Below are 288,358 nucleotides of genomic sequence, written 5' to 3'. Positions count from 1 at the left end.
CTCCGCGGCATATGGGATCCCCCCAGACCGGGGCACGAACCCGTATCCCCTGCATCGGCAGGCGGACTCTCAACCACTGCGCCACCAGGGAGGCCCGGCAGGTGGATTCTTAACCACTGAGCCACCAGGGAAGCCCTGATACCACATTTTTAAATATTACATGAAAACAACAGAAGAAGAAGGTCTGCAAATTGAGAAGAGTTATCTGAACCATAGCCCCTTGAAAAAGTTCATGGAAACTAAATTAACATTAAAATGAGCAATCAAAAATTATCTTGGAAAATCCTATACCAAGTTAATATAAGAAGAAAGAGAATAAGGAGAACAATATACCTACAAACAATGAAGCATACAAGAAAGACATGCTTAGAAAATAGGTCAAAACTGAAACCTACTATTATTTTTAAAAATAAAAGTCATTAATAATATGATACAAGACAAAAAAATATATAAATTATATTTCAAAAACCAAAAAGAAAAAAAAGAGACAGAACTCAAGAATTGGAAGTAGAAGGAAAAACCATTTTAGGAATGAAGACAAAAATGGAAGAAACCACAGCAAACAACATAACAGAACATGCCTTAAGAGAAATAGAAGATAAAATGCAGATAAATTTTTAAAATATGAAAAAGAAGAAAGAGGCAAAGAAAATTTGATAGGAGGTGAAATACTGGAAATAGGCAAAGAAAATACAATATATGGATAATGGGACACCCTACAAAAGAAAACCAAAGCAAGAAAATAGAAGAAATACTAAAAACTATAATTCAAGACCACTTTCCTGAAAAAAAAAAGATTGAAAGCTTCATACTGAAAGAGCACACTGTGTACCTAAGAACATTGACCAAGAACAACCAACACCAAGACACAGTCTATTAACACTTTAAGGGGCTTCCCTGGTGGTGCAGTGGTTGAGATTCCTTCCTAAGAAATCTGCTAGAGAATGAGCTCAGATGACCAAAATAATAGAGAGACAACAGCAGATGGACAGTGGTGAGCATTAAATACATACTTATTTGTAGATGTATTGGCCATATGTTCTCCATGCGTACGATGAAGATACAGTAAAACAATAACAAAACAATGGGAAGAGAAAAGGGAAGCATATGTAGAAAGATTTTCAACTGTTTTCAATAATCGTAATTGGTGGTGGTTGCATGAATATTATTATCATGACTATTGAGTGTATGACATAATGCAAATGAGTAATAATGGGATATTTTTATTCTAACATCCCCTGTGTCCTTGATAAGTAAGGTGTTCATTTTGGAAGAAAGAAGATAGGGATGTGATAGAAAAGTTAAGTCGAGTAAAACAAAACAAATCCCTGTAGTCCTGATTTGATTTGGAAACATCAATGTGAACTGAAGGAGCATTTTTTGCATATTATAGATATTCTAGCTCTGCCCACTGAAAAGGTCAAGAAGCAGTACCCATCTCCACATGCAAGCATTAACTCAGATATATCATAGCCCTAAATGTAAGAGCTAAAAGCATGAAACTCCTAAAAAAAAAAAACACAGAAGAATATATTTCTGACCTTGGGGCAAGAAAAGATTTCTTAGGATACAGTATAAAAAGTGTTAACCATCAAAGAAAAAAAAAACTGATCAGATTTTACTAAGTTTAAATCTTCTGCTTTTAAAAAGACACTCCTGGGGCACGTTGGTTAAGGGAAATTTCTGTGCCACATTCTCAATTTAGCTGTGAACCTGAAACTGCTCTAAAAAATAAAGTCTATTTAAAAAATCTTTTCAGACAAAGAGGGGGCCAAAGCCATGCATAATTTTCTATAAAAACTTTATTGTTACAATTTTTTGTTAAAACTGTAGTGACATTTGAAGTGCTGACAGAAAGAGTTGATGGGAACCATCAGTTAATCAGATGTTTGTGGTCCCTCTAGTGAGGGGCCCCATCTCACTGAAGAGATGTTTGCATTCAACCAAGGTAGGTTTTATAATATTTTGGCTCACAAAAATGGTATAAGGATATAGTGTTTCTCCTAAAGTTGTCTAGCTAACATAGTCTCTCCTACCACTCACATTGTCAGCTACTCTCCTATTTATTTTACTATTTGAAAGTTCAGAATAATTTTTGTGCCTAAAATTAACAACTTTCACCCTCATAGTTATTGGAGCACATTTATACAACAATACACTTTTTTTTTACTTCAACTGATTGATAGAATTTCAACATATAAAGCACAAAAGAGATTCTCACACCAAGTTGCACAAGAAGTCTTGTTTATATTTCAAGATGGATGTTTAGTGATGAATAAATCTGAATGTCATGCCTTGTTCCTATCGCTGCTGCTGTTATGATGATTAGATGTGATGCTATCACATGATTGCTGGCCACACACAAGTTCAGCGATGCCAGAAATGATACTGAAGTTGGCATCAACTATTTGACTTTCCAAAGGCCAAGCCAAAGCTGAAGACAAATATCATATTTTGGCCACTACCAAAAGGCTGAAGGTGAACTTGGGTGCATCTCTAACTTATTTTTGTCTACACCATTTGTGTTTAAGAAGCATATATTTCTTATATGATTTTGAACAAATATTTCTATTGAAATCACACATTAAAAAAACTAGCAATCCTCCACTCCCCTGGAAAAAAAAGTATCGGTGAGAACATTGGACTGAACCTCTAAATAGTTTCCATCCTTTCTGAAGAGTGAAAGGAAAAAAAACCCACACACCATTTATGTGCACCAAAACCAAGTGAATTTTATGGTATGTAAATTATACCTCAATAAATCTGTTAAAAACTTTAAAACATGCTCAATATTCTGTAATAACCTATATGGGTAAAGAATCTGAAAAAGAATGAATATATCTATATGTATAACTGAATCACTTTGTTGTACATCTGAAACTAGCACAATGTTATAAATCAACTATACTCCAATAAAATTTAATAAAGTTAAAAACAAAAGGCAAAAAAAAAAAGAAAATAGAGCTTTTTAAAAACATTTATTTATTTATTTATTGGCTGTGCTGGGTCTTCATTGCTGCACTGGGCTTTGTCTAGTTGAGGTGAGCGGGGGCTACTCTTCGTTGCGATGCGCGGGCTTCTCATTGCGGTGGCTTCTCTTGTTGCGCAGCACGGGCTCTAGGCATGCGGGCTTCAGTAGTTGTGGGTCGTGGGCTCTAGAGTGCAGGCTCAGTAGTTGTGGCACACGGGCTTAGTTGCTCTGTGGCATGTGAGATCTTCCCAGACCAGGGATCGAATCCGTGTCCCCTGCGTTGGCAGGCGGATTCTTAACCACTGCGCCACCAGGGAAGCCGTTTTTCTCTTAATTGTAAAACAACAACAACAATGAAGACTCCATGAAAGAATTGAAAAGGCAAAGCACAGACTGGGAGAAAATATTTGCAATCCATCCACCTGATAAAGGACTTGTATCCACAAAATATAGAGGACTCTTACAACATAAAGAAACAAACAACCTAATTTTAAAAACAGGCAAAAGATTTGTGCAGCCATTTCACAAAAGAAGATACGAGGGTTTCCCTGGTGGTGCAGTGGTTGAGAGTCTGCCTGCCGATGCAGGGGACACGGGTTCGTGCCCCGGTCCGGGAAGATCCCACATGCCGCGGAGCGGCTGGGCCCGTGAGCCATGGCCACTGAGCCTGCGCGTCCGGAGCCTGTGCTCCACAATGGGAGAGGCCACAACAGTGAGAGGCCCGAGTACCGCCAAAAAAAAAAAAAAAAAAAAAAAGAAGATACAAATGTACAGTAGAGATGAGATACCACTACATGTCCAACAGAGCAGCTAAAATTTTAAATTCTGAAAACACCAAGGGCTAGAGATGACAAGGAGGAACCGGAATGCCCATGGGGGGCTGGGAGTGTAAAATTGACCAACCCTTTTGGAAATCAGTTTGGGAATTTCTCGTAAAGTTAAACATAAACCTACCATATGTCTCATCAGTTCTACTCCTAGGTATTTACCCAAGAGACATGAAACATGACTTCATAAAGTCCTCTACAATAGAATACAACTCGGTGGTAAAAAGGAAAGGACACTTGTGAGAGAAGAGGGCACTCTATATGCTTCCACGCACATGAGCCTGCAATGTAGGCAAAACTATTGTAGAGAGATCGAAATCGATCAGAAGTTGCCTGGCTGGGGTGGGTGTGAATGTTTGACTGAGATAGGGTAGAGGGGAACTTTCTAGGATGATGGAACTATTCTCCGTCATGAGTGGGGTCATGATCACTCAGGTACCTACTTTGTCAAAACTCGTCAAACTATATATTTGATTGCATGAAAAGGATATTTCAGTAAAATTGATTTAAAGTAACAAAGTAAAGGCAAAGGAAGGATTGGGAGTTTGGGATTAGCAAATGCAAACTATTATATACAGGATAGATGAACAACAAGGTCCTACTGTATAGCACAGGGGACTATAGTCAATATCTTGAAGACTTGATAGGAGGTGAAATACTGGAAATCATTATGGTGATAAACCATAATGGAAAAGAATATGAGAAAGAATACATATGTGTATAACTGAGTCACTTTGCTGTACAGCAGAAATGAACATAACACTGTAAATCAACTATGTCAATAAAATTAAAAAAAACAAAGTAAAAAGATAGTCATATTCATATAAATATTGGGGTTTTGGGAAATGCCAATTAATCATACCTCTTTTCTCTCTTTTTTTTTTTTTTTTTGCGGTATGCGGGCCTCTCACTGTTGTGGCCTCTCCCGTTGCGGAGCACAGGCTCCGGACGCGCAGGCTCAGTGGCCATGGCTCACGGGCCTAGACGCTCCGCGGCATGTGGGATCTTCCCGGACTGGGGCACGAACCCGTGTCCCCTGCATCGGCAGGCGGACTCTCAACCACTGTGCCACCAGGGAAGCCCTACCTCTTTTCTCTTTGTGTTCAGAAACAATTGAGAAATAGATCCAGGAACCAGACAGACGGAGTTTTTTTAAAAACCAGGTTTATTACTGAAATGGCCAGATTAAAGAAGGCAGCTAAGCCACGTGACCACAGCTGGGGTTCCCTAATCCCCTGCCTAAACTGGCAAAGCAGATACACTCGAATCATACCATACATCCATCACACTCCAGCACTGGGCACAGAGGGATGGGGTCTTAATTTGGAATCTCTGATGGCAGACCTTGAGACCCAGACTTAGGTCAAGGCAGTTTACTTGGGAGGTGATCCAGGGAAGCAGGGATGAGGAGACGGTGGGGAAAGTGAGGCAGGATGGAGGAGGGGCCTAAACAAGGGAGCCCTGTCCAGGTGGCTGCTATAGGTGTGCGGGCCCAGTTCCAGGGGCCCCTCTGAGAGGCATCTGTATGTAACACCCCACAGAACTCTGCCTGAAGGAAGCAAAGCTGGAACTTTTACCCGCCGGCTCCCCCCCCCACACCGACATGGGACCCTCGTGGCCACTGAATTGACAGTGCAGCTCTAGGCTTTCAGAAGGCAGAGTGGTTTGGGCTGGGATGGCTGATATTTGCAGAGCAAGGGGGGCAAAGCTGGCTCTCGCCATCAGACTGGGAACTCCTCAAAGGGCAGAGACCCCGAGCTAATCTCTTAGTGTCTCCTGCCATCTTGCTGGGCACAAAGCAGGCACTCAGTGTCCACTGCATAGTAAGTGCTCAACAGATATAGGAAGGAGGGAGGGAAAAGCTGTATCCCTATGAGAGGCTGAACCTGGAGAAACTTCACAGCCTCAGGGCGACACCAAGTGTCACACAGGACTGGTGAGTGGTGGGGGCGGGTCACTCACCCTCCAGAAGTGCGAGGGTCCTCAGCCTAAGAGGGGACTCCTGTCCAAGAGGGAGAGAGCCCTGGAGTGTCCAGGGGTGTCCTGGAGAGACCAGATGTCGACAGATCCAAGGGCCCCGTGTGGGACCAAGAAGGTCCAGGGTGAGGCTGGTTCTGAGGGATCAGAAACAGGTCATAGGGAGGAGCAAGGAGACTTGAGGACTAGGAGACCTGGGACTTTGTTCTGTGAGCAGAGGCCCTGGGGTCAGTGAGATCACGGAGACTGAGGGAATGCAGAGGTCGATGAGCAGAGGCCGTCGGTGCCCCATCCATCACTCAGTCCCCTGGGAAGACATTTCCTGCCCCCCGTGGTCTCCTGCATCTCTGGCCTGACCACCTTCTCCAGCAGCTGGAGTAACCCTGGGGTAGATACACAGGGGTCCACAAATGAGGGGCAGGATGGCTGGAAAAACACCCCAGCTTCCTGAACCTTGCTGGGACGGTTCTGAGGGGCACTCCAAATAGCATCTTAGAGGGTCTCCACCAGGATTGACCTCTTATTGTCTAAAACAAGAACCACTCAGTAGCTCACATTTTTGGGGGGATTTCCTCCTGTCCCCGTCCCCTCACGTGCTTCCTGGAACCACCTCCCAATACGCCACTTATACCCAAGCCTCAGATGCCACCTCTCAGGGAACCCAAACCACAAGTGAGTGAGTGATGAAAGCAAAGGACAGCCAGGATGAGCTGCAACTCTGGGGTGGGCGGGTACAATTCACCACCCTGGGCACTGAACAGACCGCTGAGCATCCCCACTCTCACACTCAGCTGAGATGCTGCCCCCTCACCTCGGTCGAGTATGAAAAATAAAGTTCTGGGCTTCCTTGGTGGCGCAGTGGTTGAGGGTCCGCCTGCCGATGCAGGGGACACGGGTTCATGCCCCGGTCTGGGAAGATCCCACATGCCGCGGAGCGGCTGGGCCTGTGGGCCATGGCCGCTGGGCCTGCGCGTCTGGAGCCTGTGCTCTGCAACGGGAGAGGCCACAGCAGTGAGAGGCCCGTGTACCGCAAAAATAAATAAATAAATAAATAAATAAATAAAAAATAAAGTTCTACCTGATGACTTCCTCCTTGTTGTTAACTGTATTAGTTTGCTGGGGCAGCTTAAACAACAGAAATGTATCTTCCTCACGGCTCCGGAGGCTGGAGGCCCAAGACCAAGGTGTCGGCAGGGTTGGTTTCCTCTGAGGCCTCTCACCTGGGCTTGCAGACAGCCGTCTCCCCCCTGTGTGTTCACATGGTCTCTCCGTGTGTGTCTGTGTCCTAATCGCCTCTCCTTATAAGGGCACCTGCCAGACTAGATTAGGGTACATCCTTGTTACCCCATTTTAACTCCATCACCTCTTTAAAGGCCCTATCTCCAAATACAGTCACGTCGTGAGGTCCTGGCGGATGGGATTTCAACATATGAATTTAGGGGAGTGCAGTCTGGTCCCTAATACCAACTTTGAATCTGTTATGAAGAGTGGGCTGGTTGTTCATTTGGTTTGGGGCTTCACCAGATGGAGGAAGGCCCACATGGGAGCCTCTGGGAAGGGCAGGCTCTCCCATAGCACTTCCTTCACTCCGCTGCTCTGAGCTGAGAGTGACCTGAGCTCACAGTGGGTTTTTTTTTTTTTTTGCGGTACGCGGGCTTCTCACTGTTGTGGCCTCTCCGTTGCGGAGCACAGGCTCCGGACGCGCAGGCTCAGCGGCCATGGCTCATGGGCCCAGCCGCTCCGTGGCATGTGGGATCTTCCTGGACCGGGGCACGAACCCGCGTCCCCTGCATCAGCAGGCGGACTCTCAACCACTGCGCCACCAGGGAAGCCCCACAGTGGGGTTTTAAAGTTTAAATCCCCTTTGCAGAACATTAATCCTGCCCACCTCTTTTTCCTATTTGGGATCCCAAAGGGCTTGACAGTCACTGAGATCCGGCCATTCAATCTCCTCACAGGCGAGCTTGGGTTCCCAAGGTGTAGATGGTTTGGAGGGGCTTTTATTTGTGTTTTAACGTGTTCAAACTCCAGAGCATTTCCCCGGAGCACTGGAGGGGCCTGAGCTCTTTCTGTTCCACCTGCCCATGTCCCCGGGCTGTGGGGAGAGGGTCATCCCGCACCACTTCATTCCCCTGCAGCCACAAAAGGCCCAACACGAGGTGGGGATCAAAACAGGCCAGGCCCAGCACTGCCAAGTCAAACACAGAGTAAACAGGGTGTGAGCCCAGCAGAGAAGCCTGATTCCCCTGGAAATCGCTGCTCCCCTGCGTGTCTGGAAGGTCGACTCCCATAAAGTGGCTCAGGAAGGCCCGAAGGACCCTCATGGCCCTCGTCTTGATGGAGATGCCAATAAAAATCTCAGAACATCCAGTCTGCAGGCCCCGAGGCTTGGCCCTGGGGCCATAAACCAGGATATGAGCAGCTGGGGAGCTGGGAGGAAAGAGGCCTATCCCGAGAAGGCCCACCAGCCAGCCGCCCACAGGCCAGAAAGTAATGGAGACACCGTTAGGGAAAGAGGCCAAGGTCACCGAGCAGGAGGGGAAGCCGCCTGCCCTGCCCAGACCCCGCTCCAAAACCAGGCCAGAGCCGTAAAATCCAGGGGAGCTTCAGGAAGGAGTAAAGACCGCTCAGCAACTGCAGGTTCTTGGAGAAACTTGGGAGGAACTGGCCTCAGGAAGCAACCAGAGACCCCGTGGTTGTAAACTCAACTCTGAGGACACCCTGGGGACCCAAATGCGCTCAGCGACAGAGGGGGATGAAATGTGTGTGTGTGTGTGTGTGTGTGTGCGCACGTGCACATCTGAATCCAGGGGCACTGGACCTACCAGTCCTATGTGTACGTGAGCACATATTTGTGTACACAGACTGGGTGTTTTTGTGTGCAGAGTCACAAGCACAAATGTGTGTACAAATTTATGTGTACATAGCGTTACCAGAGTTAGCAAGTAAATATATAGAATGCCCACTTACATTTGAAATTTAGACAGTAAATGAAGACTTTTGTGGTATAAGTATTCCCAAGTGTTGCACGGGACATGCTTAGACTAAAATTATTCATTGTTTACCTGCAATTCAAATATAAGTAGGTGTCCTGTATTTTATCTGGCAGCCCTACATGTCCATGAGTATTCAAATTTAGGGTAGCACAAGACATTTGAGACTACAGAAGGGGGTCTTTGGTAATGAGGCCAAAAATATACATTATATTACATTATATTATATTATATTATATTATGCTAAGTTATGCGATGTTATTTTATGTTATATTACATTATTAGCATGATTGTCCTCAAAAGTTCTCCTAACAGGCAGTTGGTTACATACACTCTGTAAGAGGAAGATTGTTTGCCTTGTATGGTGCAGCTGTAACCTAATACACTTAACTTGCAAATTAACCTACAGGGCCTTGCAGAGAGAGAAGTAACACGTGTAAATGGCATGTTTGTGTTTCCTGCAATTCCACCCAGTGAACCGGGCCTCGCATAAGTGAGTTCTGGGTGGGAGACATAAATCTGGGCTCCCTCCACCATCTCAGCCCTGCCACCCCTCCTGGTGGGAGTGCTGGTCATCCTGGGGTCCTCTAGGGTTTAAATACATCCACTTTTCTGCCCTATGACGCTGAAATGTAAGCCAGCTCCTTTATTCTCAGCTTACCACGGATACAGACACTTGTTGGAAGGGAAATGGGGAAAAGCTGATTTGTACCCTCTGGAGTCCAGAGAAACCAAACGTCTAATTCAAAGACTTTTTTTTCCCCTTTGAAAATGGTCTCAGCTGGCAAGCTCCCAATCACTGAGCGTTATCCCCAGATAATGTATTTAGTGCCATGGCTACACCCCTGCAAACATTTCCTGAGCCCTTCCGTAGCCTGGTCCTGGGTGTGGGTATGAACGGTGGGCTTCATACCCACACCCAGGACTGGGTGCGCGGGAGAAGGTTGAGGCTTCACCTGGCGGTGGGTGTCAACCCAGACCGGCCCTACGAATCTAGTTGAGGGGTCGCACACTGGCAGCCTCCGGACCAAGTCTGGCTGGTGAGCAGCTCACAGTAGTTTTTAGATGTTTGAATTTGAATGCTCGTAGGCAGGGCACGTGCCCTCCTGATTTTCATCCCATGCCCTCTACCCCCTAAGATCTTAGGATCAGTGGATTCTCTTACATAGGTTACCTGCCTGCTCCTACTCAAGACTGACTCCCTGGAGAGGGCACTGGGTCCCAGAGAGACGGGGGCCCACAGCAAGGTCAAGGCTGGGATCTGGCTCTCCCGACTCCCAGGCCAGGGCGGGACTCTGTTTCCCTCTCCACTCCGCAGCCCCTGGGCTATGCAGGAGTGAGTTCCACTGGCTCAGGGGTGCACAGGTGGGACACAATCCACTGGGCCGTGTCACCTTGGGAAGCCTCCCCCGCAGGTAAAGACCTGGGATGACACTACCCTAGGCTCCGATTAGGTGGAAATCAAAGAATTATCCAGCTGTTTATAGATCTTTACCTAGTTCCTTCACTTAAATTCACTGCTAGGAATTTTTGCTTTGCAAAACAAACTCCTTTTTTGGTATATAGGGATCTCATGAGAGGTCATTGTTAAATTTTAGGAATTTTGAGATTGTTGATACAATCTCAAAATACAATAAAAATTAAGTTTATAAGCTTATAATTATATTAAAATATTGGTAACAGATACTCAAAACATCATTTTCTGATTATTTCACTACATTTTACTATGCTCTTGGGGTTAGCTTATTGTAGGTATATGGTGGTGATATTATGTAATCGTGTGCTACTCACATCACTTCCAACTTCAGGTTCAATCAAGTCACTCACGTTCTGAGCTTGAGATCATCACTGTAGGAGCATTTACACCATGGAAATCAGTAAGTGCTAAAAATGAGAGTTTGAATTATTGCTTTATTCACGGTCTAGACTGAAGAAAGTGGTGGAGAGAATGTTAATAATATTGTTACAAGGTGATTTTCCAAAAAAAAATGAAATCATGACTCTCATCTAGATATAAAATAAATACAAGTGAAATATTTTACCTAACTCATTAATTAGTGAAGAAATAGTAAGAAGTTACTATTACTGGTTCACATGAAGATTTGTATTACAGTGATTTATATTTTCTACCTAACAAAATTTATTTGCATAGCCATGGACATAAAACATTTGCATTACTCTCCATTTTCTACAGGTTAATGTATCTGCCGAGTCGTAAAATACAAAGACAAACAAAGGCACGTACCTCTGTATGATGAGACAATCTCTGGAGGGTCCAGAGTTCCATTAAAAGAATATCCAGGGCTTCCCTGGTGGCGCAGTGGTTGAGAGTCCGCCTGCCGATGCAGGGGACACAGGTTCGTGCCCCGGTCCGGGAAGATCCCACAAGCTGCGGAGCGGCTGGGCCCGTGAGCCATGGCCGCTGAGCCTGCGCGTCCAGAGCCTGTGCTCCACAACGGGAGAGGCCACAACAGTGAGAGACCCACGTACCAAAAAAAAAAAAAAAAAAAAAGAATATCCAGTAATCTCTTTTACCCATTTTAAAATCCCCCACAATTTTTCCTGAGAAGATTAAAAGTGCATTTCATCCGCGGCTGTTACACTGTGAACAGCACAAAACAACTGACAAAATGCCTTTCTGGAATTCGAAAACTATTATCCATTTCCGCAAAGGAGAGGCTTACATCATTGATTAATGAGTTAAGTTCTGACACGGCCTTGTTGTTTTATTTTTATTTATTTATTTATTTATTTAGCGGTACGCGGGCCTCTCACTGCTGTGGCCTCTCCCGTTGTGGAGCACAGGCTCCGGACTCGCAGGCTCAGCGGCCACGGCTCACGGGCCCAGCCGCTCCGCGGCAAGTGGGATCTTCCCAGACCGGGGCATGAACCCGTGTCCCTTGCATCGGTAGGCGGACTCTCAACCACTGCGCCACCAGGGAAGGGAAGCCCTCGTTGTTTTATTCTTGTTTTACTAATTAAGGAAAATGAAAATATCAACCAACATTCATGTCGGAACTATAATACTTCATCAGTGATGTGAGCCACTTCTTCGCTGAACTGGATAACACTCAAACATTTACTTGCGATCTGTTTCGTCAAATTATGATTGAAATGTAACCATAAATTGGTTACAGATACAAAAGTTCAGCCAACATTAAAAAAAATATTCTGTGGGAATCCAGTGGATATACAGAATTTACAATAAGGGTTATTATATACTTTCTTAATTGTAAATTGTGTGCTACACATCCTTTGTATCAGTAAAATGTAAAATAAACTTATATATATATAAATGTATGCATACTTTTTTTTCCTAGAGAGCCAGTTGTTAAAAATTTACCAGCACGCCATTGTTGGAGGTCATCCAGACGTCCATCTAGATCATAGGGTTTTAATTTATGTAAGTAAGAATATTTTATAACAGGAAGTAGTGCATACACACACACACACACACACACACAATCACACCTAAAACAGCCTATTCTATTCTATTCCATTCCATTCTTTAAAATATCTACCATTTTATCATGACCTATTACTGATTTCAGGAAGATCCCAACCTGCAGTTTGAAAAATTCTTACTAAACTCACCTTTAGCCCCACCCCCTCCCAATCCTCTTCTTGTTCGCGCATCACACTCACTCCTATTTGAATTTTAAGACCCAGCTCAGGGGGGAGTTCCCTGGTGGCGCAGTGGTTAAGAATCCGCCTGCCAATGCAGGGGACACGGGTTTGAGCCCTGGTCCAGGAAGATCCCACATGTCACGGAGCAACTAAGCCCATGCACCACAACAACTGTGCTCTAGAGCCCGCGAGCCACAACTACTGAGCCCGCCACAACTTCTGTAAGCCCACGTGCCCAGAGCCTGTGCTCTGCAACAAGAGAAGCCACCGCAGTGAGAAGCTTGCGCACCGCAATGAAGAGGAGCCCCCGCTCGCCACAACTAGAGAAAGCCCGTGCGCAGCAACAAAGACCCAACACAGCCAAAAATAAAAGACCCAGCTCCAATGGCTTCTTCCCCACCACTATTCAGCCTGACCTTGAAGAGATTAGTTCTGTCCCCACAGGGTTCCATCATTTTCTACACAGCTCACTATCACAGTATTTCTCACACTGCTGCAATTTTATGGTCACCTGTGTCTGGCCCTCCCGACTTCAGCTACACAAAGGTGGGAATGCTCTGCTACTCACCTTTGTAGTTTCAGCACTTGGCCCAGATGAGGAACCTAAAAAGTGTCTGTAAGATGAATGAACCATTGAATGAGTGAAAATGACAGTGCACTGACTCTGATGGAAAGACAGTCTTCAGTCATGTGATCACTTGTGATCAGCCCGACAGAAACTTGTGGAAACCAGCCAGAATTATCACCCCCATTTTACTAGACAAAAAAACTGAGGCGCCAAGGAGGAGGAGAGTGACTCAGAGGGGCAAATACAGGCAGCCTCACCCTTTGGCTATCCTGTCAGCAGAAAAGGAAGGGGAAACAGTGGTTATGATTATTTTGCAGAAGAAACCAGCAAATTCCTTCCATGCTGGCTGAAACAGGAAATAAAGCGGACTGCTGATTGGTAGCTGTTGGAAATAAAGACGCATCACTTGGAACTCTAGAAATTAGTAGGGTCAAAAGACAAACAAACAAAATAACCAAACATACACGCATTTAGTTTCTTAGGTGATGGTACCAATAAATCAGATGCTAATCCGAATCACATCTATTATTTTAGCTTTGAATTATCCTGATAAAAAATTCCATCCAACAACTTTCCACACTGTTGATTAAGCTGACATGGCTCTGGTTTTGGTGTGAACTGTGTTAGCTATGGTTACTTGCATTTTATTTTTAATTGCATTTAATTGCACTTGCATTTTATTTAATTATTAATAAAATGCTATTACTTACTGAGGATCAACTATTATATGTCAACTCTATAGTGTCTGGTAAATCTCACATCAACTATATGAGATAGTTACTATCGTTATGTCCATTTTACAGAGAGGAGACTGGATCCAAAGAGGTCCTTCAGCCAGAAACTCGAAAGCTGGGGTTTGAGCTCAGCATTCCAAAACCAGGGTTTCTTCCAGAACACGAATGCCTAGAGCAACCACACGTGTGCTGAACTTAGCAGTAAATATTAAAGGGGTGTGTAGGAACGAGGCTGCACTGTCTGCTCCACCCGACGTGTGTACAGAGGTCAAGGGGAGGTACAGGCACAAAGGGAGCTCCAGGTGACGTTCTAAGTAGCCGTCCTGACCTGTGGCCTGGCTGGTGACTATGACCGTGACCCTCTGCTCACTGTCTGCTCACTGTGATCACAGGTGGTTGGGGTCAAGGGCAGCCTATCCCACGGCGGGGTGGGGGGGTGTGACGGGAAAAGCACAGGCTTTGAAGGCAAACAGAGCTGGGTCTGAATCCTGACTTTATTATATATTCACCAACGCAGCCTTCGAGCTGGGACTACCTCTCCCTAAACCACAGAATCCTTGTTATAAAGTGTGGGTACATAAGACCTTCCTGGCAGATATACTCTGAGATTAAATGAGATGGGATGGGGTGGGGCACGTGGGCTGTTCCCTTCTGAGCTAGTTCCCTTCTGAGCCCCAGCCCCGAGGAGGGCATAAGCACACGACTGCAGCCCTCCTCCCTGAGACAGGGGACCGACTGCACAGAGGTTGTCACAGGTGTGCGGGGACGGGGGACCAGTGCTGTCACCTGCCCCACGCTGCGGGATTGTTACCCATCCTCATGGCCCAGGAGGGAACGGATGGTTATTTCCCTTTTCATAGGAAGGAGGAAGCTGAGCCTGCAGCTGCGGGATGGAGCACAGCACCTTCTCCTCTGACGACTCCAAACCCCAGGCCTTCCTGGACACTTGGCATGAACTCGCCACTTCTGTGTATCAGCCAGGCTGCTATTAACTAAATATTTTCCTTTAAGTCTACTTGGCGACTTTACTAAAATTCACCTTCGGAGGAAACTTTACTGCTTTGAAAAGACTGCAGCCCTAACAAAGTATCGGATGACAAGGAGCCGAAGTTTATTAGATTCCAGCCTGACGAGCCAACACCTGCCCATGGCTCTGAACTTGGGCCTGCCCACTCCCAGAGGGAGATAAGTGAAGGCCAAAGAAGTGTTCGGGACAGAGCATCACCCAGCAGAGACTCTCTCCTTGACTTAACCAGAAGTTTGAAAGCAAACTCCAAAGGGAAAAATTATTTCGTGTTGTGGTCTGGTGTTACTTAAAGCGACAGTTCCTGTGCCGCCAAAATCACCTCTGGGCTTCCAGAGTCAGCCCAGTCTTTGGGAACCACTAACAGACGGGTTCATATTTAAGACCTGGGATGTTGAGTGGCCTGCCCAGTGGCACACGGCTGGAGGGCAGAGAAGCAGCATTTGTGGCTGGCCTCTGATGCTAAGCCCAGCTAACCCTGATGCCTACAGGGTCTGGAAATGCTCAGAGAAAGATGCAGAGGGCTTCGATTGCTCAGGAATTCTGTTTCCGGATGTGGCCGATACAAATTTTCTCCCACGGATCATCCCCGAAGTGGGGAGATCCGGAGCCCTGGTGGTTTAGCAGTGACCATCTCCTACAACGGAGATGCTTCATCCCTCATGGCTGCTAATTTAGACCAGGGTTTCTCAACCTCGGCACTACTGGCATTTGAGACCAGATAATTCTTTGTCATTGGGAGGCTGTCCTGTGCATTGTAGGATGTTTAACAGCATCTCGGCCTCTACCCACCAGATGACCTCTACCCATCCATCCAATTGTGACAACAATAAATGCCTCCCGGTGGGGCAAACACTCCCCACCCACTCCCTACTGCTTTTGATTGAATGAATATAGTTTTGAGTTCCTGGGGGAAATTCTACTATTAGTGATGTTTTTAAAAACTTTTAAGAAAAAAGATGAGAAATTTTCATGTAATATTTATCATTCTTACCACCTGAAAGTAATCTGCCTAAAGACTGATAAGCACAGGGTGGGGGAAGGAGTCATTTATTATTTATGTCACTTGAGGCAAACTAAAAGTTAGGAGAATGGACCAGAGGCAGAAAAGAGGGGGAGGGGAAATAAGGAGGGAGGGAGGGAAAGGAGCGGACAGTTATGGAACATCCACTGTGTGCCGGAGGCTGGACGCACCTGGTCTCCTTTAATTGTCGTGAAAATCTGCAGGGGAAGGATGAGGAAGGGAGACTGGAAAGGTGGAGCAGGCGAGGGCCAGAGCTGGGATCCTCTGGTGCTGGGAAACCCATGCTCGCTGCCCCGAGTGGCGTGGCGAGAAGAGGAAAGTGTCAGTCCCAGGACTTGCAGGGGGGGCTTGGAGTCTGGCTAGTCCAAGCTCCCCAAGCTCAGAGCCGTGATGGGACGTCCTGGCAGCCATCAGCTGATGTGACTAGAACTGAGTTTGTCATCAAGAGAGCAGAGAGGTCCAGTTAGTGAATGCTCTATGCCTCCCTGAAGCTTCGCACACCCCATGAGACAGACACTCTCCTCACTCCGTTAAGGGAAGAGGAAGTCATCACGTACACTGAGCTGGTCACAGCGCTGGGAGGGGGCAAAGCAGGCTGCAACCCACGTGGTCCATCTCTGTCCTCTGCTCCAGGCTGCGGCTCAACCAGATACTCCTTCCCTGCAACTATGCACAGATGGGGATGGACCTGGAATGAGGGCATCTGAAACCACTGGAGCCCTCATCTCTCCCCATCTCCTTCCAGCTTAGCAACTCACTGATGGATCGCAGACAGAAGCTGATGTCTGATGGAGCAGCCCTTTGGACCTGGAAAACCATAGACCACATGCAAGTCACTCCTCGGATCGGGAGAGCCCATAGTGTTTCTAGCCATGTTGGGTGATAAAGTCTGGCTGCCAGAGTGAGGACTACATTTGCTTGTTTCATTAAACAGCAGGAGAGGAGTCAAGGCTGCTTCCTGACTGGCCGTCCTAACATCAGAACAAGCGCACCGGGAGTCCCATTACTGCCCTCGCCTTCTGTGGAAATGCCCAGGGGACTAGAGAAGGTCACCATTTCTAGTGAAATTCGACCTGGGTGGACACTTGCCCTTCTCAAGGCTTCTCTGAGTGCTGGATGCCTAGGCTCAGGTCTGCTCCATGACAAAATTATTAAATATTGGCTGAAAGGGACTTGAAGAAAGACGAACACTACCCCTTTTTGTGATGGAAGAGCTTCTCAGCAGACGAGCCTGTGCCCAGACCCCTGCCCGGTGCCCGTGGAGGCCATTGCTCTGCCTACTACATAGAGCCAATGGGTCAGATGATAACAGATTTCTCTACTTTTGTTCTCAAGAGGAGAGATGCTGGCATTAAGTTAGAGAAACGGGAGAATGAACCGGGTTGAACCAAGAAAGGCAGTCCTTGGCGGGATGTGGCTCCTCCGGCCGAGACAAAGGGATTCACCTGGGAAAGGGGCCAGCTCAGGAAGATCTTTGTGAGCATCTCCTTGGCTGGAAGGATCTGCCAAGCCAGCCAGTGGAGGTGCCAGCCAGGCCCGGGTCACTCCTGCAGGGACACCAGCCATGCCAAGGTGGCTGGGCGCCCCCTGCAACTCTGCAGACTTTCCAGGAGGGGGCACTGTGGCCTCCACACTGGCGGAGCTTGAACACCTGCCTCTGTGTGGGCTCTGCCCGTGCACTCCCCAGGGGTGGGGCCCTGTCTCCAGCCCTGCAGCGGCTCAGGGAGCTGGTACTTGCAGGCTGCCCAGGCCAGGCCTCCCTAGCAGCCCTGCATCCTTAGGGATGATAACAGTAATCATCATTACAGTGGCTGTTTACTGAGCACCTATTGTGTGCCAGGCGCTTTAACTGTGTTACTTCACCAAAACTTCACAGGAAGCCTCTGGGTTAGGTATAATTATGCCCATTTGACAGGTGCGAAAGGCGAGGCTCAGAGGCCACACGGTACAATGAGCATCAGAGCTGGGGTTCTGTATCCCAGGTCCCGGCTCCTTCCACTGACCCGCACAGCCTCATATCCTGTCATTCCAGCTGGGCTGCCTCTCCCCTAGGATCCAGGGTTTCCTTGGCTGGCTGGCTCAGCCTTCAACAGCACCCCCAAATAGAGTCATGTAGATTCTGGGCCCTACTGGGGAGAGGCCAGGTTCTAAGTGGCAGCATGACCTTGGGCAAGTCATGCCCCATCTCTGACGGAGCTTCAGATCCCCCATCTGCAAAAATCATCTCCAAGGATTGTTGGGAGGCCAGGGAGATGAGGTCTGGAAGCACAGAGGAAGGACTTTAACTTAGCCTGAAGAATCCAGGTGGCTTCCTGGAGGCGGTGATGCCTCACCTTGGACCTCAGGACCCACTAGGGTCTGGCCTGGAGAAGTCACTTGATGAATGCCTGCAGAATTTGGTTCTTGTGTGAATGCTTATTGAGTGTTTCCAATCTGAAGATGACGTCTCTGTGATCATGCCCCCTGCAGTCCCCAGCAGAGCCTTGGGTACAGGTAGGCACTGCCTTCTCCTCACCTGCTCTGATAGGCAGAGGAGAGAACATCATCTTCTGCTCCGGGAAACATATGGCAATGTCTGGGCACATTTTTCATTGTACTACTGGCATCTAGTGGGTAGAAGCCAGGGATTCTGCTCAACATCCTACAATGCACAGGACAGCACCCACCACAAAGAACGACCTGGTCTTTGTACTTGAACTAAGATGTCCATCTCGCTGAGTGTGAGAAGCCCATGCTAGTCCAGCTCTTCTACCTCCTAATAGTTTACTGATGGGGAAACTGAAGCTCAGAGGGGGAGATGCCTGACCTGGCTATGTTGAGGCCCACATGTGTCACAGTTCTGAGAGTCCCTGTGTGAGTCCCCGTATAACCTGGGCAATGAAGCCATGACCAGGAGCCCATCCATGTTCCCGGCTCTGCGTGCAGGCTGGGCATGTGTTATCTCATTTAATCCTCACAAGCAGCTTGTGAAGTAGGTACTAATATAAACCAAGCACAGAGAGGTTAGACAACCAGCCCAGGGTCACACAGCTATAGCAAACAGAGCAGGGAGTTGAATCTAGGACTTTGGATTCAAAGCCCACATCCTCTGCATTACCTGGCCTGCCTCAGGCAGAGCTCCCATCAGAAACACAGCAGCCTTGTTTTCTAAAACAAGGGAAAGTATCCTTCTGAGATCTTCATCACCATTGCTCTTAGGGTCATAATCATTGCGCTCCTGTCGTTTGGGGACGTTCCAGTCCTTCTTGGGATCAGCCGCCCTCATTTGGCCTTGGCCAAGCGCTCTGGCGTCTCTGAGCCTCAATTTCCCCACCTTAAAACAGACTCCAAGGCCAGTGCCTGCAGGACCGCTCTAAGGAATGAGATCACACGTGCGTGGTCCCGCCCCCAGCCGCGGACCAACCCGGTCTGTCCCCTCTTCCCAGCCCTCCTTGGTAGCGGCAGTTCTGGTTCTGGTTCTGGGGTGCGCGGGTGGGTTTTATCCACCGCCAGGGTGAGGGAGTCCTTGCATATTTGTGTGGGCGGCTGAGTAGCTGCCCCGCGTTTGCTCCTGAACAAAGAATCCTCATAGCTCTACGCTCTCCACCCGCCTCCAGGGTGCTCGGAGCCGGCTCAATGGAGCGCCTGTGGCCCTGCGAGCGCGCATTGTGCATTGTCCGAGGCCAGACGCAGCCGCTGTGGGTCCGCGATCAAGGTCGTGCCAGGGGCGCGCGTTTGTCTCAGGCCCTGGGCCGTGGGGACTTCCACAAAGAAAGCCTTCCCGGGCCCCTCGCCAGCCCTAATTAAGGCACCCATCGCTGGCTGACGGCTCTCAAACAGAGAGGGCAACCCTGCCCAGCGCAGGCAAAACCCCACATTCCTTAACGGAGCCCTGAACTGAAATGACCCAGGAACCCAAGGCGGAAGGAACCCCCGCCGAGGCCAAATGTTTGCTTTTCACCGAACCGGAACAGCACTTGAGAGCTTTCCAAAGTCATTCACTCTGAAGGTTTGTGCATTTGTTTATCCGTCGAATAAATACTGGCCACTGTCCTGTGGCTCAGACCCAGTTCAAGGCATGGGGGCTACCTAAGCAGGGAGTAAGACGTGACGTCTGCGTCGTTATCACAGCAGTGTAAACAGATATGATGATATATTGCAAGACACGGTGGCCACGTCCACACTCTTAAGTGCAAGGGCAGCGCCTGGTTCGGTGTGTTCAGTGGAGAAAGGCAGGTGGAGGAAGCTTGGAGAAAAGGAGAGAGGGTGGGAGGCGGGCACCCTAATAGGGTGTGACCAAGTGCTAGAGGAACGCAAGGGGGAGGCCTGCTCACTTTCCTGGCAGTCTCAATCTGAAGCAAACGCGAATTTCATCTCCTTGAACTGCAGGTAAGTACATAATATGAGAACGATAGGAGACGCTGTTGAGTTTTCAAAGGTCCAGAAGGTGTCCTGAGCAGAGTGCCTGGTGGTTCATTAGTTCATCCGTTAATGCATCCGTCATTCTTTCATTCAACCAGCATTTATGGAGTACCCTAAGCCAAAATCTGTTGAGTCTGAACCCCAAGCCCTTCCAGTTTCCATAGCAATGCAAGAGCAACTCCTAGGGAAGCAATTCAGGCCTTGAGGCTCAAAGATCTGGGTTCAAATCTCACAGCAAGTGACTGGAATAAGAAATTTATTTGAGCTTGTTTCCTCACTTGTAATGCTACCTGCCTTACGACAATATCGGCAGAGTGAAGTATAGAAAGAGCATGGATTTATTTATTTATTTTAAACACTTATTTATTTATGGCTTCGTTGGGTCTTTGTTGCTTGCTGCGCCTGGGCTTTCTCTAGTTGAGGTGAGCAGGGGCTACTCTTCAGTGTGGTCCGTGGGTTTCTCATTGCGGTGGCTTCTCTTGTTGCAGAGCACGGGCTCTAGGCTCGCGGGCTCCAGAGCGCAGGCTCAGTAGTTGTGGCGCACGGGCTTAGTTGCTATGCAGCATGTGGGATCTTCCCAGACCAGGGCTCGAACCTGTGTCCCCTGCATTGGCAGGCGGATTCTTAACCACTGCACCACCAGGGAAGTCCCCAAGAGTATGGATTTAAAACTTTGAAGTTTGGCCTGACACTGTTACCAAGCTTTATGATGATGCCAGGAGACTCTGAGGACTGGTATTTCCAAAGTGATTAGTCACATCTGACATCTGGGAGAGACTCGAGATCAAACACCAAGCATCCACCACCTATTTGGGTCATGTCAGTGGCCCAGGGAATGTTCTAGGAGGACTGCCTGGTGTGACAGATCTTATTTTCCAAAGGTGGTCACAACAGTATCTCCCATTCCACATGCTTTGCTATAGAGTGACTTTTCCACTCTCCCATCAGGACGTGGAGCCTAGTTCCCCTCTCTCTGAATCTGGCCTGGCCTTTCTGACTTGCTTGACCCATAGAATGTGTCTGGGATCTAGAGCTAAGTCATAAGAAACCATGCAGCATCCACTGGGGTCTCTTGGATTGATCTGGGAGTGACCTCTCTCAGGACCCAGCCACCACACTGTAAGAAGTCCCCGCATGGAGAGCCCATTTTGGGGTGCCCTCACTGCTCTCCCAGTTGACAGCCAGCATGTCATCATGCTGTGTAAGCTATCTTGGACATCTGCAAGGTAAAGTCTGCAGAGAATTCCAACCCCAGCCAAATTCTGATATGCAAACAACATGAAAGACCCTAAGCAAGAACCAACCAGCTGAGCCCAGTCAAATCATGAGAGATGCATCAATATTTTAAGTCACAGGGCTTCCCTGGTGGTGCAGTGGTTGCCAGTCTGCCTGCCAATGCAGGGGACACGGGTTCATGCCCCGGTCCGGGAGGATCCCACATGCGGGGCGGCTGGGCCCGTGAGCCATAGCCACTGAGCCTTGGCGTCCGGAGCCTGTGCTCCGCAGCGGGAGAGGCCGCGGCAGTGAGAGGCCCACATACCGCAAAAGAAAGAAAAAAAAATTTTTTTAAGTCACAAACTGTGGATGGTCTGTTATGTACAGCAATGGATAACCAGAAACCCTGGGAGTAGCTTTCAGGGCTCTTTGGTTAAAGAGAACTAAGGGTGAGAAATCAATCTGGGCTCCCAGAGCCTCCAATATGACCACGAGCAGAGTACCCTGAACCCAAATCATTTGTTTACTTGTCCCTCTCACTAGACTGTGAGCTCCTGGAGGGCAGGGAGGATGTTAGGATTCTGGGGTTGCTAACAACAGAGAAAAACACTGGTTTACTTATGTAAAAACAAGTTGATCAGGAGAATTTGGGAGAGCTTGAAGGATCCCAATAAAAATCTAAAACTGGATTCAGAAAGGAGTGAGGGAGCTCTAGGCTGCAGGGACATACGGAGAGTCTTTTTTTTTCTTTTTTTTTTTTTTGCGGTACGCGGGCCTCTCACTGCTGTGGCCTCTCCCATTGCGGAGCACAGGCTCCGGACGTGCAGGCTCAGCGCCCATGGCTCACGGGCCCAGCCACTCCGCGGCATGTGGGATCTTCCCGGACCGGGGCACGAATCCGTGTCCCCTGCATCGGCAGGCGGACTCTCAACCACTGCGCCACCAGGGAAGCCCATGGAGAGTCTTTTTAGGTGCCAGGGCCATAAATAAACAATAGCCCTTTGTTAGCTTCATGTCACTCTGCTCCATATGCACATTCCAGGAGAAAACTCTTGGGTCCCAGAAGGACAGTCCCACCTGGATGACAGCCCCACCAAGGCTGTATCCACTAGCTGGGTCTGTTCCCCAAACAAAAGAATGGGGCGTGGGTACTGAGCAGGCAAAGCTGGGTCGCCTCATTCACCTTAGCTATCCCAGTACCTGGCTTGATGACTGGCACATATAGGTGCTCAAGGAATATTTGTTTGATGAGTGAACAAACAGTTGAATGAATAAACGTGCATGAATGAATGAATTAATGAAAAAATAAATGAGTGGACGCCTGGATGTGAATGGGCAGTGTGCTGGCCTTTGAAGACACCTGCCAGATATTACAGCAGGCTTTTCTCTTCTCAGGAGAGTTTCCAAGCCTGGATTCTAGAATGTATAGAATTTTAATCCCTTTATCCTCTCAGTTTAAGAACATTATACACTTTGAAAAGAGTCTGTGATAATTCCTGAAACCACTCCAGGAGCAGTAACTCCCTAGCCCTGCTCGATTTTAAATTAAGTTTTCAGGGGAAGGGCAGTGAAGCAGACAGAGGTGAGGAAGAGTCAGCTCTGAGGCCAGAAGCTGGGAAGTCCGATGTTTCTTTTGTAGAATCAACCAGCTATTTAGCAGAAGGCAGCTGCATGATGCTTGGTCTGCTGGAGGCCATACTTCACTGAAGGCAGGCGGATCATCCACACCTCTGCCCCAGAGCTGCCCATAAAGGATGTCAGATGGTGCCTCTGCCTTTACACGGTCTCCTGAGAGTAAATGGATGGACTTCATTAACCCGTAAACAAGATACCGCCAGTTCTGTTCTTTGGTACACTCCCAGACACTCATCCTGAGTGTGTAATACAAAGTGGACATACAAGAGAAGTGTTTGCAATATTAAACAGAATCTCTGATGCCTTCCTAATTTGTTAGAGCATATACAATGGAAGAAAAATTAAGAAGCAAATTGGCTCAGTATGTATTAACACTTAGAAACATCCTAATTTGTTATCTAGAGGTACCTTAAGCTGACAGCTGTTCTCCACGCAGGAGGAAAAGAAAAGGGGGAGGGAAAGTCATTCGTAGTGAGCACCTACCATGTGCCAGAAGCTGTGCAGGGCACTTTCATCCCTACAGTAATCTGGAGATTCATGTCAGCCCCATTCTACAGGAAATTGAGTCCACAGAGGTAAGGTACATTACCAAGGTCATGAAACTGCCAGGTGGCAGAGTCAGGACTTTTACCTAGATCAAGTCAGACTCTGTGGCCTGTCTCCATTTCATTACATCACACTGCCTCCAAGGAGTAAGCAAAAGAAGCTTTTTAGCTGGAACTCAGCTTATTCATAAGGGACCTTATTGTAGATGTGGCTCGGGGGCTTAGCTGCTCTGCAGCATGTGGGATCTTCCCGGACCAGGGCTCGAACCCGTGTCCCCTGCATTGGCAGGCAGATTCTTAACCACTGTGTCACCAGGGAAGTCCCAATTGTGGTGATTTTTTATGGTTGTTCCATATGTCAAATTTCATCAAAGTTTATACTTTAAATATGTGTAATTTACTGTATGTCAATTTTACATCAGTAAAACTGTAAATTACTGAATGTCAATTATACATCAATAAATTATTAGATGGGCTTAAAGCCAATTGGATACAGCAGAAGAAATGATCAGTGAACGTAAAGAAAACATATTGTTTCTACTGAAGAAAAAATAGAAATTGTCGAAACTGAGAAACTGATATTGAAAAACAATGAAGAGAGCCTAAATGATCAGCAGGACAGATCCAGCAGGTTAACAAATGTTCAACTAGAGTCTCATAAGAGGAGGGAGATAAGGGGTCAGAAGAAAAACACAGGAAGAGATAATGGCCACATTTTTTCCTTTTCAAATTTGCAACAAACTAGAGATCCAAAAAAGGTCAACAAACCTCAAGCAGGAAAAATATGAATAAATCCACATCATAGACAAATGTCTGAAAACCAAAGATAAAGAGCATATAGAATAAAAAGCATGTAGAATAAAAAAAGGATACATTCAGCACAGGGAAACAGCAACAGGAGTGATGGGTATGTTCTCAATACAACATGGGAAGACAGAAGACAATGGAATTACAGCTTTAAAAGTGCTGAAAGAAAACAACTGCCAACCTAGAATTCTATATCCAGTAAGAACTTTCTTCAAAAATACAGGGAAATAAAGACATTTTCTGATAAACAAACACTGAGAGAATTTTGTACCAGTAGATTCACACTACAAGAAATGTTACATGAAATTCCTCAGGTTACAGAGAACTGACACAGATGGAAATACAGATCTAAAGGAAGAAAAAAGCATATTGAGAATGTTAAATATGTGGGTAAACATAAATGACTATTCTTAAAAAAGATTTCTTTAAAATATGATTACATTTAAAGCAAAAAATATTTAAATGTACTGTACGGTTTATAACTTATGTAGAAGTAAAATGGTTGAAAGAAAAGCACAGAAGGACAAGAAAATAAATGAATTTATGCCATTGTAGTTCTTGCATTTTACATGAAGTGGTAAAATATTAATTCAAGGGGCTTCCCTGGTGGCGCAGCGGTTGAGAGTCCGCCTGCTGATGCAGGGGACGTGGGTTCGTGCCCCAGTCTGGGAAGATCCCACATGCCGCGGAGTGGCTGGGCCTGTGAGCCATGGCCGCTGAGCCTGCGCGTCCAGAGCCTGTGCTCCTCAATGGGAGAGGCCACAACAGTGAGGGTCCCGCGTACCGAAAAAAAAAAATTAATTCAGGGTAAACTGTGATAAGTTCAGGGTACATATGATAATACCTAACACTAAAAAATAATATAAATCCTAAAGTGTAAATTAGAGGGGAAAAAATGGAACGCTAAAAAGTACTCTATTAGCCCAAAAGAAAGACTGAAAGGAGCAATAAAGAAACAAAGAGGGGACTTCCCTGGTGGCGCAGTGGTTGAGAGTCCACCTGCTGATGCAGGGGACACGGGTTCGTGCCCTGGTCCGGGAAGATCCCACATGCCCGGAGCGGCTGGGCCCATGAGTCATGGCCACTGGGCCTGCGCGTCCGGAGCCTGTGCCCTGCAACGGGAGAGGCCACAACAGTGAGAGGCCTGCGTACCACAAAAAAAAAAAAAAAAGAAAGAAAAGAAACAGAGGAAAAGAGACAAAAAAGAAAACAAATAGAAAATGAAGGCTTACACCCAACCATATCAATAATTACTTTACATATAAAATAAACACTCCAATTAAAAGACAGCAGCTGTCAGATTGGATTAAAGAGTAAAAACAATAAAAAATTAAAGCAAGACCCAACTCCATGCTGTTGACAAGATAGAACTTGCAATATAATGAAGAAAACAGATCTGAAAGTCTAATGACAGAAAAAGTACATAACATGAAAACATTAAGCACATAAAAGCTAGTGTGAATACAATAGCAGACAGAGTCAAGTTTAAGATGTATTGCCAGAGAAAAAGAGGAACATCTCATGTTAAAACCATCAATTCATAAAAAAATCATAACAACCTTCAATGTATATGTATGGATAATAGAGCTTCAAAACAAGTGAAGAAAAAATTCAAAGAATAAAAGGGAGAAGTAGGCAAAGCCACAATCATAGTTGGAGGTTTTAACAATTATTTTACCAGTAACTCATAGAACCAAGGCCAGGACTAGGGAAAGGCAAGTGAGACATTCACCTTTGGTGCAAAATTTAAGGGGCACCAAGAAACTCTGTAATCAAGGTAAATGGTATTTTAAGGCAATATTTTAAAAAATCCACAAGGAACGAAGCATCAAAATTTTAAATAATGACAACATCAGTGTTCCTGATTTTTCCTTTTGCCTCGGGCTACAATATGGCTCAGAAAAGCACCATCATTGATTCTTCTTTAATATTTTTATATTTTCCTCTTTCCATGAGTCATAAGAAGTCACAAAGGGAATTAGAAAATATTTCAAACTGGAGGATAATGAGATATATCATAGTAAGATCGGAGGGATGCAGCTAAAACACTTAGAGGAAAATGTACATCTATAAATGCTTATATTATAAAAAGAATAAAGTTTTAAAGTCCATGATCTATGCTTTCAGGTTAACAGTCTAGGGTAGGGGGAAAAGAGAAAATTAAACTTTAGCTAACAGAAATTTAATTCTAAAAATGAGTCAAAACCAATGAAATAGACAGCAAACAAACAATAGCAGAAGTCAACAAGGTCAAAAGTTATTTCCTTGAAAAATTAATAAAACATATAAATCCCCAGCTAGATTGATAAAGAAAATAGTGAGAGGAAGAAACCAACACAATTTATCAATATCAAGAATGAAAAAGGGAGCATTGCTACAGATGCTATAAACATTAAATGGATAATAATGAATAACGTTATGCCAATGAGTTGGACAGCTTAGATGAAATGGATAATTACTCAAAAAGTGAAACTATTAAAACTGATCTAGAAGAAATAGAAAAGCTGAAATTATTTGGTCCTGATGTTGCGTGCAGCTCCCTTTCCCTCTGGCTACGGGCTTCGGATAACTTCTCCAGACTCTGTAAGTATATCTTGCATCTCAGGGTTCCCTGGCATTCAGCCCCTCCTCTGGGGGATATAGTAAGTAAATGTTGTTATTGATCGTATTTTATTTTATAGCTCTATCTCATCTATATTTATTCCCTCACTAATTCAGCAGAAGTCTACTGAGCATCTACTGTCAGGCACTGTGCTGGGTATTGGAGATACAATAGCTAATTGCATTAATTAGTGGTGAATTGAATTTGATCATTTGTTCATTCTTATCAAAGAGTGGGCCTTGGATCCTTGGTGAGGGATGTAGCCCATCATTATGATATTGTTTCTACAGAGAAATCAGATTCGGTGGATGTTATTTCAAGGCAGTATCTTTGCATTGGAAATGAAGTTTATTATAAACTTGAGGGTTGTCTGTATTCTATTGAAGCAGTAGAGACACATGTGATATGATTTAGAAAGCTTTTTAACCAAAAAGACTTACAAGATGGTCAAGGTTTTAAAGGAACTGTCAGTTATCTGGGAAATAAATTTGTGTGGAGGCTGACTCTCCAACAAGATGCTTCTGGATTGCCAGTGCCACGTGCTCCACCTGCTGGGGTGGTGTCCCGTGCATCACAGGTGTGATGCTGCAAAAGTGGGGGGCAGAAGCGGGAGCCGGGACCGAAGGGGAGCCGACCTGAAATCCCAGCTCTGCTACTTACCAGCTGCCTGTGTCTGAACGAGGCGTTTCCCACTCAACCGCCCTGCGCAGGGCGCTGGAGGATTGGAGGAGAGCACACAGGTCTCAGCGTGGGCACAAAGGCACCTTAGCAGATCTGCCCTGAGTGTGGCTTCTGCTGACCCAGCCACCTTCCCTCACCTGGCCCCTGGGAACCAGAACAGCTAGCCAGGAGGGTCCCAAGAACACCTCCCTACTGTGCTCTGGTCCTACACCCACACCTGCTGCAGCACCCATTCACGCAGACTCTAGAACCACCGTAAACTCTTAAGAGGAGAGGGAGGTACTCGTAGGTTTAGAACAATATCCACGTCTTTACCTGAACGTGCACTTCACCACTTGTAAAGCCCTACCCCTTGTCTCATTTGATCTTCATAACCACCTCCTAAGACCCCAGGGTGAGAATCGCATGCCCATTTCACAGAAGGGAAAATCGTTTGTCAGAGGGAAGTAGTGACTTGCCCAAGGACCCACAGTCATGGCCATAGCTGGGACTCCAGACCTGCCCGCATCTTTGTCCTCCAAGCCTTTGGGCTGCACCAGATTCCGATGTTCCCCTCTGGTTGGGAGGCTGATGTGCAAAATTGCTGTAGATGCTGTAGGCTTAGCTGGGCTTAGCTGTGTGTGTGCCATATAATGGTCACTTGTAAATATCCCTGGAGCCAGGTGGGGTGAGTAAAATGTTAAACAAATAAGGACTATCTTTAGAATCTATAGGTCGTTTCCTGGAGTTCTGGCCAAGCAGGTCCGATGGAGGGGCGGGGTTACCCCTTCTGCTGTAAAGGAACTCAAAGCAGCAGCCCTTGGGGGTGGTGAGCTTCTAGGGATGGGCCTTTGGTTTCCTCTCCAAACCTGTGTAAACATCTGAAAGCTGTCCTAAGGCCAGAGCAGTGTTTCTCAGGGTGACACAGCTGGAAGGAAACTTGTTCTAGGCGGAGGCGGTACTGATGAGAAGGGGGTGCTGAGCAGCTGCCCTAGGCTGAAGATTTCCCACTGTGTGCCATCTCCCCAGCTCCTGCCTCTGTCCCCCAGGCCATGCAGATGACAAAAGCACCCAGTCTCCATTTCCCAGGGGCTTCTGTTTCTAGACACCTTGTTAGTTTCCCCCTATATCTCTAAGGCTGCTGGACATGTGGTTGTTTGGCTTTTTCTCTGTGCGTACATGAAATTTGCTTCTTTTCAGAAGCAGAAACCTGAGGCTCTTCCTGCAATCTCTCTTCTCTCCAGCCCCACTCCAGGGTAAATTTCCAACATTTTGCATCTGCTGAATTCCTCCTGGCACCTCCATCCCAAGTGCAGGGTCTGTGTACTCAGACCCACCCCAGGATTGTTGCACTGCCCTGGGTCTCACCCAGTGGGAGCCCCAAAGCCAGCTTTGTGGGGGCCTTAACTATCTCCACCTCCAGTCTCCACCAGCCTCTTCTCTCCCAAGCCGCTCCACATCAGTCCAGGAGGAAAACAGCCGGCTTGTCATGGAAACAGCTTTAATACAATTATCTCATCTCCTCCATTCTCAGGAAGACCCAACAATTGGTCCTATGTTGAAGTTCTGGAGCTGCCATAAGCCCCCTACCACCTCCAATCTATCCTCTCAACACCCTTGTGCCTCAGTTTCCTCATGTGTAAAATAATAATAGGTCCTACCTCATCTCACTGCTGGAAGGCCTGTAACTGTGCTATGACCTGGCAGAGCTTGAAGGTGTAATCATTAAGCCACTCCATCACCCCTTCTACAGCCTCATTCAAACCTACTCTTGGGGGCTTGTTCCTGCCGCTGGATGAAATCCTGGGCAGTCCTTGTGGCTTATCTGCTCACTCTTGGATAATACCACTACTGAAAACAATCTGAGGGTCACAGGGGTCTCTTGGCCTCATTTTGGTAAATATTATGTTCATTCAATATAATAAGCAAAACTTTTAACTTCCTTCAAAGTTAAAGCTTCTCCCTGCTTTGGCTGGGGCCTGACGCAGCGAACGAAGGGCTGGCAGGACTGTGGTCCCTGGGGAACGCTTCTGCATCCTTTGTCCCATTATCGACACAAGTACAGTTGAACTGTCCCCTCCTCTGTTGCCAAAGCCACTTCAAGCAGCCTCTTAAAGCCCTTGAGCTTTCATAAGGTCGAGTCAGACACCAGCCCACTGTGTCTCTGAAGTTGTCAAAGACACATCAGTCTCTCTGAGATCTCCTCACAGCCCCTCCTGACTAGCCTTAGATGGGAGGAAAGCGCCACCCACTTCTCCTGATTGGAGGAGGGGTTAGGAGTGTGGAGGTGGGAGGGGGCTTCAGGTACAGGGACTTCTTCATTGAAGAACCCCTCCAATTTCCTGGCTTTTCCTTTCAGTTCTGGGGTGGATGGGCGTACAGAGGTCACAAAATCAGTTGTCGGCCCGCTCCTTGGCAAGCCCCACCTAGGTGGTCTGGAATCCCCTTTAGAATGTGGGAGTCTATTCCTTGGAACCATCATTTCAGGGCCTTGATAAAAACAGAGAATAAAATAGTTCCGCGTAAACACTGCAGGATATAATGGTCTCTCCATTTAAAAGGGCCTAGTGCACAGCAACCACGCAACAAGTGCTGCTATTCAGCTAAGTGAATAAATGTTAGCCAGGGCCATTATTATTACTAAAAATTACTATCATGACCTGGCCAGGCTCAGCTCTTGCAAAGTTTCTCTCTGCTTCTCTCCATTTATGGTTGAAGCTTTCCAAATGCCTTGCAGTTTCTTGCCTTTGCCTGTGCTGTTTCATCTCCCCTGGCTGCCTTCTCATCCCACTCCCAGTCTGGAGAATTAATGCCTTCCTTCTAGCCCTTGTCAACCCATGGCCACAGTGGCAGACTGTTCAACCTCCCCAGATGAAGCTGACCCCTCTCTTATTCTGATGCTCCCTGCAGCATCTAATCTGCCTTTATCCTGGCACTAATCCCACCCATTGCATGGCCTTCACCTGATGTCATGCCCCCCACATGTACACACACACACACACACACACTCACACAGAGGATTTTGAACCATGGCTTACGCATTAACATAGCTCTAGTGGGCCTGTACTTAGCAAGGATGCTTGATGAGTGAATGTAGAATGGATACATCAAAGAGTCAAAACACCAATCCATCCATCCATCAATCAATGTGCTAGGAGAAGAAGTGAAATTTTCCTCAAAGAATTTTGCCCTAAGTTACCACCCCTGCTGAACATTTGAATGAGGACTTGGTGGCTAAACAAGCCTTGGGGATTTTCTCTGCATAAAACTGTATCTAGATTTCACTACCCCATTCACCTAGAAATATAGACTGGTGAGTGGGAGCAAGGGGGTGGTTCCTCTCAGGTCTTCACAGCAAAGCATCCAAGCGCCCTGAGTCTGGCAAATCCCAAGGTTTCGAGACTATTACAGTCAGTGCTTTGAGTTGTGATGGTCCCTCCTTCACTTTTCACTGGGGTCACCATTCTTGTGATCCAAGAGGTGTGAAGGACCTATTCCCTGTAGAGTACTAGTAACCGTGATTATGAGCTCTGCATCTGACACTGATCCTTGACCGTTTGACAAGGAAATTCACTTACCTAGTCTCACTTTTAGTCAAGTCTTTAGAACTTCCAATTTGCCAAATCCACTGGTCAGTTTTCACCCTCATCTTCCTGGCAGTATTTAACATGGTTGATCCCTATTTCCTCCATCTTGAAACACTTTCTCAGACACCACACTTTCATGGGTTTTCCTCCCGCTTAGCTGGCTTCTAATTCCAGATTCTGTCCTCCTCTGGTCTTTCCTTTCTTTTCCCTTCCCTTCCCTCCCCACCCCTCCCCTCTCCTCTCTTCTCTCTTTTCCTCTCCTCTTCCTACATCCACACCCTTAGTGACCTTGTCCATTCTCAAGGCATTAAATATCTTTTTACACTGATGACTCTAAAATATTTATCTCCAGCCCTGCCCTATCTTCTGAGCTTCACAAAGCCAACTGCTTATTTGAGATCTCCCCGCCTTGGATATCTCAGACTTTAGACTCTTGATTCCCACTTCTCATCTAACCACATTAAGGTCTCCCAGCCTGGTTCATCTCAGTAAATGACAGCATTGTTCATCCAGGCCAATAACCTCACATTGCCAGTCTTACCTTTTTTTCTCCCCCTTATACCCACATTGGCAAATTCTGTTGTCGATGTCTTTAAAATATTTCTGGCATCTGACTACTTGTCTCCTCCCTGCTCCTGCCCTGGTCCATGTCACTGTGATCTCTTGCCTGGATTGTTTCAAGAGTCTCCTAACTGGCCCCCTTGCTGGTCCACTATGTCCCATTTGTTCTCCACACAGAGCCAAAATGATCTTTCAAAACAATAAATAATATCATGCCACTCCTTTGTTTACAACTCTCAGGTGATGTCCTCACCAATGCAATAAAGCAAGAAAAATATATTAAGATTGTAAAAGAAGAAGCAAAACCATCATGATAGAGTCTGGTCATGAGAAACCTCAAGCTGCATTTTGTTGTCATTTAGTTGCAGTCTCCTCTGATCTGAAATGGGTTCTCGTTCTTTTCTATCTTTTATGTCCTCAACAATTCTGTGGGATGACCCTCAACCTGGGCCCACCTGATGTGTTTATTGATAGGATATATTGTGTGTTCAGCTTTAGTAGAAACCATCAAAAAGTTTTCCAAAGTGGTTGCATTTAATATGCCTTCCCACCAACAGTTTACTGCACATCCTCATAAACACTTGGTATTTTCTGTTTTGTTTAATTTTAGTCATTCAGGTGGATGTGTAGTGGAATTTCAGATAGTCTGAATTGACATTTCCCTGATGACTAATGATGTTGAACATATTTTCATGTGCTTATTGGCCACTTGGAAGCACTCTTTTGTGAAGATCCTATCCAAGAATTTTACTCATTTAAAAAATAGGTTTGTCTGTCATTGATTTGTATGAGTTCATTAAACGTTTTCAATATGAGTCTTTAAATGTTGAAACTAATACAATAAAGTTTCTAGAAGAAAACATAGAATATCTTCATGATCTTTGTGTAGGCAAAAATTTATTTAAATTGTTTAAGCAAAGACTTCTTTAAATTAATATAAGAAGTACTAACCATGAAGGAAAAGACTGATAACTTGAATTACATTAAAATCAAGAACTTCTGTTCACTGGAAGATATTTTTGAGAGTATAAAGGCAAGCCATAAAATGGGAGAAGATACTTGTAATAGGTATATCTAATAATGACATTTTTTGGGCCATATCTACTAAAGTTGACCATACAAATATACTATGAACTCATACTACATATTCCTGGATACATACCTAACAGAAATGCTTACATACGTGCATCAAGAAACATGAACAAAAACATTGTTAGCAGGATTATTCCTAATAGCTCCAAACTGGAAACTACCCAAATGACTAGCAACAATAGAATGGATAAATAAATTAAGGTATAGTTATATAATAGAAAAATATATAGTGATGGGGGAATAAAGGACCTAATTACTATATATATGAATGTGGACAAATCTCATAGACAAGGTTGGTCAAAAGAAGATAGGCACAAAGAAATATGTACTGTATATTTCCATTTATATAAAGTTTAAAAATAGGCAAAACTACCTTTCATTTGTAAAAACTTACCACTGATGTGTTTTCTTTCTTTTTTTAAAAATTTTTATTTATTTTTGGCTGCCTTGGGTCTTTGTTGCTGCATGCAGGCTTTCTCTAGTTGAGGCGAGCGGGGGCTACTCTTCATTGTGGTGCACGGGCTTCTTATTGTGGTGGCTTCTCTTGTTGCAGAGCACAGGCTCTAGGCATGTGAGCTTCACTAGTTGTGGCACTTGGGCTCAGTAGTTGTGGCGCACAGGCTTAGTTGCTCCGTGGAATGTGGGATCTCCCCGGACCAGGGCTCAAACTCGTGTCCCCTGCATTGGCAGGTGGATTCCCAACCACTGCGCCACCAGGGAAGTCCCGACTGATGTGTTTTCTTAACATTTGTATAATTCATAGTATGTGATATACCTTGATTAAAATTAAAAGAAAGACAAACAGCCCTCTAGTGGCTTCCCATCTTACTCAGAAGTCCAAATTCTTACCAAGGCTGTATATGATTGGCCCTGCCCAGGTCACCGACCTTAAATTCTACCTCTCTCCACCTCATTTACTCCACTCTAGCTACACTGACCTTGTGGCTGATACTCAAACACGCAAAACTATTTCTCACTTGTGGCAAATAGCATCAGTGTTCCCAATTCTTCACTTTCTCTCTATTCATGCCCTTTGGATGCGACTTTGCAGTTGCTTCCACTAGAGTTAAAGTGTTTTTAGTATATTTCTCTGCCCCATTAATGTTAACCTTGACCATGTGATGTGCTTTGATCAATAGAATATGGGTAGAAGCCACAGTGTGCCAGTTCCAAAGCTAGACTCTACGAGAACTCATCTCTTTCTGTTCATCCTATTGCTCTCCTGCCTCCAACTTCAGAACATGCCCTCCTTAGCCTGCTGATCCAAAGAGGATGAGAGACACAGATATGTACCTTAGAGCCAAGCCCAGCTGAGGCCGCCCTGGATCAGCCACCCACTAGTGGATCTGCAGAGGCATCATCAAGAATCAATCATTGTTGTCTTGAGCCACTGAGTTGGGGGGGGTGTTTGTTATGCAACATCATTGTAGCGATAGCTAACGAATACAGCACCTCAGGGTCATTACCTTCTGCCAGAAAAGTTTGTTCCCCAAATACTCACATGGTTCACATCCTTATTCTTGTCTCTGTTCAAATGCACTTCTGCAGAGGGGCCTTCCCTGCCTATTCTACCTAAAATAGTCCCATTCTATCCCCTCTTTCCTCTCCAACCTCTTGCCCTGCTTTGTATTTCTTCCTAGCACCTATTGCTACCCAATATTTTATTAACTACTTATGTATTTGTTCATTCAGCCTTCCATAAAAGAATGTAAGCTCCGCGAGGGCAGGGTCTTCATCCCATTCATTACTGTATCCCCAGTGCCTGGAACAGTGTCTGGCACTTACTAGGAACTCCATAAATATGTGTTGATTGAGCAAAGGAATCTGTGTCCTTTCCCTTATGCTCACCCACAGTGTTTCTAGCACCTGAAGAAACTGACCCAAATGCCACGTTCTTTCCTCTGCTTACCAAAGTAGGGCTGGCACAGAAATGCAAAGTGACCAGCCATTAGGTTAGTGGAAGGAAAAAAACTGAAGCAAAACATCTGCAAAATTCACAAGCTGTCACACCAGCCCCTGGGAAAACTCTTCCATCATGATGGTGATTGGGTGTGAGCTAGTGGGTGCCCAGGGAGCCCAATTTCTCAGTCCATCCTTCCCAGAGCCCTTTCTCTGCAAGAGAACATGCCCCAGGCAGGAAACTGCAACCCATCAGGGCAGCACTGTGCATTTGCCAAACACCACCCACATGCCTGATATTTCCAGAGTCCAACCACAGGCCATAAAGGGGCTTGAGTGCCAACTATGTGTCTGACCCTGTGCTAGGTTCTTTGTGAGCTTTATGACACAATCTTCCCAAGACCTTGCCGGGTAAATATCATCACCATTACTACTTACCAAGGAAACCACAGCCAGGTTGGTTAAAGAGCTAGTCCAAGGAAACGGGCAGAGCAAGGATTTGAACCCCAATCTGGCCAAGGCCAAAGCCCATGGGGTTTCCACCACATTACCCAGTCCTTCTGCACAAAGAGGGCGCGGTGAACGCTCTCTCAGCTGGTGAACTTCAGGGCCAGCATCTGAACCCCCAGAGTTTTATAGTCAGCACTTTGATATTCTCACTGCTTGTTCCTGGGTCTGGAATTTGATTTTGTGGAAGCATCACCTTGACCCTGACTTGCTCATTCTGAATTATTTTTGAGGTCTTAGGTAGATACACAGACAATTCTCACTTGTAGCTTCAGATCCCAGCCTTCTCTTGAAATGCTTAAGTAAAGGTCAGGGAGTGGCACCTACATAGCACCTATAAACAAACACAGGTGCAGACATAGTTATAAAGATGGAAAAAAAGAAAGGAGGAAGTGGCCCTAGAACTATTTAGAAGGAACTGACATAGAAGGAAGGCAGAGAATAAAAATTACCTAGGCTTCTCTGCACAGCAGTTTGCAGAGTTATGTATACAGAAGTCCGTGGCAAGAAGAAAAGAAAAATGCAAAAAGTTTCTCATCAAATAACTTTCCCAAGTGCAGTGCAAAGATCTCTTGGTGTATGTCCAGCAACACCTCAGCCCGGAGGGCAGCAGTGGGTGATGAGGGGTTGGTGTGTCGGGGGAAGCAGGACAAACTCACTAGAACAGGCAGTTGAGGTCAGTGCTCACCGGCCTGGGAGGTGAGAAGCGGTGGGTCCTGAATCAGCCCTGAAAGTAGGAAATCCGCATGTGACCTCTTTGTGGCTCTGCAAGCCTCTCAGTTTGGTGACGCAGCGCAGTGGGTAAGAGCTGGTGCAGGTATTTACTATTGCATGTAAATAATAATAATCCTTGTGCTGGTCTCAAAGAGCCTTCCCATTTGCATATTGTTCGTTATTTGTCTACCCCAGTGGAATATAGGCTCCATGATGGTGGAGAGTGAGGATGTTGAGTCCTGGGCTGCGTGCTGAGAAACTGCCCAGGGCTGGCACACAGCAGGAGTGCAGGAAAGGCTTGTGGGTGTGAACATGTGTACACTCAGGGGCTGGGTCAGACTCTGCTGGAATCAACCCTCAGTGGACACTGGCCAGCATGCAGCCCCGAGGGCTCTGCTATCTGCCAGTTGTAAACTCCTGACAGCATCATCAAAAGATTCAAGGTTCAAGGCCAATGACATCTCATCCTGGAAGCTTTCCCATCCACACTAGTCAGAATGAATCCCCCTGCCCTGTGCGTCCAAGGCTCATGCCGTGGCCTTTATCACTCCACTGATGGTGGCACTCCCTTTTCACAGATGCTAGGCGCTGTGTCAGTGACCTTCACGAATCTTCCCCTGGCGGAGTGAGAAGCCACAGGACGGTTGGAGCAGAAAAGCATCGACATCTGGATAAAGTCTTAACAGGATCCGTCCAGCTGCTGGGCTGAGCCTAGTCTGCAGTGAGCGAACAAGGACAGACACAAGGAGACCAGTCCAGAAGCAACTGCAATAATCTCAGTGCGAGAGGATGGAGGCATGGAAGGCGGGGAGAAATGGCTGGATGGTGGAATTTTATTGATTTTATTTTTATTTTTTAGTAAAACTGACAGGGTGTCCTAGGCACAGAGAGAGAACCCAAATACTGAGATCTGGAAGACGGTTGGGGGAGCCAGTTTTGGAGGAAAAACAAGAAAGTCAGTTTGGGACATGTTGAATTTGAGATGTCTGTTAGACATCAAGAAGAGATATCAGGTAGGCAGTTGGATCTATGAGACATAAATGTGGGCGTCGTTGGGGTAGAGTTGATATATTAAAGCCAGGAGCCTATATAAGATCACCAAGAAGTGAGTGTGATGGAAAAAAGAAAACCAAGGAACTGATCCCAGGGCTTGACTACACTAAGCTGAGCCTGGCTTTGTACTAGCAGCTGTGGGAGGGCACGATTTGAATGAGACCCAATTTCTGACCTCAGTGAGCTCACAGCCTGGTAGGGAAGATGGAGCTTGCATCTCACCCACAGATACAAGGAGCTGTGCAATGTGGAAAGAACTCTGGCCCCCAGCCAGGCAAACCTGGACCGGACCCTCTCCGCCCACCATTCCCTCTCGCCTCCCCACCCACCGGGCCTTGGCTTTTTCCTGCTCTATGATGATCTCAGAGCCTCAGGCTCCTCCTCTATAAACTAGGGATAATTATATGTCCTGTCAGAGAAGATGTGGAGAGATTTAAAGAAAGGAGAGGTGCTTTGCACAAAGAGGTGCTCAGCGCCCCGTGCTTTTTATGATTTGCTAGCACGTTGCCCTCCCCCGGACCCTCAGCTCTGGAGCCCCATCTTAGCACATGGCATCAGTTGAGTTTCCAGAGGGCCCGGTCCCCAGGTATGGGCCCCGGGACTCCCCGTGCCCACCACCCAGCCTTCCTCCATGGCTGCCGCTGCCTCCTGTGGGCTGGGGACGTCTGGAGGCAAGGTCAAGGCCACGCTGCCCCTTGGAGTAATTGAAGATGGCAACGATATTTCGTGTCTCACGGAGACTGGTAGAGATCAAAGACAGCATGAAGGAGCTGCTGTGACAGGCAGGAATTGCCCGGCAAATGCCACCAATTACCCCAAATTGGCTGCAGTTACAGCTATTACCATTAAGGGCTGCCTGGCTTCCCCCAAACTGCTGCGGAAGCGCATTTCTGACAGCGCGTGTAAGAGCATCCCGGCAGGGCTGGGGGGAGGCCCAAGAGAATCCCAAGGTGTCCACCTACCACACTTCAGGCTTCAGCACGGATTGCTGACCCAGAGACAAGCAAAGGGAATCTGGAAGTGTTCTCTGGGTAAATAGGAAGCGGATGTCCTGGAAAAATATGTGGGGAGAGAAGCTGAGTTCTAGTGCCCAGCAAGGAAAATAACCGTGGGCTCTGGACTCTGTCTCCATCGGGTCCTGATCAGAGGGCACGGCTGTAAATGTTGTGCCAGAGGAAGGCCTCGCTTCAGGCATGAGAACAAAGCAAAGGGGACCTTGATAGGTTACAGGAGCCTGAACAAATGTATAGGGCCCTGCTGGTATCTGATGCCACCTCACTGCCTTCTGGTCCTGGCAGTGGCTTTGGGGAGAAGGTCCTGGGGAAGATAGGCAGCCAGAGAGTGAACCCTAGAGCAGTGTGGGGTGTGTGTCAGAATTCCAGCAGGTACCAGGGACAAGGGAATGGTACAGGAGCAAATAACTCCTTCAAGGCTGGACACGGTGGAAAAACTGTCATCTTTCTAGACATGAAACATCATGGATCTGATCTCTGCCTCTAACACCTATGAGCTGTGTGACCTTAAGCAAGTTACCTAACCTCTCTGAGCCTCTGATTCCACATGTGAAAAGTGAGCAAAATAATACTGAAAACAGAGTCATACAAGATGGCACTATAATATGAATCATGAAATTATTATTGCTGCTAATAAAAGGTCCAAGTCTAAGTGCTGCTTGGTGATCTGAGCGGTATCCTCACTGTCTATAAGAAACACATAGGGCTTCCCTGGTGGCGCAGTGGTTGAGAGTCCGCCTGCCGATGCAGGGGACACGGGTTCGTGCCCCGGTCCGGGAAGATCCCACATGCCGTGGAGCGGCTGGGCCCGTGAGCCATCGCCGCTGGGCCTGCGCGTCTGGAGCCTGTGCTCCGCAACGGGAGAGGCCACAACAGTGAGAGGCCTGCGTACTGCAAAAAAAAAAAGAAAGAAAGAAACACATAGACTGCTGTTTCTTGTGCTATCAATCAGCTGGTCAAAGAGGATCGAATGCATCATCCTGAGAGTAAAAAATGAAATGGCTTTGGCTTAGGATGCGTTGGGCTGCAAGTAACAAGATGCCTACTTGACAGTGGCTTAAACAATGAAGATAATTATCTCAGTCCGCAGCTGAGGGGGTTGGTTTAACAGCTCAACAAATCAGGAATCCGGTTCCTTTCTATCCTCGGTCTCTGCCATCTCCAACGTGCTGTCTCAGCCAGTGCCAGCTATGTAGTTTTTGTAGCCCAGTGCAAGGGAAATGCAGGGCCCCTTATTTAAAAGGCAGGAAAAAAAGTACTGTAAAGTATACCACAATATAAATCATTTTCCTTTCTTTCATAGTCTCTTTCTCGACCTGTCTTGGTGCCTTTTTTTTTTTTTTTTTTTGCGGTACGCGGGCCTCTCACTGTGGTGGCCTCTCCCGTCTTGGAGCACAGGCTCCAGACGCGCAAACTCAGCAGCCATGGCTCACGGGCCCAGCCGCTCTGCAGCATGTGGGATCTTCCCAGACCGGGGCATGAACCCGCATCCCCTGCATCGGCAGGCGGACTCTCAGACACTGCACCACCAGGGAAGCCCATGTCTTGGTGTTTTTATTTGCTATTTAATGCTGTGCTTCCTCATGAGGGCCCAAGTGTGACTGGGGTCCTGCCCTGCAGCTGGACACACTGACTGCCAGGGTCCTCTCCCCCAACCATAGACTGACATTTGGTGACCAGCTGGGACGTGAAGCAGCAGGAGGTGGGGAACAGGCAGCCATGAATCCCCCTGGGAAGGCAGTGGGAATGGGGAAACCAAGGCTCCAAGCCTCCAGCACATGCTCCATTGTCCCATCAGACTTCACTTACAAAACACAAACTCAAAGATAAAATTATTCAGAATTTTAGGACGGCAACCAGAGCATGAAACCCCAAGCTTGGGGCTCTTCAAAGTGACTGCACTGACCACACACCCTCGAAACCAGCCCTGGCCTGGACTCTGCCCCTAGCATCTTCACCTGAAGACACCCACAAGTAGGAAGAAAAGGGGCTTTTCCCACAGCCTCTCACTTTTTTAGGGGAAATAAGTATTTCCCTGAGGTCCCCTAGAGGCCAATGAGATGAAAGGGAAACTTCTGTCATCTCATTGGCCAAACCAGCTCATGTGGCCACTCATAGCCACAAAGGAGTCTGGGAAAGGGAGTATCTAGGATTTCCAGCTATTGGAAGAGGAAGTGGGCAGGGAAGAAAAAGGCTGGCAGCAGCTGCTGTGTAGACAATCAACAGTGTAGGCCACAGGCGGGTATGGGAATTGTTCTTCAAAGCCAGCTCCTGTGACCTAGATCCGCTTCTGGCTGGTGGGTCATCGGCTGTGAGGAGTTCAGGTCCACTGGCCAAAGGAAGGGGCACAGGGCACTGAATGGAGGCCAAGCAAACACCACGTGTCGTGTTCCCGAACACAATGCATCGTTCTCACCCCAAACTACGGGGCAGATGGTGTGAGTCTCACTTTCTGCTGATTCGAAAGCTGAGACTCACAGCCCCAAGTAAATTGTCCTGTGTCACATGGTAAGTGAACTAAGTGTAAGGGTGAGAACGTGAACAGGAATTTCTCTGATTCCAAAGCCTCTGTCACAGCCCATGGCTGGTCCAGGACATGCCACGGGTGAGAAAGTTCAGGTGACTTGCCCGAAGGGTCGGGGCCAGGGCAGGACTCCAAACCAGGAAGGGTGTGAGGGAATGTTCTTCAGAATGCTAGAGCTTAGTCGATATCGCCCCATTGTTAAGTAAAATGAGGAAACCTGTCTCAGGAAAGTCTCCACATTTTTTTTTTTTCTTTTCTGTGGTATGTGGGCCTCTCACTGTTGTGGCCTCTCCCGTTGTGGAGCACAGGCTCCGGACGCGCAGGCTCAGCGGCCATGGCTCACGGGCCCAGCCGCTCCGCGGCATGTGGGATCCTCCCAGACCGGGGCACGAACCCGTGTCCCCTGCATCGGCAGGCGGACTCTCAACCACTGCGTCACCAGGGAAGCCCAGGTCTCCACTTTTGCTTTCAAAAATTTGTGATGAGCTGAGGACTTGAATAGCAAAGTACTTTTCTGACAGGAGCAGTAAAGATGTTCCATGAAAAGCTGACAAAAGAAAGTGTGGTGACGGGAGCTTCCGGGCTTCCCGAGTCTGCTTCCACTGGATGCCTTCAAAGCTCTGTTCCAGCACATTGGCCTCCACGACAGCTCCATGACAGTGAGGTCACGTGTGTTCCCATTACCACCCTTTGCTGATGCCATCCTCACCCACCACTCACAGAAGGGTCTCCCCAAGGCCAGCCATGTGGCATGGTGGGAAGAGCACTGGCCTGGCAGCCTGGCAACGTGGGTCCTTGTCTTGACTCTGCTACTAAGCCACTGAGTGACCTTAAGGACTCGCTTCCTGTGTCAGCCAGCGTCTGGGGGATGCAAGCAACAGAAACCCATCTGGCTACCTTAGGCAAAAAAGGGCTGAACCGAGTGGGTTTCAGAATTAAAAGGAAAGTGAAGGACCAGACTGTGAAGGCAGGATAAGGTTGCCCAGGGTGGAGATGGGGCTCGATGGGACTCCAAGCAGCAGGAGCCAACAAGAGGGTCTCCTTTGCAGGCTACCTCACCCTCCTCTCTGGGCTGTTTCAGCCTCAGCCATTTTCAGTTTTTGAGATAGAAACTCCAGGAATGGAGAGAGAGGGCCTCTGACAGGCTGAGCTAGACCAGGGCAGGACTTTGGCCAAAGGACCTTGGCCAGATGGACCTTGGCCAGAGGATGTGGGTCCCTTCATTGATAATCCCACCAGCCAGCACGTCACGTGGAAGAGGGAGTTCCTCCCAGAGAAGTCAGGGCTCTACTATCAGAAGGAGTGGGAAGCGATATTGGTCAGAAAAAATCAATTCACGTCTACTACACTCCCCCTCTGGAGTCTCAGTTTCCTCATCTGTACAATGGAGACAATGATACCCCTCTAACTGGAAGGTGGTGCTGATTCATAGTAGCTGTGCATGGGACTTCCCTGGTGGCCCAGTGGTTAAGCCTCTGCATTTCCAATGCAGGGGGCATGCGTTCGATCCCTGGTTGGGGAACTAGAATCCTACATGCCACGCAGCATGGCTAAAAAATTTTAAATGAATTTAAAATTTAAAAACAAACAAACAAACAGAGTAGCTGTGTGTGCCCTGCACAGGGTAAACAGCCCACAGGGCGTCGCAAGATACTGTGACCATCCCTCATGAGGATGACAGCTGGATGGCTGTTCATCTGGGACTAGATAAGGGCTAGGTGTTCATGGCTGCTTGTTTGAGTCCAGAAGGTATTTCCTTCCAGGAAGAAAGAGGTGAGCCATATGGATATTCATTCTCACACAATCCTCACGGCCAGCCTATTTTCCAGATGGGACCCAAGTCGCAGAGAGCCTAAATAGCTCACTAGTGGTGGTCACTGCTGGATCCAACTCAGGTCTGCTTGGCTCCACAGTGGTGACGGCAGTCACAGCTCAGGGGCTGTGCTGCATGTCCCAGGTGAGCAGCCTGACTCACTGGCACCAACGGGGCCACCGCATCCCTCCAGGAGGACCTCATGTGGAATTCCTCAGTGAGGCTCCCTGGGCCCTACAGATGGTTCTTCTCATCCTCTGAAAGAGTATTATGTGGATTCACTTGAAGTCGTTTTTGGGGGGCGAGCAAGTTCCCAGGTGCTGACACGCGGCCTCTCCCTCACTCTTCCTGAGAGGGATGAAGCTTTAATTTTTGATTTTCTTAAAAAATAATGGTTCTGGGCTACCCTGGTGGCACAGTGGTTGAGGGTCCGCCTGCCGATGCAGGGGACACGGGTTCGTGCCCCGGTCCGGGAAGATCCCACATGCCGCGGAGCGGCTGGGCCCGTGAGCCATGGCCGCAGAGCCTGCACGTCCAGAGCCTGTGCTCCGCAATGGGAGAGGCCACAACAGTGAGAGGACCATGTACCGCAAAAAAACAGAAAAACCAAAAACCACCACCACCAACAAAAAAACCCAGCGATGCCCTTTCTCCCACAATCCACAATTTTGGGGTTGATGGGGCTCTGCTGGGAGGTTCTCACTTGGGGTCTCTCCTGCGCTTACAGTCAGATGGTAGCCAGGGCTGGAGTCATCCTAGAGCACAACGGGGCTGAAGATGAGCTCCTCTTCGGCGGCTTTTGACTCCCGTGCCTGGTGCCTGGTCCCTGATGGCTGGAGCAGCTGGGGGCTGGTGAGGCCTCTTTCTTTCTCTCTCTCTCCTCCTTGCTGCCCCATGACTAGCTTGGCTTCCTCACAGCATGGCAGTTTCATATTAAATGGCAGCTGGCTCCCCCCCAGGGCAAGAATTCTTTTTATTTTTTTAATATTTATTTGGCTGTGCAGCGTGCGGGATCGTTAGTTGAGGCATGAGGCCTCTTAGTTGTGGCATGTGGGATCTGGTTCCCTGACCAGAGATCGAACCCGGGACCCTTACATTGGGAGCGTGGAGTCTTAACCGCTGGACCACCAAGGAAGTGCCCAGAGTAAGTGTTCTAAGAGGCCAGGACAGGAGCTGCAAGGTTTCTTATGACCCAGCCTAGGATGTTCCAGAACACCACTTCCACCATATTCTCTTGGGCAAGCAAGTCCATCCTAGGTTTCAGGACTTATATTACTGGTTTAGATAAAGGCTTTTGCCCTTACTCCCTAAGAATCGACCTGTTAAAATCCATTTCAACAGCATAAAACGTACATAGTTTTCCAGCAGAACGACACTGAGGGTTCTTTACAACGAAATGTTGCCATTTGAGATGCTCAGGCGTCAGAAGTAGAAATGCCTCCCAGCATATCACACAAACACAAGAAACCTCCCTACAGAAGGCAATGGACACAGTTTTTCTGTTCCTGACCTAGCAGGAAAAGCTCGCCGCCCCCCGCCCACCACCACCAGCATGGTCTTGTTTACCTAAGGCTGAACTCATTCCCCAGTGAATCTCCAACGTGAATTGCTCTACTTAGTAACCTGGGCCAGTTCAAAAGAGTCTACAGCTGCAACCATGGAGGAGAAAAATCAGACTTGGTTTCTGCACTACATCTGGGGTCAAGTCCTTTCTCTGCTAACCTACGACCTGTGTGACTTTGGGGACGTTACTGAATTTTTTTTTGTCCTTTGTTTCCTCATCAATAAAACCAGGATGATAATTGTACCTCCTTCAAAGGGTTGTTGAGAGGATTAAATGAGATAATGCAAGGCACTTTGTACAATCCTTGGCCAAGAGTGAATTTGCAGTGAAGGTTAGCTGCATAGCAGACAAGAGACGAGCGATAAATTTGTTGAAACTGATTTGCCTGTGCAGGGACTGTCGGCTCCAGAGGAGCTGGTCCAGGGATTTTTATTTGCACTAAGTTTTGGCTTTTAAACCACCCTTCCTGGAATGATCATCAACGAAGTTTTCTTTTGTTTCCAAAATGTTAAATTCTATATATTTCCCCAAGGCTGTTGCAAGCACCTTATATAGGGTGTTTATTCTCCCTCACAGCATCCTGTTTCTCCCCACATCTTCACATGGCCAACATCTCACACTTTGTGGGGAAAAAAGTTTTTATCATTTGCTTTACTGCAAAAATGTACACTCCTTAAATAGTGTTCTAATGCCTGCAAAAAAAAAAAAAAAAATTAGCAGAGCGGTCTCCAGGGAAGCATCCTTTGACTATTCAAACCTGGAAGAAATGAAGGGTTTTATTTGTGGAAATTGGGACATCCGGTGCTGTATACTTAGGGAAGCAAGATTTTTTTTTAAACCATCCATCAACACCTCCACACACCAAAAAGTAATAAAATCCCAGAGAATACATTAATATTTTACATTATGGGTAATCTCCCAAATTCAGGGGCAGTTTTTCTTCTGAGTGCAGTTCATTTTATGCCATAGAAATTATCTGAATCTTACTGAAGCATCTTTTCTCTATATTTGATCTCACAGCAATTTTGCCAGGTAGCAACTCTGGGCCCCATTTTACAGATAAAACCCCTAAAGGCCCAGAGAGGTTAAAAACTTGCCCAAGGTCCCACAGCATGAGCCTCTACTGTCTGCCCACTGTCCACTACACCACACGTCCTCCCTCCTTTTGCTTGGACCCGAATTCCTTCTGTTTCTCAGCATCTCTCTCTACTACCAGCCTTGGCATCATTTCCCGCAGTATTCCTGGAAGTGGGTAGCAATCAATGGGGAAAGTTTAGCAGGAAAAAACGAGCAGATGGACAGACACTTGGCATTCCTAAGGCGTAGAGGAGACCCTGACTCTTGAGGAGCCCAGGGCTCAAAGAGTTTTTAGAGTTATGGTTTGGTGAAGTTAAATACAATTTATTTATTCATACATGCAACTAAGTTTTATTGAGCACCTACTATGTGCCCAGCATGGTACTGTGCTCTGGTAAGACAGTGACGAATTAGGCAGCCCTGTTTGCACAGCATTCTTGAGAAATTTGCAGTAAAATGGGCTTAAGAGGCATGCACAAGTACAAGAACAGGTGCCACAAAATCCCTTAGCCAGCCACCAGGTACTGTCAGTTCCACTCTCTGAATATCCTGAGAATCCATCTCCACAGCAGCTGCTCTGGTGTGGACTACCACCGTCTGGCACCTGTGCCACTGAGACCAACAGGGTCTCCCGAGCTCTGATCCCTTCCCACACTGCAACTCAAGGGACAATGTGACCCGCTTTCATCCTGCAAAGGCTCCTCTCTGCCCTTACAACAAAGTCCAAACTCCTGTGCTGGGACATCTCCTCACAGGCAGATTCTCAGTCTTGTCCTCTGTTGGATCCTCATGCAGGGCCAGGCCACAGGTGGGCATTCCACCAATGTTTGTTAAATGAATAAATGAGGCGGGATGGGGGGCGGGAGGACGGTCTTTACCTTACAGTGCAGCCTCATGACATCATAATGCAGATACCCTGCCCAGAAGATGATCTTGGTCTATTTGAAGGATGATTATTGGTTTATCTAGCTAGGATGCATCACAACCTCTTAACTGGACTTAATATGAAACTCCTAACAGTTTCCCTGTGCTGATGAGTGCTATGACTTTAACGGAGCTATGATTTTTACAATGTTATATAAACATGACAAGGCATAGGTGTTTGGGGCAGTGACGGCTAGGGACAAAGTCTGGTCTTGCCTTACTCTGTGATTTTGGACAGGTTACTAAGCAGTTTTAAGCCTTACTCTGATTTTGGACAGGTTACTAAGCAGTTTTAAGCCTCATCTAAAAATGATCCCTGCCTAGCTGGCCTAACGAGGTCACTGTGAAGACCAGATTCGCTCTGGTTGAGAAAGGACTGTCCAAACCCTAAAGGGCTGTGCACACAAACGGGGCCATGACAGTGACCAGAGAAAACAGCTTCCCACTATAGGATGTCCCCATCACACTCCTGCCCTGGAAGTGGTTGGGAGGGTCCACCAGGGTTATCTTTGTTGTTTGTCTTCTTTCCCAGTGGGGTTGTGGGTGTGGTGATGTAAACCATCTGTCCAGATGATCTGCGTGAAGTCATCAGTCTCCACTTGCAGAGACAGGAAGATCACTGCACCAGATGTTGCAAAGTCCTTACGTGGGCAGGGATGTTGGGTTTGATGATCTCTGAGGTTCAGACCAGGGATTCTCCGCAATTCTTTTCCTTTCCCTTGGCAGGAGTCAGTTTTAAACAATGACAAGGATTCTAGCAGAATTGGGCAATTTCTAGAAAATCTGTTTCTGGAAACTCCCGGGAAGCCAAGCCTTCAGGCAGACTACTTTTCCTTCTCCAAAATAAAGGTGCAAAAGAAAAGTAGTACTGTTAATTCATGCAAGAGGGCAAATAACCGAATCCCCCTTGCAAGTCACACGGCCCTCTCTCCCAGCCAGAACTCCAGACCCGGGAGGGAGGCTGCCCAGGCCTGAGGAAGGAAGGGACATTTCACAGTGTGGTACTTGCCCGGTGCCCAGCAGCATGGGTTTTGCCCATTACCAATATGCAAACATTTTTTGATCGCCTCCCCAGAAGTTTGCTTGGGCCCAGGACATGGAGGAGGGGGTCAACTGTTCGTCATTTGGTCCCGGCTTTCTGAGTTCAGGTCAATAATTAGTCATTTATTCATCCATTCACTCAATATTGAGACCTGTCTCTGTGCCAGGCACTGTGCTAAGTGCGCTCAACTAGAGAAATTAAGAGACACAGCTCTTGGTCTCAAGTAGTTCACAGTTAATGGGAGGGTGGTAACCATCAAGTAAACATATTATACAGGAGTAATCCAGATAAAGGTAAAGGGCAGGGAACAGGAAAGGGAAAGGGCATTTCAGAGGCAGCGGACTGAGTAGAAGCCTGGAGGTGACCGGGTGTGGCCATGACCTGCAGTACTTGATCAAAAAGTGTAAAACCAGGATTGACGGACAAAGAGGTGGCACAGGGACCAGTTGGGGAGGACCAGAGTCCAAAGACACTGAAGGGTAGAGGGGTGATATTGACACATTGGTTCAATGACTATTCAAGTACCTTGTAGAGGCCAGCCTCATGCTCAGGGCTGACGCAGGCTCCCATCCCACTTTAAAAACCACCTAAAATTCTTTCCATTTTGATGCAAAGAAAGACGTTCTTTGGGCTGGTGCTCCAACATCCGGTACACAGTTGGTGCTCCATCCATGGTGACCGTGGCCCCTCCCTGCCAGGGGGTTGTTGCCACCTATGCCATGTTCCCCAAAGATGCAGCATTTCATTCACAGGAACAGATCGTTGTACGATGAAAAATGGCCCATCCCTGCAGCTAACATCCACACCGCTTGTTTAAAGCCTTCTATTCCCTGAGATCTTAATGTCAAGGAAGGCTGATTCTCTTGGCTCTTTACTTGGAAAAGAAAATGACTTTCCTTCCAACTTCAGCCCATAACAATTATGCGAAATAAATTGAAGTGTAAAAACAGGAGATGGCTAGCCGATGGGGCACAATTAGGTAAGGTTTGGCTTCTAGTACCCTACTCTGCAGACACAGAAGCAGACCCTGCCCCCTGGAGTGTGAAATGACCATGCACTTTTAAATCAAATCAGGGAGAAGGTAGCACCAGCCTCAGCCTGGGGGCATGTGTTTGGACACCCGTGGGTCCCCATTGGCAACACGGGGCCTCCACTGTGCTCCCAGACCCGCAGATGAGGTGAGCTGGGGCAGGCTGGGAACTCCTGCAAAGGGCCTCCAGAGGTTAAAAGAGAACTTATTGGTTTTCTGTCTGATTGTAAAAATATGTGCTCATGGCGGGAAACTTGGCAAATGGAGAACAAGGAGAAAGAAAAAAGCAAGCTAGAGCTCCGCACCCTGACAGTAGATTCCCGTTCGCCCTCTGGATCAACGCCCCCCACGGGAGACGCAGTGCACGCGGGCAGCCACGTCCCTGGCTGTGCCATGGGGGTGTCTCCACGGACCCCCTGCCCAAACTGCTGTCCCAGCGGTGGTTCCCTTCATCCTTCAGGCTCAGCTCCAAGGTCCCCATCCCAATGACTTATCCCAAGAGGATTTTTTTCTTGAACTCACTTCTGTTTGCAGTTGTCTGGTTTCTTTGTTGGCAGTCCGCTGTTCCCAGGAATTTGCCTAAGGTAAGACATCTTCAGCTTAGGGCCTTGCCTCAAAGGCACAGGGTCTGTCTATCAGCGGGGGCTCCCTAGTTACTTGTTAATTAGGAAGTAGGCTATCTGGGTTTCTAGTATTTCAGTACCATAAATACCGCAACGATGAGCACGGCCCATATATATAAATGCTCACTGAGCCCTGCCCGTTTTTTCTCTCCTGGAATATCTCATATATAAGCCATTCTCTCCTCTCTCTTTCTGCGTGTGTGTGTCGGTATTTGTTTTCTGGAAAGGGTCAGAGTACTGAGCTGGGGGCTGGGACCTCAAGTCCCTAGCTCATTCTTCAGCCGTCGGCAAATTCCAGAACTCCAAAGTCTCCTTTTTTCTGTGTTTTAAAAACCAATAAAGAACTCTGCCTAAGGTATGAGTTGTGAGCACCAAATAAGATAAGATCCTGGAACTCTCAAGACTCAAAAGAAACAGTGAAGAAACACACACACACACACACACACACACACCACCGGAAAGGCCCATACTCATTTTTCACTTTCAGTAAAGCCCCAGAGAGGGTCACTTGGAGATTCAGGGGCCCTGGACTCCATGGGGTACCCTAGCTCCCGGGGTGTCGGCTGCTTCTCCCTCCTCCCCAGAATCTGGGGTCATCTCTGGACTGGATCCCCGGGGAAAAGGTTCCCAATATCCAGACCCAGGAAAGAAGTCTTTCTCTCCTCGAGTCCCCAATCTGGAGACAAACGAGCGAACCCCCCAACATCATCTCCACACTCGCTGGCCCCCTACCCAGCCCCTCCCGATGACGGTAGGTGTCCTTGGGGCGATGGGCACGGCTTGGGGGACCCCCCTCCGCAGGGGGCTGCCTCCCCCAATTTTGCGGGGGCAGAGGACCTGGGGTAGAAGAGTGTGGGTGTCAGGTTCCTATCTGGGACCCGGCTGGGGTGGGGGAGGCGCTGGGAGTAAGGGTGGGAGGGAGTGGGCCCCCCTGGGTACCGGGACCCGCGGGCTCACCCCGGGTTGCGTCACCCGGCCCACCGCCCACTGAGACATCACAATCAGAGGGCCGGGACCCCGCGCCTCATTACCAACCCGTCTGCAACCAAACAATCCAAGCAACAAACACCCCGGAAAAAAAAAAAAAGAAGAAAGAAACCAGCCGGAGTCCAGCCTCCCTCCCCGCCCCTCCCCCTCGCACCCCGGGGCCCCCGCCCCCGGATGCGGGAGTGAGCGCGAGCCAGGCGCCCCGCTCCCGTCCGCTGCCCGCCGCCCGCCCGCGGCGGGGGCGGCTCGTCCGCGCGCCCGCCCCGCCCGCGCCCCGCCCGCGCCCGCGCTCCTCCGGCTCCGCGGCGCCCTCGCCGGGTGCGTGCCTCTTGCACGCCCGCCCGCCCGGCTCTCCGCGCCCGCCGCCCGCGCCCGGCCCCGGCGCCCCGGCCCTGCTGCCCGCGCTTCATGGCTGCGCACGAATGGGATTGGTTCCAGCGCGAGGAGCTCATCGGACAGATCAGCGACATCCGAGTCCAGAACCTGCAAGGTAACGCGCCCAGCCTCCCGGAGAGGGTCGCGGAGCGGGGAAGCCCGGGAGCCCCGGGAGCGGCTCCCCCCACCCCCACCGAGGAAGCTCAGACCGGCGCCGCCCCCTGCCCTGTCCTGACCCGGTCCTGTCACTTACGGAGGGGAAGGGGGTCGAGACACCCTCCCCCAAACCCCGGCATTGCCTCCCCGGCCAAATGAACAGTGGCCCAGGGGGTGGGGAGGCACACGTGTGTGTGTGTGTGTGTGTCGGGGGGAAGCATCCCATTTGCTTGCGGGGGGCGGGGGCGTCACGATTCCCCCCCCACCCCAGCCGCAGCTGCGAGTTTGGAGAAGTTTGTACTTGGGCCTTGGGGGCGGCGGCCCAGGTCAGGGAGGGGAGGAGAAAGTGAGATGGCGTGTGTGTGTGTGTGTGTGTGTGTGTGTGTGTGTGTTCGTGCGTGTGTGTGTGTGTGTGCGTGTGTGTGTGCGCGCGCGCGCGGCCCAGGTCAGGGAGGGGAGGAGAAAGTGAGATTGCGTGTGTGCGTGTGTGTGTGTGTGTGTGTGTCTGAGTTCACACAGTTCCTAAGTACCTCCGGGGCTAGGGGAACTGAATGGGGTGCGGCGCCTCGGGGTGGATGGGGGAGAAGGAGGTCAGAGGCGCGGGTCGGTGGGGTCAGGCGGCCTCTTTGTTCGGGGAGCTGCCCCTCCCCCGGCCCGGGGGTCACCCTGCCAGGGGTGCGGGGGGGGGGTAAGGGCGAGAGGCCGGCCCGCCGGCGCGCGACGCTGGGACCTGTGTCTGCCTTGGGACAAGGTGAAAGAGACGCTTGGGAGCCGGCAGGTCTGACAAGGGCTGGTGGAGGGGGGGGTCTCCGCCACAGACGACGTGAATTTATCTTCCAGAGGAGTTTGTTCATTGTGGAAACTTAGCACAAACATATTTAAAGGAAAAAAGTCACCAACAATCACCCCATAACCCATGCACACACACACACACACCCCACACACGAAGAAAGCCGCTTTTCATGGAGGTGTACTTCCAGCCTCTTTCTTTTCATATGTGGACTTTGCAGAACTGGACAGAGTTCCACCTTCCGCCTCTCTTCACCCACACAGACCTGGACAGGGAAGTTTAGCAGCTTCCTCTACGGGCTTGGGTTTCTAGAGATTGCAAGGTCAGGGGGCAGCTCAGAGAGAGCTGGGAGGCCTGGACAGAGAGGGGGTGGGGCCGTGGGTCCCCCCTCTCATCCCAAGCCCTGCCTTTACTGCTGGAGGGCAGAGAGCCCCAGCGGTCAGGGTGCAGTCTTGGTCAGGGTGCAGTCTTGCGGGGTGACTAGGCAGTCAAGTTTAAACATTACACCTGACAGAATGTTTCCTGGGAGCCCACATGGCCTGCTCCACCCCTAGGTTGGGCAAGGACAGTGCAGGCAGAGGTGACCTGCCGTGGGGAGGAGGGGAACCTAGTGCACTGGACACTGGAAACTTGAGTTTGCTCTGGGCTCCCCTGATTTTTTCTTCAGTGATTTGTGTAAAGTAAGGAGGATTGAGCTGGAGATGCTGAAAATGATCTTTTTCGCTAAGCCTCACGTCTGGGTCCTGTTGCCTGAGAACTGACATCCTATTTTGGGGGTGGGTGTTAGTATCTTTTGCTGAGATGGCATCTGGTTTGGGCTGTCAGGTTGTGTGTGTGTGTGTGTGTCTTAGGCAATCAGTGGGTGTTTATTAAGCACATACGAACCAATTCTTGGTGCAACAACTTCCTGCACTCCTCAACTCTCGGTAAAAAGGAGATCGACTTTTGTGAAGGGATGTTCAACAATATGAGCAGCTAGTTACACCTGGAACAGTGAGAGAAGGCTTCACTCAATGGGGACAGTTTGAAATGGGTCTTGAGGGTTGGGTAGGAGTTCACTGAGTGGGCTCCTCTCTCTCAGCTCCCAGTGAACTGTCCTCACTTTTAGGCAATTGCCAATTGCAATTTGAGCATCAATGGGCTTTGCCATTTAAAAAAATAAACTTTTAACTTTATGTATATTAATGATTATGTGCATGTATCTAAAATATGCATTAATCTCAAGTACAAGCCCAACACATTTTTATGTATGGATACACCTGTTTAACCACTGCCTAGATCAAGATGTAGAAGTTTTCTAGCACCCTGGATGGATGCTTTGTCTCCCTTCCCACTCCCCTCCTCCAACAAAGCAGCTACTACTTTTATCTTTATTGCTGTAGTTTTGCCTCTAGAACTTCTTATAAAATTGAATAGCACAGTATATATACTCTTTTGAAATGGCCTTTTTTTTTTTTTTTCTTTTGCGGTACACGGGCCTCTCACTGTTGTGGCCTCTCCCGTTGCGGAGCACAGGCTCCGGATGCGCAGGCTCAGCGGCCGTGGCTCACGGGCCCAGCCACTCCGCGGTATGTGGGATCCTCCCGGACCGGGGCACGAACCCGCGTCCCCTGCATCGGCAGGCGGACTCCCAACCACTGCGAAACGGCCCGTTTTTGCTCCACATTATGTTGGTGCGATTCATCCACTTTCTTGCTTGTATCAGTAGTTCCTTTTTTAAGAGAGTTTTTATAAAACTACTGAGGCAGTTTTACATATTGTAAAATTCAACCTGCTTTAAGTTTATAATTCAATGCTTTTTAGTAACTCTGCAGGGTTGTGCAAACATCCCGACAATGCCGTTGGGGAACACTTTCATTACCTGCTCACGGCCCCTAGTGCCCAGCCTCTGTGTCAGTCTCGCTCCCAGCCCTAGATCCAGGCTGTCCATAGTTCCTTGTTTTCGCCGAGGACTCTTCCGTCATATGGATGTACCACAGTTTGTTGATCTGTTCTTCGGTGAGGGGCGTTTGGGTTGTTTGCAGCTGGGGGCTGTCCTCAGTGGATGGAGCTGTCAGTCCTGGCAGGCGCTGTGGAGTTGCTGCCCAGCGTCGCTGAGGAGAGGCTGGGAGAGGCAGTGGGCCAGGAATCTGTCTTGTCTCTCTCCATCTTTCCCTTGGCATCCCCGTCTCTTAAGGATGCTAAACAACCATTTTCTCTCCTTGTCTCTGTGGTGCTCAGGAAGTCCAGCCAAAGGGCTGGGTCCAGAAGGCGGCCCTCGCCATGCTTAGAACGTCTGCCTAAACCAGCTGGTGGGTGTTGGCCGGCCCTGGATGTGTCTGGGTGACATATGGGCCATGGGCGGGGGCCTTGTTCATCTGAACTCGGCATGGGTGGTAGTCAGGAGTCCAGGCAGAAGGGTTGTTTTACAAACTCTGTGCTTCTTTCGCGAGCACAGGTAGAAGCAGTTGTCGTGGTGATGGGACGCTGGGTACAGGGGAAGTTCACAAATCTGCCATCATAGGGACTGAGGCGGATCCCCAGCCTCCATCAGGCTTTTTTGTCTATGGCCCTGTGGAATTGTGGAATCCATGCAAAATATGACTGTGATGTCACCAGACCATCCCCCAGGTCGGGGGGAGCAGGGCAGAAAGCGTGGCCTCTCCCAGGAGGGCTGTGACAACTCACTGTACCTGACACATGGGCACGTGAAGTCCTCTTGATGTGCTCACTTCGATGGCTCAGAAAAGTGTCTGTAAATGAAGGACTCCCTGGCAGGGAGCATGGATGTCCATCTGGGCGAAGCTGCCTGTGCCACTCTCACAGGGTCCTTCGCAAGGAAACGGGGGCGGCCCAGCTGTTGACCTTTTCAGAAGGGAGAACGTGGAATTGCAGGATGTGGGCAGCTGCCACCTGGTGGCCCCCACTTCCTTGGAGCCTCATGGGGTAGAGCTGAGGTTGGAGGCGGCACTTCAGGTCTGTGCCTTAGTTCTCAGCTGGGCTGTGGGCAGCAGGGGCTCCGGTGTCTTTCCGATGACAAGGCTGCCTGGCTGCCCCCTCTCCCTCTTTGACTTGGCCTGAGGGTCCAGCTGAATGCTCCACCAGTTCCGGGGTCCCCTGCCTCTTGGTCCAAGGCAGGTGTCAGGCCAGTGTTTGGAAGATGCTCCCGTTTCTGTAGGGAGCCTCCACCCGCCCCCCCCCCAAGATCCATAGTCCTTTTCTGCTGAGTTTAGCAAACATGTGCCAAGCATCTAGCATCGTGCAGACACCAGGAAATGCAGAGTTGGTTCTTGTCCCTGCCTTGAAGGAGCATGAAGGCATCACGGCACCCGGCCAGACCGGGGTTGGAATTTTCTGCTTCTGGCAGCACAGACGTCCGTTCAGTTCGGGACCGTCTCCTGTTGCTCTGGTGCCTGTTGGGTCTGATGCTGTGAACTTTGACCTCATTGTTCCGGAGCGACTTGGCCAGAGTTGGAGGTGGACGGAGTTAGATTAGGCTGGGCAGACGTGAGGCTTTCCCACTGCATCTCTGGGGCAGCCAGCTAGGTAGGGGTGTCCAGCACTGCCAGCTGAGCCCCGCCGGCTGGAGCTCCCTGAGCATCAGCCCTTCCCCTCTGCCTTAGTGTCTCCCTCAGTCAGAATTTCTTGGGAAGCAGTACCACCCAGGGTTAGCAAACAGAAACTGTGACTCAGGGGACTTGGAACTGACTGCCAAACAGAGGTAGTAATAGTTAACCCGACTTCCAGCAGCCTGTGTGCCAGGCACGGTGCGAACTGCTGTGTTTTAATGCTTCTGCAAGCCTTTAAGGCTGTGTCAGAAGTGGAGAGGTAGAATGACTTGCCCAGGGTCGTGGGCTTGTAAGTGGAGCTGGGCTTTGAACCTGGGTCAGACTAAGGCGCACTTCCCATCGCACTGGCTCTGTAAATCCTGGGCGAAGGCTGCAAGGGTGAAGGAGCTGGTAGCCTCAGGTCTGGGAGCTGGGAGGGCCTCTCAGAGTGGGGGCCTTGGAACCAGACCTTGAGGGCAGAGCAGAAACTTGACTGCATGAGTTCTGTGCTGCACAGCCCGCCAGGCAGGAAAGTGGCTGGGATCTCCTGAAGGCAGGCTCAGGGGCGGGACTGTGCCTGCGTGCTCAAGATGGGCCCTTGCTTGCCTTATTACCCACTTCCTCCTTTCCTTCCACCGGCCCAGGCCCTCCTCACTCCTGCCCAGTCTCCGCAATGACCTCTTGATGGCTCCGGGCCTTGTGTCACCTCCTTCAAGCCACCCACCACCCAACCACCAACACGTGTCCCTGCTAATGCCTTCAGCGGGTCTCCAGGGCCAACCTCTGGGCCCAGGGCATCTCCTGTCCTGACAGCATCATTGTCCACAAATGCCAGGATGTAAGAAAGGTCAGGCTGCACTGGTTTACTGGGTCAAGTCCAGGCCCCTTTGCCTGACGGGTGAGGCCCTCTGGGGTCTGGTTCAAGATGCCACACCAGCCTCCCCTCCCACTCCCCGCACCCAGTACCCTCCCCTCCCATTCCTTAGGTTCTTATCTCCAAGCCTCTAGACCTCCTGTGCAGCCAGCCATGGGATTAGGGTTGTCGCCTGGTCAAAGTTATCCAAGACCCACAGGAGCCAAGGAGCCGAGAGGGGACCTTTCCTGCTTCTGTCTCCCTCAGCTCTTGGAGGGCACAGCAAGCTGCTGGAGGTTTCTGTATAAAAACCAAAGAATACGGTATTCATCTTTCTCTTTCTGACTTACTTCACTCTGTATGACAGACTCTAGGTCCATCCACCTCACTACAAATACCTCAATTTCGTTTCTTTTTATGGCTGAGTAATATTCCATTGTATATATGTGCCACATCTTCTTTATCCATTCATCCGATGATGGACACTTAGTTTGTTTCCATCTCCTGGCTATTGTAAATAGAGCTACAATGAACATTTTGGTACATGACTCTTTTTGAATTATGGTTTTCTCACCAAACGTAAAATAGATAGCTAGTGGGAAGCAGCCGCATAGCACAGGGAGATCAGCTCGGTGCTTTGTGACCACCTAGAGGGGTGGGATAGGGAGGGTGGGAGGGAGGGAGACGCAAGAGGGAGGAGATATGGGGATATATGTCTATGTATAACTGATTCACTTTGTTATAAAGCAGAAACTAACACACCATTGTAAAGCAATTATACTCCAATAAAGATGTTAAAAAAAAAACAAAACAAAGAAAATCAAAATCAGAGGTTTCACCATCCTTCAAGAACTTGCTGCCCGTTAGGGCCCAGCCCTGGGGCTGTGTGCTTGGTTCTAAAGGATGAGTCATCATGTAGGACGTTGCTTTCGGCCCCCCAGCTGGAGTCAAGTCACTGGCTTTGAGTTAACTCTGGATTTTGCCCACAAAGGGCTGTGTTCCAGCCCTGGCTGCATCCCTCCCTCCGGGTGTGGATTCTTCTCGAGCAGCCTTTCCAGGTGGAGCATTTGAGCAGCTGGGGAAGACACAGTCAGGACAGGGCCGCTGAAGGCCTGGGTCTGGGTCCTGGCTTTGCTGCTCACTTGCTGTGGGATCCTGGGAAATCTCTTCGCCTCCCTGTGCCTCAGTTTTCACATCTGCAGAAGGAGAGGGCTGGACTCTCAGGGACTCACATGGCCCACCCACCGCCGAAGGGGGTGTAAGGAGGGTGGGACCTGGACAGAGATGCCCACATAAAGCCATTGTCCTCCCAGCCCCTGGAACACGTGGGTGGGTGGCCGTCGTGCAGCTCTGGGCACTGCTGAGCACAGCTGGCTGCGTTCTTGAATTCTTTTCACTACCAGGTGCAGGAGACTCACTCCCACCACGGGTTCCGTGTAGAAAGGGTCGCAGTTCATGAGCTCTGTTGTTAAAGTACATGTGGATAAATGATGTACCTTCTTGGTTTATGCTTGGCTGATGAATTATGTGTTTCTATGAAGAGCCCAGGAAAGGCCTGGGACACCTACTCTGAACTAGCTGGGCAGAGTTGAAGGTGCCCTCGGGGAGGTTTAGGGACCTGCCCACGGTCCTGGCCAACTGGGCGGAGGGGGGCACGTCCTGCACATGCACATTTGTACTGAGGAACGTTCGAGACCAGGTAAAACAGAAGCCCGTCGCCGAAAGGGTTTGTCAGCCGTGAGAGGGAAGCCCTCCATCCAGAGAGCAGACCCCAGAAGAGGTTTCTTCCTGAATCCCTTGTTAGTGGCCACGGTCGTGGTTGACCTTGACTCCATCAGAGCAGTCCCGCGGTGAGGTGAGGCTTCTGAGCAGATCCAGTGCTCTGGGGAAACAGCCCTTTGCCCAAGAGGCCAAGATTACATTAACTGCCCTCTCGGACCCGGGGAACACTGTGGCATTTAATTTTTGCCTGGAACAGCTGAGGCACTGGCAGAGTCCTGCCCCACAAGCCAGAGGTCACGCCTGCTCCGCTTCAGAGGGGAAGAGAGAAGAAGAAAGTAATTCTCTTTTTAGTGGTTGAACCATTAAAAGTAAACTCCCGGTTCCCATAGCAACCTTTTCTTATTTCCCCCACCCCCTCCCTGCACCTCTTCTTTTTAAAAACAGTGGTGGATTGTGTCAGCCACAGAAGGAATTAGAGGTGGCATCAAACATCACAAGTGTGGCTTTAAAGAGTCGTTCACAGTTCTTTCCCCTCACTAGTCTGTCTGCTTTGCTTTCATTAATTTCTTTTTCCTATCAGAGCAGGGATTGGTGAACTACGGTCTGAAGGCTAGATCCAACCGGCTACCTGTTTTGGGGAATAAAGTTTTATTGGAACACAGCCATGCCCATTTGATTGCATATTATCCAGGGCTGCTTTTTGCACTTACAATGGCAATTGAGTAGTTGTGACAGAGGAGATCCACAAAACCAAAAATATTTACTCTTTGGCCCATTTGGAATGTGGGAATCCAGAGAGCTTCCTGTGGGGTGGCAGGGACCTTGTATTCTAGACCCAGACTCGGGGCACCTGACACGTAGGAGATGTTTGTGAATGGCTGCTGCATGTGTAACAGCCCAGCCTTCTTTGCAGGGGGCTGATGCATGCCTGCAGTGGGTTCTGCACCCGCTTTAGAAATGGACTTCCCCACTGGAAGCCTGGCCATTTGTTCAAATAATAGTTATTGAGTCCTCCCGGAAATGCTGGGAGCTGGGATGGAGGGATGGATGGGACACTCTGGGAGTCCCTAGTACCCAGAGGACACGGGCATCATGAGGCTAAGATGAGCATTTTAGGACTGAGGATGCCAAGGTGTGTGCTGCCAGGAATATGGGGGGAGGGGAGGCGTGATCCAGCCTTAAGGGTGGTGGTGGCCTGGAAAAATCTGTAATCCCAAAGGCAGGCAGTGTGGAACCAGGGGGTAGGGGAGTATGGTAGGGGTTTGGGAGGGGCCTCTCTGGTGAGATTGCAGCCAGGGTTGGGAGTGCCAGTGCAGGGGAGTGGGTCCCAGAGGACCCATGCAGCTGCATTCCCCTTGACCTTCCTGAGCACCGGGATCCACTGCTTCTTGGAGGTGATGGTCCAAAGCTCCGAGGACCACGAAAAGCCAGGGAGGATTTGGGGAATTTTGCAGAATCCCTGGAGTCATTCTGGTGTCAACCACCTCCTGCAGAACTGGGGGGTCTAACTGGAAGACACTGGGGATCCGATGACGTCATGCCCCACTCCTGCTTCCCCCTCCTGGGGGGCCCTCCAAGTAGGCAGGAGCCTTTGCAATATTTATATCCCTTTTCAACTATTTTTAATCTTCTACGGTATGACATACTTAAAAAGCAGCAGCGTTCCGTGGCCTTCTCGCTGCGAACTGGGGCGAGGTGGGGAGAGGGCACAGAGATGGCCCGACAGTTTGGTGGTGAAATAAGTTAGCCCTCGGATAGGGTCCTCCGCCGGCCCCTCCCTCACCTCCCACGTCCTCAAGCGTCTCTCTCATCTACACCTTTCCTTTCTTGCCTGCTTTTGCGAACATTCTCCTTGTCAGTTGCTAGGACCACTGTTTTCCTGCTTCCGGCTTCCCGGGTCCCACTTCAGCCCTGAGATCCGGTCTCTCCCTCACCAAGTCCCTCCTCTACCAAGACTCCTCTTTGCCCTCAGGCAGAAACCCTGCTGTGTGTTCTGGGCACCCTCACTTCTGCCCTTTCTGGAATCAACCAGCTGCACCCGGAAATCATCCTGTTTATCCCACAAACCACTCCTTTCTCGTCCCTGTACCTTTGCATGGCTCCTTCTGCAGAGAATGACCGTGGCCGCACCTACGGCAGCCTCCCTATACCCCGCCTTGGGGGAATTCACAGCCACCTCCCCTGGACTTCCTGCCGCCCAGCCCTGAGTAGGTCCCTAGAGGCGTGCCTGCATTTTTGTCCCACCAGCCCCCAGCACGGAGTAGGTCGCCAGAACTGTTTGCCAAACTCCTGTCAGCTGAACTATGGTCCACATCCTAATCCCCGGAACCTGGGAATGCGTTACCTTCCTAGGTAAAAGGGACTTTGCAGATGTGATTAAGTACAGGATCTTGAGAGGATCCCAGGTTATCCAGGTGGGTCCCATTAATCACAAGCATCCTTATAAGAGGGAGGCAAGAGGGTCAGAGAGGAGATATGTTGATGGAAGCAGAGGTCATAGCGATGCCATTGCTGGAAGGAGCCATGAGCCATGGAGTGCAGGCAGCCTCTAGGAGCTGGAAAAGAGAAGGAAATGGATTATTTTCCTAGGGCCTCAGGGAACACAGTCCCGCTGATAATTTTGATGGTAGCCTGTCAAACCCATTGTGGACGTCTTACCTCCAGAACTGTAAGATAATACATTGGTGTTGTTTTAAACCTCTAAGAATGTGGTAATTGGTGAGAGCAGCAACAGGAAACTGATACATGAATGAATTACAAGTGGCTTATCAAGCCTCCTCCTTTTTCCTGGAAGAGACACATCTGGGGGACATTTGCACACCTGGAATACCCTTTAGGTTCTGTGGGAGTGTGATGGACACCCAGGGTGGTGGCGCTGAGCTGAGTCTGAGCCAGGAGTGCAGAGACCTGGGCTCTGGTCACAGGGTTGGCGCTGCTTGGTTGTGGAACCTGGGAAGGCTGCCTGACCAAGGGCAGCAGGCAGGACTTGAGCGGACAAGAGAGGGAGTCTGCTTGGGCTACAGAGACTGTCTGCCCAGAGGTCCAAATGCAGCAGTGCTGTGATCCGAGATACACACCGGGCTGTGCATAACCAGGGGACGACGTCATGGGCTGGCCCTGTGGCCTGTGTCCTGGGGCCCTGGCGGTGTGGATGGTGCAGCAGGAAGCAGGTAATGACACAGCAGCCTCCAGGTACACACCCTGTTGTTTGGACCCTGGGCTTCAACGTGCTCTGGCACCAATAACATCTCTGTTCTAATCCTTGTGTTGTTTTAGAGTTGAGATACACGAACTCTGGAAACGCTGATAACTCTGAGTGAGTCAAGTCTGGAATATTTAGGATAAACATTCTTCTATTTCATGTGAAATATCAAAGTCTATTTGGAAAACAAGAGAGCATCATTAGAGGATTGGCTTATATGCAGTTCCTGATTTTTTTCTACATTACATCAAGCATTAAACGTACAATTATGAGGATCTTAAATTCCCAGAGAATGGGAGGAAAACCCTAATCGTGCCTCACTGTTTAAGTGTGGCTGAATGACGTCATGCTGCACTTCTGTTGTTTCATTTATTTTCTTGAACTTCCCCTCTCTGCTAGGTTGAAGGTCACCCCATAACCTTCACCGCTCTGCTTCCATCGGCTCCATGGTATTGTTTATGAAACCAATAGTGATCATTGATAATGACACTTCCATTTTTTCTCTTTCTACTTATTTTTATAAAACAAGGATGAATTGCAATCAGATGTTCCAGTAACTCCCCAAACATGTGGTACAATGAAGACGGCAGTGTAGCTAAAAGGCTCCCCTGTGCTGTAGCTAGGCCCCTTCCTTGTCAGGGTGATTTAGCCAAGACGCAACTTGAGTGACTAAAGAGAATTTGGGGCATTGCTGTTGTAAAATGTATAATATAGAGTACAGGTTCTATAAAAATCAGTCAAGTCGGGGGTTGTCTTAATTGGTTATAGGGCATTGATGTGGTGATTATGGGGAGTCTGGGGGATGGGGGTTGACCCCTTGCTGGGTCCTGCACTGCATCTTCCAAATAACCCCTGTGGTGGGCATTATTATCTATCTGCCCAGAAACTAAGGCTGAGCAAGGGTGTCATGAATGCCAAGCTACTGAGCTAGTAAGCCGTAGAACCAGGAATCAGAACCAAGTCTGGGAAGAGGGAGTATGTTGCGGGGAGGGGACGTTAAGAGGGGAGACTGATGGGATGTGGCCTTGGGGGAGGGGAGAGACTTGATGAGCCCTGGCTCAAGGCCCCGCTGGCTGTGGACGGGCACTTGATTTGGAACCCAGGAAGAAAGCTGGGCCAGGCTAAAGGCTGTTTGGCAAGCAGTCAGCCAGCCTTGGGTATTGCTTCTTATCAGAGTGGGCTCAGTGACTCTGCTGTTTATAGTCACCTACGTACCACACTCCTCACACTGTGACAAAGTAAAGTCTAAATTCCTAACTGATGATTCCTGACTAGTGATTCCCAGGGGCAGATCTGAGAATTGCGGGGACAAGGGTCCCCTTTTCAGAGGTTGAGAAGACGAAATCCTTGTAACCTTGAATTATGGCAGAAGTGACTGGAGGCAGCCATGGGAAACCAGCCTGCCATCCTCATCCTGGGCCGTACTATGGCCGTGGCAAATTATAAAGCACAGTCATCCCCATGACATCATTTTAATTCTCCTGGAACGCTCTGAGGCTGGTGTCATAGCCCCACTCTACAGATGCAGACACTGAGGCCCAGCGGAGTTCAACCACTTTGCTCTGTCCCGCAGCTAGTGAGCAGCAGTCTGAGGTTTTCTTTCACACTCTGGTGTCTGGGACTTACCCTGGACCTGCATACCCACCAGCACTTGCTGAGGCTGGTCTGTGCCAGGTTATTCACTTTCCCTTCATGTACACAAGGGACTGTGTGTGTGGAGCTCTCCCTTGGAGAACCAGTCTGGCCTTTGAGCCTGACTCTGCTCGAAAACAAAACGAAACATGATACCTTCCAAATCAAAGCTGAGGGCCTTGGACCTGGGTGGCAGTGTGTTGGCAGGCCTGGGTGATAGCCTGTTGAGTTCCCAGAAGTGTTGTGGGCAAGAGCTAAGTAGTGGCATGTGATGACTCACTTGTGGGGCAGTGGGGGGATGAGGTGCCATGATGCCACAGGACCAATGATGGGCTGGCAGAGGGGGAGGCCAGGAACCAGACAAGTGTTACCCTTGATAGACTGTGACCACCCAGGGTGGGCACTACTGCACTTGGATTTGCTATTAGTGGTGGCTTGTTGACTGTTGGTTTGCCCTGGTAGACCAGAAGGCTCATTGGATCGGTCCCTGGGGCCTGTCCACCACTGTGTCCCAGGGCCTAGCCTCCTGTCACAGGCTCAGTGTGTGCTCAGTTCATATTGGTTGAATATATGAATGGAGACTCACAAAGAAAGTGTAGATTCTGGGATCTAGCAGAACTGGGGTTTAAGTTTTAGCGTCTTTTTAGTGTTGCCTAGCTGTAGGTAGTCTGAGCCTGACAATATCTTTTTGGTGAAGAGGGGGATAAACCCAACTTCTCTTAGTTGTGAGAGCATTCGGTGATGTCACATGTCTTCATCAATGTCAGTTTCCCTCTCCCTAGCCTTTTCCAAGTCGTATGAGACTCTACTTCTCCATGGTTTATATGAAAAACAGTGGTTCCCCCTTGTTGCCCCTTTTCCCAGAGGCAATCGCTTGCAAATTATTTTAGTGCAGCAGTCCGCAGCCTTTTTGGTACCAGGGACTGGTTTCGTGGAAGACAATTTTTCCACAGACCAGGGCAGGGGGAAGGCTGGGGGCGGATATGGTTCTGGCGGTACTTCAAGTGATGGGGAGCGGCTGTAAATACAGATGAAGCTTCGCTCACTTGCCTACCGCTCACTTCCTGCTGTGCAGCCCGGTTCCTAACAGGCTGCAGACCAGCACCGGTCTGTGGCCCAGGGGTTGGGGACCCCTGTTTTAGTGGATGATTTTGGTATTTTCTTCCATGTCTGTAAATAACATGCACGTATTCCTTTGTCTTGAGTTTTTGGTTCTGGGTTCCTATTTCCTGCTATGGAAGGTAAGGCTGTAGGTCTCCTTTTTACCTCTTTTAACCTCAGCTCTTTCCTGTTCTCCCAACTTCCTGATATACTGTCATCATAATTTTGGTAAGATCAGTAATTGGGGTTTACACTGTTCCCACTAGACCAGTGAGATTCAGAGCTTCGTCGTGGAGGAAATTATGATCACCTCTCCTGCTGTACTTTCTGGTTTCCTTGGAGTTAAAAACTGTCTACTGTTGTTGGCGTATATGCTTAAATTCTTCCTCAAGTTAGTGTTAGTGTTCTGGATAGCCCCTCACGTTGTTTGGATGCATCAGGTAAATTCTCTCCATTTCCTCTTCCTGAGCACTTCAGGATCCTCTGACCTGTCTCCAGTCTGGACTCACTGTCCCCCACACCTGGGACCTGGCTGTTACCTGGGCCGTCTGTCACCATCACCTGTGGTTCCCTTCTCTCCTGGGTCAGATCTGCCATTTCCTGTCTGCCTCGTATGGCTTCATCCCTTGAATACAGGAGCACATCCTTCCTGAGAAGGTGTGCCTAGGGGGTGAATTTTCTGAGAACTTGCACGTGGAAAAGTCAGCTTATTCTCCACTAATTCTTTTTCTTTAACTATTTATTTATTTATTTATTTTGGTTGTGCCGGGTCTTAGTTGCAGCTCGTGGGCTCCTTAGTTGTAGCACATGAACTCTTAGTTGCGGCATGCATGTGGGATCTAGTTCCTTGACCAGGGATTGGACCCAGGCCCCCTGCATTGGGAGCATGGAGTCTTAACCACTAATTGTTGATTGCTAGATTAGCTAGGCATCAAATTCAAGGTTGGAAATCATTTTCCTTCCAAGTAGTGAAAGCCTTGCTCCACTGCCTTCTGGATTCCAGGGTTGCCGTTGAGAAGTGTGAAGGCATTTTTGACCCTTTGTGTGGCCTGTTTTGTTCTCTCTGGAAGCTTATAGAATCCTCTTTTTGTCCCCAGTGCCCTGAGACGTCAGGGTGACCAGCCTTGGTGCTGGCCTCTTTTCATCTGTCATGCTGAGCTCTTCTCAGTGAGACTCTTCCAGCTGGAACTATGTCTTTCGGTTCTGGGAAATTTTCTTGGATTTTTCCATCATGGTTTCTGCTCCTTGGTTTTCTCTAATCTTCTAGAACTCCTTGTATTTGGATATTGGTCCTCCTGGACTAATCCTCCGATTTTCTTATCTTTTTCTATTTTCCATCCCTTTTGCTTTTTTGCTCTACTTTCTGGGAGATTGCATCAATTTTATACTCCATATTTTAATCTACCACATTTTTAATTTGCAAGAGCTCTCTTATTCTTTCTTTTTGAATTTTATTTTATGTTTTTAATACAGCGGGTTCTTATTAGTTATCTATTTTATAGATATTAGTGTCTACATGTCAATCCCAATCTCCCAGTTCATCCCACCACCCCCCTCCACCCCCCACGAAGAACTCTTTCTTATTCTTAAGAGAAGTCCAGAATCTTCTCTTCCACACTGACAATAGTAATGATGGACAGTGGTGGCCGGGGTGATGCTTTGAAAGGCAGTGGTTGAGAGCACTGAGCCACATGGCCTGCTTTGAATCTCGCCTCTGCTACTTCCTTGCTTTGTGACTTCGGGCGAGTTATTTAATCTCATTATTCTTCAAACACCTGGTCTTCAAAATGCGAATAATACTAATGTCTGCCTCAAGAGCTGCAATGATTACAGGAGCGACTACAGGGGGAGGGTTGAGAGCTGCCCATGCACACTGGATGTGCTGAAATGTGTGTGCTCCTTTTGCCTCTCCCTCTGTTTACTGCGCTTGTTTGGTCTGGAGCTTTCACGTTAGAAACTTCTTTCTTTAGCTGGCTGACTCATTCACGGTCCTTGGCTGGCTACTCATATTTAAGAGTTGGGAACTAAAAAGTATCCTGCAGGCTCTGAGCACAGGGAGCAGGGCTCCTTGACTAGAGCTCCTCTGATGGGTGCTCTGTGGTTTGTGTCACAGGGAACCCCGATGTCACTATTCTTAAGTCTTTCCTCCTGGGTGGGCAGACTCCCCACGGAAGGGTCTTACAGTCTCCTGTCTGGAGGGTGAAGGTCGAGCTGCTGGGGGTAAGGGCTGGGGGTCTGGGAGCTGAAAGAAGGAAGAGGGCTTAGGACAGGGAGGGCATCCAATATGTGTAAAATCACTTAATCTACCTGTTTTGAGTACAATTCACACTGAGACCTTCTGTTTCACCCTCTTCAGGGAATAAACTTCCAGTCTTGTGCCCGATGGAGGAGGGACAGTCCCCCAGCTGGGAGACCTGTGGGAAGGGATACCAGGACCTGTCTGGTTATTTCCTCTAAGCCTCTTTTTGCGTTCCTCCATCCCAGCCGTGTTTCTAGAGACACCTGTCATCACTCTTCCATGAGCCTTTGGGATATCCGCGTTGTATGTTGGGTTGGTTATTGTCCTTTGTCGCTGCCACTTGGATATAGATTTCTTGAGTTGGGTAAATCAGGTATCAGAGTCTGGTCTTCTCTGCACCCTGCAGAATTTGTCCCTGTGTCCCCTTCTGTCCTTTGCCATCCTGGAAGGTTTCTATTCTATATACACAATACATCCAACAGACAAGATCCCTTTACTCTAGGTTTTAGTGGAGTTTCCAGATGGACTGGAGTTAGAGCCCGTGTTCTGTGTGTCCTCTTCTCTGAGACGTCACTCCCTCACCTTTCCAAGTGTCTCGGGACAGCCGCAGAGGAAGCTGGCAGGCGGGTGCTGCGTTCACCTTAGCCTTGAAGATTCCAAGTGTGAAGATGCTTGCTTGGCGATGTTCCCTTCCCTTTTGACTGTTTTCCAGAACCCGCTGCTGAATACTTGTAACCAGGAGACCTCGGGGAACTAGCAGGAGGGCTTCAGTCACCTGATGGCTGTTTTCCCAGCCACACACTATGGTTACCTGGGGCTGGGGACCCAAGGCCTGGGGGTCAGGGATCTGGGTGGGTGGAAGGACTTCCTCCCATGAACTTGCCACTGAGCTTCCCCCGGGCCTCAACACCCTCATCAGTGGGCTAAAAGCGCCTCTCAGCTTGACAAGGTGGGGTTTTAATCAGAACCCTGGCGCTAACCTTTACGCGCTTGTTTTTGCTGTTCTTGTTTTAAAGCTGCAGCCTCTGCTGCCCATGGGTTGCCTTGGCGCCTCGGGAGACAAAAACCAAACCATTGAAGGGAACAGGTTGTTTGGTTTCTACATTATTTGATGTTGGAACCCTTCCTGCTTTTATAAAACCTTCCCAAGTCCAAAGCCACAGGCTACCTGGGGGAGAATTGGCTGGGACCAAGCTTTGAAAGTTAAGCCATTCTTCATGGCAAGATTAAAGATTATCCCGCCTGAGCCTCCATCAGACACTGCCAGGCTGACTTGACTTGATAGTCTAGATTTTTTTTTTTTTTGTGGTACGCAGGCCTCTCACTGTTGTGGCCTCTCCCGTTGCGGAGCACAGGCTCCGGACGCGCAGGCTCAGCGGCCATGGCTCACGGGCCCAGCCGCTCCGCGGCATGTGGGATCTTCCCGGACCGGGGCACGAACCCGCGTCCCCTGCATCGGCAGGTGGACTCTCAACCACTGCGCCACCAGGGAAGCCCCGATGGTCTAGATTTTTTAGTGGGTTGGATTACCCGGGAGGAGGAGCACAGGAGAAACACCCTTTGAATAGTACAGTAAGGACCGAATCAATACGTGACCCTCCAGGACCCCTGAAACGATGCCTCTTTATCCCGCAGCCCTTATCGAGTAAACACAGTTGATCAATAAGAACAAAACCAGAGAAAGAAGAGCCTGCTTGGTCTACAGCAGAATGAGGTGTTGGAAACCAGGGGTGAACTTGAATTTCAGCTCCTTCACTTTGTAGCTGTGGAACGTTAGCCAAATTACGTGTCCCTGCGGAGTTTTGATCTCTTCCACCTGTAATGTGACTTCAATCACAGGAATGCCCTCCCGGGGTTGTTTGGAGGATTCAGTGAAACTGTGATTGCTGAGTGCCCGATACTAATCAGGACCTTTTGAATAAATGTTTCTTTTTTTTAATTTAAAGTAAAAGAGGAATTGTGTTGGTATGGTGGTCGATGTTTGGGTAGGGGCTCAACTGAATGGCGTGAATGAATCCATCACTTAGTCAATATATTGAGGTCAGATATGGTGTCTATACTCAGGGGTCACGTCCTGGAGACCACGGGGCAGTAGTGGACAAGCGCTAAGTAAGTCGTCTAGTTGGAGGCCTGGAGTCCCTTGGAGATGGGCGAGATGATGGGGGCCGAGCCATCCAGCAAGGTGCCGGCCGTGTAGCAGGACCTTGTGTTGGGTGGAGATTGAGGATGGTTAGGTGGAGGTTGACAGGGCTGGCTCTCCAGGTGAGGGAAGAGGTTGGTACAAACCAAGGTGCAGAGGCAGGAATGTGCTGGAGTCTTCCGAAGGTGACTGGGCCAGCCTGGGTGGGTGGGAAAAGGGCCCAGAGGGGACGGTGTTAGTGGATTCTCATTACGAATGAAGTACCCTTTTGGACTCATTTTTCTCTGCTGCCATTTCACCCTGGGGGCGTGGCCTGGGCTGGCCTCTGGCCAGTATTCCACAGTGTGTAGGTATTGGGGGGATGCTATTGGGTTTTGGAGCAGATGGTCCTCCTTGGGTGGGATGTTCCACGTGTTACAGGAGATTTAGCATCCTTGGTTGAGCCCACAAAAATGCCAATCACGTGGGCTTCCCTGGTGGCGCGGTGGTTGAGAGTCCGCCTGCCGATGCAGGGGACGTGGGTTCGTGCCCTGGTCCGGGAAGATCCCACATGCCGCGGAGCGGCTGGGCCCGTGAGCCATGGCCGCTGAGCCTGCATGTCCGGAGCCTGTGCTCCGCCACGGGAGAGGCCACAACAGTGAGAGGCCCGTGTACCGCAAAAAAAAAAAAAAAAGCCAATCACGTGACGATCGAAATCTTCCACTTGGGAGAGTGGTACCACCCATCTGAGTGCTAACAGGGCACCATGTATGCAGATGAAAGGGGGAAGCTCTGCTTTTCCAAAGAGCCGTCTCCACTCTCGTACACAGAGGAGCTATGGTAACCGTGTGTGCCCCTCACTCAAAAGAGTCTTTGATAGGAACCTCCGGCTTTGAGGCTCTTGGAAAATCAACGGTTGATGTAATAGTTGTTCTGTGAATTGTGTCCATTATAACCAAATCCTCGCCAGTTCTTGGAAGAGTCCAGCAAAGTGACGCAACAATGCCTGACCCTTTGGACTATTCCGTGGAAAATTACTCAATGCGTTAGGTGCAGATGCTGCAACGTTTATTTGTTTTCCAAAATACTGCCTCCTTTCTCTCCAAGTCAAACCAGCCAGAGCCCTTCTGGTTCTTGAGTGAATGAACTTCACACAACGGCCACTTGCAGCAGATGTTTGTTGAGTGCCTGCTTTGTGCCAGGTGCTCTTCCAGGCTCCAGGGAAATACAGCCCTCGTCTCTGGTCCATGGCAGGGTATCAGTCCCCACAGTCCCGCCAGGATATAAGGATGACTGTGATGGCGGACCATCGTGAGAGTGTCCAACAAGGGAACCCTGCAGCAGGTACCATGAAGGGCTTTCAGACAAGGTGGCATTTTAAGTTGAAAAGAGAAGGATAAATGGGAACTAGCCAGATGGAAGTGGGAGAGGGACATTCCGTGCAGAGGACACAACTCACCCAGAGGCTGAGGGGGGGCAAGACCGTGGCTCATGGACACGGCTCTACTGATGGGAGGGGCCAGGGGTGGGCTTGGGGGCTCTATTCAGTCTGGAGCACCTCGTGTGTGGAACCCTTGAGCCCCACCCTGGGTGAAGATGTCTTTGGAGTTGGAGGTAGAGCTTCTGGATTTTTCCCATTCAACGAAGCAATAGATTGGGGCGCTGGGCCATTATCACAGGGACCAAAAAGTCTATGATTCGCTTTCTTTCTTTCTTTTTTTTTTTGGCTGCACTGCGTGGCATGTGGGATCTTAATTCCCTGACCAGGGATTGAACCCATGCCCCCTGCTTTGGAAGCACGAAGTCTTAAACCACTGGACCACCAGGGAAGTCCATCACTTGCTTTCCAATAGGCTCAGCTCTGAAGAGGGGCTCCCCACCGCTGATAGAACATGGGTTAGCTCTGACACTGGTTCCCAGAGTTGGGGTGCCTCGGGCGCAGCAGGCACTGTGGTACTGGTGCCCCGTGGGTATGTCCTCTCCTCTCGCCATGCCCATCTCTCTCATTTCCTCTTCCTGCCCTGACCCAGTCCAGGCAGATCTGCCTCTGAGACAGACTGCTCCCTTCAAGCTTCATTTTTCTGGGTTGGGGACGATGAAAATGCAGATGATGAAGGCAGTATATTCACCACCTGTATCACTGTCATGTCTCCATGTTGAATACCGACTGTGTGCCAAGAACTCTGTTGGGTATTTTATATTTAATTCTCACTGTAACTGTATGAGGAGGGGAATCGAGGCTCAGAGAGGTCAAGTACAAGGTTCATGGTCACACAGCTGGTGAGCGGCCAGGTCGGAATTTGGCTTTGGATATTTCTTGTTCCAAACCTGTTGTTCTTTCTGCTAAGCCACCCTCATCCCCCAGTTGAGTCAGCCACTGTGATTAACAAGCACATGGCTCTGGCCTCATTCAGTCACCTCTTTGGACCTCAATATCCACAGTGTAAACTGAGGGGTGAGCTGCCTGCTACGGTAGCCACCAGTCACCTGTGCCTATCAAGACTGTGTCTAGTCCAGATTGAGATGTGCTGTGAGGGTAAAATGTAGAAGAAAATTGGAAAAACTTACAAAATTGGAAGACTTTTGGAAAAAGAATGTAAAACACGAATAGTTTGAAAATATTTTGCTTTAATGTTGAAATGAAAATACTCTGGATATAGTAGGTTAAATAAAGTATATTATTAAAATGAATTTTGCCTGTTTCGTTGGACCTTCTACAACATGGCTACTAAAAAATGTAACATCACACGTGTGACCTGCATTGTATTTCGACTCAGCAGGGCTAGGTATGGCTATGATTTCTGAGAGCCTTTTAATGCTTCAATGTGCAGACTTCGGGGCTTGCATCTCTCTTCTTCCTGTGCAGTGTCTTTAAGCCCCAAGCCCCCTTTGACTTCCTTGCCCTATGGTTGACTCTCTAGGGGGGCTTTTATCCTGTCTCCTCCCTGACTTCTGACTCCATCGCAGGAAAGAAACTCACCTGCTCCAGCTTCACCCGCTGCCCTGGACCAGTTGTTTCACCTTTCTGAGTCTCAAGTGCCTCAACTTTCAAACGGAGGTGAATCTTGCCCTCCTCACAGGGTTGTTCTGATAAGGATGTTGGTAAAGCCCCACGCTAGCAGGAGCTCTACACACACCCACCCCCTACTCAACATTCTGTAGCCGATGTTTGTCACCCTCCCAACAGATTCCAGTTGCGGTTGTCATCGTCCCTGCCGTGGATGGTGTCCATTTCATTTCTCTAGCAAATGTGTTGGTGATGGGATGCCGCAGAGTCAAATGAGCCACCCGCCCCTGCTGATCTGCTGGTCCCGAGTTGGGGGTGGTGGTGAGGCTGCCCCGCCCTGTGCCCTGGAGGCCAGGATGTGCGTTGGAGTCTAGATTTGACTTTGCACCTGGTGAGGGAACTCAGAGGCTTCTGAGCAAATGGATCAAGTACGTACCTGGAATCCTCTCTCCGCTGGCCGTAGATCCCACGCTGGTCCATCTCTTTGGGCTTCAGGGGCCTCAGATCTAGAAGCTCTGGGTTTGAAGAGTTAAAATGGTCATGAGGGTGCCAGTGGGGCAGTTCTGGTGAGCAGGGGTGATGAGGGGGCAGGTATAGGACAGAAGGCTGTGCTGTCTGAAACAGAGCCCTCACGTGCCTCAAAAGCCATGGGCTCCAGGGCGAGACCCCTGACCTCCCAGGCCCTGTTCCCCAAGGTACTTAGAGGAAACCAAGTCCTGCCTTATTAATAATGTATGCGAAGCCCTTGGCATGGTACAGCAGTGCGTATCCGCTGGGTTAATCATCTGTGGCAACTGCTGTTTTTGTTTTCACAGGGTTATAAAAGTCAGACAATCACATTTTGGGGCCACCACCCTAACACAACTGCCGCTGTTAGTTTTGTGTGGTCCCTTCTGGTCTTTTTCATATGAGTTTGTATTTTTCACACTTGTATCCCTTACCCGTTTGAGTCCTGCTTTCTCCTTTTCCCTGTCGCACCTGATCCAGCGCCTTCTTCCGTGCTGTTGGTGGCCTCCCTGGCACCCCGAGCTGGCGCCCCTAACCCCTCTGCCCTCAGCATCATATCTCAGCTCTTGTCCTTTCCTTGTCACTCTGCTGTGACTTGTCTGCTCCTCCATCAGACGCGAGCCCTTTGCAGGAGGGTCTGGTCTGAGCCACCTCCATGGGCTGGTTCAGCAGTGCCCATAGAATGGACACACTGCGTCCCACTGAGCACCCGGGCCGGACTATTCTTAACCAGCTCCCTCCTGGGAGGTGTGAGGTTGCTCTCCAAACAGAGTTGCCTTCTTGAGCATCTGACTCTGTACAGCTGTCTCCAGTTTGGGGTGATGTATTCTCAGGAGAGGGTCCCTGAATAACGATGACCAGGTCAAACATCGTGTGGCTCTGGATCAACATTCACGGTGAATTTTAATCTTGGGACCGCCTCTGCCCTTCTTTTTCGGAATGGGGTTCTGGATCCCCCAGACTCCCTTTCACTAGGCACTTAAGCAGAAAAATGAACTGTTAAGCCGGCTCTGATGGGAGAGGGTCAAGTGAAGAATACAAATGAAGCAGAACAGTCCAACCAAAGCTCGAGTGGACCCAGCTGGCACGGGTCACGGGGAGCCGATGGACGGCCGTCCTGGGAGAGCCAGGCATACAAGCCGGGGAGTCCTCCAGGGCAGTGTGAGCCTTCAGAGCCACACCGGGCAGCTCCCTGAGAAAGGGGACTGTACGGGCAGGTGCGGCTGTGGTGAGGGGACACCCCAGCAAGTGTCAGGAGCCGGGGGTGGGACGGAGAGCACGGAGCTCAGAGCCCGACGGCCTGGGCTGAGTCCTGGCTCTGCCTCTGAGCTTGTTTCCTCATGCCTAAAATGGTGCCGCTGTAAGGAGTGAGACCTGGCATCCAGCTGGTAACTCCACCAGTGGAGGAGGTTACTGTTACTGAGAACAATTCCCCTCTAGGCTCCTGGAGGGAGGGAGTCGGCTTCGTGCCTCGTGGAGCAGAGGTTCTCAAACTAGGTCAGTGGATCTCAACTCGGGGTGATTTGACCCCCAGGGGACGTTTGGCAACGTCTGGGGACATTTCTGGTCGCAGTTGCAAGGATGCTCTTGGCACGTAGTAGGTGGAGTTCAGGGATGCTGCTGAATGTCCCACAATGCACAGGGCAGCACTCACCACAGAGAACGAGCGACGCAGCCCAGAGCGTCCACACGGCCCTGCCTTTGACGCCCGGGCATCCTCTGGAGGCCTTGTTGAACCACCGCTGGGCTCCACCCCCGGGAGGTCTGGGGTGGGGCCGAGCATTTGCATATCCAGCAGGTCCCCAGGTGCTGCTGGTCCCTTGAGACGGATCCATGAGCCAAGCGTACCGCCACCGCCTAGACTCCTAGCTGACGCTCTTTTGGGAGCTCACGGTGTGCCAGACGCGGCGTAAAGGGATCACCTGCATTTCACGGCCGTCCCCTAAGAGAGCTGCTTTTATCAGCGCCCCTATTTTCCAGATGAAGAAACTGAGGCTCGGGCTTCCCTGGTGGCGCAGTGGTTGAGAGTCCGCCTGCCGATGCAGGGGACATGGGTTCGGGTTCGTGCCCCGGTCCGGGAAGATCCCACATGCCACGGAGCAGCTGGGCCCCTGAGCCATGGCCGCTGGGCCTGCGCGTCCAGAGCCTGTGCTCCACAACGGGAGAGGCCACAACAGTGAGAGGCCGGCGTACCGCAAAAAAAAAAAAAAAAAAGAAAAAAAGAAACTGAGGCTCAAAGAATAGGATTCCCACTAAGTATCTGGACACATCACTCCCGGACGGGGGGCTGAGCTCTCCTCTGGAAGGGCCCGGCCTCAGCCCAGCGACAGCCTTCTGGCCCTGCAGCTGCCAAGAGGTGAGATCACCCGCCCCTTTGTCTCTTCCCAGAGTTCTGATTATCAGCCTCACAGAGGGAGGAAGGGGAGGGTCCCTGGGCTTTGGTCCCAGGCTCCAGAGGAGAAGGAGGAGGGGGGCCAGGAGGGCCCAGGAGAAGCCTGCAGGGCGCCAGCTCTGGGGACTTCTGGTCTCCCGTCCAGGCGGCTGGGCAGGACCTCAGGGCTCAGACAGGGGCGTCGCTTGGCCTGGCCCCTGCCCAGGTGCTCCCGGGGGCTCCCCCCCGCCTGGGGCCCCTTCACCCCACTTTGTGTGGTGGGCTTTGGTGCCGGCAGCTGAAGCCTGACGGGCCCTCGGAGGACAGGAGACACTGGTGTGTGGACGGCAGTGCCGGTCTCGGGCAGCAGCGCCCCTCAAGCCGGGGTTTCAATCTTGCCTCCTCCTGTGACTTTGCCCAAGCGACTGTGTCGTGGGAAATGGGGGGAAGTTCTCCTACCTCCCGCAGGACTGGAGTGCAGATTAATTAATGCCCACCATCTCTGTAACCCAGACCCGATGCCCAGCAGGCCCTCCAGAATCAGCAGCTACTGGTCCTAAGCTGATGGGAGGCCCTGGCACCCAGACCAGCCTCCTGGCCTCAGTCTCCTCACCTGAGATGGGGGTTTGAAATGGCTGGCCTGCCTTCCTCACAGAGCGGTGGGAAGGTCTGATGAAGCCTGGATGAGAAATGCCCCTCCCTCTATACCCCACCTGTCTACCTTTGCCACTCACCACCTCCAGGCAGCCTTCCTTGATTTCCACCCCCACCCTGCTTCCAGTGCCCCAGTGCTTAGCCCTCTGTCCTCGAGTGGGTGTTGACAGCCCTCCCCTCCGCGTTGTGAGTCCTCATGGGGCCGGGGCCCTGCTGTGGTCCTGTGTCCCCAGTGCCTGGTGCAGAATGAGTGCTCGACAAACATTGCAATGAAGGCATGGAATGGCAGGATGAGGGACCCGGTGCCTGAGGACCTGGTGCTTCTTGCTCCTACTTTCAGAGCATCTCCCTTCTGATGTGGATCCCAGTGGGGGCTGGGCACTGAGGAACCCAGAAGGTTCTCTGTGGGCTCTGGGTTTCCCCAGCGGCTCCCTCCTGACTTGGATGAGCCTCCTTGGGTTGGGAGAGGGACTGGCGGAGCCACAGGGTGGACCCTGGGCAGCCTCATCGCCGCACCCTGACCTGTTGGCTCCCAAACCATTAGTGCTCCGAGGACAGGATTTTGTCTTGTTCATTCACTGATGCTTGCCGAATGTTTGGAACAGTGTCCAGTACATAGAGGACACTTGAAAACAGTTTCATGAATGAATCCTGGCAAGTGCTGGAAGTGGCTTTCTGTGGCGCATAGAAATACCTGGAACCTGATGGTAACATAGGAGCTTTTTTTTTTCTTTTTTCTTTTTTTTTTTGCGGTATGCGGGCCTCTCACTGCTGTGGCCTCTCCCCCTGCGGAGCACAGGCTCCGGACGCGCAGGCCCAGCGGCCATGGCTCACGGGCCCAGCCGCTCCGCGGCATGTGGGATCCTCCCAGACCGGGGCACGAACCCGTGTCCCCTGCATCGGCAGGCGGACTCTCAACCACTGCGCCACCAGGGAAGCCCTCTTTTTTCTTAAAGTTATTTATTTATTTAAATTGTTTTGGCTTCGTTGGGTCTTCGTTGCCGCACGCAGGCTTTCTCTAGTTGCGGCAAGCAGGGGCTACTCTTCGTTGCGGTGCGCGGACTTCTCACTGCGGTGGCTTCTCTTGTTGCGAAGCACGGGCTCTAGGCGCACGGGCTTCAGTAGTTGTGGCTTGCGGGCTTAGTTGCTCCGCAGCCTGTGGGATCTTCCCGGACCAGGGCTCAAACCCACTTCCCCTGCATTGGCAGGCGGATTCTTAACCACTGCGCCACCAGGGAAGCCCCATAGGAGCTTTTAAAATACGTTTCCTTCCAAAGATACCTTGGAGTCAGGAAAAGCCGTGTGGAATCCCATACTGGCCACTCTGGCTGTGTGACCTGAGCAGGTTATGGCTCATCTCTGAGCTCTCTTTGCTCTGCCGTAAAGTGAGGATGAAATACCCAAATCCCGGGGGGTTAGGTCGGCTATGCTTGTTGTCGTGCAGCCATCTCATTTTATGTTTGCTTCTGCCAACTTGGCCGCCCCTTCTTTGTGGGTATAGATGTGCCTTTGTGAGCAAGAGCATATGCTCCCCTGTTATGGGTCCTCCTGGGTTACCCTGGGGCCGGTGTTTCAGCCCGAGACTTCCATAGCCTGGGTGGAGAGCTTCTTCCTCCCTCCTACAGATTGTGTGTTTGGGGGAGGTGACACTGACAAGTGGGGGAGTCGCATTCCTGTCACCAAGGTCACCATCTCTTTGTACGACTGACCCCTTCCTCCCCCCGGGGTCCCCGGGCTGGTGACTCTGTGGTCCCTTGAACAGTCTCTGTCTTCTTGTTCCAGTTTGTCTCCAGGGGTGGCAGACGGGACAAGAGAAGGTTGTGGTGGCCAAAAGGGAAGCCTTTCTCAGGCAGTGGGGGGTGACCTGGGACGGGCAAGCTGAGTCTAGCAGCCCACCCTCAGGGAGATCTTTCCTTCCATAACAAGAGAGAACACAGGCTCCCCGTTGTGCTTTGTGGTTAACTGGGGCACAAGACTTGTCAGGAGTTGGAGGTGGGGGGGGAGTGGGAGAGGAGGAGGGCTGCAGGCAGGAACTGGTGGGGAATTGGGTGCGGTGGGGTGGCCAGGTGGGCTGGGTCTGGGTGGTGACTGACCTTGCAGTTGGAAGGATTGTCTAGAATGCTGTGCCTTGACAGTGGTCCTCTCTCTGCAAGGGCTGGCCAGGCCTTGGAGCAGCTGAAATATTCCTACCCTGTCGGTGGGAATGCAAAATGGCACAGCCGCTTCGGCAAAGTTTGGTAGTTTCTTATCCAGTGAGACATACACTGCGATTCGACCCAGCAGTTCCCCTTCTTGGTATCTACCCAGAGTAATGGAAACCTGTCCGCACACACAGCTATATGGGAATATATGTGGCCGCTTTATATCGTGTGCATGGACACGATGCGCATGCCCTTCAGGCGGTGAATGGATGCAGGCGATGGTACCTCCAGACAGTGGAATGCTGCTCAGCCATGAGAATGAAAGAGCTCCTGGTATACATAACACGCCTGGATCTCCAAAACACGCTAAGTGAAGGAAAAAGATTCTAATGGCTCTACATATGATTCCATGTAAATGACATTCTGGAAAAGGCAAAATAATCAGAATTTTAAAATGGCCTTGTGGTTATCAGGGGCCAAGAATTGGAGGAAGAAGTTTGGCTCCCATGGGGCATGGAGGGACTTTTGGGAGGTGATAGAATATTCTGTATCTTGAATGAGGTGCTTCCATGATTTTATTCGTCGAAACATGAGAAAGAGTGAATTTTACTATATGTAAATTATACTTCAATAAATCTGACTTTCTAAAGAGACAAAGAGTGAGAGGGAAGCCACAGACAAGCTGAGAATCTCTGTATCACAGTTGTTTTCATAATGCTGGTGTGTCCATTTATACAGAACGGCACACAAGTGGCCTTGTTTGGTCCTGTGACCGCTGATATAAGTAAGCCCTTTCTAGACTGATCTTTGAAATCTCTTCCTCATAAAAACCACAGGACCCCACTGAGCTCTGGGCATAGATTTACCTTGTAAGTGAGACTTTACAGACTTCTTTCAAGCCTAGTAAAGTGAGACCCGCAGTGAGGGCCACAGGTAGGAGTCTGACAGCCACCCTTCCACTCCAGGCCCCACAGGCACCAAGCCCAGAGTTCTCCCTGGGAGCACACTAGCTGGCCTGCCTTTGCTTTCTTTGCCTCCGAGAGAGACCTGGGGGTGATGCTGGATCTGTCTCGATTAGGTTTGGCTGCAAGTTACTGAAAGACCCAAATAACAGTGTTATGAACAGATATGCGTTTCTGCGCGGGCAGCCCAAAGCTGGTAGGCAACTGTCCACCACAAAACTCTGAGGGACCCAGGCTCCCTCGAGCTCATCGCGCTGTCATCTTCCAGTGTAGCTCTGACTTCACAGTCCAAGATGGCTGCTAGAGCTCCACCCATTGCATTAGTGTTTCAGGCAGCAGGATGGAGGAAGGGACAATGAAGAAGGGTCAAGGGGTGAACTCTAGCTCTCTGTTCGTGGAAGTTTCAAGAAACTGCCCCTTGGCGTTTCTGCTTTCATCTCATTGGCCAGCATGTGGTCACGTGATTGTAATTAACTGCATGGGAGGCTGGGAAATAGAGTCCGTGGTGCCCACCTAAGAACAGGGGGTCTATTTTTATGGAAAAAAGAGGGAAGGGATATTTGAGGTGAGGGGCAACCAATAGTCTTTACTACAACTCTCAGTTTTGCCGTGTTTTTGCTGTGGGGCCTTGGACCAATCTCTAACCTCTTGAGGTCTTACCTTTCTCATCTGTAAAATAAGCACAATAACTCCTTCCTCACTTGCTGGTTTTGGAAATGAAACAAGATAATGTATAGACAATCCCTGAGGCACAGTTTCCCCATGGTAACCATTTTTATTACTCCCACTGTGTTTTCTGTAAATGGTCTCTGGTTATTAACATCTGGGCTAAGCGGGCACAGCGGAGAACACCATAAAGAGGGGACACACTTTGTAGATACCCAGGATCCAGTTATTTGACCAGATTTACTCAGCAGTTAACTCTGATAGGCCCTGGGGACCAGGCTACTATATACTATTATCACCGCTAACTTACTCTGTGGCAGGCACTGTGTGCATGCGACAATGCTCTGACCATCCCTGTTGGGCAGAGGGGGGGCCTGAAGCACTGAGAGGCTTAGGGACTTGTCTAAAGTCACATGGCCAGTGCGAGGCGGGGGGATTTGAGCCCGGGCAGTGTGGAGCAGGGTCCGGGTTCTCTCGGTGTGTCGCGGGTACCCATGGCTTTGTGCAGGGACAGACTGTGCATCAGGGCAGGACGGCGGGGCAGGGGGGCAGGCGCGTTACACGGGGCCATGGGAACCCCAAGATCAATGGCCCCTTGAAAGAGAAGTAGCCGGGTAGAGAGATGGTGTAGGCGGAGGGTGGAGGGCACGCCAGGCAGGGGGAGGAGGTGGCGATGATGAAGCGAGCGGGGTGCGCCATCGGCAGTGGGCTAGAAGAGGTCAGGGCGATTTACTCCATTTCCGGTTGAAATGCTGGTCTTCAGAATAATTACTGAATGTGGGGGGCGTGTCATCGACAATGCGGGTACCGAGTGATGTGAATCCCAGCCCTGCTGCTTGCCGGCGGTGTGACCCCTCTGAGCTTCTGATTTGTTTTTCCCCCTGTATCGTGGGCCCTACACCAAGCCTGGGTGAGAGGAGTGGGAGTTTCCACTCAGGAGGCACCTGGCACCTCTTGGCAGTGGCCTGTTCTCCACTGGACTGTCCTGGCCGTGGCCCTCACTGGCTCTGTGGCCTCCTCTGCACCCGGCTGGGGGTCTGCTGTGCGGATGAGCCCCCTTGCATGTCAGGGTCCACAGTGCCCTCTTCCTTGGGTCCAGAGCCAGACCCTTGTCCTGCCTTTACACAGGCCCCCTGCGCCCGGGGGTCAGCCAGGTCCTCAAGGTGGGAGAGGGGCCGAAGCCCCCCTCATTGCCACATCGTCGACAGTCACATTGCCATCAGTGCCTTTTCTCTGCAATTCCCTCACTCAGAGAACGGGGAGGAGAATTTTGCTGCATTTAAAAGCCCCAGGATGGGGGCTTCCCTGGTGATGCAGTGGTTAAGAATCTGCCTGCCAGAGCAGGGGACACAGGTGGTTTGAACCCTGGTCCGGGAAGATCCCACATGCCACGGAGCAACTAAGCCTGTGCGCCACAACTCCTGAGCCTGCGCTCTAGAACCCACGAGCCACAACTACCGAGCCTGCCTGCCACAATTACTGAAGCCCGCGCACCTAGAGCTCATGCTCTGCAACAAGAGAAGCCACCACAGTAAGAAGCCCGCGGCACCGGCACCGCAATGAAGAGTAACCCCCGCTCGCCGCAACTAGAGAAAGCCCGCGCACAGCAACGAAGACCCAACGCAGCCAAAAATAAATAAATAAATAAATTTATTTATGTTTTAAAAAAAGCCCCAGGATGGACCTCAGGCTGCTGACAGAGTTCCTCTCCGTGTGCTAGACCAGTGGTTGTCTGATAATTTCCTCTTTTCACTTATGCGTGTTCCCCAGTTTCTCTACAAACAATATGTTGAGTTTTTACTAATAAGAAAAGCAAAGGTTTTGAAGAATGAGCTTCCAACATTTTGCCTGGTGCGTGGGAGGCATTCTTCCGGGCCCCGCCCCCAGTCCTGCCTTCCCACAGACACATCCACCCCACTAGATCATCTGTCTCCATTTTAACCCACCACTGTAGATGAAAATGGAATGTATTAAAACTCATGAATAATTCACATTACAAAAGGAGTATTGGCTTTACAACGTCTGCTTTCAGAGTTCATTGTCTGACAAAGGCTGCCTAGAAAACCTAAAATGTTAGCCAGCCAGATAGTGGAGCTACCCATTCTGTGCAGTTGTTGGCAGGTCATTCTCTCCTGGGCCTGTTTCTTCACCCAAAAAAAATACAGGGTTAGATTTGGCTGCCTGTTCTGATCGATGGTTTATGCCTGTCTAGGTAAGGAGAGGGGCCAAGTCTGGGCTTGGTGGAATGGCATGCTGGGTTTGATTAGCAATGTCTGCTGTGACGCTAGTTGGGAGTATTTAACACGAGTGAAGGATTTACTGTCTCAGGACTAGATTATCTCAGAAATCTCTCCTTTTTTTTTTTTTTCCCACTCTGTGCAGCATGCATGATCTTAACCACTGGACCGCCAGGGAATTCCCATCTCAGAAATCTCTTTGACAGACTGTGTATCTATGAGCCGTACCCAGGGCCAGCCATATAATTGGTGGAGCCCAGTGCAAAACAAAAATTGGGCTCTGGCTGAGAGTGGGGACATCCGTCTCCTTCCCAGGAGCTTGCTGCCCCAGGCCGTCAGACAGGAGTTCCCTCTAGCCCAGGATGGGGCCGGGGCGATGCTTCCAGATGGCTGCGGGCCACTCCTTCTGTGCCTACAGATTCCCAGGTCCCCAGCGTCCCAGCCACAGACCTATAATGCCTCTCCCCCTATTCTCTCTCTGCTCTTGGGCCCAATGCCATCTTGTCTTTGGCACCCACCCCCCTGCCTGTAAACCCTCCTCCATTGGCCCCCTGGTGACTGTTCTAGAACCATCAACTTTGGCAGCTCCATGAGGAAGCTGGCCTCAGTGCCTGTGACCTACAGGAGGCCGGAGCCAGGCTTTCAAAACTGCTGCCTGCCGGGAGCGGGGGCGGAGGGAGGGGAAGCCTGCCAAGACTTGGCTGTCAGGTAGGCCTCACTTGCCCACTACTCTCCCTCCCTCCCAGCACCTCTTGATTGGGCATCTACTATGTGCCAGACACGGTTCTAGGTGCTGCGAACACAAGGTGGTCCAGACAGACTAGATCCCACTCCTCTGGAGCTTCACATCCTCGTGGGGGAGACAAGCTGTAAACAAGCGCGCAAATAATCAAAATCTGGATGTTAGAAGTGCCTGGAGGAAAATTAAGATGGCTTTAGGGAAGGAGGGGGTGGGGGGAGGGGAATGTGGAAGCCAAAATATTGGACCCCAAAGAAGTCCACATTCTAACCCCTGGAACCTGCAAATATGTGCCTTTCCATGACAAAAAGGCCGTTGCAGCTGTGACTAAGAGATTATCCTGGATTATCTGGGTGGGTCCAGCATAATCACACGGGTCTCTCTAAGTGAAAGAGAGAGGTGAGAGGTCAGAGTCAGAGTGATGCAGCTTGAGAAGGGCTTGACCAGCTGTTCCTGCCTTTGAAGCGGGAAGAAGACCACAAGCCAAGGAACATGTGTGGCCTTTAAAAGCTGGAAAAGGAAAATGGGTTTTCCCCTAGAACCTCCAGAAAGAATAGGGCCTTGATTTGGGCTCAGGGAGTCTCATTTCAGACTTTTGACCTCTAGCACTATGAGATAAATTTCTGTTGTTTTATGTCACCACGTTTGTGTTGATTTGTTACAGCAGCCAGGGAAGACTCATACAGGAAGCTCTTTGCGGTCAGGGGAAGCCTCTGAGGAGATGAGCAATGAGCAGTAGCAGCTATGCAAAGATTTGAGTAAAAACTACTTTGGGCCTAGGAAACAGCGAGTGCAAAGGTCCTGGGGTAGGAGTCGTTTGTGGGTCGCTCTTCTGTCATGGCCAGCTGTCACATGAAGTGGCCTGGTCCTTTGAGCAACATGAGAACTCTGACCTTTGCCCCACTAGGCCTCTGTCTTTGCTCATGTTTTTCCCTCTGCCCTGCATACTCTTTCAGCCAGCGCATTCCTACGCATCCGAAGAGGCCCAACCCAATGTCTTCTGAGAAGCCCCTCCTGACACCACCCCTGTACAGACTAATAGTTTCCCCCTTTTCAGTCCTCGGCTCTCATCATCCTTATTCTGTTGCATCAGTCACTTGTTTATACATCCGCTGGGCCATTCCCCAGGAGGAAAAGCTGTCTCTTTTTCTCCTATCTTTAGCACTTGGTACAATGCCTGGTATGCAGGAGGTGAAACATTTGTTGAGTACCTTAGAGCTCTGACCTGTGAACTGCTTTTTCTGAAGCCTCCTGCTTACCCTCTCCAGCTACCAACCTCTTGGATCAGCCTGAACTTACCAGCTTGTGGGCGTGGCCGCCTGAACACATTTTCCCCAGAGACAGTGTCCTCCACCCTGTAATCAGGACAAAAAATGCCTTGAGCTTATCATGGGGCCTTATCAGCCAGGAGCCCAGCAGGAAACTCACAGGGGAGAGTCTGCAGGGTTTGGTGAAGGGCTGTTTACAGGGGTGGGGCGGGAGAAGGGCCCCAGCAAGGGAGGCGCAGCCCTCGGGGACTCACGGCAGAGGTGGGGAGCTGTTACAGGCAAGGAGAAGGGTGGAACTGTGGGAACCCCCCAAAGCCGTAGCCTGGCGAGGGGTCCCCGGCGGGAGCTGCAGGCCGAGGTGGTGGAATGCAGCCCTGGCTGAAACAACAACTGGGGAGGCCAGCATGAGAGCAGGGGGATGAATCATCGGGCCCCTCTCCACCCCCGTCTGGTCCTGCCAGCATCTCCCAGTGGTCAAACCCAGCAGGTGGCCAGAGGACAGGGGTGCCCAGAAGCTGCAGGCTGGGGAGGGGTCAGCCTCCCAGATGGGGCATGAATTGGAGGGAGGGGTTAGGCAAATGGAAACTAAACAGCACAGGAACGTGCATCCTAATGTTCAACCCAGCACTTTAAAATAAGCATCCTTTTCTGCATGTTATTATAGAGCAAGGGTAACTTGCCCATGATCGAGCTTCTGGGAAGGAACAGGCGAGGGAGGGAGCAGCAATGTGGGTGCAGGTCTGTCTCCCTGGTCTTTCTGCTCGACCTGACCCTTCCACCCAGTTGCCAATGGGCTTGGGTCCCTGAGCACCTACTGTGTGCTAGGTGCCTGCCAGACAAGCACCCCAGCCCACCTCCTTCCAGAGGCGTCCTGGGGTTCAGTCTCCTAGAGCCTAGCTTTCTTCATCCTTGCAACAATCACACTTTGTGATTCTACAGTTGGGTGTGTTTTCTTGCTTCCCCAAGGCAAGCAGGGACCAGGCATCTTGCTCAGCACTGTTGCCGCATCCAGTGCCTGGCGCATAATAGATGCTCAGTAAATACCTCTGGAAATATGCATGCATCCTACCCGTTCATTGCAGGTCCTTCAGCAGGCAGGCTGACCCGGCTGTCCGGGCTGCTTGGGGTGTAGTGGGAGGGTGTTGCCTGGGGCAGTGGGGCAGCTCTTCAGGGCACCCTCCTCCTCCCTCCCCTCCTCCTCAGCATCCCATTGGTCTGTTCTTAGTGGGGATGTGGGCAGCCCACACCCACCCCCAGCCAGGCGTGGGACTGGCACCCTCCCTGCTGGCATTCAACAAGCTTTGGCTGCAGCATTAGGTGAGAGACTAGTGGAAGGGATTTTTTTCCTCTTCCTTTCTTTATGCTTCCGCCTTCCTTACCACTTGGAACCCCAGGGCTGATTTCTGAGGCGATCAGGTTTGTCTGATAGCCCCGAGGAGGGAGGGAAGTAGCCCCGAGGAGGGAGGGAAGGAGCCTGGGCCCCATTCTCAGCCTCGCAGGGACAGCTCAGCCCGGGGATGTGTTGTTGCCACGGATTTCTTTTCTCATTTCACAAAGCAGTGAGGGCTTCCTGGGGGCAGTGCACCAGCATGGCTCTGCCCTTCCCCGCTGGCACGGATGCAGAGCCAGTTCAGAACTGTTCCTGGGCATGGTCCAGAGGGAACAGTGAAGACCAGAGCCTGGCAAACTTCCCAGGAGAGTTTCAAAAATATATATGTTCATTTGATTTGATTTAAAAATAAATTAGAGAAAGCTTTGAAAATAGGGGGGGAAAAGAAAGAAAAGTACCTTCACGCCCATTCACTCTGATATAATTATTGTCATTTGTATCTTTTTTTTTCATTTTTAATAATTTCCTAAATACATTTTTATTGGTTCTCACGGCCATAAAAGGCTCCGTGCAAAATTGCTTTCTGCTCTGCGTCACTCACCGACTTCCTTTTCCTGGGACTTGGTTGCCTCCATCTGATGATGTCTGATGGCTGGTTGGGTGAGCTGGGATTGAATTCGCCATGGCCTTGGAGAGGCACAGACTCCGGGCCTCCTGTCCCCACTGCATCCTGTGCTCTCACAGGCCTGGCCTCTCCGAGCCTTATCTTGCCCTCCCAAGCTGGTCTGTGCTAATCCTTGGTAATTTTTCTCCTGCTCCCAGCAAATCCTGGCTCCCGGGAAAGCTGGTGTTTTTAGCAAGGTGGGAGGCGGGGCAGCCTGGGAACCTGGAGAGCAGGTGAAGCCAGTGGGCCCCCTCGGCCCCCTGAGTGGGCAGAAGGGAAAAGCTGTTCTCAGGCTTCTGACCTGAAGCTACTTAAAGTCAAGGGCATCATCTCCTGGGAAGGAAAATCAGTGTGTAAGACAGTAAGGCTTTTTCCCATAGCAAGCGGGGCCGGGAGTCCTGGGAGGGCAGGTCTCTCATTACTGGTCTTGGTTTGTGTTGTTATTTAAACCATTCTAGGGGAGGTTATGGCATCTCTGGAGGCTTTTAAAAATAGCACAGTTTCTGGTTTTAAAAGTAGCACATGTCCACTGTATAAAATTTGGAAAATATCCAAAATATAAAGAAGAAAATAAAAATCATCTCAAATGGCACCCCCCAGAAATGACGACAATTAATATTTCCTTACATTTGCTTCTCAGGCTTTTTTCCCTGTAAATGTGTTGATGGTTTGAGCATAAATGGTTTAACGCACAGTCACTTGGACCTGCATTCTGGTCCCAATGTCACCGCTTACAAGCCGAGTAATAACTGAACTAAAGACTTCTCTCCATGTCTCAATCCCTTTCTCTGTGAAATGGGCCTAAAGTCGGACCTCCCTCACGGGCTTGCAGTGAGGCTAAATGACATGTTGGGCCCCAGCACAGCGCCAGGCACACAGTAAGCGTTCAATAGATGCTTGTCGTCGCCATTAGCAGTTTTGGTCAGTCGTATACACAATTTTGGACCCTGCTCTTTTTCATTTTGTATTAAGATCTCAGAATTTCCCTGTGTCTTAAAAGCTGAATAAACATCATTTCAGTGGCTGGTGAGAGTTCTCCCTATGACTTATTTAGCCACTGTTTACCATTCAGGTCTTCTCCAGCTTTTCACTGTTTTTGATACATCCCACTGTGGTGAAGTTCCTTGCCCATTCATTCATTCTCCGGGTTTCTGATGATCTTTAGGACAGATACGGCCGTGCAAACATACTGGGGTCACAGGCTACAAGAATGTCTGTCTGTGGCTAACGCAAGACCACGTTACTTTTCAGGCGGGTGATACCGCTTTATATTCCCTGGACGGCTTTGCTAGGACCGGTCTCCCTCCCCTCAGCAGCATTCTGTGGGGTTTGATGTTTATTTGCACAAGTAACCATCCCCAGCGATGCCTGTAACCAGGAGCCTCTGTGGATGAGAGGCAGACACTCTGGCCAGTAACATTTCCAGGGAGGATGCAGGTGTCCGGTTTTTGTTTTTTCTCTGGCATTGGCAGTATGCAACCCCAGTTATTAGCTCCGAGAAGGCGAGAAGGGCAGGAGCTGAGGGAACAAGATGATGCCGATTGGCGTGGACAGGAGGAGGCATCTGTTTACAGAGCCATCGCTAGGCAGCTGGACTCTCATTTCATGTGGCCGCAACAGGTGGTTTCCTGGATGGCGAGCCAAGTCCCAGGCAGTCAGGAGGCGCCACGCCTCCCGCTCAGTGAGTGGATGGTGTCATCAGTGACCAGGGACACGGAGGCAGCCCCAGTCCTGCTCCAGCCACAGCTGAAGCCTTTTCCAAGGTGGTTTCTTTTTAAATTGTTCCTCTTCTTTTGGGTTGGAGCCTAGCACATAGCTAAGAGGCTATTAATAATAATGAGAGCTACAGCAAATATTTCAGAGAGCTCCACTCTTTCCAAGCATGTTTTCCTGTGATCTCCCCTGCAACCATCTGGGATGCATGCCCCTAGTAATCCTAGTTTCTGGGCATCATTATCCCTGGACTGCTGAGACTTACTGGTCCTGTACCAAACACCACCCCCTGCCCCCCACCCCCCGCCAATGAGCTCTTGGAATCTGAGCAATACAGACAAAACAAAACAAATATAAACTAAAATGACACCCATTTTACAGATGAGGCTCAGAGAGGTTAGCTTGTGCACGCTCACCCAGCTGAGGAGGGGCAAAGTCAGGATCTTACCAGGGTCTGTGTGTCTCCAAGATCCATGCTTCTAACCTCCACTGTATACTCCCTTCACACAGCTGGTGTGACTGGGGCACCCACGGCCGTTCCACTGGGTGGGGCTGGGAAATTCTGAGAATAGCAAAGCTGATCTGACCTTCAGTACCTCACAGCATCTTAAGGAGGTGTGTGAGTTTCCTATGGCCGCTGTAACAGATTACAACACACTTCGTGGTTGCAAAGAACACAACTTTATTATCTTACACTTCTGGAGGTCAGAAGTCTGATGAGGTCTCACTGCCCAGGGACCAGCAGGGCTGCATTCCTTCTGGAGGCTCCAGGAGAAAATGTGTTTCCTTACCTTTCCTAGCTTCTAGAGGCCACCTGTGTTTCCTGGCTCTCGGCCCCCTCCTCCACCCTCAACGCCAGCAGTGTCTAATCTTCTGTCTCTGACTCCGCTTCCATTAATGGCTTTCTCTTCTGTCTTCTGGGTCACATCTCCCTCTGCCCCCTTCTTATAAAGATTTGTGATGACATTGGGCCCATCCAGAGAATCCAGGAGAGTCTCCCCACCCCAGACCCCTGCATCAGAGACTCTGGGTGCGGGGCCGGGCAGTCTGTGTGATTTGGATGCGCGCTCGGGGTTGACAACCCCTGCACTCTGGGGATGGGGACACACACAGACCCTTCTCTCCCTCTCTGAGTCCCTGAAAAATACACATCCGGCTGCTGCCTCCTGATGCAGCTGGCTCCCCAGAGATGCCGGGGTCCCAGACCTGTGCTGAGGAGGACAGGCAGGTTGAGGCCGGCCCCACACACCTGGCCCTCTGTTTGTGTGATGCACTGGGCTTCGGTGGAGACTGACCACAGGGCTGGGCTAGGAGGTCACAGATACACTGCCTATCAGACAGAGGGTTTGTGGGCAGAGAGGGCTGGCGTGGGCGGGCAGGTTTTTGTTTATTGGTATAGATGCAGACATGATGCTCAAATCCACAGGATTATCCTGGTTTGCCAAGTCAGCCCATCAGAATTGCCTCTCACTCTTTCTGCAGATTCACAGGAGAGGAGTGTCCGAGGGGAGGTTCAAGGAGCCAGCTTAGGCGGGTACTGGGATTCTGGGAAGGGTGATGGGAGCGAAGTGCAGCAACCCTGGGGGAACGTGACCTGGGAGGCAGCTTAAGCTATAGCCACTGGCCCTTTTTTGCTAGTTGCTCACACTTTCTCCCAAATTATAGATGTGCCTTTTACGTTGCGTGTCTGTCTATCTGCAAAACCTCGTGCAGACTTTCTGTGGGCTCACATGGCAAGCGGAGGGTGATGAGTGAAACCTCAGTGATCCCAAGTGATCTGCCGTGAGGTCTGGGCCTTTGAACTTGCTGTTCCCTCTGCCTGGGGGAAAGGAGTCCCCCGTCTTCAGACGCTTCATCTTCACGTGTTTAACTCCTGGGTATTTTATTGTATTATTATTTTTTTATTTGAAAATATAGTGTTTTTATTTTGGAGGATAACTTTTTTTTTTTTTTAACCAAAGTGCATAAAATTAACCATTTTAAAGTGTACAGTTCGGTGGCATTTAGTACATTTACAGTGTTGTCCAACCATCACTGCTATCTAGTTTCAAAATATCTTCATCACCCTAAAAGGAGACCCTACACCCATTAGCAGTTAATCCCCACCCTCACCCCCAACTCCTGGCAACCACTAATCTGTTTTCCGTCTCTATGGATTTGCCTATTCTGGATATTTCATGTAAGTGGAATCATACGATATGTGGCCTTTTGTGTCTGGCTTCTTTCATTTTGCGTAATGTTGTCTGGGTTCATCCCTGCTGGACTGTGTATCAGTGCTTCATTTGTTCTTACGGATGAATGATATTCTACAGTATGGATATTACATGCCCCCTGCCCAATCTCACTATAGTGAGATTCTCCCATCTCACTATCTGGGACTTACTATTTTAAAGTAAATTTCAGGCATGGTGCCATTTTATCCATAAATATTTTAGTATGTTTCTTTAAAAGATAAGGACGCTTTAAAAAAGCATGGCCACATTATCACGGTCACACCTAAAACAATTCATGATAATTCCTTAATATCCTCAAGGAGCCAGAGGAAGCAGTTTTTCAGCCTGGCATTTGGCACCCAAGTTTACCTCGTCTCCTCTCCTCCTCCTCCCCCAAACCGAAGATCTCACAATCGACTTTATCATGTGGTTCTACGTGGATCAGTTGTCAGTGGCTGCCTGAGGGCTCAGTGCAGAAGTATTTTGAGGTCAAGTCTGGGATTGGTGGGAAAGTGCAGTGGTTGATTAGTGATGCCTGCCATGGGCACCAGTGGAGGATGTGTTAGCACCATGGACCCTTTACTTTAGCCACATATTTTAGAGAGTCTCTCTGCCTTTATTCCAGGAATCCAGGCACCTGTACATGCTCCCTGACATTCCACCCACCCAAGATCTTGCCCTGTTTAATACCCAGCTCAAAGTCCACTCTTCTGAAACCTTCCCAGGTCCTCCAGTCATAATTAATCTTTAACTCTGTTGGACTTTATGGGTCCGGTCCTGTGTCTCCAGAGGAAGAAGCCATCTTCTACAATTTACTCAGTCTCCCTAGCACTGTATCAACAGCACAAAAAAAGCTAGAGTATTACCCAGAAGCCTCAGCATTCAGACATGGGCCCTGCCTTCCTGGCTCAGATTCATATTCTGTCTGTCTCTCTGTCTCTCTCTCTCTCACACACACACACACACACACTCACACACACACACCTGAATTTTCATTTTTTCATTTCCTGGGGAGAATTCGATGACCTAAAGGAATGATTCTAATGGATATAATTTCAGGCACCAGCTAAGGATAGGTGGTTTAGGGTTTAATTTTTCATCCTATTCAAAACCAAACTCTGAAAGCTGTGGCATCATGCAACAGAAAACAGCCCTGGAGCTGAAGCCCCAAGAATTGCTCCCGCCCCGGCTCTGCTCTGTGACCTTGGATGGGTTGCTCCCCATCCCCTGGTCCTCTGTGTCTTCCTGTGCACAAACGGGTGTAGGCTCCATGATCGGTGATACCCCTGCCGGTCCTGCGTCTGATGGCCCTCCACTCCGCCTCTGACAAAGAAGGGTCTAGTCCTGCTGACGTGAGGGCTTTAAGCAAAAGAAGCAGGGAGGTGGTTAGAAATAGCCCGTCTTCCCTGTCAGCACCCTGTTCTGGCCTTTTATATGCCTGGCTGCCCCTGACCAGGAAGAACGTAAAAACTTCCAGGACTGAGGCAGGAAATGCCCTGGAAATCAGGTCCCTTGACTCTGCCCCAGACCCCCAGGAGCCACTTCAGTGCCTGCCTGCCCCTGCATACTGGACTCAGCTGCCCATTTAAGCCGGCCCCACCCCATTCCCCACTGCCTCAGGGTCAACTCTGAACAAATCATTGGGTCTTTCCTCAGATCTGACCCTTCCCAACCCCCAGCCCCCAGCTCCTGCTCTCGTCCAAGCCCCCATCACATGTGCCTGTACTGATACAGCGTCCTAACTGGCTTCTTGACCTGTACTTGCTTCCCGCCCCAGCCTCCTCTCCATAGGCTGACAGAGTGGTGTTCTGACAAATAAAGTCTGATTTGGCCATTCCCTATGGTTCTGTAGAAGAGTCCAAACCTTAGTGCAAGAAAAACCATTGAAGATCTGGCACTTGGCTTCTGCCCATCCTCTGCCCCTGCAAGACCAAACTGCTCATGCTTTTTTCACATACTGTTCCCTGCACATTCTTTTCTCCAGCAGCTGTGCCTGGTGAACTCTTATTCATCCTTCAGAGCCCAATTCACATAATCTCATCTCATGCAGCTGATGCTCTGAAGAAAATGACTACCCATGACCAGGGACACGTAACCAAGTCCAGAAGGTGTGTCCCACAGCGGATAAGGGTGGAGCAGTTCTCTGGCAAATTGGGTGATGGAGGAGCACATGCCTACCCACTTCCCTCTCTCCCTTCATCTGCCAGTGTTGGAGTAGCCCATCTCTGTGCAAGGAAACAGCGTGTTGTCACAAACGGTCATCGGGGGTTGGAAGTCAGAATTTCTAACAGTTGCTTCCAAATGTCCATACGTGGATAGAAAGATTTCCGCTAAGAATGACTTTGAATGGGTCCATCTTAGTTTCAAGCCAAGATATGCTGTCATAGCAGATTAAAAGAAATCTCTGGATTATTTCCCAGTGATAGACTTCGTTCTGGTTCTGCATAGTAGATTACTTGTGTGTGAGCATGAAATACCTGCCACCTATTTCCCCTGGCCTGGTGGAGCATCTCTGAGCAGAGAGACCACTTCGCATTTTCAAGACCAAGGGATTCGTGCATCCAGAGGTCTCCTGAGGCAGGCAGTTTCAGACTGACCCAGAATACTGCCCGGGAAAGTGCTTATGTATCCTTTTAAAGCTTAGCCCCACGAGGCATACCTCCTCTGGGAACCTTCCTTGATTTCCCCCAGTCAAGGGGATGAGGAGCTTACCTCTCCTGGAGATGGTCACTTGGGCTTATTCGCTTTTAGACCATGAGCTCCTGGAGGGCAGGGAGGATGTGTTTTCATCTTGTCATTTCTTGTGTCTAACACAGTGCTGGGCACAGAGTTAGTGCTCAGGGTTTGTTGAATGAATAAATAATCACTCGTTGATTGATTCGTCTGGATTTGGGGGAATCCCTGACCCCCACCTGATTCTCTGTGCTTTGCCCTCATCTTCCCATTTCATTTTTTCACTTCCTGTTTCTCTTCTGCTCTTGACCAGCCTAACTAATCTCTAATCACTGCCCGGAATTGCTGTACCAAAGTGACAGCCACTTTGTATTTGAAACATCAGAAGGAAAGTTAGCGAGCTTACCAAGATTTCCATCAAAAGGAGTTTGGATCATCAAGAGATATCCTTTGGTTTTCTAGAGCCTGCATGACTTGGAATAGCTCTGTCCTGATGACCTGCCTAGACGCTGTTCTTTGAAATGATTCAAAGGGGTCACAGGTGGGACATGAACTTGCACCTAAGACTTTGGCTCCCGACTTGCTCGCATCCCCAGAATGTAAATTAATCAGAAGTCTGATGTCTAAGCTTGATTCTTCTTCTTTGGCCTGGCCTAGGTCCCCACCTGTAGGATACTCTTGGTGGCCCGGGACTGGGGGAAAGGGGCACTTTGCAAAGGCTTCTTGGCACTAACTCCATTTTATTCTGAGAGCACGTTGAGAAGGCCTGTCCGAAATGCTAGCCTCTGGTTAAGGCCTTGGTCAGTGGGGAAGATAGTGAAGGGTCCCAGCAGCAGGGGCCTCGGCAGTGTGACAGGCCCCTCCCTCCTTATGTCCCTGTATCCATGACACCAGGAAGTACCAGTTCAGGACCCTGAGATAGATTCCCTCACGCACTTCTGCCTGTCAGGAGGGGATGATGAAATTGATTCCCCCAAAGCTATTTCCTAGAGCTACTATATATTTCAATCCCTATTAATTTAAAAAAAGTGATTATAGAATATTGCAAGCATTCACCAAAGTAGAAAGAATAAGATGGTGAACCTTTTTCCCTCTGCAGCTTTAGCAGTGATCGAGCTGCTCGCGTGTCACCTGTGACCCCAGGCCGCCTCTCCCACCTGCCCTGGTTGTTTTGAAGCAAATCGCAGACCTCAGATCATTTTGTCCACAGATATTTTAGTAGAGAACTCTAAGAGACTCAGAAATTCTTGGAGGGTTTAGATGGATCAGTGCCGCTCCTGCCCCACCAGCCAGCCCGGCCCCAGCGTGAGCTCCCCGGCCTCTGCTACACTACTTCCCTCAGCTTTCACCTGCCCTCCCACCTCCTCGAACAAGCATCTTTTTTTTTTTTTGCGGTACGTGGGCCTCTCACTGCTGTGGCCTCTCCCATTGCGGAGCACAGGCTCCGGACACGCAGGCTCAGCGGCCATGGCTCACGGGCCCAGCCGCTCCGCGGCATGTGGGATCTTCCCAGACCGGGGCACGAACCCGCGTCCCCTGCATCGGCAGGCGGACTCTCAACCACTGCGCCACCAGGGAAGCCCCACAAGCGTGTTCTTATTCCTGCCTTATTATTGCCTTTCTGTGGGATGTTTGCATTCTAAACATCCCACAGGTGTCTGTGGTACTGAACTTGACACAGGGATATAGAGTGAATCTCACCGAAAAGATACGTACAACGTGCCTGACCTCTTTCAGAATCCATGCTCACCTGTGTTGTGCATGTGCATGTGATCATATAAATCTGCCACCCCATTTCCCTCAAGTCTCTACTCAAATGTCACCTTTTCAGTAAAACTTCCTTTGCCAGGGTTTCTTGACCTCAGCCCTAGAGACATGGTGGGACGGATAATTCTATGTCAGGAGGGGCTGTGCTGTGCATTGGAGGATATTTCACAGCCTCCCTGGTCTCGGCCCGCCAGATGCCGGTAGCACCCTCTCTCCAGTTGTGACAATCAAAAACGTGCCTAAGAATTGCCAAATGTCCCCTGCGGGCAAAATCATGCCAGAATGAGTACTATTGGTTTAAATTTTAATCGGGAGAAATAAAACACCGCTTTTCATCCATTCGCCCCTCCACCCGCAATCTCCACCCCCCCCCTTTCATGTTTCATTTTTCTCTTTGGCCCTTATGCCCAGCTAACAGACTAGACATTTTACATATTTATCCTGTTGATCGTCAGCCTCTCCATATCAGACTTCCAAGTGTCAAGCATCTGGGACTTTTATCTGCAACATTTGCAAGATACCCTCCTATGCTGTTTCCCCAGGGCCTAGACCACTGTCTGACCCATAGGAGTGATCAGTAATTGTTTGCTGAATGAACAAGTGATCGTTTTATAACAATACTGCGAGACACACACAGGAGGAAGAAGGCAGTCAGGGGCTCCCCCACAAAGAGCCACAGGTTTGGAGACATCCTTCCAAGGCAGCGTGCTGGGACCAGCTCCCTGGGGCTCAGGACACGCTTCCCTCCCAACCAGTGGCCAGGGCCATGTGCCCAGGTGTCCAGGAGCCTGACAGGAAATGATGTCTGCCCACCGCTGCTGGGCAGAGACAAAGGCAGCTTCCTAGGGGATATGTTTACTGATCACATTATGGCATGATGACAGCTAATCACGGGTCCATGACTGCCAAGCATGGGCAGGGGTGGCAATTAAAATACCGACTGACTTCATAGTCCTGGATGTCTTGAGAAATTTGAAAGGTGTGGTTAGTGCAGTGTGCGTCTGATGGGGGGAAAAGAAAGAAAACAGGCGTTTCCAAGCAGAGCAATGGGGAAAAAAGACCAGAGGAGGGAGAAAGGGCTATGGGTGTGCAGATTTGAGAGCTGAGCATTTCCAAGAGGAAACAAGCTGGAGCAAAAAAACAGGGGGGCAGGGCTTTCCTGGTGGCGCAGTGGTTGAGAGTCCGCCTGCCGATGCAGGGGACGCGGATTCGTGCCCCGGTCCAGGAGGATCCCACACGTGGTGGAGAGGCTGGGCCCGTGAGCCATGGCCGCTGAGCCTGCGCGTCTGGAGCCTGTGCTCCGCAAAGGGAGAGGCCATAGCAGTGAGAAGCCCGCGTACCGCAAAAAACCAAAAAAAAAAAAACAAAAAAAAACGGGGGCAGAGGGACTTCCCTAGTGGTCCAGTGGTTAAGACACTGCACTCCCAATGCAGGGGGTGCGGGTTCAATCCCTGGTTGGAGAACTAAGATCCCGCATGCTGCATGGCATGACCAAAAAATTTAAAAAATTAAAAAAATCAAACGGGGCAGGGACTGCACGGCAAATGCGGGGAAGAAAAGTTATAATAATTGGGGAATAGAAGGATTGCAGTAAAGGGTGGAGTGAAACTGATCAGTAAGCCAGAGCCCTAGTCATGAACCCAAGAAGATAACAAGGTAAAACTCTTCCTTATCTTTCTCTGTCATAAACGTGCCTAGAGAAAAGGAAGTAAATCAGCTCTCAAACCATGTGGGTAAAGAATCTGTTCTCTATTTATCAACTGAAGTGGGTAAAGCGTTCAAAATTGGACAGCAGAGGGCTTCCCTGGTGGCGCAGTGGTTGGGAGTCCGCCTGCCGATGCAGGGAACACGGGTTCATGCCCCGGTCCGGGAAGATCCCACATGCCGCGGAGCAGCTGGGCCCGTGAGCCATGGCCGCTGAGCCTGCGCGTCCGGAGCCTGTGCTCCGCAACGGGAGAGTCCACAACAGTTGAGAGGCCCACCTACCGCAAAAAAACAAAACAAAAAAACAAAAAAAACCCACAAAATTGGACAGCTGAACTGAGTTCAGAGTGAGATTCTGAGTGCAGGCTTGGCCTGATGGAAGATGATTCTGTAGGAGGCCTTTGAGAGGGTTCTGAGGATGGCATGCGATCATTTTCCTGTTGGGCCAGTTCTGACAAACAGAAATTTGTAGCTGTAAGTACTGTTATTGACTAAGGTGTGTAGTCAGAGTGGAGACCAGGTGGGTGAGGGCAGAGGCGGTACTTATGGAACCGCAGGTCAAGTGCCCACTCCCACTTACCTGCCCTGCCCCAGGCTAAGATAGTCAAGGTTATTAAATTCCCTAGACGTAGCAGTGAGTGTATGGATGCACTAAGTGTATGATTGTTACTGATCCGTCCCAAACACCACTGAGCCTTTTGGGGCCTTTCCTGAACACGCTCGTTGTGTAGGGAGTATTATTTATTTAGGGGTGAGCCAACCTCAGTTGGGGCGCCAGGCCCAATCAGATGGCAGAGCTGGCCACGTGCAGCTCCCAGTTATAAGTGAACTAGACTGTCATAAGCACTGCCACCTTCTCCTCCTTGCTGATGAGCACCAGGCCCAGATGAGACACACGGAACCCTCCTGAGCAGGGATAAGGGATGACTTCTCCCAGATGTGTGACCTCTGATGGGATGGGGTGGGGGGGATTCACTGGTACAGATCACCCCAGAAATGTCCTCAGAACAGATGCCCACACCATCCTCCCTACACCTCTCAGCCTTCCTGACATCCTTGGTGGCTTTTCACCTGCTGTCCCTCTTTCTGGAACCTTCTCCCACCATTCTGCCAGCCTCTGCAGGGCCCAGTCCTTTAGAGTCTGCCGATGGGAGGGTGGGATATTATATGTGCATTTGTTTATAAAGCGCTAAAATATTTCTGGAAGAAATCACAGAAACCGCAACTAAATCACTTGCTTTGGGGGAGGGAAATTGGCTGGAGAGAAAGGGATGGGAAACTTCACTTTTATTATTTCATAATTCAATTTTATTATACTTTTTGAATTTTGAACCAGGAGAGGGTTTATTCGAACGTACATTGTGAGGGAGGCTTTTCACAACCTCGGCCCCCATATTTTCCCTTCGGAGCACTAATGAGCAGCTTACAATTATTTTATGGATTCGTTTGATGTGGCCTTTCTTCTCTCCTCTAGAACTTGAACTCCACGCAGCCAGGGCCCAGGTCAGCCTAGTTGTTTGGTATCTGGTACAGGCCTGGACACACAGCCTGACTTGATGGTTGGATAAATTAAGAAGGAATGAACTAACTCAGGACATGTGGCTGGTGTACTGTGGTACTGAACTTGAATCTATAGCCACCAAACTACCCACTTTAAATGCTGCTCCGGATGTCAAGGAGCTCACGGTTGTCCCTTGAGTTTACTGCTGAAATGCCTGAGATGCCGGGCCCCCCAGTACAGGGTCTGGCACCTAGTAGGTGTGCAGGAGAGATCTGTTGAGTGTGTAAATGGATAACTTCATCTCCCCTCATTCTGAAGCGTTTTGGAGTCTCCCTCACCCATTCTGTTGCCAGGCCCCACTGAGCCTTCGGTGTTGTCTGTTGCAGCAGTGAGCATGACTCTTATACCCCCTCATCCTCTCTTCCTACAGTGCCCTCCCCGGCCCTTCCCTCCGCAGCCAGCAGCCTCCCAGCAAACTCCTCCTCTATCTCAGCCTCCCCTCTTCTTCACCGCCTGCTCTACCCCCTGCTCAGCCTTTCTCTCTTTATTTTTCTACTGGTGGACTGAGTACCTCCCTCTACCCAAGGACAATCCCTGATTTAACATTTTGACATTTTTCTTTCCACACTTTTCTCCATGCACCTATTTATATTTAAAAGAAGACAGGAGTTTAAAAAAATTTTTATTGGAGTCTAGTTGATTTACAATGTTGTGTTAGTTTCAGGTGTACAGCAAAGTGAATCTGTTATACATATGCATATATCCACTCTTTTTTAGATTCTTTTCCCATATAGGTCATTACAGAGTATTGAGAAGAGTTCCCTGTGCTGTACAATAGGTCCTTATCATTTATTTATTTATTTATTTATTTATTTATTTTATTTTATTTTTTTTTTTTTTGCGGTACGCGGGCCTCTCACTGTTGTGGCCTCTCCCGTTGCGGAGCACAGGCTCCGGACGCGCAGGCTCAGCAGCCATGGCCCACGGGCCCAGCCACTCCGCGGCACGTGGGATCTTCCTGGACCGGGGCACGAACCCGTGTCCCCTGCGTTGGCAGGCGGACTCTCAACCACTGCGCCACCAGGGAAGTCCTAGTTATTTATTTTTTATATAGTAATGTGAATATGTCAATCCCAATCTCCCAATTGATCCCTCCCTCCCCCTTTCCCCCTTGGTAACCATAAGTTTGTTTTCTACATCTGTGACTCTATTTCTGTTTTGTAAATAAGTTCATTTGTACTGTTTTATTTAGATTCCACATATAAGCGGTATCATATTATATTTGTCTTTCTCTGACTTACTTCACTCAGTATGACAATCTCTAGGTCCATCCATGGCATTATTTCATTCTTCTTATGGCTGAGTAATATTCTATTGTATATATGTACCACATCTTCTTTATCCATTCCTCTGTCCATCACATTTAGGTTGCTCCCATGTCCTGGCTATTGTAAATAGTGCTGCAATGAACGTTGGGGTGCATGTATCTTTTTGAATTATATTTTCTCTGTATGTGTACACCCAGGAGTGGGATTGCAGGATGATATAGTAGGTCTATTTTTAGTTTTTTAAGGAACCTCCATACTGTTCTCCATAGTGGCTGTATCAATTTACATTCCCACCAACAGTGTAGGAAGGTTCCCTTTTCTCTACATCCTCTCCAGCACTTATTGTATGTCGACTTTTTGATGCCTGGTGTGAGGTGATACCTCTTTATAGTTTTGATTTGCATTTCTCTAATAATTAGTGACATTGAGCATCTTTGCATGTGCTTTTTGGCCATCTGTATGTCTTCTTTGGAGAAATGTCTATTTAGATCTCCCATCCATTTTTTGATTGGGTTGTATGTGTTTTTCATATTAAGCTGCATGAGCTGTTTTTATATTTTGGAGATTAATCTTTTGTCAGTCTCTTTGGTTGCAGATATTTTTTTCCCATTCTGTGACTTTTTGTTTTGTTTATGGTTTCCTTTGCTGTGCAAAAGCTTTTAAGTTTAATTAGGTCCCATTTGTTTATTTTTGTTTTTATTTTCATTACTCTAGGAGGTGGATCAAAAAAGATCTTTCTGTGATTTATGTCAGAGAGTGGTCTTCCTGTGTTTTCCTCTAAGAGTTTTATAGTATCCAGCCTTACATTTGGGCCTTTAATCCATTTTGAGTTTATTTTTATTTTTATTTTTTTTATTTTATTTTATTTTATTTTTTTTTTTTTTTGCGGTACGCGGGGCTCTCACTGTTGTGGCCTCTCCCGTGCGGAGCACAGGCTCCGGACGCGCAGGCCCAGCGGCCATGGCTCACGGGCCCAGCCGCTCCGTGGCATGTGGGATCTTCCCAGACCGGGGCACGAACCCATGTCCCCCTCATCGACAGGCGGACTCTCAACCACTGCGCCACCAGGGAAGCCCCTTGAGTTTATTTTTGTGTATGGTATTAGGCAGTGTTCTAATTTCATTCTTTTACATGTAGCTGTATAGTTTTCCCAGCATGACTTATTGAAGAGACTGTCTTTTCTCCATTGTATGTTTTTGCCTCCTTTGTCATAGATTACTTGACCATAGGTATGTGGGTTTATCTCTGGGCTTTCTATCCTGTTCCATTGATCTATATTTCTGTTTTTGTGCCAGTACCATATTGTCTTGATTACTGTAGCTTTGTTGTATAGTCTGAAGTCAGGGAGCCTGGTTCCTCCAGCTCCATTTTTCTTTCTCAAGATTGCTTTGGCTATTCAGGGTAAAAGAAGACAGGATTAACGCCCATCAACAAGAGAGCAGATAAACAAATTGTGCACTAGTCACACAATGGAATAACATGGTACACAGAAATAATAATAATACTAAAAGATCAGACTATTGACACACGCAATAATATGGATGAATATTGAACATTAACAGAACAAAAGAAGACAGACACACAAAAAACTCTGTACTCTGTGATTCCGTTATGTGAAGTTTATCTATGGCAATGAGAGTCAAAATAGTGCGTACCTTTGGATATGCACTGGGAAGGGGCATGAGAGAACTCTCTGGGGTGATGGAAATGTTTACAGTCTTGATCTGGGTGGTGATTATACAGATATACATATAGGTTAAAATTCATTGAGCTGTACACTTAACTTTTGTATGTTTTGTTGTACTGAAATATGCTCAGTTGGAGGGAATAAAAAAGAGAGTCTTATGCTCTATGTGCTGCTGTGTTCCCTGACACTTTCACCTCATTTGTTTAAGCATACTGACATTGTGTAGATCTGCACTGTAATTTTAGTGGCTACATAGTATTCCATTGCATGGATTCATTTGTATCTTCAGACCAATTTTGTTCCCTGGTAGAAAATCCTTCTGAAATGATGTAAGAGGAGAAGGAAAACTCAATATCTTTGACATCATCCTTGTGCCTCTCAGGGATATGATTCTGCAGACAGGCCAGGAGAGCGTGGCTGCTGTTCTGGGATCAAATTGTTCAGAATATTTTGGTTCATCAGGAACAACTTATAAAATTGAGCCAGGTTCATCAACATTAAAAACTTCTATTCTGGGCTTCCCTGGTGGCGCAGTGGTTGAGAGTCCGCCTGCCGATGCAGGGGACATGGGTTCGTGCCCCGGTCTGGGAGGATCCCACGTGCCATGGAGCGGCTGGGCCCATGAGCCATGGCCGCTGGGCCTGCGCGTCCGGAGCCTGTGCTTCGCAGCTGGAGGGGCCGCAGCGGTGAGAGGCCCGCGTACAGCACACACACACACAAAAACTTCTATTCTTCAAAGGAAAGTGAAATGGGAAAAAATATTTGCCAGTCATATATCTGGTAAGGAACTTGCATCCAGAATGTATAAAGAACTCTTATGCCTCAATAGTAAAAAGACAAACAACCCAGTTTAAAAATCAGCAAAAGATTGGAATAGACATTTCTCCAAAGAGGATATACAAATGGCCGAAAAGCACACGAAAAGATGCTCAGCATCATTAGGGAAATGAAATAGAAACCACAGTGAAATACCACGTCACACCCACTAGATGGCTAAAACCAAAAGGACAGACAATAACAAGTGTTGACAAGAATTTGGAGAAATTAGAACCTTCATACACTGCTGTTGGGAATGTAAAATGGTGCAGCTGCTTTAGAAAACAGTTTGGCAGTCACTCAAAATTTCGAACAGTTACTATAGAATCTAGCAACTCCACTCATAGGTGCATACCCAAGAGAAATGAAAACGTACATCCACACAAAAACTTGTACATGGATGTTCATAGCAGCATCGCAGAATTATTCAAAAACTGAATGTCCAAATGTCCATCAACATGAAATGGATAAATGAAATGTTGTGTATCTGTACTATGGAATATTATTCAACCGTAAAAAAAGGAGTGAAGCACTGATTCATGCTATAACATGGATGAACCTCAAAAACATTATACTAAATGAAAGAAGCAAGTCACAAAAAGCCACATATTATATGACTCCATTTATATGAAATGTCCCAAATTAAGGGAGGCAGAAAGTATATTAAAGTTTGCCTGGGGCAGGGAGGGGCATGAGGAATGGGGAATGACTGCTAATGGGTATAGTATTTCATTTGAGGAAAGTGACCTGAAATTGGATTGTGGTGACGTTTCCACAACTCTGCACGTATACTAAAAACCACAGACCTGTACTTTAAATAAGTATATAGTTTGTAAATTATACCTCGAAAAAATGAGTGAGGCATTTGGCAAATATAAGGGGGAATTAATTATTTTTCTTTGAATTACCTGGAAAACGCTGAATGAGGTGATGATGATGGGGAGATAGTCAACAAAGACAGCATTAACTGGACCACGGTTTGGCCAAGATGTGGCACGTTGTAGGGGGAGGGTCCCCACCAACAGCCTGAATCCTGGGCTTGTCCCTCCTTGCTGGCTGTTTGACCCTGGCCAAGTCATCCCACTCCTTGGATTTTGTTTTCTTCTTCATAAAATGGAAACCAGTGTTAGGGGAATTCCAGCTAATCTAACAGATAAGCCCATACATCACAGTGGTTTCACGTAGCAGAAGTTAATTTCTTACTCATGCCAAGTCATACTGCCCTCCAGCCGGTAGATGGGATGGGAGAGAGAGGGCGGATGACCAGGCCGGGAGTGACACACATCCTTTCACCGCATCCATTGGCCAGAACTCTGTCACATGACCCCAGCTAGATACAGGGGCCAGGAGATGCAGTCGCCTCCCAGGAATGTCTCCACATTGTGAAAGGGGAGCCTGAACTTTGGTAGGCAGGCAGCTGGGCTGGGGGATGCAGGAGGGGAGTCTGGGAGTCAAGAGGCCACATCATTGTCCAGTGGGACCATGAGTACAAGCCCTGTGGCGAGTTGAAAGGCACCATATGAACACAAAGTGCTGTAACCTTTATCACGAGTCACGATCTGGGATGAAGTCCTTTCAGTTCTGCCAGGGTCAGGCCATCTGACCACTTTCAGGAGATCTGCCAATCAGAGGGGAAGCATGTTTTTACAGGAACACCTATGAACTCCCAAATCAAAAGACCGTAGCATTGCTTGCTTCCTCCACGTCGTTCAGGTCTGAAGCTGAGGACGATGTGACCGTCCCACAAGGCTCTGCTGTCTCAGACGCTGACGGAGGCTTCTCCCCTGGCCTAGGCGTGAGTTGGGTTTCACCAGGAGATGGCTCACAGCTGCGAAGAGGATTGTGCTGTGGGGCTGTTGCTATAGAGAAAATCTGATTATATTCAAACTCAAGTTCATTCAACCAGAATATTCTTTTTCCTCAAGGCTGGAGAATGTCACAGGGAGGCCCTCCCTCCCTCCGCCTACTTCAGGCTACTGGAAGGCCAATGTTTAAGAGGGCTGTGTCTGAGCATGAAAAGAATGCCTTGTTCCTTCTGATCCCAGCCAGCTGCTCGAAATATGATTCACTGGAAATGAAAATGAGAAATTGATATGGTTGGAGCAATGGCAAACGGTTGCAGCCAGGAGGTCTGATTCACAGGTAGTGACTTTCTCCACTTTTCTACACTCACGCATGCCACAGCGCAGCCCTGTGTGTATTAGGGTTCTTCAGAGAAACAGAACCAACAGGATGTGTCTACGTATATAGATTTATTTTAAGGAATTGGCTCATGTGATCATGGAGGCTGGCAAGTCCAAAATCTCCATCAGGCTGGAGACCCACAGAAGAGTCGCAGTTCAAGTCCAAAGGCCATCTGTGGCAGAATCCCTTCTAACTTGGGGGAGCTCAGTTTTTGTTCTGGTCCAGGCCTTCAACTGATTGGATGAGGCCCACCCGTGTTACGGAGGGCATTCTGCTTTCCTCAAAGTCTCCTGATTTAAATGTTGATCTCATTCAAAAAGAACCTTCACAGAAATATCCATAATGATATGTGACTACATATCTGGGCGCATAGCCCAGTCAAGTTAACCCATAAAGTTAACCATCACACCGGGTTTATTACAAACATGCTCACAGAAGTGGTGGGCTGGCCTGCAAAATGCATGGACGCCAGGAAGCTTGGGTGTGAATCTTCCCTCCTGAATTTTCTAGGGAGGTAACTGTAACCTCTCCGAGCCTCTGTGGTCTTGTGAAAATGCTGGCCATTTATTGAGCCCCTTCTCTGAACAAGGAGAGTGGATTCGTGATTCTCCCCAGGTTTAAAGACAGGGCAGGGCATTTAGGGGACTGGCCCAGGGTTGGGTTATACAGCTGCTTGGTGAGGAGTGGAACCTGGAATCCAGGTCTGACCCCCACGCCTGGCTGGTGCTCAGTCAGTAACAGATTTTTCTTCAAAAGGCCCCTTCGGGGATGGTGGTGGTCAGTCTGGACTCGGAGAGTCTAAGGCCATAATGATGATGGTGACAACCTTCTTACTGGTGTTTGCTGTGCCAGCCATTTGTCTACGCTCTTCCCAGACACTCATTCAGTCCTCACGACAACCCCAGGAGGTGGGAGTGGCGATGATCCCCAGCTTTACGTCCTGCCACCCAGAGGACCAGCCATGTGGCCTGCGGCACGTTCCCTGACTCCCTAAGCCCAACTTCCTCAGCCAGAAAATGGTGAGAAAATCTGGAAAATAGCCCCTACCTTGAATTTAGTAAGATTGGGTAAGATAGTATCTCTAAAGTACGTGTAGCAGAGTGCATGCCTGGCACACAGCAAGCACTCAAGAAACAGTTTTCTTTTGCTTAATTTATTTATTTTAATTTATTTATTTTTGGCTGCATTGGGTCTTTGTTGCTGTGCGCGGGCTTTCTCTAGTTGCGGCGAGCGGGGGCTACTCTTCGTTGTGGTGCACAGGCTTCTCATTGCAGTGGTTTCTCTTGTTGCGGCGCACAGGCTCTAGGCGCACGGGCTTCAGTAGTTGTGGCGCACGGGCTCTAGAGCGCAGGCTCAGTAGTTGTGGCACACGGGCTTAGTTGCTCTGCGGCATGTGGGATCTGCCCGGACCAGGGCTCGAACCCGTGTCCCCTGCGTTGGCAGGCGGATATTTAACCACTGTGCCACCAGGGAAGCCCCAAGAAACAGTTTTCTATTTTTATTAGGCATTTAATAAATGCCAAGTGGATATCTCTTGGCTGATTCTCTGCTTGCTCTAGATCATTGTTCAGGTTGTAGCTTGCTGAGCTGTTCTCCAGTCACTGAAACGTATTTGTCTTTTGTGGAGGGAGATAGGGTTGCTCTTCTGGTAAGCAGAACAGCTGCGGAAAGGCTAAATATTCAGTAGCCAGGCTAAAAACTGGGTTAACCACAGGGCAGATACAGGGCCCTGAGAAAATGTCAACTTGAAGAGAGTCACCAGAGCCGGCTCTGAGATTGGCTTTAATGCTCTTGAACAGGTGATGACACTTGATTGCTGATGCCCTGCGCGAGGTGGGGAGACACATGGAGAGTTCAGGTTGATTTCCCGGGACATTTGGGAATGCAGGCGGGGATGCTGGCTGAGTCTCAGCACCTGTCCTCCAGGCTTCTGATGCTGGTTCTCCTGGGCCCTGGGCCGAGCTGCTGCTCGGAGGAGGAATTCCTAGGAAAGGCATCTGGAGAAGCAGCTACTTGCAGGTTGTCAGGATCCATTCCTTATCAGAACGAAGTTGACGGATGCTTTAGGAGGCCTGGGAGTGAGAGGATGGTGATGGCTTCCAGGTTCTCGCTGTGGATGGGCAACGGGCTGTGGAGATCCCCGTGTTACCTGGGGGGACGGGGGAGCCAGCACACCTGCAGGCAGCCTAGGGTGGGCAGGGGCGGAAGAGCCACCTGCCCAACGGCAGTTATGTGCTTTGCTGGGCCCACTGCAGAGGCACAGGTCTCAAGACCCTGGTGACTCTCAAACTGGAGAGTGCAAGGGGAAGCTGTTAATTACATTCCTTGCACATTGTCCACGGATTCCGTGTTTGCACTTCGCCTACTCGCTAACTTGATTTGTAGCCCCCAAATCAATACTCGTGGTGCTTTCTCGGTCATTTGCAGACACGCACGGGGTGGCCGAAAATTTGAGTATGTAACACACGTGTTCCAGCTGAGATGGAACAAAGCATCCGTCTGTCTTCTTGTTTCAGTTCTCATGCTATCAACAAGTGTCCCTTCGAGGTCTAGTTAGCGCCACATTTTTAGCGTTTTTGTGCTTTTCGCTGGTGATCTCATTGTTTAAAATGCCCCCCACACATCGTGCTAACATTCAAGAAGGCTGTGATGTACCTTCAAGAGAAAATACACGCATTAGATAAGCTTTGTTCCGGCCTGAGTTATAGCACTCTTGGCGCTGAGTCCCATTCCTTTCTCTTTTTTTTTTTTATTATTTTTTTTTGCGGTACGCGGGCCTCTCACTGCTGTGGCCTCTCCCGTCGCGGAGCACAGGCTCCGGACGCGCAGGCTCAGCGGCCATGTCTCACGGGCCCAGCCACTCCGCGGCCTGTGGGATCTTCCCGGACCGGGGCACGAACCCACATCTCCTGCATCGGCAGGCGGACTCTCAACCACTGCGCCACCAGGGAAGCCCCCATTGTTTTTTTTTTAATGATAGAAATAAATGTTTAATTACACTTAAAAGGCATAGCTGTGTATAAGAGCAAGCTATACATCTCCAAGGACAACGTATTAACATGAAACACAATGAACATAAAAAGAACAGTGACTGACTGCTAACTTTGTGTGCTTCCTAGACTCTTGGAAAAGGTGGCCTGGAGGTTTTTTTTTTTTTAGTTTCTGCTTTATAACAAAGTGAATCAGTCATACATATACATCTGTTCCCCCATCCCTTCCCTCTTGCGTCTCCCTCCCTCCCACCCTCCCTATCCCACCCCTCCAGGCGGTCACAAAGCACCGAGCTGATCTCCCTGTGCTATGCGGCTGGGAAGCCCCCATTTTTAAAAAAATTATTTATTTATTTATTATTTATTTTTGGCTGCATTGGGTATTCATCATTGTGCACGGGCTTTCTCTAGTTGCAATGAGCGAGGGCTACCCTTCGTTGTGGTGCACGGGCTTCTCATTGCTGTGGCCTCTCTTTGTTGCCGAGCATGGGCTCTAGGCACACAGGCTTCAGTAGTTGTGGCACATGGGCTCAGCAGTTGTGGCTCGCTGGCTCTAGAGCCCAGGCTCAGTAGTTGTGGTGCACGGGCTTAGTTGCTCTGCAGCATGTGGGATCTTCTCAGACCAGGGCTTGAACCCAGTGTCCCCTGCATTGGCAGGTGGATTCCCAACCACTGCGCCACCAGGGAAGCCCCCTGAGTCCAATGTTAAGGAGTCAACAGTATATATTAAGTAAGGTGTCTTTAGACAGAAACACACATAAAACAAGGTATGTATTGATTGGTTGACAAAAATGTGGCCAGAGGTTCTCAGGAACCCAAACCCGTGTTTCCCCAAGCAGTAATTCAGTACTTGCTAATTCAGTGTTCGTGGTGACTTTCTAGAATGTGACTACTGTGAATAATGAGAATCAACTGTATTACCTTTGGTCAATAGGAATAAACTGGGTCATATAGGCACTTAAGACCTAATGCAAAGCCATGGCTTCCAGGAAGCCTCCTCTGGTTTCTCCAGCCTCTGAAGATCTTTCTCCTACCCTGTCTCACCCACAGTATGTATTATTTACCACTGATTTGACACGTGACATTGACTGCAAGATATTAGTCATTTTTCCCACACATTTTTTTTTTTTTTTTTTTTCTTTTTGCGGTATGCGGGCCTCTCACTGCTGTGGCCTCTCCCGTTGCGGAGCACAGGCTCCGGACGCGCCGGCCCAGCGGCCGTGGCTCACGGGCCCAGCTGCTCCGCGGCATATGGGATCCTCCCAGACCGGGGCACGAACCCGTATCCCCTGCATCGGCAGGCGGACTCTCAACCACTGCGCCACCAGGGAGGCCCTTCCCACACATTTATCTTACAGAATGACCATGGCACGAGCTTCTTGAAAGCCGGGAATGCGTCTATTATAATTCTTTGGGCACTGCTCATAGTAGAGTGTGTTTGAGTCTTTTCTGCAGATATTTGATTCATTAATTTGATTTGCATGTTGGATTCATCCTTTTAATGAGCAAATAAATGCAAGATTGAAGGAAGGAAGAAAGGAAGGAAGGAAGGAAGGAAGGATGTGCTTACTGAATGCCAGGCACCCACGGGAGGCAGTAATGATGAGAAAGTCACAAGACAAAGAATCCCGGGCACTGCAGTTGTGGGGGACAGAGAGGAGGTGCCTCTCCATCCTAAGATGGGGAGGGTGGGCATCAGAGGAATTTCATGAGTAGGTGGAGAAAGGCAGGAAGGGTGTTCCATGCAGCGTGAACAGCATGTGCAAAGGCCCAGAGGCACGGTGGGCAGGTGTGTTAGGGAGCTACAAGACATGCAGCAGCCAGGGGAGAGTGGGCGTGAGGAGAGGGGAGGACAGGCAGGTGGGCCGGGCCCCCGCGGCCTTGCATCTGCACCCTGAGGAGTCCTGAGTTAGGAAGGGCCTTTGAGGGGTTAAGCACTCAGGGGTTTGTGGTTAGACATGATGCTCTGGTCCTTAAATAGCTCAGCAGCACATGCACATAATTCAGAACAGGTATCCACCCTGTGTTGGCTGGTGGGGTCATAGGACTAAGGTGTCCCAGGGGCTCAGGGAGCTCACGCCCAGGAAGGGGAGACACAGACAAGTCAACTCCTTTCCCAGCCCCACCGGCTGGGTGTAAAAACAGGATCCCCAAGCAGGTCAAGATCGTGTTTTTCTGTCCTGCTCCCAGCAGCTCTGTGGGAACCGCGGCCCGGCCCTGCCCTCTCGCTTCCTCCCAGATGGTTCTTGAAACCCCAGGAGGGTCTGGGCAGAGGTGGGGGTGGGGCATCCTCCTGTGTCCTGTGAAGGACCCTCTCTGGCACCCGCCGGGCTGGTCCATGCTACCCTTCCTCCCTGCTCTGAGGTCAGGCCTGGGGTGGGGGCAGCTGGTGGACGGCCAGGGCCCAGCCAGCGTCCAGCCAGCATCCGAGCTCTCCGCTTTGTCCTGTGTCACAGCCACACATGGTCACCTCCCTCCATCCTGCCCTCGGGGGGCGCTGTCCAGCTCCCACTCCTTTCCCAGCCCTGGTGGGCCAGCCGCTCATGCCTCCAGGTCCAGGAGCAATCTCACAGACACACACACTCACAGACACACACCACAGACATACACCACACAGACACACAGATACACCACACAGACACACACACCACAGACACACACACACCACACAGACGCACACACAACACAGACACCCACACACACCACAGACATACAGCACACAGACACACACACCACACAGACAGACACACAGGCACACACACACCACACAGACACACACATCACACAGACACACGCACACCACACACACCCCCCCACATATAAGCACACACTATATACAAACACCCACACACATCACATACCCTACACCACCTTTACACAGCCAACATACCACACACACTACTCACACACATGCACATGCACACCACGTGTGCCACACACAGCAGACACACGAAAATACCCGCACACGGCCTAGCCCCTCCCAACACACCACACATGTGCCGTGCACACCACACACCTACACAAGTAAGTATATTTACACACATATATGCAAACACACACACATCATGCACACGCACACCACCTCCCCCACACCACAGGCTACACAAATACACACGCTATACACAAACATCCGTACACATCACCTACCCCCCCACCTGTACGCACAGCACACGTACCACACACACTACGTACTCCTACACACCCCTCACACACACCACCCCTCACACACACACACCTACACCACACACAGATGCACGCGTAGCAGGCCCACACGCCCGCACGCACACACACGAGGTGCTGTGCCGCCTGTGGCCGCAGGGCCGGCCCCCTGTGCTCCTGTCTCCTCAGACGTGTTGCCTCCCAGCGCTGTGTTTTTCGTCCCTTGGAGCCTTTATTACAGGCCCCTGGGCCTGAGGCTCCCCGCCAGCGCTTGTTAGCATCAGGCACGCCACACGGGGTGGGCACCTGTCCCCCGCCGGACGTGAGCTCACCCCGTCCTCCACACTGGGCTCTTTGGGGGCGTCCAGTGAACCACGCACACTTCATTCCCTCTTCTCTGGGGATGAGCCCACACCTGGAAGCTTCTTCGTCCCAGTACATAGAGACCTGGCTGGCTTTTCCCACCAGCCCTTCGGCTTAGAGCGGTCTGTCCAGGAAAGATGGAAATGTGTCACCTCCCGTCGGAACATTGTCGTCCAGGAAACAGCAGGCTTCCTTGAAGGACTGGCAAAGGACTGAGAAACTTCTGCAGCTCTGGGGACAGTGTGGCTGTTAGAACAGAAGGAACAGCTACCATTGCAGGCGCGCCCGTGACGCGGCTGCCATGGGTGCCTGCGTTTTCCTTATCACCACACGCCCTGCACCCTGGGGCCACAGGTGTTGCTTTCGTAATTGCACAGGTGGGAAGAATGAATGTCAAGGCCTCTGTTCGTTTGTTAGTGCTGCGTAACAGAGTACCACAGGCTGGTGCTCTGAGACCAGAAATGTATTTTCCTACAGTTCTGGGGGCCAGAAGTCCAAGATCAAGGTGCCCTCAGCGTTGGTTCCTTCTGAGATCCAGGAAGGAGGGCTCTGTTCCAGGCCCTGCTCCTTGCATTGTAGACCGCCGTCTTCTCCCTGGGTCTTCACGTGGTCTTCCCCTGAGTGTGTGTAATGACACCAGTCCTATTGGATTAGGACCCACCCTAATGACCTCATTTTAACTTAATTATCTCTGTAAAGACCCCATCTCTAAATACAGTCAGCTCTGATATCCTGAGGGGTTAGGGATTCGACATACGAATTTCTGAGGGGACACAATTCAGCCCATCACAGAGAAGTTAAGCAAATTACCCTGGACCACACAGCCGGCTGGTGGAGCTAAGAGAGAAACCAACATCTGCCAGCGGCAAAGGCCATGCAGGGCCAGAGCAGAACCCAACAGCAGTCTTCTTGGAGAGGGCTGTCTCCCTGGCTCCGTGGGGACTGCTTGGGGGGAGGGGACTTGGTGAGAAAGGATGGAGCAGAACAGAACCTTTCCATCCCTGCTGACGCCTTTATGTCCTCAACTCCAGAGATGCCCTACATTCCAACCAGAAGGACCCATAGGGTCAGGCATGGAGACCGTTGCTTCTGTTGCACATCCCCAACAAATTCTAGTTCTGAAATTCCAGCAAGCGCCCAAGCCTCGTTTCTTCATTGGTGAGATGGTGATAATAACACCTGCTTCTTAGGACTCCTGGTAGCAAGTGACAGAAACCTGACTGGAACTAATCTAAGCGCAAAAGGGAAGGAATCTGCTTTTAGATTTCAAGAAAGAGGAGCCAGAGAAGCCACTGGCAGGGTCGGGGTGAGGCTGAGCCCCAGGAGTAAAGGAATCCGGGACTCAAACATCACCAGTTTTTTGCTCCTCTCTGCACTTTGACTAAGTCTCTCTTATGCCCTAGACCAGCTTTCTCCACCAAGTGGGAAATGTGGTCTCCATGAGCCCCCAAGTTTAAATATCGTGGCTTCAGTCACGGGAGGGACATCTCCGATGTTCTCTGTAGTCCCAAGTCCAAAGCTCCCAGGGAAGTAGCTCATTGGCTCCACTGGGCTCCTGTGGCCTTTAAGTCAATCTAACTGTGACCAGGGAGGGGCAGGGTCCTGAGACGTGGCAGGGTCCGAACACAGTAGCTGCAAACCCCTTATAACCCTGTGGCAGGGGCAGGGGAGCAAGTGGGCAGTCTCCCAAAGACAGAGTTTGAACACACCATCGTTGAGAAAATTAAACAAGATGGTGGTGAGCGCTCTTAGCTGGCTGCCTGACGCTAGTTAGTTCCCTTCTACTCCGCCCACCCATGAGGTAATGCCAGTTAACTGGAAGAGATTAATTTGGATTAATGAGGTGCAGTTCAAATATTGTAAACACTTAAGCACAGAGTTACTCTATTAGCAAAACATTTTCAGTGGCTCCTGCTGGGTCTTTATCAATGGATAGACACCTTATTTACAGTTGGCATCCTTCACGTCCAAGAGAATGACTTGGAATCTACTACGTGTGGAAGATAAAGAGGGAAGAGAGAATCAAAACAGTAACAAATAGCTCCTCGTCTAGACGCAGCTGGCAGCAGGTCCTCGACAGTTGTTTCACTGGATGAATGAAGTATAAATCATCTGTTTCACTCTGGCCTCTGCCTTGGTTTACTTCTCAAAGCTAGTTCGCAAATACTGCAGCCGGGATGAAAGATCACACCTTCTAATTCAAGGAATCCATAGGAATAATGGCCTCATTGTATGTTTGGTCCAAAGGAACCGCTTGGGTGGTATTCAAGGCTCTCTCACCGAGTGTCCCCCCGCACCCCTGTTTTTGCCCCACTTCTCCCTGCCAGGGAGCTGGGGGCTGACAGGTCTCAGAACCTACAGCCTTCTCTGTCACCCTGCAGGGAATGCCACCCCCCACCTCCCTCTCTGCTGACCTTGGACCTTCAAGTTCCTGCTCCAACTCCACCCCACACGGGAAGTTCCTGAGCGGGACTTCCATCCACCACAACAGCCCTTCTCTGAGCATTGAGTTTCCCTGTACCTGTGTGCCCAGCAGGGTGCTGACCGGGCCCACATATTCAGCAGTTTTTCTCTCCTGCCAACACAGACACACACTATGCGTCCAGTGCATTGCTCAGTTTCATTTTTAAATGAATAAATGAAGGAACGTCTAGCCAGGAGCCACCTGGTCATTTCAACGTCTTGAGTGAACATTTAAGAGATGGTTGGGAAGAGAGGTGTTGGGGCCTCACTGGGTACCCAGCCAGTGTGCAGGGCAGATGCCCTCCCAGGGGCACGGCAGGTGGGGGTTACTCTAGGCGGCTGGCCTTTCCCAGGAAGCAACGAGCTCATAAAGAGATCATTTTCTAAGTGTTAAGCCCGTCAATTCTCTGTTGAATCACAAAGCGACTGACTGGTTGCAGTTTCTTCAGGCAAGATTCACTGTCTCTCACACCAGGAGAGAGTTCCTTCACACTAAACACTCATGAGCCTCATCAGATTGTGCTCTTTTTGTCAGTCGAATTGGGTTTAAAAGGATGTAGGGAGCTCCATGAAGTCCTTCCCGATCTGGCAACTCACAACCTGGAAAGGTAGGCGCTGTGCGTCCCATTTTACAGATGTGGAAACTGAGGTGCCCCTGAGATTGCATCTGAAACACACTCCACTTAGTTGTTTCCAGTTTGGGTGGTTGGGGGTCCCAGTGGACATGAAACTCAGGAGGGTTGGTGTCGGGGAAGTTGTCTGGAATTCACCCTCATTTCTGACACTAACTGCAAAGTTCAAGGGGTTCCCCGAACCACCCTCAGGTTTGATAGTGCATTAGAAAGACACAGAGCTCACTGAAAGCGATTCTACTCACACTACCCTCCTGGCACTGATGTGTGACAGTCACACAGGCATCCCCCACTAGGGAAGCTCGTGTGAGCTTCGGTCCCCAGGGTTTTTACTGGGCCTTCGTTAAGTAGGCATGATCGATCAATCGATTGATTGATTGATTGGTGGCCCACGTGGTTGTACTCAGTCTCCAGGCCCACTGGTACTATGTGACCCACAGCCCCCATCCCAGGTCACACTGTTGGTCTCTCTGACGTGGTCAGCCCCTGCCCTAAACGAGGACACTCCTGCTAGATGGCGTAGGTCACCTCCCAGAAGCCAAGGGCAAAGGCTAGTCCTCTCTTTGGCCAAAGTCAGATTCTGTGCTACTCAGAAGTGCTGGCAGGAACCAGCTTTGACTGGCCTGATGGCTGTACATGTGCTCACCCTATCCCAGGGCTGGGGCTTCCCATCTGCTGTTGCCGCCGTGTGTCAAGTTCTAAGCATTCTGTAAACACCTGCCCTCACTGCATCCTCATGCCAACCCCACGGTGCTTTAGACTGTCCCCCCACTTTGCAGATGGGGACAGTGAGGGGACGCACTTTGCCCAGCAGTGCAGAGCCGGCACGTGGTGGAATCAGAATGCCTCGGGCCTTTACTGTTGCGGCGTTCATTTTTAAACTTTTTAAAAACATGAGTAAGTTGCCGCCCGACTTCAGATGGCCTGCTCAGCACCCCTCCGGTGCTCCTTTGGTAATTTCCAACTCCTTGGAGAAGGAAGGACCACCCTGAGTGCAGTGGTCTTGGGGCCAGACTCAGCCAGAGCTGGGAGGAAGAGACACAAAGCCATAAAGCAGCCGGGAGGGAAGTTATTTTTCAATCAAGTTGGGCTTTGCCTGCTAATCCTTCCCTCTTCAGGGGCCGAGGGCAGAAAACTCTTCTCTGCGTGAAGACTCCAAGGTCTGGCCCCGGCCCTTGGACCTGAGTTTAGAACCTGGCCTTCAGCTTTGAGAATAAGCAAAAGTAAAGGAATGTCTCAGAAAACCACCAGGCCCGGAAGAGTTCCAACTGCTCCTTATGAAAGAAGCGATTGAAGGGAGGGAGGAGGGGGCCCCTCACCAACAAAGACCCAACAATTCTCTCTGTGACACCGCTCGCTCTAGAATTTAGAGCACATTTGCTTAAGACATTTAGAATTCCTTTTTTTTTCCTCCTGTCTGATCCTGAACACAAAATTCCCTCACCTCTCTGAGCCTCAGTTTCCTCATCTGTAAAATGGAGATATTAATACCCACCTCACAAGTGCCCAGCACAGAGCCCAGAACTCAGTAAATATAGGGTCCTAGTTTTCACAGTTGAGGGTAAGAGAGGATCTCTGTGATTTTAGTGCCAGGATGTCAAGTCCTTGTTCTGTAATAAATGAGTTCTATTTATAAAATTGAAGACATTCTGGATCAGACACCTAAAGAACAAATGTATTTAAAAGAGCGCAAAGACCACTTGACTGGGAGATGAGTCTCTTTTACTACATCTCTGATTTTATAGGGTCAGTCAGTGAGAATACAGGATTCACTTTTACGGCCAGAGTGATTGGACCCCATCCACAAAACAAACATCAGTGGGCAGAGGCACCAAGGTTTTCCAGAACACAAGATGGCGGGTGGTGGTTTTATCATCATCACCTGAGAACTAAGAAGATGGACATTGTCTCTGGCCCTTCAGTGCTCTCCCACTCCCCCCCCCACCCCCACGTGGGATCGCTGTGCGTAATCGCCAAATGCATATACCACATGGGAAATAAAAAGGGCCTCAGGAAACCTAGAGGTTAGAGAGGGTGATGTTTGGTTCCAGGTGGTCCCTGGAACAGATTTCCTGTATTGTCGTTAAGAAGCAGCCCTCTCCTAATACCCTTTCAAGATCTCATAGTCTTTGCCACCTTTTCGAACACCTTTCCAACCTCCCTGCTGCTCCTCCAGCCCACCCCGACACACGCAAACATTGGCTATCATCTCTGAGGATTTTGTCCCATGCCCCCCGCCATGTTGTTCAGAGGCCCCAAGGCATATACAGTATTCCTGAACCTTTGCTTATGCCTTAATGTACTGCAGTCGTTCGTTCTTTGCACCCTGCAGTGAGAGACAGGCTTCCTGGCTTCGCGAGGTGACCTCCAATAGGGTTAATCTGCAGGGTTTTAGAACCTGGATGACACATCCCTAGCTCTTCACAAGTTGGAAGTGTTTCTCATTTCTCACTCGGATTCAGCAGCCACCATTTACTGAAGTTGGATGATTTTTTGAACAGAACATAGATGTTAGGGGGAAACATAAAGGAGAGAGAAGACATCGTGGAAAACCTGGTGCCTATAACGTGGCCCCTGAGCCATCCTATCTTGAATCATTTTCCTCTGGCTTCATGAGCGAATGAACGTGAAAGAGTTTTGCTATAGAAATGTAAGGACCCACAGGTGCTTATGCATAAATGTGCTTATTACTGAAGTATTAACAGCACCCCCAAACTTGGAACTAGCCTAACTATCCAACGATAGGGATATGGTTGAGTAAGCTTTGAAGAGTTTACGTTGGGTTTATCACGTCGTACAAGAGGATGTGTATTGTGTCAGTTAAGATTGTGTTGAGCTGCAAGTAACAAAAACCCAACTTACAGTGACTTCATCAAATAGGATTTATTTATCTGCAGCCTGGAGATGAGCAGCTTGGGGCCAGTTCTGGGGCCCAGTAGCGCCATCATGGAGCCAGCTGCTTCTATTCACTGCTCAGTCATTCCTAGCAGTGACTGTTATGTTTTCTAGCTTCATAGTTTCGTGACTGGAAGCCAGAGGATTAAAGGCAAAGTAAACCTCATCCTTTTCTGCTCCCTTTTACAGGGCACTCCTGGAAACCCCACCCCTAACTTCCTCTTCCACTTCATTGGCCAAGCTTTGTCACATGACTCCCCCGGACTGCCAGGGAGGCTGGGAAGTGAGCATTTTTAAACTAGGCAGATTGCTGGCTCAAAATCAGCATTCCATTAGTTGAGAAGAAGGGAAGGACGAATGTTGGGGCGGCAACCAGTGGTTGCTACAGGCCACTCCATTAGCTACCCACCATCCATACATAACCTTTTTCCATCTCAGAAATCATATGAATGTTCCATATCAGAGCATTCCCAAGGAAAAGTCAGAAAATTTCACTCTGAGCCAGGACTCAAAATCCAGGACCATGAAGAGCTCTGCCAGTTGCCTATCAGGTTTGAAAGTGTCTGTCTGGGGGCTTCCCTGGTGGTGCAGTGGTTGAGAGTCCGCCTGCCGATGCAGGGGACGCGGGTTCGTGCCCGGGTCCGGGAGGATCCCACGTGCCGTGGAGCGGCTGGGCCCGTGAGCCATGGCTGCTGAGCCTGCGCATCCAGAGCCTGTGCTCTGCAATGGGAGAGGCCACAACAGTGAGAGGCCCGCGTACTGGGAAAAAAAAAAAAAAAAAAGAAAGTGTCTGTCTGGTTCCTTGTACCTATAAACTAAAAGATAAGTAATTTGCCTCCTCTCCCAACACAGCCAAGACACAGCGATGGAGCAGGGGCAAGATTGATGACAGTAATAATAATAATGACAATAATAATAATAACTATTACTACTACCCTTCAGGAAAGGTGAGAAAAGGTATTGAGCGGCAAACAACAGTGCCCACCCCGCGGAATACCATATGGCATGTATAATATGGTCGAAATTATGTTCAAACAAGCAAGCGAAAATGAAAAACATGTAGAGGAAGAATGGAAGGAAATAAGCTTGCCTTGGAATAATTGAATCCATGTGACTTTTTTTCTTTCCGTTGTATTTTCTGATTTTTGTGTGTGTTTTAGGTATCTATTAATTTTACAAACAGAAAATTCTTCTGTCAGATCTGGCATTTGGAAACATTTCCCCCAGTGGTATTAAGGATAAAAGATGAAAAAAGACTGCACGATGCACAGGGTTGGGTACACAGCAAATTTTTTAAAGTAAAGCTTAAAATTTCTATCACATGTATGCACATCATTTAAAAAATTAAATATACAGACAAGCTTGTAATAAAAATTGTAGTCTCCTTCCCTAGCTGTCTGCACTTTCAGGCCCGCTTCTACCGGGAAGCCCTTTTATAGGTTTTAGACTTTTGAAGATAGGGCTCTTCCTGGGTAGAAGTTGTGGTTTAGTGTGGGAGAACTGACGAAATATATGAAATCGCTAATAGCACAGCCTCGGAAAGTAGGCATCCCTCTGCAGAGGGACCCGCCAAGGTGGCACACAGCGTGGCAGGAGGTGGTAGTGACCTAAATTGGAAGGACTTAGAATAGTTCTGCTAATGAGCTCCGCCCTGGTTTACTGCGAAGTCTGGGAGTGGTGGTGGCGTCCGGTGTCCCAGTCAGGGTTGAGGTCGGGAGGCAGTGTGCCCAGCAGGCTGGGTTTGACACAGGCTCTGGGGCCAGGCCTGGGTATGAAACCCGGCTCTGTTACTGACCACATGGGTGGCCAAACTCGTCCCTGCCTCGGTTAGCGCATCTGTAAAATGGGAATCAGGAATGTTCAAGTTAAGGACTGTTTGTTGTTGTTGTTTTTAACATTTATTGATGTATTTAAATTCCCTATTTCTTCTTGCCCTGATTTTGGCATTTTATAATTTGCTAAGGATTTATTTTAGTTATGTTTTTGAACTTCCAGAATACAATTATTTTATCTTCATAACAATGTGTTTGGATCCAAATAAGGGCCATACATTGCAATCCGAGGGTGTCCCTTGAGCCTTTCCTAATCTATCGGTGTCCCTTTGTCTCTCTCTTTGAATTTGCAGTTTGCTTGTTGAAGAAATTAATGGGGATGCTTTTAACTGCAACCAACAGAAACTCACAAGAGCGTGATTAAGCTAAAAAGCTGCCTTTGCTCTAAGAAAAGTACAGGGATCCCACTGAATCCAAAGGCCAGGGTGTGTGTAGCAGGGCCTCGAGAATAGGCCAGAACAGAGCTCTCCTTTGTACGCTTTCTCCCTCTCCGTCTCTCCCACCCCATCTCACATCTCTGTGTCTCTCTTTCTTTCTGATTGATCTGTTTGCTCTCCAGTCTGGTTGGCAGCAAATGGCCCCTGTGCCGCTTGCTCCATTCAAGGGACCAGTCAGATGGAGGCTGGAATCAGACCCAGTCTGATTCCCAAGAAGGAGCTCAGGCCTAACCCTGATCCAGTGGCCGTGTCGTTGACTTTCAGGGTCCCACTGCCTTTACCACCTGGATCAACGACGAGGGAGGGGCATCCCCATACCAGGGGGTGCCCTGCAGGGAACTCAGGCATGCACACCACCATGACAGTACCCATCCCTTAGGGTCACGGATCAGAGAAAAGAGATGAGCCATGTGTAGCACAGGGCACACAGTGAGCCCCCAAAATGTGGCAGCTTTAGCAACAAAAAACAGACACCAAAGACTCTTAGGAATCATGAAGATTAGTTCACGCACAGTGGTGTCACGTGGCACAGTGCCCCTTTTCTTCCCGAGGGGCAGCTAGACGCAGTATCTCAATTGGCTGTTCATTTAAGCCAAGTGCTGAGATGCCTAACCTGGGCCAGGTAGTGGTCTTTTTGCAGTCAGCCTTGTTCTCTTGATACCTGAACCTGGGAGAAATCCAGATCCAACTCTCACTGATAGAGCCATGGTGATTTGTTCCACCAGAGACAGATGGTCGTAAGCCCCTCAGGCCAGAGCACCAAAGAGTTGGTCCCCATACTGATTCCTGGGTATCTTCATCTGGGCTTTCTTGGTTCAGTCCTATAGACGCCACCTGAGACTTAGCTCTCTGGAACAGCCTGAGCAATACTGTAAAAAGGGAGAAGACCTAGTTTGTGTTCCTAGAGCCACACCCGGTGAGGTCAGATGGACAGATTGGAGGTCAGGGTCGCCGCTGGGAAGTGAGTGATCCAGGCTGTATCAGGATGAGCATGGTGGTTTTGGAGGCCAGATGCAATGAGCGCTGTGGTAGGTGGGCTTTCCATTGATTGACTGATTGATTCAACAAGGATCTCTACTTATACACCAGGCATGGGTGGGGTGGAGGAGGGTAACAACCCTGTACAAGACACTCTGTTTACTTATGGATTTACTCATTCACATGTCTGTGCATTCATTTATTATACTCTACTTTCTTGAACAAAAACATTTAAGGTAGTTTACCTGATCCATAAAATAAAGTTTTAAAGTTTACAAACAAAAGAATCTGTATCAGATTCAGTTGGCCCTCAATATCTGTGGATTCTGCGTCCGTGGATTCAGATAACAAATATTCCAAAAAACATTTCCAGAAAGTTTCAAAAAGCAAAACTTGAATTTGCCACGGGGACAACTATTTATGTAGCACTTACATTGTATTAGGTCTCATAAGTAATTTAGAGATGATTTAAAGTATATGGGAGGATGTGTGTAGATTATATGCAAATACTGCAGTGTTTTATATAAGGGACTTGAGCATCCACGGATTTTGTTATCCATGGGGGTCCTGGAATCAATCCCCTGCAGATAACAAGGTATGACTGTAATATTTTTGTAAAAACTGAGGTCCAGGGGAAAGTTAGTATCCAGATATGCAGGCCACAGTTCCGCTCATTTGTTCAACTTGGCCTTCAAGTTTAATGAAGAATTTCCTGATGGCAAAGTGAAAAAGGAAATTGAACTGGTTATGAGATTCCTCCAAAGAGGAATATTTGCAGTGGACCCTGTCCCTTTGTATAAGAAACCTGTTCAAGAATCTGTTAGTGATACGGTTATGTCCCATCTTTTTGTGAATTAGTGTGTTTCCATCTCCTACATAAATATACGGACTCATTTTCAAGTAAAAATTCACCCCTAACCAACCTGTTACAAGAACTAGTTTTCATAGCATACCTGGTTGGAGGAATTACAGTAGTTATCAGGAGAGGTAGCAAAACCTTCTTCCAGCTCACCAGATTTTCCAACAGCCTAAAAAAAACATTTACCAGGGCTTTCTAGCCAGAATCTCAGAGTATCTGTGTGTTTTTAGTTTTCCTCTAAAACGTTAAGATTTGAAGAGCTGGAAATGTTTTGTATCCCATCCCACTGTTGGTCAGCTCTGATGGCCTAGCTTCCTGATATCAAACTGAAACCTGTCATCCTCTAGCTCCTAACTTGTACCCACTGCGCTTTCCCCTTTTCCATAAGACAAGCTTTGAGATCATGGAAGCCTGATTTTGGAGAGGTACTGAGTGCCTCATCCTGGGACACATTCAAGTAGCCCCTGGACGACTGCCTCGATGGCAGTGTTGGATGAGAAGCTACCCTAAGTATTTAATGACCTCTCCAGACAGAACACTGAACTGCCGAGTGCTCTGATGGGCAGAATAATTCTGGGTTCCTTGCGGTGCTAAGAAAATGGGTGAGGGAGATTACTCTCCTTGGACAAGGTTTAATCTGCTAAGAAATTTTGCCTCCGGGTAGCTCTGTTTGATTTTTTTTTTTAAGCCTGTTTCCATTTAAACTTTACAAAAGAAGAAGGAAAAAAAATAATGATTGTGTGGGGTTGTTTTCCTTCTCCATGTTTGCTCCCTTGGATTCTTCAGACAAAGTGGATATTTAGCAGGGAATGAGGAGGGAGAGGCTAGGTGATAGGACTTGGCTTGAAAAAGACCAGCTGCTGAAGAAGGAAAATAAGGACAAGAATCACTTAAAAGTCTGGTTGCCCAAATGTGATTTTTCTTCCAGTTTTGGTGACGGGAGGAGAAAATCCAGGTGGATTTCTCTGACTTGCAGGGACCAAATACTCAGTTTTTCTGCTGCTCTTATTTCCCATATACCTTCTGCCCCACCCACCCCACCACTGCTGTTTGCTTTTCTTATAACAGTAAACAGAATGCAAACAACCCCCTGCTCCTGAAGCCCCAAACTGACTTTTAAAAGTTGGGCTGTGGGGCTTCTCTGGTGGCGCAGTGGTTGGGAGTCCGCCTGCCGATGCAGGGGACACGGGTTCATGCCCCGGTCTGGGAAGATCCCACATGCCGCGGAGCGGCTGGGCCCGTGAGCCGTGGCCACTGAGCCTGCGCGTCCGGAGCCTGTGCTCCGCAATGGGAGAGGCCACAGCGGTGAGAGGCCCGCGTACTGCAAAAAAAAAAAAAAAAGTTGGGCCATGAAGGGTATGGCCACCAGCAAAGTCTAGAATGGCTGATTAAATCAGGCAATGGGGCTTGTGAAGTCTAGAGCAGGGCTTGGCAAGCTGCGGCCCACCACCTGTTCTTACAAATAAATGGAACACACCGTGCTCGTTTGGGTATGCCTTGGCTGCTTTCTACCACCACTGCAGAGTGGACTAGTTACCAGAGACCATACGGCCTGCAAACATTTACTAAAACATTTACTATCTGGCCCTTGACAAAAAAAAATTGCCAACTCCTGGCTGAGAGCAGTGGTTCTCAGCCCTGGCTCAGTGTCAGGGTCACCTGGGGAGCTTGAAAAATGCAGATGCCTGGGCTCCGCCCTCAGGGATTCAGATTCAATTAGTCTGGAATGGAGCCCAGGCATCTCTGATTTTTTTTTAAAGATTCCCCAGGTGACTGTGAGGGTTGAGCATCACAGGTCTAGTCTCAGTGGGTTTTGTAGGATTACCGAACTGGAATTTGCCATTCTACAGGGTTCTACCCAGTGGCAATGGTCTGCCCTTGACCTCAGTGTGAGTGCAGTCCTTGAGGTCTGAACCATTATGGCTGTGGCGTAAGGGAGACCTTGCAATGACAACATTCCTCCAGTGACCCTGGGAACTAAAGGTCCCTGAAGAAGGTTGAAGGTGACCCACATTACCTTGAGGTGTGTGTGTGTGTGTGTGTGTGTACACTCAGGCATGCACACACACGTGGGCATGCACAAGTGTGTGCATTTGGATGGTTTGTGTATATAGATAACCTTTGTCTGTTTTCAAACATACGCATTTCAAAAAGGAACCCATGGTGTATGAAGCATTTGTATTTGTCCCATTGGCAGTCTCTGGGCTCTCAGGCTAATAATTAACAGGAAATTTGGGGACACTTCCAGCTTCAGGAGAATTTGACACCTCTTGCCTTTCCCCATCATAATTTCCAGTGTTACCTCTCCTGCTCAGGGCAGGAATTTCTGTTCACGCTGGTGTCACTGTTCGTTGGCAGTTTAAAGTTGTAAATGGGAATTTCAGGGTTTGTCTGTCCCCCCAGCATTTAAGGCAAATATTAACCACCTCGAGTTACGCTATCTTGGTCTCCCACATGGCTCCCAGGGCCTTCGGCCCCTCCCAGCAGCTGTCCCCTCCCGCCTGCTCTCCAGGACACAGTGCTATGTCTACTGCTTAGAATAGCCAACTCATCCCAGTTTGCCTGAGACTTTCCCAGTTTTAGCACTGGAGGTCCTGTGTCCCGGGATCCCCCTCAATCCAGGGCAAACCAGGGCAGTTGATCACCCTAATTCTAGAGAATCTCACAGCTGATTGGCCTTTGCATGTACATAAAAACATTGGCATCTGAAGGGTGAGTGTGGGGCTTTATTAAAAATGCAAATCAAGGTCATGTGTATGCAGCTGAGCGTTTTAATCTCCTTTTGAAAAAAGAGCTGAACCCAGGAAGTCAAGCTAATTCTTATTAGGCCTGTTTAAGCTCTGTTCGGGGACAAAACACCAGGTCAGCCTGTATTCTGCCGAGCTAACCTGGGTGTTAAACCGATTCTTTGTGAAGGTTCTTCAATAAGATGTTTGCTTTGAAGGGTTCCACCAGCCCAGCAAGGTGCCGTGGAGAGGGTATTGGCTCACCAGGCTAGACTCTTCCCTCGGCTGTGCAGCCAAGCACCTGAGCAGGTCACTTCCCCTCTCTGAGACTGAGTTCCCCCATCTGCACCAGAAGCACCATCGCTCACCTGTTGAGGTTGCCGTGAGGATTCAGTGGCGGAGCATTTCTCCCTGTGCCTGGAAGAGGCTACAGAAATGTTGACTTTTCCCTTCTCCCCTTCCTCTCTTGCGTAGGGGAGGCTGGTTCTCGCTTAAGGCAGGTATAAGCCTGGTTGGCCAGCTGCTATAATAACAATCCCCAAAGGACTCTGGCTTAACTCAGTGAAGGTGTATTTCTCACTCACTCAACAGTCCCACAGTGGTATTCCTCATGGGGTGGTACTACTGGGCGATCCTTGTCCCAGGGGGGATTTGGGAGTCCAGACTCCTTCCCTGCTATGGCTCGGTCCTCCTCTACATCCTTGGCACAAGGCAGGAAGCATTGGCCTGGCCTTGTCTGAAAGTGGCATGCTTGCACCTCCCCGCGTACCATTGGCTGGAACGCAGCCATGAGGCCTCCACCACCTGCAAGGGAGGCTGGGAAATGTAGTTTGGCTCTGTGCCCATGAGAAAAAGGAAACAGGGTTTGCAAACACATGGGAGTCTCTGTCACAGGAAGTGTGGCTGCCTAATTCAGTGGCTGTGAGGACCCAGTGGAGACATCCCCCATGAATGAATGTCTCTCTGTATTTCCAAAGCAGGATTCTACAAGAAAGTTGTGATCAGTTTTACCCAGAAAAGGGGTCTGGCTTCAGATGAGCTTGACTAAGACCAAGTGAAACACGTCTTTATTGCAGGACTTATCAGAGCCTTAAAAATACCGATCATAGAGCGGCTGGGCCCGTGAGCCATGGCCGCTGGGCCTGCGCGTCCGGAGCCTGTGCTCCGCAACGGGAGAGGCCACAGCAGTGAGAGGCCCGCATACCGCGAAAAAAAAAAAAAAAAAAAATACCGATCATAAATATCCATGAGAGGAAACAGAGGATGCACCATTTCCCAGCTTTACTGGGTTCCTCTTTTGAAAGACCTCTTAGAACTAGCCCTCTGCAGAATGTGGTTTGGAAAACACTGTTTTAGAAGTTACTCAAGTTAGTATTCAGAAGCCAGGATACTTTCCTGAAAATACTGGTATTAGAAAAAAGAAAATCATCGAAATCTGTGGTCCACAAGGGAGAGTTCAGTCCCCCAGGAATCACGGTCTCCACAGGGTGGGAAGAGAGTATGTTTCTATCTTGTTTCCCTTCCTTCCTTCCTTCCCTCCTCCCCTCCCTCTCTCCATCCTTCCTTGTGGGACCTGGCAAAGGAAGCCCATGCGGACGGGGTCCACATTCTTCTTTTCCATGGTTGAGTGTAAGCATCAACCCATTTGCTTCCTGGATGGGTGTGCGAATGATCTGTCCGACGCCACTTAACTCTCCATCTCCGTTTCAACTGGATGCGTCCGGGCAGTCTGCCTGACTTGGTCATGTCACCCGGTCTGCCCATCTGGGTGGATGTTAAAATCCTTTTTCCCAACCTGGGTTTTCATGGCTGGCTGGCTGGCGTCATCTGTCATAAATCAAGGTGGACCGAGGTTGATCCCTGAGGTTAGACAGGATCCCTCACAGAAAAAACTCGAGCGGGTTTATTTTTTTATGTTAGTCACAGGTACCCGCCCTGAATATATATACATATAGCTTAAAAGTTAATTTGGTGTGTAATTGGGACTAGCTCTTTGGAGCCCTGGGTTATGTGTTAGAGAGCAGCTAAGAAGCAGGGGCATGGCGGGGCAGGACGTGGTATGTTAATTGGTGGCCTCTGGGACCTGTGAGAGAATTGGATTTAAGTCCCCAGTTCGAATGAGCTTGGCAGTTTTATTGGAGTCTCCCCAGGTGCATATTGGGGAGACCACCGGTTTGCACCGGCTGGAGCCCGGACTCACTCTTGGTCCTGAGGCCCATCGGCGCATCCCCAGCCCCACAAGGGACAAAGGAGAGAAGGCCGCAGAGGAGCTAGAAAGGGGGTGAGAGGGCCCTGCCAGCTCTGCCTGCCACTTCCCTGCACACCGATTGGTAGGAGTTGCATGCTCCTTGGCCTGTGGTCCCAAGGAGGGTTTTGCATTTTATTACCAAAGTCTCAATAAAAGGGACTTGGGTCAGAGCAAACATTGGGGGAGGAAAAACAAAGGAAATTAAATGCAAAATCACCGCTGGTGCAAACCACTGGGAAGCCTTGGCTTTTAATACCACCAGAGCCGATGGCGGGAAGTAGCCCCCCGGAGTCGGAACCGAAGGCTGCTGGCCTGGTATTCCTGAAGCCTGGCTCCCCTCCTGCTGAAAAAGAAATTGCCGTTTAATTTGTTTCTGAGTTTTATTTCTCAAATGAACCAGCATGGGGCCATGTAATGAGGTTGTGTTTCTGGGAGGTGTTGAAAGATGGGGAAAGGAGTGAAACCACGAGGCAGGGGACCCGGCCTCTGCGGGGGGCGGCCGCGGGCTCCTGGGGGTCCAGCAGTGCCGAGGGCTGGGCGGGGACAGGCATGCAGGCCCCCCCCGCAAGGGCTAGCTTCTTTGTGTGCTGTCCGTGGGGCGGCGGGGGCCCTTGATCCTGGGTTAGAGATCCCCAGCTGATGGAAGGAGCTGGCACAGCTGAAGTGAGCCAAGGGGGACCCTTAGAATGAGTAGGGATCTGAGCCATGGAGAAAAAGAAGGATATTTGGGAAGAAGGATAGTGGCTTCCCAGCCAGTGGAGGAAGTCAGCTCAGACCCAGAACGGGAAAGTGTATGTGTGTCTCAGGACGTCGCTCGTATAAGGTGGGGCAAGAGGTTTCTGGACCAGGATGCTATCGGAGGAACCCCTTGAGACTGTCATCGGGGGCTGTGGCTTCCCCTGGAGCTGAGGTGGCCCTCTGTACAGACCCGGGCTTCTGGTGAACAAGGCCTGGGGTGCAGGAGCCAACGCGTGCCAGGGTCCTGCCCTCACACAAAACAGGAGTAAAGCTTCAAAAATACGGGGCCTCCTGCCACCCTGCCTCCTGGATAGAGAGGGCTGAGTGGGGGACGTCAGTGACCTTTCCACTGGGGACAGGGAGGGCCCACCGAGCTGTCACCAGGGTAGCCACGCCCCATCCTACAGAAAGCTGTCAGTAGGGCCCACGTATGGGTCCCTGAAATGCTGTGAATTGTGAGAAGAAACAAGTCTGTTTACTGAGGTCCTCTATGTGTCCGACACACATACACACACACACACACAGACACACAGAGGCATCATCGTCTCATTTGGTAGCGGAAGGTGTTGTCTCTATTACACAGAAAAGAAACTCAACTTCAGAAAAGTTCAGCAGCTTGTCAGAGGTTAGCGATAACAGCTACAGCTGCGTTTGTTCAGCACATGCGCTGTGCCCAGCTCTGGGCGAGGGCTTTGAGCTCCTGGAGGTGAGGCCACAGCTTGCCCCAGCCGCCTCCCTTCCACCCGGGCAGTGCCCCTGCGGCTGGAAACAGGTGCCCCCAGCTGCCGCATCTGGATGGACGTCAAAGGATAAGCCTCCCCTGCGGGATTCTGCTGTGCAGTCCTCCTAGGCAAGCTCTGATTCATCTCTCGCGAGTATCAGAGCAGCTGCGTGAATTTAGTGACGTAAAGCATTATCAGGAAAAGCATTTTTGACAAAGCAGGAAAGGAATTTTTGTTGCCAGCGCCAATGAGCAATACTGTAGCCAACCCGGGAGCCCTATCCGTGTCTCCATCTCAGGGTGAGGGGTGGCACTGTGGGCCTGGCTTCAGAGCGCCGGCCCTTTCTCCTCCGCCAGGTGACGTCCCATTGCCATCTCTACTCTGCCCGAAGATGACCAAGGAACGGTGCCACTTGTCTCTTCCCAGGAAGACCTAGGTTCTTCAACTGTGTACTATCATAACCCCCGAGCTGGTTCAATTCAGATTCCCAGGCCCTGGCCCCAGAGAGTGTGACCCAGTAGGTCTTGGCTGGGGTCGAGGAATTAGCATTTTAACTGTCACCCCAGAAGCCCAGAAACTCTTGATATTAGAGATCCGTGGGCAATGCTTTGACGAATACTGAGTCTTTAGGTGATCACGTCGCAGTTGTGTACATGAGCACCCACGTGCATTAACTCTGAGCCTGTGTGTGTGCGCGTGTGTGTGTGCACCCATGTGTGTGTGTGTGCGCGTGTGTGTGTAGTTCTAGGAGGATGGTCATTAAAATGGCAATACTGGTGATCTCTGGGTGTAATGATTTCACGAGGTTTGAGATATATTTCTCTATGCTTTTCTTTCTTCCTTTCTTCCTTCCTTCCTTCCTTCCTTTCTTTCTTTCCCCCCTCCATGCAGCTTGCAGGATCTTAGTTTACCAGCCAGTGATCAAACCTGGGTCTCCGGCAGTGAAAGTACCAAGTCCTAACCACTGGACTGCCAGGGAATTCCCTCTCTATGCTTTTCTATTATGATGAGCATATTATTTTCATCGACAGATAAAGCCATCAAGGCTTTCCCATGGGCGGGGAAGAGCAGACTATTATACAGGAAATATTATATAGGAAGTAGGTTTGAGGGAAATGTGGACCTACGGAAAGACAGCCACAAATGTAAATGAGTCTTTTTTGTTCTTTCTTTTTTTTTGCGGTACGCGGGCCTCTCACTGTTGTGGCCTCTCCCGTTGCGGAGCACAGGCTCCGGACGCGCAGGCTCAGCGGCCATGGCTCACGGGCCCATCCGCTCCGCGGCATGTGGGATCTTCCTGGACCAGGGCACGAACCCGTGTCCCCTGCATCGGCAGGCGGACTCTCAACCACTGCGCCACCAGGGAAGCCCCTAAATGAGTCTATTTTAACTCCCAGAGCTAGTATCCCTTTTTCTGTGGCTTCCAACCCCTGAGCCTGCCATTGAGAAGGAAGGAATGTCACACCTCCTGTTTTCAAATTGCCTGTTCTAGGCAAAGCCGGGGCCAAAGTCATGCCTTGGAATTTGGGATGGTGGAGTTGAGCCAGAAGGCTGGGCCGCCCCTTCTGTGCGTCTCTGGAGTCCCGGGCCTGACAGCCCCTCCCCGTCTCCACCCGACCTGGTGCTCGAGCATCCTGGCCGGCCAGGCAGAGCTGGGATGGTGATTTTACAGCGCTGTTATTACTCCGTTGTTGCCCAGTAAACCCACACCAGGCCCCACAAACACTCCTCAAGAAGGCCAGACCCTTCCTGAGAAATGGTTTCCTACACCTTTACAACGTGATAGGTGCCGTGGACAAAAGGGGCCGTTGGGTTTATGGAAACGATATAAAGTTTATAGAGTCTTGGCAGGGCCAGAAGTAGAAAAGGCCTGTGGGATGGGGGTGGGTATTTGGAGATGCAGAAGGCCCGGAAAGGGCAGCCGACCTTTGTGTGGAGACACCAGATAAAATACCCCAAGGGCATGCGGTGTGCCATGGGGCTGGGGGAAAGGTGGCCCTTCTGGAACAGCTGTTGGGAATGCCTTTCTGACGGATCCCTTTTGATCTTCACAGCATTCCTGTGGGGAAGGCATGGTTATCCCCATCCTGCAGAGGGGAGACTGAGGCAAAGGTATTTTGAAAGTTCTGACTTTCACCAAGGTCAGCTAATGGTCTAATGGTGTGTGACTCTCAGGTGGGCCTTCTGGGGCAGGCTAAATTCTCGCATTCTCTCTCCTGTGTATTGAGCGGCATGTCCTAGTTTCAGGAACAGAAAATATGGTCTCCGTACCCTATTTCTGTTTGGGACTCATCTGCTATTTGTGACCTAGTCTCACAGTCCCCTGGTGTCTTCGGTCATCACCTTGCCCTCCTATGGCTCCACTGTGCTCTTGAAGCTGATTTGTGCCCGGATTCACCCACTGGCCTTGGCTGGAATGGAAGTGAAGCCACCCAGAGGTTGGCTGTGGATCAGGGCAGGGCTAAAATGCTGTCTTTGCCTTTCAGGATCCCTCCGTGTCCCAATTCTATGGGGGGGATCATCTTAGGGCCCCCAGAGGAGTCCCCCGTGGAGTCTGAAATCACCTCCTCCCATCCCATCAGCTCTTGAAATTTCTAAATCATTTCTCCTTGTTTATGTGCCTTGCGGCATCCGTGTTTTCTCTCTCCTACTTGGCTGTGAATTCTTGGAGTGCAAGATTCCATGAATGCTTAATTCTTCATCTCTGATTTTGCCCACAGGGTTGGGCATAGTTCCCAGCAAGTAGTAATCATTGAGTAAGTATCAGCTGGGAGGCCGGCTGAATGGATGGATGGATGGATGGATGGATGGATGGATGGACTAATGAGTGGGTGGATGGATAGATGGATGGATGGATGGATGGATGGACGGATGGACGGACTAATGAGTGGGCGGATAGATGGATGGTTGGATGGACTAACGGGTGGGTGGATGGGTGAGTGGATGGACAGATAGGTGGCTCAGTGGGCAGATAGATGAGGCATATGTAGACTAACAGACACCCACTTCCTCATTTATACCCACTTCCTCATTTGCACCCTTCTGCACAGTTAAACTAACAGCCTACGCCTGGTTCTCTTAGGCTTTCACTGAATGCACTTCTGTTTCAGGAGACAGATTTCGCTCTCTCTGAAGCCATATGGAGAAACCAGCCTGAGTGCTTGAACGTGTGTGTAAATACTTTACAATCCCCATAAACTTGTTTAAAGACAGGTGGGGGTGAAGATATAAACTGGGGCAGCCTTTTGGGAGGGCAGTCTGGAAGCAGCTATTAAATTTTCAAATGTGCCCACTACTAAGACCCAGCAGTTCCGCTTATCGTCGTCAGGCCTAAGAACTATAGTCACACGTTTGTGCACAGAGACTCACATGCCAGGTTGCCTGTGCCAGGGTGCTGGCTACTGCACTGCTCCGCACAGTAAAAAACCAGAAATAGCCCATGTCCATCAACAGTGGGACAGACACTAAACTATGGGAAGACCCACACTATGGAAAAAGCTGCAGAGGCAGAAAGGTCTCTCCCATCTTCTGGGAAGTTCTGGAACTCTGTAACTCATGGCCCTCAGCACATGCCCCCCTCCTGGCTTCGCTTCCATCAGCTTCTTTTCCTTCCTCCCTCCTCCCGCCTCCCACGAGAAACAGTTCACTAGAATGAGCTCTTTCATCCTTATGCCTGCTAGTCAGTGACCTTCCCTGACGGAAAAAGAGGAAAACGAGAGAGGAGCAGTTATGTGCATAATTACTGTCTGCTGGCTCTTCAATTAAAAAGATTGAAAGGCACAATATTAAAATTTGATTTATGGGCACCACTATCTACCTAATAATGAGGCTGGGAGGAAAAAAAGAACCACAGTTGCTAGAGAAAACCATAGCCTTTTTTTCCCCGCCAAGAGATAAATTGCCTCTCATTTTCTTATTGCTAAAGAAATATGAAATGGTTTTAAGCATATGTGATATGTTCTTCCAATATGTTGAAATCCAGAACTTAGTAATTTAGGAGTCCTCTGGCTCCAACATTTCCAGGAAGCTTCCTGAGAGGTGTAGCGTCTTGAGCTTCAGGGGCTGCTACTATGGTCTCCGGGGCGCCCAGACCCAGGCACTGGCACCACCGCCTATCACGGAAACTCCCTCCGGGTCCCCAGGCGCTAAGCCAGCTGATGCCACAGAGCCCAGGAGCGAATGGGGAAAGCACAGACTCTAGTTCCAAGTCCTAATTTTGTGGCGTATTAGCTCTTTGATCCTCAGTTTCCTCATCTGTAACATAGGAACAATACCCTTACTAATTGCGTGACGCTGGGCAAGTGCCCCAGTTTTCCCATCTTGAAGGTCCCTCCCTGCGAGGGTTGTAGGAAGGATTAAATCAGTGAATGCATGTAAAGTGCTTAGATGGGTACCTGCCACATAGCGGGTGTTCGGTAAATATTTTAAAAATCATTATCGTTACTACTGCAGATGCCTTTGTCGTAATTTTTGGAAGAGATGGAATTCAAACCCAAGCCTTCCCTTTCCAGGGAGCTGGCGGATGAGGGGCAAACAGACAGATGCTCAGGTCTGTCTCTCTCCAACTGATGTCCGGGGCAAGTCAGGGTACCTCTCTGAGCCCCATTTTGTTCATCTATAAAATACTAGTGTCTGCTTCGCAGGTGGTATTGTCAGGCTTAAAGATTATTGGAAACAAAGTGTCCAGGACACAATTAGTGCTGGGTAGATAGATGGCAATGACTCTCGAAAAGGAAAGACCTTTCCTCCTAAGAAACCTGTTTGGGAAATTCTGTCCTGTGGGAGAAGGGGTCTGTGTCTGGTTGGCGTCTTCCCTGCTTTCTGGGGCTCTGCAGAACTCTCCCCTCCTGGGGGGCCCAAAGTATTCCCTGGCTCTAAAAATAATTGCTGCAAAGAAAAAAAAAATGAGCAGCTATTGTGCCAGGAACCCTGTTGAGCTTGACCTCCAGGATCGCAGGTCAGTCTTATGGCAGCCTGGAAGTGGGCTGTCACTCATGTATCTTCATGGGGAAGATCAGATATGGGGATAGGCGACTGGCCCAAGGACACGAAGCTGGGAGGTGACCAGGCTAAGAGTCCAAGCCAGAACTGTCAAATTCTCTCCACCACCCTTTCCCGAGCCCCCTCCCAATCCCTAATCACTGACCTCCCCTCCTTCCCTCCATCCCAGCTCCCCTGACCCATCACTACCGCCAGGCAGGCGTGTGGCACCATCACCTCGTGCTTTAAATTTGTATCTTCCCACCAGTGCTTCTTATGCTGGAGAGTCAAATACCCAAGTGCTCACGTTAGCTCGTGCCTAAGATTTTGTTCTGTGTGTCTGAATTCGTGGGTCTTTAATCTATTGAAGATGCTCAGGGTTGGGCTGGAGAAAATGGATTCTAGGTGCTCCCCAGCCCCTTGCCAGCCTCCTTCTGGGAAGGTCTCCATGGGACCTCCGGGGCTCCCCATCCTACAGAGATTCCATAGACCCTCCCCTTGGGAAGAGGAGGGTGGGATTTTGCATGTATTTCTTTGCACCCAGCTAATGGCACTTCTTTGTTTTCAGTGGAGAGGGAGAATGTGCAGAAGCGGACTTTTACCCGATGGATAAATCTCCATCTGGAGAAGGTAAGCAGGGCACTCGGCTTGTTTTTAAGCGATGGATTCCTCCATAACTGAGTGCACAGTTCAGCAGAGCGGGGGTGAGGGTACTCTGTGTTTCTGTTGTGTTGTTGTTTTTCGTTCATTCATTTAAACATCTGTTGAGTGCATTCTCATTGCCAAGCGTCGGGCTCAGTGCTGGGAACACGAAGGTGAGTAAGACATGGGGTTCTGACCTCCTGGGGTTATCAGTCTAGCTGGGGAAGGAGAGGGTCCATCTTTAAATAGGGATCGCTGAGCAAAAGTTAGGAAACATTCAAACATGGGGCTGAGGGGATCTCGACCACTAGTCTGGGGTGGTCAGGGAGGCTCTCGTGAAGACCCATTTATAGGTATTTGGGTTGATTGAAGCAAAAATTCCTCGCACTTTTTAACCAAGCCAGATTCCCTGGCTCATCACGTGTTGCTGCTATTGGTCAGCAATATTATCTGCTTGTTTGGGTGCATCGAGCACACATCTCCTTTAATCCTCAAGACAACCCTCCTACCCTGCACCCCCCATCCTGTTACGAACGAGGAAACAGAAGCCTGGAGACATTGAATCGCTTCTCTGCAATCCCACGACCGAGAAGAAAGCTCTTCCTGTGGCTTCTCCTGCCTATTTCGCTTCGTGACACCTCTTCTCCCCTTTTTCTTGTTTTGCTAACATACTCTGGCCAAGCAACATTGAAGCGCATTTTGTCTGCCGGCTTCTCAGGCACACAAACCCTAAAACAAAAGCAGCTGAACCAGACACAAGGATGAGCATCAGAGAAGGGGTGGGATGTGAAATGGATAAATAAACAGCTCAGAGGAGGAGAAATCTGAACCCTCCTCCACCACTAGGTTAGCCCCCCCCACCCCCCCACCCCCCCACACCCCCACCCTGACCCCCACCCCACCCCACCCCCGACAGAGAACATTCTAAATTGCCCGGGGCTGTGGGAGGAGAGATTATTTTTCTTATTATAAGAAAGCTGGTTTATCAGGATTCATTTTACTCACTTCGCGTCCTCTTAAATTCTACTATCCGGTTCTCCAAATAGACCCAGCCGGTAGTCTCATGTCTTTCAAAGCTGGTGGTATTCAAGTATCCTACTTCAGTGAGTTTAATACCTATATTTTCTTCTCTCCTCTCCCCTTAGAAGGCACAGGAGTAATATTAATGGCCCTTAGAGTTAACCCCAAAGAAAGGTTCTTAGAGGAAATCACTGACATGATTAGAAAGCAGAGAAAATAAATGTGGTTTTTTAGGAAGTGGAGCTCTTGACCAAAATTTTAATTCATGTAGCATAAACTTTAGGCCTATAATATTTCCCGAGCAGACGCTTGACCACCCACACTTCTATTCCCCACCTGTAGAACGGGTTCCGCTCTGCCCAGGAGGCTCCTGAACTCTTCAGGGCGAGGTCTCTCTATGTCAGGGATGAAGCGTTATAAATCAGTTGCCAGTTGTTCTGACTACTGGTGCATTCTCGGCAGTGCTCACACAGTGAAGTGTTATTTTTGGAAAAAAAGGAAAACCGTTCCCAAAATCTGAGTTCACTGAACTCCTAAATTAATGCCTGATGTGTATCAGGGTAGCTGGAAATTCCTCCTGGCAGACGAAGTTTAGTGTATTTCTTTCTTTCTTTCTTTCAATTAAAAAATAAATACAGAAACGTACAGAGGGTAATAGAGCAAATACCCTCGCACTCACTCACCACCCCCCCCAAACGAACCTCTGTTGGCATTGATTGCATCCAGAATTTTCTCCGTGGCCATGCTTCTGCTTCCTTTTTCGGGGCAGGTGGGTAGCACCCACTCTACAGATAAATCAGATAGCACCTAAAACTGATTCGTAATAAACAGGGCAAAATTCACAGCCCTGTTTCCAACCTTGAGACTTTCAAGAACAACTTTTCATGTAAAGGAAACCCAGGAACTCCTTGGGGAAGTGGGCTTAACTGCAACTTGAAGGCTGTCAGAAATATTTACGGGGTCTCTGGCTTCTGGAAAAATTCCTTAATTTACCCAAGGAGTTAGATCGTGAAGAAACCCCTGGCGGTGCTGTTTACTCGGCCATACCAATCTCATGAAGCCCATGGAACGTCTGGGGCCCGGGCGAGGAGTGTTTTCACTGGAGTGGGTTCAATTTCTCCTCCTGCCATCTTGCAGATGGATGCCGGCCAAGGCCCCGCTCGCTGCTGCTGGGCTGAGGCTCTTACAGACACTGTCAATGGAAATTATTCTCCAGGTTCAGCTCAAAAGCAAGGTTTGGCCACGGTCGGGGCTGCTAACTGGAAATTTTGTGAGTTCATCTATCAGGGGCTGTTTTGTTCAGGTCTTGCGTTTCTGCCCTGCGTTAACAGGAATAACATTTCCGTAAGAGTCTTGGTAACCTGATACCGTCATGCTCTGTGTGGAATGTTCCTGCAGGGCAGTGGGGAGTTTGCAAAGAAAATAGTTTGCCTTTGCGTTCAAAGTCGCTGTTGCCCTTGAAGCAAAGCCCTTTTCTGTGCACCTGTGGGTGGAATTGCCCGGTATTTTGACTAACTGGGAGTCAGGGGGCTCGTATAAGAGGTAAGGAAATGCCACCTCCCGAATAAAAAAAGAAAACATGGACCCTCCAAGGCTTTCACGGGGAGGAGGACTTCCTGGAGAGGAGGCCTTCCCGGAGGAAAGGGTGCCTGGGCCACAGCTCCAAGATTTCCCTGGCTCTCTGATGGGTGACAGCCACCATTCCTGTCCCCCAATTAATCCGGTCTCCTGTGGGAACACGCCCCTTCGTTGTCCCCAAGAGCAGTAAGTGTTCTAATGCTTCCAAATGCCCCAATACCAGAAAGTCAAAAGAATTTATGCCGGAGGGTTAATTCAAAATGCAGGTTCCTGGACCCTGTCCCCCAAGATTCAATAAATCCTAACCATCCTGCGTTAAAGGAGTTTTTATCAAGCTTGTTTAGTCAACAGAAACCTTTCTTTAAGTAAAGTCTTCCTGGAACCCTAAATAGCGGCCAGTAAGAGCTATCGAAGGGAGTGCCGTGAATCAGCCTCCTCTGGGACCCCCCCCCCTGCCCCCACAGGGCTCCGTGAAGTGCCCTGCTGAAGCTCTGTTCTGGGAAGCACAGTTAGGAAATCCCTGAGCTGGGACATCTGCCCAACACGTTCCAGCTGGCCCCGCGGACCCCAGGCCACACCCAGCCAAACTCTTGGTGGACACAACACAGGTCCCTCAGACCTCCCCAGGGCAGAGAGGAAAGCAGGGGGCTTCTGACGTTTTCCACCCAGAGCCTCCTCCACAGCTGCCCAGCGCACCCACTGCCCACGGGCCACCTCCAGGGAGAGGGGATCGCTACCTCCTTGGATGGGCCCTGCTGCCTGTAAGCACATCTGGATGTCCGGAAGTTTTATCTCCAGTGAAACCTGCAGTTCTGAAATTGTTTTGTGGCTTACACAGATCACTAATCGGCTACTTTTTTCCCCCTCTTCCACAGTGCAACCCACCTCTAGAAGTTAAAGATTTATTCGTTGATATACAAGATGGCAAAATCCTAATGGCTTTGTTAGAAGTCCTGTCTGGGCGAAATCTGGTACGTATGCTCCAGAAGGGTTAGGAAGAAGTAAAAATGCAAAGGAAAACATTGCCGAAGGGTTCTTTTCTGTACAGATCTATGTGTATGTACATACGTACCTGGCCATCCATAAATCCTATGATGGGAAACCTGGGAGGGTGACATTCCTTTCTCGGTGACTAAGACTGATACATACAGTCATGTGCAACTAAGCAAATATACTTTAGCAAGTAAATAAATAAATGTCCCATGTTTTCTGTGAGTCCAGAGCTAAGGATCATGACTGAATCATGACAGTTTAGCTGGCCAGCCATGAAATGACCTAGAATGAGAGCTAAGAGTCAGGAAGATGGAGAAGAAAGGCATCTTATCAGCCAAAATCTATAATCCACCCGAGGCTAAAACTAGATACACAGAATTCTAGAAGCTTCTTGTGAGTACGACCAAAATTGAATTGAACCAGCTGATCTTGGGGTTCCTTCCACTTTGGATCTTCACCAGAGCTCTCCATGTTGCCTGTATCTGCTGTATATAGGTCGGTCCTCTCTCCCCAATTCACAGAGCAGGGTTTAACAGCTTCCACACTGTTGACATTTCAGCTGGGGTAGTTCTTTGTCATGGGGGCACTGACCTGGGCATTGCAGGATGTGTAACAGCAAGCATCCTTGGGTCTCTATCCACTGGATGCCAGTAGTACCCCCAGGTTTGACAACCAGAAATGTCCCCAGGCACTGCCAGAGGTTCCTTGAGGGGGCACAATGATCTGGTTCCGGAATACCAGTGGTATCAATTTTGAGAAACCAGCTCTAGAGTCCAGTGTTTGATTTGGCTCAAGTGACCCAGCGTGGCTGATACAAAAGTGCCGTGATGGGGTATAGCTCAGCCCATGTGGACCTCTCTGGATTTGTTCTTTTTTTTTTTTTTAATAAATTTATTTATTTTATTTTTGGCTGCATTGGGTCTTCGTTGCTGCGTGGTGCACGGGCTTTTCATTGCGGTGCCTTCTCTTGCTGCGGAGCACGGGCTCAGTTGCTCCGCGACGTGTGGCATCTTCCCGGACCAGGACCTGAACCGTGTCCCCTGCATTGGCAGGCAGATTCTTAACCCCTGCGCCACCAGGGAAGCCCATCTGGATTTGTTCTTAACTGTAGCTTTAAAGTCAAGAGCCCCTACTTCTGTTCTCAGATCTAATGTGGCTGGAGTCTTATCACACCCCTTCCTTGCCTTTGCTTTCCCAATAGCCTCCCCACCCCGCCGCAAGGGGGCTGTGCAAAGTGATACTGTGAATTCTAATGAAGGGCAAAGCCACTGCAGTAAAAGGAGTACAGTAAGTCCCCTACATATGAATGAGTTCCATTCCGAGAGCGTGTAAGTCCAGTTTGTTCATAAGTCCCACAAAGTTAGCCTAGGTACCCGTCTAACACAATCGGCTATATACCACTGCTTTTAGGCTTGCTTCCGGACATCCTGGGCTTGAAATAAAGATATTGTACTACTGTACTCTATACAGTCCTGTACAGTAAAGTACACAAAAGCACAGCCACTTGTAGAGGATGCACGCACGTGGCAATACACCAGACATGTGAACTAACTTACGTGATTGGACGTGCAGATGCACATTCGCATCTTTGAAAGCTCACAACTTGAAGGTTCGTGTGCAGGGGACTTGCTGTATTTGGTTTCTTTGCACATCTCACAATGGGCTGGCAGCATAGTCTCTAATAGGCTTCCTGAAAAAGCGCCTTCTAGCCCCTCATTCTGTGTTCCCAGCAGCCCAGGCTCCCACTTTGCTGCCAGGGCACTGGTCAGGAGCTACCATGTCCTTGCGGGGCCTCTGTTGGGAGTCTTTGAACCTGGAGCCCAGCCAAGAACATCCAAGACCTCACCCATTAGCTTGCCTGGCAGTTCACACCATGTGGAAGTGATACCCACTGGCTTGCCTTGTAGTGTAAAGCCACCCACCTGGAGGAGTGGGGACGGACTTCAGTTTCAGGATGAGTTTCCTCTGCTGGTGCCCCTAGTGGGTAGGACTAGCATTGTCAGAGTTTTTGCTTCTGCAGACACCTTTCTCTCTGTCTCTGTCTCTGTCTCTGTCTCTGTCTCTCTGTGTTTCTCTGTGTCTCTCTGTGTCTGTCTCTTTCTCTGTCTCTCTGTGTTTCTGTCTCCGTCTGTCTGTCTGTCTCTGTCTGTCTGTCTGTCTCTCTCTCTGACCTGGGATAAATGTCCACAAAGCTCTTGGCCAGAAAACAGAAACATCTGCAGCCGCCAGGGAGGGCTTACCGGATGATTTAGCAGCTGTGGGTGACACTCCCGGCTGACGCTTTCTGCCCTGACGAAAAGCATCAGTGCAGTGAGAAGAACATGTCACCGACAGTCTCTGGAGGAGGGAGGAGTATCAAAAGCCAGGAGCTGGGTCAGGGAGAAAAATTGGACAAATCTGTTCCTTGTTTAACCCCTGGATTCCCCTCCTTCACCAACTGGAGTGAGTTTGGTCCCAAGAACCATAAATAAGGTGACCGTCGGGGGCCCCTGAGGGTACGGTTGTGTATCCTGGGGCCCCGTGCCCGGGTTTGGATGGGGGCCGTGTGGGCTCTGCTATGAGCCCCAACCTTCTCTTGAGACTAATGTGAAAAAGGTAAAGAAAAAGACAAGCACGTCCAACGGCACCGCTGGGGACTGAGTGCCTGTCTTGGCTTAACTGCTTGTGTTGTTCTGGTTTGCGTTACAGCTGCACGAATACAAATCCTCGTCCCATCGTATTTTTCGGTTGAACAACATAGCAAAAGCACTTAAGTTCTTGGAAGATAGCAATGTAAGTATTCGAAACACATCTTGTTAACACAGACTCCCCTGTGACAAAAAGGACATAATTTGAAGTTTAATGCTGGTCAGAAGAGATGCGGGCAAAAGGGACCCTGCTGAGATGGTCGAATGAAACTAAGTTGAAATGTAACAGAACTCACGCAGCTAATCCATCAGCGAGAGATACAGTCCCTGACTCCCTGCCCGCCCCTCCATCTCTATCAGGTTCTCAGATGTTCAGAATTTAGTTGACATTTTCTTTTTCATTTTGGGGGATAAGAGCATGTCAGCGTGAAAAACTTTTTCTTAGAACTCAGAATATGGGAGAAGCAAGGAGGAAAAGGGGGCTAAATGAGCCGGGGGAAAATTACATAATTCTGTCCCCTTTGATATAACTTTCTCGACTTAAATTAGCCTTTTCTGTGTTTTGAACTCTGCTTCACGTCCTTCAAAACTGGGAAGGAATGGCCTTAGAGGGATGAAATTTCCAAAGTTCCCCTTTCATTAAGTTTCACCAATTAAGGACCACGTGGGTCCCTGCATTGGGAGGGGAAGGGCCGTGCAGTGGTGCTGGCACTTAGCAGCCCTGGGTTTCATCCCAGCCCTGATTCCCCAGTCTTCCGAGTCATTCTGTGACCCCTTAGCACCCTTTCAACACATTCCTTTTCTGCTTAAACCAGCCCCGATCAGATCCTGTTGTTTACCATCAGGAACCCCAAACAAATTGCACTTTGTGATGATGTTCTGCTGTACATGCCGATGTGTCGGGACAAGCTGAGGGGTTTTTACTGCACTGTCGCCCTGCCTCCAGCACAGCCCCTGGAAGGAACTCTCAGTGTGACTCATTCAGATTCTAAGGCCTGGGCTGATAAGCCTGGATCCCCACCCATGTCCTGGCTGCCAAGGGCAGAGAAAAGCACCTTTGGCTTTTGAAGAGGGAGGTGTACTCTGCCTCCCATACTGTGGGGAAAGCCCCAGACCTAGGAGGGGGTTCAGGTGGTGACGGCCAAAAAGCGTAGCTCTGGTCATAGCAGCATCATTCATAATAGCCAAAAGGCAGGAGCAACCCAGATGCCCATCCATGGACAAAGGGATGCACAGAATGTGGTCTATCCATGCAATGGAATATTATTCTGCCATGAAAAAGAATGAAGTGCTGATACAAGCCACAGTGTGGATGAACCTTGAAAACATTATGAAAGATGCCAGACAAAAAGGACCACTTCTATGAAGCGATTCCTATGAAACGTCCAGCAGGGAAATCTCTCGAGTCAAAAAAGAGATGGGTGTTTGCTCAGGGTTGAGAGAGGTTGGGGGATTAGACAAGGGACAGTTAAAGGGTATAGGATTTTTTTTTTTTTCTTTGTGGTACGCGGGCCTCTCACCGCTGTGGCCTCTCCCGCTGCGGAGCACAGGCTCAGGACGTGCAGGCTCAGCGGCCATGGCTCACGGGCCCAGCCGCTCCGCGGCATATTGGATCCTCCCAGACCGGGGCACGAACCCGTATCCCCTGCACCGGCAGGCGGACACTCTACCACTGCGCCACCAGGGAGGCCCAGGATTTCTTTTTGAGGTGATGAAAATGCTCTAAAATTATGGTGATGCCAAAAAACCATGGAATTGTATATTTTAAATGGGTGAATTGGATGGGATGTGAATTGTATCTCTCAATAAAGCTGCTTTTAAAAAAACACATCCCGTTTCGTGAAAACGCTGGCCTCTCTGCAGAGTCAGTTTCGCCATCCGCCTCGGTGCTGACGGCACGTTCAGGGCACCGCTGCCACGGCTTCCGCTCCTGGAAAATGATGTAGACGCCTTGAGCCTCCATTTCCACATCTGTTACACAGAGGTGATGAAAGCCAAACCTACTCCAGAGAGTTGTTGAGGATGGACTGTGCCTGTCCAGGTGGGGTTTAGCCAGGTGCGGGCACAGGGCACAGGGCGAGGGCCGCGTTCGTTAGCTGTGGCTCCTGCTACCTCTCCCCAGCTCCACAGCTCCACTGTCTGCTCCTGGAAGGGAGCGTTAGGTGTGGCCCTTCTGGGCAGTGTCCACCCCTGAATTCCGAAGAGCGTTGTTCTTACGATAACGTGGGGGCTTGGGACCACTGCCCGGGATGCTCACTGTTCTTCCTTCCAGCTTGTGAACCCCTAAGTAATTTCCTCTCTGCCAGCTGCCACGTGCTGATGGGTCTGTACTGTAGGCAGAACTCTCCCCCTGCATGTACAAAGTGTCTTCTGTGGGCCCAGGGCTGTGCTCAGCCTTGGGGACATAAAGCTGCATTAGGAGCACATCTCTGCTTCAAGAAGCTTAGAGCCTCTCAGAAGAGGCCTCACGCAGACAGCAGGCTGCTCATCAGTGCAGGGGCCCAGGGAGGAGCAGTGATCCTGCAGAAGCGAAAAAACAAACAGCCTGGGAGCCTGCTGGGGGGTGTTGCAGGGAGGACTAGCCCATGCTCAGGGGTGGCAGGCCTGGCCTTCTGTAATCCATCCCTAAATGTTTCCCCAACTGCAGTAGCTGCCTTATGGTACAAAAGAAAGAACAGTAAAGCTCCCTTCTCCTTTATTTTTTATTTAAAAATCTGGAAATATGCCAAATGTGGTTGTGTTATGTCAGCTCTTTGCCCCATTGGCTCCCGTGGCCGGCAGGTGAGACAGGTGAATGGCCCCATGGGGAGGGGAGCACCGGTGAGTGAGGCAGGTGGAAACTGGCATTTTGGCTGCAGTCTCTTTCCCATTGCCAGAATCCACAGAGCGCTCCTGGGCCCTTGTGGCCCCTCCCTGTCCCACTGTCCTAGCTGGAGGGAAGACGGGCCACAGTGGCTCTCCTGAGCCAAAAAAGTGCCCAGAACTGGGTGATCGATGCCAAGCGGGTGCTGGAGGGGCAGCGATCAGGTCCCACTTGCCCCAGGATTCAGGTGCTGTTAGTGTGGCCAGCCTCTGTCCCTCCCTCTCTCCCCCGAAACTATGAGGCTCAGAGCATGGTGTTCACTCCTGTGTCAGAGACCCGCTGCCCCACAGGACCAGCTCTGTGACCTCCGGCAGGTCATTCAACCTCTCTGAGCCTCAACTTCCTCATCTGTGCAATGGGTATAGTATGACTAACCCATGGGAACCACTGGGCAGAAGTCAGCACTCCCCGGGGAGGGCATTACCGTGATGACCATTATCACTGCCCCACGATGGATGTGCCGGCCAGAGGGGGAGAAGGAATATTCCCAGAAGCCACTTGGTCCCTTTATTGTCAGTGTGGCGAAAACAACCAAGTTAGCGGGAAGAGGAGGAGGAGGACATTGTCCCTGAAGCTTCTGACTGATGTCTGGCTGCTACATCGTCTGTTTGCCAGGGAGAACCAAGCAGTGGCTGGGCACTCGAGACAAGGTCTTCGGGAATATCCATAATCCCCGCCTTCCCTCAGCCAGGCTCCCCAGTCCCTGTGGCCAGGAGAGCGCTTTATTCTCCAAAGGTGACGGCTGCTCCCTGCTCCCCCCTCCCTGTCCCAAGAGGGTGCACCGTCCTAGTCCCCACATCCCTACAAGGCAGCTCTGTGATTTCTCACCTTGGGACACTTTTCATGAACCTCAGCTCAGAGGCCATGCTGGGCTTCCTCCAGGGGGTAGTGAAGGCCAGGATTGTCACCTTGACTAAGTGCTTTGATGTGACTCCCCCGTGCTGGGATGTGATCAGTGAGCCACAAAAACGGAGGGAGCTGCCAGAGCACAGGTCCAGGGTACACGATCAGCCACAGACCGCAGGTGATTCATCCCATGGGACATGTGGCCGTGATGAATATGGACGGACTATTGGGCCTGAATTTGATTGGCTTTGTTGTTCACAATATTGACAACTTCCTTCAGCCTCTAACCCGCCAGTGATGAGCTTGTGCTCTCTGGATTATTCTCTGGGCATCAACCTGCAAAACACACCTGAGCTAGGGACTCAGGATTCTCATCTGTGATTAGGAAAGCCCGGGCCCTACTGACGGGTGTGGTCAGAAACCCCTGATGAACTGGTAGGATCAGAGACCCATCTTTTCTTAAAGCCCCAAAGGAAAGAGAGAAAGAAGTATTTGTGTGAGACGCTCTCTTTGTGTTTTCTTTCCCGAGTCTCCTGAGCAGAATCTTATGAATCAAATTTGGATTTGAAAGTTTACCTTGGGACTTCCCTGGTGGCGCTGTGGTTAAGAATCCGCCTGCCAATGCAGGGGACATGGGTTCGAGCCCTGGTCCGGGAAGATCCCACATGCCGCGGAGCAACTTAGCCCGTGCGCCACAACTACTGAGCCCATGCTTCGCAACTACTGAAGGCCGTGTGCCTAAAGCCCGTGCTCCGCAACAAGAGAAGCCACTGCAATGAGAAGCCCACGTACGGCAACGAAGGGTAGCCCCGCTCGCGGCAACTAGAGGAAGCCTGCGTGCCGCAACAAGACCCAACGCAGCCAAAAACAGAAAAGAAAAAGTTTACCTTGATTTACTTGATTTCTCCTCTCCTCCCCCTGAAGAATGGAGTTTACATTTGGAAAGGGTGGTAAAGAATGAAGAGGCGGAAAATGTGACACAGATGGATGTGGCCTGCAGTCTTCAATATTTACTCTCTGGCTCTTTACAGAAGTTTGCAGACCCCTGATCTACATACTCAGGTTTTGTTTGCGGAGTAAAATGATGGCTTAGGGCTGTGGTCCTCAAACCCAAGCGTGTAGCAGAATCACCTGGAGCTCCGGTTAAAATGCAGATCGTGGCCCCTCCCAGGGTTTCTGATTCAGTTGGTCTGGGGGAGAATTTGCGTTTCTAAGGAGTTCCCAGGTGACAAGGCTGATGCTGCTGGTCCAGGGACCACACTTTGAAAACCAGTGCCTCAGGCATTCACCAAGGGCAATCCTCTGCAGTCAGAACATAGTTAAATAAATAACGTAATCTCTTAAGGGTTTCTCAAATATGCCCATTTGAACCAGTCAGTAGGGTATTTTGTTACGGAATGTTGCAGAAAGATGCAGAAACGCTGGGTGGCGGCCTTATCCCCACGCACTGTTTCTAATGAGTAATGGATAATTGCCTTAGCTGTCCGTGTTCCTTGATCGCTGATGTCAGTGCTGCGTTTATCCAAAGACGTGTTATAAATCTGGAGGTTTGGTGGGTGTTAGTGTAGTACACAGACCGCCCCTGGGCATTTACCGTCTGTTCTTGGAAAAGGATGACTTTCTCACGAGGTGTGTGTCCTGGGCACGTTACATTGACTGCTCTGGAATTTCTTTACCGGAAATATAGAGATAATAGAGGAATCTGTGATGTGGGGTTGTGAGGATGAGCTGGGAGGATGCACACTTGTAAGGAGCTTAGAATAGTGTCTGCGCGTGCGAAGTACTATGCACGTGTTTATTAGACACACTTACATACACTTTTGCATGTTGGGGTCCCTGAGAGGTGGCCTGGGGCAGCACCGAACAGCACAGGTGAGAAAGAGAAACAGGCCCTCGACAACAGCATCAGAAAATAACACGTTGCATCCTGTTTGGACTCTCTTGTTAAGCTTATCAATTGCTTCTCTCCAGGTAAAACTGGTTAGCATCGATGCGGCAGAAATAGCAGATGGCAACCCCTCTTTGGTCCTTGGGCTGATCTGGAACATCATCCTCTTCTTCCAGGTAAAGTCATTTCTTTTCTGTAACACACGGTAATGATCTCTAGCAGCACAAGAGTGGAGCTGGATGGAGGGAGACAGTGAGATTTCGTTTCTAACAGATTTCGACGTTTCTGTTTCCTGGGAAAGAACTGGAAGAACCTGGTTGCTAAAGGTTTTGAATTCCTGTGATTCTAAAAGTGACGTGAGCTCTGTTCTCCTCTTGGTACTTGAAGAGTTAACTATTTACTTCGAAAAGTAATTTTGTTCTAAAGTGTCACAAGAGCTGGGGAATCCTTCCAACCAAAAATTGAACTTGGTAGAGTTACTTTCCTAAAATGACTTGTATTCATCCGATACGGTTAAAGAGCCTGTCCAAAGATAGCTCTAGGAAGAGGTGTGTGTGACAGGAAAGACCTTGCTTTTCCATCCTGAGCACCCTCAGCCTCCATCTGGAAATGCAGATTTTATAGAGCAAGGGCAGGGTCTGTGGCTGGAGTATGAAGGGGATATTTCAAATTGTGCTCAGGTTCTTTTTCCTGAGTAGGAGGGAGTGAGCCAATGTTTTATCTTCTAAAATCCCCCTCTTTTGAAATAGAAAATCGTGGCTCGTTGCTTAGTGGGTCTCCCAAGCATAAAAATGATCTTCACAGAGGCTCATGCTTACATTTCAGAGAAGAATGAGCTCAAACAAGGCTTGGAGACAATAGCCTTGAACTTATAAAACCAAAGGCTCCCTCTGAGCTTCAGTTTCCACATCTGTGAAATGGTAGCAGTGCTCCAAATATGTGGTGAGCATCAAGAGATGCTACGTGGGAAAGCCCTCTGTCAATTGTACAGTGTCATATACAGGCTTCGGTTACTGATGTTTGTTCTTCAACTCCCTGATAGACTGGAAACGTCCTGAAATGTGTAAAAAGTCCTTAACTCCACTCTGGATCGTCATTCATTTATTTGGTAAATGTCTAGTGAGTTTCTCCCATGTGCCAGGCTCTGAGCATACAAAGTCTTGCTCTCATGACTTTCTGGTGTCTCAGACAAGTCAGTCCCATATTATAGAATTCTGTGGTGCAGGCCATGGTCAGCATATGAGCAGAGTGTTGTAAAAGCTCCAAGCTGGGGCAACTATCTCAGAGGGGGAAGGGGGGAGGGGAAAACTTCCTGGATAAAGTGACACCAGAGCAGGGTTTTAAAGGATGCGGAGTTCACTAGACAAGTGCCTCTCAGACTTTATTGTGCAAACCAATCAGCTGGTATGGGGGTGGTATTGAAATGCAGAGTCTGATTTCGTAGGTCTGCTGTGGGGCCTGGGGTTCTGCATTTCTCACAGGCACCCCATGGTAAGAGCACATTTTGAGTAGCCAGGAGTTCAGTGTTGGAAGGGAGGGACATCCAGGCAGCAGGACCTGGGTGGGCATAGGCAGTGGGGCTTGAAACAACATGATGCACTCTGGGAGCAACGGCCATGGAAAGACGGGGTAGGGGTAGGTGGAGTCAGGTCAGGAAGACCTCATCTGCAGCCTCTGGCCAGAGCTAAAGAGACTCCAGGAAGAGATGATTTTCCCTGCAAAGCATCATTGCACGCACCACAAGCCACAAGAAACAGCCAGGCCATCATGAGTACTGCCCTGACCCCTGACACACGACCCTCAGGAAGGGGTTTCTCCCGATCTGGAGAACCAGTTCTGCACAGCTGGTCCCTCCAGCCAGGGTCCACGAGGGACCATGCTGGGTCTGCCTCCGGGGTCTGAAACGCCGTTTTCCTTCCAGATTAAAGAACTCACCGGCAACCTCAGCAGAAATTCTCCGTCTTCCAGCCTGTCACCTGGCTCGGGGGGCACAGACTCAGACTCCTCCTTCCCACCCACGCCCACCGCAGAGAGGAGTGCGGTGATATCGGTGAAAGACCAGAGGAAGGCCATCAGGACACTGTTGACATGGGTGCAGAGGAAAACAAGGAAGTAAGCCGCACGCCCTGTTCCCCAGCACCCCGTGCTGCCAGGCAGGGGGAGGAGGGCTAAGAAAAAGGGCATCACCGTTTACTCAGTTATGTGCCCGGAGCTTCACATAGACCCTCAGAAAAGGGATTCTGTCAGTTTCTGTTTCTGCCACGAAACTGTACTCACCCCATGTTTGGTTTGCAGAAAGCTGATGATAGAATTTGAATAGAAATCCCAGGGTCCTTCAGCACATTAAATCCCAATGTGGGGATGGCCCTTGGATCCTAATAACATGGACACATTTATTATTAAGCTTCTGGGTATCTTTCAGAGTCTGTACCTACTTAAAAACGAGTAACGATAAAGGCTGCAACCTATCAGAGTCAGGTCTGGCCCTTCCAAAACTGAGACAGGTGAACTGGAACCAAGTTCCTGGCCTTCTGTTTAACCCCCTTCCGGACTGGGGAGACCCTGGTGAATCTCTTACCTTTCTAAGCTGCATCTGTTAAGATGGTGACTTACCATTCACCCCCTTATGGGAGAGTTAGGGTTAAATGAAATAAACTCTGTGAAAGCACCTTGCAGAGTACCAGCACTTAGTAAGTGCTCAGCAGCGGATCCTGGCTCCCCAGTGTATGGAAATAAAAGATGGCAGGAAAAGGGCTTCCCTGGTGGCACAGTGGTTGAGAGTCCGCCTGCTGATGCAGGGGACATGGGTTCATGCCCCGGTCCGGGAGGATCCCACATGCCGCGGAGCGGCCGGGCTCGTGAGCCATGGCCGCTGAGCCTGCACGTCCTGAGCCTGTGCTCCGCAACGGGAGAGGCCACAGCAGTGAGAGGCCTGCGTACCGCAAAAAAAAAAAAAAAAAAGAAAGAAAGAAAGAAAGAAAACAAAAGATGGCAGGAAAAAATAAAAGATGAGAGAGAAGTTGGATCTTTGGGGTTTTGATTAAGGGGTTAAGCGTGATAGAGTTGATTAATGTGAGCAACCAGTAAATGGTATTTTAAAATAAATCAACCAAAAGTGAGCTCATTGCCAGGAGTTAGGGTGGCTATAAAGAGAGGAAGGGCCTTTGCGGGGAGTAGAACAGTCTGTATCGCCATTGTGGCACTGGTCACAGGAATGGGTGCTTGTGACAAAATGTCACGGCACTTACACCATCCCCGTGACACTGAAGCCAATGAAATCCTAATTCGGTCTTGGTTTTAATAGCCCTGTGCCCACGTCGGTGTCCTGGTTCTGATAACACACGCCGGTAACGTAGGATGCTGCCGTTGAAAGAAGCTGGGTGAAGGGTCTACAGGGTCCCTTTGTACTGCTGTTGCAACTTCTTATGAATCTCAAACGATTTCTAAATAACAGGATTTGTTTTTTGTTTTTTTGCGGTACGCGGGCCTCTCACTGTCGTGGCCTCTCCCGTTGCGGAGCACAGGCTCCGGACGCACAGGCTCAGCGGCCATGGCTCACGGGTCCAGCCGCTCCATGGCACGTGGGATCTTCCCAGACCGGGGCACGAATCCGTGTCCCTTGCATCGGCAGGTGGACTCTCAACCACTGCGCCCCCAGGGAAGCCCCAGGATTTTTTTTAAAAAGAGAGTTCAGGGATCACAGTTGAGAGATTGACAGGGGCGGATATGGTCTCAAAGGATGGAGTCCAAAGGATATTAGTGCCTGGCAGGATTATCCATCTTTGTCACTTTTAATGTTATGATTTTATTTATATTAATCATGACATTAGCTATCCCTTAGCGAGTGGCTCTCATGTGCCATCTGCATTGCACATTAGGTTGTCCACGTGACATGGCCGTTTTGGGGGATTCAACCTAATACTTGCCCATGACAGCTGCCCTGTTTTATAAATGAGTTTGAGGCTTAGAAGGTATGTGACTCAAGGCCACAACACTGGAAGCACAGTGGGGCAGCCGAGTGTGAACTTGGGTCTTTCTGGCTCCATTTTTTTACACAACACATCTATGTTTGCTGCATTTTGAACATTACTGATAAAAGGAACAGTGTATAAAATGACTCCTTTATATATATGTGTGTATAAATATGTATATATCTGGAAATTGGGAAACACAAGGTTCTATTATGTCTCCTCGTGTGATGTACACCTTCCTATCCTGTTTGTCTGGAAATGGAAATACCGATGGTTCAGTGCAGCTATCCCGATCCTCAGGGCCTGGGGCCTCTTGGCCTCCCCAGGTCAGCAGCTCCCAGCCCCGCTCGGAGGCCAGCGAGGCATCCTCGAGTCTGCTTACTGACCTGCACTGAGGCTGCTGCTTTTCCTCAGGTATGGCGTGGCAGTGCAGGACTTTGCAGGCAGCTGGAGAAGTGGGCTGGCTTTCCTGGCAGTGATCAAGGCCATCGACCCCAGCCTGGTCGACATGAAGCTGGCGCTAGAAGACTCCATGCGGGAAAATCTGGAGAAGGCTTTCAGCATCGCTCACGACGCCCTTCACATCCCCCGGCTCCTGGAGCCAGAAGGTAGATGTGGTTCTCTCTCTCTTTCTCTTTCTTCCTAATAATTTTTTTTTTTTTTTTACATATGGAACACCTGCCGTCCAATCTGGAAAATACAGAAACATCTAATGAAGTCATCTTTATATCTCCTGTATTCCTGCCACTGAGATCATTTTCCCAGTATTTTTCCTTACATCTAATTACAATTTTTTTACCTAATTGGGATCATTCAGTGTATGTATGGTTTTGTATCCTACTTTTTAAAAACCTAACGTTATAATTGTGACATAAGTATGCTGATAGGAGGTCTTCATTACATATTTTTATTGGCCATATAATGGTCCATTTAGTGGGTGCACCAAAATTTACTTAGCTCTTTACTACTGGTGGACATCGAGGTTGTTTCAGAATAGTCATGTTTATATATAACGCTGCAATGAACATCTTATTGGTTAAAGCTCAGTGTGCATCTCAGATTATTTCCTCCAGGACCAGGTCCCAACAGCAGAATGAATGACACAGCTAGAAAGTACACACCTTTTTCGGGCACTTGGTTATCTCTGTCAAATCGCCTTCCATGTGGATTAGGCTAACTTAGGACTCCCTCTGGCAGTGTGTGAGGGTCCCAGCTCAACAGACTCGCTGATGGGGCAGGCAGTGAGCTGGCTGCTGGCAGGGAGGGACTAAGGCAGTAGGGAACAACAGAATCTTGGGTACAAGGAGAGCTGGGGTCTTCATTCCACCTTCTCTGCTCATCAGCCACTTGTGAGGCTTCACTCAAATCATTCCCCTTCTCTGGGCCTAGATTTCCTGAAGTGTACAATAAAGAGAAAAAACCTCCCTGGTCTGTGGGATCCTGCACGATCAATCATCCCAAGATCCCATGTAAAAACCGTGTGTTCTTGTTGGTGAGAATGTAAATTGGTGCAGCTCTTACGGAAAATTGTGTGGAGGTTCCTCAAAAAATTAAAAATAGACAATCATGTGATCCAGCAAACCCTCTACTGAATATATATCCAAAGGAAATGAAATTTAAAAAAAAACAAAAATAAACCAACCACCTCAGGAAATCCCTGGCAGTCTAGTGGTTAAGACTCAGTGCTTTCACTGCTGTGGGCCTGAGTTTGATCCCTGGTCAGGGAACTAAGATCCCACAAGGCGCACTGCATGACGAAAAACCCCCCCAAAACAAAAAAAAAGCCCCCCCAAAACAAACAAAAAAAAACAAAAACGAAATGAAATTGCAATCTTGGAGAAATATCTGCACACCAGTGTTCACTGCAGCATTATTCACAATAGGCAAAGTATGGTAACAACCAATGCGTCCAACAGTGGATGACGAGATAAAGAAAATGCTGTGGGTATGTTCAATGGAATATTATTCAGCCATGAAAAAGAAAGAAATCCTGCCATTTGCCACAACACAAATGAACCTGGAGAACATTGTGCTGAGTGAAGTAAGCCAGGCACAGAAAGACAAATACTACATGATCTCACTTATATGTGGAATCTAAAAAAGCCAAACTCATAGAATCAGAGAGTATAAGGGTGGTTACCAGGGGCTGGGGGTTGGGGGTAGGGTGGGAAAAGTAGGGAAATGTACAAACTTTCAGTTATAAGATGAATAAGTTCTGGGGAGTCTAACATACAGTATGGTGACTATAGCTAATAATACTGTATTGTGTACTAGAAATTTGCTAAGAGAGTAGATCTTAAGGTTTCTCAGCACACCAAAAAAACCCAAAAAAGAAAAAAGGTAACTCTGTGAGGTGATGGAGGTGTGAATTAACTTGATTGTGGGAATTATTTCACAAGGTATATATATGTCAAACCATCATGTTGTACACCTTAAATATATACAATTTTCATTTGTCAATTATACCTCAATAAAGCTGGAAAACAATTTTTTAATTAAAAATGTTTTAGATAAATAAAATAAAAACCGTGTTTTGCGTGTCCTTCTAACTCCTGTGTCTCTCTTAACAGACATCATGGTTGACACGCCAGACGAGCAGTCCATCGTGACTTACGTGGCTCAGTTTCTAGAACATTTCCCGGAGTTGGAAGCCGTATGTCTGTTTTCCTTACCTATAATTCAGAAACCATACATTTCCATCAGCTGGCGATCACATGAAGCTTGGGGTTCGGGCTGTGTTGTTCTGTGTGACAGCCGTAAGGGTCAAAACTCGATCTCAAGCACCTTGAGCGTTGCTTTGCCACTTATTCATTTCAAAATCATAGATAACGTGTATGACATTTAAAAGCAGAGTGGGAAGTTAGGCACACCTCTTACAAACCTTCCCATCCCAAACTTTATTAAGATTAGAAGAGATGCCCACTTGTATTATGAATCAGCTACTTGATTTTTTAGATGTCAGATGGAACATTTTAGCAGTCTACCAGATTTTATCAGAATGTGAAAAATTCTCATAGACAGTGACCATTCAAAAGCATGCCTTTTTATTTTCAGAATCTGAGTATACTTGGTGACAGATTTTTTGGAGCAGAATCAGACCTTTTTTTTTTTTTTTTTTTTTGCGGTACGCGGGCCTCTCACCTCTGTGGCCTCTCCTGTTGCGGAGCACAGGCTCCGGACGCGCAGGCTCAGTGGCCGTGGCTCACGGGCCTAGCCTCTCCGCGGCATGTGGGATCTTCCCAGACCGGGGCACGAACCCATGTCCCCTGCATCGGCAGGCGGACTCTCAACCACTGTGCCACCAGGGAAGCCCCAGAATCAGACCTTTTAGAAGTTGTCATGGCCCTGTTGAACCTCCAGCCAACCCGTGCATAAGCCCAAGATGATAATAACACTGATCACAAGGATAACAACAGTCCTTTATTGAATTTACTGGAAATCTGCCGAACACCTACTGCTGGCGCAGGGGAACTTAGCAATAAACAAGATGGATGAGGTCCCTGACCTTTTGTAGCTTTGTTCTAATAGAGAAAACAGTTGACAAGTAAGCAAACACATCATCATTTCAGGTAGTTAGACGTACTAGACAAAAAAGAAAAAAGCATCAAGAGCTAATACTTGCAGGGAGAATGGGCTGCTCTTGTAGCTGGAGGCTTGTCAGGTAACCATCCCTTGTGTCTCTGGGCTGACTGCCACCTCTGCAATTCCACTTGACTTGGTATCATTATTTTCATTTTGTAGAAGAGAAAACAGATACTCTAAGAGGCTTAAAGAGCTCTCCAGGGTTGCCCAGCTACCAAGGGCACAGCTGGGGTTTGATCCCAGTTCTCTGCGGTTGCAAAGTTCAGGCTTTTAGATTCCTTACAACATATGCTGAAACTGAGACCCCATTTGGCGTAGCTCAGAAGAGCCAGACTGGGTCTTCCCCAGGATGTGGCTTTCATTCCAGTCCCTACCTATGTGTGTGTTTCCCATCTGTTTCTAGCCCACAGATCACTTTCCAGGGTGCTTTAGAAGCAGGCATTCCACGGGCTGGAATGTCCGTTCTTCCACTTGAAGCTGTGTGACCTTGAGCTGCTTACTTAACCTCTCTGATACATGTCTGTATGAGATGCCATCTGTAAAATGGAAAGATGACTCACATTTCAGAGTTACGTGAAGAATAAATAGATACATAAAGTACTTACTCCTGTGCGTGGCACAGCAGTTGATGCCCAGAAAATGGTGGTGATCTTATTTTGTACTTTAATCTTCATAGACCATTACTAAATTCTGAAATACTAGGCACCAGGGCTTTTATTAGCCCTGAGCTCTTAAGCTGTAGGCAGAGTTTAAAATTAACTAAAATTTATGATATTTGTGTGAGTCAGGGTCACGGCCAGGATTCAGTAGATCTGACCCTTGGATCTCCCCAGTGCTGGGGTCAGAGACTAGGGCTGGGGCAAGAGAGGTTGAACAAGATATGATACCTGGTGTAGGTCATCCTGACTCACGGAACACAGTGCATCACCACAGAACAGTCCATTTACATCCCCAGGGGAATACAGATGAGCCATCCCAGCTAATCTAGACTCCCATTAAACTGCTGTTTTTTTTAAGCTTAACAATTCAGCTGAGTTTAGTACATTTCAGTAAACATTCATTAAGCCCTGACTGCGTACCAGACACTGTGCCTGGCTTTATGGCCCGACATACGGTTTCTTTGGGTAAACATACCATATGCACTTGCAAAGAATGTGTCTTGTGCAGTGAAAGCTTTGACAGTCTTTAAATATCAATTAGGTTGAGTTGGGTAATATGCTGTTCTAATATCCTAGGGACATACTGACTTTTTTTTTGCTTTTCCTATCCATGAGTGTGAGGGAGAACAGTTGAAACTCTCTGACTCATGATTGTGGATCTGTTGCGCTCCTCAGTTCTGTCAGCTTTTGCTTCATGTGTGTGGAAGCCCTGCCACACATGTACACACATTTAGGACCGTTGTCTCTTCCTGACGACATCATCCGTTTATTTCTATTTGTAGTTTAGTTTGTCTTGGAGTGTCCTTGGTCTGACAGGAATAAGGCCATACCAACTTTCTTAGGATTAGTGTTTGTGTGATACATCTTTTACCATCTTTCTCCTTTCAGAGTACGCTTATGTTTAAAGCACATCTCTTGCAAATAGTATAGAGTGGGGTCTTGTTTTTTATCCATTCTGACAAGAATTAGTGTGTCATTTTATTTGTGTATTTTTTTACCATTTACTTCACGTAGTCTACCACCTTGCTTGTTGTTTTCTATTGGTCCTATCTGTTCTATGCTCCCCCGTCCTTCCTTTCTAACTGTTTTTCTGATTATTCAATTACTTTTTTTTTTTTTTTTATATGGTACGCGGGCCTCTCACTGTTGTGGCCTCTCCCATTGCGGGGCACAGGCTCCGGACGCGCAGGCTCAGCGGCCGTGGCTCACGGGCCCAGCCGCTCCGCGGCATGTGGAATCCCCCCAGACCAGGGCACGAACCTGTGTCCCTTGCATTGGCAGGCAGACTCTCAACCACTGCGCCACCAGGGAAGCCCTCAATTACTTTTTTGGTTTCCATTTTATCTCCTCTGTTGGCTTTAAAACAACATCTCCTTGTTTTATCTTTTTAGTAGTTTTCCCAGGGGTTATAATATTCATCTTGAACATAACTCAGTCTACTTTGGATTACTATAATACAACATTAAATAAAACGCATATTTATATATTTGTATATATGCAACTATTTCATTCCACTCACCTCTTCTCCATTCCTTTGTGCTGTTATTGCCTGACTTTCTTCTGCATATGTATTATTTGTGCTTTAAACAGGAGACTTTTTAAGAAAACTTTTAAAATAGTCTTTTATATTGGCCATACATTTACCATTTCAGGTACTTTTCATTCCCCCCTTCAGCTCCAGGCTTTCATCTGTGATCCTTTCCTTCAGCCTGAAGAAAAACCTTTGTATTTCTTATAGTATAGGTTAAGCAGTTATTTTAGACTCTTTATTTACTAGTTCTAACCCCAGGTTATCTCTGGGTCTACTTCTAATGACTATTGTTTCTGCTGACTATGGGTCTCTTCTCTTGCTTATTTGTGTCTTAAATTTTTTTTATTTTATGCCAAACCTGGTGTACAAAAGAGCAGTACAGTTGAGGTAGATGACATTTTCCCCCCAGAGAATAGAGCCCTTTCCCAAACAAGGACCTATAATGAAGAGCTGATCATTTTGACCTTCTCAAGAGTTGATAAGGGTTCTGTTGCACTTTTATTTAATTTCAGCCCTCCAGTTTCAAGTAATTGTATAATGAGGTCAATCCACTCTCCCTACCAGTGCATTGGGAGCCAAGCTCTGCAGTACCACCAAGATTGCTCTCTGCTTTTCAGCCCTGCTCTCAGCTGCTGCATCTTTTTGTTTCTAACTGAAGTGTAGTTGATTTACAATGTTATGTTAGTTTCTGGTGTACAGCAAAGTGATCCAGTTACATACATATATTCTTTTTCATATTCTTTGCCATTATGGATTATTACAAGATATTGAATATAGTTCCTTGTGCTATATAATAAGTCCTTGTTGGTTATCTATTTTATATATAGTAGTGTGTATATATTTACCTCAAACTCCTAATTTATCCCTCCCTTGCCTTTCCCCTTTGGTAACCATAAGTTTGTTTTCTATGTCAGTGGGTCTGTTTCTGTTTTGTAAATAAGTTCATTTGTATCATATTTTAGATTCCATGTATAAATGATATCATATGATATTTGTCTTTGTCTGTCTGCCTTACTTAACTTAGTACGATAATCTCTATGTCCATCCATGTTGCTGTCAGTGGCGTTATTTCATTCTTTTTTATGGCTGAGTAATATTCCAGTGTGTGTGTGTGTGTGTGCGCGCGTGTGTGTAAATATATACACCACATCTTCTTTATCCATTCCTCTTTTGGTGGACACTTAGGTTGCTTCCATGTCTTAGCCATTGTGAATAATTCAGCTGCATCTTACTTAGCAAAAGCCCCTGTGTGGGAGAATTAGTATATGAAGAGAACTAGTTTTGTGTTTGGGCCCCTTCTAGTTTCAATCTCTCATGCCAGCCCACACAATCAATAAATATTTAGCTGATCTTTCCTTATCTCGGATGAGTTCGCTCTCCTGTCCATACCCAGACCAGGCAGTGGCCCACAGGTATGAAGTCACGGACAATCTCTGCTCACTTAGGAAGGGCTCATCCTTCTCCAGAGTTCAGTTCATTGATATGTCTTTGCAGCCATAGCTTTAAAAAAACACATTCAGGGCTTCCCTGGTGGCGCAGTGGTTGAGAGTCCGCCTGCCGATGCAGGGGACGTGGGTTTGTGCCCCGCTCCGGGAAGATCCCACGTGCCGCGGAGCGGCTGGGCCCGTGAGCCATGGCCGCTGAGCCTGCGCGTCCAGAGCCTGTGCTCCGCAACAGGAGAGGCCACAGCAGTGAGAGGCCCGTGTACCACAAAAAAAAAAATAACAAAAAACCACATTCTTTTTAACTTTGGTGTTCTCACATTTCAGCAGGAGCAATAGTGATTTGCCAGTCTACATGTGCATCAGAACACTTCCATTCCTTCTGAAGTGCTTTTTCCACTTCGGTGTTTGTGTTTTGAGAGGGGACGTTACGTGACACTTAGACGCTCTGCTGATTTCACGTTGCCCTGTATTTCTTGGCAGGAGGATTTTGCGGATTCCGACAAAGAAGCCCCTATTGAATCCACCTTCGTTCGCATCAGAGAAACCCCTTCTGAACAAGAGAGCACCGTCTTCCTTCTGACTGAGAATGGGGAGCGTGCCTACACCGTCAACCACGAAACCAGCCACCCGCCACCCTCCAAAGTCTTCGTCTGTGACAAGCCTGAGGGTGTGAAGGAGCCCTGCGTTACCAGCCGGGAGCTGGCAGACAGCTGCTCTGAGTTCATGCACCAGATCATTGACCAGGTTCTCCAAGAGGTCCCAGGGCAGATCAACAGCACCAGCGAGCTGGCTCCAGAATCTTCCATCTTATCATCCAGAAAGGACAGCCAGAGGTCCACCTCTCTGCCAATCAAGAAAACTGTGCACTTTGAGGCTGACACCTACGGGGATGCCTCCTGCAGTAGGGACCCTTTCTACAGTCCAGACCTTCGCTTCGAAGGAAGCCCAAGAGAGACCAAGGAGTCGTCCAAGCAGGACGGACAGGTCTTGGCAGCTGAGGTTGCTAAGGAAACACCGAAACAGGAGGCCCCAGAGATCCTGGAAGCAGCCTCCAGTGAGGCCCCCAGCGACGTGTCTTCAGTGGATGGTAAGGTCAGTCATCCTCCGACTCCCCAGACCTCTCCCTCCTGGAATGGGGCGTCGGAGAGGGCAGCTAGCCCAGGGGAAGAGGGCCGTTCCCCCTCAACGCTGGGAGAGGATACCATTGTGGCCGATTCCATGGAGATCAAGGTTAAGCTGCTGACTGTAGAAGCTATGGATAAGGAAGACTCTTTCGAAGGCATACCATTAAAAGCCTCGAAATTTAACAGCGACCTCGTAGATTTACCCTCCACCAGCCAGGCCTTCCACGAGGTTCCTTCGCCTCATGAGAAAAAACCTGCCGAGGAGGAGGTGTCAGAGGATAGTGCTGAGAAGTTGCGTAAAAGGAGAGGTAAATCTGCCCATAGGAAGACAGATTTGGATGAGCCCCCCGTGAAGCCCAACCAGCAGGAACCTCACAAGGACCCTGGACCAGAAGACCAAGGCTATTCTTTGGCCCCTGAGGAGGCACTGGTGGATAAAAAGCCAGAAAAGGCCAAGCACGAGTCCCCCTGGCGCCGTCGGGGTGAGGAGGAAGGGGAAGCCGAGGGCCCACGGGGCCTTGGGGGAGAATTGCCTTCCAATCCACCAAGCAGCAGCAGCAGCTTGGAGACCCTCTGCAGCTCCAGCGAAGAAGGCCTGGATTTCAAGCCGTCTCCACCACTCTCCAGGATCTCCATCATCCCCCATGACCTTTTCTACTACCCGCATTATGAGGTTCCCCTGGCTGAGGTTTTGGAGGCTTATGCAGAAGGCATGGAGGATTTGAAAAACGAAGAAGTGGACCTCGAAGAGCCAGAGGGGTATCTGCCGGACCTGGGGGCCGGGGAGGATGAGGCCAGGGAGGCCGAGGCCTCCCAGAGCAGCTGCAGCTTCCCCAGGCTGGGCAAGGACCACCCCCAGGCCAGCATCGCGGAGGATGCCAGACCAGCCTCGGAACCCAGGCCCCCATCCCCGCAGGAGGACCACCAGCCAAGGGAGGACGCAGAGAGTGTCCCCGTGCAGGACCACCAGGTACTTGACTGCGGGTTCGGGAACGCTGAGTGGGGAATTCTGTGCTTCTCCTGAGCTCGGCTTCTTCCTCCATAAAATAGAGAAAGGCAGCTTCCCTCACAGGCATCCCAGGTCCAGAATTTAAGGAGACACTCACTCAGGCTCAGGCAAGGTCAGGGTTAGCACCCGAGAGGAGCACTTGTCAATTTTGCTCCCTGGGTGGCTCGCTGGCCTCCCCCTAGTCTGGGCCCTGCCCACAGGCTGCCAAGGAGATCTGATGAGGTCGTGCTTGAGGTGCTTGAGGGTCCAGCATAGTAGTAGCAGAAATCATTTTAAGTAGTAATCGCAGCTCTGCCTAGCATGCGCTTAGTGAAAACCAAGCCAGACCTCACACTGGACTCCAGCCTTGATTTTTAAAGGCCTTTTGCCTGTTGAGCACTGTTGTTTGGCTCCTGTGGTTAGAAGTGGGCTGTGTAGACAGGGCAAGGCGGACGCGCACTTCTGAGCCGGAGCAGCTGGGCACGTGCTCTTCTGCCACCTCGTGTCTCCACGTCCTCTGGCCCAGCAGCTTCAGAGGGGTCCCCCAGAGTGAGCAGTGAGAGGGTGTGGGGAACCCTGACTGCATGTCCCTCTGGGTGCCCCTCCCCGCCCTCCCCTCCGGACAAGCCCACCTCCTCCCTGCCTCCCAGCCTGCCTCTGGGCTTTGCTGGAGCTGGTCCCCCATCTGGACGCCCTTCCCCACACTTGGCTTGGCGAGCGCTTACTCATCTTCAAAGCCCAATGCCAACAGCACCCCCTCCCGGGAGCCCGCCCAGCCCCTCTCCAGGCAGAGCGGTCACTCTTCCATTTATAGTGATAACATTCTCGATGGTTCTCTAGTGGACTGCTGCTGCTTTCGTGGGTTGTGATTTTCTCTCCTGGGAGAGAGTGAGCATTTGTGTATTAATCTCTGGGCTCCAGAGGCCAGCCTGACAGGAAACAAGGTGCATTGCATGACAGTTTGGGGTATCAGGTGAGGGCAGGTAAATTAAACCCTGAGGTGCTGGGAAGCCAGGACAGGACCCAGCAGAGGCCCAAAGGTGCTCGGAGGAGTGAGAAAGCCTTGCCCTGGGGAGGCTGCAGGAGAAGGGGAATCTGAGTAGCCTTAAAAGGCGTTTAGGATTTAGATGGGCCAGAAGTGGTAGCATCGTTTATGGGTTTGCCAGCTCCAGGCGGTGGGGAGTAGCTGCCCGAGCACTGGGGGCCGCAGAGTCCTCTGGCACTAACAGTCTAGAAGCCACGTGTGGCCGGACCTATCCTTTGGTGCCGAGCACCCATTCTCTGTCCGTTTTCGGCTGCAGAAGAGGGCTGGGTGGCTCCATAGGTGCAAGAGGCCTGCCTGCCACCTTCCCCTTCCGCCCAGGGGCAAGGAACCTAGTCCTGTCCCCTGCCCCTAGCCCTCGGTCTGCTGTCTGTCAGAGCAGGCTTGTCCTGTGGGAGACCCGAAGATCCGGCGGGGTGAGAAATGCCCCTCAGTGACATCAGGTCTCGGGGTCCCCAGGTTGGGGGATGACAACAGCAACTGGGGTGATTCTCTGGATTATTACAGGCCAAAAGTTCTTTTAGAACAAAAGAAAGGGGACTGGGGTTGCCCTGAGTTGCCTTTCTGCCCCTCTGTGTGACTTAGAATGCCTAATGAGCACCTGAGTTCCCCTCCCCCAGAGATGGAGTGTGGCCTGTGGGCACTCAGATTAGGCGTCCGACGAGCAGGTGCCCACTGCTCCCAAGCACACCTTGCCATTGGCTCCCGAGTGTAGCCCTAGCCTTGATCCCTGTGAGTGAGCAGGGGCGGGGGAGGAGAAGGGGTGCAGCCCAGGAGGACTTGCCTCCTGACCGAGAGGATGACAGGGGGTGGAGAATTTCTCTGATACCTGGCCCTTCTTTAAAAAGAAAAGAGAAAACTGTCTTCTAAATGGACTAGAAAATGGCAAGTTCTACTTCTAGTCTTTAAGAAAATGAGTCCTCTCCTCATTTCACCTTTCCGAAAAGGTAGCATTTGCTCCTTGATGATGGAGGAGCAACTGGCCTTTCAGATTGCTGAGGGCGGTTTTAATTTCTGCAGGGAGCTTTGTTCTCCTGGTCTGCACGGCCAGCCACTCTGATCCTCTTGTTGGGACACCTGTTGAGCAGGATTTTCCAGCCCCTGTGAGAATGCTTGAGAGGTGCTGCCAGCAATTCTCACGCTTCTCGATTTCACGTGGGAGCATCGCTGGTGGGTTTCAGAGTGCCTGGTGGGGGGGTGGAGGTCAAAGATCTTCCTTATCATATAAATGCTACAAAGGTGGCACTACCATACACCTTCGGCCAAAAGCACAGTGAAGCTTCATCTCTCCAAACACAGGAGCCACCTTCACACCCCTTGGCCCACCTGGCCTCTAAGATTTGTTCCTCTGTTTAAGTGGATGATGGTTGTGTGAAAGATCCGACCATTGTCCACTGTGAGGGACGTCCTTTATAGGAAGCACTGTGGTATAGTGGGAAGAGGCTGATAATCCTTATACCCATTTGACAGACAAGGAAACCAAGGATCAGAGAGATAGTCAGTTGCTCAAGGTCAGATAGCTGACTTAGCCAGGATTTGAAACCAGGTCTTACTGACTGTAAAACCCATGCTGTTTTCGATCAATTAGTCTGGAGCATTTGGAACTCTGCCCGGGGAGCAGCAGTTCGGGTGGGCTCCATGGTGGGCTGTGCTGGAAGGAACCCATGGAAGAGGCGGGATTGGAAGGGGCACCCTAGCTGGGCCTCGGAGTCAAGGTGGATCAGGGCGCTGCCGGGTGGTGTCACGCACTCAACATCTCAGCATAAAATTCTGATTTGTGTTTGGTTGTCATATCCTTCGGTCCCAGGAATTTCCAAATTCGGAAAACTTAGCAAACCCATTAGAAGAAAAGGTAATGGAAGAACCGATCAGCAGTAAACAAAAGGAAAAAAGAAAACATGTGGACCACGTAGAAAGTTCAATATTTATAGCACCCGGAACTGTTCGCTCCTCAGATGACCTGGAAGAAGACACCTGTGACCACAATGTCCTTTCCAGGTATTTGATTAACAACTTCTCACCCCAGAGCCTGAGCTGGGAAGCTACTCTCTGAACTCATCCCATTTCCGGTTTCTGATTGGATGGGGGACGCAGGGGTGGGGCTGGACAGCAAGGGAAACAGATTCAGGCAAAGTCCTCTTTCTTCACCCCTGGGCTCCCCCACTGACTTCCCCCAAACAATATCAGACCTGCCCGTAATCAGCAAAACCAGAAGCCCCTGAACTTTGCCTTCTCTCCTCGCTCCAAGGAGCTTTGGGTGGAAACTGGCAGTGAGCAGAGAGAGAGGTGGCTGAACCGTACGTAGGGGTGGGGTATGAAAAGTAATAGCCTTGGAGACTCTGCCGGCCGTCTGTGGCCCCTGATAACCTCTGGTCAGGCTAGGTAGAGACCAAACTTAGCCGTTTGTAAGCATCTTACAGGATCAGAAGGGAGGCACTGCATATGCGTGGAGGGGACCATGTATCACTGTCGCATGGAAGCTGGACTTTAATATGACCGCTTCACCCACGAGTTTGGGTCCAAGGCAGTAAGGGTGGTTGATTTACCACAGGGGAGGAGTGGGCAGGGAGGATACTGAGCTCTGAGTGCCAGGAAGCGTGTAGCACACATCTGCTCTGTCACTCTGAGGCCACTGGATGGTCCGGATTTGTCCCGGGGAAAATAGGTAGCTGCTGAATGTCAGAAGACCCTGGTCTCTCCCCATTATCCCTCATCATCACAAAGATCACCATTTACAAGCCCTTATGTATCGGGCATTTCCCATACATGTGTTCATCAATTCTCGTGGGCACCCCGATAGGCAGGTAGGTGGGATTGTGCATCGCTGGGAAGCTTGGAGGGTACCTCCCAGCTTAGGAGATGGGACAGCTGGGGTCTTGGACCCAGACCTGTCAGGTGCCACGGTCCACGTTCCTTCTGTGACCCCGCGTTGGCTGTGCTGGGTGAGCCATGCTGGATGCAAAGGGAAATTATTGAGATAAGCCCTGGGGGAGTGAGTGGGGGAAGCGCATACAGGGAGAGCCGGAGGAGAGGCCGGCCGGTGCCCTGCTTCCCACCTGCCCTCCTCTTGGCTCCCGTGCTGAGCTGTGGGGGACAAAGGGAGGGCAGACGGGAGCCCGGGGGAGCAGGCTCAAGGCACCACGGAAGGCTGCTGCTACCTTAGCCCGTGACTCCCAGAGTCCTTCTCCCTGCCCTTGGCTGTGACTAGCCAGCAGACTTCTATGTCTCACGTGCAGCTGGACCCGACCCCGCCCTAAGTGCAGATGAGCGCTTCCAGGCAAGTGGTCCAGGGCTGTCATCTACTCAACCACAACTCAGGAGGGGCCACTGGTCATTTGCCAGACTGCCCCGCTTCTCCCTAAGCAGTCTTTGAGCGGTCACTATGTGGTGGGGACATGGGGACTTCGGAAGAGGTCCGCCATGGCTCCGCCCTCCAGGGTCTCCCAGCTGGAGGGAGAGGAGACGTGCTCCGTCTATCCTGCTGGGACTGGGTGGGCACCTTAGGTGTGAGAGGCAAGTGAGGTTTCCCGGTGAGACCTCAGAGGCAGGCGGAGAGGGTCAGGGCAGCCTAGGCGCTGAGACGTCATTGGAATTCCGCCTTGAGGGCTGAGTGGGATTTGGGTTTGGGAGAGGGAAACAGGGGACTTTCCAAGTGGAAGAAACAGCCTGAGGAACAGCTAGCACATAGCAGGCACCTCAGGTAATATTTGTTGAATGCGAGGGGGCACGGGAGGAGAGACCAGGGGGGCATGATGGGGCAAAGCAAGTGAATTGGGTGCGTGCTGCTTCGGAAGGACCAGCAAAACCTGCCCTGGTGAAGATGGAACCGTGGGGGAGGGATGTGGAAACGTAAACCGATATTTCGGTGTCTGTGGGCGTGAGGCCTGGCTGACCTTTCAGTGCAAAGGTTTTACTCTGATCTCCCAGTTCCTCCATCCCATCTCACGTCAGGCAAAGCTGTAGCTATTATGAAGCATTTTCGCCGAGGTAGAAGCTACACGCCAAAAGTAATCGGACAGCATAGAGGGGCGCTCATGCCCACGAATGAACGCGCACCCCGGCGCCCGTCCTGTGCTCACGGCCGTCTCACCTGCCCTCCCCGTTTTACACTCGAGAGAACTGAGTTCAGAGAGGTCATTGCCTGGCCGAGACTATGGAATGAGAGAGCCCCGGCATCTCTCTTCCCAGGGAAGGCACAGGATGTTTTCCTGGCTGTCAGTCACCCCCTTGGCTTCCCGTTGGTCTCAGCAGAAAGGCCGCTGGTCCAGAGCCTGCAGGACCCCACCCCTCGTGGCCTGTCCCCCAGCCTCATCTCCGTCCACCCTCGGTCACCCTCTCCCCCATCCCTAGCACACTAAGCACCCTGGCCTTAGTTGAGGTCCTGGAATGCCCCCCAACATAAGTTCCTTCATCCTTGAGGACCCTCTGTCCCCTGCCTGCTCCCTTGGGTCTCAGCTCCACTACCACTTCCTCCAAGCAGCCTTCTTGGATTCTTCCAGGCTATTTTTGATTCCCCTTTCTGTATTCTCATAGCCTCTGTTCTTTTCCTCCACAGCATTGATCAAAGCAATAATTTCTATAATCATTTATGGAAGGATGTATTTATCACCTGCTCTTCCCCTAGACGGTGAGCCAGCTCCCTGGAGGCAGGGAGGGCACACCAGCGTATCCCAGCATTTAGCTCGGCACCTGCCTTATAGTCGGCATCCAAAGAACAGAAGTTCTTCGCGGGGGATGATGAGTGAATGGCTGTGCTCGCAGTCCACGGCAGGCTCCTGGAGGAGTGGGTCCTCAGCATCTAGCTCGGGGCCCCGCACACAGTAGCCTCCTGATCATGCTTTGCTGAAAGAATGAAGTTCGGGATGCAAACATGAATACGTCTCATAGTGATTTGACTATAACACAAAAACCACCTTCAAGAAAGCATACTGAAAAAAAAGGGGGAGAGGGAAAAATGAGATCCACCCCCCCCCCAGGGATGAGCTTTTTTACTAGAAAACATTACAAATATGTGGTCTGGGGGGGAGTGGAGAGTGGTCCTGTGTTTCCAGGACCACTTGTTGAGTTGACTCTTATGGGCACTGTTGGGTTCCAGGCACCAGTGTCTTTTTTTTTTTTTTTGCGGTACGCGGGCCTCTCACTGTTGTGGCCTCTCCCGTTGCGGAGCACAGGCTCTGGACGCGCAGGCCCAGCGGCCATGGCTCAGGGGCCCAGCTGCTCCGTGGCATGTGGGATCTTCCCGGACCGGGGCACGAACCCGAACCCATGTCCCCTGCATCGGCAGGCGGACTCTCAACCACTGCACCACCAGGGAAGCCCTATTTTTTTCTTTGTAGGTGCATTTTGTTTCATTTCTGTGCTGTGATACCAGCCAGGAAAAACTAGCACAGGCTTTGGATTGAGGAAAAGGACTGAAGTTTCCCTAGGCCTAGCCCCGCCCCTGGCATGTAGTAGGTGCTCAAAACCTGCTAGCTGGAAACGTGCCCCAGGAAAGGGAAGAGCTTGGGGATGTTTGGAGGACAGCCATGGGCGGGAACAACAAGGCTGCCAATCATGGGAATAAACTCGTGAGTCAGGTGCCTCTTTCCCAGACCCCATAATGCCACATAGTAGGTCTGCCTTGAGGAAACTAACATGACTGTCTCTGTATCAGGCCCATCCACATGCAACACCTCTTTCTCCTGTGGAGCAATAGGGCAGGGCCACTTTGACCTGCAGTAGGCTAGTATCCCCGCCAGCTCCATGAAGTAGGTAGGGTGGGAATGATGATCCATTTCACAGATAAGGAAAACTGATCAGAGATGTAAATATTTGACCAAGGTTGCCAGTTAATCATCCAGGAGCCAGGATGACAGCCCAGGCCTCTGGTTGGGTATCTTTTTGCCTTAGCCCTGAGTGAGCCAGCTTTATTGGAAGATCAGAGGAACACATCAGCCTCAAAGATATAGTCAGAAAATCAGCCTTCTCGTGTATGAAAGGAAAAGAGGTGGTCAGCCCAAGAGCTAGGCAGTCAGCAGCCTGTGCACAGCAGGGAACACTGCAAAGGGAGTCCAGGGCCCAGGTCTCAGCCCAGGTCTGACTTTAGCTTGCAGAGGACATCTGGTGAGTTCCAAGACTACGGGATACTTAGAAAAAGAGATCCCTTCCTGCCCCCAAATCCTATGATTTTTAAGAATATGTGGTCTGCTTTCTATTTGAAATTCTTTCTCACTGTTTTTTTTCTTTTTGTTTTCTTGTTAACGAGGGCTCAGTGTGTCCCTTTCACATCATCCTGCTGTTTGTAAACACGCTCCACCCCGAGTGGGTCTACTGGATACCATGTCTCCTTTCCATCACTAGGTCAGAAATCAGAGCTTGCCTAACTCCACATGTGGCAGCCTCAGGATGGGGGCAGCAAGAAGCTCTTGGTGGCACCAATTCAAAACGTGTGCTTATTTTGCAGGACAAGCCACAGTGACTCCAGCATTTACGTTCAACGACATGCTAACAGGTCTTCGGAATCGGTTAGTATGTGAATTTCTTCTTCTTTCATCCGGCCCCTGCTAATCAATTCCTTTCCATCCTTCCTCCTCCCCAGCCCAGAGCTTTGAAATTACTGACTTGCAACAGCTATGCTTTGGGATAGAAGACAAGCAAATTGAAACCTTGTCACTAAGCATAGTCCGATCAGATGTCCAGTTTGGGCAATAGGGGATGTAAATAAAGTGATGATTTTAAAGCCCAAAGGCATCTTTGTCATAACAAACGCATCTAAGACCCCACCCCTGCACACACGTCCAGAAAGATCACGTTCAAAGACAGAGGTGCCCCATAAGCAGAGGGTTCACTTTGTCTTCGCAACCTCTTAGCTGTGGATGTGTTGGGACCCAAAGCCCTGGGATCCACAGCTTGCCCTGATTCAGGTTGTTATGGGGGAGGGGACCCTTCCGTCCACCCGTGGGAATAACGTAGAATACTGCCTAGTCATTTTACTTTGGAACTTGATGTTCGCAAGATTGAGAAAATCATGGCATGCTCGACTCTGTATGTTTAAAATCATTTCATTTTCTGTTTCAGAGATTTCATCTTTACTAACTGGGTTGCGGGGTTTTGTTTATAAATTTCACTGTAGGATCGTTTTAGCTGTGTTCAGCTGAGGAACGCACCAGATCAGGATGACAGAAGAAACCGAACGTTAACCGGGTAGGTGGCAGTGGTCCAAGCTTGGTGGGGCTTAAAAGGATATTTTTTCTTTAATTACGCAGCCTACCTTCTGGGGGTGGCTATTCTCCAACAAGGCTGTGTTGGATAACAGTATTAATAGTCTGGACTCATGCAAGAAAATACCCGTTCTGGAAAAAATGAATGGAAATTGAATATGAGTGGGAGGGGAAGTTAGATATGAGTTCATGTTGATGGGCAGGGCATGGTTCAGAAAATGACTCGGTTTAAAGACAGGTCTGGGTCATGAGCCTGTGGCTGTATTTAGATGACACAGTGGTATAAGCTGGCCCTCCGAGGCAGATACAGGCAGAAGAGGTAGGGACGGGATACTGTGTGTGTTCTAAACGCAGTAGCCCCTGACAACTGTGTTCATTCTGTGTCACCGCTGCAGGTACAATACTCAGAAGCTCACTGAGCTGATTTTACAGTTTTGTGGCATCAGAACAGACATGAAGAGGGAATGCAAACATGCCAGGATGTCTATGAAAGTATTTCTTACTGTTGGAGAACAAAATGACCTAGACTAAGAGTGTCGAATTGCTGTAACACGGCCCGTTTAGAACATAGGCAGGCAGAGAAATCTAAAACTCTGACAACTCTGAGATGCCCCTATCTCTGTTAAAGTTATTGAATCACTTAATTTAATTGAGTTTTTAAAAATATTTGCCACGGATCTGAATTGGCTTGGAAGGACTTAGATGATTGGAATGGAGAGACCTTGTCTGAAAATTGCCCAACACCCAGGAGTGTAATCTTTACAAGTCCACCTGTCTGGCTACTAAAAAAAGAGGCAAGATTTGTTTCCCTCCCCTGCCATAAAATGGCAATATTAATTCACGTTTTCCACCAGGTTTGACATCCTCATAGGAAAATAGTACTTTTAGCTTTTATGAGATAGAGTCTTTGAAAATTGAACCTGCAAGGTTGAGAAGTACAGTCGTGTTTTCCATGCTTTTGAGCATTTATTACCCTTGCAATAAAAATATACAGTTTAAAATTTCTCTAAAAACAGTTTTAAGGAGGAGAAAGAAATTCTGTCCGTTGTCTGTTATCTGTGTGGGAATCGCTCAGTTTCCAGACCAGGGCAAGGTTTAATCCCTTCTTGGCCTGGCCTTTCATTGTATCAGGAGATGGTCTAGGGAGGAGGAGGTAGTTTTCGCTTCTCATAATCTCCATCACCCTGATGACCCTGAGAAGCCCCAAATGACCCTGAGAAGCTTACACTCTAGGTTCTACAAATGCATCTGCAAGCAGAGGCCCCCAAGCCCAACTGCAATCAGATTATGGCTTCTGACCCTTTCCTGTCACCACCACACAGTCCCCTTCTGGGCTTTCTCCACCAGGCAAAACTAAAATGTCACTTTAGCACTACCTTCTGTTAAAATAAGAGAAGAAAGATACATCTGACCAAAATCTGGTAACCTGGTAATTATTTGCAAGGTTAGATTCCAAAAACAAAAACAAAAACTTGGTGGTACAGAGGTGTGTCTTTTTGTTGCTGATGGCTGTTTTTAAATGATCAGGGAACCTCCGATTCTTTCTTCAGATTCCTTAGGAAGTCTCCTCTGTTCCTAGGGAAGAACAAAGAGGCATCAGCTTCTAACTCTGCGTTAAGGGCACTGCGGTGTAAGGGAAAGCATCCTGGACTGGGTGTAGACCGGGTCCAGGTCCCAGCTGTATCACAAAGTCATTGTATGGCCTTGAGCAAGCCCCCTCCCACCCCCTCTCCATAAGGCTCAGTATGCCCATCTGCAGAATGGGGCTAACAGTGCCTCCCTCTTGGCGCTGTGAAGATGAACTGAGTGGGGTTGAAAGCTCAAAGCACCCCGGGACCCAGCCCCCTCCGCCTGGGTCTGCACCTCACTGGGAAGCCCTCAGCTCTCCAGTTGGGCAGTGAGGCTGGCGTACAGGGAGGGAGGGGGCTCCACTGGGCTGGGCACCCACTTGTGACTGCCTTGGTGTGTCTCCCCTCCTGCAGGAAGGCCAACAACTTGGAAGAAGCCGGGCTGCAAGAGATCCACAGCCCACAGAGTGACTCGCTGATGCAGTTCGTCCAGCAGCCAGACACGATGTCCTTTATCTTCCTCTGGCTCCTGGTTTACTGCCTGCTACTCTTCCCCCAGCTGGACCTCAGCGGACTCTGATGCGTGCGTCTGCATAATAAAACGACAGGATCCTGGCCAGGGGTGGGCAGTCTCCTTACTTCCTTTTATTGCCTGTTCTGGATGGGGCACTTCTGCAGGTGGTGGAGGACCTCCGAGGAAACTTAAGACTCCCTCTCTCCACTTTTCTTTTTCACGTTTCCTTTTTCTCCTGTAAGTCCTAAGCACGTTTTTCTCTTTGGCTGTGGACTCAACACTCAGGTGTGTGGCCATATCCTTGGGCGGGTTTGTTTGCGTGCCTTGCTCTGTCAGCTATTAAGCTTTGTTACTAGTACTCATGACTGGGTCTTAGCTCGCCCCACGTGCTGGTTTTTAAGGTCCCAGATGGACCTGAGTTTTTCGCCTTCTGATGAGAAATAGGGTGGCTGCCTCAGGGAGACCCCCCACTGGGAAGAAAACTGCCCTACTTTCCTCTGAGAGGGGAGTCTGAGGGAAGGTGCTGGGGGTCCATGCACCTGTTGTGGTCTGGTGATTGGTCGTTTTCTCTGGGCGGGTATCAGAGCAGCACAAAGCTGCCGGGTCCAGCAAAGGGCATTCGTGAACGGCAAAGTTCGAGGAAAGTGAAGGCTAGGTCGTGAGCTGCAGTGCACACTTGTTCACCCTCGTTTTCTTTTTTGTGGGGGGCGTGCATTTTAATTTTGCTTTTGCATTGATTGAACTGAGGTAAAGCTGTGATTTGCAAACCTTTCCCACCTATGGAATCCTCCTTTCAAGTGGATTCTCAGGGGCCAGTCTAATTGATACCTGAAAAGCACAGGGTGCTTTTGGCTGACACAGGGCAAGGCCTGGGATCCCTCTCGCTTTACCCGGGCAGCTCCCAGCTTCCACTCGTGCCTCCTGAGGCATCTGTGCTGGTACCCAAGGCCCTGCAGGGCACGGTCCAAAAAAAGCCCCTGAAAGCCCCGAGGAGGAATGCAGAAGTGGCCTGGCTGAGAATGAGCTCTGACTGATGTTAGAGCAGGAAGTGGTCCAGCACGTTCCTGCTCCGAGAGGGCCTTTGTGCACACCTGCCTCACAGTGCGAGTCTCAGCACAGGCATCTTTTGTGGTCAGTTAGGATGGGTTTCTTGAAAAGGAAAAGGGTTTCTGGAAAGCACCCCGAGAAGCAACCAGAACAGGCAGGTGGTGAGAGGACAGCGGCATCCACCTGCCCTTCCATCTTCCTTCTGCCCTGGGCTCCCTCTGCTTCCTGCTTCCTGTCAAGATGCAGGCCATGCGTCCCTGTGTATTACTTCCTCCTTCCATTGTCCTCCCCCTCAGAAAGCGTGTCTGTGGTGAGACTTATAAAACCACAGCCTATTAGGTCAGGAGGGGCATTCAGACAGCATCTCCTCTGCTGAACCCAGAGAGGCAGAGATGGTTGACCAAGGTCACACCGCCAACCAGGAGCAGACTTGCAAGTGTACCCAGGCCCCCTGATGCTCCATCCAGAGCTGTCCCCTCTTTTAGGGAACTTCCATTGGGCCCATGAATGTCCTGAAAAAAAATAATAATAAAATGAAGAGATAAGAATGTCCTCATTTAAACAAAACCAAAATTTTTAGGTCAACCACTGACCTTTGTTTTTTCTCGTGTTTTTCCCATGAGGAAGCTTTGTTTGCTTTCAGGCTCATTGGATGTTCCTTCTGGAATACCCTCGAGAGCTCTAATAGCTTGTCAGCTGACACACCAGCTTTGTTGTTACTCCAGGAATCACGCTTCTCTCTCGGCAAGGCAGGGATTTGCTTATTTCAAGCAGGGGGTCTCAAGTTTACAGAATTCCAGCATGGCCAAAAGAATTGACATAGCGCATTCGAGTCGATGACAGCCAAAGCCTGGCCTCTAACCCACTCTGGCTATAGGCTGCTTTCTCTCCACGAACGAATCTAAGCCTTCCCAGCTGAAAGCTGTTGGGAGTTTGGAGCGATTCCATCTCGAAGGCCTAGTGTCCCATGGAAAGGGAGCTAATTAGTGACCTCCCTGGCATCACTGAAAGCTGAAAGGTACAGATCATAACGATTATGTGTGATATTTTATAAACCTGGACACCATGCAGTCCTCACCTAAATTAGATGCTTGAAAAGCCAGGGAAGAGCTGACCCGAACGTTAATCATTTCATTTTACGGGTCTAGACCTTGTTCAGAAAAGTCTCTGCAGGTTTCTTCTCTCACCCATTACAAAGTGTCATGTTGTTTAAAACCGTCTACTGGCAAGATGCCTGAAAGTCATTTGGTTCAGGGCGGCAGCAAACTGATTTTTTTTTTTTTAAGGAAAAAAAAATCTCACTTGATTACAGGCATGTGTGAAAGAAGTCAGATATAGAAGGTGGGTGAGAAGCCTGAAGGACAAACCACTCCATGGCTTCTATTTAAGAATTTATTTTTAATTCTTATCTGAGTAATACATGTTCGTGGTTTAAAAAGAAACAAATACTATAAGACTTTTAATGAAAACGAGCAATCCCCTATGGGTTGCTTTCTAGAAGTAACACTTTCACCTCTTTTAGCTGTTTCTTCTAATATTTACCTTCGCATTTCTACATAACATGCTTATACTTCTTTTATTTTTAAAATTAATCTAGAAACATCTACTGGCTTGCTACCATGGTAGAGAAGGATCTTGCTCTTACCCATACCGTGCTTTGTTTTTCCAGTATAGTTGGATGTGTTATTTGGTACGTCTCTCTTCATTGTGGGCATATGAGGAGTGTTAACTCGTGAGCCAAGTAGTGTACTATAGTTACACGTCCTTTCTCGTCACATTTTTTCTCCCTCCTTGATGATGGATGATTGATGATGATGATGATGATTTGGGTGTGGCACGTTCCTTAGTAACTTTCTTAGAAAAGAACGTGGGAAGTAAATATTATTGTAAATATTTTGAGATTTTGTATAACTTAAAATATCCTTTTTCTGCCCTTACCCAGGTGTAGCTGGATATAGAATTGTGGGTGGAAAATAATACCCTCCCACCCCCACCCCCCCATCGTGGTTGTTGAGATTCCTGATGCCATGCCGATTCCCAGGCCTTTTGCTGTGACTTGGGTTTCTCCACCCTCCCGGGAAACATGTAAGATCCCTTCATTCTTAGCATTCTGAACTGTCCCGATGGTGTTGTACCCTTGATGGTGTACCTCGTGCTGGGTTCTCATGAGAAACTTCTTAAATTTTCTTGTAATTGTTCACATTCTTTCTTTCTGTACCACCTGCTCTTCCAATGTTGGACTTCCCAGGCTAGACCTCTAATATTTTTTTATCTTTTCTATTTCTCATCTCTTAATTTTTTTTGATCTGCTTTCAAAGGTAGTTATTTAGCTTTATCTTCTCAATATACCTGATGAATGTTTTATTCATTTTTAATTTCCAAAACGTTTTATAGTGTCCTGTTCTTGTTTCATGGGTGCAGAACTTATTTCTCTGTGGATGTTCACGATAGTGGGGTTTGGGGGAAGTTCTTTTCTGCTCTCTGTTTTGCCTTTATTTCCTCTAAGTTCTCTTTCTCTTAGTCGCACTCTCTCTCTTTCACATTACAAGTTTTCTTCAGATATCTAGTGATCCTGTGGATCGGTTCATGTGTAAGAATGATACATCACAAAATGGATAGGAAGTTCTGTGTGTCAACTGGTGGATTTTTCTGTAGGGTCCCCAGGTGGGCGCCTGGACTCTTCATGGGAGCACCACACATATCAATATTTGCAGGTCTTTTCTCACTGTGTTTCTTTAGAGATATTTCCACTTCTCTGCTGCCTGAGATAAAGGGACATACGCTGAGCTGCTACTAGCCTATGCAGGGTCCTCATGCAGTTTCAAAAAGGGCATTCCCTCTGAGTGGATGGATGACTTAGAAATAGGTGCCCCTCTGAGCAGAAGCCACCCGTGGGCACTTGGCCAAACTGGCAGGAGGCATCTTTTGCCTCTTTCTCCAGGGAAAGGCTTGAGGAACAGAGTAAGGGCTAGATTTTAACTCGCCAATTGCCCCCTTAGCCAGGCACCTTTGTGCCGTGCACGGACTGGAGGGCCGTACCCAGAGATGCCGGCACACACCTGAGCGCCCGCATCCTGGCTCTGAGCAGGCATCTCATCACAGTCAGCCTGTAGACTCACTGAATCGCTCCCGCTTCGCTGTGCCTGGCGTCCCTGGGTTAGAGCTCCTCCGCTTCCCCCCGAGGAGCAGGCTGCTGACGCCCCTGGGAGCTGGTGCCTCCCCTCTACCCAGGCAGTGCGTGGTGTTGCGATTCCTCGGCCCTGCTCCCGGCTCCCTCATTTCTGCCCCCTTCCATAAATGGGTTGGCGTCTCGCGCCTGCTGTCACCTCCTCTTCATCCCTTTGTCTTTATGATTCCATCACTTCCATTGCTTTGCTCTTATTTCCCTGGGGTTTCACCGGGGAAGACACCATCTTGAGTCGCAGGTCCCACGTTTGCTGTCTCCCTGCTTGTTAGGTGGCTCGCTGCTCTGTGGGCGCGCTTGTGAACGTGCCCGGAGTCCTGCTCAGCCACGGTCTGCGAGTGCCTTCGTATAATGCTGGGCCAAGTGAGGAGGGGCGGGAGGGCACCTGGAGCTCCCCTGGATGCCCCAGCACAGATAGGACTCTCCTTCCTTCCCTCCTTTCCACCTCCTGCCCCGACGAAACTATCTTAGAGCTCCCGTTCCCCGCCACACTCCCGCTTCTCAGAGTCATGCACTTTCTAGGTTTTCTTTGCCACCGTCACTTCACTGGGAAACAGGTCGTCCGCACTGGTGTCGGCCAGCGAACAAACTGGCTGCTCCCTCTCTTGGATGGCCGTTTGGAACTTGGTGAGCAATTCCTCCTGGTCAAGCCTGGCCTCTGTAGGGAGTGGGGCTCCCACCAGCACTGGGAACCAGGGAGTACCCCACTCTGTGCCCCCCTAGAAGCCACCCTGGGCACAGGCTGCTTCTCCCTTTCTGGGGTTCAGCTCTCTCTCCCCGTCCCCATGCAGGGCGAGCCTGCTCTTTGTGAGGGTCGAACTCATAGAAGGCAGGAGATTTGGAGGCTGCCTGCCTGTGTAGTCGATCTTCCTAAATTATAGGTTATTTGATAGCCTTAGGGATCACGGAAGGGTCTAGTGCCTCATTTAAGAAATGAGAAAACTGATGATCAGGAAGGAGAGATGACTAGTCACACTGCTGGTTAGTGCCCTCGGGAGGGATGTCTGGATGCCAAGTTTTCTACAGAACTCCAGCCTCCAGCCACTGCAGCTACACTGCACCTCCCTCGTCACCAAGGACTCAGAACATCACAGAGCTGATCTCTCAGACACAAGCCAGAGTAAACAAGGAAAGAATGTATCTCTGAATATCAGAATTCACGGCGGTTTCTTTGTTAAGGATTGTTCTCTTTCTGTGGTCGTGTCATTGGAAAGTGCACACTCTTTCATGCAAGCTCGGGTTTTCTTAACTCTCCAGGAGGCCCACTGCTGTTTGGAGCCGTGGCCTCTCTTTCCTTTTGGCTTGGAGACCTTCCCAGCCATTTCTGTTCACGTCCTCAAGTCCCCGAGGTGGTCTATGTGGGAGTTTCAGATCGACGTGGTTCCTCAGAACCTTCCCAGTGATACTCTGGCCGGGAAACAAGAGCCCACGAAACCCTCCGGGTCCACATGTGTTATTTCTCTTGCCCTGACATTGCATCATCTCTGCTGAAACCGCCTTGGGGAGAGACTGAACGTCTTGGGGCTGCAGCTGCTGTCTGGAGTCCCCACTGAATAGCAGGCTCTTCCTCCGGCCCGTCCAGCTGCTCTCAGGATGAAGGCCTTGGCCTGGGCTGAGCAGCTGAAGGCTGAGAGCTGGCGTGAGTGATCACTCGCTTATTTGCTGGAAATAGCGGCGGAGTTCGCCGTAACGGTTAGCCAGTGTCAGGGAGCCAAGAAATGAGACATGGGTTCTTTGCTGGATGTTGAGTCCTGTAGATCTTTTCGGCTCTTCCTCTTGTCAGGCACCTTGTTGAGGAACAATAGTCAGCGCAGGGAAGTGAGCCCAGTACCCGTGAAGTGTGGACTCTGCATGCATTGCGCCCAGAATCTTCCATTCCCGTCTCATGCAGACCCCGTGGCTTCAGGCGCCAGGTGAGCCCTGGCCCTCCTTGCTCGGACGTGTGATAGCACCACAGTGACCTGCAAGCCTTCAAAGTCCTCCACCCCGTGGGCGCGACCAGCTTGGGAAGGGGCAAAGGCCTGGAGGCTCTGAGCCCCTACTTGCTAGGGTCAGCAGAGGTCATCAGAGTTCCGGGGCCCCTCTGACCTTTCTGGAATTTCCGGACCCCTCAGCGGCGGGAAGACCGACTTAGGTGCCTATAATTCGTTCTGAGAACCTTGATGAAACCCCACCCCTGGGCTGTAGCACCAAGAAGCCAGAAAAATATCCTTGTTTATGGGAAGAAGACAGCCAGTATTTTACGCTGTTTGACCACATGGTTTTAAATACACACACCACTCAATAATCCACCGCCCTGCTCCCACTGCTAACTTCAAAATCCCTGACACTTAGATGTCAAGGCCAGCTTTCACCTAGCAGGAATCTCTTTAACTGAAACTCCCCCCACCCCTTTCTTTTTATCACTCCCTTCTCCCTTCTCCAGGAGGTTTTATGGAAAAGGGGAAGAGGGCAGGTTCAGGAATCAGCCAGATCTAAGTTCAAGTCCCAGCTGTGTCTCCAGATATCTGGATGACTGGGCAAATTACCTCTCTGAGCATCTTCTGTGCAGAAACGACACTCAGTACATATTTGCTGAGTGAATAATAGCTCCCTTGTGAGCTTGTTACAATGTCGTAAAATGCTCAGTAGCTCCGTGTCTGCGTGTCCCTCCTCGCCAAGCTTTGACTAGACCTCCTTTCAGTTCATTCAGTTTACCATCACTTCTTCTAGCCTCTCTCCAACCCGCCTCCATCTTGCCAGCTGCTCTCTCAAACCTAGCTCATGCCTTTTACAAGAGGAAGCCGAAGCCAGCGTGTACCCACGAACTCACTGGACCCTTAACAACCATCCCGGGAGGTGGTTCTTTCAGAGAGGAAGCTAAAACACAAGAAGGAAAGATAACAAGGTCATAGAGCTGGCAAGTGGCAGGACCGTGATCATGGACTCTTCCTTCCAGACGTTGAGTTCCACCCTAGACTTTGCTGCTTGTCACGCCTTTATGTGAGTCTGATTGTTGGTGACTTTGGCCTAGTTGGCAAGTGTGGGTGGAAATCTCAGAGTTGGGCGGGTTTAGCAGTCGCATTGCACCCCTCACCTGGCGTTCTCCTTCCCAAGTTTCTGCATACTTTGACCCCCACCCCATTATCAACACTGCTTAAATATCTCCTTCATCCTCATTTGGTAAAAATGACGAATATTGTCCATCAACTATACTTCAATTAAAAATAAATTAAAAATTTTTTAAATGACTGAAAAATTTTTAAAAAATTTAAATGACTGGAAAATTTTTAAAAATTTTAAATGACCCCAAGTTCAGGTTTTAACCTAAGGTTGCAAATTGACAACCAAAAGGACTGCGTCTAAAGGGGCTTTAGCAGCCTAACCTCAGTGTCTAACATCCCAGATTGAATGCCTTTAATTAATGCCCCCAGGTAGTCACTCTTCACTTCTTCTCACACATGCTTTTCAGAGTAGAAGTGAGGCTTCCTCCTTCAAAAAGCAAATCTCACTGTGCTGGGCAGAGCACAAGTAAAATAGGGATGAGACCATGGATGACTTGGAGGAAGTTGGAACTGGTTGGCCTGTGAGATAGGAATCATTATTTTTCCTTTGTTTTGAATTGACAAGTTGTGATTTTTGCATTGTTGCAGAAAGGAATAGAAAAATGTCTCTTAATAGGTTTGTTTTCCATTTGCAAAAGTTCAGACTTCTTTTAGACCCACCGGAAGCCAGTAATAGCCTATTCTCTGTAAGACTTTGCTATGAGGACAGCCACAACATGCCTGTATTCCTAAATGTCATGCAAGGATTGAAGCACTTTTTAAAAGGAAACTCTGGGGACTTCCCTGACTGTCCAGTGGTTAAGACTCCCCCTTCCAATGCAGGCGGCGCGGGTTCGATCCCTGGTCGGGGAACTAAGATCCCACATGCTGCACAGTATGGCCAAAAATTTTTTTAAAAAAATAAATAAATAAAAGGAAACTGAAAGTGTCTGTAACCTAGAGAGTTGACATTATTCCAAAGTAGGATAGCACTGGCCTGGTCATCAGGACCCCAGGTCCTAGCTCCGGCCCACCTGCTGTGACACCTTGAATAATTCATTTACCTCTCTGGGTGGAAAGGTGGGAGACCTCTTTTTAAAAGTCTTTCCTAGGTTTAAAAATCCAAAGGTTAGCAAATTAGGTTTGTTTTTTTTTTAATCTTAGTAAGTGGCCTGTTTGCTTAGAATAAATGCACCTCTGCATTTGTAAGTGAATTCCAAAGCTTAGAGCATGGCTTCCGGCTTTAGTATCTGAGAAAGGTGCCTTTGGAAAGGGTTTGGTAAAATAAAAGGTAGTCTGTTGAAGGTGTGAGGTGAAAGTTTGGAGTAGAATGTGGGAGATCTGCTTCCTAGGACTCCCAGAACTAAACTGGTCTCCTTAAATTAAGTCAGCATCCGAGGCAATTTTCTTGGATTCTTTGAAATTCACAAGTTCAGCTGCAGGCATATATAGATGTAAACAACTGGACCTTTCTCTCCTTCCCATCTTTTTCCCCGTCCCCTCGTAGACTCGAAATAGATAGGCACAGAAGTTCCACTCAAATCGGAGGCTGCTTGCATTCTAGCACTGGATCCCTGAAGCCAAAGACTGGCATGTTTGTATAGAATGTCCCTGGGGTGGGAGTGGGACTGGGGTAAGGGGTGCCATGAAGCAGAGACCCTGTCTCCTTGAAATTGCACCCTGAGTTAGCTACCTGCATCACTTGCGTTGGTGTTGGTAGCATCAGCCAAAGACAAAGAGTAAAAGAGGAAGGATGGTTGTTCCCTACCGTACATGGTCAGGACCAATTATTAATCCTGGAAGCAGGAGTTTGTTCAAAATGTATCGTATTGGTTGATGATAGGTATTTATTGTTTCAAGGTCTGTAATACGTTTAACAGATTTAATGCTACAGTTTCTTGTAATGTCATGGCAGGACTTGATTGATAATGTCTGAATATTTTTACTGAGAGCTCTAAGAGAACTATTGAAAAAAAAGCAAAATGTTATTTTGTAGTACAAGAATTATTTTGTCTATTTAGAACATACATAGCTGTAGCTTTGTAAAAAGGTATCTTTGTAAAAAAAATTGTATGAACATGCACTCTTATTTATTGACTATTGTAAATGAAGATATAAATGACTATTTGCATAATTTATACCTGTGGGAAATTAACTGGAGCATTTGTTATTTGACGGTTTTCTATTAAGGACTATTAGGCTTGGTGCTATGATGAATGGTCTTGTAAAATTACATGTAACCTTAAGAAAAATTTTGAGTATAAATTTCATGAATTGACCAGCTCATTGATAATTCTTATTTCCATGTATGTTCACGCCTTTGCCAACCAGAAGTGATTCTATCTTTCCTTTGTTCCAACCAAGAGTACTATTGCCAGGTAAAAGTGACACCAATTGGCTGTAGAATTGCAGAGACTGTAGGGAATCCACCCTTTTTAACGATTAACTTGTCTTGAGCCTTTGCAGGTGAGCCTCCAAGAAGGAACAGTAATGGTAGTGGTGGTGGCTCTATGGCTGTGGAGTTACGCTGCCTGCTTGGGTTTGAATCCGGGGTCTGTCTCTTACCGGCTGTGTGATTTGTAACAAGTTACTATAGTGGCCTGGGTCTTCCAGAAAACAGAGCTTGAGCCAAACGTTATGTGCTTATGCATCAGTGCCAGGGGGATGGGGGCACGGGTGCAATCCCAGGGCAGCGAGAGTGAGGCAAGGAAGGAGGGAAAGCAAATCAAAAGTGGCGCAACAGGTATTTATCGTGTACCTACTAGGCATCAGGCACTGTTCTGGTTGCTGAGAATAGAGTAATAAACGAAACCAAAGTCCTTGTACTCGGAGAGCTTACATTCTAGTGGTGGAGAGAGACATAAACAAAATAGGTAACATATACAGTATGTCAGATACCTATCAATAAGTGCTGTAAGAATGATCAGGACAGGAGCACCAGTTTGGGGGTGGATGGGGAGGTGATATAGTGTTAATAATCAAGAGAGCCCTCTTTGAGAGGGAGACATTTGACTAAAAACTTGAAGGAGATGCCGGGACAAGTCACTTGAATAACTGGAGAAGAGCTGTCTAAGCAAAGGGAGGAGCAGGTGCAAAGGCACTGTGGTGGGATCATGGCTGGTGTTTTTAGGGGACGCCAAAGAGCCTGGTGTGGCTAAAGTACAGTGAGTGAGAGGGGAGAGAAGTAGGTGAGGACTTTACTGGGGCAGGTCAGGTAGGGCTGTGTTAGATGTTATAAGGACTTTGGCCTTCACCCTGAGTGAGCTGGATCCCCTGGAGGGTTTTGAGCACATGTTGACTTACATTTTAGCAGGCTCACCCTGGCTGCCATGATGAGAATAGACTGGGGAACAAAGGCAGGGCACGGAGGCCAGCTAGGAGGCCATTGCAACAGTGCAGGGGAGAGATGACGATGGTACAGACCAAGGTGGGAACCGTGGTGGTGATGAGTAGTGATTAAATTTGGATATATCGATACTACGAGAGCAGACCCTCTGGATTTGCTAATGGATTGGGTGTGGGGTGTGACAGAAAGGGTCAAGAAAGGCTCCAAAGTTTGGCTTGAGCAGCAGGAAGGGTGGAGGTGCTCTGGGCTGAGATGGGGGAGACATGGGAGGAAGAGGTTTCGAGTCTGAACTTGCCACGCTAAATTGAGATCACTGGTAGGTGTCTCCTTTCCCAAGTGTACACGGTCCTACGGTGTGGGGAATGCCCCGGGGGTGACTGATCACCTGCCAACCCCAGGATGGCCCAGCCCCGATGGCCCCTAGCTGCTCTGCTGCTATGTCACACTTGAGGCTTGGGAATCCCTGATGGGTTTTGGAAGCCCAGGTCCCCGGTGTACCAGGAGGCCATTCCCGAGGAGCCCCCAGACTGGGTGCTCTTTCACTGCCCCCAGCTCTGCACCCCACCCCAAGGCGGGCCTTCCCTCCTCTCCCCCTGCTGTCTTTAATCTTTCGAACGCAGATGCCAGAAGGCCTGTCATAAACCTCCCTTGACATGTGCAGAAGCTGGTCCGTGCTTGAATGGAGAAGGTGTAGGGTGAAAACACATCGAACTATCTGATCATATTAAAAAGGGGGCGGGAGGGTAACATGATAGGAAGAGAGACCCTGCACTTGGATCGCTGAAGCCTGTAACCAGCTGTGCATAATCATGTTTGAACTTGGGGGCTTGAGTCTTAATTTGGACCGGGTGGCGATACTACAGAAGGCTCAAATGAAGATGGGGTGATATTTTAATTTCCATTAATTGTCTTAACACGTAGGATTAGTTTTAGCTGCCTCTGACAGAAAACCCACAAAAGCAGTGGCTTAAACCCAATGGAAGTTTTACTCCTGCCTCTCTGAGAGAGAGGCCATCGATCCAGGTTGGCTGGACAGCTTCTCGTCCTTCCCGCGGCCCCCAGTGTTCTTCTAGCTGCGGCCTCCCTAGAGCACCATCTTTGTCCTCGTGGTCCAAGATGGCGTCTGTCCATCCAGACCACACATCCGTATCCTGTGCTGTGGAATGGAAGGAGAGGCAGAAGTGGGCCACCCCGCCTGTAAGACTTCCCAGAAGAACCACACATCGGCTTTCATCCCATTGCCTGAGCTGAGTTCCTGGTCACAGCTGCCAGAGAGGCAGGAAGTGGGTCCTTTGACCAAACACTCTGCTCAGTGAATTGCTAACAGGAAGAGGGCTGTAGGACAACTAGCAGCTTTGGTGACACTTGGCTCAGTCCTGCCTGTCAGGTTGGGCCAGATGTGGGCAGTTTCTTCCTTACACAGTCTAGTATGGAAGGCCTTCCGGGTCCACGGGGCTAGGTGTCAGTGGTAAAGACAGGAATGAGATCAAGTCCATCCTTGGAAGGAGCTCTCTGTGGAGCCAGAGAGGAAAGTGATGCCTATGGAGGGTGGCTACTGTTTCTTCCTTTTTCTTTTTTTTAAAATAATAAGCATGAACATTTAATTGCATTGGAAAACATGGAGAAAAATCACACAACTGGATAGATGGTATCACTAAACAATCATGATGAGCATTGCCCAGTGGGCACTGCTACCATTTCTGGAGTGCTCTCCCAGATGCTGGACTAGACGCTCATTGCACGATCATAAATCTTTCAAAACATCCCGTGGGGTGGTGGCCACATCCTGCCCACGAGAAGGGGCGGGGAAAAAATGAAGGTGGGGGAAAAGGGGGGCAGGAAAAATGAGGGTGGGAAAAATGATTTCATTCACATGCTGCCCAGCCGAGTTAGAACAAGAACATGGGGCCACCAGACTTTTCCCATCACGTCAGCCTGCCTTCTGGGCCCCCCCAGAAATGGCCCCCGAGAGAACGTGAACTGAGGCACAGGATCCACGGCCGCTCGGAGACAGGGCCCACACAGGCCCCGAGGGAGAGAGCAGGGCCAGTTCCGGTCTGAGGCCCACATCCTGCCCTGGGGCGGAAGACTGGACAGGGGAGCTTCCCTGGCCACCCTGTATCAGGGTCAGCTCTCCTAGGGACCCCAGGTAAGTCTCAGCGTTCCCAGGCCTCAGTTCCTTCAAATGTGAAATAGCAATAACAGCCCCAAGGCAAGGCCTGAAATGAGATACTGTCTGTGAAAATACCCAAGAAATAACCCAAAGACAAATGTTCATGATGTTAGAAGAACGTCCTTCTTTCTTTCTCCCTTAAACAACAGAGTCCTAAAGTTCCAATTATTTTTGTCTTATAACTCAACCCCCTCCTACCCAATATTCATCATTGGCAGACTCCTGTGCCACGGCCATAACCCTCGAAATGTCCTGACAGCTTCAGTGTTCTAGCTCGACAGCAGCATTTCTACCCTACAGTTCTCTCTGTCCCCGGGCGGCGATGTCCCAGCTACTGAGATGTGGCCTGAAGGGCCAGAATTACTTCACGTAGAGATCTCCAGCACTGCCGACAGTTTGAGAGTCCTTGTGTTAAGTCAGCCCGACTGGGTTATATTGGCCGGTCTGTAGTGACCACAAAAAGAAACTAAAGGCTGAGTGTCATCTTTCATCTTGTAAGTTGATTGTCTGTTTGGGGGCGGGGGTGGGTACAGTGAGCTTTCAAATCACATAGGTGCCATTTTATGTGAAATTACTCACTAAGAAATACCAACATGAGCTCAGTCCCTGGAGACCCTGGAGGGTCCCAGAGGACACCCCTTGCAGGAATGTGCACCCAAAGACGGAGCCTGGTGAGCACCGTGGACTGGAGCCCTGCCCATCTGAGCACAGAGTTCCCTAAAATCAAAATCTAGGCCTTCCCAAGCTATCTGGTAAAGGACTTTTTTTTTTTTTTTTTTTTTTTTTTTTGCATTACACGGGCCTCTCACTGTTGTGGCCTCTCCCGTTGCAGAGCACAGGCTCCGGACGCGCAGGCTCAGTGGCCATGGCTCACGGGCCCAGCTACTCCGCGGCATGTGGGATCTTCCCGGACTGGGGCATGCACCCGTGTCCCCTGCATTGGCAGGCGGACTCTCAACCACTGCGCCACCAGGGAAGCCCAGGACATTTTTTTTTTTTTTTTTTTCCTTTTTGCGGTATGCGGGCCTCTCACTGTTGTGGCCTCTCCCGTTGCGGAGCACAGGCTCCGGATGCGCAGGCCCAGCGGCCATGGCTCACGGGCCCAGCCGCTCCGCGGCATATGGGATCCTCCCAGACCGGGGCACGAACCCGTATCCCCTGCATCGGCAGGCGGACTCTCAACCACTGCGCCACCAGGGAGGCCCAGCCCAGGACATTTTTTAAATGTATTTATTTCCAGTCTATCATAGACCAACTTTTGTAAAATACAATACAAATTAAATAGCCCCAAAATGATATTAAAAAATGACATAAAGAACACAAGTCCTGGGCCTCCCTGGTGGCGCAGTGGTTGAGAGTCCGCCTGCCGATGCAGGGGATACGGGTTCGTGCCCCGGTCTGGGAGGATCCCATATGCCGCGGAGCGGCTGGGCCCGTGAGCCATGGCCGCTGAGCCTGCGCGTCCGGAGCCTGTGCTCCGCAACGGGAGAGGCCACAACAGTGAGAGGCCCGCGTACAGCAAAAAAAAAAAAAAAAAAAAAGAACACAAGTCCTAATTTTTTATTGTTAGATTCAATAGACAAAAAATTATCCTGTTGCATCCCTGGAAGATGAATTTACCTCGTAGAGGCCCAGGTGCCTGCAGGAAGCCAGAGACAACCCCCATGAGTAGCACTGCCTGAAACCACCTGCACCTGCTACCTTCTAAAGGGAAATTATCATCTTTGTTTTTGTCTCAATGCAAGCACAATAGTTTTTCATGAATAGTCACTACTTATCTAAACTTCTAGGTCACAGCTAGTCAGCTAGCTGTTTTATTTTCTAATAATTTTCAGTTTGCTTGCAAAGAGTACAAGGCACTTGAAGACATGTGGTCTAATTTTGTTTTGATGGTATCCCTCTAAGTTTCATAAAGGCCTGTGGTATTTCTTAGGTGACTGATGGTATAGCTGGACTGAGAAAGGTCATTTGATTTGATGAGGAAGAGGGACGAGGGGCAGTCCCACTGCAGCACCCACTTGAGGTAGCCGACACCACACAAGCCCATCCCCACCGGGGCTGCCCAAGTGCCCTGGGAAGTGGTTGATGAAGGAGTCATAGGAGTTTTGTCCCAACCAGCCTGGACCGGTCCAGCCATGAGCCTCCTTCACCGAACACAGCTCTGGCAAGTAGGCCGGCCCGCCACTAGAAGCATTACATCCTGCCAGGGCGAGGCACTGTCTAGGGCCTGTGGCTACCAGAGATGTAGGAGATTTTGTCCGACTGTGACTCCGCAGACACAGGTGAATGCCTGGCTTCAGTAAACCTGCAACCTCCAGGATCATCAAGGCACCAGACAGGACTGAACCAAACCAGACTTCTGCCCACCTTTTAAACACTCAGGGAGGCCTGGACACAAACTGGGGAGGGGTTCAAATCCCGAAATGTCTTCCTATGTACGTCATGTGAAATAGTAGCTGGTGTTGCACTCCAGGGGCCAGTGAGACCTGTAACCAGAGATGGACACCCCATTACATAGATGCTATGGGAAAATGTTTAGTTTTTCTAAATCTATCAAAAAGTAGTAGCTTTCACTTTTACCAACTGTGTTTTAAGTGGGATAAAAGTCTAGACTGCCCTCCCCTTCTCGAGCACATTCTATAACTCATGTTTCAGAGTCATTATTAAGAACTAATTCATGGACTTCCCTGGTGGTGCAGTGGTTGAGAATCCACCTGCCAATGCAGGGGACATGGGTTCCAGCCCTGGTCCGGGAAGATCCCACATGCCGTGGAGCAACCAAGCCCGTGCGCCTCAACTACTGAGCCTGTGCTCTAGAACCTGCCAGCCACAACTGCTGAGCCCATGTGCCACAACTACTGAAGCCCGCGCGCCTAGAGCCCCTGCTCTGCAACAAGAGAAGCCACCACAATGAGAAGCCCGCGCACCACAACAAGGAGCAGCCCCCCGCTTGCCGCAACTAGAGAAAGCTGGCACGCAGCAACGAAGACCCAATGCAGCCAAAAATAAATAAAGTAATTAATTAAAAGAAAAAAACCTAATTCATCCCTGGGTCTATGGCCCTGGTAGATGTGGTCTCCACATCATTTAGGGACTAAATTCAGATGCAGGTTACGGAAATCTGGCTATGATGCTTGCACCACACAGGGTTAATTTCTGACACAGGACATTGAAGCAGTCGGTCCTGAGGTGCAGTGGCTCCATGATGTCATCAAGGGCTCAGGTTTCTTCCGTCTTCTATTCTGCCATCGTAACATGTGGCTTCCCCGTCATGGTCTCTTCTGGTCACAAGATGGCCTCTGCAGCCCCCACCTCACATCTCTGTGCCAAGAAAGTAAAAGGAAACTACAAGCAGAAAAGAAAACAGGCCCCACAGACCCTCATGTAAAACCCATTAGCTGACACTGTGAAATATGGCCAGCCCTGGGCTGCAAGGGAGGCTGGGAAATGTAGTTCTGTAGCTAGGAATTTTGCTGCCCCGTGAGAAGGAAAAATCTGTTAATAAAGAAAGGAAGAACAAATCCTGGGGAGCAGCTGATCCTGTCTGCTCCAGCCTCCTCTTGTCCATCTTGGGAAATGGATTTAGCTCATTATTTTCCCAATGGAACAACTGATGTTAATGACCACTAATTAAGTATGTATTATAAACCAGAAAGGTTGTCAGACACTTCATGTTCATGTTCTCTTTCAACCTTCACAATAATACCCCCAAAGGTAGATTATTATCCTCCCCATTTTATAGATGAAGAAGTAAATGGAGACTGAGAAATATCAAGTGCCTCGTCCAAGGTGGCGCACAGGCAATTGATGACAATATCTAAATTTTAACCCTGATGTCTCTGTCCCTAAAATCTAACTTTCCACTGTAGCTGAACATACATCTTGATGATTGCCTCAGAGGAAGGGCTGGGGCTGAGAGACTTTCATGCTGAAGATTATTCTTCGAAATTCAGCATTTTTGTATCCTGGCTATGTTCCTTTGCTGCCTGTCTCATGGGTTAACTCACTGATGTAAACAATCTGGTACGCAGTCTCAGATGGCCATCTGCTTTATTTTGGTTTCCACAGATATTTTTGTAGCAAAACTCCTGTAAACACAAGTGCTTGAAAGTTCACTTGTCTCTTGGAGTCTAGTGGAACCTGAGTCTTAAGGAGATTGATCAGTGAGAAGTCTTAGTCCCAAGCAAAAGAAATTTATTCTGGATGATTAAGCAGAAAGAAGTAAATTAAGGTGATAGGGATGGAGTAGGAATAATGCTGGGGAGGGGCTGGGGAGGGTGTTGTTTGTTTATTCCGTTTGTATAATTAGCCATAAAGTCCTCCAAAATAAACTAAATAAGTAAATAAAAGGATATGGGCTTGTGCATAGAATTGTTGGGAGGGGTAGAGAGCCAGGTTTGAGGCTAAAGCTTGGAGAACAATACCCAATTTGATGAGAAAACCTCTGCAGGGGTCCTGCCCCACTGAGCCCTCAGGAAAGGCACCAGCCCCTACCCCCCGCTGCCCATTCAACATGAGGAGCTCAACCTTGCAGGCCCCCATCATGGTTGCCTCCCCCAAAGCCAGATGCCCCCATCACCACCACACCAGCAGAGATACAAGAGCCTGTTTTCTCACTTTGCCCACTTCCAAATCAGTTTTACATGGTTGTGTCCATGCCATACGCTAGCTTCAATTCTCATAAGAGTTCTCGTTCTTATATTGGGAGCAGGACTCCATAGGCAGGAATTTCTCTAGGTGTAGAAAGACCATTCAAAAGATGGGGGACGGGTAACACGAGGGATCCTTGCAGTGATGGAAATGTTCTGTATCTTGACTGTATCAATGTTAGTATTCTGGTTGTGGTATTGTACCATAGTTGTGCAAGATGCCACCATTGGGAGAAACTGAGCTAAGGGTACGGAGGAGCTCTCTGTATTACATCTTACAACTCCGTGTGAACCTACAATTATCTGAAAATAAAAGTTTAACTGTAAATGGCATTAAGAGAATGAAAAGACAGGCCACGGACTGGAAGAAAATATGTGAAAAACATTTCTGTTAAAGGAGTTGTATCCAAAATATACAAAGAACTCTTAAAACTCAATAAGAAAACAAACAACTCAATTGAAACTGAGAAAAAGATCTGAATAGACACCCACCAGTGAAGATATACAGGTAGTAAATAAGCATATGAAAAGATGCTCAACATCGTATGTCATTAGGGAGCTGCAAAATAAAACAACATGAGATACCACTACATACCTATTAGAATGGCTGAGATCCAGAACACTGACATCACCAAATGCTGGCAAGGCTATGGAGCAACAGGAACTCTCATTTGTTGCTGGTGGGAATGCAAAATGGTACAGCCACTTTGGAAGACACAGTGGCAGTTTCTTACAAAATTAAACATAGTCTTACCATAAGTCCAAAAATCATGCTCCTTGGTACTTACCCAAGTGAGTTGAAAACTTATGTCCACAAAAATACCTGTACATGAATGTTTACAGCAGCTTTATTCATAATTGCCAAAACTTGGAAGCAACCAAGATATCCTTCAAGAGGTGAATGGATGAAGAAACTGTGGTACATCCAGACAGTGAAATATTATTCAGCAATATAAAGAAATGATCAGGAATTCCCTGGTGGTCCAGTGGATGCTTTCACTGGACATGCTTTCACTGCCGAGGGCCCGGGTTCAATCCCTGGTCGAGGAACTAAGATCCCACAAGCCATGGGCCCCCCCCCAAAAAAAGAGCTTTGAAGAAATGAGTTACAAAGTCATGAAAATATAGGGAGGATTCTTAAATGCATATTGCAAAGTTAAAGAATCCAGAATAAAAAGGCTACATACTGTATGATTCCAACTACATGACATTCTGAAAAAGACAAAACTATGGAGACAGTAAAAAGACCAATAGTTGCCAAGGTTCACAGGGAAGGGTAGGAGGGGTGAATAGGGGAAACACGGGGGATTTTTAGGGCAGTGAAAGTATTCTGTACAATACTCTAAGGGTGAATATCTGACATTATACATTTGTCAAGACGCATTGAACTATACAACACAAAGAGTGAACCTAATGTAAACTATGGTTCATCAATTGTAGCCAATGGATGCAAGATGTCAATAATAGGGGAAACTGGAAGGGGAAGTAGAGTATCTGGGAACCTCTGTACTTTCTCCTCAAGTTTTCCCTAACCCAAGAACTGCTCTACAAAATAAAGTCTACTAACTTTTTAAAAATTTTAATTAAAAAAAAAAGATGAGAAACAGCCATGATTATAACAGGGAGTTACTACAGAATTACCTAGAGGGGTTAGAGGGGTGCAGCATTTCGAGGATTAGAGGATCCGAACAATCAAGTCACCTGAGAGAGAGCATGAATTGTAAATAAATACGCGGGTGGAAAGGGCAACCAAAGAAACGTAACTTGCAAGTGCTCCTTTAAGCATGTTACATTTATAAAATGTAAATAAAGGTATTATTTTACACCTGCCAAATTAGCGTACAATTTCAAATGTGCCCTGGTGTTCACCAAGCTGTGAGGAATGTGACAGGTTAATAATCCCTAACCAGTGGCAGTTAGGTAGGTACTGAAGAAACACTTCTGCTTGTAAGTGTGGTGAGCAAGAGCCACACAGATGTTCATGCCCTTGGACCAGAAAATTCTAGAGGTTTATTCTAAGGAATGTTTCCTGAGGACCTAATTCAACAGAAGTTATCAACTTATTGTGGGATATTATACTCAGGAAAAATGGCCTTGTTTCTCTAATAAATTGATGACATTTTAAAAAGCAGGTGTTGGGGGCTTCATGGTGGCGCAGTGGTTGGGGGTCCGCCTGCCGATGCAGGGGACACGGGTTCGTGCCCCGGTCCGGGGGGATCCCGCGTGCCACGGAGCTGCAGGGCCCGTGAGCTGTGGCCGCTGAGCCTGCGCGTCCGGACCCTGTGCTCCACAACGGGAGAGGCCACAACAGTGAGAGGCCCGCGTACCGCAAAAAAAGAAAAAAAAAAAAAAAGCAGTTGTTGGGGAGATGTTGCAGCATAAAGGAGACTTATAACAACAAAATGCAGTGCATGGACTTTGTCTGGACTCTGATTTGAACGAACAACTATAAAAAGTCTGGTGGGGTTTTTTTGTTTGTTCGGTTTTGGTATCTGGGGTAACTTTAATATGGGCTGGAAATTAGATGATATTAGCAAATTATTAATATTGTAATGTATAAAAATGGCAGATGATTATGTTTTAAAAATCATACCAGAGGGCTTCCCTGGTGGCGCAGTGGTTGAGAGTCCACCTGCCGATGCAGGGGACACGGGTTCGTGCCCCGGTCCGGGAAGATCCCACGTGCCGTGGAGCGGCTGGGCCCGTGAGCCACGGCTGCTGAGCCTGCGCGTCCGGAGCCTGTGCTCCACAACGGGAGAGGCCACAGCAGTGAGAGGCCCGCGTGCCGCAAAAAAAAAAAAAAAAAAAAAAAAAAATCATACCAGAGAGGCATTGTGAAGTATTTACGGGTAAGATGTCATGCTAAAGATAATCCAGCTTTTATGTACATGCACAGTTGGCCTCTGTAACTGCAGATTCAACCAACTGCAGACTGAGACTGAATTCCATCTGCAGTTGGTTGTATCCACAGATGCAGAATCCATGGATACAAAGGACCACTGAACTATGCTATTTTATACAAGGGACTTGAGCATCTGTGAAGTTTTGTATCCATGGGAATCCTGGAACCAATCCCCAGTAGATACCACGGGACTGTATTTTACCACAATTTTTTTTTGTTTGTTTGTTTGTTTTGCAGTACGCGGGCCTCTCACCGCCGTGGCCTCTCCCGCTGCAGAGCACAGGCTCCGGACGCGCAGGCCCAGCGGCCATGGCTCACGGGCCCAGCCGCTCGCGCGGGATCCTCCCAGACCGGGGCACGAACCCGCGTCCCCCGCATCAGCAGGCGGACTCTCAACCACTGCGCCACCAGGGAAGCCCCCACAATTGTTTTTTAAATCCAGAAAAAAAAACTGTAGGGTGTGGGGAAGTGAGCAGGATGAAGCAAGGTTGGCTAACAGTTCAAGATTTATGATGGGTACCTTGAAATTCATTATACATCTTCTATATGCTTGAAATTTTCCACAATAAAAAGTTTTAAAACATCCTATTGTGGCTTACCACTAGCAGTACCTTACTGTCTGTTGTAGGTATTTAGCTCAGCACCTCGCCTCTTAGTAAAGACAATTTCCCAGCCTTCCTTGCAGCTACGTTCAGCCTTTCCCGTTATCAACATCCTACACCAGAGAGGTACATTTGTTACAACTGATGACACATCATGATCACCCAAAGTCCATAGTTTACATTAGGGTTTATCTCTGGCTTTCAATATTACTTGTTCCAAATGCTTTTAATCAGAGTTTTTAGGGAAACCCTTCAATAACATTTTCTAACAATTTATAGCTAACAAGGATAAACAGGGCAAGTGAGTCCCATGGCTTTTAATTTATTTAAGCAAAAAGAACTGATTAGTAACTGCCGAAATGTTAATAATTTCACATGATATATAAAGTACAGAGTAGATCACAGTGGAAATATATAGCTCCATCTACTGTAAATACTTTGAATTGGATATCTCTGGGTTTTGTACTTTATGGATCTTAGTTCGCTTTCATGATGAATTTAATTGAGGAGTTTTATAAGTGATTTCATGCTCTGAGCATTTTGCAAGACTCTGAGAGATATAAACATAATTAACACGAGGATGCTGCCCTCAGGAGCTCTGAACCGTTGAACAGTTTTAAGGCAGCCTCTAGCCCAGGCTGACATTTGGTGATCTGCCGATCCTGTGTTGCCCAAGAAGGGCTGAGGTTTGAAGATATAAAAGGAATTACTCTGCTTTCCCTAAAGCCACAGTCATTGGGATAGGATGATATTAAATGACCCTCGAGAGGGGCAAGGACTTTTGGAAAGTGTTGGAGAGGTGAGAGGGAAATGGAAATCTAGGGGTGAGGGTAAGGCGAGGCCATGGTGTTCTCAGTTACCCTTGGCTGACCAGCATTTCAGGGTAACCAAAGGACATGATCAGAGGTGATGGTTCCACGCAGGGCCAGGTCACCATACCCTGTAATAAGTGCTAGAATAAAAGTATATGCGAGGTGCCTTGAAAGGAGAGAGAAGGAAGGCTTCGTTCTGCCGCAGGGAGTAGGGGCTGGAGCAGAGAGGCATCAGGTCTCAGAATGGGGTGACCTCAGGAGGCTTTGTAAGGGCACAGGAAGAGAGGAAGGGCATTTCAGGCCAGAGGTACAGCATGAAGTACTGCACAGAGGTATGAAATGTCATCATGCGTTTAGGAAACAGGCTAGGCTGCTTGGCTGAAGCTTAGTAAGAAGGTGGGGCAAGAAGATACATAAGCAGGGACCAGCTTCCGCAGGACCTTGAACTCCAGGGTGATAAGTTTGGAAACACTGGGGAGCACTGAGAACTTCGCAGCAGGGTAGAGACGAGAACAGTCATCTGGAAGCAAAGTGGAGGTAGATTGTAGCGGGTTAAGACTAGAGATCAGAGACGGGTTGGGAAGCTATTATAGCGAGTTCAGAAGAGATATAGAGGATCAGAACCAAGGCAGTGACAGTATAAAGAGGACAAAACAGACTCTCAGAAGGGGTTCAAATTCACCTCTGCAGTGGATGGCACTAGGCCACTACTGGACTTGGGTGACATCTTAAACAGGACAGGATGTTCAGAGAAGGGGTGATCAGGCATCTGATTATGATCCACCTGTTGGCACAGTAAATGGCACCTAAAAAGTGTTCTATCCATGTAATCTATTATTATTACCGCTATTATTATTATTCTTACTTATCTCAAAAACTAAGGCATCTTTTGTTGATTTTTTCAGATACTCATTTTCATAGATACTTTGTAGGAAAGTTATATAATTGGCTTTCTTTATATTAAGCAAAATACAATCACTAGAATCACAGAGATCACTAGAAAACCTGTTTTATTGCATACAGGATCATTAAACCTTATATCAGAGCCTTGGTAACTTAGTCTACTCAATGTTGCCCCATAAAGCAACTGCAAAGCATTAGGGTAATACTACACGTAGTTTACCTTCATCTCCTGCCCTCACACTGGACTGACAGCTTCCCAAAGTCAGACACTAGGACTTATTTGCCATTGTGTCCCCAGTCTTTAGGGGAATATTAGAATATGGCCAGTGCTCCAAAGACTTTTGTTGAAGAATGAATGAATAAATAAATGGATGGATGGATGGATGGATGGATGGATGGGTGGTTGGATGGATGGATGGAACAATAAAAAAATTAAATCCTTGAAAAAAATCCCTTCTTTTGGATTAAATATAACGTGTGTCATACTTGAAATTGGTCAAATGATTCAGCCGAGGGATGACTGGAATGAATCCTTGCCAGACACACTGGAACCCACAGTGAACAAGGGCCAGTCAGCTGCCCACCCGGGAGCAGCTGAAGTAAAGCCACCTACATCCCCCATCTCCAGAGAAGTTTTCTCAGCTAGCAAGATTCATCAAAGAGGGCAGGTTTTAGCCCAAATAATTTAGATTCAGTTTCTAATATTGTTCAGATTTTTCTGCACACTTCACAGAATTTTTGTATTGGGATACTGATACCTCTACCAGAATAAAACCCCAAATGCCAGTGATCTAAACAGGGTACAAGGTTATGTTTATCACTGAAGTTTAGACTCAACGGTGGCTCCAAGATACTGGGATTCCAAGTTCTTCCATCTTGAAGCTCTGTCATCTTCAACATGCAGCGTCTATCATCTTGTCTAAAACAACAGATCTAGTTCCCTACCACTGTATGCCCCACCCTATTCTAGTCCCAAAAAAGGGAGAAAAGAGGAGGTCATACCTAAAGGTTTGACCCAGAAGTTGCACACATTATTTCTGTTCACATCTCGTTAACCAAAACTTGGTCACATGGCCACAACTAGCTACCAGGGATGCTGGGAAATGAAGCATTTAGTTGGCTATCCATATGCCTCCCTAAAACTTCTATCATTCTAGAGCAGGGGTTGTCAGCCTTTCTTATGCCATAGACACCTTTGTCAGTCTGATGAAACTGCTTCACAGAATTCTCAAACAAAAATTTTAATTAAAAAACGTTTAAAATAGTTGCATTAAAAATAATTGTGAAAATAGTTGCAACCGTGCTTCTTATTATTTCATTGATAACAAATATGGCAGCAGGTTTAATCACTACTATAACTTCAAAGCCATGATGAGCATAAACAAAACTTCAAGGTATCTGCAATCGTAATATGATATAAAAATATCTGTGATTCCTGCTGGTGACAAAGTCACAGGCGGTATTAATCCTACTGTGGCCATCACCTATATTCATAACTGAAGGAAACGCTAAATTTCAGTTAGAGGGTAGTCAAAACAAAGATGTGATTTTTTTCTCAGCCTGGTGCATGGGCACCCTGAATTCTACTCAAAGGATTTTTGGGGTCTGTGAACCTAGTTTAAGGACCCTCACTAACAGAATAAGAGAATGGAGACTGGGTGGCATTAACAGAGTGCGCCACAAGCCCCATTTCAGTACATGCCCGGGCTCTGTGATCAGTACTCTCTGTATTAATGAGGGTTCAGTGAGGAGACAGAAACCACAGAGGAATTTGAAAGAGAAATTTTAAAAAAACTATTTTTTTTTTAGTTTTGTAAATTTATTTATCTGTTTATTTATTTGGGGCTGCGTTGGGTTTTCATTGCTGAGTGCGGGCTTTCTCTAGCTTCGGCGAATGGGGGCTACTCTTCGTTGTGGTGCGCTGCCTTCTCGTTGCGGTGGCTTCTCTTGTTGCAGAGCACGGACTCTAGGCATGCAGGCTTCAGTACTTGTGACACGCGGGCTCAGAAGTTGTGACTCACGGGCTCTAGAGCACAGGCTCAGTAGTTGAGGCTCGCGGGTTCTAGAGCATGGGCTCAGTAGTCGTGGCACACAGGTTCAGTTGCTCTGCAACATGTGGGATCTTCCTGGACCAGGGATCGAAACTGCGTCCCCTGCATTGGCAGGTGAACTCTTAACCGCTGCACTACCAGGGAAGTCCCTGAAAGGGAAATTTTAATATAAAGAATTATTAACTATAACAGGGATTGTTGTCACGAGGGATTGACTATTAAGAAGAGAACGCTAAAGGATAGAGGAATTGCAGGTATAAAAAGGGGTGAGAGCTGATATCTGGAAATTGTCAGAGGGCAGGCAGGCTTACTGGATGTCAGAGTAGCTGCTGTGGTGTCATGCTGGCAGAACTTGCTGGAAATCCATCTTTTAGGTGCTTGGGAAAGCTGTTCTGGGAGAGGTACCTCACGGAGGCACTATGAAGCCACCAGTGGAAGGTGCTGGGTGCTAGGTGCTAGGTACTGCTGACCACTGTGTCCTTCAGAAGCCAGACTCTGGGGAAGCTACTTACACTGTGAAGGAAACCAGAACGTGTCTCCCCAAAATATGCCACTTTGGCATATGGATTATTTTGAATTACAAGCATTCAAGAAACGGCAAGTATAAGGACACTCTGATCCTCCTTTTTTCTTCATAAAAGCAGGAGATAAAACTCCTATGTGGGGCTTCCCTGGTGGCACAGTGGTTGAGAGTCTGCCTGCCGATGCAGGGGACACGGGTTCGTGCCCCGGTCCGGGAGGATCCCACATGCCACGGAGTGGCTGGGCCCGTGAGCCATGGCCGCTGAGCCTGCGCATCCAGAGCCTGTGCTCCGCAACGGGAGAGGCCACAACAGTGAGAGGCCGGCGTACCACACACACACAAAAAAAACTCCTATGTGAAAGGTACCCTCCCTGAATGAGGAGGAAAGAAGACATTCTTATCAGCGCAGAGGTAGCACCAGAGGAATCTGCAAATGAACATCAGTCCATTCATTTCCTCCCATGTATTTACCCTCCCACCTTCCAAGTTTGCCTTCCTTGGGAGCCTGAAACTGCTTTCCTTTGTCCTGTCATTTCTCTACAAATTTATTATTTTTTATTGAAGCTGCCATATCTTTGGAATTCTAAATCACCACTTTGAGTTACTTTTGGTTTAGGTTTCTCCCACGTGATGTGTGCTGCATGTTTTAACAAACTATTTGTTTTCTCTTGTTAATCTGCCTTTTAGTACAGGGGTCTCAGCCAAGAACTCAGAAGGTAGAAAGAAAATTATTTTTCCTCCCCTACAGCTGCAAGGCTGGGCACTGGGAGAGCTGGGAGCTGGGGGACCTGCTGCTTTGCTGTAACTGGTAATGCTCTAAGCTGGATGGCTTGTCAATAGTCCTTGTTTGATCACCAATTTGAAAATTTGCTCCATATTCCAGCCTTGTTTGCCCCCCATCTATGGTTCTGGGCTTCCGCCCAACTTCTTGGTTTGTCTCCTGGTTCTCTAAGCAAAGGTTCAAAAACAGCCCTGGGGGCTTCCCTGGTGGCGCAGTGGTTGAGAGTCCGCCTGCCGATGCAGGGGATGCGGGTTTGTGCCCTGGTCCAGGAAGATCCCACATGCCGCAGAGCGGCTGGGCCTGTGAGCCATGGCCACTGAGCCTGCGCGTCCGGAGCCTGTGCTCCGCAGTGGGAGAGGCCACAACAGTGAGAGGCCCACGTACCGCAAAACAAAAAACAAAAAACAAAAAAACCCAGCCCTGGATTCTGCCAAATAGAACTTGGATACTTTGCTCAGCATTTTCTATCTCATTCCTTGGAGCCCCATACTATTATCTAAGTATCCTCACTTACTAGTTGGAATCTAATCACAAACTAGAAAGTTATGTGAAGTCGTGATGCTGTCTGAGAATCTTATCTGCTACTGGGCCCCATGCAACAGAGTTAAGTCCTTTTGGACCAAGCCCAGACCTGTCAACATCTTTTGCATCCTGGGAACCTTGCTGACTCCAGTTTACAGGTGCCCTACTCTCACAAACCCCGACCCCCATCCAGTTCCTACTCTCTGCCTTTTCTCGTTGGTCCACTGCTGAGACCCATGATGACTTGCCGTTAAGGGCATCAGATAGCCAACAGCAAAGGTAGGAAGATCTAAGACTACCCTTAGGGAATGCAGAGGAGTTTCTACTGTTGTGGTTTTTTATGAGATGTCTAGAAATACCTCCACCTAAAATATCCTTTCTTTCTGCTGTTCCCCTGGGTCATCTTTCCTCTACCCCAAACACACACCTATAGCCCAGAGGCTCTCTCAATACTGGAAAAACTATCATTTGTGATTTTCCCTTTTGGAGTGAAAATCATTGTGATTCCAGAAATCTCTTTCAGAATACTAATACATAACCCTGAGAGGGGCAATAACCCATCATTATCTATTAAAACTTTGCAGTGTCCTATTTCCTTCTTGCTTTCAATGAGCTGTCTGCAAATGGGGCCCTGAGGAGATAAATCACAGAACCCACAAGTGTGTGTTGACTATACACCCAGCTTGCCTAGGACAGTGCCAGTTTACAAGTATTGTTCTGATGTTATGTTTAATAGTGTCCTATTTCACTATTGCCCAGGTTTTGACAATAAATTAAATAGTCACCTTAACGAAGTGGGATGAGTCAGGAGCATGTGTTTTTATTTCGGGAAGGGAAATCTGGAGGAAGGATTGAATTTACCAAGGAGCAGTGTGAAGTATTGGGAAAAGGTCGTTGGAAAGGAAAAAATGCCATAAAGAGTGTAGAAGACAACTTTGTCCACTTTAGAATTTGTCCTTACGAATCTCCCAGTGTCTCCCATGTGTCAGTGAACCTGGAAACATCATGGATTGGCTTTGGGAGAGCATAGCCTAGGGATAAAAAGTCTAGTGACTCAGCCCTTGAAGTCAGTCTTGGGTTTAAATCCCAAGTCCACTACTAACTGGTGTCTGACTATGTCCTTAATTACCAAATCTTCTATTGATAATCTGTGTCCTTGTCTATGAGCCAATTTATCTGCAAAATTGGGATAACAATAACAGCCACTCTTAAAGCAGCACTGAAAGTCAAATAAATTAATGCATGTAAGGTATTCAGCCTAAGGCTTGGGGCATAGCCATCACTTGATTTCATCAGTTGATACCACAGCAGTGGGTATCTTTGGGATGGTTTGTCCACCTGTCATTCTCTGAAAATCTCCTATCTCACTGTGGTAGGCTGAATAATGACCTCCAAAGATGAAATTCAAGTCTGAATCCCTGGAACCTATGAATGTTACCTTAGGTGGCAAAAGGCACTTTGCCGATGAGGTCAAGTTAAGGATCCTGAGATGGACAGATTATCCTGGATTATCTGGGTCAATGCTGAAGGTAATTATAAGTGTCCTTACAAGAGGGAGGCAGAAAGAGATTTGACTACAGAAGAGGGGAAGGCTATGTAATGTTGGCAGCAGAATGATGCACTTTGAAGATAAATGAAGGGGCCATGAACCAAAGAATACAGGTGGCCACTAGAAGAGGAAAAAGGAAAGGAGATGGATTCTCCCCTCGGGGGTTCCAGCAGGAACCAGCCCTGCCAACACATTGGCTTTAGTCCAATGAAACTGATTTCAGACTTCTGACCTCCAGACTTGTACAAGAATACATTTCTGCTGTTTGAAGCCACTGAATTTGCAGTAACCTGTTACAGCAGCCAATAGGAAACTAAGACACCCACCCATAGTGGGAGACTCGACAGCCTTGGTTCTTTCACTTGGTCTAAGAGTGGACATGTGACTTAGGCTGGGCCAATCAGATTCTTTCTCCCAGGTTTGTGGAATTTTGAGCTGCGACTTGTGGGTGTTAAGTCACATACATGGCAGAATGCCAGAGAGATGGTGTGCCAACTTCTGTGGCCAAGGTTCTCATACCTGTCCTGCTTCCTGCCCTCCCCCCAGATTATTCAGCAATCCTTTGGATACAACAGGGATATATTGGGGGATTTAACAGTATCCTTCCAACAAAATCCCTTTGTCAATTAAGGTGGCAAGTTTTGGTTTTTATTAGTTGCCACCTCCCAAATTTGATTGATACAGACAAGCTGTAATGAACAATCAACTAAGAAAACAGCGTGTCTGCAACAAATCACTGGGCTGCAGCCTTTCTGGCAGCACCAGTTCAGGCTTCTGTGGCTTTAAAGCCGACAGCAATGGTTCCTGCCAGAAGATGCTCTGCAGCACATCTGAGCTGCAATGCCATTCCCAAAGCAAAACTCCTAGCAATGCTGGGCTGCTGAGGAAGTAGCTCACCTTGGCCTGGCACAGTCAAAGGGGGCCTGGCGCAGCTCATTTTGGGGGGAGGCCTCAAGGAAATGTCAATTTGAGTCAAGATGCACATTCTTGAGATGCTACTGGATTTTTGCTGAGAGACCGTGGGTGGGAAATTGGAGAAACATTTCCACTGCTCAGTCGCCAAACCTCACAGGAAAGACAAGATGTGGAGAGTTTCACCACCCTAAAAACTCACGGTCCCACAGAGCACGCGGTGGAGCTCTTCCAAGTGGGTCTACTTCAGGAAGGAAGCCTGAAGCTGAAACCTGGGGCTTCACGAGAGGCGGCCACGGATGAAGCCTGTGGAAATGCGTTTGTTTCTGCTTCCAGTCTAGTCTATATTCTTTGGTATCTGTTCCAAAGCCGGTTCAGTGATGGTCACTTCAAACGGACAGATGTCTTCGCCTTCAGGATTCATTCGTTCAGCAGGATTTTACTGAGCTGTTGCTTTGTGCCTGGAATGGTGCAACATGTGCATGAGGCACAAAGAAGAATGTGACACATTTCCTGCTCCCAGGGGGCTGCCAGCTCAGGCGGGGAGACACAGCGGGAAGGGAGGGGTGAGTGCCACTCACGCAAAGACTTGAATTCTCTTCTCTCTCTCTCCCTCCTCGCTCCCCGACTGTCTTTCTTTCTTTTTACTTTTGCTGTGTGTGGACTTTGGAGATACAGGGATGAGTAAGACACACGGACCACCATTTGTGTCCTTGAGGAGCTCAGCTTAGCGGGGAAGTGGGCTGGGGGACCAAGGAGGAAGCATGAACTCGCTTTGGGGGAGAGGAGTCAGGGAAGTGACGTGAGGAGGTGACAATCAAGCAGAGTTTTGAAGAACAAGGAGCTCTGCAGACAGAGACAAGGGGAGAAGGTTTTCCAGCAAGTACCTAGAGAATAACTCCGTTAATAAGTCAAAATACAGGGACCCAAACACCCTGCCTTTGGAAAGGAGAGTGTTTTCCCAGCAGCATGAAGAGGTCAGTGTTGCTGGAACCTAGGCAACAAGGAGATCAGGGGGCGGGATGGGAGGCCAGAAACCCAGATCGAAGCTGGGTCATGGGGGGCTTGAGTGCCGTGCTCAAAAATTTGGATGGGGGCTTCCCTGGTGGCGCAGTGGTTGAGAGTCTGCCTGCCGATACAGGGGACACAGGTTCGTGCCCCGGTCCAGGAGGATCCCACATGCCACGGAGCGGCTGGGCCCGTGACCCATGGCCGCTGAGCCTGCGCGTCCGGAGCCTGTGCTCCGCAACGGGAGAGGCCACAACAGTGAGAGGCCCGCGTACCGCAAAAAAAAAAAAAAAAAAAAAAGTTTGGATGGGGTGCAACTGAAGAGTTTGAGCAGTGGGACGAGCCAATCAGATCTCTGTGTCAGAAAAAAACTGGTCTAGAAGCAATGTGGTATATGACATAGAGAGAGGTGCCCCTAGATCTGAAAAGAAATGAGTTTTTAGGTGCCAGAGATTCCAGGGAATTCACACCTAATAGCCTCTTTTTTTCCTCTGAATTATTAAGTAAGAGAGAGGTTATAATAGGACACTGAACAAGCAAAGGAGGTGGCTGACACCAGTGTTCAGGTCGGGATGTGCATCCTGAGACCTTATTGATGGCAGAAGCATTGTACAGTGTTATGGGCTGGGCTGTGTCTCCACAAAATTTGTATGTTGAAGCCCTAACCCTCAGTATTTCAGAACGTGACTGTATTGAAGATAGGGCCTTTAAGGAGGTGACTAATGTAAAATGGGTAAATAATGGTGGGCCCTAATTCAATGAGTGCTGTCATCACAAGAAGAGGAAATTAGACATACAAAAAGAGACACCGAGGGTGCGGTACATGGAGGAAAGACCATGTGAAGACACAGGGAGAAGGTGACCACCTCCAAGCCAAGGAGAGAGGCCTCAGAAGAAACAAAACCTCCTAATATCTTGATCTCAGACTTCCAGCCTCCAAAACTTTGGGAAATAAGTTTCTGTTCTTTAAGCCTCCCAGTTTGTAGTATTTTGTTATGGCAGCCCTAGCAAGCTAATACATACAGTATGTCAAAATTCTCCCAGATACTGGATGTACATAGGAGAGTCTTAGTCTGTTTGGACTACTGTAACAAAAGATCACAGGCTCGTAGGAATGACAGAAATTTATTCCTCACAGTTCTGGAGGCTGGAAATCCAAAATCATGGTGTTAGCATGGCCAGTTTCTGGTGAAAGCCCTCTTCTAGGTTGTAGACTGCTGATTTCTTGCTGTGTCCTCACATGATAGAAGGTGAAAGCAAGCTCTCTGTGGCTCCTTTTATAAGGGCACTCATCTCATTCATGAGGGCTCCACCCTCATGACCTAGTCACCTGTATAGGCCCACCTTCTAAAACCCATCAACTTGGGATTTCAACATATAAATTTTTGGGGACACAAACATTCAGATCACAGCAGGGAACTACCCTGGTAGTATTTTTATTCTGATTTGCTTGGCTCATGTCACACAGGGAAGATGTAAGAGAATTGCATGGAAGAAAATCTGTGAGGATGAGAACTAAGAGGAAAAACCATAATAAATTTAATTTGTCTAAGAAAATAGTTTGGTGAGGGGTAGTGAAGAGAGAAAGAATGATAAACTTATTTAAAATCCATTTTAAAGTCTGTAGTTTGGTTTAACCACATTAAAAAAATCTGGGCAAACTTGATTTTGTAATTCTTAGCTCCCTTAGAAAATCGTTTATCAGGAGTACTAACACTGCATGAATGTTGCTTACTAAGTAAAATGCAATATAAATTAAGATTACGTGTTTTCCAAATGAAAAAGAGCTGATGCTAAGGTAGAGGAAAATTGTTTTATTCCAGTTGGTGGGAAAAGTCAATCAAATGCTGTGACACTGATGTGAGTACCACATGGCTGTAATTTTTCTGTTGTTTTATTTTCCCCTGTAGGAGTGAAAAGATACTGAAACTCTGTAGGAGAGCTAGTCAAGGTACTGGGAAAAGCAGAAAGTAGTTTTAGATAACTTCCTGGTAAAAGATTGCATACTCTGAAGGTCAAGGTTCTTTAGTTCTAAATTAAACAAGCCTCAGGGATTCAGTACTGATGTGAAGGCAAAAGACATCATTGAAGTAAAAGTCAACTTGAAAAAGGAGATGCCAAGAAATACTGAGTTAATTTCACTTAAGTCTAAAGAGAGGCATGATATAATTATGATCTGGGGCAGTGAAAAAGATATTGAATGTGCCCCAACTGGTATATTTTTTTCCCACATTTTATTCTAACTGAAGATGCTATTTGAGTAGACTAAGTTTCATGTTTAGCTGTTCTAAGTATTTTGTTAAAAACAAAGCAAAATAACAACAAAATTTTAATCCTGTGACAAAGACTGCTAATCTTAATCACAGTTAGCAAGGCTTTTTGGTCAGGTGGAAAAGCTCTACTGCCTGGCAGTGTTCTAATTGCACCTTCAACTTTCTAGAAAATAGAGCCTTGGTGGTCTTGAAACCACAACTATAAAAAAGGAGAGTAAAACACTTATATTTTTACCTCCCAAATATGTCTAACTCAGCTACATCTCTCTCCCATTAAGCCTAACCTCATCAAAGCCACCACACCTTTCACACTATTGCAAACAAACACTTCAGTTTTGCTCTTCTCTATTTTCTACACTGGTTGAATGAAGTTAACTTTTTCAAATGTATCACATCATTGATGATCACATCACCTTTGGCTTAAGAACTTTTCTATGGTTTCTATGAAACAGTAAATCTTTAACATGATACACATGTCCCTTTGTGTTCTGGTGCCATTTTCCTATCTCTCATCTCTTGCTCTCTGTTTGGGTCAATACTGGACTTTTCAATTCCTTGAATGAGCCATAACTCCTTGTTTTGGGGGTTTGGGCATCCTGTTCCTTCTACCTGGACTGCTTCCTATCCTTTACCTGGCTACTAGTACTTCAGTTCCCTGGAGCCCTTTTGTAGTCAAACCTCTCCTCCTCACCTTTTGCCCCCAGCAACCACAGATGTGATTTCTTTCCCTATAGTTTTGCCTTTTCCAGAATGTCATATAAATGGAATTCTACAGGATGTAACCTTGTGTGTCTGGCTTCTTTCACTTGGCATAATACTTTTGCGATTCAACAGCGTCATTGCCTATATCAATAGCTCGTTCCTTTTTTTACTGTTGCATAGTCTTTCGTTCTCTGGATGAACCACAATCTGTTTCTCTATTTGCCAACTGATAGACATTTGGGTTGTTTCCAGTTTTCAGCTATTGTGAATAAGGTTGCAATAACATTCACATACAGGTCTTTACGTGGACATTTGTTTTTATTTTTTAAGGTAAACATCTAGGAGTGAGATTGCTAGGTTATATGGAAAGTATATATTTAAATTTATAAGAAATTGCCAAACTGTCTTCCAAAGGGGTTATTTGCATTCCCATCAGCAATGTATGAGAGTTCTAATTGTTCTATATTCTGGTCAGTCTTTTTAGCCATAAGGTTAGTTTTTTTAGCCATTCTAGTAGGTATGCGATGTAGTTTTAACTTACATTTTTCTAATGACTAATGATGTTGAGGAAGTTTTTATGTTTTTGCTATTTGTATATTTTCACAGATAATGCTTCTGTTCAAATATTTTGCCCATTTTTTTTAGTTGGGTTGTCTTTTTTATTATTGAGTTGTAAGAATTCTTTATATATTCTGGATACAAATAATTTATCAGGTACATACTTCAGAATTATCTTCCCCAGTCTGTGCTTGCCTTTCATTTTCTTAGCAGCATCTTCCAAAGAGCAGAAGTTTAAAATTTTGAGAAGTCTAATTTATCAATTTAAAAACTTTTCTGGTTTACAGTTTTTTCGTATCAAAGGAACCTTTGTCTAACCCAAGGTTACAAAGATTTTCTCCCATGGTTTGTTCTAGAAGTCTTACCCTTTTAGGCTTTACATTTAAGCCAATGATCCATTTGAGTTCCTCCTCCTCCTCTTTATCTTCTCGAATCCCCCTACTCTTCCCTCTCCTTCTTCTTTGTCTTTAAATGTCTAATTGTCCCAGCACTATTTGTTGAAAAGACTATCCTTTCTCCATTGAGTTGCCTTGCCATCTTTGAGAAAAATCAATTGACTATATATGTATGGGTCTTTTTTTTGTGTGTGTGTGTGATGTTCTGTTATTTTCCATTGATCCAGATGTTTGTCCTTACATCAGTACCATACTATCTTGATTACCGCAGCTTCATAGTAAGTCTTGAAATCAGGTAGTTGCATTTTCCAACTTGTCAACTTGTCAACTTCTACCCGCAAAAAGCCTGATGGGATTTTGATTGGAATCTATAGATCAATTTGGGTAGAACTGACATTTTCATAATACTGAGTCCATGAACATGGTATCTCTGATGATTTAGGCCTTCATTATTTTCTCTCATCAATGTTTTGTATTTTTCAATGTAAAACTTGTGCATGTTTTGTTAGATTGATCCCCAAATACTTCATGTGTTTGATCACTGTGATATTTTATTTTATTTTTTTTTATTTTTATTTTTTTTTGCGGTACACGGGCTTCTCACTGTTGTGGCCTCTCCCGTTGCGGAACACAGGCTCCGGACGCGCAGGCCCAGTTGCCATGGCTCACGTGCCCAGCCACTCCATGGCATGTGGGATCCTCCCAGACCGGGGCACGAACCCATGTCCCCTGCATCGGCAGGCGGACTCTCAACCACTGCGCCACCAGGGAAGCCCGATATTTTAAAATTTCAATTTCCAATTCTTTACTGATGCTAGATAGAAATACAAGTGATTTTTGCATATTAACCTTGTATCCAGTGATCTTGGTGAACTCATGTATTAGGTCTAGAAGGTCTTTTGCAAATTATTTAGAACTTTCTACCATTTTCCTTGCTTTTAATTTTCACTTTTTATTTGAAAATAATTCCAAACATAAAAGATGCAAAAAATTTGTGATGTTTAATTTTATGTGTCAACTAGACTGGCCTAAGGGATGCCTGGAGAGCTGATAAAACAATATTTCTGGGTGTGTCTGTGAGGGTGTTTCTGGAAGAGATTAGCACTTGAATCATTAGACTGAGTAAAGAGACCCCCTCACCCTTACCAATGTACGTAGACATTATCCAATCTGTTGGGGGCCCAGATGGAACAAAAAGGCAAAGGAAAGGCAAATTTCCTCTCTTTTCTTGAGCTGGGACGCCTACCTTCTCCTGCCCTAGGCACTGGAGCTCCTAGTTCTTGGGCCTTTGGACTCTGGGACTTACACAAACAGCCCCCTGGTTCTCAGGGCCTTTGGACTCAGGCTGAATTATACCCCTAGTTTTGTTGGTTCTCCAGCTTCAGACAGCAGATTGTGGGAGTTTTCCATCTCCATAACTGCATTATGGAGCCAGTTCCTAGAATAAATCTCCTCTTGTGTCTGTCTATCTATCTATCTGTCAATCGATCAATTAATCTATCCATCTATCCATCCATCCATCCTTCTATTATTCTATATCCTATTGGTTGTGTTTCTCTGGGGAACCTTGACTAATACATAAGAACAAAGAACTCTCATATGCCCTTCACCCAGAGACTCCATTCACCTTTCACCAGTGATGCCAATAATATCTTTTAGTGCAAAAAGTGCCAAACCAGGATTACACTTTGTACTTGTCATGTATCTTCAGTTTCCTTCATTCTGAAACTGTTTTTTAGTCCTTTTTTGACCTTCATAATCTAAAATTTTTGAAGATTATAGGCCAGTCATTTTGTAAACTGTCTCTCAATTTGGGTTTGATGTTTCCTATTAAGATTCAAGATATACATTTTTGGAAGAAATACTGCAGAAGTGATGCTATAGTACCAGCTGTCAATTTGTCCCATCCCTTGTGACATTAATGCTCAGAGACAAATCTGAATGTCTCTGGAGACTCGTTTCCTTCCCTCTTTTCATAGCAGAGGTGAGAGCTGGCTGAGCTGCACTGAGCAGGGCTGTGGGGAGACAAGACATTGGGCTGGGTAGGCAAAGCTGTTCCTAGGACCCTCTGAGCAGACCTTTGCCCTTGGTATGCTTATTGCACTGGACATGTGGTTTCCCTTGATGTATTCCTTGCTAGAGAAACTAGGAATTCCCTAACCCCAGTTAGGCTAACATATAAATATTAATGCAGTGTGGGCATGGGGCACGCTTTCTGTCTTGGGCTCTGGCTCTGTCTGTCCATCTGGCTGCTGGCTAAGGCAGGCCTTGTCCTGCTATAACTGTGGCCTGGAAACTTGACCATGGTACACACACAACAGCTATGCCTGGACTATGCTGTGTCATAAGGAAAGTTCAGGGGATTGTGTGCATCCTGCCACTTGTCTGCATGTAAGTTTCCCTCAATAAGCCCCATGTTATAGCTGCACCACATGGCACTAGTGGCATGTGTGTCTGCGACTCCTTGTATGCCAGTTAACTTTGAATACTTGAGTAATGTGGTGTCTGCTAGATTCTCTTTTGTAAAGTTCTCATTTTTTAAATAAGAATTTTATGGGGAGATGCTTTGAACCTATGTAAATATCTCATTCTTTGTTCAACTTTTACCCACTAAATTTAGCAAACACTGATACTTCTTGTCTGATGATTGCCAAATGATGATCTTCTAATTCCATTATTCCTGCTAAATTTATTAGTTGTGATCTACTTTAAGCAAGAGTTATCTTTTCCCCCTATTTGGTTATTCATTTAAAAAACATCAGTGTGGACTCACAGCTTCTATTTTATTCCATGGGATAGAATCTCTTACTATCATAATTAATTTTGATGCTAAAATTGTCCCATATTTGGCCATTGGGAGCCCCTTCAAGCTGACTGCTTTGTCCTTTTGAAATTCTCCATCATTCCTTGAGCATTTTCATACTTTCTAGCACAATAAGGTGTTCCAGGCTTATTTATATATGATGCTTTCACATGTATATATATTTTTTATATCTATATATCTTGAAAACTTTGAATTCACATCAATACTTCTAATTCTGATCCAATCACTCAAGCCTTCTTGCTGTTCCCCTTTCTGCATTTTAACCCCCTTCTCCAACAGTGAGAAATCCGGCTCGCCTTATTCTTAACACAGTTTTTCTTTGTGAAGTCTCCCTGTACATGATAAGTCACCTGACTTTGCAGGACCGACTCTCAGTGTGGGCTCTGATGCCCACACTGAGCTGACTTCCTAGCTGAATATGGGGGTGCCTATATTCTCCTATGTAGATAGAAGAGTAGAGAGAACCAGTCACTAGAGAGGGATGCACAGATGAGACAGGCAGACAGAAAATAATCACAGAAGGACACAGAGAGCACCTTCTGGGTTCCTGGAAGCTTTCCAACTTCTGGTTCTAGCCTTTTGCTAAGGTGCAGCTGTATGCCTGCTCGCAGCTTTTGTGAGAAGCTCCTACATCCTTATGATACATTTTTCCCTTTTGGTTAAGCTACTTCAGGTTGGTTTCTGTTACATGCAAATAGAGTCTTTTTTTTTTTTTTTTTTTTTTTGCGGTATGCGGGCCTCTCACTGTTGTGGCCTCTCCCGTTGTGGAGCACAGGCTCCGGACGTGCAGGCTCAGTGGCCATGGCTCACGGGACCTGCCGCTCCGTGGCATGTGGGATCTTCCCGGGCCGGGGCACGAACCCGTGTCCCCTGCATCAGCAGGCGGACTCTCAACCACTGCGCCACCAGGGAAGCCCTGCAAATAGAGTCTTAAACAAAGGTATATTTATATCCTGGCTTGTTCTACAAAAAATAAAACAAATTGTGGAAATAATCAGGGAAAAGGGAAAATAAAAAATTAGCCCACAGAAAACGCATACCACATGATAACTGTACTGTTGCTTAACATGCGCTGAAATATTAGCTCTAAGATTTCTTGAGATCCAAACAAAGTGTGAAACACCATCCCTTACAAGGTTTTACGTCTACAGATTTAAAACAAACCAGCAACTGGAGCATGAATAGATAGACCACTGGAAGAAAACACAGAATCTAGAAGTGAACTCTTCAACAAATGGCCAATAAACAGCAAACTATTTAGCCATCTGGAAAAAGAAAAATTGGATTCATACCTCACACCATATACTGAATCAGGTCCAAGAGGATCAATGTTTAATTGCAAAAGACTGGAAGTCAAAATGTCCTTCAATAGAGAATTGGTTAAATAAACTATGGGCATATCCCTGCCATTAAATGTTAAGGGGACTGAAAAAAATAGTGAGGAGTTCTGTATAAATTGCTATAGACATATATTCTTTTTTTTTTTTTTTTTTTTTTTTTTTGTGGTACGCGGGCTTCTCACTGTTGTGGCCTCTCCTGTTGCAGAGCACAGGCTCCGGACACGCAGGCTCAGCGGCCATGGCTCACGGGCCCAGCTGCTTCGCGGCATGTGGGATCTTCCCGGACCGGGGTACGAACCCATGTCCCCTGCATCGGCAGGCGGATTCTCAACCACTGCGCCACCAGGGAAGCCCTAGACATATATTCTTGACATACTAAGTTTAAAAAAAAAAGCAAGGTATAGTAAATGTGTATGGCATACCACCACTTTTGTAAATGAGGAACATCTTGGCTTGTACTTCATAAAAAAATTCTCTAGGAGAATGAGCAAGAAACAGTGGTTACCTGTTTGGAGGATGGGGACAGGTGTGGGGAGAATTCTTTTTACTGTATACCTTTTTATGCTAATTAATGAACCATACATATGTACTTCTCTTTTTAAAAATTCAAAAAAATGGTTGAAAATCAGACAAACCTGCTGATGGAGAAGCTCAGCTAGTCTTGACAGATTGAGAGGACTGTAGGAGGGGATGGAAATTTTACCTGTCCACAAATTTCCACTGTAGTGAACCCCAGTGCCTATTCCCTAAGATGCCATCCTTCTCATAAAGGATTATCTCCAAAAAGGCTTTATTTATATTACTGGGGAGGTCTTCTGCCTACAGTGCAATATAAGTGCTGTATATACATAAGAAAAGTTATTTTTATGGAGGTCCGCCAAGTGCATTCTGACTACTTCCTAATTTTGCCCATGAACATTCTGGTTATGCAAAACGTCTTGCCAATTCACAGTAAACATATGACCAAAATGTGAGCGTTGTAGTGATTGAATATACCAGCCCTGAAGCCAGACCGCCTGGGTTCAAATCTCAGTTGTTCACTTATTAGCAGCTTACTTGCTGGAGGTTATGAATTGTCTTCATCTGTTAAAATGGGGGGCAATCACAGCATCTACTCCCAGTGTCCACATACCAATCAAAGCTTAGAACAGCCTGTCCAACAGCAATATTTACGAGCCACGAAAGACATTAAACACTTTCCAGTATTTACATTGAAAAAAAAAACACCAATATGTAACCCGATATGTCAAAAATACTATCACTTCAAAACATAATCAATATAATAAATATTAGTGAGATGGTTTACATTCTTTTGTGGTAAAGAACACATACATCTGATTTCCAGCTAACATATCTCGATTAGGACTAGCCATATTTGAAGTGCTCAATAGCCACATGGAACTGGTGGCTGCTGTATGGACCAGCGCCGCCCTAGACACGTCTAGCACGTAGTATGTGCTAAGGGCTAACTCTTAGCAGAAGCATGGTTGCTGTTACCATTCCTTGTCTGAATCTATCAGGTGAGTCATCCGGAAGACAGGCCTACATTTGGGGATAAATTAATAGAATTTTCTTTTAGCCAGTCACTTACTGGATCTCTGTATTTTAATTCACATCTGCAAGATGCAATACACGGTTCGGACCTCTGCAAATGAACAATTTACAAAAATGGGGCCGCTGCCCCCATCTCATTTTCTGGTTATCCCTGTTCCGGGGTGGGGCTGGGGTGGGTGGGATGAGTTGTCTCCTCAGATGCGGAGGGCCCTGGACCACTAACGCAGGGGAAAAGCAGGCGAGGGGGACGGTCCTTTGAAAAAGGTGCGGGGGCGGCGAAAGGAAATCCGAGCCCTGCGCACAACAATTACGACCATGGGGAAGGGCCTCGTTTAGGGGGCCGTGGGTGCCAGAAGGGGCAACAATGCAGGCGGACAAATTCCGAGAGCCAGCAGATTCTGCCGACTCAAGCGAGCGTCCGCAACCCCGGCGCGCGGGCCCGGGATAGTGGCGAAGGTGCCGAGCGGCGGGCAGTGGAACGTCCGGGTACCGTCCCGTGCTCTGGGCCGCAAACACCGCCTGGGCCTCCGCCGCTCGCGTCCACTGTCTCCCGGCTCCTGAGTGGCTGGGGCGCCGGGATTAACCTTTCACCGCCGCGCTCTGTCCAATCACAGGCTCGCTCTCATACCGGCGCGGGGCGAGTGGAGCGTGGGGGCGCGGAGGGGGCGGTGCGGGCGCCGGTGGGATTCTCCAAGCCGTTGTGCGCCGTTGCCGCAGGCCGTGCGCGGGCTGCGGGCGAGCAGGGCGCTGCGCAGTCTCCGCAAGCGCCGGCGGGAGGGGTCGCGGCGGAGGCGCGGCGCAGCGCGGCGCAGGCTGCTTCAGGCCCAGGTGAATGGAGTAACCTGACAGCGGGGACGAGGCGACGGCGAGCGGGAGGAAATGGCGGCGGCGGTGGCGGCGCCGGGCGGCACCGGGAGGCCTGGGCTGTGACGCGCGCGCCGGAGCGGGGTCCGATGGTTCTCGAAGGCCCGCGGCGCCCCGTGCTGCAGGTGAGGCGGGATCCCGCGGAGCCGCTTTGTGTCCGGGGAGGGGAGCGGCCCCGCCTGGCCCCGCGCCTGCCTGGGCTCTGAGGCCCGCGTGGGCGCCCGGCCCGGGGCCTGCGGTGACGAGACTCGCGCGGGTAGATGGCGCGGCCTCGCCTGGTCCCGGGCGGCGCGGCCTGCGGGCCGGGCGTCCACGCCGCCGGGCTTTGCGCCTCCCCGACCCCAGCGCCCATCCTGATTCGGTGCTTCCCAGGGACTTTGTGCGGTCGCCCTGGCACCGGACGGGGACGCGGGCGCCTCAGCTCCCGGAGTGGAGCGGGTCCTCGCAGCTCGCTCCCGGCCCGCGGAGAGCGGGGGTTTGACAGGTCCGGTTACGCACACGACGGTGGTACGGAGTCAGCTGCCGCGTCTCGGGAGCATCCTCGGGAGCCTGCTTGGTGGCGGTGGCCGCGCTGGGCCTCCTGGGTGGACACCTTCGAGGGGGCGGGAGAAAAGGAAGCCGGGCCGTCCGCGCTGGCAGGAAAGCGCGAGACTTCGGGGCGCGCCCGGCGAGGATTGTTCGTGTTTATTGGCAGGTGACCAGATCTGGGTCCCCAGGGACGGGTGGCCGAGGCCATCTTTAAGCCCCTCCTCTCCGGTGTTTTTGTGCCAGCACGCCTGGACTCTGCAAAGGAGGCTTTCTTGAGGGTTTTCGGTCTTTGGGGAAATCAGTGTATGTTTTAAGTTGGCACGGCAGATTTTTTGTAGATTTTCCAGAAAAGCTGAGCTGCCCCATGGCTTTGCCCGCAGTACAGAACTAACAGAGCACTTAATGTATCTTTAATGGCCTGAAGATTTGCCAAGACAGAGATGAGTGGGGCTCCTTGCTGTAGAGTGTTTAGTCAGTGCTTTTGTGAAGAAAGTCATGCTTACGGGGACACGTTACTTAACCCAGATGATAAGTCTATTGTGACTATCACGGTTTAAAAAATATTCATCTGATTAAAGAATATTACTTTGAAGTCTTTGCTTCTTGACGTGCTTTGGTCTTTGACTTTTCTGAATCTTCACAATTCTGATTTTCAATTGTCTTCGTGTTGCTTCTTTTTCAAATGCAGCACACTCAGTGAATGGAAAAGGGTACAAATTAGGAGTCACTCGGAAAATACTTTTTAAAAATGTGCTTCAATAAAAGGTTAACTCCATTGCAAATATAGTGTCCTAAACATTAAATTTTTGAAATAAAAATACCCATCTTAACCCAGAGCTCCAATAATTTATTAGAGGGTGGATGATGGTCCAAGATGCTGAATGAGGCTGCTAGTGAATAGTAATTTTAGTATTAATATCTTTGGGAACTAGGTTGCCGTAATCAGTTTATTTTGCAAAGTGCTGTCTTTAAAGCTAGCTAGTAGCTATCTGTGGCATATGTATATTATATGTAATATATGCTGTATATACTTACATATATAATTATTTCAAAATTTTATTTTAGGACATAGTTTATAGAACTTTAAAGATTAGAAACACTACAAAGATTGCTTTTAATATGATCTTTATGAACATTTAAATGGCAGTGTTGGTTAATGGACTTACTCAAGGCATCAAAATGCTGTTTTAAGAAAAGATGTGCACATTTAATTTGGGGAGAAAAGACCTTCTATTCCTGTAGTTATTTCAATAAGGGCTTGTTTTACTTTTTATGCTGTCATCTCATGATTAAAGGTTAAGTTCTGTCTACCGTATTATATCTGTGGTGCTGTGTATGTGTTGTAAAGTGAGGTGGTTTTGTCATTGCTGAATTTTATTGTCTTGATTTAGAAGACGTTTTATTTTGATGTGGCTCATGATTCTTATTTGATAGTGATTTTGTGGTAATAGATAGTGGGTAGTACTTTCAGTGTAGTGCTGCCTTCAAAGAAGGATGACTTTTATGGCATTGAGAGATTTATTCCCTGCCAGTGTCTGATGTGTGAGATGCTTGTTTCGTTTGAGAAAATAGGTATTTCATCAACATTCTCTCCCTTGTGACCCTAACATCCTGTGGTCATTACTTGTGGCAAAGGAGAGAAGGGAAAACATTTATTCATAAGAAGTTCCTCCTTACTGTGTGCCAAGATGTTTCAGGTGCTTTTCTATGTGTTCTTATTTAATCCTCACTGTGACCCTGAGACAGACTTGGTATTGTCTTATTTTACATGCAAGGAAGCTAAGACTCAGAGAGTTATGAATCTAGAAGTGGCAGAGCCAGGATTGAATCGTGGTTTGATTTAAAAATCTTTGCGTGTGGGCTGTCTTCCTTACGTTGCATTGCTGTTCCAAGTGGATTTTAGGGGAAAAACCTGTGTAACTTGCAGGTAAGTTTTTAGTTAATACTCGTTTAATGAATGGAACTCTGTCTTAAATGTTCAGGTGACCTTTGGTTATCTGAATAATTAAGATTTTTGACCTTTTTTGTGGTAAAATATAACAAAATGTACCACTTTAACCATTTTTACGTGTACAGTTTTGTGGCACTAATTACGTTCACCTTGTTTGCCTACCATCACCACCGTCCGTCCACCTCCAGAACTTTTTCGTCTTTCTCAACTGAAACTCTGTACCCATTAAACACTAACTCCCCATTCCACCCTCCTCCCAGGCCCAGGCAGCCACCATTCTGTTTTCTGTCTCTATGAATCTGCTACTCTTGGAACCTAATTGAAGCAGAATCATACAACATTTGTCCTTTTGTGACTGGCCTGTTTCACTTAGCATAGCATCTTCCAGATCCATTCATGTTGTAGCATGTGTCAGACTATCCTTCCTTTTTAAGGCTGAATACTGTTTCATTCTGTATGTCCATTAATCCCTTGATGGACACTTGGGTTGCTTGTACTTTTTTGGCCTTGTGAGTGATGTTGCTATGAACGTAGGTATACAAATACTTGCTTGAGCCCCAGTTTCCGCTGCTTTTGGGTCTACCCAGAAGTGGTCGGATTGTTTCTAGATCATCAGAACACTAGACTCAGAACTTATTGCAGTATGAGTTTTCTCAGGGTTTTTCCAGGTGGTTATACTTCCCTACAGATAGGAACTTTTTGTTAATAGAAGACTTTAATCTTCTTGAGGCCCAGGATTTACTTGCTTTTATGATCTCGGTTCCTACCAGTGTTGGGCAAGTAACTGAATTCATTCAGTTGATCCATCATGGAGCCATGTTCTGCTCTGTTGGATGCCAGAGGAAGGTACTGGTCAGGTCCCTGTTTAACTTGTGTAAATAGTAAGTTGGAGCCCAGTGATTTATCCTTGTGCTCTGCATTTTGGACATTCAGAGCTCAGCTCATTCTCAAAGCCCGATGGATGTATATGTTTTATTATTTGTCTCCTTGGAGAAAGGATTTGAGATGGTCTTATGATAGACAGATGTTTGAGAGGACAGTGAAAATAGTGGTGAAGGTTGAGGGGTAGAGAGTGGAGAGAATTAGATGAGAAGCTCAGCGCAAGGATGATTAGCGTCTGCATGTCACTAAAGTTTTTTTTTTTTTTTTAAATATTTTATTAGTCAAAGCAAAAGAGGAAACAGGACTAATTATAGTTGGTATTGATTAATGAAAGGAAGTATAGCAGTTAATCAGGAAAAGCAGACTTTTCTCTTGTATGATGAATAAGCATTTGAATTCTTATGTAAAGTGACATTAACGATATATGGAGAAAACGTTTTACATTTTATAAATGATGGAGAAATACTTTCCACATGCCATTTTAGAGCAACTGCATAAAGGCCTCCGGCATAATGGAAAAGCTTTAGTAATGTATGTATACATGTTGTGGTGATTTGATGCATTAGTGTAGTTAATTTCTCTTTCACACGATGTCCATCATGTATCAGTTGTCTCAGTCAGGCTTTTGACAGATGCTGAGGAATCATCCATTCCCAATGTACTCTTTTCTGGATAGTATAGGCAGTCAGGATTTTCCAGATTCTCTCTGCCAGTCTTTAGGAATTGTGTGTTGGTCTAAAAAGTAGGATTGCTTATATAGTGGTATAGCCTTATTTTTGAGGTCCAGCTGATGAAACTGAAATTTTCAGTCATGTAAGAAGGCCTTTGTTAAAATAAATTTTGAGTACAAAATGGCTTTCCTGTTTTCCTAGAATTGTCAGTGAATTGTTGGTTCTCCTGTAATATGCAAATTTGCTATACATTTTAAGTAGGTGGCTAAGAAGATGCCACAAGAAAACATTGTCTGAGGCTGTCAATAAGACTTACTAGAAATAAGACACGAAAGACTTGAATTTTGGCCTTACTGTTCTGATTTTTGAAGCTCATAGTGACACTAAATGTGTTGTGTTAAGGTTTATGGAATGGTAAGGATAGTAAGGGTAGAATAGAACAGTGCTGGCATAAAGAGGGTGCTCATATTTGTTGAGTGAATACATTATTTTTATATTAGTTTTTAAAGGACTTAGAAGCTAACAGTTTTGTGGAAAATAATACTGCTTGTATATTAAGGCTTTTAGAAAGATCATTACTATTCTGATTTTGGACAAATCATGCTGCCTCATTCTTCATTAGTGAGGACTTACTACGTACATAGAGACATTGTGGATGGAGAGAAGAACTTCATAGAAGAAAATTGCTATGAAATTGGGGGTTTTCCTGGTATTGTAGGCTTTCTCATTGCTGAAGCTGGCTAACCCTGAGAGCTGCTGTGGTTCTTTTTCAGGTGACAGCTCAATGTGTGCAATAAAGTAAGAATTTAGAAAACACATGTGGAAATTCTTTTTTGATTAGAATATGTCAGCAAACCGGTTCAGAATTTTAACAATAATGTGCTTAAAGAACTCAGATAATGAGAGAAGGATCTCAGTTTAAGAACTGATCTTTGACATGATGTAGAAAGGTTCTTTGATTAAGGAGTTAGATCCGTAACCCTGTTTGAAGGGAAAGAGAAAGGCCGTAGACTTTGAGATATTTTGAGATTTTTTTTTTGAGGGCGAATTTAACATGCTGAGCCCAGAGCTCCGTGTGGCCTCTCCTCTCGCCCATCCTGCTACACTGCCATGACTCGTGGGTAGCTCTGATTAGTGGTATTTTAAGCTTTTTCCATTTTGCAGAATTAAATATTCGTATTTTATCAAACCATTATAAGGATGTTTCAGAGCAAGTCTTTGGTGTCAGAGAGACCAGGGTTCAAATTCTGATTCCTCCAGTTTATCGCTGAGGAGCACAGGGTGTCTGGCAGCCTTTCTGAGTCAGCTCCCTCATCTGAAATCCGCTCATAATAATAGTATCTACTTCTTGAGGTTGTGAGGGAAAAATGAGTTTCTTAAACTCTTAACCCAGTTCTATCACATAACCACCATTTCATAAAAGTTAGCTGATGGGGCTTCCCTGGTGGCGCAAGTGGTTGAGAGTCCGCCTGCCGATGCAGGGGACACGGGTTCGTGCCCCAGTCTGGGAGGATCCCACATGCCGCGGAGCGGCTGCGCCCGTGAGCCATGGCCGCTGAGCCTGCGCGTCCGGAACCTGTGCTCCGCAAGGGGAGAGGCCACAACAGTGAGAAGCCCGCGTACCGGAAAAAAAAAAAAAAAAAAAAAAATTAGCTGATGTTAGTTTGCTTCACATATGTACATTAGAGGAAATTTTGCTCTATTCTTAATATGATTTGATGATATTGTGATTTCCCCCAGAATTATGAATATTGAGATGTTACGCTTAGCTTTATAATGCAAGATAAAAAAGAAAAGAGGGTTTGAGTGCAATATTTCACAGACAAGTATTCTATATGAGGATTGTCTGTATTGGGTCAAATGGTTCAGCTACCTTAGTTGGGTCTCTATAATAGTGACCAAGCATAATAGTGCCTTAAGTATTGCTAAATTTCCCTATATAACTATCATTTTTCTATTATGTATGAATAAATGCATCATCCTTGAATCTATATATCTATATATATATCTATATATATATATCTATTTTTTTTTTTTCGGTACGCGGGCCTCTCACTGTTGTGGCCTCTCCCGTTGTGGAGCACAGGCTCCGGATGCGCAGGCTCAGCGGCCATGGCTCACGGGCCCAGCCGCTCTGCGGCATGTGGGATCTTCCCAGACCGGGGCACGAACCTGTGTCCCCTGCATCGGCAGGCGGACTGTCAACCACTGCGCCACCAGGGAAGCCCTTGAATCTATATTTTGAAGCAGCATAAACTTTTTATATATATATCATATGTACTTGATATAGTCCAGTGATTCTTATTCTTTGGAGACTTCTGAATTGACAAAAGATATGAATCTTATCCCCAGAAAAATCTGCATGTGCATATTTAGAGTTTTATATACAGTTATAGGAGGTGCAGGGACCCCTGCTGAACTCATCCGTACTCGCTGATGTAGGCTATGTAAACACAAAGACAAGTAATAGGTTAACCAAGGATACAAACATTTCAGATAATTGAGGCAGACATGATTAGTGGAATGAATGAACAATGTAAAAGAACGAGTGGTTAGGAAACCTGTGTTCTAGTTTGGCTTTGCTTCTAAATAACTAGATATGTTAAGGGCAGGTCACCCTGGCCTTTCTAGACTTAGTTTTGGTTTTCTCACTTTTAAAATGAGAACATTTGTAAGGCTCCAGGGTATCTTGTAGTCGGTAATCTTTGAAACATCTGTATAATTCAGGGACTTCTCCATTTCAAGCTGAATCTAAACTACATGTGAGACTTGGAAAAGAGAGGCTGCATTTACTGAGCATTGAGGTTTGTATGTAGTGACGATAAGAAGGTAGGTGATGGAATTGTGAGCTGTTCTGAGCAGGAAAGGTAAGGTGAAAACCATGGGAAGTAAGGCTTGGAAAGTAGGTCAAGTCGGATTGTGCCTTGAAAGGACGGCCAAATCTTTCAGAGACAGTTGAGTCTTTTCATCTTTTATCTCTGCATCTAGTACAGCTTAGTGAATGATTGTGAATGAATGAGAGTCTGATAGGAGCTGTTTAAACTCTTGATCTGATCAATATGATGAAGAGCAAGTAACCCACTGAGAGGCCTCTGGTACTATTAAAGAGGAAAAAAGTGTTTGATAGGCACCTTCGTATTTTAATTTTAAAAGCGTATTATATTTTGTACAGGACTTCCCTGGCGTTTCAGTGGTTAAGATTATGCATTCCAGTGCAGGGGGTGCGGGTTCCATCCCTGGTCGGGGAGCTGAGATCCCACATGCCCCGCGTCCAAAAGGCCAAAACATAAAACAGAAGCAATATTGTAACAAATTCAATAAAGACTTTAAAAGTGGTCCACATTAAAAAAAAAAATCTTAAAAAAAAAAAGCTTGTTATATTTTGTATATAACACTACCGGGATTACCTACCTTTTCCAAGGGTCTTGTATATTGTATAGCTAAACATTAAAAAGAAAAAAAACCTAATTTTAAAATCTTTATATGTACCTGTTACATATAATAAACTCAAGTAATTTATTTATCTTAGACCAAACATAATTTTGGTGTTGAGAGGAAAATGCAGAATTTTGTTGATTAAAAACATACGAACAAATAATAGAACAACCTAAATTAGGCATTTAAATGTAGTGTGTAAATTCTACTGGAGTTAAGGCAAGCTATAATTTCCAAATGCTATTAGTGCTTAAAAAGAGTAATTCTTTATTGCTTACATAATACATGGACTTTAGTTTCCAACCCTTCTTCAATAAAATATGTGAAATGAAGCATTGTCAAAGGGTGCTTTCTTTTGGGGATAATTTGTAAAAAAAAAAGTTTGTGTTGACATATGACAGAATTCTGAAGGAGAATATTTATTGTTATTATTTAAAATCAGTCTTTGTACATCTCTAGCTTTTCTGTTGCTAAACATTAGGAGAATTCTGGGAAGTTTTTTTACGTATGAATTGGGTCCATATTTTGGCCAGGAGTAGGGAAATAAATAATTTTCCTAAGGCCTCTTTAGCATGCACACACTTATACATGTGCACATGCACACATGCACCCACACATACATGTACACATTGCAAAACATACACTTATACATGTATGAAATCTGTGTCTTGCCTCAGCAGCAAATGCTCTGGCAAAATGCTTACCTGTATTGTCTATACTGAGTGAAGAAAAAGTTACATGGTACATTGTAGTTTCTATAATATTAATTTATCTAGTTTATTTCACTATGTCTGCCCCCTTTATAATAACCTGTCTTAAGGTAGCACTTAATTCATTTCACTAGAGAAAGAAGTCATTATGTAGTTTCTGTGTCAAGCAGTAAATCACGTTTAGTCTTCAGCTAAATGTAATAAAGGTGCCGAAAAAAATGGTGAGATATATAGTCTGTTATTGTGTATTTATTGAGCACCTAGACTAGAAAGGCCAAGAGAAATATCCATAGTCAGGGCTGATTTCAGTTGCTAAGGCTTTATAATTAAAGCAGTATTTACTTATATGTGTTTATGCAGATTCAGTTAAAAGTAAAATATTCAGTGGGCATCTGTTAATCTTAAAATGGGTACATTCTTTTCCACCCTGCTGAGGAGATCAAAAGGAACATATCCAGATACATATTTTGACCGGCAGATCAGTGTAAATAGACACTTCCTTTGAGACCATAGTGTTTTGTATATTGTGGAAATAAAAATAGGAATCGGACAAAATTTTAAGCAGAATTCTACCTCTCCCATTCATTAGCCACATGGCCTTGGGCAAGTTATTTCAAATCCCTTTAAAATGGAGGTGATAACTTGTCTTAGTGTTGCTTTGTGGATTAAACCAGATAATAGAATATAAGTGCTCAATAAAGGTGAATTTTCTCCCTTTCCTTCTTTACTCTGGGAGCTTTTGATATTTCACACTTGCCATGGTATATGAAGAATTTTTACACATTGTATTAAGGATTGTTTACTTCTCTTTTATTTTATTTTTTATTTATTTATTATTTTATATATATATATATTTTTTGCGGTACGCAGGCCTCTCACCGCTGTGGCCTCTCCTGTTGCGGAGCACAGGCTCTTGACGCGCAGGCTCAGAGGCTATGGCTCACGGGCCCAGCCGCTCCGCGGCATGTGGGATCCTCCCGGACTGGGGCACGAACCCGTGTCCCCTGCATCGGCAGGTGGACTCTCAACCACTGCGCCACCAGGGAAGCCCCTGTTTACTTCTCTTTTAAAATAAACTTTAAGTGAAATCAGTTTCAATTGATATACAGGAAAGTACATATATCGCAGGGGCACACAGTGAACATACCAGTAACCAGTGCCCAGATCAGGAAACACGTATGACCTATGTTTTATAAGGTCTTCTCAATGCCCCCTCCCAGGCACTTCCCTCTCCCCCCTCCAGCCCCCACCAAAAAGAGTAAACACCATTCTGACTTAATTATTTTTCCTTATTTTTAATTTTATATAGTGGAATTATATGGTAAGGTTTTGTGTGGTTTTTTTTCCCTTAATATTTTAAGTGTGTGAGATTCATTCTGTGTTGCATCATTGAGTTGTAGCACTTAGTTATGTGATATGTCAGCATTTACTTACCTGTTACATTGTTGATGGAGATTTGGCTTGTTTTCAGCTTTGGCTGTTACGAATAGTGCAGTTCTGAACATTCTCGTGCATGTCTTTTGGAGAATATTTGTACATATTTCAGTTGGGCATACACTTAGGAATGGAGTTCCTGGGGGGCACGTGTATATTCCGCCATAGCAGACACTTCCAGGGCACAGTGTTGCCAGTAGTGTGCGAAAGTTCTGTAAGCTCCACGTTCTCCCCATCATTGAATGCCGTCTCTCTTCATTTCAGCTCTTCTGATGGGTGTGTGGTAGTAGCTCTTGGTGGTTTAATTTGTATTACTCTAATTGCTGATGAAGTTTATTGACCATTTTGGCATCCTGTGCTTTAAAGACCTTTGCCTGCTCTCTATTTGCTTGTCTGCCTTTTTCTTATTGCTTTGTAGCAGTTGATTATATACATCTCCTGTTCTGGCTTGGCTTTTCACTCTCTTAATCAGTTCACTTTGTAAACGGAAGTGCTTAATTGTAATGTAGTCCAGCTTGTTAATTTCTTTCCTTATAATAAATTTTTGCTCCCCCCAAGAACAGAAAAGTATTCTTCTATTTTTTTCTAATAACTTTATTGTTTTACTTTATACATTTAGATATCCAGCTGGCATTGATTTTGTGTATGACGTGAGGCAGGAGTCAAGATACACTTTTTCCACCTAGATACATAATTAGCCTAGCTTTTATTTGAAAAGGCCATCTTTTTTCCCTACTGTGCTACAGTATTGTTTTTGCCATTAATTAAGTAACCTTATGGGTGTGGGTCTGTTTTTACATTCTGTTCTGTTGCATTGTCTGTTCTTGTGCCAGTACCCATGCTGTTTTAATAAACTGATTGATTTTTGAATATTAGGCCATCCTTGCATTCCTGTGATAAACCACGGCTGTTCACGATGCATTATCCTTTGTATATATTTCTGAATTCAATTTGTTAATATTTTATTTAGTGTTTTTACATTTTTTGTTTGAGAGACAGGTCTATAATTTTACTTTCCTGTAATGTACTCAGGTTTTGGTGTCAAGTGTATTCTGGTCTCGTGTAAAGAGTTGGGAAGTATTCCTTCTTATTTCTGTCCTCCTGAAGAGTTTGTCTTTGAAATCGGGGTTATTCTTTAAATGTTTTGAAGAATTTACTAGTGAAGACATCTGGGCTTGGAGTATTTCATAATCAGTTTTTTTTTTTTTTTTGCGGTACGCGGGCCTCTCACTGCTGTGGCCTCTCCTGTTGCGGAGCACAGGCTCTGGACGCGCAGGCCCAGCGGCCGTGGCTCACGGGCCCAGCCGCTCTGCGGCATGTGGGATCTTCCCGGACTGGGGCACAAACCCGTGTCTCCTGCATCGGCAGGCGGACTCTCAACCACTGTGCCACCAGGGAAGCCCTGAATTTAGGTTTTTTGTGTCCTTAGAATTTAGGCACAAGTATGATTTATATGGGCAAATTTAGTTCCCTGAAAACTAACAGAGTTAGTTTCATGAAAATGATATTCAAAAGCTGTCGGTATGTGACATCTGTAATTAGATTGGAAGTTAAATTTTTAATCTTTGGCCAAAGTCCACTCTGGATAAATTTGACTAATGAATTATAATTTAACATATTCTTTGTTGTTCTTGGAAGGATTGTTTCTAAGTGATAGTAAATAAAAATAAGTAGGTAAGGTATGAAACAGTAGTATTTTAAAAACTTTGCGGGAGGTAGGGGGCAGTCAATATTCAAATGGCCTGTACCTAAGAGTTGCCTATTGGTGGTGAGAATTGTCAGCCTTTTTTCATGTATTCAGATAGATCCTGCTTGTGCTTGGTACTCGGATTGGTTCTGGACATATGGATTATATATATTACATTACTGTCTTTTAACTGATATTGTTAACTTTGTGAAAATGTAACACTGGAGCTGAGACTTAAAGATTGAGGAGCAGACGGCCAGGGGATGGTGTGTGCAAAGGCTCTGAGGTAGGAAAGAGCTTGGTGGAGGGCCTGAGGCCCTGTGACTCGTGGGAGACGGGGGAGTTACCCAGCCCCAGTCAGGGAGAGGGAGAGAGAGGCAGGGTCACACATAGTAAGGATTTTAGATTTTATCCTAAGTGCAAAGGGAATTCATTGAAGGTTTTGAGCTGTCTTGCTGTCCTGGTTTGATTTATCACATTTCTCGTACCCTGAGTCACCTGGAGCTTTACACTCCATGAGTACTCTACTTTTGATTTTAATCCCTTTGTTTTTTTTCTGGGACTGATGCTTGTTGGTAGTCCTTGGCAAGAGGTTGAGTTTGGCAAATGACAGCTACTTCTTCTGCTCTTACTGTTGGATACTGTGTCTCAGTCACATTGTCTGTTTGCCATTCAGACAGTTTACTTACTGAGTAGGTCCCTTAGAGGTGCCAGACTTTATCTTTGCAACCATGTGTAAGCAGATACATATGGGGTATCCTCGTGGCTTTGCTCATGTTCAAACAATGTAGGATTAGAAGCACTAGGATACGGTATCCTTGCAGGATACGGTAGCCACCAGTTTTGTCCTTTGGTCCAATGTGGGTACTTGCCTGTTTTTTTAAAGAGGACTGTAAAAATTCTGAAAGGTGGGACCAGTTATAGTTTTGGTTCTTGCTCTTCTTCCCATTCTCAGTAGTCCCAAAATTTGTGAACCATGTAGCATACTCTTAGTTGACCCTCAAGGAGAGGCTCTGAGAGTCTTTTTGAGCGTGGTTCCCGCAGTCTCTCACCTCTTCTCCCCAGTATGTGCAATTCCTTTTTCCACAACAAACATCTTACCTATTTTTTTTTAGTGATTTGCATAGTTGATTTACGCTAGAGTTAAATGTGTGTGTTGTGGATTATGTAGGGGAGAAAGAGGAGCCAAGGGGCTGCCATCTGTGTAGGTGCCATTGTAGAAATGAGGTCATTTGCCCACAGTCTTAGAGCTAACGGGCTCGTTCACCACTCTGACTTTGGAACCTACTTCCTTTCCTCTCTTATCTGGATTCTTTCTATAATATACGTATATTGGGTTTAATTGTAACATAATTGAGTGAAGTAAGGGTTGTTACCTTAGGAGACTGCATTTGTTTTGATGCTGCTTTTCTTTCTTGAAGCATCTCTGGAATTCCTGAAAGAACGGTTGTGTGAGGGGGTGTTTTTTAAATTGTATTTAGCAGTAGCAGATCTTCATCTTTCTTTCTAGATTAATTGAATTTTTGGAATTTTTGGAGAAGTTCCTTTGATCTCCAAGTGGAAATTACTGTAGGCAGTCAGGGATAGTGAATTGGAGCTAGAGACGGGGTGACCAACCATCTTGGTTCTTCCATGGTTGGACCAGGTGGGTGGGTGGTTCCTGGGACAAGGGATTTCAGTGCACCAACAGGGACAGCTCCAGCCAAACCTGTATTCGTAGAGGCAGTGATTGTAACCAGGAAAAGGAATGTCCCCTGTAAAGGGAAGAGTAAAGTTCAGGAGTCTCTTACTTTGTTGTATTCAGATGTTCTTGTCTATGGGCCTTGATAGAGAGTCATTCTCAGGCTGAGATTAAGTAGGTGACAACCCTTGGTGTATGCTGAGACTAAAAAGGCCCACAGGACAAGATTCTAATCCCTTCAGAGCTGTGTATAAGGCCCTTTATGGTCTCGCCCCTGCTTATCTTACCACTTTCATGGTCTTGCTGTTCTCCTGTGGGACACGGCGCTGCAGCACACAGCTTGTAATTCCCTCAACGCGACTTGGCTGGTTTCTGTTTAAATGCTGCTTCACATGCTGTCTCCTCGTCCCCATGATGTCCTTTATTATCTTCTCCCTAACTAGCGCTATTACCACACATTCTTCAAAACTGAACTCAAGTTCTCACATTCTCCAGAATACCAGTTTGCATGAGGGATGTCTTGCTTAATAAATACGTGTTGAATGAATGAGCAACTAATTTAAGGGGCAGGAGGTGCAATGAGAGATTTTTAAGTGGGGAAAACCACTTCAAATCTCACTTTTTGTACCTCTCACGTGTGGAGGCTGTGATACACTCGTGGAGTTCCAGGGAAGGCAGAGAGCGTGAGTGGTTGCATATGGCTGTGGTGTAGGCTCTGCCGCTCACCTGGAACTTTGATATGTTTGCTTCCTGACTCAACACTGACTAAGCGTCCATCCATAATCATACGTTTCTTAGGCTCATTTTGTCTCAGAACTGACCTCTCTTTAGTAGTGAAATGTTCACATTGTAGCATCTTAGAGCAGCTGGACATAGAGAATTGTGGGCCCTTTTCCCTCATGGATGTTCTTATGTGTTGTAAAAGGTAGAATTGAGTAACATTCTTGTTGAACAATATTTTTGAGTAAAGTACAGAAACTTGGAATCAAACATTAACCTTAAAACTCACCTTGAAAGCTAGTGATGTATTAAATATTTACCTTTCTGAAAACAAAATTGCAAAGTAAGGGTCATTATAGGTAACTTGAAGGGCAGGGGCGGGTATCTGTGCCATTTTGATGTGTTGGAATGTTGTCTTTTTAAGAAGTATTCCAAGTAAGTGGGCCATTGGCTGGCAGCCTAGAGTTACTTTCTATATGGAGACTTTGGTGGATGGAATTTGTTAAAATGGTATTTGACCTGTATTCAACTTCAATTTTGGACAAATCTCATTTTAGGCATAATTACATTGAAATGTAAATATAATATGTTTATGTTACAGATTTTAGAGAAATGCAGAAATTTGTTTGGTTCATAGAGTAGTGCAGGGAAAGAAGGCTGGTGAATTTGTGGTTTAAGTTATAGAAACTGGGGTAAATTTTACCACATTCAGTGGCTTAAGAAGGGAGTTTTTTCCTCCAATACTTAAGACAGAGTCATATATCTTTATTGTCTTCATCCTCAGTTTAAGAGTGTGTTTAATTCTGAAAGTAATAAAGTGTTCAAATTGTAGGGGATTTTAAAATGCAGAAGAAAAGTTTTAAGGAGAAAGAAATTACTTATGGTAGTAATCCCAGCCTCAATTTTGGGTGGAATTTTCTTTCCCTCCATTCCTCCCTTCCTCCCTTTCTTCTTTTCTTTAGTTTTTAACTTGAGGACACAATCAGATCTCCCTGTAAATAAAAGTTTTTTCATTGAATCCCATAACATAAGCATTTTTGTTTATTATAAACTGTCATCATTTTAATAGCTCAGTTGAACTGTAGTTCATATAAAGTGAGCCATCCATGGTTTACCAAACCATTCCCTCACTCATTGTTAGACATTTAGAGTTTTTTGGGGAGGTGGGAGGGACATTTTTTGCTATTATAAATGGTAATGCTGAAGGGTGCATGTCTGAATGTAGTTTGTGTTAATGTTGTAAGCTAGATTTATATGCAAGGATTTCTAATTAATAATGACAGATATGACAAAAGTGAAGATGGAAATATTTCTCTTGTGCTGTGTATTTAACTACCTAAGACGAAAAATTCCAGTGTTTAAATTCTTGGAATTATTATCCCTTTTCTCTTTGGTCTGTCACTCTTTGGTTTGACCTTAGTCTTTTCATAATCTATATTCACCAAATAATAGTTGATAAATCCTTGAAATATTTATTTTATGTACAATGGGTATTTTGGATATTTCCCCTCTTTTTGTTTTCTCTTTTCTTACACTTTATATTTTCAAAACTTGTCTGATGATGATGATGATGATGATGACGACGACGGTTACTTGCCCAGCTGTGTACCATTTCATTGCCTAAGAAATAGTTCAGTCATGTTTGCAGTGATGTCTGGGGAGCCAAACAGAAGTAGCACGTAGTATTTTTTGTTTTTTGCTTTTAAAGAGGACTAGTGGACACAAAGGTGTTTAATTTTATTTTACATTATATACCATGTTTTGTGATTTAAATTTGTTTGATTTTCATTGTACTGTAAATTCATAATGACTAGGTAGTTTGGAGTTTGTGGTTTTTCAGGTTCATCTGATTAAAAATACTGTGTAAAATCTTGTCTAGTACTTTAACTTTGTATGAGAATAATTTTTTTATATTGAATCTTAGGACTGATACAACATTTTAGGTTCTTTAAGGAGTTCCTTAAAGTCTTAAGAATTGTATGACAACAGTGGTTGTAGATAGAGATGGTAGTGTGGTTTCTTTAAAACTATCGTTTACTGAACATTTTCTGTGCAAGCACTTTTGCTCTACCAAGGTTAATATGCGTTTAATTACTTAATCCTCATAATAGGTGCTCTATTTGATAGGCAAGGAAACAACCTTAGAGAGAAGTAGTAGAGTCTGATAAACCTTGGTCTTCCTGACACTGGACTCTGCTAGCATTCAGATTATTTTAAATGAAAGCTACTTAAAAAGAAAGAAAGAGAAAGAAAAGACTGCTTTCTACATCCCCAGTGGCCTTACCCAGTGTCCCTCCCACATCAGAGGGCCTCGGTGAGGAGGGAATGACTAACTATATTCCAAAGTATTCAGAGGTGAGAGCATCGGCCTGACTTAGGAATTAACTTAAAACAGCCGCCTCTCTTTCTCCTCTAACTTTAATTTAGAAAAGGGAGGTTGTTGGGAGTTATTTGTAAATACCTTGGATCCTTCTCATGTGCAGATTCCTTTTTAGGAACAAGAGGAGGTGTTGCGCACTGAAGTTCTATCTTCATTTTTAAAACCGCTCTCTCCAGTGCAGTTGAGCCGTATATTTTAGGATTTCTTTACTGTTTTAAGTTTCAAGAAGTGGATTTTGTTATTTGGCGCGAATACTTTTTGAGAATTGGACTTTTTTTTAAAGCTAATGTTGGGGAAATATAATTAAAAACAAAATCTCCTCCCAACCCAGAAAATCTCTCCAAAAAAGTAGAAGGGAAGGAAGAATTTTTATTGAGTAAGCATTAAACTAGAATGTGATGTGTATCTCAGGCTATCCACTAAAGAGATTGCAAAGACAGAAATCTTATTCTTTTGTATAGCTAAGTGGTTACAACACTTTATACCCATGTTTTCAAGATAAAATTGCCAATTTTCTCGTATCTTTATGACTGGTGGTAGGTTTTGCAATTTGGAGTCAGTTGCCAAATTAGGCCGTCCTAGGAAACTGGGAGATTGGGCATTATCTTTCTTGGTGATGACATATCTTAAGGAAACATTCCTGAGAAGTGAGACTGGCTAAAGGCTTTTTTGGCTTTTACAAAGATTCAAGTACAGCACAAAAGGACTGAAAAAGAAGTTCTGGAAAAAAAAAGAAGGGGAAGGAGTCCCTTTCCTTTATTTTCAAGTGGGAGAATTGAACCGCTTATTTTTAATTTGCCCTTACGTCAGCAACCTGCATTATAAACCTGTTATAAATTTATATCCATAGCCAAGGATGCTCTTAGCATTTAGGCTTTGGTTGGAGTTAAAATTAACGTCTTGGATCTCCATAGCGTATTTGTTTCTGTATTAGAGACTAGAAGCTCTTCAGACGTTTTTTAGTTTTATCTGTTAGCTTCCAGGAGTATTTTTGACACTGTTTTAATGTCACAATATTGACGTGTGAGTGTGTTCTTTTGTTCACTATGGAACTTCATGGTAGTTGCGCATTTTGGGCCTCATGAGAGTAGGAGTGAAATCTGGACAGTAATATTTGTAAAGTTAGTAGTATCAGAATCTGTGACACATAATAAAATGAATGAGTTGGAAGTTTTCTGTTACCAATTTTGAAAATATGCACCAGGAAGCTCTAGATGCCTTTAGACTTCAGACTTCCTAGGAGGGTTAGCTGTCTGTTGTTACAAGCCTTTGTCTGAAAGAGTACAGCCATATATGGGATCTAGATGCTAATTAGGTTAAGTTTGTTGGCTTATACTAGAACTTGACTGAGCATCTGGTATGTGGCATGTCTTTTTCCGAGTTATCTTAAAGGGACCTATCAAACATGAGTTTTCATGTATGTAATTTAAATCGTAGTCATCAATTAAAATTAGAAAGCTTGACCTATTGGCTCCGTAGTACGAACATAAGTTGTCATTGTACTTGGCATGTTAACTTTCTAATTTATCTCTATACAGAATTGTCTAGGGAAGTAAGTTGGATAACTCAACAATAATTTTGTAACAGTGGAGTTGCATTAAATTTTAAAGCATTATCAGCTTATTATTTTGGCTACGGTGTTTCTAGAAAAGAGGTGAATATGAAATGGAAAGATGTCGAGCGTGACACATCAGGCCAAGTTGGTGTATTGCATTTGCATCATACTAGGTGGCAGTACAGAACGGAATTAGAAGTCAAAGCATGAGGTAGTTTTTGAAAACACGAACTTACTCATTAGGAGAGTAAGGGGTTATAAGTTCATGTAAAGCATGATACTGACTTACTGTAGTCTTTTAGTATTTTTTGTGTGTGTGTGTGTGTGTGTGTGTGTTACGCGGGCCTCTCACTGTTGTGGCCTCTCCCGTTGCGGAGCACAGGCTCCGGACGCGCAGGCTCAGCGGCCACGGCTCACGGGCCCAGTCGCTCCGCGGCATGTGGGATCTTCCCGGACCGGGGCACGAACCCGTGTCCCCTGCATCGGCAGGCGGACTCTCAACCACTGTGCCACCAGGGAAGCCCTCTTTTAGTATTTTTAAAGCCAGATTTTACTGGGGGGAAAATGTAATTTACTTCCAGGAATTCTCCTTGTATCTAATTGGATTGTACTAACAACTCTTAAAAATTCCCAATTGTAATAGAACATAATAAATACTGATTTTTAAAAGGCAGCCCTTTCATACATATACTGTTTTCTTGATTCCCAATAGATAAATACAAAAATTGTTTTTATCAGAGATCTTATTCTGATAAGATAAATATCAGAAAAGTTTGTCAAGTAGGAAATTTCTTGAAGTTGTTTTTAAAAAATGAGTTGTATGTTCTAAAATATTCTCTCTGATTGCTTTTAGGTTACCTAGGTTATGAATTAATACAGACTTGGAAACTGAAAGAACTTAGAATCAGCATTTTGAGGTAAATATGTACATACTAAAGTAGCGTTAAGGGTTTCCCCATTCTGCTTTGTTAACTTATTAGCAAAACCAATTTCTGTATGAAATGAGAACGTTTAACCTCCACACACGCACTATAGACTAGACTAGACACAAATAAGTGAAAAGAAACCACTGCCAGTTTGTTTTTCCTGAGCTTGTGGTAGTAGAGGCATTGTGGTTAAGGAGCATAAATGATATCCGGTATCAAATCTAAAAAAAGCAACATTTGTTGATTAAATCAAGCTTTTCATGTCAGTACTTTACGCTTCCTTATTTTCTTTTAAATTAATTAATTAATTTATTTATTTTTGGCTGTGTTGGGTCTTCATTTCTGTGCGAGGGCTTTCTGTAGTTGCGGCAGGCGGGGGCCACTCTTCATCACGGTGCGCGGGCCTCTCACTATCGCGGCCTCTCTTGTTGCGGAGCACAGGCTCCAGACGCGCAGGCTCGGTACTTGTGGCTCACAGGCCTGGTTGCTCCGCGGCATGTGGGATCTTCCCAGACCAGGGCTCGAACCCGTGTCCCCTGCATTAGCAGGCAGATTCTCAACCACTGCGCCACCGGGGAAGCCCTACGCTTCCTTATTTTTTGACTTACAATTTTGATTTTGATTTATAATCTCTTAGGATTATTTAGGACCACCCCTAAATTTAAATTTTTCCACAGTATTGACATTGTTGAACTGTGTTCTTAAATTTTTATTCATAAATGAATTTTATAAAAGAGTTTATCATTAGATTAAATTGTTCTTTGAGTTTGTCTTTTTAATTTCCTTTGAGAAATTGAAATTGCTGATAGATTCCATACTTGTAGTGAAAACTTACTGCCAGGTGATTTGGATTACTCAGCCAAGTACCTCTTCTGGTGATCTTCTTTACTTCTTTCGTATATATGAATTCAGGAAATAACACATCTCTATCCTTTTATTTATTTATTTTTTCCATTTCCCTAATCACTATCTTTAGAATTTATGTACTTTGTTTGATTTCCTTGTATTCGTTTTTAAATCTTTCCTCTAACTTTTCTCAGGACAGCCCACGTCCCACCCCAGTCTCTGGGAATTAGGCATGCTTTTGTTATAGCTCATTCTCTTGTTCTTTGTTTTAGAATAAGACTTAGTATCCTAAAATAACCCAGATGTCTTTTGTTTAAATTTTAATACAAAGTAATGGCCTTTTATTCAGCTTTTCATATCCATAAGGCTTTCTTGTAGATGCATTTATATTTAGTTTAAGTACAGGAGTCTTAAACTTGGCTATTTTTGCATTTATTTTTAGAGCAGAAGCTTGGGTATGCTGTGATTTTCCAATAAACTGCTATCACAATGTCAAAATGCAGTTCAGACAACAGCAACACAGAGATCTCAAACATTAAGACGGTAAATCTGGGCTTTATCGTATGTGGAAAGAGGAAGAGAGTTTTTATTCATGTGTTTTATTACTAAGTTATTTCTAAATGAATCATACGAAAGCTATGAAACAACCTCACAGCTTTCATGAGTGTTAATTGACCAGAAATTTGAAATCTGAGATTGGAAAATAGTCATGTGGATTACTCTGTTGGCTCTGCTGAAGCAGTTGACCGTAGTCAGTTAATCTGTGAAACTATAGAACTTTCACTTACCAGCAGGGATTCAGAGCTTTTCATTAAGACCAAGTTAAGGGAAAAAAAATCTATTTAAACATGCCAAAGAAAGTAAAAATTGGCAAAATTATAGGTTTTTCAGTTTTCACATTATTGGATTACTTGTTGAGTTTTTTAATGTTGGATTTGCTTTCTTCAAATAGATAGTGTATCACTCTGGCCTGTCACTGTGTACTAAATGAATGAAAATTAATTTAAATATTGTGACCTTCTGGAAATGTAACGGGGAGGGTTCAATTGTCGTCCTCCATTTCCCTGCAAATTCTCTCTCTTGTATCCACCCTTCAGGGTGAGTAGGAGTGGAGTGGGTATGGATTTCCAAACCAAATACTGTAGAAATAACTTTTGAACTATGATTCTGTTCTGTATGGTATTGTGTGGACATTCATGAATCTCTGATTCAGTTCATCAGATATTTATTTAAATGTACATATGGTACATTATACCAGGTAATTTAAGAGCTGCAAAGAATGAGACACACATCTTGTTCTCGTGGAGCATGTTTGCCAGTGTGCCAGTAAAAGAATAAGTCGTGTTATGTATTTGTCTCTCTGAATATATGCAATGTGATATAAGTTATAAAAGGCAAATAGAAACTGTTTGAAGGTTTTTATGTCACGCACATGGACAATATTTGCATTTTACAAACCTGTATTTTTTGTTTGCCACGTCTGGGGTGTGATTTGGTTCGGTAGGCGGTAGAAATATGTGTGAGACATACAGCTCTTATAGTCAAGGAGATCCTAGTCTAATGGGTCATATTTATTTATTTACTTTTTAAAACTCTTTATTTGGAAGTAATTTCAAACTGACAGAAAATAAGATTAGGACAAAGAATATGTGCTTTACCTCTTTTGCCCCATTTGCTTTATCAGTTGCACCCATTCTCTCTCTGTATATTATCTACGTGTAGTTTCTTCTGAACCATTTGAGAATAAGTTGCGTACGTCTTGACCCTTTTACTCCTAAATATTTCACTGTATATTTGTCAAGAATAAGGATGCTCCCCTGCATAGTCACGGTGCGGTCATCAACTCAGTGAATGTAACACTGCTGTATCTACAGCCTTATCAGTGGACTCTGTAATGGTCTTTGTGGCATTGCTCTCAGGAAAGGATCCAGTCTGAGGTCAGTTACTGCATTTAGTTATCATGTCTCTAGAGTCTTCTTTAATCGGGAACATTTTCATAGTTTTTCTCTGTACTGATACTGATAATTTTGAAGAATATAGTTCCCCCTTAAGAAAATGGAACAACAACAACAAAAAAGGAACATTCTTCTATTTTTTAGACTATTCTAAAAACAGACTTTATTTTTAAACTACTTTATATAGTCTATAATAAATTTTTAAACATTTAAATATTTATAAATAGACTTTTTTAGGCTATTTTTTAGACTGTTCTAAAAATAGAACATTCATTTATTTTTTAGACTATTTTCTGGCACTGTCATTATTATTAATGTTGTCTACGTGAAAAGAAATGATGACCGTGATAAGGAGGAGGGTTCCTGCTGTACATGGTTTCTGGAGGTGGAAGAAGTGTGTTTGGGGATTTACACTGCTGCCCTCTTTTCTCCTTTTAAAATTTCCATCCGCCACCAGGATTTACGCTTCTTTCCTGATCCCTTGCACCATGTCTTTGTTTGGTCTTGGGTTAACATTTGGATTGGGTGAAAAGTGAGGTGTCAGGCTTAATAGTGATAAATCATCCTCCCAGTAAGCAGCCTGGAGTAATGAAGGAGAAGTACAGTTGTCCTTCAGTACCCACGGGAGTTGGTGCCAGGTCCCCTGCAGATGCCAGAATCCATGGATGCTCACGTCCCTTGCATAGTACAGTTGGCCCTCCGTATCTCTGGATTCATCCAACCAAGGGTAGATTCGACCTGCGGGTGTGGAACCCGCGGATGAGGAGGACCGTAGAGATATCCCAAGAATGGTAGGCAGGTGGGAAGTGCCTGCAAATCTCTTGGGCCTTCAGCGTGACCTGCTGGATCTTAGGAATTTAGGTAAAATAGCCTTCCGCTTCAGGTTCTCTGCAGCCTTGTGAAGAAGCTTGAATGATCAACCTGAGGGTGTTTATCCGGTGGACCTGTAGAATTGAGAGAAGTGAATGCTGAGTGTAAAAGGGGTAAAAGGAAAGGCTGTTGGGACTTTGATTCAGTAGAGAGTGAGCACATTAGTTCTCATGAAAGACATAGTTCTGCCTCACCCAGGCAAAACAATGACCTGATCGTTTTTCATAATGTACTCTGGAATGCTGCGCTTGCCATCTTCCTCTGAGAGGGATAATGAGAATGGTTGTGCTGTCTGGTCCACGGGCACGCCTGCCTTGCTGAGGTCCTTCTCCCTGCAGCCATTTGCCCCTTTACCATTTACTTGAGATCCTACTTGTATTACCAGGATGTTGAATTCTTGTCAACTGAATTGAGCTCTGAAATCAGAATTTGGTATTACACCTATGCATAAAAGAGACTCTACTCTTGAGACTTCTTGTTGGATTAGCTGCAACAATTTAAGTCACTGTGTTGTACAATGACTATGAATTTAACATGTCAAGAGATTCAGAGTTTTTGTTGTCAAGGAACAAAGAGTGGGGATTCTTTCTTTCCAGTGTCATAGAGTAATAACAATGAACACTGCAAAGCAGTACAAGGGAGAAAATTCCCTTCTCCAAGGCAGGTAAATTCTGCTGATGATGGACTTTCACGTAGAGATTTGAAACCCTAACCCTCTCTCTGCAGGTTAGGAATTTTAAAAAGGCTGAATTATTATTTTCTCATTTTACATAATCATTTTTATCTTTGGGGAAGAATATATGCGATATAGAAGAGTCCTTAGATACCATGAAGTAACTTTTATTTCACAGAATGGTGTTGCCTTGTTTTAATTTATCTAGGATATGAATAATTTTAAAGATACATATGTAAATGGTTGAGCAGCTGTGCAGTTGTGATAGGTTGTCAATTGAGAAGAATGACCTTCTGTGTTTATGGTCCTTGACAAAATGACCAAATGTTGGCAGGCATTTGAATCCTTCCTGTGTGCAGGCACAGGGCGAAATGCCTTCCATACAGTTTTCTCATTATTTTATCAATAGTAGCATCATAGAATTTACAAAGAATGTTTGAAATATATTTACGTATGTATTTACATGTTTTGTATATATACACATGTATTTTAAAGGACATCAATACTGTACATATTTTCTCTTAAAGGTATATTACGGACACAGTTCTGTGTCAGTAAATACAGGTCTGTCTTATCTTATGGATTTATAGTATTCTATTTTAAGACTAGACCATAATTTACTTAGCTAATTTTTGATTAATTCGTTTTAAGGTTATTTCTTGTTCTTAAGTAATAATGCAGCAATAAATATTCATGTGTTTACCTCTTTGTGCAGCTGCCTAATTCTTTTAGACAGGTTTCTAGGTGTAGAATTGCTGGGTTGGCGAGTACAGAATGCTTGACTTTTAAAACGATCCTCTTAGATCACGAAAAAGCTAAAACAATTATGAAGAGTTTGAAAAGGCCCCTAGGAATGATATTCTGATGTTCCTCTTGTTTCTGTGCTTTCTTTTGTTTTTAACCCTGCATGGTTGTGTAATGGTATTCTTTTTCCCTTTTGTAGTAAGCTGTGCTAGAACAAAAATGCAATGAAAGAAACACTGGATGAATGAAAAGCCCTGCTTTGCAACCCCTCAGCATGGCAGGCCTGCAGCTCATGACCCCTGCTTCCTCACCAATGGGTCCTTTCTTTGGACTGCCATGGCAACAAGAAGCAATTCATGATAACATTTATACGCCAAGAAAATATCAGGTACTAATGAGAACACTAATACTGGAGCATTTTCACTAAAATGGAATAAATTAGCATATAGTTGACACAACTTATATAAAACTCCTTTACCTTTTCAAGCTTTCCTCTTCTGATTAATTTTCTCATTCCAGATACTTTTTTTTCTTAATAGTCCTTTTCTTTTCTAACATCTGCTGGGTAATTGATTTGATAGTTTTATTGGTGAAATTTCTTTTTCTTTTTTTTTTTTTTCCCTGTGAAAACCTCACTGTTCCTTAGTATCTATTTGGGTGTGTCTGTCCTCATGATCTGGGTAGGAATTGAGATTGGTTTGAACAACCTTGGACTGGCAGAAGAACCATGGTTATAGTCATTTCAGTTCATATTATTCTAGAGAAGTTTTCTGTCCCTGTGAAAATAATTCTTAAAGAAATTGTAAATGCCATTTCAACACATTTACACAGCACAGCTATGTGTAACCGGTATTGTAATGCCTCTGATGATTATTCTTATATAAAGACGTAGAACGTATGCTTTTTGAAGGGGCAGATTTGTTGGAGGAAGATTTTAGAAAACAGTGAAATTTTCTGAATTAAAACAAATCCAATTTTCTAAATTCTGTACTTAGATAAGAAGTGTATAATCTTTTTTTCCCACTGTATTTCTAGGTTGAACTGCTTGAAGCAGCTCTGGATCATAATACCATAGTCTGTTTAAACACTGGCTCAGGGAAGACGTTTATTGCAGTACTACTCACTAAAGAGCTGTCCTATCAGATCAGGGGAGACTTCAACAGAAATGGCAAAAGGACGGTGTTCTTGGTCAACTCTGGTAATAAAAAATTATTTTATCAAATTGTGTGGAGGAAAACTGGATGAGATTTTATGGTTAAGCAGATTTTTTCTGTGGATATTAAGTTAAACTCTTGAAAGTATAGAGAGGTTGATGAATAATGTGTTTGTTGAAGCAGAAATATCATTCTGTCTTATTTCTTAACTTTATAGTATTTCTCTGAAATGTTAGTCATCTTACTTCATAGGTGTCAAACTTCAGTTTTTTTCTAAAACGTAATTGCATTTAATTCTGATTCTGCATTTCTTTTGAAGGATTACTTTCAGAATATAATCTGATCTAAGTAGTTATTTTTGTTTTTGATGTTTTAACTTCACAAAGTGTATCAAAAGGTGCTTGATTATGATCTTGCTATACCAGTTGTAGAAAGAAAGTTAGATGCTTAACTTAAAAGTTAGATATTCAGTAAGAGTTTAAAGTACTGGTTTTTATGTGTTTGGGATTAGATATTAAACTAAAAAGTATAAAATGTGAACATAAACTGCTCGGGTACTAATATAACCATGTCACTCCTCTTCTTTTTTTTTAGATTGTCTCAGCATGTGGTGTTCTCATGTGCTTTAAATACATATTAGTCTGTCTTATTTCTTGGTGATACAATCTGATTTTATTGAAGAAAACAGGAAGGGTGGATCTGGAGTAGTTGCCATTCCAACCTAGAAATTATATTCTTAGATTGGGGAAAAACACCTTTAAAGAAGGAAGGTGGTATAAGGCTCTCTGAAGTGAATGACAGAGGGTGGGGTGGTGAGTCTAATAAGTGTGTTTTGGAGATAACTGTGAAAATATGATTTTAAATTGGCTATCTAAAAAATTGGTGGTTCGGTGTAATATATAATAATAAGGATTTCCTTAACTGTTTAACTGTTAGTAGTCCAGAGAGCCATTTAGGGAAGAGTTCTCATATTCACACGGCATATTATATTTGTAATCAGCAAACCAGGTTGCTCAACAAGTGTCAGCTGTCAGAACTCACTCAGATCTCAAGGTTGGGGAGTACTCAAACCTGGAAGTAAGTGCATCTTGGACAAAAGAGAAATGGAACCAAGAGTTTACTAAGCACCAGGTAAGACTTGTAGAGAATTTTCACTTAATAAATCTGTACAGGTCCTTGGTTTATAAGATGATCTGTATATATGTTTTGGTTGTCCTTATTAGGTTTGAAAACTCTACTTTTCTGTACTTTGTCAGCCTAGAAGCTAGCCCTCATGCATTTTCTTACTATATAATCTCATCCTAAAGCCAAATAAATTACTGACATGTATTGCTCTTATTTGATAGAAAAGAAACAGCTTTTACAGTATGATTTACTTGCTTGAAAAACACAAATTCCTATGACCTATTTCCGTCTTGCAGATAACTTGCTTTCAGAAAGTTTACTCTTGAGTTAAATGTCTTGAAACTGGAGACATTTCTTGGTTGAGATCTTAGCGTCTTTGATGGAAGACTTCCTCTTAGACGTTTCTATGTAGCCAGCTTGTGTTGAGGGCCTTCCGTGTGTTGGATCTGAAGTGGTTAAGAGATGCTTCCTAACTAACCTCAAACAGTCCCCAGTTTGCTAGTATGTCTTACATATTGGGTTAAGCCCTCATTAATAAAGCACTTAAAATCCACAGAATGATAAGTCCCTATCTTCTTCCAGAAAACCTTGTCAGTTTGATGGGGAAAAACTGTGCGAATTGTTTTGTGACCTGATAAAACTGATAGGTCTTATCAGTCAAAATTATGGCTGTAGGAACCTAAAAACCTGAAGTAGATTTAGTAGATTTATCATAAAAACATGGTCTCCATTATCAAAGTTTTTTTTCTTGTCTCTTTCCATGTTTTCCTAATTTTACACCTTGGTTCTCAAGTACGAGCTTCCATACGTTGAGGATTTGGGTTTTAATTTTTACTGATGAGTTTCTTAATCTTCACATAAAATACAGTGGTTCCATAATCTGATTTCATAGAAGTGTGTCCAGGCAGGTGAATGGCATGTGTTGTATACTGATAGCAGTTTTATTTTAGGTTCTTGTTATGACTTGCTATGTCGCCTTGAATGTTTTGAAAAATGGTTACTTATCACTATCAGACATTAACCTTTTGGTGTTCGATGAGTGTCATCTTGCAATCCTAGACCACCCCTACCGAGAAATTATGAAGGTAAGTTTTTAGGTTTTATCAGTCTTAATAATGCAGGTCGAATTACTGAGTATAAGCAATGTTTTTATAGATCAAAAGCAGTATTAGTTACCAGTTTTGGGAACTTGGTTCCAGTGTAGGAATGAATGAATGAATATTAAATTAATGTTCATTTAAATCCATAACCTATAATATTAAACTGTAATAAATGTATAACAAGTTCTAAATCTATAATAAAAATTTAAACAAATCAATAAATTATATGATCTATCATAAGTGAATTACGTAATCCATCATAGCATATTTAAATGTTCCTTTTTGATAAACTGATCTTTTAAACAAGCTACAGTAATTCTGTAAGTGATGCTCTTAGTATTTGTTAGGTCTTCTTGACATGTTTTGTTAGGATGCAGTCTCTTTGGTTAGGGCCTTGCAAAATGAATTCCTTACTGTCAGTATCTTTTGTTATGTTAGCTCTGTGAAAATTGTCCATCATGTCCTCGTATTTTGGGACTAACTGCTTCCATTTTAAATGGGAAATGTGATCCAGAGGAATTGGAAGAAAAGATTCAGAAACTGGAGAAAATTCTTAAGAGTAATGCTGAAACTGCAACTGACTTGGTGGTCTTAGACAGGTATGCACTTAGTATTGACTTGGCTTTAATGAGACCTGCTCTGACAGTGTTAGGCCCTCAGTCTCAGTGCCTTGCAGATAGTCTCTAAGAGAACAAATGGCTCTTAAAAGGAGAGAGCAAGACTAAGAATTCCTCATCAGGACGGTCATCTTCGAATGCAGGAATCTGACGTCATGTCCACAGAGAGTAACGGAGGAGTTTCTGCCTTAAGAGGAAATGTCGCAGAAGCGCGGGCCCATCCTATCTGCTGGTGTTGACGAGGACTGGGAACTCAGGAAATCGGCGTCCTTTTCTGTCAGCGTGGACACTTTGTTGTTCTGACCCACGTGTCCCACATGATGCTTTGAAAGAGCATTTATTTCTTCACAGGATTCAATATTTTACAACCTGCTTTAAAATAATAGGAAACACCCTGTAGTTTTTTTTTTTTTTTTTTCCGGTACTCAGGTCTCTCAGTGTTGTGGCCTCTCCCGTTGCGGAGCACAGGCTCTGGACGCTCAGGCCCAGCGGCCATGGCTCACGGGCCCAGCCGCTCCGTGGCATGTGAGTTCTTCCCGGACCGGGGCACGAACCCGTGTCCCCTGCATCCGCAGGCGGACTCTCAACCACTGCGCCACCAGGGAAGCCCCACCCTCTAGTTTTGAAAGTGGGTGTGAATTTCTGAGAAGATGTTTATGACTTTGAGGTTTGTCTCTTTTCGAAGGGGTTGCTATTTCGAGTTTCATTAAAACGTGCAGACACAAGCAGCCTTTTTGATCTAAGTTGGTGGAAGTGAGCGTATATAAATGAGGTTTTAAAATAAATATAACTAATTTAATTCATATTAAAATACCCTTATTAGATATAGCCTTTAACAAGGTTAAAGATTACCAAGTGGTGGTTCTTAGAACAGTTAGAATAGAGATGACTTATTTCTCAGGTTATGAAGTTAAATCACACATGGGTTTTGAGTACTGGCTCCACTGATTGTAAGCCATGTGACTTCAAGTGAGTCATTTATTGTTCCTGAGCCTGTAAAATGGCATTAGTGGTTTCAAGGGATTCTTTGATGATCAGTTACATTGACATGGAAAACACCTTGCGGTGTACCTGTCATTCAGTAGGATTTTGGAGAGAGTTCTCTTTGTGGAGTGAGGTGAAAAGGTGACGTGTAGATTCATGAAACTTACGAATCCAAATGTAAGGTGAAATACAAATCTCGTGGCCTTAAGGACATGCTGTTTCTGATTTTCCTGAGCTAAGACAGTCTATGATGTAGAAGTGAAAGGCTGTACTTCTGTTTTTATCTGACCTGAATTAGATTGGTAGGCCTGTACTACTTGAAGTCTTTAGGAGAAGCAGTGGTATTAGAGTGTTTGGGTAAAACTGGTAAGTAGTCTATTGAGTCTGGCATTACCTAATTCTCAAAATGTGACTCTTAAAAATTCTCTTTGGGAATGATGAAAACTGTAGTATTTAAATATGTCTTTATTGTATTTCTTTTCCTTAATTAATTATTATATGTGCTTTTAGGATTTTGTGTGTTGTTCTGGTTGTCATATTATGAAAGTCATGGAAGATCCAAGGAATGATATTGTAATTGACTGAAATTTGGGGGAGCTTTCCTGAAGCTTTTATGAAGATACGTTAAAAACACATTAAAAATAAAATTGACATTTGCAAATGCTAAACGTTTTCAAATAGTATGGAAATGGATAAATTTAATGATAACACTTCCTCCCTATGATCTTCTCCCCTCCCCCTTCCCTATTTCTGCTTCTGAGAAATAATCATTATTGAGTTTCTTGAGTATTTTGACTAACATTGTTTCTCATTCTGGATGATGCCTAAGGGGGCAAAAGATGAAAGGCTAAACCTAAAAAACAAAATGAAAAACCTGGGATAACAATGCAGTAACAAAATTCATATTGAGACCTAACAGGCAAACATAGTACGGATAGAAGGAGCACCACTTTAGGAATGCTTGTTGTGAGCCTGCTTGTTATTCCAAATGAAAAGAGGAAGTTGCTTTTTTGGTTTAGATATATAATGGATCGTAATGCTGTAGTGAATTTATTGTGTATTGTGTATTGACAACTTTTGTTTCTGATATTAAAGATATACTTCTCAGCCATGTGAGATTGTGGTAGACTGTGGACCATTTACTGACAGAAGTGGGCTTTATGAAAGACTGCTGATGGAATTAGAAGAAGCACTTAATTTTATCAATGACTGTAACATATCTGTACATTCAAAAGAAAGAGATTCTACTTTAATTTCTAAACAGGTAAGCATATACAAAGTAAGTATGGGGAGTATAATAAAAGGCTTCTATTTATTTTTAATGTTGAAATGAATATTCTTCTAATGAGGCTGTTTTATATACGTTTTAGTTTAAGGCCTTACCTTCTTATCTCTGGACATTTTTCATTGAATGTATCGCATTGGGTTGAGTTTACTATTACCCGACAGACATTTATATTATTAAATATAGACCTCCCTGGTTTAAGGAGATGTCATGATTATTTAAGTATAAGAAATGAGTCCAGTTTTTTTTTTTTTTTCTTGGTCAGATGAATTAGTTCCTGATCAAACCCCTGGGCTGAATGAATTCTGCTCTTTCTTTGTATGTAACTGGATATGAGCTCGGCATCCCTGAATAGTGCAGCTTTGAGAAGCAATTCCTTAGGACAGTGCTTCAAAGCGTGGGCCCTAGATGAGCAGCTTCCCTCTGGAACTTTTTAGACATGCAGATGACAAGCCCCACCCTTGACCTGCTGAGTTTGAAGCTCTGTGGGTGGGGTCCAGCTGTCTGAGATTTGACAAGCCCTTCAGTTATCCCGATGCCATTAAAACTTGAGAACCATTGTCCCAGGACTTTGCAGCCAGTTGTGAATGTTAGCACTGTATTGAATCTAAGTCTTAATTCTCTCCTGCTGATTTTTTTCTGGAGCAGCAGTGCCCAGCCTCTGCTCAACACTTGTCTTCTCATTAAGTCCATGTTCAACCCAGTGTGTCTTTTACTTGCCTGCTAGCTTTAATATGGATTTACATTCTGCTCTGAGCTAGGCTTGTAAGATGTGGCACTCTGGGCATAGATAAAGTTCAAGGAAAATTGTTTTGCTTTTCTTTGATACCTAAAATAAAATTACATACTCTGTTGCATTTGCATATATTCTGCTACATAGTTCTTTGCATATTTACCTGGAAGTAAATGACTCAGTTGTACTTCTTACTAATGATAGTTCTAAAATTGCTTTATTAACTGTATACAATTGCACCTTTTAATTTCTCTTATTGGATTATTTTCGCTGGGGAAAACAAAAGGATGGTTCTGGGCATATATATGAAAAAGTAGAACTTGAAAAGACCACTGGCCCTTCCCCCTAACCTTGGGGAATTAACCTCAGTGTTTATATTAGAGGGGTAAGTTTATTTTGAAGGGCAGACTAAAGATAACTTAAATCCCAGTTAAACTCCATATGAAAATAACTGCATGATTATTGTTTAGCATTTGGGCCTTTACATTGTTTTGTAGATACTCTCAGACTGTCGTGCGGTATTGGTAGTTCTGGGACCCTGGTGTGCAGATAAAGTAGCTGGAATGATGGTAAGAGAACTACAGAAATACATCAAACACGAACAAGAGGAGCTGCACAGGAAATTTCTATTGTTTACAGACACTTTCCTAAGGAAAATCCATGCACTATGTGAAGAGCACTTCTCCCCTGCCTCACTTGACCTGAAGTTTGTAACTCCTAAAGTAATAAAACTGCTCGAAATCTTACGCAAATATAAACCGTATGAGAGACAGCAGTTTGAAAGCGTCGAGTGGTATAACAACAGGAATCAGGATAACTATGTGTCCTGGAGTGATTCTGAGGAGGAGGAGGAGGACGAAGAAATCGAAGAGAAAGAGAAGCCAGAGACAAACTTTCCTTCTCCCTTCACCAATATTTTGTGTGGAATTATTTTTGTGGAAAGAAGATATACAGCAGTTGTCTTAAACAGGTAAATCTCTAAGATTAACATTTTTTCCATAGAAGAACAGGCAGCTTTTTGTTTTGTGAAGCGATATGTTGTAATAGCTGTAAGAGCTACCAGAAGGCTTATGTAAGTGTCCTGTACTTGGCACCATCATCGTAACTCATGTGTTACGCTCTACTGGGATTGACAGGATGTTTATATATACAATAGCTTTCCCCAAAGGCTAGATTTGATATGACTGAGGTTGTTTCCCCTAAAGGATGCTAATAATCTTTTCTAATCCATTAAAACAGAGTGCAAGTGTAGAAAGATTGTTACATTCCAGTAAAGCATTCCTTGTTTTATATTAATTGTTAGATTCAGTTAGATATTTATTCACCTGTGACTGTGATGTGTTAGGCATTGTGTTGAGCATTTCACACCGAGCCTTCTCCTTCAGGTAATCTTTTTTTTTTTTTTTTTTTATTAGTTTCTGCTTTATAACAAAGTGAATCAGTCATACATATACATCTGTTCCCACATCCCTTCCCTCATGCATCTCCCTCCCTCCCACCCTCCCCATCCCACCCCTCCAGGCGGTCACAAAGCACCGAGCTGATCTCCCTGGGCTCTGCGGCTGCTTCCCACTAGCTATCTACCTTACGTTTGGTAGTGTATATATGTCCATGCCTCTCTTTCGCTTTGTCACAGCTTACCTTTCCCCGTCCCCATAGCCTCAAGTCCATTCTCAAGTAGGTCTGTGTCTTTATTCCCGTTTTACCCCTAGGTTCTTCATGACATTTTTAAAATTCCATATATATGTGTTAGCATACGGTATTTGTCTTTCTCTTTCTGACTTACTTCACTCTGTATGACAGACTCAAGGTCTATCCACCTCATTACAAATAGCTCAGTTTCGTTTCTTTTTATGGCTGAGTAATATTCCATTGTATATATGTGCCACATCTTCTTTATCCATTCATCCGATGATGGACACTTAGGTTGTTTCCAGCTCCGGGCTATTGTGAATAGAGCTGCAATGAACATTTTGGTACATGTCTCTTTTTGAATTACGGTTTTCTCAGGGTATATGCCTAGTAGTGGGATTGCTGGCTCATATGGTAGTTCTATTTTTAGTTTTTTAAGGAGCCTCCATACTGTTCTCCATAGTGGCTGTACCAATTCACATTCCCACCAGCAGTGCAAGAGTGTTCCCTTTTCTCCACACCCTCTCCAGCACTTATTGTTTCTAGATTTCTTGATGATGGCCATTCTGACTGGTGTGAGATGATATCTCATTGTAGTTTTGATTTGCATTTCTCTAATGATTAATGATGTTGAGCATTCTTTCATGTGTTTGTTGGCAGTCTGTATATCTTCTGTGGAGAAATGCCTATTTAAGTCTTCTGCCCATTTTTGGATTGGGTTGTTTGGTTTTTTGCTATTGAGCTGCATGAGCTGTTTATAAATTTTGGAGATTAATCCTTTGTCAGTTGCTTCATTGGCAAATATTTTCTCCCATTCTGAGGGTTGTCTTTTGGTCTTGTTTATGGTTTCCTTTGCTGTGCAAAAGCTTTGAAGTTTCATTAGGTCCCATTTGTTTATCTTTGTTTTTATTTCCATTTCTCTAGGAGGTGGGTCCAAAAGGATCTTGCTGTGATTTATGTCATAGAGTGTTCTGCCTATGTTTTCCTCTAAGAGTTTAATAGTTTCTGGCCTTACATTTAAGTCTTTAATCCATTTTGAGCTTGTTTTTGTGTATGGTGTTAGGGAATGATCTAATCTCAAACTTTTACATGTCCCTGTCCAGTTTTCCCAGCACCACTTACTGAAGAGGCTGTCCTTTCTCCACTGTACATTCCTGCCTCCTTTATCAAAGATAAGTTGGCCATATGTGCGTGGGTTTATCTCTGGGCTTTCTATCCTGATCCACTGATCTATCTTTCTGTTTTTATGCCAGTACCACACTGTCTTAATTACTGTAGCTTTGTAGTATAGTCTGAAGTCAGGGAGCCTGATTCCTCCAGCTCCGTTTTTCGTTCTCAAGATTGCTTTGGCTATTCGGGGTCTTTTGTTTTTCCACACAAATTTTGAAATTTTTTGTTCTAGTTCTGTGAAAAATGCCAGTGGTAGTTTGATAGGGATTGCATTGAATCTGTAGATTGCTTTGGGTAGTAGAGTCATTTTCACAATATTGATTCTTCCAATCCAGGAGCATGGTATATCTCTCCATCTATTTGTATCATCTTTAATTTCTTTCATCAGTGTCTTATAATTTTCTGCATACAGGTCTTTTGTCTCCTTAGGTAGGTTTATTCCTAGATATTTTATTCTTTTTGTTGCAATGGTAAATGGGAGTGTTTTCTTGATTTCATTTTCAGATTTTTCATCATTAGTGTACAGGAATGCCAGAGATTTCTGTACATTAATTTTGTATCCTGCTACTTTACCAAATTCATTGATTAGCTCTAGTAGTTTTTCGGTAGCATCTTTAGGATTCTCTATGTATAGTATCATGTCATCTGCAAACAGTGACAGCTTTACTTCTTCTTTTCCGATTTGGATTCCTTTTATTTCCTTTTCTTCTCTGATTGCTGTGGCTAAAACTTCCAAAACTATGTTGAATAAGAGTGGTGAGAGTGGGCAGCCTTGTCTTGTTCCTGATCTTAGTGGAAATGGTTTCAGTTTTTCACCATTGAGGACGATGTTGGCTGTGGGTTTGTCATATATGGCCTTTATTATGTTGAGGAAAGATCCCTCTATGCCTACTTTCTGCAGGGTTTTTATCATAAATGGGTGTTGAATTTTGTCGAAAGCTTTCTCTGCATCTATTGAGATGATCATATGGTTTTTCTCCTTCAACTTGTTAATATGGTGTATCACATTGATTGATTTGCATATATTGAAGAATCCTTGCATTCCTGGAATAAACCCCACTTGATCATGGTGTATGATCCTTTTAATGTGCTGTTGGATTCTGTTTGCTAGTATTTTGTTGAGGATTTTTGCATCTATGTTCATCAGTGATATTGGCCTGTAGTTTTCTTTCTTTGTGACATCCTTGCCTGGTTTTGGTATCAAGGTGATGGTGGCCTCGTAGAATGAGTTTGGGAGTGTTCCTTCCTCTGATATTGTTTGGAAGAGTTTGAGAAGGATGGGTGTTAGCTCTTCTCTAAATGTTTGATAGAATTCACCTGTGAAGCCATCTGGTCCTGGGCTTTTGTTTGTTGGAAGATTTTTAATCACAGTTTCAATTTCAGTGCTTGCGATTGGTCTGTTCATATTTTCTATTTCTTCCTGAGTCAGTCTTGGCAGGTTGTGCATTTCTAAGAATTTGTCCATTTCTTTCAGGTTGTCCATTTTATTGGCATAGAGTTGCTTATAGTAATCTCTCATGATCTTTTGTATTTCTGCAGTGTCAGTTGTTACTTCTCCTTTTTCATTTCTAATTCTATTGATTTGAGTCTTCTCCTTTCTTTTCTTGATGAGTAGTCTGGCTAATGGTTTATCAATTTTGTTTATCTTCTCAAAAAACCAGCTTTTAGTTTGGTTGATCTTTGCTATCGTTTCCTTCATTTCTTTTTCATTTATTTCTGATCTGATCTTTATGATTTCTTTCCTTCTGCTAGCTTTGGGGGTTTTTTGTTCTTCTTTCTCTAATTGCTTTAGGTGCAGGGTCAGGTTGTTTACTCGAAATGTTTCCTGTTTCTTAAGGTGGGATTGTATTGCTATAAACTTCCCCCTTAGAACTGCTTTTGCTGCGTCCCATAGGTTTTGGGTCGTCGTGTCTCCATTGTCATTTGTTTCTAGGTATTTTTTAATTTCCTCTTTGATTTCTTCAGTGATCACTTCGTTCTTGAGTAGTGTATTGTTTAGCCTCCATGTGTTTGTATTTTTTACAGCTCTTTTCCTGTAATTGATGTCTAGTCTCATAGCATTGTGGTCGGAAAAGATACTTGATACAATTTCAATTTTCTTAAATTTACCAAGGCTTGATTTGTGACCCAAGATATGATCTATCCTGGAGAATGTTCCATGAGCACTTGAGAAAAATGTGTATTCTGTTGTTTTTGGATGGAATGTCCTATAAATATCAACTAAGTCCATCTTGTTTAATGTATCATTTAAAGCTTGTATTTCCTTATTTATTTTCATTTTGGATGATCTGTCCATTGGGGAAAGTGGGGTGTTAAAGTCCCCTACTATGATTGTGTTACTGTCGATTTCCCCTTTTATGGCTGTTAGTATTTGCCTTATGTATTGAGGTGCTCCTATGTTGGGTGCATAAATATTTACAATTGTTATATCTTCTTCTTGGATCGATCCCTTTATCGTTATGTAGTGTCCTTCTTTGTCTCTTCTAATAGTCTTTATTTTAAAGTCTATTTTGTCTGATATAAGAATTGCTACTCCAGCTTTCTTTTGATTTCCATTTGCATGGAATATCTTTTTCCATCCCCTTACTTTCAATCTGTATGTGTCTCTAGGTCTGAAGTGGGTCTCTTGTAGACAGCATATATATGGGTCTTGTTTTTGTATCCATTCAGCCACTCTGTGTCTTTTGGTGGGAGCATTTAGTCCATTTACATTTAAGGTAATTATTGATATGTATGTTCCTATTCCCATTTCCTTCATTGCTTTGGGTTCGTTATTGTAGGTATATTCCTTCTGTTGTGTTTCTTGCCTAGAGAAGATCCTTTAGCAGGTAATCTTAAAGATAAATTTTATCAGGGTGTTACTGTGGCTAATTTTTCTGTGTTAGCTTTTTTCCTTACCAGATGTCAATTCAAGTTGGCACGTTTGCAGTGAAAAGTTTTTAACAACTGGACTTGAAATTTGGATTGGTTCATAGACTACATATTAAAATTTTCTGAATCAGAAGAAAATAAAAATGTTAGGGAGGAATTCAGAGGATATTGGCAAAGGTGACAGCGAATGCCAATTAGGTTGTGAATTCCCACCCTACCCCCTTCTTCAATAGAAGTGTATTTTTCCTGAATATAGACCCAGCCAGCCAAGGAGCTACACTTCAGATTTGTGTCAAATGGTCACTTAATGTATGGTTCTTTTGACTTGTGGATGGGTGCTCTCCTATTTATAAGGGCCAAAAAGGGTCCTTATTTTGCACTTCAATCTCCTTTTCTCCAAGATCCATTAATTGGCCCGAGTTGATCCCTGAGAGCCTTTTCTGCAAGTATTGATCTCTGAGGAGAAATTAAGCTTTGTTTCCTGAGGTAATTTGGGATTTTTTTTTTTTCAAACTGCTTCTGACTGTTTGGGGGCCTTGAGAACTTACTTGAGTAACGAGAAATTGGACTCTGGGGTAGTCATCTGGCGGTTTTCAGTCTGGTGATTTTCATAGTCATTGGGCCTGATCCTTATGATGAATATGAAGTAAAATAACTTTAGGTAGTGAATTACATTGGAAACAGAAGTTTAAGGTTGGAAAGGGACTTCACTGACTATCTAATCCAACCCACTTACTTTTATAAAAAAGAGAATGGCCTCAGGAGGAAAAGTGATTTGCTCTGAGTTAAATTGCCAGTCAGTGGCAGAGACAACTCTAGAATCCTGATATTCTACCTCCTAGTTTTCAGTTCTTTGTATAATCATAATGCCCTTGGGTATGACAGAACACTAAAAACCAGTGCTTTCCAGTGGGAAGGCTGCCAGGAGACAGTCCAGGGAGTGCGTATCTGTTCTGGTTGTTTCTTAGAATGGGGGAAAGGCATTTTGGGGGTCAGAAAAGTTTAGTGTTGGCACAGTCGTAAGCCGAGTTATAGACATACTCCCTGCACCCATACAGGATGGTTTAAGAATTAAATAAATTTTCTGGGGCTTGGGGAGAAGTCAGGGTTCATTTTCTTCCTCTCCCCGCTTTTCTGCATGCATTTTTAAGTGTAGAGATGTACCCGCTTTCACTGCAGGAATATTAGCCTGAAAAGGTTTATCAGAAGTCAGTGTTACTTCCTGCTGACTTTGAGGATCAGATTAGTTGTGATCAACTTTCATAAAATGTGGCTGGAATTCAGTGTTGGATGATGAATCAGGAGCGGTTTGAGGCTTGGCTTTATGGGCAGCTAATTAAATATACAGTAGAGGTCTTGTCCCAGTAAGCTTTTTAATAAGCTTAGAAAAACTTCCTGAAATCCAGATTCTTTCCTTCCATCAGTTTAATGGGAGGAAAAACCCGTCTTCAGTGAACAGTTTCATGGGAGTACAAGCTATTGTAATACACAGGCAGTTTTCTACTCTCCTAATTAAAAAAATAAATCACAGCTACTTCTATATATATAATGTAGTATGTGTACAGTCTTCTGTTTATAGTTTTTCTTTTGCCTTTTGTGTTTAGGGCTTTATCATTTATGATTTACCTTTATATATTTTTTAAAATTTCAGAACAGTCCGTGAGGGAAGAAGGTAGATGTTTTTACTATATCATAGATGAAGAAAATAACACTCAGTTTGTGACCTCCTGAAATGATGAAGTATCAAGTGGCAGAAGGTGGTTTCCACTCTCCCAGTCTAGAGCTCTTTTCACTGTGTAATTTACTAGTATTGTGTGACTTTCACCAGTTTTTCCATGTCCTCTTTTAAAATATATATATATATATTTATTTATTTATTTAGGCCGCACTGGGTCTTAGCTGCAGTACATGGGATCTTTGTTGCGGCATGCAGGATCTTTAGCTGCGGCATGCATGTGGGATCTAGTTCCCTGACCAGGGATTGAAGCCAGGCCCCTGCATTGGGAGCGCAGAGTCTTACCCACTGGACCACCAGGGAAATCCCTGTTAATGTCCTCTTTTTAATCCAAGGTGTACCAGAGTTCATTTAGTTGTTATATTTCCCTAATTTCCTTTGGTCTGTTAACAGCGTCTTCTTCGTTCCTTGTTTTTGATGACTTTGATACTCTTGAGGAGTACTGGTCAGGTGGTTTGTAGAAAGCCTCTCAGTTTGAATTTGTCTGATGTTTTTCTCAGGATTACACTGGGTTTTAGGATTTGGAAGAATACTACAGACGGGAAGTGCCCTTCTGGTCACTTCGTCTCAGAGGGATTCATGGTATTAACACGGAACATCACTGGTGATGTTAAACTTCATCATGTGATTATGATTGCGTTTGCCAGTTTTCTCCACTGCAAAGTTACTGTTTTTCTCTTTTCTTACTTAATTCTTTGGAAGCAAGTCACCAAATCTAGTTTATCCTGGGGAGGGAGAGATTCAACTTCATTCCTGGAGAGGGGCTTATATATGTATGTTACAGAAATTCTTCTGTAGGAAAGTGTGTCTCTTTTATCCTATTTATCTGTTTATCTTTGTCGAATCATGTTCTTTTATCATTATGAACTCGTGTTTGTTTATTTTATACTTCGGTTATAATCTGATGCTAGTTTTTTTTTTTTTTTTTTTGTACAAGTTGTTCCACCCTGGGCGACTGGGGGCTGTTTGAGGTCCGCTCCTGTGTCCCTTTGACATGCCCTCATCCTTTTGTTTTTTGAACACTTCCGTACTTTCTGGCACTACAAGATGTTCCAGGCTCATCTTGTATTTTTCTTGCATAGGATCAGCCATTTCTCCAAGGAGCCCTGGTTCCTTTTATTTCTACTCACTTTATAGGTGTATGTTTTGTGCAAGTTATTTAACTTTTTAAAGTCTCAGCATCTTCATCTATAAAATAGTAATAATACCTCCCTCTCTTACTGGGTTGTTAATAAGAGACACTGTATATAAAAGTGGCAGTCTTACCACCTGACATTGTACTTGGGGAGGCTGTATGCACACACATGCACTGTGACTTGTGGGTCTGTGCCAGCTGCGTTGAGTAAGATACAGAGATTGAGGGTAAGCATAAACTCTTAGTTTTAAGAGTAAGTTAGGTCTGCTGAATCTAATACAGTTATATTCATAAACTCTTAGTTTTTTATGTCTGCTGAATGTTATACAATTGGCCATTGAATTTTGATGCTTTTAAAGTTACATTTTCTTAGTAGTTAATTTTTGTGGAATTTTACAAAAATTTTGGTTTCAGGTGAGTTTGAAATTAGGAAAAAAATAACCAGTTCTTTGCTATAGATTGTTTGAGAAGCTCTGTGCACTAGAGAACAGCATTCTTTATCAAACAGCTTGCTTGTGGAACAACTCACATAAACTCAGTATAAAATTAAAAGAAACAAATAAGACTCTGTCCCAGCAATTCTGTGGTGCTGTGAAATCTCTAGGCAGTGTGTGTTACTCAGTAACAAGCTCCCTGACAACAGTAGACCTTGTTTTGTTTCTCTGGAAGCCCATAACTTTGCAGGGATTCCTTAAATTTATCTGATAGAGAGATTTTTCTCTTTAAACATTATCAGCATAGGTATATAGAATTCAACTATTGCTTACAAGAGATTTTTTTTTTTATTAATGTGCACATTGTTTCTTCTCTTCCTGGCAGTACTGGTGAGAGTCTCATTAAGGAGAAATAAATTTACTTGTATTGCTTCTGTTTCTCAGCTAGTGAAGTCTACCAGATTTATTTTTTTAGTCAAATTAAAATACATTGTTTACCTAATTAGGAATAACTTGAAATGCATTTTTTTAAACCTCTTTTATGTTCAAATTGATGCTAATTTACGTAAACTAAAATTTGGAAGTATATATTATTTCTAAGATAATTAATTTCATATTTTAGATTTTGGGGCATGCTGTTTGCATGAAGCACTGTTTTCTGTTACTGATATCATACGTTTATAATAACTAAATGAATCTTGGAACATACTAAAGAAGTTTCTGATTTTGAACTTTTTAAGTACTTAAACTATAGAGCAGACTCTCAAACTAACCTAGACACACAAGTGTTTTACTGATTTGGAGGCAGGAAGATACTCTAGATGGCCCTTCAAGGTTTCTTCCAGGGCTTTGATATTAGCCTGTTTCATGTACTTATTGGGGGAAAAAAAAAAGAATGGTTTGACTTAAAAATGCAATTTTCTATTAGGAATTTATACTATGTTGTATGACTTCAGAAGAACCATATGGAATCGCTTAGGTCAGGTGTGGAACCATTTATCCTGTGCGCTGAGTTTTTGAATGTGGATATTTCCAGAATAGCTGTAGTGGCAACGCTAACTGTTAACCTTCTGCACCCGTGTAATGTGAGCCCGTCCTGTAGCTCTTTTCCGTTTCTTAGTGGAGGGCCCGTCTGAGGGGACAGGCTTTCTGGGTTAATACAGAGGTGCAGGCAGAAAGGGGGATGAGCTCGGGAGCATGTGCTCTCTCCTGACAGGATGGGGTGGGAGCTCTCTTGGCCTTGCAGTGCCGAAGCTCAGTGGCCTTTTATGCAGAACTGTGGTCAGCGGCCTGCCCAGGGACATGAGCGTTGGGGGTGGAGGTGCTTAGCGGTGGATGGAGGCATCCCTTTCCCTAGAGCCGTGCTTCCAGTGGTACAGGGTGCTGGGGAAAAACTAAAAGAAATAGCGCACTTCTTTTCATGCACAGCTGGAACTCTCTTTCTACATGCAGAGGAGAATGAAGTATTCCTTTGGGGTATTTGATACTTTGCGTAAGTTTGGCCGTGGAGACAAGGGCATGACCATTGCTGCAAGTTGTGTGGGTGCTTAGGGAAGTGTGTTGAGAGAGAGTATGTGTGGTTTTTTCATTATAAGACTTGGACTAAAGCCAAAATACATGAGGAATCCATGTTTCTCTTTGCCTAGTGCTGTCCCCTCCTGGGCCACATTTCTATGAAGGTCATCACTGCCAAATTAGAAAGTTTGAGGGACTGTGACCATTTCATTCATCAGTGTAAATCAGCCCTGTATTTGGTGTTACAAGTATTTGGTCCACAGATCGACGCAGAGAAGAGCGGCAGTGATTTCTTTTTAAGCTAGTTGAAAAAAAAAAAAAATACCAAGACTGTTTTGTTAGGTATGTTGGCAAAAGGATGTGTATTTCCATTTTAAGGGAGACCTTACAAACAAAAGTTTAAATTTTTTTCCCTCAGCAGTGCTTAACTTCCAAATGTATATAATTTTCTTAGATTGATAAAGGAAGCTGGCAAACAAGATCCAGAGCTGGCTTACATCAGCAGCAATTTTATAACTGGACATGGCATTGGAAAGAATCAGCCTCGTAACAAACAGATGGAAGCAGAATTCAGAAAACAGGAAGAGGTAACCTAAGTTCAAATAATTGTACAGTAACAATTTTCAGAACATATACAAACTTTGCCCATAGAAACTTCCTTTCTTTATAGTTCCTCTGCATTTTTTTGGTAATATAGAGTACTCGTTCATATAGAAACTAGCCGTCTCCTTTGCGGTAGCTGTATAGTGATTCATACGTTGAGAATCTATCTGGAAAATCAGTTCTGTGTCTTAATTGCCATCACCCATTTTGTTTTCCTTTATTGGGCTGATGGCACACAACTGCATTTTATAGAAAAAGAAAGCTTGTGTAAACTTAACTCCTGTTGACTCCATACGACTCTGAAGCAACAAACTGAAATTTTTTCCTAGAAAGTGTTTTGTTTTCTACTTAAAGTCCTGCCTTGGTTGAATCCTTTAAAAATAACAATATATTTTAAAGATTTTGGCCTAATTTTTTTTATGCTTTTTAAGATTTTGATATAGGAAATAGCATTGTAAAGATGCTAAAACTTAATATAGTGTTCCAGCTTGCAAATAAAAACTTTTTATTTAAAATTTGTTATTTAACTTAAAAGTAGCAGAATAATTCACATTGAAGTCATTTCTATGTGATAGCTCTGATAATATTCCAAGTTTGGGGAGTCTAATAGCCAGAGTCTGACAGATCAGTTTAAAACCCAACTTACTTTCGTATTTAACTTATTCTGGGTTGGGAAATGATGTTACCTTAAATCTAGGATGAAAAAATTTTTCACTTAAAAAAAAATCATTTCTGATCCCTTAAATGTGTCCCAAGATGCCAGAAAATAAGTAATGCTTTGCTTGTAATTTTTAATTCCAAGTGATTTAGGGATTTTAGTGAAAGAGTTTTGACATCTTTGGAGGGATGTTGGCACAAACTCACAGCCATAAGATCCCATTACGGAGGCTCAGAATGCAACAGGACTCCAGAAGTGGATTCGTTTGGTCACTTTGGTTATTAAAGAAACCAGCACCTTCATCTTGAAGGCTGTGATTTGTCTGTGGGTGCTTCTGTGAAATAGAAAGGCACTTTGTTTTTCAAGTCATGTTCAGTTGAAAATGTCATGTGTTCATGCGTCTCGACTTTTGTGTGATGTTGTCATCCTCTTTAGCCTGGCCTGGACTAAGCGTGCTCAGAGTATTGTCAGAAATGACAGTTGTCCCTTAATTTTACTACATTGTTTTCTTTGGAAAATTTCTTAGAATTGCTATCCTTGGTGGATTTTTTTCAGGTACTTAGGAAGTTTCGAGCACATGAAACCAACCTGCTTATTGCAACAAGTATTGTGGAGGAGGGTGTTGACATACCGAAATGCAACTTGGTGGTTCGTTTTGATCTGCCCACAGAGTATCGATCCTATGTTCAATCTAAGGGAAGAGCAAGGGCACCGATCTCTAATTATGTAATGTTAGCAGATACAGACAAAATAAGAAGTTTTGAAGAGGACCTGAAAACATACAAAGCTATTGAAAAGGTAAGATTCATGTGTTACCTTTAAGTTGTTTTCATGTGTTTAGAAATAGTTTTTTCTTCAGAGAATAGTCTCAACAGAGCTGTGCAGTGTGTACACTGTTAGAAAGTTGAGGGTAATTACACAGAGCCAGCAGTATTTTACAGTAAAATAGCAGTGAAAATGGTCATATGGATTATTGGGGAAGAAGACCTGGAAAGTGTACTGTTTATGTGGACAGTGTAGTAACAGTTGATTGTTTGAGATGCACAGTGATTTGAGAGTGATGACATAGCCCCTATACTCATGAAAGACTGGGGATCGTGTGTGTGTGTGTGTGTGTGTGTGTGTGTGTGTGTGTGTGTGTGTGTGTGTGTGTGTGTGTGTGTGTGTGTGTGTGTGTGTGTGTGTGTGTGTAGGTAGGTAGGTAGGTAGGTAGGTAGGTAGGTAGGTAAGTACAGTACCTTTTAAGCCTTGTTACCTGTATGGGGAACTTCTCCACATGATTGGAGCTGGAAAGGATTAATTAGGAGAAATTTTCAGCAGCAGGCAAATGTGGAGTATTGAAGTGTATTTAGGAGAGATGTTTCATGTCAAGAGAGCTTTTTCTGTAGGTACAGAAGCAGACAACTAATGGCAGAAAAAGCATTTGTTCTCATAAATTCTGTTTTTAAAATGTTCAGATCTTGAGAAACAAATGTTCCAAGTCAGTTGATACCGGTGAGACTGACATTGAGCCTGTTGTGGATGATGATGATGTTTTCCCACCATATGTGTTGAGGCCCGATGATGGTGGTCCACGAGTCACAATCAACACGGCCATTGGACACATCAATAGGTATGGCATCAAATCATTTGCATGGAAAGCCTGTGAGAATTGCTAGATTTAAGTCTAAACCTATAAGTATTGTGTCGTTTACTTTTTGCAAACAATCACCAGTCTTTCTACTTAGGGCCTGTGATACTTTGATGAGAGAAGGAAAAGAAGTTGCTTTTTTTTGTTCATTGTTCTTTTTTGTCAGAAGGCAAAACCAGTGTTGCATAGTAATAAATGTTTAGTTCTCATTGGCAAGGCTGACATAATGAAGGCATCTGTATTTTAATTAGATTGAAATTAATTTTGCAACACTCACTCTTCTTTTATAAATCTTGAAACTTGTTTTGTGTCATGAATGTTGGTGGATATTGAATTTTCCATTAGCAGTAATGGAAGATTATGATAAATTAACCTTTTTTTTTTTTTTTTTGAGTATGTTCTGTTTTACTTTGTCCTGAGTTGGTGATAACATTTCCAAGAACTAAGAAAAGCAGATACCTAGCTGGATTATGTAGCAGGATAAATTTTGTGCAGAGGCAAAATAAAGGAGCAGAAAACATAAGATTTTCTTTTTCACTTTTTATTTTGAAACAATCTTAGACTCTAAAATATTGCAAGAGTACTACAGAGAACTCACATATACCCTTCACCCAGAGAGACCCATTCAAGTTTCACGAGAATGTTCTTGGAGTGAAAGGGTCCAGTCCAGGATCGTGGGTTGTACCCACTTTCCTCATCTCTCTGGTCTCCTTCAACCTGGAACCATTCTTCAGTCTTTCCTTGACTTTAATGACCTTGAAACTTCGGAAGATGACAGGCCAGTCATTTCTCAATTTGGGTTTATTTGATATTTTCTCATGATTAGACCCAGGTTATGTGTTTTCGGCCAGCATATCATGGAAGTGATGCTGCGTTCCTTTCATTCTCTCTAACGGGGTCACTCAGTGTTTTATTTGTCCTCTTACTATGGTGGTGACTTTGATCACTTACGTAAGGTCTGCCCGCTTTCTCTACTGTAAAGTTGCCTTTTTCCCCTTTATAATTAGTGACTATTTCATGGGGAGATATTTTGAGATTATATGAAATTTATTCCTCTTCCCAGTTTCACTCATCAGTGTCAGTACTCAATTGATATTTCTTGCCTGAATTGATTATTTCTGTGATGTCTGCAAAATGGTGGTTTTCTGATTGCATTATTCTTTCTGTATTTATTGTCATTTTACTGTGAGGAAGAGCTTTCTCTTCTCTCCGTTTATTTGTTCCTTTTATTTTTTTATCCAATGTGAATTAATGGGCTCCTGTTTTATTCAGTCATTTATAGTCTTCTACTATCATTTATTTTGTTGTTAAAATTGTGTAAAATTTGGCTGGTGGGGGCGCCTTCATTCTAGCTTCTATGTCTTTTTAGCATGTCACTATTATTCTTTGAACATTTCTGTATTTTATGGCACACTAAGATGTTCTAGACTCATAATTTCCCTGCCCCAGCCTAGATATTGGCTATTTCTCCGAAAGGTCCTGGTTCCTGTTAGTGGAGAATGAGTCGTGTTTAGAAACCAAGATCTGCGCACTCAGTGTGTTCACTGCCTCGGGAGTATTACTGCTACCAGGCTGTTGAGTAGATGGAGCTAGAAAATGTTTATACCTATTCACATACACGTTTACATAAACATTTGTATAAATACACGTTTGTAGTTATTTCTGTACCTGACTACCTGTCTGCTGTTAACTCCATTTTTTAGTATGACACCAGAGGGTTTATTCTAGCTTCCCTTTTTTCCATCTTTGTTCCTGGCTTTTTTAATAGTGAGGAATCGAATTCCCATTGTCCTCAAAATAATTACTTGACTGTTCAGTCTCCCTATATGTAGCAGTCTGCAGGGCTGCCGCCATGTTTAGGTGCCCTCATTGCACAGGTCCGGACCTTGCAGGGTTGCTGCCCATTCCGCTGCCCTCCTTGCATGCGTCCTGGCCCCCACGGGGTTGGCTTCCTGTCCCAGCACGCTCCTGACTTGGGCCCCAGCTCCCTCGAGGCTGGCTTCTTGCCCTGCTTGCAGTGCTCTCCTTGTGCTGCCGCTGGGTGGTCGTCTTGTTCTGCTGCCCTCCTTTGTGTGAACACTGGGCCCGCTTCTGATGCCTTCCTTGCATAGACCCCAGTAGTTGGGGGCAAATGTAAGATCATTAAGGAACAAACACTGGCAGTTTATTCCCTTAACGGATTCTGAACAATACTTTCTGCACAGTCCAGACATAGCACTAGACGTATATGGCTATTTATATTCAAATTTCAATTTTAGTGAAAATTAAATAAAGTAAAAAATTTAGTTCTTTAGCTGCCCTTGCCACATTGCACGTGCTCAGTGGCCTCCCTGTCAGACAGCACAGATACAGAAAGAACATCATTGCAGAACGTTCCATTATGTATATAAATGTACTGTTCCATCTTATTGAAAGTTTGAAGCAGTGAAGCTCAGACTCCACATATAAATACCAATCCAGTAGAGGGGAAGAGGGGCATAAAAAAACCAAACTTTAGAATGTGAATATCAGTAAAAATTTTTTCCTCTGTTTCTCAGTTGTAGACTCAGCATCAGAATTTCTTTTTCTTCACAGATACTGTGCTAGATTACCAAGTGATCCGTTTACTCACCTGGCTCCTAAATGTAGAACCCGAGAGTTGCCTGATGGTACATTTTATTCAACTCTTTATCTGCCAATTAACTCACCTCTTCGAGCCTCCATTGTTGTAAGTTTAGAAAAAGAAATGATTGTGCCTTAAAATATGTCATTAATGGATTTGTTTTCAGCTTCTCTAAGGCTATTCAAGTTACAGGTAAATTTGGCTTTAAATCTACTTTAAAAAGTAAATTTGTAAATCTCTTTTGTAGTCAACTATATGTTCAAATCTTCAATAGACTATATAATTTGTTGACTCCCAGAATTAGATTAGATGACCTCTGAAGTTTCCTTTAAGATCTTACTACTATAAACATTTCTGGCAGAATCACTGAGCTGTGGCTTAGATACTTATAGTGACACAGAATTCATTAAATGCAGCTGGGTTGCTCTAGTTATTTTGTTGTTGACTTGAAAATCAGCCTTTGTGTAACTGCTATCCTTAGTCTCAATACTGATATATTAAATTCTTACTAAAATTTAAATTCATCAAACTTGTAAAATCTTAGTTATAACTATGTAGGTTTTACTGGGCAGGCTTTTTTAAAAAAAATTAATTAATTAATTTATTTTTGGCTGCGTTGGGTCTTCGTCGCTGCGCACAGACTTTCTCTAGTTGCTGCGAGTGGGGGCTTCTCTTGTTGCAGAGCACGGGCTCTAGGCGCATGGGCTTCAGTAGTTGTGGCACGCGGGCTCGGAAGTTGTGGCTCGCAGGCTGTAGAGCACAGGCTCAGTAGTTGTGGTGCACGGGCTTAGTTGCTCCGCAGCATGCGGGATCTTCCCGGCCCAGGGCTCGAACCCGTGTCCCCTGCATTGGCAGGCGGATTCTTAACTGCTGTGCCACGTGGGAAGCCCTGGGCAGGATTTTTAAAGATGGCTCTTCAAATTATGGAGATTAGGATTTTTTAAAACTTGCTGACGTTTTTCAGAATGAAACTTTGTTCTGGTAAATTTCAACTTTAAAGATTTCGGGGTAGAGGTTTCATATATGTTTTACGCACTAATGATAATACAGCTTCTTGCATATATAATGGGCACCTTTTTTGTTACTTTCAGGGTCCCCCAATGAGCTGCATACGATTGGCTGAAAGAGTCGTAGCTCTCATTTGCTGTGAAAAACTGCACAAAATTGGTAAGAGTGTTGGAAAGGCACATGTAAATAAAAATAAAGTTAAAAACACTGTAAAACAAAAGCACATCAAGGGCTTTATAGGTGCCTAAGGATTTTGCGGGCTGTGAACTTGTTGCTCTTGGTGTGCTTTGGTGAAGATAGATGTAAGTGTGATGTAACTGAAGATCCTGTGTAAGATGGAGGAGCTCTGTTTTCCACAGCTTAACAGCTACAATTTATTTGCTCCCATTTCCTGACCTCTTTTCAGTATAGAAATACATAAAAAGGTCTTCTAGTAACTGTTGAATCATGAACTTTGTGTTTTGTGTTTTAATGTATCGGTCTCAAATTAGTCTCTGTTAGTGTACAAATTAAAACTTTTTTTTTTAATGGGAAGACTCGTTTTCCAGTGGCATTTGTAAAGGGATGACGTGTGCTATTTTTCTGTTCATGTTTTTATTTTTTAATCTTAGAACAGAATTTATAATCCTGATCATACTGAATATACAAATGTCAAAATAGACTTTGCTTTAAGTATCACATCTGATAACTTTCGTATTTTTAAAAGCACAGATGCTTTAGTTTTCATGACTTTTCCAGTTGCTTCCTAACATAGTGCTGTTCTGGATTATTCACTGATGAGTTAGAGAGGCAAAATCAGGATTGTTTGTTAATTCTCTTTAAATTTCTTAGGCGAACTGGATGACCATTTGATGCCAGTTGGGAAAGAGACTGTTAAATACGAAGAAGAGCTTGATTTACATGATGAAGAAGAGACCAGTGTTCCAGGAAGACCAGGCTCCACAAAACGAAGACAGTGCTACCCAAAAGCAGTTAGTATTGGTTAGAACTGAGCAAAAATCTACCCTTTCTGACTTTATTTCTTGCTGTATCAAGTCCAGATTCCTTTGCTTGGCTTCCCCAAACCCTTGTAATTTTGCTCCCTCTGGATCTCAGCTCATTTCCCTCCCTCGTTCACAGCTTCTCTCAGATCAGCCCCTTTGCTGCCATGTGTACACTGTGTACTCTTTCTCATTTCAGACATTGCTTTTGTTTTTCTTCTCAAAACGATTCCTGGACTCATCTATCAGATTCTATCCAGAGTGCATTAATTTCATTTAAAGAGACGTTCTTTGTTTCATTCACTTTAGTGTCAGTGTTCTTGCTTTACCTTATGTTTGGAGCTAAAACATAGAGGGTGTGTATGATAAAACAGGCAAGTGCCCATCCAGATGAGGGGCACACCAGCAGGTGTAAGCACAGTTAGGATGTGGCTTGACTGGAGTTAAAATTAGTTTTTTCAATGTATTGTGTCTAGCTGGATCTGTGGCGTAGTTCTAGCTGTAACCATACTGGGCTGAAGTACTTATTTAAAAAACATTTGTCAATATTTTTACCTTATAAAAACCCCAAACAGAAGCAAAAATTTGCTGTGTACTTTAATCTTGGCCTAAATGTATGATTTTTTTTTGTTGTATTTTTGCAGTTTTATTGAGTTTTTACTTTTTTAAAAAAGTTTGCGCCCAGCTAAGCATTTTCAAGATTCAAAATCATGTCAGTTTTTCAAAACTCATGAATTAAGTTATCCGATTTTCTGAAATGCTTATTTCCTCATATCCCATTTTCCTGCTCTAACATTTATCCTAGATTACTGGACTAGTTTCATATGACATCATATGTTATCACCAATAAGTGTTTTGAGAAGCATAGTACTGCTTTGCATCCTGTTTAATTAATAGGTGCATTCTGTATTATCTGATATTCTATTAACTATAACTATCCCATAGCCAGCATTTCTGTACCTTTTAACTGTGGACATAATTATTTATGTTATTGAGGCTCAGAAACTGCAAGACTCTTGGGTGAGGTTGTATGATTATTGAAAGTTTAGAAGCAATCTTAGTTTAAGTCATGGTTTACTCCTTCAATGATATGGCCATTAAAAAATGATGCTGATTTGTATTGACCCTGAAAGATGTTCTCATTGTAGGAACTGGACATAAAAATCAGGTTATGATACAGTCTTTGTTTTGTGATTCCATTTGTAATGAAAAATATGTATGTGTATATATTTATATACATTTATTCTGGAATGTATACATTTATTCCAGAAAAAGTCTGGAAGATGATACAGTATATCACAGTGTTAATAAAGGTTATCTTTGAGTTTCAGGATTACATGGGATTTTAAAAATTTGGCTACCTTTATTTTCTGGTATTCTACAAGTGAGTAAAGACTAAGAAACCCAAGAAAGAAAAGAGTTTGTTCTCTAGTCAAAAGAAATAGATCAAATGCACAGTATTGTGTTGAAAGACCCTGCAGTGTTTGATGGTTTTATATGCTTTTGCAGACCCAGAAGTGCCGACTCTCCAGTGAGGTTAAGAAATTAGGTCTCCTGCCTTGGATATTTTCTCAGTTTTCTCTCATCAGCTTTTAGTAAAGCCAGGAATAAATTTGTTACCTTGCCAACATCTGGAAAAGAGGTTAATACACTTGAACTTGATGCTTAATTTTTCTTTCCAATCCCAGATTCCAGAATGTTTGAGGGATAGCTACCCCAAGCCCGATCAGCCTTGTTACTTGTATGTGATAGGAATGGTTCTAACGACACCTTTACCTGATGAACTCAACTTTAGAAGGCGGAAGCTTTATCCCCCTGAGGATACCACAAGATGCTTTGGAATACTGACAGCCAAACCCATACCTCAGGTAGACGTTTCATAATAACTGTTTATGTTGAACTGTCTTGTTCTTTTTTTAAAAAGGAAAAGCTACTTTAACTATCTTCTGTTACCTCAGAATGTTTAATATTTTAAAATTAAGGTACCTCTTCTGTTCCCCCGATACAAAACACCATTCCTTTTCTGAAGTTAAATGTTTGTAATGGACTGAAACATCTGCTAACCTTGGGGCTGCGTTCTTTTTCTTTTTGTTAAGATTCCGCACTTTCCTGTGTACACACGCTCTGGAGAGGTTACCATATCTATTGAGTTGAAGAAGTCCGGTTTCACATTATCTCTACAAATGCTTGAGTTGATTACAAGACTTCACCAGTATATATTCTCACATATTCTTCGGCTTGAAAAACCTGCACTAGAATTTAAACCCACAGACGCTGACTCAGCATACTGTGTTCTACCTCTTAACGTTGGTAAGAAGGACCCAGACTCTAAAAGGTTTCTGTAAACTAGCTCAAAAGTGAAACTATTGCTTAACAATGAGCTCATTGTACATACTACAGAAATATCTTTGGTAACTCTGCATTAGACACATGTAATGAATGTATAGCTTGAGTAAAGATCTTACCTGTATTATTGTCTTTTAACAAGCTAAAGGGTCTTTTTCTTTCCTAAGTTAATGACTCCAGCACTTTGGACATTGACTTTAAATTCATGGAAGATATTGAGAAATCTGAAGCTCGCATAGGCATTCCCAGTACAAAGTATTCAAAAGAAACTCCCTTTGTTTTTAAATTAGAAGATTACCAAGATGCAGTTATCATTCCAAGGTAAGATTTTAAGTGGAAGGCTAAGTGGTGGTGATACTTCGTTTCAGAAGATTCCCTTGTTCATATGGGGAATGTAAGTGACCTGTGACTTTGGCATTGACGTTACTAACAGAAAATATAGGTATCTCTTCATGGTGGACCTGTTCTCTCCAGTTGACTTACTTAAAAAACAAAACCCAAAACACTGTTGATGAAGGGATTTTCCTTTGTGAAGGTCAGAGCATCTGGATGATGTTGATAGGCTTTCTTCTTAAAACCTCCATCCTTTTAATCCCCAAAGTCTTAAAGAATTTGGGTGTAAGTAATAGTTTATTAGAATTGTTAAAAGGCATAGTGTTATTAAGTTCAGTGAAAACAGTAAATTACTATGCTTTGTTTCTTATTTTGTAAAAATTTAGGGGATGGAGTTTTTAAGCAATAAAATTAAACATTGCACTTTTTAAAGAATTAAAGTCCTGGCTGCAATTCAGTCTTTGGTTTTTGTTTTTGTTTTCTTTTTTCTTTGTGTACTTCAAAGCCATATTTTAAATGTTAGCTAACACCAACCTATCAATATCATAAATGGCACAGTAATACATTTTATGTGGCAAGTGTCTTTCATGTTTAGCGTTAGTAATATACAAAGTATTTACTTGGTTGTTTAGATATTGAAAGTTTTCTATACTATTTATACTGATGAAATTAAGAGATATTTAAAGGTGCCATTTAGCTTTCATGTGTTATCAAAGTATAGATATTTAGAACAAGGACAGTAGTAAAATAGGGGAAAAGGGGGAGTCAGTTTTTACTTGATCTAAATATAGTTCTTCTTGTCTTAAATCCACTTGAAATATATTATTTAGAATTGAAGTTTCATTAATGTTATTTATTTTTAACCTTTTTGAACTCTTTAAAATCAAATAATTTGCATTTCCGTATTAAAAGCAGTTGTGTTTTGAGAATAGTTGATTTAAATCAGAAAGTCACTGATTGTTTTTCCTTTTTAGATATCGCAATTTTGATCAGCCTCATCGATTTTATGTAGCTGATGTGTACACTGATCTTACCCCCCTGAGTAAATTTCCTTCCCCTGAATATGAAACTTTTGCAGAATATTATAAAACAAAGTATAACCTTGACCTGACCAATCTCAACCAGCCGCTGCTGGATGTGGACCACACATCTTCAAGGTAAAGGAGCTCTAGAAGTGACATTTTGATTTTACTTGTGGCATTATTTCCAGAGGTCAGTAGGCAGATGTGGAGGTTCACAGTCCACACAGCCCACCTGTATGTGGGCTCTGAACTCAGGAGGTCCTTTGCACACAGAGTTGCCTAGAGTGTGGCACAGCGGTATGCAGTTTAAATGAGCTCTTCAGGTGACTTGTACGCACACAGAAGTTTTAGAGCCACTTTGTGGGTGTACTTGTTTTTGTCTGTTTGATAAAATTATTTTGAAATTTTTATAGACTGAATCTTTTGACACCTCGCCATTTGAATCAGAAGGGGAAAGCTCTTCCTCTAAGCAGTGCTGAAAAGAGGAAAGCCAAATGGGAAAGTCTGCAGAATAAACAGGTAGTGAGTTAATTGTTACTAGCATAACTTAATGTTTTGAAAGATTAGTTTGAATTTTATTTTATCAAGTGCATTGAGTGATTTGTGAGGTTTTTGGAAGTTGCCCAACCCTTAGGTTTTGTTTGGCTTTAATTAATATGATGTATTGACTTCCATTTGAATGTCTTTTTGGTAAGTGTCAGAGGTTTGGCTTTCATACTTGATCCACTGATAGCAATTATATCATGAAATCATCCATGTAAATCCTAGGATAAATCCCATTTTCCTTAAAGGATTATTTTAAAAAATATTTTTAAGATTTTTTGCTAGTGTTTATGATTTTTGTCTTTCTTCATTAGTGAAATTGGTCTTAAGTTTTATTTTTTCTTCTCTTGTGTGCTTGCTTTCTATTTGTCTATCCACAATTTATATTTATCCCATTTTGCTTACTCAAAGATACTGGTTCCAGAACTCTGTGCTATACATCCAATTCCAGCATCACTGTGGAGAAAAGCGGTTTGTCTCCCCAGCATACTTTATCGCCTTCACTGCCTTTTGACCGCAGAGGAGCTAAGAGCGCAGACAGCCGGCGACGCTGGTGTGGGAGTGAGGTCACTGCCCGCGGATTTTAGGTACGCCTGTGCTGTGGGCCAGGAAGAGCTCGGCTCGTGAGGTCCTGCTGGCAGAGGAGCGGAATTGAGTTCACATTTTAATTGTATGTAGAATAATTTTTAAAAGATTAGAAAGAAAACATGGATGCCTATCTGATACGTGAAATAAATGCATCGTTTGACTCATAAGTGAAAATCTATACATTGGGTCTATGAGTCTAAAGTTCTTGGGAAGTTACAGCCAGAGAGGAGAGCCTGAGGTCAAAAACAGTCATTCCCCCTTCAGAGATGGCAGTTAAAGTGAAAATGAAAACCATTGTTTGCCACTGCTGACATTTTAAGACGCTTCCTTTTTTACAAAATCAAATGTACATGAAAGAGCAATTGCCTCTGTGTGGCCTTTGTCTTCGTTATTTTCTTCTCACCTGTCAGTCTCTGCATTCTAAAGAAATTAGCCAGTTGGCAAGACCAAGATGGTTCAGGAAATGGGGAACTTTATAAGAGCAATGATCACGCCTACATTTATTGAGTACTTACTACAGCGTCAGACACTGGCTTAAATGCTGTAGCTCATGTCAGATGATTTCATTGTTAGGATCCTGTGGCGTAAGAGGTGTTAGTTCCTCTTCCAGGTGTGGCAGCTGAGGTACAGAGACGTGACGTAAGTTGTCCCAGGTTACCCAGCTAGTTACCTGGCTGGCCTCGGGTCCCAGCCCTCGCAGTCGGTGGCTCTAGGTCCCGTAGGCTGGCCCCAGGCTTCATGAGCTAAGCCCCACACTGTGCAGAGACCCATGTCCCACTTGATGGTTTACACTGTGCAGAGTTCCAGGTGTGTTGGTTTCTGCCTTGGAAACTTATTTATCTTCTAAGGTAGGAATATATTTATAGGGATCTTCATTTATTTAACTTTTACTCAAATTGCTCTTGCTCTCAGCCTAGCCTTTTTGAAGGATCTGATGAAAAGTTATAAAAATGTCTTTGCAGATACCCCAACTTAGACTTCGGGTGGAAAAAATCTATTGACAGCAAGTCTTTCATCTCAGTTGCCAACTCCTCTTCGGCTGAAAATGAGAATCACTGTAAGCACAGCACAACTGTCGTCCCTGAAAAAGCTGCACATCTAGGTGCTACTAGAACCTCCTGTCTAGAAAATCATGACCAAATGTCTGTGAACTGCAGAACGTTGTTCGAGTCACCTGCTAAGCTCCAAATTGAAGTTTCAACAGATCTTACAGCAGTCAATGGTCTTTCTTACAATAAAAACCTTGCCAACGGCAGTTACGATTTAGCTAACAGAGACTTTTGCCAAGGAAACCATCTGAATTACTACAAGCAGGAAATACCTGTACAACCAACTACCTCATATCCCATTCAGAATTTATACAATTACGAGAACCAGCCCCAGCCCAGCGATGAATGTACTCTACTGAGTAATAAATACCTTGATGGAAATGCTAACCAATCTACCTCAGATGGAAGTCCCGCGATGGCCGCCGTGCCTGGTACTACAGAGACTGGTAAGGCGCTCACGGACAGGACGGCTTCTGAGCAGAGCCCTTCTCCCGGGTACTCCTCGAGAACGCTTGGCCCAAACCCTGGACTTATTCTTCAGGCTTTGACCCTGTCAAATGCTAGTGATGGATTTAACCTGGAGCGGCTCGAAATGCTTGGCGACTCCTTTCTAAAGCATGCCATCACCACGTATCTCTTTTGCACTTATCCTGATGCTCACGAGGGCCGCCTTTCCTATATGAGAAGCAAAAAGGTAAGAAAGCGTCCTTTGATTTTGAGCAGTTACACTATTCGGCGTGTATAAAAGTGGTTTCAGGCATCGGATAGATTTCAGAGGATGAGGAAAGTGTTGCTGCAGGGATCGCCACACCCGACAGGGCAGCTGGAGCCTCCTCTGTACCCGCGTGGGAGTGACACTAAATTTAGTGTGGAATTAAGATTGAGGGAAGAAAAGTAACGAAGATAAATATTTAAATGATGATAAAAGAGGTGTCAAGGCGCCATGCACCTGCTTGACAAGTAACACACAAAACTGCTAAGCGCTCAGAAGGAAGGAGTATCACTTGTGATCGGGGGGGGCGTTAACAGAAGAGGTGCGTTTGTAGTGTGTAAACAGGGAACATATGGCAGAGCGTGTCAGGACTCGGTGAATAAACTGTGGAAAAAGTGTGGAAAGATCCGAGCAAAGACTTAAAAAGGCGGGTGGGCTGAAGCTGTATTATGGAGGATCTTCAGTGCCAGGCTAAAGAGTCGGCACTGTTTTGAATGAGGTGCACGTTGAGGGTACTCCTTGTGTAAGGGACTATTAATATTAATAAAGCGGTAGTTTAAGTGGTCAGGCTGAAAGCAGAATGCGGCGAGTTGAGAAGCAAAACCTAACCAAGCTGAGTGATCATTTGGGCCTTTGAAGAAGCCTAAGCTTAAGCAGAAAATGAGGCAGATGTAGAGTCTGGCAGCAAGGAAAGCACTGAGGGGAGTGAGATTTCAGAGGCAATAAGAATTTTAGCCGACGCTTACAAGTACTTACTCTAGCCAGACACTACCCTCGTCACCTTACATATATTAATTACCTCATTTAATTCTGTATACTTCTATTTGTTTTATTTTTTTTTGGTAATTGTGTATACTTTAATCATCCCCATTTTGTAGCCGAGGATACTGAGGCAGGAGAGATTACCTTGTTCAAGTTAACGTGGCAAGTGCGTGGCACGGCCTAGACAGTCTGGCTCTAGAGACCTCACTCTTGGCCCTTACACTGACCTCCCTCTGAAGTTCCCTGTAGCACTAGGCACTGCACTGGGTGTTCCAGTCTTCCCAGCGTGCCCCTCAGCGGTAGATGACGTGCCCCCATTTTGCAGTTGAGGAAACTCTTGCCTAGGGAGTTTCGTTGGCTCGTGCAGGTCATCCGGCTAGTCTGGGATGGTCAGGAGCGTGACTGAGGCCGGAGCCCGTAGCCTTGCCCACTCTCCTCTGCCGCCTCCCGGTAGAGAGGGTGACGCGGTACTAACGACCATGGCAGCTGGGGCGATGACGGGGCTGGTGCCGAGGAAGACAGAAGTGTAGGAGTCAGAGTTGGGCTTAGAGTTTTTAGACCTCATGGACTAGGAAGTGGAATGTTCGGGTCATTAAGACTTTAGGACTTAGATGCAGTCTGGGGAAACAGTCTTCGTACGAGTGATAATTGAGAACAAATGAGCTTTCCCAGGGGTGGTTGCAGGAGGAAAGGATCAGAGGCTGAGAATGAGCGTAAAGCAACAGCACACTCTCAGGGAAGAAAGAAATTATTTTCCTTTTTGAAAGTTCGTCCATCGCCTGCTCAGAAAGTTCTGACCCCTTACGTGCTGCAGAAATCACCGTCCCTCCCGCAGCATGGTGGTGAAGGCCCTTTCAGGGCGCCCCCGCCCCCAAGGGTCCCGGCCGGGCTGCCGCCCCCGCTGTGCTTCGCGGGACCCGCGCACACACCCGCTGTCGTTCCTTCCCCGCCGCTCGCCCCGTTTCTGCGGGCTGAGCTCTGCCTGCCCCACCTGGTGCCTCACGTGGCCCCTTACTGAGCTCTTCTTCCCTTTCCACCCGGCAGACCACGTCTGCTGACCTTGAATGTGATTTCTGTCCCTTTCACGCCCCTGTCGTACTTTACCCTCTTGTTGGCATCTGTGATGCTGTGTTCCCATGGTGTGGAAAGGCAAGCCAGCGTGTGCGTAAGCCGTGCAGGCGGCGTGGGAAAGGGCTTCGGCCCAGAGTGAGCGTCATGGGGGGCTCCCGGCCCAGCCTGCGGGCTCCAGGGACCGCTCCTCTCCCTCGCTGCCCACCAGCGCCTCTCCGACGTGGGTGCTTGTTCAGGGGTATTGAGTTACGTGGAAAAAGGGCTCATGAAGTACTTAAATAAAAAGGAACCCAGTTTTTAGAAAATGAAAATGAGATTGACCGTTCTAGACCTTGGTTTCCAAGTAAAAACGAGATAGAAATATGGATTTGAGTAAATTAAGGAGGAGATGGAGGCCTTAGGAGAAACAGAGTAGAGGGTAGACAGTAAAGCTGTTTTGTTGATGACAGTAAACATGGAGCTTTTCTTTATTGCCTTTTGCTCTATTTTAAAATGGTTGAACAAAATATCTTGAAATGCCATCCAAAACTAAGGAATAATATTTGAGAAAGCATTGCAGTCGAAATGGTATTTATAGCTTAGGTTCCAGGAACAGAAAATTATTTTAGCTCCGTTCAGTGCCAATTTTCACTTTATAGCTAGAGTTCATGGTATTTCCTCCTTTTATTTCATTGAGAATATTGTGACATCTTGGACTTATGTGGAATTGCATTCTTTTCTATTTTGATAGTCCCAATTAACAGTTTGAATTTTATATCATCAGATTAAATGAGAATTTAATATTTCCTATCATGAAGAGGTAGAGAAACTATATAGTCTGAATAATTGATGACCAGTTATGGAATATGAAGAATATTTAGCTAAAAATTATGTTAATGCCTTATATGAATTTCAGCAATGACTGTCTATGGATAAGTATCTTATAAATTTTTTCTGCTAAAGGTCAGCAACTGTAATCTGTATCGACTTGGAAAAAAGAAGGGGCTGCCCAGCCGCATGGTGGTGTCAATATTTGATCCCCCTGTGAATTGGCTTCCTCCTGGTTATGTAGTAAATCAAGACAAAAGTAACACAGAGAAATGGGAAAAAGATGAAATAGTAAGTTTTTGGTAACTGGATGGATTTATTTTTTGGTGAGGGGCAGAGTCTTGTTCTATTAATTTTTTGTTTCTTTTCCCTGGTGTGTTTATAGTAGAGTAGAAATTCAATATATTGAATTAATTCCTTTAAACAGATGTCTTTTCACTGAAGTTAGAACAGTGTTGTAATTTTGGTAGAGAACAATTTCTGTGATCTTCCTTTTCCAAAGGCAAAAGAGTATCTGATGCTGTGACTCAAAAAAAAAAAAAGCAAAGCTCTGTAACATGTCACATTAATATTACATATTACGATTTATTGTAGATCCTTAGCTCTGTTCAGTGAAATGACTTTTCAGTGACCTATGATCTCCAATCTGTATGTGAAATAATTTCAGTAAAATCTTGCTTTTGCAGCTCAGGGCTTTCTCAGGACTATTTCTCCTCTTGTGACCTTAAAAAAAAATACATAAAGGTAGTTTTCTGGAAATAGTTTAAAATCTTGCCAATGACTTTAAGTCTCCAAACGTTAGCTGCAGCTGCTTCATTTTGTCCTGTCTCGAAGGCCACCAGAGGGCACCTCGGAGGGCCTTGCGAGCCAGAGAGCTGTGGAAGCAGTCTGTCCAGTGTGGTTGGCTGGGAGGCCATCTCGCAGGCAGTTTCATTTTTCAGGCATTTATTTTGCATTAATGATAAACTGGCTCGTTGTTACTTCATTTCCAGGTAGCATGCTCTGTGACTCTGTTTTGATTTTTACTTATTCATTGAGTATATTTTTAACTCGTGCAGTATTCGACTTACTACAGAAATTGAACTTATCTGGAAAAGCATAAAGAGAATATTTTAATGCAAGTTGGGTTAGAAAAATTATATGTTACTAATTTAGAAATAGAACCTTAGAGGAAGATGTGTAAGATTTTGAGAACTTCAGAGAAAATACTGCATTTCTTTGGAAAACATTCCAGTAACACATATCCTGCCTTATAAATCCTGTTTCATAGTATCATTGGTTCTTTAAAAAAAAAAATTTAGCACAGAGGTGATGTTAGCGTGTCCTTTTAATTAAAAAAATTTTTTTTATTTTAAGATACAATATAAAGTTCTTATTTTCCTTAACATTTCAAATGACCTGGCACTTTGGTTCTTAGAATACATTAAATACTGTTTATATTTTCATTTAATAATTTCTACTTCTTGAAATGGACCATTATATGATATTGGAAAGCATATGCTGGATCCATTCCTGTTCTACCTGCCTTGCTCCTCAGCAAATAGGTTTTGCCTCGCTCCTCAGCAAATAGGTTTAAGTGAAAGCTTTACACACAAACACCGAAGGTGGGAATAACGCAGGTGGAAAGTGAACTTGAACCGTAAGAGGAGTTTCATGCTGGTGGTTTTTTTTTTTTTTCTTTGTTTGTGTTTGTCTTTTTTGGTTTTTTTTTTTTTTTTTGAGAGCTTGAAGTGCTCTTGGAAACCATTTAGTGAGGTAGACTCCCACTATTTTGCAGATAAAAAGACCCTGAAACCCAAAGGCATTAATGAACTTTGCCCAAGATCACACAGCTTATTTGTTGATAAAACCCAGCCCTTGTTGTGTGTTTTGCCAGTGTCTGGTTATGATAACATCTTACTAAAGATATATAAGGATTTTTTAAAATTAAAAATATTTAGTTTTTATTATTTTTTTTTTAGTTGTGATTTGGCCTTTTTTTCCTAAGGACCAAATAGTCAAAAACATCTCATGTTACCTTGGGAAAGTGTAATTTTTATTAGGTAATAGTCCTTACAGGTGTCCACCGTTCTAGGTTTTTTTTTTTTTTTTTTTGGTTTTCTTCCTTATTCTTGAAAAAAATTTGTAAACCTTTTAATTAAAATATACAGACAGGTAGTTGTAGATACATGGATGGCGTGGCTCATTGCACTTATTTCTTTCAAACAAATGCACTGTTTGTATCTCTTTTGACTCTGGCTTAAAATGAGAATATTTGCAGTATTTAAAAAAACGGTTGACAAAGTTTGAAAACCTTTTTATCAGAATACTCTGCAAAGTTGTCACTATCGAAATTGAAGCACTCCCTCCCGCCTTTCCCCCCAAGTCAAGTCTTGTTTATTTATTTTTTTATTGAACAACAGAAATTTGGTATCTTTCTAGCATTGCAAAAAAAGTTACATCATTACTGAATCCTGGCCCATTATTAAGGTTGTCATTCACAAATAAGCTTTTGCCAAAGAAATTGGAATTAGCAAAGATCTTCTGACAGAAATTGGATTGTTGTGTTTCATGTTAGTCTAAATTGTCTTCTATTTTTTGTCAGTTATGCTATAATCTGTTACCCTGATTACTCTAGCTCACCGAAAGGGAAAAGCATAATTTCTCAAATTTATAGCTCAGTTCACAGTGATCACTTTTAGTTTCCAAACAAAGTAGTTTAGTTTTACATTGTAGCGAATGAGCTTTGAAGTGGAAATAGGGACCAAAACTTTATTATGAAACCCCACTGTACATTTTTAATGTTATAAAGAAAATAATTTTATCTGTTTACATATCATTCTCTTATTTAATTGCAAAGATAATGCTTTTTCTACATCTGGAATTTAATTTTATTAATTTGAAAATCTTTTACAAAACATTTTAAAACTTTGTCAGCCAACTTGAAGCTCTCAGTGATCAGCATATGAGAGCTTTCCTTGTGTCTCCTGCTACAGTTAGAATTCTTAGCTGAAGTTTTGCCTTGTGGAGCTTAATTTTAAACTTTATATCCATGTATAAAATCCTTGACTTAAAGCTTCATACTGGATAAAGGTCATTTTATAACTTAGAAAATGAACATTCAAAGAACGTGTTTTACTTTGTTTATATGATTAAATAACTTATTTTATGTTAATTGAAAACAAATGGCCATGATTTGAAAGTTGCCTTTTAGTATTTGTGGTTGTCATTTGAAATTATCCATAACCCTTGCTTTTATTGAGTCTCAAGCCCTTTTAAAAACAGCAGCTATGTCTCCCCGCCTTCCCCATTCTCCCTCTTTCAGACAAAAGACTGCATGTTGGCTAATGGCAAGCTGGACGATGACTTCGAAGAGGAGGAGGAGGAGGGGGGCCTGACGTGGGGGGCTCCCAAGGAGGACGCCGATGACGAGGAGGACTTCCTGGAGTACGACCAGGAGCACATCAAGTTCATAGATAGCATGTTGATGGGATCTGGAGCTTTTGTCAAGAAAATCTCGCTTTCTGCTTTTTCAGCCACTGATTCTGCCTATGAATGGAAAATGCCCAAAAAATCCTCCTTAGGTAGTATACCATTTTCATCAGATTTTGAGGATTTTGACTATAGCTCTTGGGATGCAATGTGCTATCTGGATCCTAGCAAAGCTGTTGAAGAGGATGACTTTGTGGTGGGGTTCTGGAATCCATCAGAAGAGAACTGTGGTGTTGACACAGGGAAACAGTCCATTTCTTACGACCTGCACACCGAGCAGTGCATTGCTGACAAAAGCATAGCCGACTGTGTGGAAGCCCTGCTGGGCTGCTATTTAACCAGCTGTGGCGAGAGGGCTGCTCAGCTTTTCCTCTGTTCGCTGGGGCTGAAGGTGCTCCCAGTAATTAAGAGGACTGATCGGGAAAAGGCCATGTGCCCGGCCAGGGAGAATTTCACCAGCCAACAAAAGAGCCTTTCAGGGAGCCGCGCTGCCGCCTGTGGGGCCGGCCCCCGCCCCTCTGTGTTGAAGGACGTGGAGTATGGGTGTTTGGAGATTCCACCGAGGTGCATGTTTGATCACCCAGATGCAGATAGGACCCTGAGTCACCTCATCTCGGGGTTTGAAAATTTCGAAAAGAAAATCAACTACAGATTCAAGAATAAGGCTTACCTACTGCAGGCTTTTACACACGCCTCCTACCACTACAACACTATCACGGGTAAGATGAGCCCCGGACCGGAGCTCACTGCTCTGAAAAGGAGGCCTTGTGTTCGTGGAGTTGTTCTGTAGAATCATGAAAAGAATAATCTGTGCGTGGACAGCCTTAGAGCTTAGTGTCCACGGTGGGGGGAGGAAGCACAGGAGAGGGAAAGGAGCCTTTCTTTTCGGGAGCGTGCACTGTTCCTTCCCTTTGACAGCTGGGAGCGGAGCTGTCTCAGCTCCTCGTGTCTCTGTCATTGGATACGTAGCATAATCAGACAGGTTCGGGCCTTAGTATTTTGGTGTGCTTTTGCCATTTTGTGCTACCCCTTGTCCTTCTGACACCCGGTCACTGCTGCTGTTGGTTCTTGCAGAATTTATTCGTATATTCTGGATGCCTTTCCACATCTTTTTATTGTTCTTCCTGAACAAAAAGGCCCCTCCCGTTAAGGTCTTTTAAAATCTAAAGATGAACCGATTAAAAGAAACTCCTTCACAGGAAGGTTGCATTGCTCTGACTCTGATGTCACCTTCTGCTTCGCGCTGTGCTCCGTGTTTTTTTCCCTCCTTTATTTAATAGGCTCCCAGTCCATTCGATTAGAAGGGAGAATAGGCGCCGAAGACCAAAATCGGCTTCAGGTTTCGAAACAGCCAAAGTCTGTATTTTTTTTTTTCTGTGTCAGAGTAATAAGCGCTTGAATTCAGAAAACCAAAGCCGAGTATAAGGTTTGTATAAGAAAAACAGTGTAGGTTAAGATGATCAGAAAAATGTAAAACCAAAAGTGAAAAATTATCTGACTCTGGACTAGAAAGACTGGTGAAACTAAAACCTGTTTTTCTTTGTGGAGAAGAAACGAGGCCTCCTTTTCTACCGCGCTCTCCTGGCAGGAGCCCTGGGTTCTAGTCTGCCTCGGCCCCTGCTGCTGAGCTCATCGGCTGTGCGGCGGCAGCTCACTATCTCTGTTCCCGCCTCAGTTTCCACAGTTGAACGGCTTTTTTTTTTTTTAATTTTTATTGCTTTACGATGCTGTATTACTTTCTACTGTACAGCAAAATGAATCAGGTACACACACACACACACACACACACACACACACACACGTATGTATCTCCCCTCCTTTTTGGATTTCCTTGCCGTTTAGGTCACCACAGTGCATTAAGTAGAGTTCCCTGTGCTGTGCAGTGTGTTCTCACTAGTTGTCTATATTTATAGCAGTATCAATAGTGTAGATGTGTCAGTCCCAGTCTCCCAGTTCATCTCACCTGAACAGCTTCTTTGTGATCACTGTGAGAAGATCAGAGGTGTTGATCAGCGTCCATAACTTCTCACGTTTTGACGTCGATCATTTTTGCTTAAGGTCTTTGCTCCACGACTCTCCTTTCTCAGCCTCTTGGTTTGTGTCAAATTCCACATTTTTCATTCAAGTTGAGAGGAAAACCGTCTTGTACTAACTGGCATCTTGTGCAGCAAATGTAACCCAGGAGCGGCGAGGCGTGGTGTCACTCCCACACTTCCCAGAGTGTGAGTGGACAGGGTGCAGGGGTGACAGCAGAGCGTGGGGAAGGGCTACGTGCAGGGTCTGGCGTTCGTTGCTAGGTGACGATGTGTGATGGAGCCTTCCGAGTGGTGCCCCAGCACCTGCCTGGCCAGCACAGTGCCGAAGGGAAAGGGTTCAGTGATGATGATGTCACTTGGGAAATGCTTTTTTCTTAACGAGCATTAGTCTTTTGGCCACTTAAAGATTTTATGGCCCCAATTTCTGTGTAAGAAATATGCTTAATTTGTCATTAGAATTTGATTTCCAGAGGCTTCCGTATGATGTCAAATAATTTTGTCACCGAAGAATATATATGAAAATGAATCGTAATAAAAGTCTCTTCAGTGTGTCTGGGGGATCAGTTCTTTATCTGAGTTATTATTTGAAGATTGTGTAAGTGTTTGTGCCGGAGCTCAGGGCTTCACTTTGGATCTTCCCTCAGATTGTTACCAGCGCTTAGAATTCCTGGGAGATGCAATTTTGGACTACCTCATAACCAAGCACCTTTATGAAGACCCACGACAGCACTCCCCAGGGGTCCTGACTGACCTGCGCTCGGCTCTGGTCAACAACACCATCTTTGCATCGTTGGCTGTGAAGTATGACTACCACAAGTACTTTAAAGCAGTTTCTCCTGAGCTCTTCCACGTCATCGATGATTTTGTGCAGTTTCAGCTCGAGAAGAATGAAATGCAAGGGATGGATTCTGAGGTTAGTGCCATTTTAAGATACGTTGAAGTCAGTGTTTAAAATAAGCCTTCCGACTAGGGTTCTCGACACAGCTGTCTAGAGAGCCAGCCGGAGGCCAGGGTTGTGGTCCCCAGCACGCTCTGCGTTTTCCAGGGAAAACTGAATGGGTCGCAGTCTTCAGGGAGGCCTTTTCAACTTGACCACTCATACTGTGGTCATTCTGGCGAGGAGAGAAAGCCAAGGGGCTTTCAGCTGCTTCACCACCCCCAGTCCTTGATTCGGGCTCCTGGCATTTAGGCTCGCCAGAGAGCTGCAGCCCTCCCCCTGCCCCCAGAGAAGCTTTAACCTCAGTGAAAGCTCGGCGTGGTTGGTTCTGTCTTTCTTTCTGTTTAAAATAGGTCAGAAGTATTTGCTGATATCTCAGGTAAGCATCACAAATGTATATTCTGCTTCTACTTGAAATGGGAAAAGCTCATTTAAAAACCAAACTTCTAAATTTTTAAGGACTGGAATTTGAGAGGTTTCTACTGTAAGTTCAGCCAAAGGTTCTTTGGTGATGGAGCTAATTCTAATGTGTTTGTGAACTATTTTGAAATTTTGTAGGAAAGGATTTTGCTGAGATCTTTCCAGTCTCCTCTAATCCTTCACTAACATCCATCCACATACCTGGGTACCCAGGAGAGCACTTTCATTTCTTCTTCTCCTCATTCTGATTCCTTTGTTCTTCTTTCTGTAGATCTCTTATAAGTCATGGAATTCATTCATAACTCTGGTAGCCATTTTAATTACTCTTTCTTTAATTTGTACCTTCCTGTTTTTTTTTTTTTTTTGCGGTACGTGGGCCTCTCACTGTTGTGGCCTCTCCCGTCGCGGAGCACAGGCTCCGGACGCGCAGGCCCAGCGGCCATGGCTCCCGGGCCCAGCCGCTCCACGGCATGTGGGATCCTCCCGGACCGGGGCACGAACCCGAACCCGTGTCCCCTGCATCGGCAGGCGGACTCTCAACCACTGCGCCACCAGGGAAGCCCCGTTCCTGTTTTTTAACCGCACAAACCGTCGTTAGGGAGTAGTGCATTTCCTTGGCTTCCTGTGAGAGAAATGAAGAGCCTGGGTTTTGAGGTGTAGCCACAGGGCAGAAGGGTCAAGCCCGTTGAACGGGATGGAGGACGTGCTGAAGGGGGACCAGTAGGCAGTGCCCTTCCTCTCGCCTTTCAGCCTTGCACACTCTTCCAAGATCAGTGGTCTGAGTTGGAGCACAGCTAGCAATGAGACCAGGAATTAGAACCATCTCAGATATATTCAATATTATTTCTAGTCTCATTCTGTAGAAATACTTAAGCTTAGAAGTTGAGGAATTAGCTAAACCTAAAGTTCTCTTTTGATGACAGTTGGACATACTGGCTTTGTTAGTTTTTGTTCATTCTTTTCCTTCCCTTCATTTATATAAACATATGTATAGAAGTCACAAAAACTGATAGGGAATGTCATGGTCTGGCTTCTCTAACTTACTGTCTGATCTTAAGAAAGTCTCTCCACCTCTCTGGGCCCCAGTTTTCCTCATTTGTAAAAGGAGAGAATTAAACTTGATAAGTTTAAAAATTCCCATCCACAACAGTAAGTACCTTATTTTTTCCAGTAGTCAGCATCTATTATATAGAACTTGGTGTGGCTAAACCATCCATTTAGAAATTACTATTGCCTCTTCTTTTTATTTCTCTTTCACAAGTAATGTGTGTGTATTTTAGAAAATACAGATAACCGAAATTAACATTTTGTGATGTTTTATTGCTAATGCACATAGACATGAAGTTATGTACAATATAAAATGAAATTATAGCATGCATAGTGTACCATACCCTATTCTTTTCACTTAATATATTGTGGATGACTTTCCCCGATCGTTAATAATTGGGATTACAACTTTCAGTAGCTGCACGCTAACGAGTATATGGCTATAATGTAACGTGTTTAAACAATCCTTCGCAACTGGATGGTTAAGGTATTTTTTGTTAGGGTTTGTAATCAACATGGATGCGGTAAATATACTTAAATATCCAGTTACCTCCTTAAGATGAATTCCTAGAGACGGAATTGCCACATCAAAGAATTATGAACTTTTAAAAGGCGTTTGATACATATGTGAGTTTTTATTCTGTTAATCTGAATACCTACTCTGTGTCCGGTTTTATGTCATAGTGGACATTTATTAAGTGGTTTAATAAAAGGGGAGCTTGGAGGAAAATATCTTCCAAATAGAATTTCCCTGTCAAAAAAGTGGCAGTTTACACTCCCCAAAGCAGTGTACACCCTTGCTTGCCCTGCACCGATGAGTATTCTGCTTGCTCCTTGCCAAGCCGCCAGGGGGTAGACCTGTTTCAGTGTGCAGTTCTGTGATTATGAGTGAAATTTGAAAATTTTTTTCATCAATTTATTGACTATTTCCAGTTTGTGATAGGGTTGTTTTTGTTTTTATTTGGAAGTAATCTTTTCCTTTGTTGACTATAGAATACTAAATAGGGAAGGGCTTTTTTTTTTTTTTTTTTTAAGGCAAGGTAATGTTTGTGAAGAACCTATTAACAGTGTAATTGGCATGTCATAAGTGTTTGATGTTGTTACCCTTGTTAAAGATATAGTAAGAATCATATCCAAGAAAAGAAACACGTCTCTGTAGACTGCCTTTCAAAGCGGCCTTTTTGCTTACAAGTCACTTTTCTCCCTATAATAGCTTAGGAGATCTGAGGAGGATGAAGAGAAGGAAGAGGATATTGAAGTTCCAAAGGCCATGGGGGATATTTTCGAGTCGCTTGCTGGTGCCATTTACATGGATAGCGGGATGTCACTGGAGATGGTTTGGCAGGTGTACTATCCTATGATGCGGCCGCTGATAGGTACAGTTGGCTCCCCTTCGAGAGAGGCAGAATCACAATTAAACACAACTTCAAGGGTATTAATCACATTAGTCTTTCATTTTGATTACAGAAAAATTTTCTGCAAATGTGCCCCGTTCCCCTGTGCGAGAATTGCTTGAAATGGAACCAGAAACCGCCAAATTTAGGTAAGCAAAAATATGCATGGAAAACAATTAACTTACTGAAAAACAAGGGGGAAGAGTTCTCGAAGATGCCATAAACTAATGATTTTGAAAACTATTTACCCTGGGACATGCTCTTATGCAGTTGCTGTTTGTAGCCTGATTGACTTCTTTTTGTTGTGGAAAGTAACGCTGAGTTAGAGAAGGAGCGGCAGCCCTGTCTGTTGGTAGTATGCAGCAGTCATGACGCATGTTTCCTTCGCGTGGTGTCAGCTGGTATCGGGGACTCTCAGCCTGAGAGTACATACTCGGCGCTGACTGACTATAATAATAAATACTTCTGACTTCTAATTCAAGCTGTTTGGCTTTGTTACAGCCCGGCTGAGAGAACTTACGATGGCAAGGTCAGAGTCACCGTGGAAGTAGTAGGAAAGGGGAAATTCAAAGGTGTTGGCCGAAGTTACAGGATTGCCAAATCTGCAGCGGCCAGAAGAGCCCTACGAAGCCTCAAAGCTAATCAACCTCAGGTTCCCAACAGCTGAAACCCCTTTTTAAAATTAAAAAAAAAAAAAAAAAAAAAAACAAAAAAAAGCAGAATAAGGTGGAAAATATTTAAGTTGAAAAGGATGATTTAAAACTGATAGTGAGTGGAATGAGTTGAAGGCAGACTTTAAAGTTTGTTTGATAACAGGATAGGTTACAGAATAAAACATTTAACATATGTATAAAAATTTTGGAACTAACTGTAGTTTTAGTTTTTTGCGCAAACACAATCTTGTCTTCTTTCCTCACTTCTGCTTTGTTTAAATCACAAGAGTGCTTTACTGATGACATTTAGCAAGTGTTCAAAGAAATTATTGAGAGTTTTTGTTTTGTTTTGTTTCGTTTTAGTTTAATTCTGTCAGCTTTGCTTAGTGTTCGGAGGCCAAGGAGCTTAAACCTGGAATAGCCCCCAGGGTTCTGTTGAGAGCTCTTGACACCCGACGGTGTGTGTGGCAGTGCCAGTCCTGCATAGTTGATAAGCTGAGTAGAGCGATGCAGTTTGCGAGAGAAGTGTGCCAGTGTTGTCTTTCCTTTCCACATTATAGCGTGTAAGATGATGTTTCCTGGTCGCTGTTGCACTTAATAGCAAGGGACAGATTTTTAATTAACATTGGCTGACATGTTGGCAAATCACATTTTAGTTTTCTCATGCCATGTTGTCTTGCATAAAAGAGGTTCTTGCCTTAAGAGTAAAACCCTCATGGATATTCTTTCATTTCTGATCTTTTTGGAACAAACTGTTTTACATTCCCTTCATTGTGTTATTATGCATTAGACCTTGAGACAGCGTGATACTTACAACTCACTAGTATAGTTGTAACCTAACTTATGACGGGATTATATGAGAATTTCTGTCATATGTGTACTGAAGACATTTTCAAAACCAGAATAGGTAGTCTATGGAGTTTTTAAAATACCATCATAAAAATAATCGTTGGCTAAATACCCAATTTTACTGAAAACCTCCTGCTAGGTAGTTCCGCTGATGGAAATTGTTTGTGGCAAATAATTTTGCCCTGTAGGCTGTTGCTCTAACAAAATAAACTTTAGACATATCACACCTAAAATATGCTGCAGATTTTATAATGGATTGGTTACTTATTTAAAGAAGCAAAACAGAGCACCTTACCCTTAGTCTTCTCACATACATTTCTTACTGTACTTTTCAGAGTGTTGCATGCGTATTTCACCTACCAAAGCTGTGCTGTCAATGCCATGAAAGTTTAACGTTTGTGATAAACTGCCGTAATTTTGATACATCTGTGATTTAGGCCATTAATTTAGATAAACTAGCTCATTGTTTCCATCTTTGGAAAAGGAAGAAAAAAGGCATTTTTAGGCATTTGCCTAAGTTTCTTTAATTAGACTTGTAGGCACTCTTCATTTAAATACCTCAGTTCTTTTGCATGCATTTTTTCCCCTGTTTGGTGCTATGTTTATGTATTATGCTTGAAATTTTAATTTTTTTTTTTTTTTGCACTGTAACTATAATACCTCTTAATTTACCTTTTTAAAAGCTGTGGGTCAGTCTTGCACTCCCACCAACATACCAGTAGAGTTTTGCTGCAGTTTGCCCCATTAATTATGCTTGAAGTCCAAGAAGCTGAGCGGAGGTGTCTAAATAATTTCCAGCACATCATTCGGAACGTGATGCCTCATGTAATGCTGCATTTGTGTTTTAAATTGCAGTTGAATACTGTACTTCTTGCTTTATCTGCACCACCTACCCCCAGAGAAACACCTCTGTGCACGTGCACACAGAAAACTGTCAGCTCTGCTTTCTAAGGAGACCTGAGTGAAGGGGACATTAAGCTTCTCCAGTGTGATTTGTTGTCTCCAGTCTTAAACTTCAGTTGAGATCTAAATTATTAAATGAGCTTGAGAGCAAATCAGTTTGGGTGGACATGTTTTTAAAATATTTAATTCTGATTTGGAACCTTAGATTTCTATTTGGTTTTTTTAAGAAACCTCCATGTAAGATCTCCTGGCAATTTAAAACCAAGCATTTGTTGGATTATGTAACTGTAAATGTATACAATTAGCAAGTAAGGCTGGATAAGAATTTCACTTGTGAGGGTGATTCGTGATAAAGTTGTATCACAGATCTCTTGATAATTTATAAACTACCTGATGCCAGGAGCTTAGGGCCTTGCATTGTGTCTAATGCACTAATCCCAGTGTTAAGGGATTCACTGGCCTCCTGGCACCAAAATCAGATTGTTTCACAGTTACAATTCCCGTGGGGAGAAAAATGCCTCAATATATTTTGTAACCTTAGGACGAGTATTTTTTGTTAATACTAAAAAGTTCAGACTTGGATGAGATTAGGTCACACAGTCTCAGGGGTTCAGACTTCCTGCTACCATTCAAAATGTTTTATCAACAGCAAACTTTAGCTATTGCTTTTTAAATTTTTTTTGGTTGGAGGACAATAGCTGATTTTAATTGTGACTCACGCTTTGAAGCAATCTGTGATCCCCTGGTTACTAAGTTAAAAAATAAAAGCTACGAGTTAGACATATGAAATGGTTATGAACGCTTTTGTGCTGCTGATTTTTAATGCTGTAAACTTTCCCCTAGTTTCGTTTATTGAAATGTTTCCCATCCGTTAATTAAGGAAAAAAATCACTCTTGTCGCTCCACGTTACCACCTTGTCTGTCATCCTTTTGTTCCTGTGATTGCCACGTGAGACTGAGTGTGATTTGGAAACCCCCCTGGTGTGGTTGTGCGGCCAGCACACGCGGGAAGGCCTGGGCAGGCGCATTTTGAAAAGCAGCTGCAGAAATTCCTTACGATGATTGTGTGGAAGTGAGTTGGCATGGACCTTCACTGTAAATTTTTTTTTTTTTTTTATAATACACTTTCAGCAGTCCTGACTATGCTGCGTTTTGTAATAGCTTTTCCCCCCTCTGTTCTGTTCATGTAGCACAGATGAGCATTGCACTTGGTACCATGCTTTACCTCATTTCAAGGAAAATATGCTTAACTGAGAGGAAAAAATGTGGTTTGGCCTCGCTGCTGTTTCGATTTACCGAATTTGAAAAAGATAATTATAATGCCTGCAATGTGTCATATACTTGCACAACTTAAATAGGTCATTTTTGTCTGTGGCATTTTTACTGTTTGTGAAAGTATGACGAAGATTTGTTAACTGAACTCTTAATTATGTTTTAAAGATGTTTGTGACTTTTTTTTCTTTTCTCTTTTACATTATGTGAAGTGATTAAATTTAGATTGACCTCTAACACTCCTGTAATTATCTTTTAAAATACTAATATTGTTCCTCTCTTAATAATAGCTTGCCCTCAGAAAGATTCAAATTGCCGTGCCTAAATAGCAAGAGACTGGAGGCTACTTTGGTTCTGTTGGTTCAGTTCATAAATACAATTATTCACCCAGCGGTCGGCTCTTTTAGTCATTACCTGACATCAGCCTGTGTAACTGCAGAGTGCAGAGACTAATCGAGACCCAGACCTACCACAGTTCAGTCTTAAGGCCCAGTTGATTTAAAACTTTCTGTCTTCCTCTGTTAGGGTGTCTAATCCTTTTACACAAAATTTAAGCCACCAAACGGAGACCTTGATGTCTTCATTTCAACTGCATCTGAAGTTCTTTTAGTGCCCCGAACCAGTTTGTGTTAGCTGCGGAATTGAAACTCATGTCTTGTTTATTACCTATATGGTTATTTTAATTACATTTAAATAGGTATATTTTTTCAACCACTGATTACTTTTCAGGAACTTAATTATTTCCAAATAAATTTCTTTATTTTATATTGTACATGAGAAGTTTTTAAGATATGTTTAAGACCAAGAATATTGAAGTGATTTTAAAAGTTGTTGGATTCGCCAGTAGCAATATCTAGGGAATTTGCATTGAGACTATTGTATTTTCCACTAGCAGTGAAAATGATCTTTTGAAGCTAACTTGTAAATATATTTTAATCGTTAATTGTTTTTTTCTCTAGTCCATTTTTATTTGGACATCACCCACAATTTAAATTTTATAGATGCACTCAGAATTCACTGCAGCAGCAGGTTACATAGCCAAAATGCAAAGGTGAACAGGAAGTGAAATTTCTGGCTTTTCTGCTGTAAATAGAGTGAAGGAAAATGACTAAAATCAAGTAAAACTAACACATATATAATTTGATTGACAGAAAAATATTTACCATCACATGCTGCAGCTGTTTTTAAGGAACATGATGTAATTCATTCATACAGTAATCATGCTGCAGAAATTTGCAGTCTGCACCTTATGGGTCACAATTACCTTTAGTCGTCTTTTTTTTGTAATAATTGTAGCCAAGTAAATCTCCAATAAAGTTATGGTCAGTTCACTTTGTGTCCTTTTGCCTTTTTCTTTTCTTGTTTTGATTCAGGTCAAGTTTAAATAGTTGTAGCAGAAATGTCTTTAAAATGTTTTAATTCCATGGTCATCTGAAAATGCATACTTTAATATGATAAAATGTTGTTTACCAAGTTATGCTTCCCATCTACTGGTGGAGTTGTCTACTAACAATTGCCTTGTTCTTTTCTGATTTAAATAATACCAGTGTTTGCCTGAAATTCTGCCACACTGACTGATGTTTTCCAGGTCCTGGATTATCTGTGACACATTTGACACATTCCTTAAGTGAATTTGGTTATTCTGAAGTCAAGTGGACAGAATGTTCGGCTTCCAGGGTTTTAGGACACACTCCCAATACAGTATTGGTTAAGAAAGAATTCCATTATTTCAAGCTTTGACCTAACCTTTCTGTAACTCAGTAAACCAAGCACTAAAAGGAATGCCTTTGCCGTAGGAACAAGAAGGTAAGTATAAGTTTCTTAGAATGAGAAAAAAAAATTCAGTTTTCCTTCATAAGAGTTTAAATTAATCTCTTCCTTTCCCCTCACTCTGACTTCTCTAAACTGAAGGAGAGAAAAGTATACGTATTTTAATCCTGAGGAATTTGGTTGAGTTCTACGTACTTGCGTTCGTTAGTGTTACTGCCCAGAATTCACTGCGTGGTTCAGGCCAAGCCTGAGAGCCACAGCCCTTTCCCGCCACCTCGCCCTCCGTTCCTGTGGCTGGAACAGGGAACACAGCCAGGCCAGGCCAGGCAGATCAGCTTGCAGGTTGTGATGTGCATGAAAAGAATCCAGATGGAAGTGAGCTTTTTTCTTTTTGTGGATCCGTAAGTGTATAATGTAGGTATTGGATGGAATGGTGGGTGCCGGTTGCAGCCCGCTTAGGCGTGGACTGAGTTGTGATCCCCGCAGAGACACCAGGAGCAAGGTAGTGCCCTCACGGTAGACGCGCGGCCAGGAGCATTCCCGACCTGTGTGCAAGGCAACGTGGGAACAACTCGTAGATCTTTTTTATTTCTCTTTTTTCTTTTTGTGGTAAATTATACATAAAACTCAACCACAGAGCCATTTTTAATTGTAGAGCTTAATGGCATTTAAGTACATGCACATTGTTCTGCAACCATCACCACCATCTAGTTCCAGAACTTTTCTTCATCCCAAACTGAAACCCTGTGCCCGTGAAACACTAACTCCCATCTGCTCCGTCCCCCAGTCCTGGTATCCACCATTCTGCTTTCTGTCTCTGAATTTGACTATTTTAGGTGCTTACAGATAAGTGGAATCAGACAGTATTTGTCCTTTGGCGTCTGGCTTGTTTGTTAGGGTCCAGCCGTGTTGTAGCATGTGTCAGAATTTCCTTCCTCTTCAGGGCTGAGTAACATTTCGTTGTATATATAATATATATAGACCACACTTTGTTTATCCATTCATTTGCCGATGGGCGTTGGGTTGCTTTCACGCTTCCACTTTTTGGCTGTTGTGAATATTGCTGCCGTGAACATTGGTGTACATTTACCTGTTTGAATCCCTGCTTTCAGTTCTTTAGCGTATGTATCCAGGAATGGAATTGCTAGATCACACGGTAAATTCTGTTTGATTTTTTGAGAAGCTTCCGTACTGTTTTCACAGCGTTTGCACCGTTTTACATTCTCGCCACCAGTGCACAAGGCTCCCAATTTCTTCACATCCTCATCAACTCTTTATTTTTATTTTTAAATAGCTATCCCAGTGGGCGTGAGCTGGTATCTTATTGTAGTTTTGTGCTTGTTGGCCATGTGTACATCTTTGTAGAAATATCTCTTCAAGTCCTTTGCCCATTTTTGAATTGGGTTGTTTTTTGTTGTTGGGTTTTAAGGAGTTCTTTATGTATTTTGGATATTAAACCTTTATCAAGTTCGTGATTTACAAATACATTTTTCCATTCTGTGGGTTGCCTTTTTACTCCCTTGAAAATTCTGTCTTGAAAAATTCTGAATTGCAAGACACGTTGGCTTCAAGGATTTCAGATAAGGGCTCCCGGACCTATAATAACTAAGATTCATTGAACACGTACGAGGTGCCTGGTCTGTCCTAAATGTTTTACACATTTTATGCCATTTACTCCTCACCACGATTACAGAAATGGCAGCCTTTGGAGGGAAGTACAGCATAGTGCCTCACACGGAGAACTGGGGTCACGATGTCCGGCTTCCGGCACTCACTGTGCGACTTCAGGCAAGTTGTTACGCCACCCTTAGCCCCACGCCCTTGCCTTTACAACGAGGGAGAGTCATTTGGCTTCAGTGAGGGTTCTTGTAACACGCTGGGCTCAGGGCCCCACACATCCTAAGCCCATAATGAACACTCATTGTTACTATAATCCCCATTTTACAGATGGGAAAAACGAGGCGTAGAGAAGGGAAGTAACTTGTCTGAGGTCACAGCAAGTCAGGGCTGGCCCTTGAACACCCATCTACCCAAATCAAAATGAGCGTTTAACTGTCACTCAACAGTTCCCTAATTTATGTGGCTCCTTTAAGATGAAGGTGAAATTAAAACATGTCAGTGTCTGTGTTGTGTGTGTCATAGATTTGTCACGTTGAGAAGAAAACCAGATGGTGACTCATAAGGAACATGGGCGGCAGTTGTGGGATTTGTTTCTTTGTTTTGTATGTAACCCTAGTAGCTCCTGAGGAGAAGTCTCATGGTCTTTGTTAGAGAGCCTGAGCTAAAACCTACCATTACTCTGTTACCCAACTCACATTAGTCTGGAAAACTAGGGATGTGCCCAGCGGCTGTTTAAGGGCTGTGCAACAAGAAATAAGCGTTTATTTTAACCTCTCTGCTTTTTTCCCTCCTGCTTTTGCATTCACTGTATTTTGAAAAGAACGGAAAGCCCTTTTACCTCAGTAAAGCCACTCCCGTTACGCTGTAAGGTGCCATTAGAACAGAACCAAAGTGAGTGAGTGCAGTTGGGCTGCAGTCCAAAGTGTGTGTGCTTTGCGTGCACGTGTACACACACGTGCACACACACACAGCCTTGCAACAGAAGTGTGGCCCATGATGGCGATTATGCCGTGCAAGGTGAAGGGGATGTTCCCGATCTTGGTGACCTCCTCCCAGTTTTCCGTGGTTGGGGGACCGGCTGTGGTGGTTGGTGTGTGCACAGCCTCGAATCTGTAACTAGGAAGTCATCAGGGGACGAAGCAGCACCAGAACGCTACTGGTGTCTTGAAATTTTTTTCTGACATTTTTAGGGAGTAATTTTTGATGAGCCTCTTACTAGTGCTGAGTGTTCCTGGGTTTTTGTTCCGAACCTTGCCTCTCATTCGTAACACTTCCTACCCACCCCCACTTTCCTATCAGAGCCTGAATCTGCCTTTGAGATGGAGACTTGAGTAGATTCCAGGGATGCTCATAGATGTGATATGGCAAAAACAAGTTCCATGGTTCTCGCTAAGTTTGGGCATTTATGGGTTAAACATAGTTGAACAGGATTCTTTGCAGGGCTTCTCAGGTCCTTTATTATGCTGAAGTGCCTTGGGCCTGAGAGAGGGCTGCATTTCCCAAACTTATTAGACCACAGACACCTTCACAGTAGATCTTAGGTACCAGCATCCTGAGCAAACACACTTGAAGACATGCCCTGCCAAGCACGCGGGCATTTGGTGAGCCATGTCTCTGACAGTGCCCACGAACCCAGCAGCCTGTGGTCGGTCAGCCAGTGGGCCCAAGGTCACACATGAAGGTGACAAGCAGCCCTTGCGGCTGATGAACTGGAAGGGACCCTAAGGGTTTATTCACTGTGTCACTTGGGCTCCCCAGGCATAGGTGAGTCCAAGTCCTGTTGTCCCGGCTACACGTGACTTGCAGTTGACAGTCATGAAGTCATGCTCCCGTTGGATGTGTTTTCTGTTAAAACGAGTTTTGCTTGTGCAGGGGTTGGTCCCTGACAGTCCTAGAGCAGGACACACTTCAGGACCTCTGCCTCCTGCTGAGGGCTGCGCTTTCGCCATCTCAGGACAGTGGGTGTCGTCTGCCCTATCATCCCAAGTCTGCAGCTTTCAGGGAGGCCTTTCTATGTGCTGTTGACTGCCTAAAGCTCTCCTGGCCCTCTCCCCACCTTTTTTATTCATCCAGTGCGACCCTTCCTTGCACACAGAGCTGGGCCCCAGGCCTCCTGGGGCATCTTCCCGTACCCAGCCCACCCTCAGCCCAGGTCCCCACCACAGCCCCCTACCCTTCTCACACCACTGCCCCACCTCTCCACACGTCTGCGAGCCTCTGGAATGAAAGGACCGTGTCCTAACCACCACCGTGTGTTCTGGGTCCCAGATGCCCCTGGACCACAGGAGAACCTCAGTATGTGCTGACCTCAGCCCAGTGCCGTGTGACCTCTATCTGCAGGTGTTAATGATTCTTCAGGAGACGGAGAAAGGGCAGGGTCAGGAGAGGGTTGAGGGTGGAGGCAGCAGAGAAGAGACTGGGGGAGAATCCCCGCCTTGCACAATGTCTTCACCGAGGGGAACGGGACCTGGATCCTCCTGACTATTGTGTCATAGTCTGGGGCGAAGAGTGGGTCTTCTGGTCCATCGGACACAGCTGGTTCATGCAGAGCTGAAAACCCAGTCGAGAAATGTCTGGAAGAGCATGTGCTTTTCCTGAAGATCTGGTTTGAATGGACACTGATCTTTTTTCCCCTTTTTGCTTTGACTACTCGGCAACTCAGAGCCAGATTTGCAGCAGGCCTACGGGTCACCTGTTCACTGAAAGATTTGTGGGCGCCGTCTGTGGGCGGCACTCTTCCAGGTGCTGAGGACAGAGCTGTGAGCGGCACGAAGGCCTCGTCCTCCTCACAGGCTGTCGCATCCCACGGCCAAACCAATGGGGAGTTGCTTTCTGGGAATAAAACCCTGTGTTTGTATTAGTTTCTCATTTCCCTTTGCCCTCAGCCCCCTAAGTCTCCATCCTATCCTGTTACAGCATCTCTACAGTCATTGTCACAGATTTTGGGAATATGATGGGCTGTAACAAGCACATCGATACGCCTTGGTCCAGGATATGCATGAAGCAGTTACTAAGCATTCGGCATGAAGCTGACCTAAATGAGTTGAGGTAGTTCTTGAGAAGGGCCGGTAGCCCAGTAGAGTCACAGCTTTGAACTTTGTTCTGGCTTTGCTGTGACGTCCCAGTGGGCCAGCCTGTTAAATGGGTACACGCTGTTTTGTGAAGACAGGCAAGGCAACGGCCAGCCGTGCTCTCCCGGGACAGGGGGCGTCGTGCTCTCGGTGTTCCCCTTCTCCCAAGCCCAGGCTCAAATGTGGGCAGACACAGTGGGACACAAGTTGATTTTATGGGAAAGTGTGTTTGAGCTTTAAGTTCTCTTAAGAGCCGTAAGGCCACTTTGGGTTTTGTTTGGTGGTTAGTTATTTTTCCTTAGATTTACCTAGTTTGGAATAAAGGGCTGAATCAGTCCTCTTAACAAGCCAGAATTCCAGCTTGAGGCTGTGTTTATAAATAGAAAATCGAGGCTTTCCAGAACTAAAGCTCACTAAAACCAATTCTGTTGACAAAGGGGAGGTACTGTCAGCTAGTGGTCTGAGCATTTCTAGGCATCGGGAATTTCTGAGTCCCAGACACGCCCCCAGGGTGATCCAGCTTTAACCCTCCTGTACCAAGGATGCTGAAAGGAGCCAGTCAGCTGGTGCTCGGGAGCCTGCACTGTGGCCCAGTCACTAGCCTCCCAAGGCCTCTGCCTCCTCTCTATACAGTAAAGGATGCAACAGCTGATAAAGCCACAAAACTTGAACTTGTGAATGCAGAAGGAATAGATATGAGTCATGGCTGGTCAAGATCATGAATTCCTAGAAGCCAAGGCCATGTTCTTGTTCTTTCGCTCGACTCATCAGCTATGCAACCATCCGCGAATGTCGCTTCACCATCCACTACAGTCAAGCCCTGTCTGGGCCCCCGAAGTCCATGGGATTCAGTCAGTTAGGTCTCTTACATTCCAGTCGGGTGGGGGTGGGAGGGAAGACAGATCTGAAAGAAATCTGATAGTTTTGGAGAATAATTGCCTGGAAGACAGTGAAACAAGGTAGTCTAAGCGAGTGGCATGTGGAGAGGTGTGGCCAAGGTTGGATTACAATGATAGATAACATTCATTGAGTGCTTACTGTTCTAAGCACTGTCCCTGTGGTTCATACAAGAGGAGGTTCGACCACCAGTTTACAGATGAGTAAGGATATGCGGAGATGCTGCTGATGTCCTTGAAAATGAGTAAAACACAAGACGCTGCATTCAGGGCTCAACTTATGGTGGGGACGATTGTGTGTAACAAAATAACTTCAATCCCATGTCCTCTCCGATGAAGCGCTGACCAGGGAAAAGTGGAACAAAGCTGGAGAATTAATGGAACCTTTATGGAAGGAAGGGGCAATACTTGAGCTGGGTTTTGAGGGACGAGTAGAAGGTCTCACAGAATGTCTCCCTGTGGAAGCTGTTGGTCTGTGGCACCGTGGATATTTGCAGGCTCTTTAATAGACCACGTAATTCTTTGGCATGATGGATCCAGGGAGGCTCCTGAGACGTGGGTCATGTTATATGGCCATTTCATAAAGCCCTGAATGTTTTTTGAGGAATTATTTAAAGGGAGCGATCACTGTAAGTCTTCAAAATTCACTCACACATTTTAACCCAGATTTATAATGTCGATGTGGCTAATTACATCCCTGCAGACATTCTGAGAGCAGGCTATATTTTTCTGGATGGGAGCTTTAAACCTGTACTTCTTTCAGCAAATCTCACGGTCTCAGGTTCCTCAGAGGTAAGGTGTGTGCGTGTGGCGGGTGGGGGTGGGGGGTTCAGCCAAACCAGTGATTCTGAGTTAGAATCACACCGAAATCAGAATGTCTGGGGTGAGGCCCGGGCATCTGCATTTAAAAGAAAGCTGCCCAGATGATCCTAATGTGTAGCCAAGGTGAGGGGCCCCGGGAGCGGAAGCAGGGTCTCCCCGGTGTACTGTGGAACGCTGATGAGGCCCCTGCTTCTTTCCTCGGCCAGAGCCATTCCAATTGGCTCTGTTCTATTCATTGAGCTTTCTTAGAACATTGTGTGGAAAGAAAGGGCCCTACTGCCAAAACTCATGTTTGAAAACCATCGGCCCAGAAGCCTGCTCGGACCCTCTGACTCTACATCTGTGGTTCTCTGTGGGATTTTCCCCCGCGGGCTGGATCTTGGTACCATTTCTGCACTTTGTAAAGCAGCTGCCTTCTCTCCCAGATCTGGCTACCTTGCCTTGATAGGTGAGCTAATTCCCAAATGTGGCAGCGGCAGCATTACAATGAGAGCTTTGATTACCTCGTTGTGAATTACAGCACAGTGCCCTGGTGAAGGGTCAAAGGTATTTGAGATCCTTTGGGATCAAATGTGAGGTATTACTAAAATGAGGCTCCATTTAATAGGTGATAAATCTTGATATTGTAAGTTTAATATAGTTTGATGGTTGTAAATCCAGTGAATCTACTGTAAGAATTTGGTGTGTGTTGCATTTATGAAATATTTAGTCAGGTGTTTTTAAAGGTATGATTTTACTCATAAGGTACTAATTTTTATGGGCTTAACAAGCAAATTTCATATTGGTGTCAAGAAGGCTGCTGTTTGCGGGCCTTTGAAATGAAAAACAGAGAAGGTATTGTAGTTTTTTTTTTTTTTTTTGAATTATAAGAAAGCCCTTTGGTAATATTCACAGTAATAGTCAAATCAAGAAGTGGATTTTAGTATACTCCAGAGTATATTTTAGGATAAGAAAATGGCTGAATAAGAGCAACTTAAAAGTAAGTTTATATTTGATGTGTAGACTGTAAATATGAGGAAGGAGTACACATCTGGGGTGGAAATATGGCCACAGCATAGATGTCGGGGCAAGTCTACCAGGTTGGTGGGCAGGAGGCCCTGAGTTCATTACTAGTCATGCATATTTGTTTTCTACTGCTACAAATAACCATGCATTTGATGGGTCAAAACAACATGCATTCGGGACTTCCCTGGTGGCGCGGTGGGGTAAAACTCCACGCTCCCCATGCCGGGGGCCCAGGTTCGATCCCTGGTCAGGGAACTAGATCCCACACACATGCCTCAACTGAGGAGCCCGCGAGCCTGCCCGCAGCAACCAAGACCCAGCACAACCTAATTAATTAATTGTTTTTTAAAAACATGCATTCGTGATCAGGTCCTGTGGGTCAGGAGTCTGGGCACCAGCTTAGCTGGGTCCTCCACTCAGGTCTCGTGAGGCTGCAATCAAGGTGTTGGCTGGGCTGAGGTCTTATCTGGGCTCGAGGTGCTTCCAGGCTCACGTGGTTGTTGGCAAAATTCATTTTCTTGCAGATGCAGAGCTCCTGGCAGCTTGCTGCTTCAAGGCCAGCAGGAGAACTTCTCTCCCACGTCAGTCCTTCTTTTCGGGGAAGGCTTGGATCCACCTAGGATAACATCAACTCAGAGTCAGCTGATTAAGGACCTCAATTACATCTGCAAAATCCTTGCACCTTTGCCATGTAACACAACCTGACCATGACAGCGACGTCCCATCGTATTCCCAGGTCTCGCCCACGCTCAAGACGAGGGCATTATAGAAGGTGTGTGAATCAAGGGGTGGGAATCCTGGGGGCACCTTAGAATTCTGCCTGCCACACCACAGATGTGACCCTACACGAGTCTCTTCACCTCTTTAGCTTTCCTTCTGATGTACTGTCAAATGGGGATGGTAATTCCTACCTGTCTTGGAGGGACATTGACAGCCTCACGAGATAATGTGTAGGAAATCGGGGTAAACTGGGCAGACCCCGGTGCGGTGCCCAGGCAGTGTGCTGCATGCCACGGGCAGGCAGAGGTGCCTGAGTGGAAGTATAAGATGTGGGGAGTGTTACCTGCTTTGGGCTGCAGGTACCACTGAATACACTGAGTGGATGTAAAAATGAAGACACCATGGACACATCTTCAATTCCCTTTCATTTGATCAGTGACCTGATGGGCACTGAAGTTGCTTATAGTTCACTTTTCAAAACAGTTGCTTTTCCAAATCCTCACACTTTGAATAATGACCACTGACATCGTTTCTGGATTGGGAATGGTTGCAGTGTCCAGTCGTTTACTTTGACTCCCTGATCTCCTCCCAGCCATTCACCAGGTTCAGAAAGACACCATGATCAACAACCCTGTGATTTGCCATATGAGGGCCATTCAGTGGGACGCATTTGCCCCTCCTCCCCACCTACCTACCCTCTGGCTTCCTGGTAGCCCTCCCCTAAATAGTCCCCGTCCACCAGTTTCCATTTCACAGCTAATGTAGAACCCAATTGGAGACAGATACGGACAGACGAATTTTTACACAGTTGCTGCAGGTCACTGGTTAAGTTATTGGTCAAATAATACTTGCAGTACAGATAACTGCTTTTGCCATTGCAACCTGGCTCTGCACAGCAGTAATTACAAATGCAGGGAAATGGAGGGAAAATCCATCTTATTTAAAAGTGTTTTAGTGTCAGCAAACACACTGTGATGCCATTAAGAAAGTTTTTGTTAAGGACACGCTCGACTTGAGGTTTTTAATTTGTTTGAAGTATTTTGCTAAAACAGAATTACGTTGGAGTTTACATAAAAGTAGAGAATGACATGAAAAGTTTTAACTTAAGCAGCAAAATATAAAGGCTAATCTTATTTAAAAGTAATATGTATGTCTTGATTGAGTGCCCAGATACACTCAACTGGGACTTTTTAGTGGAATCGGGTCTAAGCAGTTACACTGAGTTATACTGAGAAGGTTTCCCTGAGCTTATATTGCCAGACCTGAAATACTCTTGTGGCTGCATTTAATAAAGAAACGAAAGTCTTGAGTAAGGGGATATGATTTTTTATGACAGAAGGAATGCAAATAACTTTTAGTCTCATTGCCTTGACCGGGTTTGGTTTGATTTGATGGAGTTTAATAATGACTTATAACCTGTGCTGACAATATGCAGGCCCGCACAACGTCATTTAACTCATTTATTCTGCTTGCTGTAAAAACAAAGAGATGGCAAATAAATATATGGAACGTTCATTGTTTGTCAGAGGGCCCAAGCCAGGAGTTTTCAGTGA

At 46.1% G+C, this 288,358-nt stretch overlaps 2 protein-coding genes across 9 annotated transcripts; both read left to right on the top strand.

Moving 5' to 3' along the window:
• Positions 1–50,021: 50,021 nt before the first annotated feature.
• CLMN (calmin) lies at positions 50,022–175,146 on the top strand. Its single transcript, XM_082616797.1, has 13 exons — positions 50,022–50,110; positions 130,059–130,120; positions 133,606–133,701; positions 136,412–136,495; positions 142,031–142,123; positions 143,869–144,059; positions 146,333–146,526; positions 148,489–148,571; positions 153,616–155,229; positions 158,097–158,287; positions 162,732–162,792; positions 163,401–163,471; positions 165,471–175,146. The coding sequence occupies exons 1-13, from the start codon at positions 50,029–50,031 to the stop codon at positions 165,634–165,636; spliced, it is 2,988 nt and encodes a 995-aa protein (XP_082472923.1). The 5' UTR covers positions 50,022–50,028; the 3' UTR covers positions 165,637–175,146.
• Positions 175,147–203,203: 28,057 nt separating this feature from the next.
• DICER1 (dicer 1, ribonuclease III) lies at positions 203,204–278,232 on the top strand. 8 transcript variants are annotated; one of them, XM_082619719.1, is made up of 29 exons: positions 203,204–206,031; positions 224,555–224,618; positions 225,916–226,016; positions 229,915–230,103; positions 230,751–230,913; positions 231,870–232,000; positions 232,945–233,079; positions 233,533–233,693; positions 235,791–235,959; positions 237,211–237,683; positions 247,660–247,792; positions 249,022–249,264; positions 249,924–250,078; positions 252,671–252,803; positions 253,790–253,865; positions 254,538–254,677; positions 256,375–256,554; positions 256,783–256,996; positions 257,200–257,353; positions 258,340–258,522; positions 258,801–258,906; positions 259,342–259,517; positions 260,481–261,261; positions 264,055–264,210; positions 267,224–268,109; positions 270,071–270,339; positions 273,044–273,206; positions 273,298–273,373; positions 273,726–278,232. In XM_082619719.1, exons 4-29 carry the CDS (start codon positions 229,960–229,962, stop codon positions 273,889–273,891), a joined length of 5,766 nt encoding a protein of 1,921 aa, XP_082475845.1. In that variant the 5' UTR covers positions 203,204–206,031; positions 224,555–224,618; positions 225,916–226,016; positions 229,915–229,959; the 3' UTR covers positions 273,892–278,232. The 8 variants fall into 8 exon arrangements, 7 of the variants coding, with proteins under 7 accessions (XP_082475845.1, XP_082475842.1, XP_082475841.1 ...); XM_082619716.1 differs by having other exon boundaries at positions 203,204–206,192; XM_082619715.1 differs by having other exon boundaries at positions 203,204–206,761.
• The last annotated feature ends 10,126 nt before the right edge of the window (positions 278,233–288,358 follow it).

This window comes from Mesoplodon mirus, assembly GCF_964341445.2.
Source record: "Mesoplodon mirus genome assembly, chromosome: 4".
NCBI lineage: Eukaryota > Metazoa > Chordata > Mammalia > Artiodactyla > Ziphiidae > Mesoplodon > Mesoplodon mirus.
Note: the sequence above shows the minus strand (reverse complement) of the source record. Positions and strands in the feature narration are given on the sequence as shown.

What these genes read in the sequence shown, in the direction of transcription:
- CLMN (XM_082616797.1), top strand. Translation starts at nt 50,029, where the DNA reads ATGGCTGCGCACGAATGGGATTGGTTCCAGCGCGAGGAGCTCATCGGA. An exon ending in AGTTCTTGGAAGATAGCAAT is followed by an intron (nt 136,496 to 142,030) that starts GTAAGTATTCGA and finishes GCTTCTCTCCAG; the next exon opens with GTAAAACTGGTTAGCATCGA. An exon ending in ATTTCCCGGAGTTGGAAGCC is followed by an intron (nt 148,572 to 153,615) that starts GTATGTCTGTTT and finishes ATTTCTTGGCAG; the next exon opens with GAGGATTTTGCGGATTCCGA.
- DICER1 (XM_082619720.1), top strand. Translation starts at nt 229,960, where the DNA reads ATGAAAAGCCCTGCTTTGCAACCCCTCAGCATGGCAGGCCTGCAGCTC. An exon ending in ACAGCAGTTGTCTTAAACAG is followed by an intron (nt 237,684 to 247,659) that starts GTAAATCTCTAA and finishes TAATTTTCTTAG; the next exon opens with ATTGATAAAGGAAGCTGGCA. An exon ending in CATACAAAGCTATTGAAAAG is followed by an intron (nt 249,265 to 249,923) that starts GTAAGATTCATG and finishes TAAAATGTTCAG; the next exon opens with ATCTTGAGAAACAAATGTTC.